Source organism: Neofelis nebulosa, chromosome 1 (genome assembly GCF_028018385.1).
Source record: "Neofelis nebulosa isolate mNeoNeb1 chromosome 1, mNeoNeb1.pri, whole genome shotgun sequence".
NCBI lineage: Eukaryota > Metazoa > Chordata > Mammalia > Carnivora > Felidae > Neofelis > Neofelis nebulosa.
The window spans coordinates 107,014,616-107,295,382 of record NC_080782.1 but is presented as its reverse complement, the minus strand read 5'-3'; the positions used below and the strand labels follow the sequence as shown (position 1 = coordinate 107,295,382).

Sequence of the window (280,767 nt, the reverse complement as noted above, 5' to 3'; positions counted from 1 at the left end):
CTTATACTAGAACTTCCTCAGAAACCCAGTCATTAGTGGTGATGTCTCACTGCTCCTCGAGGCTTCAGTTCTGTGTATCCGTAAGAGATTGTGGAAGTAATTATTTTAGACATTTTCAGCCAGCTCCACACTGAACTTTGCATCCCTGTTAATTTCACCCACCACCAAGCATATGAGACCCTCCAATCATCCATCATTTCTTGTTGTGACCTTCATACTTTTGCATGTATGAGCTCATTCCTTTACCAGTTTTCATTCCTTTATCAGTTCGGATCCTCTATGAAACAAATAACATAAAACTGCATTCAAGCTGGCTTAAATATAACTGGAAAATAGGTCTAGGTCAGGTTTCAGAATTAACTGTTATAAGGGTGATATCAGTAAATATTTGCTTTCCTTCCTTTATTCTTCTGTTCACAGTGTTTATTTCATCCTAAGTCAGGTTCTACATAAGGTGGATGCCAGCTGCAGTCACGAACACAAGCTTGCTCGGTCACACACGGTGGAAATAAGACCTGTTTCTCTCATAGGAGTTTGAGGGTAGGGGCAGCCACCTTCACAGATCATGGACATGGCAGGGGGTGTGGTAGTCGTGGTGTGCATGGGTACTAGGAAGAAATATGTGCATAGTCTTAGTTAGAGGGAGGCAGTGAATGGCTGGACAATGAACACATATTTAGCTATGTATTCTACTCTTAGACTTCTGCCTTGTTATTTCTGGAACCCTTGTCCTGTAGTCAACAAACTCCTCCCCTTTTGATACTCTCTGGATTGTCTTTTCTTCTAGTAACCATTACTGAAATCCACTCAACCCTGGGGAAAATATTTTCTCTATATCCCTCTCTTTCACACCCCATAGATCACAAAGTAAAGAGGAAAGACCACATCTTCTTTGTTTGCCAGCTCCTGTCTTGCCCTCACTTACACTCCCAGACCAATACTTCTTCACCATTGTATAAACACCTTCAAGGCTCACAATCTGGTTTTATCATTCTATACCCTGTTCATGATGTCCTCCACCAGATACCTGGTTGGTCTTCCCCATTCTTTGAAGACTTTGGTTTCTGGCTCAGTCTTCCTTTCTATTCCCAGGCCCAGCTGTCAAGCTGCTGACTCCAGTGTTCACATAAACAATTTATCCAATACTAGATTGCATTCTTCAACTCATTTATATCAACCATCCACTTCTGGGAAAATGTCCTGAATTGTATCAGACTGCTTAACCTTTGAATTATTAAATTCAAACCCACACTTTTTTACTACAACCTAACTACTCCCACTTTACCTGTTTTATTGATTTTACTGAGACTGTAGTCTCTCTACTCCTGCTTTACCTGTTTTATTGATTTTACTGAGACTGTAATCTTTCTACTCCCACTTTACCTGTTTTATTGATTTTACTGAGACTGCAGTCTCTTTTCTTATCTAAAACACATCCAACTTGGGGCACCTGGGTGGCTCAGTCAGTTGAGTGTTTGACTTCTGCTCAGATCATGATCTCTTGGTTTGTGAGTTTGAGCCCCACATCCAGCTCACTGCAGTCAGCCTGTCAGCACTGAGCCCGCTTGGGAACCTCTGTTCCCCTATCTCCGCCACTCCCCCATTTTCACTCTCCCAAAAATAAAAAAAATAAAAATAAAAGTAAAATATATCCAACTCTAGAGAATCACTTAGATGTACTCTACAGTTCTTTACCTTCTTCTTATCCCTCAATCATTGTAGTCTGACTTCCACCCCCACCATCCCGCTGACACTGCTCTTGCCAGAATCATCAATGACATTCCTGTTGCTAAATTTAACAGACTCTTCCGTCTTTCTTGAGATTTGTACATTTGGTAGTTATTTACTCCCTCTTTTTTTTTTTTTTTTTTTTTTTTTTAAGTAGGCTCCACGCCCAGGGTGGGGCTTAAACACTCGACCTTGAGATCGAGAGTTGAATGCTCTACCAACCCAGCCAGCCAGGCACCCCTCCCTCCCTTTTTTTCTGCTTACTTTTCACAGCTTCCTAAATCCATTCTGGTTTGGTTTTCCTTTATCTCCATGATTAAACTAGAGTTAGGGCTCAGTTCTGTTCTTAATCTGCAAACTCCCTTGGGCCAGTTCAACCATTCCTCTAACTCCAATTATCGTCTCATATTAATGAATTCCATTTAAATGTGCCACACCACTTCAAACTTGGCATGTCCAAAATTGAATATCTCTTCCCCCCCAACCTCGAAAAAACCTCCTCCTCCTTCTACATTGCCTATTTTAATGATGTTACCACCATCCATACATCCAATTACAAGAATCTTGGACAACATCCTTGATTTCTCACCCTCCACCCCTATACCAAGTACCAAGTCATACTGATTCTACTTCCTGAATATCTTTTAAGTCACTCCAGTTCCCCCCTTTTCCTAATTCAGTATACCATGATATTATGCTCCAGTTACAGGAATAGCTTTCCTCTAGTATAATCTCTCTTTTCCAAACCTTTCAACTCACTTTAATTTGGGCAATTTCTCTAAAATGTATACCTTATTTCATCTCTTACCTGGTTAAAACCCTTCAGTGGCTCTCTCATGGACTTCAGGTTGAACTCTTTATTGATTCCCAAGGCTCTTCATATTCTGTAGTCCTTACTGACCTTATCAGATTTCTCTCTCCTTACTGCTTTTGGCATTTAGATAATTTCTGGATGTAGTCCAGATGTTGGCTTGCTCCTTGTTGCCTCTGTAAAATCTTCCAAGAAAAGTTCCTTCTGAGGTCTTTCAGAGTTCCCTCTGCTTATACCTGTCATCTCACTCACCTCAATATAGAATAATAGTTCCTTTATCAATTTGTCTCTCCACAATAATAGCAGAATGTTAGTAAGTTTGCCTGTTTATCCTTGATGCCTGTCACAATGACCAGACAATATATGCTCATAAGTATTTGTTAAGTGAATGACCTTACATAAGTCATTAGCCTCTCTGAGCCTCAACTGCCTCATCATTAAAAAGGGAATAATGCACTGCCTACCTCATAGGGTTGTTTTGGGGTCTTGTAAGATAATAGGATTGAAGTTTAGCGTAGCAGTTAAGAGTGTGAGTTCTGGATCTCTATTATCTCCGTCTGGTTTTTAATCCTAGCTCACAACATATAACCAGCTATGTGACTTTGGACAAGTTACTTAACTTTCCTGTGTTTTAGTTTCCTCTTTAGTAAAATGAGAATAACTACAGTATCTGCCTCATAGTTTTGTTTTGAGGACTAAGTGAATAAATGGCAAGCATTTAATACAGTGCCTAAACACACAACAAATGTTAGCCATTAATTATAATATTTTTATTTATAAGTTCTAAAATTATATTGCATGATATATAGTACATATATACACACATATGGCATCAATTATTAGTTTGAGGTTTTCAGGGAGGTAAAGGATTGTTATCATTAACTTAATTTCTTTTGTCTTTTAGAATAATGCCATAGCAATACCAGAGTTTATTTCCCAAACCTTAAATTCAAATTTTCATAGTTGATTTTTGTGAAATTTTGGTAAAAAAACATTTTTTTTACATGCTGTTCATTATAAAAACGTTTTGAAACATTGTAGGTAGATGTTGACACAGGAAATAACTTTTTTTATTTTAATTTTAATTTTTTCTTAATTAAAAATTTTTTAACATTTATTCATTTTTGACAGAGAAAGAGAGAGAGTGGGCGAGGGGCAGAGAAAGGGATACACAGAATCCGAAGCAGGCTCCAGGCTCCGAGATGTCAGCACAGAGCCCGATGTAGGGCTCAAACCCACAAACAACGAGATCATGAGCTGAGCTGAAAGACACTTAACCAACTGAGTCACCCAGGTGTCCCTAATTTTTATTTTTTTTTAAGATTTTGTTTTTTTAAGTAATCTCTACATCCAACGTGGGGCTTGAACATAGAACCACAGGATCAAGAGTTACATGGTCTTTTGACTGAGCCAGCCAGATGCCCCAGCACAGGAAAAACATTTATATAAGAAAGATTACTGGTTTAATTTATAAAGGACAGTTATTATGTCTTTGACACCTAACTTCATTTCTCACCATGACTTAATTACATGACCACTTCAGTGTTTGGTAAGTACTAATTTCATTAAATCTACATTCAAGGGAAAAAAAATACAAATGCATTTAATTTTGTGCTTACGTGTTCACCTGAAAGAGACTTGCTCAATTTTATTAAAAAGTTCTTTTTAATATAATTAGACAGCATACATTTGTGTATTGGCTTTGGATCAACAGATGTCTAATTTTTATTCTTTTTCTGATTCTTTTCAGAGTTGGTGGTTCCAGGATTTTATTCAGAATGACTTTAGGAAGAGAAGTGATGTCTTCTCTTCAGGCAATGTCTTCCTATACTGTAGCTGGCAGAAATGTCTTAAGATGGGATCTTTCACCAGAGCAAATTAAAACAAGAACTGAGGAGCTCATTGTGCAGACCAAACAGGTGTACGATGCTATTGGAATGCTTGACATTGAGGAAGTAACTTATGAGAACTGTTTGCAGGCACTGGCAGATGTCGAAGTGAAGTATATAGGTGAGTAGCATGCAGACGCCCATTGATATTTCATTTTGTAGGCATCATAAACCATTTTATGCTTTCTGTGTTGGCAATCATTTTCCAGTTTTACAAGACATTGATTTTTCCATAATGATTAACTAATTGCTTAGAATTCAATTAAATAAAACTAAAATGTTTTATTATGTTGGCAGTGGTGCTACAAAATGTACAATCTCATTACATCTGCTTTCTGGAGAGTATTTTGACATAATATATCAAAACTCTTAAGAAGTTCATACCCTAGCCCAGCAGTTCCACACCTAAGCATTTAATCGAAATAAATTATCAGATACAGGAAAAATTATGTACAAATTTATGTATAAACAGGTACTCTGTCATAGCAGAACCTTGGAAACAACTCCTGGGTGCCATCCAGCATATAGAAAGACCACGTAATGGTATGCTCAGGGTCTGCAACACTATGTAGCTATAATCATGTTGAGGAACAGCATTTCTTAACATAGAAAAAAAATACAGAGAAGAAAACCAGAAGAAAATTTTACTAGTAGCTAATTTCTTAGATATCGGATTTATGCTTGATTTTTTAAAATTTACTCTCTATGCCTTTCTCTATTTTTCATATTTCCTATACTTAAAATACATTTTTTCTATAATATAAGTATTAGGCCCTTTGAGTTAAAGGAATGGAGATTCACTCCAATTGCCCCTAAGGGTTGGACATATTCTGTGATATAGTTATGGCTAAACAACCTTGGCTATCCAGGTTTTGTAAGAACGTAAGTTATCGGGATATCATAAACATTTGTATGTATTCTGGAATTTGGAAGGTTGTCCAGAATCCTGTACAGCCCTAGTGACCTAGTCATCTCTTAACCCTCACCAACCCCTCAACACCAAGAATTCCCTACCCTGTGCCCCACCTTAATAGGGACTCTCTTACCTCTTCTGTTTCAGTTTCTGCCTCTTCCCACCATCTGCTTCACTCTCATTAATGGCCACTAAATCTGGATAAAAGTCTTGAGTTTAAACTACTAAATAAAAAAGACCTGGTGGGTCTCGTTAGTCAAACTCAAAGGGATGGAGTTGGTTCGCATTTGGCAGAGTTTTCCCAGAAGGCAATATTTTGTGTGTCTCCCTTGCTATATGTGGTTTGTCCTTGGTTCAGAGACCCATTTCTTCTTCAGTCATATATGGCCAACATGGTGTTCCAGCCTGGTGAATTATGCATTTAACAAATATAAAAATCAGTGGGGAAAAAAAACAAAATCTTTTTAAAAATTATCTTAAAGTCTGCTGCTTTTCCAATAATACATCTTTTATTTTTTTTTAATGTTTATTTATTATTTTTGAGACAGAGAGAGAGCATAAGTGAGGGATGGGGAGAGAGAGAGGGAGACACAGAATACAAAGCAGACTCCAGGCTCTGAGCTGTCAGCACAGAGCCCAACACGGGGCTCAAACTCAGAAACCATGAGATTATGACCTGAGCCGAAGTCAGACGTTTAACTGACTGAGCCACCCAGGCATCCCCCAGTAATGCATCTTTTAAATATACTTTTAGTTTTCAGAAGTCCTTGCTCTCTCATAAATTTACCTCTGTAAGTTAATCCTAAAAATTTTTGAGTTTAGGAGATTTTTAAAGACCAACTTTATCTTATCTATATTTGTTCTCAGAGCTCATTCTGCCTCCTGCAGTAACTGTTAAAACCTCATTTGACTAGTGTCCAATATTGTTTATAGTTTGGCAGTAAGAGCATAAGTCTGGTTCAGGTCTTTGTGGCAAAGTAAGGAAGGAAATGGTTTTTAGTATTATTGTTTGTTTAAGAATATGTTTCCAGTTTTAGGCTCCTGCATTTTGTTCTGCTCATTTTAGTTCTTGAGCAATTTTATTTTTTCTTAATATCTCCTTGACTTAATTTTAAAAAGTAAATAGAAATTATACCTATATAGTTAACTCTATCACTTAAACAGGTGCTACATCTATGAAACTTTAATTCTGTTCCCTTCTTTAATCAAGGAACATAAAAGTGTATATTAAATCAAATCCTTAAAGAATAATTATTTAATTAGACTTTTTAAACCACATGTTATGAATTTATACAGATATTTGAGGTGATTTTTCTTTTTACAGCTTTATAGCACTGTTTTAAGAGGACTGATATGAGTGAGGTAGCTTGTTTAACTGGATAGTTTCTTGGTATGGAAAGGATAGCTCTACTGTCTGCCATATATCAGATGTGGAAGTTTTACCTGTTTACAATACCTTCAAAGTACTAAAGCTAATAAAAGTGTATTCATTGTCACAGTATAGCCACACCGTTCCTATAAACCATACTCATTTTGTGTTGGCTAGCTGGCTCAGTCGGTTAAGCGTGCAACTTTTGATTTTGGCTCAGGTCACGATCTCATGGTTCATGGGTTAGAGCCCCATGTCAAGATCCTCACTGTCAGCACGGAGCCTGCTTGGGATTCTCTCTCTCTCTCTCTCTCTCTCTTTCTCTCTCTCTCTCTCTCTCTGACTTTCCCCTCCCTCCTCTCTCTGTCTCTCTCTCAAAAAAATAATAAAGAGATGCCTGGGTGGCTCAGTGGTTAAGCATACAACTTCAGCTCAAGTCATAATCTCATGGTTCATGAATTTGAGCCCTGTATCAGGCTCTGTACTAACACCTCAGAGCCTGGAGCCTGCTTCTGATTTTAGGTCTCCCTCTCTGTGCCCCTCCCCTCCTCATTCTCTCTCTCTCTCTCTCTCTCTCTCTCTCTCTCTTTCTCTCTCTCTCTCAAAATTAAATAAACATTAAAAAAAATTTTTAAATAAATAAAAACAAAAAAAATAAACCATACTCATTTTTTCTATACTTGGGGTCATTTCACTGACATCAGATTTTTGCCCGATGAAAGTCACAATACAAATGTATTAAAAACCCAAGAAAGAATTTTAATATGTGAAAATTAGAGCAGTTCGTTACCACCATCATTTAATAGGAATAGTCCCAATATTCAACTCTTCACTGGATGTGTCCACTGAGATTTCTGGGAATCTTCTAAAATTGTATGGAACTTTTATGCTTGTATGAACGTTTGCATTTTGGGGAGGGTCCATAACTTTGACTAGATTCTCTAAAGAATCTGTAGTGAAGGTTAGGAATTTCTATTTTAAATAAACTTCCCCCACCCCAACTAAATTGGTCTGCTTTTCTCTGGAAAACAGTGTGGAGGTTCCTCAAAAAATTAAAAGTAGAACTACCCTATGACCCAGCAATACCGCTGCTAGGAATCTACCCAAAGGATACAGGAATGCTGATGCATAGGGGCACATGTACCCCAATGTTTATAGCAGCACTTTCAACAATAGCCAAATTATGGAAAGAGCCTAAATGTCCATCACCTGACGAGTGGATAAAGAAGATGTGGTTTATATATATAAGGGAATACTACTTGGCAATGAAAAGAATGAATTCTGGCCATTTGCAGCAACATGGATGGAACTGGAGGGTATTATGCTAAGTGAAATAAACCAGGCAGAGAAAGACAGATATCATATGTTTTCAACCATATGTGGATCTTGAGAAACTTAACAGAAGACTATGGAGGAGGGGAAGGGGAAAAAAAAAAGTTACAGAGAGGGAGGGAGGCAAACCATAAGAGACCCTGGATACTGAGAACAAACTAGTGTAGATGGGGGTGGGGGAGAGGGGAAAGTGAGTGACGTGTAGGGAGGAGGGCACTTGTTGGGATGAGCACTGAGTGTTGTATGGAAACCAATTTGACAATAAATTATATTTAAATAAGTAAGTAAGTAACTAAGTAAGTCTGCTTTTTTCTAAAACATCCTCTCTCTCTGCCAGTCCCCAGACTTGTAGTCTCTACTTTTCCAGTCCTCTCCTGAAGTCTTCCTCTTGCCCTGCCCGCCCTAAGGTCCAGCCTTCATCATAGGTATTACATAGTGCTCCAGTCCTAATATTGCTGTGTTCGAGTTACTATCCCATTCTTTTGGCAACTAAGCTGCTCTATCCTGTATTCCTTATCTTTTCATGTACTGTTCCCTCCTCCCACACACCAGATTATAAAATGTGTTAGTATGAGAACTATGTCTTTATCTTTCAGCATTCCCAGTTAATAAGTTACACCCTAAACATACTTTGATAAGTGCTCAGTTTATACCCTTATTGTTCCTAATAATGCCACTGCAACAGCCAAGTCCTGCATTAGATGCTGTTTCCTTACAAAACTTTACAGAAGGTATAAAATGAAAAACTTATATTAGGATAATCATTCATCTAGGTAGGAGGTATTTTTCTTAATGCTGATTGGATGAATCCTTATGATTTTGTCCTCTATCGACAGTGGAACGAACCATGTTAGACTTTCCCCAGCATGTCTCCTCTGACAAAGAAGTGCGGACAGCAAGTACAGAAGCAGACAAAAGACTTTCTCGTTTTGATATCGAGATGAGCATGAGAGAAGATATATTTCTGAGAATTGTTCATTTACAGGTAAATGATGTTATAAACCCTTTTAAAAGAAAAACAAAATCTGTACTAAAAAAGTAAAAATCTTTGACCAACAATAAAAAGTATTTGGGGCGCCTGGGTGGCGCAGTCGGTTAAGCATCCGACTTCAGCCAGGTCACGATCTCGCGGTCCCTGAGTTCGAGCCCCGCGTCAGGCTCTGGGCTGATGGCTCGGAGCCTGGAGCCTGTTTCCGATTCTGTGTCTCCCTCTCTCTCTGCCCCTCCCCCGTTCATGCTCTGTCTCTCTCTGTCCCAAAAATAAATAAAAAATGTTGAAAAAAAAAATTAAAAAATAAATAAATAAAAAATAAAAAGTATTTGAGGGCACTTGGACGGCCCAGTTGGTTAAGCATCAGACTTTTGATTTCATCTCAGGTCATGATTTCATGATTTCAAGTTCATGAGTCCAAGCCCCGCATCAGGCTCTGCGCTGACAGTGTGGAACTTGCTTGGAATTCTCTCTCTCTCTCTCTCTCTCTCTCTCTCTCTCTCTCTCTCTGTCCCTCCCTCCCTCTCCCTCTTCCTCTCCCTCTCCCTCTCCCTCTCCCTCCTTCTCTCTTTCTCTCTGTTCCTCCCCTGCTTGTATTCTCTCTTTCTCTCAAAATAAACAAATAAACTTTTAAAAAAGGTATTTGAAAATTTCTAGATTTTGTTTCTAATTATTATAGTAATGGGTACAGCATAGTATTTATTGTTATACTACATAGGTTAATGTTGAGTTGCTAATTACATTCACTTAATACTAAAGACCAAGTGTGAAAAAGTGCACATCTATAAATCTAAGGATTGTTAATTGTCATGAACATAATGGTTACTCTTTGAATTTTCTTTCTTTTTTTTTTTTTTTTTTTGGTTCAAGGTAGCTTTATTTTTTTTTTATTTTTTAATATATGAAATTTACTGTCAAATTGGTATCCATACAACACCCAGTGCTCATCCCAAAAGGTGCCCTCCTCAATACCCATCACCCACCCTGCCCTCCCTTCCACCCCCCATCAACCCTCAGTTTGTTCTCAGTTTTTAACAGTCTCTTATGCTTTGGCTCTCTCCCACTCTAACCTCTTTTTTTTTTTTTTTCCTTCCCCTCCCCCATGGGTTTCTGTTACGTTTCTCAGGATCCACATAAGAGTGAAACCATATGGTATCTGTCTTTCTCTGTATGGCTTATTTCACTTAGCATCACACTCTCCAGTTCCATCCACGTTGCTACAAAAGGCCATATTTCATTCTTTCTCATTGCCACGTAGTATTCCATTGTGTATATAAACCACAATTTCTTTATCCATTCATCAGTTGATGGACATTTAGGCTCTTTCCATAATTTGGCTATTGTTGAGAGTGCTGCTATAAACATTGGGGTACAAGTGCCCCTATGTACCAGTACTCCTGTATCCCTTGGATAAATTCCTAGCAGTGCTATTGCTGGGTCATAGGGTAGGTCTATTTTTAATTTTCTGAGGAACCTCCACACTGCTTTCCAGAGCGGCTGCACCAATTTGCATTCCCACCAACAGTGCAAGAGGGTTCCTGTTTCTCCACATCCTCTCCAGCATCTATAGTCTCCTGATTTGTTCATTTTGGCCACTCTGACTGGCGTGAGGTGATATCTGAGTGTGGTTTTGATTTCTATTTCCCTGATAAGGAGCGACGTTGAACATCTTTTCATGTGCCTGTTGGCCATCCGGATGTCTTCTTTAGAGAAGTGTCTATTCATGTTTTCTGCCCATTTCTTCACTGGGTTATTTGTTTTTCGGGTGTGGAGTTTGATGAGCTCTTTATAGATTTTGGATACTAGCCCTTTGTCCGATATGTCATTTGCAAATATCTTTTCCCATTCCGTTGGTTGCCTTTTAGTTTAGTTGGTTGTTTCCTTTGCTGTACAGAAGCTTTTTATCTTCATAAGGTCCCAGTAATTCACTTTTGCTTTTAATTCCCTTGCCTTTGGGGATGTGCCGAGTAAGAGATTGCTACAGCTGAGGTCAGAGAGGTCTTTTCCTGCTTTCTCCTCTAAGGTTTTGATGGTTTCCTGTCTCACATTCAGGTCCTTTATCCATTTTGAGTTTATTTTTGTGAATGGTGTGAGAAAGTGGTCTAGTTTCAACCTTCTGCATGTTGCTGTCCAGTTCTCCCAGCACCATTTGTTAAAGAGACTGTCTTTTTTCCATTGGATGTTCTTTCCTGCTTTGTCAAAGATGAGTTGGCCATACGTTTGTGGGTCTAGTTCTGGGGTTTCTATTCTATTCCATTGGTCTATGTGTCTGTTTTTGTGCCAATACCATGCTGTCTTGATGATGACAGCTTTGTAGTAGAGGCTAAAGTCTGGGATTGTGATGCCTCCTGCTTTGGTCTTCTTCTTCAAAATTACTTTGGCTATTCGGGGCCTTTTGTGGTTCCATATGAATTTTAGGATTGCTTGTTCTAGTTTCAAGAAGAATGCTGGTGCAATTTTGATTGGGATTGCATTGAATGTGTAGATAGCTTTGGGTAGTATTGACATTTTGACAATATTTATTCTTCCAATCCATGAGCAGGGAATGTCTTTCCATTTCTTTATATCTTCTTCAATTACCTGCATAAGCTTTCTATAGTTTTCAGCATACAGATCTTTTACATCTTTGGTTAGATTTATTCCTAGGTATTTTATGCTTCTTGGTGCAATTGTGAATGGGATCAGTTTCTTTATTTGTCTTTCTGTTGCTTCATTGTTAGTGTATAAGAATGCAACTGATTTCTGTACATTGATTTTGTATCCTGCAACTTTGCTAAATTCATGGATCAGTTCTAGCAGACTTCTGGTGGAGTCTATCGGATTTTCCATGTATAATATCATGTCATCTGCAAAAAGCGAAAGCTTGACTTCATCTTTGCCAATTTTGATGCCTTTGATTTCCTTTTGTTGTCTGATTGCTGATGCTAGAACTTCCAGCACTATGTTAAACAGCAGCGGTGAGAGTGGGCATCCCTGTCGTGTTCCTGATCTCAGGGAAAAAGCTCTCAGTTTTTCCCCGTTGAGGATGATGTCAGCTGTGGGCTTTTCATAAATGGCTTTTATGATCTTTAAGTATGTTCCTTCTATCCCAACTTTCTCAAGGGTTTTTATTAAGAAAGGGTGCTGGATTTTGTCAAAGGCCTTTTCTGCATCGATTGACAGGATCATATGGTTCTTCTCTTTTTTTTGTTAATGTGATGTATCACGTTGATTGATTTGCGAATGTTGAACTAGCCCTGCATCCCAGGAATGAATCCCACTTGATCATGGTGAATAATTCTTTTTATATGCCGTTGAATTCGATTTGCTAGTATCTTATTGAGAATTTTTGCATCCATATTCATCAGGGATATTGGCCTGTAGTTCTCTTTTTTTACTGGGTCTCTGTCTGGTTTAGGAATCAAAGTAATACTGGCTTCATAGAATGAGTCTGGAAGTTTTCCTTCCCTTTCTATTTCTTGGAATAGCTTGAGAAGGATAGGTATTATCTCTGCTTTAAACATCTGGTAGAACTCCCCTGGGAAGCCATCTGGTCCTGGACTCTTATTTGTTGGGAGATTTTTGATAACCGATTCAATTTCTTCGCTGGTGATGGGTCTGTTCAAGCTTTCTATTTCCTCCTGATTGAGTTTTGGAAGAGTGTGGGTGTTTAGGAATTTGTCCATTTCTTCCAGGTTGTCCAATTTGTTGGCATATAATTTTTCATAGTATTCCCTGATAATTGTTTGTATCTCTGAGGGATTGGTTGTAATAATTCCATTTTCATTCATGATTTTATCTATTTGGGTCATCTCCCTTTTCTTTGTGAGAAGCCTGGCTAGAGGTTTGTCAATTTTGTTTATTTTTTCAAAAAACCAACTCTTGGTTTCGTTGATCTGCTCTACCGTTTTTTTAGATTCTATATTGTTTATTTCTGCTCTGATCTTTATTATTTCTCTTCTTCTGCTGGGTTTAGGCTGCCTTTGCTGTTCTGCTTCTATTTCCTTTAGGTGTGCTGTTAGATTTTGTATTTGGTATTTTTCTTGTTTCTTGAGATAGGCCTGGATTGCAATGTATTTTCCTCTCAGGACTGCCTTTGCTGCGTCCCAAAGCGTTTGGATTGTTGTATTTTCATTTTCGTTTGTTTCCATATATTTTTTAATTTCTTCTCTAATTGCCTGGTTGACCCACTCATTTGTTAGTAGGGTGTTCTTTAACCTCCATGCTTTTGGAGGTTTTCCAGACTTTTTCCTGTGGTTGATTTCAAGCTTCATAGCATTGTGGTCTGAAAGTATGCATGGTATGATTTCAATTCTTGTAAACTTATGAAGGGCTGTTTTGTGACCCAGTATATGATCTATCTTGGAGAATGTTCCATGTGCACTCGAGAAGAAAGTATATTCTGTTGCTTTGGCATGCAGAGTTCTAAATATATCTGTCAAGTCCATCTGATCCAATGTATCATTCAGGGCCCTTGTTTCTTTATTGACTGTGTGTCTAGATGATCTATCCATTTCTGTAAGTGGGGTGTTAAAGTCCCCCGCAATGACCACATTCTTATCAATAAGGTTGCTTATGTTTATGAGTAATTGTTTTATGTATCTGGGGGCTCTGGTATTTGGCGCATAGACATTTATAATTGTTAGCTCTTCCTGATGGATAGACCCTGTAATTATTATATAATGCCCTTCTTCATCTCTTGTTACAGCCTTTAATTTAAAGTCTAGTTTGTCTGATGTAAGTATGGCTACTCCAGCTTTCTTTTGGCTTCCAGTAGCATGATAAATAGTTCTCCATCCCCTCACTCTCGATCTAAAGGTGTCCTCAGATCTAAAATGAGTCTCTTGTAGACAGCAAATAGATGGGTCTTATTTTTTTATCCATTCTGATACCCTATGTTTTTTGGTTGGCGCATTTAATCCATTTACATTCAGTGTTATTATAGAAAGATACGGGTTTAGAGTCATTGTGATGTCTGTATGTTTTATGCTTGTAGTGATGTCTCTGGTACTTTGTCTCACAGGATCCCCCTTAGGATCTCTTGTAGGGCTGGTTTAGTGGTGACAAATTCCTTCAGTTTTTGTTTATTTGGGAAGACCTTTATCTCTCCTTCTATTCTAAATGACAAACTTGCTGGATAAAGGATTCTCGGCTGCATATTTTTTCTGTTTAGCACACTGAAGATATCGTGCCAAGCCTTTCTGGCCTGCCAAGTTTCAAAGGAGAGATCAGTCACGAGTCTTATAGGTCTCCCTTTATATGTGAGGGCACGTTTATCCCTTGCTGCTTTCAGAATTTTCTCTTTATCCTTGTATTTTGCCAGTTTCACTATGATATGTCGTGCAGAAGATCAAGTCAAGTTACGTCTGAAGGGAGTTCTCTGTGCCTCTTGGATTTCAATGCCTTTTTCCTTCCCCAGTTCAGGGAAGTTCTCAGCTATAATTTCTTCAAGTACCCCTTCAGCACCTTTCCCTCTCTCTTCCTCCTCTGGGATACCAATTATGCGTATATTATTTCTTTTTAGTGTATCACTTAGTTCTCTAATTTTTCCCTCATACTCCTGGATTTTTTTATCTTTCTCTCAGCTTCCTCTTTTTCCATAACTTTATCTTCTAGTTCACCTATTCTCTCCTCTGCCTCTTCAATCCGAGCCGTCGTCGTTTCCATTTTGTTTTGCATTTCGTTTAAAGCGCTTTTCAGCTCCTCGTGACTGTTCCTTAGTCCCTTGATCTCTGTGGCAAGAGATTCTCTGCTGTCCTGTATACTGTTTTCAAGCCCAGCGATTAATTTTATGACTATTATTCTAAATTCACTTTCTGTTATATTATTTAAATCTTTTTTGATCAGTTCATTAGCTGTTGTTATTTCCTCGAGATTCTTCTGAGGGTAATTCTTCCGTTTGGTCATTTTGGATAGTCCCTGGAGTGGTGAGGACCTGCAGGGCACTTCCCCTGTGCTGTGGTATATAACTGGAGTTGGTGGGCAGGGCCGCAGTCGGACCTGATGTCTGCCCCCAGCCCACCGCTGGGGCCACAGTCAAACTGGTGTGTGCCTTCTCTTCCCCTCTCCTAGGGGCAGGATTCACTGTGGGGTGGCGTGGCCCGTCTGGGCTACTTGCACACTGCCAGGCTTGTGGTGCTGGGGATCTGGCGTATTAGCTGGGGTGGGTAGGCAAGGTGCACGGGGGCAGGAGGGGCAGGCTTAGCTCACTTCTCCTTAGGTGATCCACTTCAGGAGGGGCCCTGTGGCAGCGGGAGGGAGTCAGATCCGCTGCCGGAGGTTTGGCTCCGCAGAAGCACAGAGTTGGGTGTTTGCGCGGAGTGAGCAAGTTCCCTGGCAGGAACTGGTTCTCTTTGGGATTTTGGCTGGGGGATGGGCGAGGGAGATGGCGCTGGCGAGCGCCTTTGTTCCCCGCCAAGCTGAGCTCTGCCGTCCGGGGGCTCAGCAGCTCTCCCTCCCTTTGTCCTCCAGCCTTCCCGCTTTCCGAGCAGAGCTCTTAACTTATGACCTCCCAGACGCTAAGTTGCGCTTGCTGTGGGAACACAGTCCGTCCGGCCCCTCCGCTTTTGCCAGCCAGACTCGGGGGCTCTGCTTGGCCGGCGAGCCGCCCCTCCGCCCCGGCTCCCTCCCGCCAGTCCGTGGAGCGCGCACCGCCTCGCCGCCCTTCCTACCCTCTTCCGTGGGCCTCTCGTCTGCGCTTGGCTCCGGAGACTCCGTTCTGCTAATCCTCTGGCGGTTTTCTGGGTTCTTTAGGCAGGTGTAGGTGGAATCTAAGTGATCAGCAGGACGCGCGGTGAGCCCAGCGTCCTCCTACGCCGCCATCTTCCCTCCTCCACTCTTTGAATTTTCTAAACGTTGCAAGGTTTATATTAGATCAGATCAACTAAATGGAATTGAATTGTTTATCTGTAAATATCATGTGGTTTTGGCCATGATATTAATGACATACTGTTGATGCTGCATGCCAAAGTCATTCCTCTCTGTCATCCTTACATTTTTCAAGACTCACAGAAATTACAGATAATGAATGTTTTAGGTGGGTCTGCCTTGAGTGCTTTTGATATTTTCATCCCCAATGTTGATTTGCTTCCTAGCATTTTCATCATGTCTTTGCTTTGAATTTTTATTTTCATGACACTCAGCAATTTGTTTGGAAAACAGCCATTCTTTATAATCCTAGACATTTTTGTTTAATTTTGCATGTTTCTTTATTCAAATCTCAAACATTTTGGGGGCACCTGGGTGGCTCAGTCCATTGGGTGGCCGACTACAGCTCAGGTCATGATCTCACGGTCTGTGAGTTCGAGTTCCACATCAGGCTCTGTGCTGACAGCTCAGAGCCTTGAGCCTGCTTCCGATTCTGTGTCTCCTTCTCTCTCTGCCCCTTCCCTGCTTGCTCTCTGTCTCTCTCTCAAAAACAATAAACATTAAAAAAATTTTTTTTAAATCTCAAACATTTTGTTCCTTTTAGCAAATTATGATAAGAGTTGAAATAAGAAAGCAGTTTTATTTCACGTTTTAACTTACTAAAGAATATGTAATCAAGACTTTAGACATTTAAGATATATGTGCTGTCTATTCTCTCATGTCAGATAGGCACTTTTTACCCTGTAATTTATATTCATCTATATTGTTCATAACTGTTCATGTTTTTTTTTTAAGTTTATTAATTTTGAAAGAGAGAGCAGGACAGGGGCAGAGAGAGGGAGAGAGAGAATCCCAATCAGGCTCCTCACTGTGAGTGCAGACCCCAATATGGGGTCAAACTCACTAACCATGAGATCATGACCTGAACTAAAATCAAGAGTCAGATGCTTAACCAACTGAGCCACCCAAGTGCCCCCATAACTGTTCACCCTTAGCACTATAAAAATAACATAAACTTTAATAACTTCATGATTATTCTTTATTAGTTACATTGTTCTCTTTTTTTGACCTCAGTTATTACTCTGTATGATTCAAATCATGGCCCTTACAGTCTCCTTTATTTTATTTCATCCCCCCCCCAAATCTATTTCCTTTCTAGCTCTATATTAGGTATGTATTTTAAAACTTTTTCCAGAATATCTCATTTTCTTTTGTTAACTCTGTTTTCATTCTGACTTCTAAGTTTTCATTTGGAATTTTCTAGCCTCAAGAAGGTATTGCAATCTTAATGTTATATATCATGTTTAATGTTTTTCTCTGATATTTATGAATGTTCTCAAGATATGGAAGGTGTGCTTTTGGGATGAGCACTGGGTGTTGTATGGAAACCAATTTGACAGTAAATTTCATATATTAAAAAATAAAAAATAAATAAATAAATAAATAAATAAATAAAATAAATTTAAAAAAAAAGATATGGAAGGTGTGTCACTTTAGATTTCTTTGTTACACTTTTATTGGAATCTGATCCCAGTAAATTTGGAAACAAACTGCTGCCGGGATAGTATACTAAAATACTATACCAGGTAGACACCAGTGCATTCATCATATTAGTTCATTTGTTTGGGCTGGTTTTATTGTAATAATTTACAGTGGTTTCAGAGTCATTTCCATAATTTTTCCTTTTTTCCAAGAGAGTAATTATTCCCATACATGTCATTCGTTATGTGACCATTGGTAGGAGCTTTTACTGTATCTGTTAAGGCTAGATCAGAATAATAAACAAATAACAATTTTTTTTTATGCAGTGGAGCTTATCTGGTGAATTTAGTTACCTTTAAGTACCTTCATTGACAAATAGTTGTGTTTATTTAGACAGTATTTTTTTTTATTGTATTTTATTTTTTTGATAGAGACAGGATGACTATAGGAAAGGGGTAGAGGGAGATGACAGAGAGAGAGAGAGAATCCCAAGCAGGCTCAATGCTCAGCATGGAGCTTGACGTAGGACTGAATCCCACCACCCTGGGATCAATCACGACCTGAGCCGAAATTAAGGTGGACGCTCAACGAACTGAGCCACCAGGTGCCTCTATTTTATTTTAATTCTAATATAGTTAAGATATAGTGTTAAATTGCTTTCAGGTATACAATATAGCCATTTGACAATTCTATATATTACTCGGTATATTGGTAGTATTTTTTTAAAATCTAAAAGTATCAATATGAGTTTTCTGCTAGTACTGGACACTTTAACAAATGGTAAATTTCATCCCATTCATACCTAAAAGACAAAGGTAGATATATCTATTTACTTTTCAGTGTAATGTTGTAAGTAAAATAGGGCAACCATGATGTGACACATAAAGCCTTCATTAAGTTGGATAATAGGTTCTTAAAAGTATATGAAATCAGCAATTTCAGGCATAACCTACTAAAATGAGGGTACTGTAATACTGAGATTTCAAGATACCACCAATGTAGACAATAATCAAATATATTTTTAGTTTGATATAAAATGTTATTTTAGCTCTTGTGTTGTTCTTCACGTAGGATTAATAAATAGAAATAAGAAATTAGGGGCACCTGGCTGGCTCAGTCAGTGGAGCATGCAACTCTTGATCTCAGGGTTCTGAGTTCAAGCCCCACATTGGGTGTAGAGATTACTTATAAAATAAAATCTTTAAAAAATATATGAAATTACTCTTCTCAGGTCTTTGTGCAAAATCTGCGTTCAGTAAGCCTTCCAGTTATCTATTGATGTATAATCTATTACTTCAAAACTTACTGCCTAAAAATAGCAGCAATCATTTTTTTTTCTGTCATGGTTTCTGTGGATCAGGAATTCAGAAAGGAATCAATCAGTTGGGTAGCTCTGGCTTGGGGTCTTACATGGAAAAAGGAAGTGGTGGCTGGAGCTGAAGCATGTGGAGGCTAACCAGACATCTCTCTCTTGCTGTCATGTCTGGGCACCTACATGTTGTCTCTTCCTGTGGTCTAATTTGAGCCTCCTCATGGCATGGCAGCATCAGGGTAGTAGGACTTGTTTCATGGAGACTCAGGACTCCAAGAATGGTGTTTCCACAAACTCCACAGAAGCCGCCGTTACATTTTGTGACCTCAGAAGTCACCTAGCATCACTTCTGCCATACTGTACTGATTGACCAGTCACTGTGATCTGCCCAAATTCAGGGGACACGACATCTCAGTCTAAGGAGTATCAACTTATTTGCAGCCATGTTTCAAAACCTCCAAAATAAGTCATGTGTTGACTCTGGATGGATGAAATTATAATAGAGCCTGAGACTAACCAGTGTACCATAGTCTTCCTGCCTCCTTCTTATGTGTGATTAGTACTTTACATTTACACAGCAGTATAGTTATCTAATTTAACTTTCCTACCAAGCTTGTGAGGCATCCCTTTTTTATAAATGGAGATACTGAAGTTCAGAAATGGTAACTTCTCAAGAGCCACAGAGGTAAATATTTAGTCATTGTTCATAAACTAAAGCTAGAAACAGTTGGTGACCAATCTGAAAGCTAGGCCTTTAGTAATTGGTGCTAGGACAGGGGTTTTCAAATATGGGAAAGAAAAAATTGGTTCTTCTCACAAGCAAACTGAGAAACAGCTTTTCAAAAATTATATAGGAATATGTCTTTATGATACCTGAGCAGAAAAGTATTTGTGAAACAAGACCCCAAAGTCCTAACTAAAGCATAAGACGGATAAACATGATTGCATTAAAATAAAGAACTTCTGGAGTTCCTGGATGGCTCAGTCAGTTAAGCATTCTATTCATTCGGATTCTAAGTCTCCCTCTCTCTCTGCCCCTCCCCTGCTCACACACACACTCTCTCTCTCTCTCAAAAATAAGTAAACTTAAAAAAAAAAAAAAAATACGGGAGCCTAGGTGGCTAGGTTGGTTAAGCCTCTGGCTTCGGCTAAGATCATGATCTTGTGGTCTGTGAGTTCAAGCCCCACGTCATGCTCTGTGCTGATGGCTTGGAGCCTGGAGCCTGCTTCAGATTCTGTGTCTCCCTTCTCTCTCTGCCCCTTCCCCGCTCACGCTCTGTCTCTCTCTCAAAAATAAATAAACATTAAAAAAAGTAATAAAAAATAAAATAAATAAAAACAAATGCCCATTTATAACTTTGAGGCTTAGAAAAAATAAAGAACTTCTATTAATAATGTGGAAAGACACTAAAACTAAAAAATACTGAAATACCCAAATACTAAATTAAGAAATTTATAAAACAGGAAACTAGCAAAGCATTAGTACCTAGGATATATAAAGAGCTAAAACAACAACAACAAATCCCAAAAGAAAAATGGGCAAAGGACATGAAAAGATATTTCAGAAGAAACATAAATGTCAATTAAACATGAAAAGATGTTCAACCTCGTCAGTAATCGTGGAAATGCAGATGAAGATCCCAATAGGATACCATTTCATTCACTGGATTTGCAAAATCTAAGAAGTCTAACAGTGCCAACAATCTGTGAATGTGAATCAATGGGAATGTTTGTTCACTACTGGTAAAGGTGTAAATTAATTAAAAAATTAGAGTAATAACTAATTTGGAGAAAAACTTAATATTATGAAGTAGGATCTCACATTCTCCATAACTCAGCATATCCTCACTGTCTCCTACCTCCCCATTTATCTAGAAATACTTTTGCGTTTGCACACAGGTGAAATTGGACACTTGTGCATTACAACATTATAATAGCAAAACACTGAAACAACTTAGATTTCCATTAGCAGGAAAGTGGATCAGTGAATTTTAGTATATTTACATTGGAATATTTTATAGCAGTAAAGTAAATAAACTACAGCAACATGCAACAGCATGGCTGAATATGAGTAACAGTGAAAGAAAAAAGTCCCAGAACACTACCTACAACTCAATATCATTTTACCAAGCTCAAAAAGAAGCAAACCAAATGTATACATACTGGTAAAATTGAAAAAAAAAAAAATGTTTAACATAAAATTCAAGAGAATGGTTACCTGTTGCATAGGAAAGTATAGCAGTGTTGTTAATATTCTTTTTCATAAGTTAAAGGGTAGATTTCATTTGTCTTTATAACATGTATATGTAATTTTACCTGTTTGTTATATAAAAATTATTACATGCAAATTTAACATGTTAAATTTATCCTTAATTCTACCAGGAAAAAAAAAAAAAGGAATAAGAAATTAAAACAAACATTTCCTTATTCCTTTCAGTTAAAAATGTCCAGGTATCAAAAGCCAGCAGTCAAGGCCACAGATCTTGGTGTTTCCCCATCCTGACAAAGGTTTCTTAGTTGTTGGCTAAAGCCAGCAAAGGTTTCATACACCCTCTTTCAAGCCATATTGGTGAGAAAAATGTGCACTGTCTCTATGTTGAAACAGTCCAGGCATATAACATTTAATTACAGTGGACTACTGAGTAATAAGCACAGAAGAGGGACTCTTTAGTGAAATAAGAGTCTCATTTATGCAAGTTGAATTGAGAAATACAGTTATCTATTTTAATATTGTTTATACTAATCTTTTAGAGCCCTGGGCTTTTGTCAGGCTGATTAATCTTAGCCACCTAGTGAAAAGTTTTAATTTTAAAGTGTAAAATAATGCTTTGAAGCATTATACATTTTTGTATTCCACCAGCCATGGAAGCCTCATGCCAAATTAAAATACAGGAAACATGCCTTAAAACCATGGCAAAAAAAAAAAAAAAGGAAGGAATGGAAGAAAAGAGGAAAAGAAAAGAAAAAAGAAAAACAAAGAAAAGAGAAGAAAAAAGGGAGAGTGTCAGGGAAGGAAAAAACTAAGTCCAAAATTCAGCATGGTAATGATAAGTGTCTTAACCTACACCATCCCTTCTTGATTTTGAAATACGTAAGTCTAGTTATTGGTCATAATCAGAACTGAAACTTGTAGCTTTGTGAGGCTTTAAAAGCCTAGAAACAAAGCATCAACTACCTTGCCTTAGTTTCTCCATTAGCCAGACACCACTCTTGTGCTTCCTGAGTGCTTAACTCTGTCTTCACTCACTACGTGATCCTGACATTGTCTGCTAATGTATCTTTTTTCTTTCATATTACTTAAAGCACTTGCAGGATATTCATCTTTCTTTCCCTGGTACCTAGTTAAGTGAGAGCTCGGTGAATGTATGCCGAATCAAGCTAAACTGGCCCCAGTTAAATGTGTCTTCGTTCAGGATGACACTTCCCACTCCCAGTGTCCTCACTGTGCTGTGACTCATACCAAAGCAGGGGCTCCTGTGGTGGTAAGTTGAATTAGTAGTAAGCAAGCAGGCCTTTGTGTGGCCCTCCTGTCTGGGAACATAGGCAGCTGCCTAAGAATGCCTGCTTCACCATAGTCAGATAGAAACCTAACAGAAAACAACATTTAAAAGGACAGAAGGGGTACCTGGGTGCTTAGTAGGTTAAGCGTCCAGCTTTGGCTCAGGTCATGATCTCTCGGTTTGTGAGTTCGAGCCCCGCATCAGGCTCTGTGCTGACGGCTCAGAGCCTGGAACCTGCTTTAGATACTGTCTCCCTCTCTCTCTGCCCTTCCCCCACTCACGTTCTATCTTTCTCTGTCTCTCAAAAATGAATAAATGTTAAAAAAAATAAATAAAAGTTCCAGATGGCCAACAGACACATGAAAAGATGCTCAACATCACTCCTCATCAGGGAAAAACAAATCAAAACCACACTGAGATACCACCTCACACCGGTCAGAGTGACTAAAGTGAACAAATCAGGAGACTATAGATGCTGGCAAGGATGTGGAGAAACGGGAACCCTCTTGCACTGTTGGTGGAAATGCAAAGTGGTGCAGCTGCTCTGGAAAACAGTATGGAAGTTCCTCAAAAAATTAAAAATAGAACTACCCTATGACCCAGCAATAGCACTGCTAGGAATCTACCCAAAGGATACAGGAATGCTGATGCGTAGGGGCACATGTACCCCAATGTTTATAGCAGCACTTTTAACAATAGCCAAATTATGGAAAGAGCCTAAATGTCCATCACCTGACGAGTGGATAAAGGAGATGTGGTTTATATATATAAGGGAATACTACTTGGCAATGAAAAGAATGAATTCTGGCTATTTCCAGCAACGTGGATGGAACTGGAAGGTACTATGCTAAGTGAAATAAGCCAGGCAGAGAAAGACAGATATCATATGTTTTCACTCATATGTGGATCTTGAGAAACTTAACAGAAAGTGGTCTCATTTCATTCTTCTGCATGTTGCTGTCCAGTTCTCCCAGCACCATTTGTTAAAGAGACTGTCTTTTTTCCATTGGATATTCTTTCCTGCTTTGTCAAAGATTAGTTGGCCATACTTTTGTGGGTCTAGTTCTGGGGTTTCTATTCTATTCCATTGGTCTATGTGTCTGTTTTTGTGCCAATACCATGCTGTCTTGATGATGACAGCTTTGCAGTAGAAGCTAAAGTCTGGGATTGTGATGCCTCCTGCTTTGGTCTTCTTCTTCAAAATTACTTTGGCTATTCGGGGCCTTTTGTGGTTCCATACGAATTTTAGGATTGATTGTTCTAGCTTCGAGAAGAATGATGGTGCAATTTTGATTGGGATTGCATTGAATGTGTAGATAGCTTTGGGTAGTATTGCCATTTTAACCATATTTATTCTTCCAATCCATGAGCACGGAATGTTTTTCCATTTCTTTATATCTTCTTCAATTTCCTTCATAAGCTTTCTATAGTTTTCAGCATACAGATCTTGTACATCTTTGGTTAGGTTTATCTAGGTATTTTATGCTTCTTGGTGCAATTGTGAATGGGATCGGTTTCTTTATTTGTCTTTCTGTTGCTTCATTATTAGTGTATAATAATGCAACTGATTTCGGTACATTGATTTTGTATCCTGCGACTTTGCTGAATTCATGTATCAGTTCTAGCAGACTTTTGAAACTAGACCACTTTCTTACACCATTCACAAAAACAAACTCAAAATGGATAAAGGACCTGAACGTGAGACAGGAAACCATCAAAACCCTAGAGGAGAAAGCAGGAAAAAGCCTCTCTGACCTCAGCCGCAGCAATTTCTTACTTGACACATCCCCAAGGGCAAGGGAATTAAAAGCAAAAATGAACTATTGGGACCTCATGAAGATAAAAAGCTTCTGCGCAGCAAAGGAAACAATCAACAAAACTAAAAGGCAACCGATGGAATGGGAAAAGATATTTGCAAATGACATATCGGACAAAGGGCTAGTATCCAAAATCTATAAAGAGCTCACCAAACTCCACACCCGAAAAACAAATAATCCAGTGAAAAAATGGGCAGAAAACATGAATAGACACTTCTCTAAAGAAGACATCCAGGGGGCGCATGGGTGGCTCAGTCGGTTAAGTGGCTGACTTCGGCTCAGGTCATGATCTCATGGTCCGTGAGTTCGAGCCCCGCGTCGGGGCTGTCTGTGCTGACAACTCAGAGCCTGGAGCCTGTTTCAGATTCTGTGTCTCCCTCTCTCTGACCCTCCCCTGTTCATGCTCTGTCTCTCTCTGTCTTCAAAAATAAATAAACGTTAAAAAAATTTTTTTTTAAAAACAAAAATAAGAAGACATCCAGATGAAAGACAGGCACATGAAAAGATGCTCAACGTCGCTCCTCATCAGGGAAATACAAATCAAAACCACACTCAGATACCACCTCATGCCAGAGTGGCTAAAATGAACAAATCAGGAGACTATAGATGCTGGCATGGATGTGGAGAAATGGGAACCCTGTTGCACTGTTGGTGGGAATGCAAACTGGTGCAGCTGCTCTAGAAAACAGTGTGGAGGTTCTGCAAAAAATTAAAAATACACCTACCCTATGACCCAGCAATAGGATTGCTGGGAATTTACCCAAGGGATACAGGAGTGCTGATGCATAGGGGCACTTGTACCTCAATGTTTATAGCAGCACTCTCAACAATAGCCAAATCATGGAAAGAATCTAAATGTCCATCAGCTGATGAATGGATAAAGAAATTGTGGTTTATATACACAATGGAGTACTACGTGGCAATGAGAAAGAATGAAATATGGCCCTTTGTAGCAACGTGGATGGAACTGGAGAGTGTGATGCTAAGTGAAATAAGCCATACAGAGAAAGACAGATACCATATGGTTTCACTCTTATGTGGATCCTGAGAAACTTAACAGGAACCCATGGGAGAGAGGAAGGGAAAAAAAAAAAAAAAAGAGGTTAGAGTGGGAGAGAGCCAAAGCATAAGAGACTCTTAAAAACTGAGAACAAACTGAGGGTTGATGGGGGGTGGGTGATGGGTATTGAGGAGGGCACCTGTTGGGATGAGCACTGGGTGTTGTATGGAAACCAATTTGACAATAAATTTCATATTAAAAAAAAAAAACTTAACAGAAGACTATGGGGGAGGGGAAGGGGGAAAAAAGTTACAGAGAGGGAGGGAGGCAAACCATAAGAGACACTGGATACGGAGAACAAACTGGGAGTTGATGGGGGGTGGGGGAGAGGGGAAAGTGAGTGATGGGCATTGAGGAGGGCACCTGTTGGGATGAGCACTGGGTGTTGTATGGAAACCAATTTGACAATAAGTTATGTTTAAATAAATGAACAGGAAAAAGGAGAACAAAACTTCATATATAACATATTTAAGTAAGTTATGCCTCTGTCTTAGCTTTTGCAATAGAATCTGTATTCTGTTATCTTCTATTGCTTTAGCATATCAGTTTTTCTAAATGATATTCAAAAGAATATACTATCTTAATTTTCAGGATTCTTTTTTTTTAATGTTTATTTATTTTAGAGATGGAGAGAGAGACAGAGCACAAGTAGGGGAGGAGCAGAGAGAGAGGGAGACACAGAATCTGAAACAGGCTCCAGGCTCTGAGCTGTCAGCACAGAGCCCGACGCGGGGCTTGAACTCAGGAACAGGGAAATCAGGACCCGAGCTGAAGTCAGACGGTCCACCCACTGGGCCACCCAGGCGCCCTGGGATTCTTTTTTTTTTTTTTTTCTTGTAATTTTTTTTTATTTTGAGAGAGACAGAGACAGCACAAGTGGGGGTGGGGCAGAGAGAGAGGGTGAGAGAGAATCCCAAACAGGCTCCGCACTGTGAGCACAGAGCCCAACGTGGGGTTAGAACCCACAGGATCATGGGAACATGACTTGAGCCAAAACCAAGAGTCAGATGCTGAACTGACTGAGCCACCCAGCCACCCCTGTTTTCAGGATTCTTTTAACACAGTTGTAATTCCTACTTTGTGTACACAATATAGAATGTCCCACTGAAAAAAAATTTTATTTACACATTTTTTAAGTTTATTTATTTTGAAAGAAAGAGAGAGGGAGAGACAAAGAGAATCCAAAGCATTCTCCATGCTGTCAACACAGAGTCCAATGAGGGGCTTGATCTCATGAACCATAAGATCATAACCTGAGCCGAAATCAAAAGTAGGATGCTCAATGAACTAAGCCACCCAGGTGCCTCTATATATTTTAGAAACTGAAAATGTGAAGGTCTTGTGAAGAAAAGGACAAAGTCATGGGATAGAAGGTGGGGATGATTTGGGGGATATTAAGAAAATTTTCACTTATTTATAATGAAATTTTGAAGAATGATAATAAATTAAGATTTTGTGATACAGTGGTATATGGTATATTGGGGAAAGTACCAAATTAAGAATTTGAGAAATTTACTTCTATCCATTTTTACTAATAAATAGCTGAATGATCTCAGGAACTTCTCTTCAGTTTTCTTGTCTGTAAAATGAATATACAAGCATATGTGTAAGTGTGTGTGCACGGGTGCTTTCACGCTTCTATATAAAAGCTCTTTGTTACAGGAAGAGGTTAGGGGGAAACTAAATCTTGTCACCACAGAGATTAAATGAATTAAGTGCCTCTGCTGTCAGATTATATAAATTTGAAAGTTACTTCAGAGCACTTTAGGCCTTGCCCGAACCATGAAGAGGAGAAACTTCACCCAAAGAGGCCTGAGACCTTGTTCGATTCAAGTGGATTCAATTCTTGTTCAGCAAGGATGGTGCAAGGCCAGCAGAACAGTGTAGTAAGTACTTGGGCATTAATTCTGACCTTGCCTGGAGATTGTAAGGGAGAATATTCTTATGATCAGCTCTGGGACAGGAATGTGCTTCAGAAGCACATTTTAGAAGTGCTTAACTCCTACTAGAGCCCTCCAGAGATTGCCGAGACCTCAGAGTCTGACTGGCAGATGGTGCCTGGTTACAACTGAGTCAGAATTTTGTTAAGTGTCATTTTTGTGCCCAGTCAACTATTTCAGTACAGATGATTAGTCATATTTTAATTAGACCTAATTCAGGGCAGATTTTTCATAGAACATCCTTCTACCTGTTTATGCTTGTCTTACCTTTTTGGGGGAGTCGATAGTTTTTACCTAATCTAGACCATGAGTTTTGAGTTTACTGTGCTGAGTACGCTTCTGGGCTGTCTGAAGTAGCAGCCCTGGTGCTCCCAGATACAGCAAGTCCAGGCACTCCTAGTTGGGGAGCCCCTCCTGATGGAGCTTAGCACAGAGTGAGAGTTCTGCTCGCGTCAGCTGCTGAGATATGTGAAGAGCCTCTGTTCTCAGGTCAGGGCCAGTGTGACCAGGTAAACCCAGGAACCAAGTACGTGGTACACTGCTGTGCAGCAGTGTGCCTGGCTTCTGCCTTGGCCTACTTCCCTGATGGGAAAGCCCTCTGCTCCCAATCTCAGCCTGCTCATTTGGGTCCTTCACAACTTAACCCAACTCTTGACAGGCCCTTTTCACTGCAGTTTTTTTTCTGCCCCTGCTACATATAGCTCCTGCCTAGATGCTCCCCAACCTTACAACATCCAGTATTGTACTTTCTAGAAACTCCTATTGCCATGCCCCACACCTTAGGGCATACTTTCTGGTACTGTTAAAACCGGCCTTGATAAATCCAGGTTAATCACATCCACATGAACTCTGTGATTTGAACTGCTAGCCGTCCCTGAGGGAGCCAGCCCACAGCCCACTTAAGTCCCCCTGGCCATTCTGGGTTTCTTGCCGTTGCAGGCACCTGCTGTGGGGACCCCAGTGTTTGCCAACACCAACTAGGGAGGGTTCCAACTCCAGTCATGCCAGCATGCTCAGAAGTTCTCCATGGTTATGAAAGGAGATTATTATAGAAAAAGGAGACTTACTGTTCTCTGCCTCCACAGAGAATAAATGCAGAGAAACTATGAGTAATGTATGCACATCAAGTGCTTTTTAGTACCAGGACATAAAATTTTTTATTGGCAGGCAAAGTGAGATACAGATTGTTATATTAAGTAGTGCCCTCAGTTAAAATACAGCTATTTGCCTGCTGCAACAAAATGTAAAAAATTACAGAATTATTGCAGCAAAGGCTTGCACCAACAGTCTAAAATGCAGACACTAAAGCTGAGCACTGTTCTTTCAAAGATACACTTAGTTGGGAAAATATAAAGTTCAGGGGTGGACAGCCCAGGTCTTCATGGAGAGAGAGTGCACCCAGTGGTAGATCTCTAAGGCTCTAGAGACAGAAGTCTCTCATTGGCTGTCACCCAAACTGAGTCCATTACACCTGCTGACTCTGTCTGCAGTCCATTTCCTCCGAAGGACCATGAACTGACCAGCCATCCAGATGTGCCATGCATATTATGCCACCTGTTTTGAAGAAACATCTGGTGTTTTTATTACCTTGCTATTGCTGGGGGAATTTTCCATTCTCCTCCAAGGCCCTCCATTCTTTTGAGTGATGTTGTTTGTGTTGCTGCATAAGGGTTCAAATGTTCTGTCCAGCTTTCTTCCTTTTTGTGCAGTGTTGACTCATTTTCCCCAGACACTTGTTCATATGCTGCTTGCTGTCGTCTCTTGATCTCTCTTGCCAAACGACAGTAAGGCATTTTTGAAGTGCCGGAAGTCTTTGGCTGGGGTTTTATCCAGCTGTCCTTGTTTGGTATGTTGGCAAAAGAGTCCCACTCTCCATTTGTGTAGAATTTGCCCGTTATTTCTATTCCTGCCTCTCAAGTGGAGCCAGGTTAGCCAAATGATAGAAAATTAAATCCAGATGATTCGCGATAAGGAATATGTTTTATGAAAAAGCCCATGGTCATAGGGAATGCTCAGAATGAGATTATGCAAATGTTTCTATTATCACACGTTCAAGTAGTACAGACGCTCTTGCTTCTAATGCAAGGCAAAGCAATTCTGGTTAGCTTTTTATTTATTTAATTTATCTCTTTTAAATGAGCAAAGCTCACTTAAGCATAAAAGAAATTAGGTCTTCAAAAGAGCCTGCCTCGTAATCACCTATGTGTTTCATAGCCCAACAGAGATGATGAATAAATTTGCTTTGGTCTCATAGTTGATAATATACCCATGCAGTGTTGTACAGATATGGCTGTCATGCTCTTTCATTTCAGGAAACCTGTGATCTGGGTAAGATAAAACCTGAAGCCAGAAGATATTTGGAAAAGTCAGTTAAAATGGGAAAAAGGAATGGGCTCCATCTTCCAGAACAAGTACAAAATGTGAGTTTGTTTCTTTTTTTTTTTTTTAATTTTTAAAAATGTTTTATTTTAAGTAGACTCCACACCCATCGTGGGGCTTGGACTCATGACCCTGAGATCAAAAGAGGCATGCTCTACCAACTGAGCCAGCCAGGCACCCTGTTTATTTTTCTTATTGGAAAGAAAAAGAATAAATAAACAAAATACAACAACAACAGCAACAACAACAAAAAAAAACAAGTAACACATTTGTAATATGGAAAATAACACATAATATTAAATCCGTTTACAATGTATTTGGTAGTCAGTGGTTTTAAATTCTGCAACCCCCCCAAAAAAAAAAAAGAAAGAAAAAAAGTCTATAACTCCTGTAAACCTCATGGTGACTGACAAACAGCTCATGATTTTTTTTAATCCTGTATATTTTACCTTTGTTTCATGTGTGCTGGGTTTATTTTCCCTACTGTATTTTACATTTTCTTAAAGCTGGTTCCAGATCTTAATAGTTGATTTGCATCCTCACTCCCTTGGTCATACAGAGATAGCACACTCTGGTAATAAAATTTTTATGATGGAGAGTTTTATTCTTTTTCTGTCAAGATTTTATTTAAATTCTAGTTACATGTAGTGTAGTATTAGTTTCAGGAATAGAATTCACTGATTCATCACTTCCAGATAACACCCAGTGCTCATCACAAGTGCACTCCTTAAAGGCCCATCATCCATCTGGCCCCTCCTGCCACCCACTTCCCCTCAGCCACCCTCAGTTTGTGCTCTATAATTAAGTCTCTTATGGTTTGCCTCCCTTTCTGTTTTTATCTTATTTTTCCTTCCCTTCCCCTATGTTTATATGATGGAGAGTTTTAATACAAGCATTTTAGAATGAAATACCCTATGATTAATACAGTTAACCCTTGAACAGCCTGAGGGTCAGGGTGGTGACCCCCTGCACAGTCAGAAATACACATATAGCTTCTGACTCCCCAGAAATTTAACTACTAAAGTATCCTATTGACCAGGGACTTTATCCATAATGTAGTCAATTAACTTGTATTTTGTATGTTTTGTGTATTATATACTGTATTCTTAAAGAAGGCCAGAAAAAAGAAGATGTTATTGAGAAAATTGTAAGCAAAAGAAAAACACTGACAGGACTGAAATTTATTTACTGAAAAAAATCTGTATATATGTGGACCCAGATAGTTCAAATCCCTGTTGTTCAAGGGCCAACTGCATATACCTTTTAAAGCCAGAGAGATTAGCTACTGAAAAGTGCTTCTCAAACTGTCTCTTGTCTAATGCTGATCACACCTTCCAGTTTAGTAAACTCAGCTGTAGAATTAACTCATTCTTCTTGGACAGGAAAAACAAACCCATGATTTGTTTCCAGGTCATTCTTCTATTCTCCTGTTGCAGTAGAACAGGAAATAACCAAGTGATGTTCAGCATAGTAGATACAACTGAAGGTACCACTGACATACGGGTACCTTTCTGTCACCCAGATGCCCTTTGAACACCTTGTGTCTTTACCTCGTTATAGGAGCAATGTGACTGATCTCACTTATCTGACCTTTTGTCTTCCTGGTCACTCATCAAATCTATTTGGGGCATGAACACTGTATTAGTTAAAATGTGTTTACTTACAGCTCACAAAACCCTGTTGACACAGTTTAAACAACAGGAGATTTATTTGCTTGTATAACTGGGAAGTTCCACCATCCAGAAGGACATAGAGAAGTCTCCATCAAACCTCCCCTCATGTCTTAGTGGTGGCCCAGATTCAATCATATGCCAAATCCCAAATCCCCTTTTAGTGAGGATAATGCCAGGCCTGGCTTACCTGAACCAGTCCCATCCCAATTGATATCCTAACTGGTATAGAGTCACACCCCTGGAACTTCAGATAGGATCAGGTCCCACCCAGTCTACATGGCTACTGTAGAATGAGGGAGAGGGGAAGGGAGTTTGGGGTGACAACCAGAGTGTCCAAAAACAATATTGCGCAGTATGTGTTAAGTCAGCCGACTCAAATTTAGCGTGCAACAGAATTACCTGGAAAGCTTTTAAAGCTCTGAGTACAGGGCTTCATGTCTAAGAGTTTGTGTTTTCATTGGTTTGGTGTGAATCTCAAGAATATGCATTTCTGGGGCACCTGGATGGCTCACTTGGTTGAGCATCCGACTTTTGATTTCAGCTCAGGTCATGATCTCATAGATGTGCGATCGAGCCCTGCTTCGTGCTCTACACTGGGCATGGAGCCCATTTAAGATTCTCTCTTCATCTTTCTCTGCCCCTCTCTCTCTCTCTTCTGTCTCTCAAGAAAAAAAAAAAAAAAAAAAGAATAGCATTTCTAATAAATTCCCAGGTGATATTGAGGCTTCTCGTCAGGCCCATGCTTTGAGAACCATTATGGTTTATGTAAATTTCATTATCTAGCATTTTTAGAAGATGGGACAGATTAATAAAAATGTTTCATGTTTTTTCTTGTGGTTTCCTTTTTTTTTTCTTCCTTTGATTTCCCACTTAATAGTTTTTATACATATGTTAGGTCCCATAAATCACCTCAGTTTACAAAGCTCTGTAACACTAAGATATAGCCTTTTTTCCAAAGCAACTATAGAATTAATTTGCACTTCTTATCTCTTGGTTTACTTCAGCACCAAATACTGATTTCTTCATTAAAACTTTGAATTGGAAAAGATTAGAAATATGTTAATTATTAATAGGCTACTAGATTGATCCATTCACCCAGCAACTATTTATTTTGCGTATATACCATGTGCCAGAGTGCACTTTGACTATCCCTCCTAAATTTATTTAGCTCTTACAAGTTTACACCTAATTTCTACTGCATTACTGGAATTGCCTTTTTGTACATGTTGCATACAGATACTCATGGACATAGCAGAGAAGACTGCAAGGGAACTGTTGTATCAAGCATATCTTTATTTTTTTTTTTAATATTTATTTATTTACTTTGGAGAGAGAGAGAACACAAGCAGGGGAGGGACAGAGGGAGAGGGAGAGAGAGGATCCTAAGCAGACTTTGCACTGTCAGCACGGAGTCTAATGTAGGGCTCAAACTCACAAACCTTGAGATTAAAACCTGAGCTGAAATCAAGAGTTAGACACTCAACCGACTGACCACCCAAGCACTCCTCAAGTATGCCTTTAAAAAAAGTACTTCCTGATAGTTGGGTATAGAAGCCAGTCTTCATATAAAAGTGAAACTTACTTGACCAATGACAATAAAAATCAAAGTTTCATTTTATTGTTCATGTTCTGTATTTGTATCCTCTGTTCAGGAAATCAAAGCAATGAAGAAAAGAATGAGTGAGCTATGTATTGACTTCAACAAAAATCTCAATGAGGATGATACCTTCCTTGTATTTTCTAAGGCCGAACTTGGTAAAATCCTGTGTTTTTTTTTTTTTTTTCTGGATTAAATAATATAATTTAGGCAAATAATGTTACCTCATAATTTGTCAAATCAGAGTTGAAAGAATTTTTTAAAAAATGAACCAGTGCCTTCTACAGAGCACATCATGCTTTCTACAGAAAAGACAACCAAACCATGTATAGATTTTATGCTAATAAGAGGGTATACTGTTTTTAGAGACAGTTCAAAGGAGATTTCATAATATTTCTTGGTAAATTACACTGGTATTTAACAGCCTTCAGTGCCTTGACATTTTTTTTGCCTTATAATGTCCCCTACATTGTCACTTAACCTAGTGTCTTCTTAATCTGTTCTGGATCTTTCTTGGCTTAATTTTGCCTGTTCTCCATCAAAACACCATCTGTACCAGTGCACTGAAGCCTATTCATGTTTTGAATTACCACCTCCTAAGCCACCTGTCTTCTAACTACCACCCCCAATCCGGTAACATCCAAATGATATTATAAGGATTGTCATTATTTTACTTGAACTTCAATTACTCTACAGAATTCCTAGAGATTCTTAAAGGCACCATGCCAATGCTAAATCAACCAATAATGAGTGGAAGAAATTGATGTATGAGAAAATGATTTTTTGCAGGTGCTCTTCCTGATGATTTCATTGACAGTTTAGAAAAGACAGATGATGACAAGTATAAAATTACCTTAAAATATCCACACTATTTTCCCGTCATGAAGAAATGTTGCATTCCTGAAACCAGAAGGAAGATGGAAATGGCTTTTAATACAAGGTGCAAAGAGGTACTCTAAATGTTTGTCTTTTGTCTTTATAGAAGATTTTAAGAAAGAGGTTTGCTTTGTTTACCAGTGTCAGAGTTAGCTCACAGACCAGTACACTTATTTGTGTGAGTATTATGCCTCCTAATTCCTGAAAGCTTTTAGCTTTTCCCTTGCTCATTAGCAGCCTCAGTGTGGCCATATCCTATGCTATTCTAATAAAAATAGAATGGGTTAAATAAACTAAAAGTTGTATTCTTTCACTAAGTTGCTAGTCAAGGGCTCGTGGAGCACCTGTCTTCAACAAGTGACTTCCAAGGCCATTCCAGCTGTCACCATTTCCCAGCTTCTTGGGAAGAAAGAAAATAAAGGACAGAGACAGCACTTTTAGGAAGACCTGGAAATGACATACATCAACTCCATTCACATCCCATTGACTCAAGATTCCATCATGTAGCCTTATCTAGCTGCAGGAGAACCTGGGAAGTATAGACTTTAGTTGGCAGTCTTTGGCTCAGCTCAGGGAATTCTATTACCAAAAAAGGAAGAAATAGAGATGCATTCTCAGAGTCAACTAGCCAGCTCCACCACAGTCTGCCTCTCTGGCTCTGCAGATAACTCCTTTTTTCCCCCACATATAGAACCTATTCACCATGTGTCAGATTCTAACCAGTTACTGCCTTGAGCTCAAGCCCCTGGATGTCTGGAGTCCTCCCCACTTGTAGCTTCTCATTATCTAGCAGCCTGTGAAAGAGAGGACAAGTTGTCTGGTCCATTCATCCCCACCATGCACACCCACTGATAGAATAGGAACAGAATAACCACACTAAAAGCTCCTGTTTGGAAAAGGAAAGCATGAGAAACATAGGCCTATACCAGTTTTCAAAAAGCTGTGGTGAAGTTCCTTGGATAGGTCATTAAAGTTATTTGGGTTTTTTTTCCAATAGGAGTTTGTTTTAGCAATTGTACTCCATGACGCCTGGTTTTACCTGCCAGAAATTCTTTCTTGCCTGTTACCTTCCATGACCATATCCTGGGTAGCTACTAATAAAGATTCCTGCTGATGTTGGTTTGACATCTGAGGATTGCTTTAGGGATCAAATAACCTCAAGCTTTTGTAGGCCAAGCTCATGATGCCTTTGGTAATACAATTCCCTCAAAAACTTAGTAGGTTTATTGTCTGTTTGCTTCTAGTCAGATCCATGTTAAAACGATTACACCCAAATAATGTTTTGGTCAACATTTCTTACACCTACCAGATCTTTTTATATTGGCTCCTATATCCTATCCGTCCTGCTTTTTTTCAATTTAATGGAGTCTGTTTTGGGGCTTTCTGAAACAGTAGGCTTGAGGAGGAAGGCAACATTCTCAAATGCATCTCTACAATTCAGTAACTCTGAGTGAGTCTTTTCTCCCAATGTTAGGAGTACAGTCAGCTTTTCCAGCCGTCTGAAGGCCCAGATTGTGGGCCATAGACAGAATCTCTGCTGGTAGAAGTCTTTTCCTTCCATCTTTGCAAACTGATCGCTTCTCACTTGAGAACTTGAGTTCACCTCTCTTATGTAGTCTTTCTAAAAGCCACAGATAACAACAAACATGCACCAACATTGTTAGTTTTCCCCCAACAATTCCCCTAGAGCTAAGACTCTGTAGGTAATTGCCCTGCCTTCCAAGTAATGCTATGAAATAGCTTTAACAAATGTTACCATGGGGTATAAGGATTGTCACCCTCCCAGCCTGCACTTTGTCCTTACCTTCCATTCCCGTACATTTTTCATTTTTCTTATAGCAGTACCCTATTCCTAATATCAACCTCTGTGGGTATAAGGTTACAGGTTAAGCAGCTAACAAAAGCCAGCCAAAAGCATAGTGACTCAAGTAAGATAAAAGTTATTTCTCTTGAGAAAGGATTAGTGGTTGGCAGAGGTTGGGGACACTGGAGAATTGCTGTTTAATGGTTACCAAGTTTCCGTTTGGAGTGTTGGAAAAGTTTTGGAAACAGGTAGTAGTAGTGGTTGCACAATAGCATAAATGCAATTTGTGCTACTGAATTGTACACTGAAAAATGTTTAAAATGGGAGTTCCAGCGGGAGTAGGAGCAGAGAGCCCTGAGCAGCCCAGCCCCCACTGGCCAGTTCGCATCACACCCCGAGGAGATGCAGCTACCTCAGCCAGCCCAGTCACCATCACGGCCACCACAAGCAGGGAGAGGGGGACTCAGTCCTCACCCACCCTCTGCTCTGCAGACCCTAGGCCCCCTCACCTCCGTGGTCGGCAGAGACAGGTCATCACAACGAAGATTTTTGGAACTCTCCAGTGGTTCAGCGTGTAAGAAACAATTGTGGTTTCATCAACAGGAATGAGACCAAGGAAGATGCGTTTCTGCTCCAGACTGCCATAAAGAATAACCCGGTGTGGGCGCACCTGAGTGGCTCAGTGGGTTAAGCATCTGACTCTTGATTTCAGCTCAGGTCATGATCTCATGGTTGTGGGATCGAGCCCCACATTGGGTTCCATGTTGAGCATGGAGCCTGCCTGAGATGCTCTGTCCCTCTCTCTTTGTCCCTCTGCCCCATTCATGTATGCTTTCTCTCTCTCTCTCTCTCCCTCTCTCAAAATAAATAAATAAACTTTAAAAAAAAAAAAAAAAAAAGAATAACCCAGGGAGATACCTGCACAGTGTAGGAGAGGGAGAGACTGGAGTTTGGTGTTGGAGAAGGAAAGGGTATGGAGGCAGCAATTGTGACAGGCCCTCATGGAGCCCCAGCGCTAGGCAGTAAATGCACAGCTGATGGTAACTGTTACTGATTCTCTGTCATGGGGCTCCTCCCCACAGTTACCCACAGAAGTACCAGAATAGTGAGGTGGGGACTGGGAGAGAAGGGCTGGAATGGTGCTCCCGAAGGCCAGACCCTACCACGCCTGCCCTCCTGCAGGCCATGGTTCCTACCTGCCAGGGGCGGCAACCAGTCTTCCAACCCTCCCGTGCAGGGAGAAGTGCTAGAGGGCACTGGCAAGTAGAGTGAAGGAGAGCAAGGCAGACCACGACTCTACAGGGGTCCTCCTCTCCAGAGACAGCCTAGAGAGGATGGCAGTGAAGACAGTAAGGAAAATCAAGATGAGACCCAGTGTCAGCAGCCACCTCAGGGTCACTGCCGATACAACTTCAGTGACCCATACAGGCAACCAGAAAACCCTAAGCCACAAGATGGCACAGAGACCAAAGCAGCCAAATCTACAGGCTGAGAAGTAGTCTGCTGGCTGAGTAAATGCCGGCTTACCTTCTCTACCATCATATGGTTTCATCCTTCCACAAGAAGTGAATATGAAATTCCAACAATAAGAAATGAACAAGGAGTACCTGGGTAGCTCAGTCGGTTATGCATTTGGCTCAGGTCATGATCTCAGTTCATGAGTTTGAGTCCCGCATTGGGCTCTGTGCTGACGGCTCCGAGCCTACAGCCTGCTTTAGATTCTGTCTCTTTCTCCCTGCCCATGCCCTGCTTGTTCTCTGTCTCTCAAGTGTAAAAATTAAAACATAAAAAAAAAAAAAAAAAGAAATGGACAAAAGATTGGAGCTGAAGACCTGAAGTGCTTGCCTTTTGTCCATTGAACAGATAACTAAAACTTCCAATCTGCATTATCTACACAACATGGGGTTTTTATTATTTTTACCTAAAGACATCTCTTTTTGGTAATGACCAATATTTTTTTTTAATTTAAGCCTGATTTTTCTCAATATGTCTTTAAAGGTTTTTAAACTGTTTTCCTATCTGGTCAAGTTGAGATTTTTAAGAATCTCATTTTTAATGTGTAATGAAAGTTTACAACTTGATTTTTTCAAAAAGTGATTTTTTCAAAAAGTCAACAGTTGGCAAGCGCCTGTTAATAAAGGTCTTAAATAATTTTTAAATAGTTAAAATGGCATATTTTACGTTATATATGTTTTACCACAGTTTTTTTTAAGTTTATTTGTTTTTTGAGAGAAAGAGCATGAGTGGGGAGGGGCAGAGAGAGGGGGACAGAGGATTCAAAGCAGGCTCCAAGGCTCCACGCCGACAGCAGTGAGCTTGTCGCAGGGTTCAAACTCCCAAACTACCAGACCATGACCCAAGCCAAAATTGGACATTCAACCAACTGAGCCATCCAAGTGTCCCTGTTTTACACAATTTTTAAAGAAAGGTTTATTTGCCTTGCAACTAACAGTACATAGATGAGTGATCTGCCCTGGAAGGGATAGTTCTGCAGTCCTCGCTATTGTGGCTTTTAAGGTCATCATCGTCTGCATTTAACAGCTGGTGAGATAAGCCTCTATAAAGAGATGAGCCAGGAATTTCACTCATCACCTCATTGACAGTCCCTTGTCCCATTGTGTATCACGTGGCCACAACTAGTTTTAAGGAAGGGTAGGGAAGGCAGTCAGGGTACCATGTGTCCGGCAAAACCTCAGGAAATTCTATTATTATAAGAAAGAATGGGGGAGGGTGAGTATTTGGAGAAAATTGGCAGTCCAGAGAGGTCTGGGATAACTGAAAAAGATGGAAGAAAAACTCAAACTAGTTAATTATATTATATTTTTCCCTCCTGCCCCCTTCCTCAAACTAGTTAATTTTAGAACTTGAAAAATTATATTACGTGTTTCTCTTATCCATGTTTCCATACTTGAAGGGTTTTTTTGTTTTGTTATTTTAGAGCGTGTATGAACAGGGGAGAGGGGGAGAGAGAGAGAGAGAGAGAGAGAGAATCTTAAGCATGGCTCCATGCTCATCAGAGCCCAATGCAGGGCTTGATTTCATAACCCTGGGATCATGATCTGAGCCAAAATCAAGAGTCAGATGCTGAACTGACTATATGTAGTATTTGCTCTTGTACCAGGTACTTTTCTGTACACTTGACCTATATTCTTACTTGAATCTTCATTATCACACTGTGCCTTAGCTACTTTTATTAGCCACATCTTACAAACGAAAAAATTAGGCTTGGAAAGGTTAAAGGACTTCTCAAAGGCTCAAATGGTGGAGCCTAATTATGAACCCAGGTAGACTAACCCCAGTGTATGATCTTCTTTAGAAACATGTCTGTAAATAAATTTGCTGATTTAATCATTGGGGGTAATTTTTCTTTAGCCCCAACATTTATTTGCTTTCTCCATGGGATTACTCTTCCTTTTGTTGCTAAAATAAATAAAGCAATATCATTATTTGTATTCTTAATACATACAGAAAGCAAAAAAAAAAAAAAAATGTTTGTTATAATTTGAGACAAATCCCTGAAGCATTTGTAAGTGTAGAGAGTTCTACGGCATTAAGTCCATTCACATTGTTCTGCAACAGTCACCACCATGTGTCTTCAGACTTGCTCATCTTTCTCATCTAAGACTCTGTACCCATTAAACACTAACTCCGAATCCCCCTGCCCCCTCCCCGTGGCATCCACTGTTCTACTTTCTGGCTCTATGAATTTGACTCCTCTAGGAACCTCATGTAAGTGGAATCAGAATATTTATCCTTTTGTGACCTCCTTATTTTACTTAGCATATCCATATTTTATCCAGGTTTATCCATATTTTAGCATGTGTCAAAATTTCTTTTCCTTTTTAAGATGGAATAATATTCCATTATACGTATATACCACATTTTCTTTTTTTTTTAATTTCTTTTTTTTAATGTTTATTTATCTTTGAGAGAAACAGAGCGCAAGCTGGGGATGGGTAGAGAGAGAGGGAGACACAGAATCCAAAGTGGGCTCCAGGCTCGAGCTATCAGCACAGAGCCCAATGTGGGGCTTGAACTCACAAATGGCAAGGTCATGACCTGAGCTGAAGTCAGATGCTTAGCCGACTGAGCCACCCAGATGCCCCTTTCTTCTTCATCTTTTTTTTATGTTTATTTTTGAGACAGACAGAGAGAAACAGAGTGCAAGTGGGGGAGGGGCAGAGAGAGACACACAGAATCTGAAGAGGCTCCAGGCTCCAAGCTGTCAACATAGAGCCTGACGTGGGCTTGAACTCACAAACTGTGAGATCGTGACCTGAGCCGAAGTCAGATACTCAACTGACTAAGCCACCCAGGTGCCCCACGTTTTCTTTTTCCATTCATCCACTGATGGCCATTTGGGATGCTTTCACCACTTGGCTAATATTCATATAATGCTGTAGTGAACACAGGTGTACAAATATCTGTTTGAGTGCCTGCTTCCGCTCTTTGGGATGTATACCCCCAAGTGAAATTGCTGTATCATATGGTAAATATGTGTTTAATTTTTTGAGGAATTGCAATACTGTTTTCCATAGCAGCTATACTTTTTACATTCACATCAGTAACACACAGAGTTTCCAAATTCTTCACATACTCATTAATACTATTTTTTTAAATAGCCATACTATATGTGAAGTTAAAGTGACAAATATACATATATGAATATATATATATATATATTTAACCACCAAAAAAACAACTTAATATACATATACATTTGTTATAGTCTTGTCAATGAAATTAAATGTGGAATCACTGTGGTCCTTAAGAATACATTTTTATACATTTTAACTCTTTTTTTTTTTAATGTTTATTTATTTTTGAGAGAGAGACAGAGTGCGAGCAGCTGAGGGGCAGAGAGAGAGGGAGACACAGAATCCAAAGCAGGCTCTAGGCTCTGAGCTGTCAGCACAGAGCCTGATTCAGGGCTCAAACTGACAAATCATAAGATCATGACCTGAGCCGAAGTCAGACACTTAACCTACTCAGCCACCCAGGCACCCTAATACATTTTAACTCTTAAGTTTACAGTACCTAAAATTTTATTAAGACCTCATAGGAGTCCCCTGAGGCTTAAAAAGTCAATTATTTCAGAAATAAAATTGGATCATGAATTTTTTTTTTAATATTTTTGAGAGAGAGAGAGCACAAGCAGGGGAGGGGCAGAAAAAGAGAGGGAGATACAGAATCCAAAGCAGGCTCCAGGCTCTGAGCTGTCAGCACAAAGTCCGATGCAGGGCTCAAACCCATGAATTGTGAGATAATGACCTGAGCTGAAGTTGGACCTTTAACTGACTGAGCCATCGAGGTACCCCTGGATCATGAATTTTAAAAATGTCTGTAACACTGAAATGGAGTAATTTATTACAAGGTTGAGATGGTCTAAAAATATTTGACAGTTTACCAACCCCAAAACACATGTAATAACTTCCTTTTAGTTCTTTGGATCCAGTGAATTATTAATCTTTGTTTTTGTTGTTTATTACCAGGAAAACACCTTAATTCTGCAGCAGCTACTCCCACTGCGGGCCAAGGTAGCCAAACTCCTCGGCTACAGCACACATGCTGACTTTGTCCTTGAAATGAACACTGCAAAGAGTACAAGCCATGTAACAGCCTTTCTAGGTTGGGTCTCTTTTAAATCTGTTTTGTATTTCCATTTTTCTTTGTCTTTGAGTGCTGAACTGTATTTGGCTAACTGTGTATGTTCTTATTATGTATTTATCCTTTACTCTTTGTCACATATGTAAGATAAACGTGTGTTTGGTCCTGTAGGGGACATGGCAATTTGAAAGGGAGCCCCAGAGTGTAAGGTGAAGCCAACAGCATGAGGAATGCTGTAAGGAGAAAGAAGGAAACTTATGGAGTATACAAAGCGATACAGTTCTGACTAAAACTGTGAGAGAGTGTGTGAATACAGGCGGCAAGAGGGTAACTCAGATGGGAATATGCCAATTTTAAATTAAAGTAAATTAGGGAGAAATTAAAATAGAATTAACCACAGTATATAAATTGTGGCATCCATCTAAAAAGTGGAATTGCTAAAAGTCTCCAATTACACGTTCTTCATAGGAAGGGATTAGTGATAAACCCATGGCTGTTTAGGCGTTGAGTAGTTTTTACTAATAGTGATCCCAGGTCACATCTGATTTATTTTCCCTGGCTTTTTCAGGAGTCTAATCTCATTGAAGAATAATCATGTATATGAGCTGGTTGCACTATTGTTTTGTTTCCTGAATTATAACACTCTGGAGTCAGAGTTCTCTGAGATAAACTTGAGCTTTGTTGATGGTGTGAGGAAGTTATGGCCTGGTTTGGCTGGTGCTAAAAAAAATGGGAGGGCAAGGAGCCATGAAATAAATTACCCTGAAAAGAACAGCCGTGCTGTCATAACAGAGCCTGCTATCCATCCCTCCCTCCCTCTTTCCTTCCGCCCTTCCTTGCTCCCAATTATCTGTATCAAGTATTCAAAGCAGGAAGCACCATGCTAAAACAGCAGTATATGTATGAATGTGCTTGCTCCCAGAAGCAGTAAATCACTGACTTTTCTCACTTCCCTCACAGATGATTTAAGCCAGAAATTAAAACCCTTGGGTGAGGCAGAGCGAGAGTTTATTTTGAATTTGAAGAAAAAGGAATGTGAAGAGAGAGGTTTTGAATACGATGGGAAAATCAACGCCTGGGATCTCCATTACTACATGACTCAGACGGAAGAACTCAAGTATTCCATAGATCAAGAGATACTCAAGGAATACTTCCCAATTGAAGTGGTCACTGAAGGCTTACTCAACATCTACCAGGAGTTGTTGGGGCTTTCATTTGAGCAAGTGGCAGATGCTCATGTGTGGAATACAAGTGTTACACTTTACACTGTGAAGGATAAAGCCACAGGAGAAGTACTGGGACAGTTCTACTTGGACCTCTATCCAAGGTACTGAGGATCACGTTGTTGGAAGGAAGGGACCTTAGGGATTCAGTTCCTACCCAGATTAAGACTCTTGTCTTCCAGAGTTTTCTTGTGTGGTTCTCCATAATGCAAGTAGAGATACAGGCTCTGAAGCCAGAGAGTCTGGCTCCGATACTTACTAGGCAACTTACTTAATGTTCCTGCGCCTCATTTTTTTTACTTATATTATAGGTCCGATAAAACAGGAATGTTACTTCTACCTGCTTTGTAGAAGGATAAAATGATTAATCACATGCAAAACATTAATTGGAAGACTTCCCAGCGTATAGCAATTGCAGCAATTTGCAGCTGTTATCATCGTTATCATCATTATCTAGTTTGTGTACTACACTTACTTAATTTTAAATTGGCCCCCAAAATATTTGTTATTCAGGTAATCTGTCTGCCAGTACTCTTCTATGGCCACTTCCCTGAGTCTGGCTGAGAGGCAGCGTAATACAGTAAGAATACCACAGTCTTTGTAGTCATTCAAATTGAGTTGGGATGCTTAAGTGACTTAATCTCTTTGAGACTCCATCTCTTCCTCTGTAGTATGGGGCTGGTGATCCCTTTATAGGATTGTTCTGTGCATCAGGCTGTATATGCATATCACCCAGGCTAGGTATTCAGCCAATGATAAGAATTCAAAATACTATCTCTGAAACATGTGGTAACTATGGACTCTGTTTCATCAGACATGAAAGGATTTGAATCACATTCTCTCTAGGCTGCTTTCTTTTTTTTTTTTTTAAACATTTTTTTAATGTTTATTTATTTTTGAGAGGTGGGGGAAGGGCAGAGAGTGGGAGACACAGAACCTGTAGCAGGCTCCAGGCTCTGAGCCCAACACGGGGCTCAAACCCACAAACCACGAGATCATGACCTGAGCCAAAGTCGGATGTTTAACTGACTGAGCCACCCAGGCGCCCCTCTAAGCTCCTTTCTAAACCAAAGCCAGCCTGTTAACCAATTACCAATTCATCTTACTAAATAGGCCAAAGGAAATTACAGTATCCCCCTACTTGAGCAGCATAAACAAGTTTTTAATCCACAGACTTTAGGTGACTTTGGGTAGCTGCTGGGAAGGAGGCTGAATAACTATGCCATTCAGACAAGTGGACGGACAGTGATGTCTTATCCCAATGTTTTATGGACTTAATTTCACTTTTGATATGGTCTAAAAATAAGCCCTTGTCAAATGTAGATGGATCTATTTTTAATTGAAGAGTGTCAGCATACAATTTTAAGCAAGAATTCTTTCAGGAGGGATCCTTCAACCTTGGAGTCTTCTGTAACTGTCCCCAAATTCTACTTCCAGTATCAAAGTTAGCAGTTCTTGCCACCCCATCCTGCTGTCTCCCTGCCAACATATCATTGATTTCTTTCATACTCTAATATCTAGCCATTCCTACCAGCACTGGTATGGGGATCAGAAGCTGATCTCTTGTGAAAGTAGTGACCTACTTAATATTCACTTCCTGTCACCTTCCTGTCACTCCATAAAAGTAAGGTAGGGTAATTTGTGTTGTGACTCAAAAAAGGATTTTTGGAATAGGTCTAAGAAAGACCAGTTACTTTTTTTTTAATCACATTTCAATTTTTTTCATTGAATACTGAGATCTTCAAAAGAAAAACAAAAGTATTCTGATGGTTCCGATAGAAGATGCTTGATAAGGAAAGGACATTTTTTTTTAAATCCACATCATTTTATAAACAATATGTGAAAAGGCAAAACCTCAGAATAAAGAATCCCTTAAAATTAAATGTGTCAGGTTTATTTTTTAAAAGGAAAGATTAAAAACCCCTCAATGGCACTGATTTTTAAATTGATAGAAAATCTTTGATTTTAAGCTATTCTTACACTTTAAAAATTCTCCAAATATCTCAACCCTTGTCTCTCTAACATAGTAACACTGACATTACTCTCAAATTAGGAATACTTTGGAGGGGGTGTGGGGAGGATACGTTTTTAGCCTTTCATAATGTACCAAGAGGTATAAAATATAACAGGATATACATGTTCCAGATTACTTTAGTTATTTTTCCCCTGTTAAAAATAAGATTTATGGATCTCTTTATGCATTTCCAACTAACTACACAAAATTCTTCCAGAAACACTGATTAGCCCATTGAACAACCAGAAGGTTGGCTGGATGAAAATTTTATGACATTCGTTGTACAGTTTCTGGTGTACATGTTCATGGGTTCTCTCCCCTTCTCTCTCCACCTTCCCTTCCCATGTCCCTGCTCAGGGATGATTCAGCCTGTTCAGTGGTCCCGCCCCACCCTCAGTGGTATGTCTGGGTCCACACTATGTCCCTGTCCTTCCTTCAGAAGTAGAGGTTTTTTTCTCTTCTCTTTCCCAGTGGCAGTGGGTTTTCACCAGTGCTGATAGGACAACAGGGTTTGTTGCCTTTCCTCCCAGAAGGCAGTGCTTCATTCCTTTATCAAGGTAGAGGCTCCCTATCCCCAGGCCTACATCAAGACTGATGCTGTCTCAGGGCTGTCATCCTGCTACCGTCCTTTTGTGTGTGTCCAGGGAGAAGACCCTGCAAATGGCTATATTATATATATATATATATATATATATATATATATATATATATATATATATCCCAGTGTCTCCCTGTTTTGCTGGCCCACGATGGCCTTTAACAGTTTTGTTTTTTTTTTTATAAATTTGTGTTTGTTTGTTTATTTTGAGAGAGAGCGAGCAAGCAGGGGAGGGGCAGGAAGAGCGGGAGAGAGAAAGAATCCTAAGCAGGCTCTGAGGTGTCAGCACGGCGCCCAGTGTGGGGCTCGAACAAACAAACCGTGAGATGTAACCTGAGCCGAAACCAAGAGTCAGCCACTTAACCTACTGAGCCACCCAGGTGCCCCTAACAATTTGTTAAAAGACTTTTCTCACTGGTGTTTGTAGTATTTGCCCCAGGTGAAAAAATGCTTGCTTCCTCACTTCCTCTCTCCTTAAAGTCATCTGTCTTAGATTGTGAGTTAGTTGATTGCCTTCCGATTTCTGATAAATTCAAGAAAAGTTGTGATTTGGAGATTGCGCAGCATATTGTTATACAGATATAGGAACAACACACTTTTCAGCTTTATACCTCATAATAGAAAGCTGGAAAAGGCTAGGTTTTTTTTTTTATTTTATTTTTTTAATTGAATGGCATCAGTGGGGGGGAAAAAAAAGACGAGTAGTCAGCAAGTAAAGATAAAACAAAAAAATGTATGTATAAATCAAAACAAATCAAATTAAAAGTTCTACCCCAAACCTGAAAGTACCATTAGTTTTCTGAGGAAAAAAAAAAAAGAAGAAGAAGAAGGAAGACTACTTCTAGAATAAAGCCCAGTTGCACATAGCTTTTGGAGAGACCATCACTGATACCCCATTGTCCAAGAATAGACCACTTTATAGTATAATTTATGCTTTTTCCTAAGCTAACTAAAAGTATTCTGTTTCAAAAAGTCCTGACTAGTTTATAAAAGGAGCTCATTTAATTGTGAATACTTATTCTTCCTTCCTTGAATAAAAGGAAAAACCTTATTGTCTGGTATTTGGTTTTTATCAATTCTCACTTTAAGAAAAAACTACCTAGTGTATCAAACTATATCTTTTACCTCAAGCTTGCTTCAACACAGTTTAGTGTTTAGTGACACCATCTTTGAAGGAGAAAAGCAAGATCCCATTAAAATAAATTAAACACTGAGCTCTACAGTAGGTGTGGTGTATATTCTTAATTCTTACATTAAGATTTTTCAACAGAAGAAACCTTGGCTATATAACTCATGTGAAGTGATAGTGGGGTTTTTATTTGCTTAGTTTTAGTTTGTCCATTTTAATAAAATGCTGACCTACTTTCTAAAGGGTGGATTACATGTTCGAAAGTGTCCTCTGGTATCAAATAAGACTTAATGACTGAGAGAGGTCACAGCAATGTTGTTGCTAGAGAAGAGCGTTCCTATCTCACCAACAATGCTTCTGGTTCCCAGGGAAGGAAAGTACAACCACGCAGCCTGCTTTGGTCTCCAGCCCGGCTGCCTCCTCCCTGATGGGAGCCGCATGATGTCGGTGGCTGCCCTTGTGGTGAACTTCTCGCAGCCAATAGCTGGTCGTCCCTCTCTCCTGAGGCATGATGAGGTGCGGACTTACTTCCATGAATTTGGTCATGTCATGCATCAGATTTGTGCACAGGTGAGTGAGTGTTTTATAGTAAACCTATCAGTTGCTTTTCTGGCTTTTTATTTTTTCTACTGCTGTTAGGTTCCTCCCCTTACATGTGTTTTCAAAAGCTGAATGTGCTCAAGAATTTCATAGGCCTTCTGTAAAAACATGAAATTTTTCTTATTGTGTCCTCTTTAACACCAGATTTTTACTAGGAATTTAATTCACTGATCAAAGAGCTCACTGAAGACCACCCTGCAGAAGAAAAAGAAGGAAGACTTATCATTAAGGGTTACAAATACTCTGTTTTTTTCCTTTCATTCTTTTCTTCTGCATAGGAATTTAGTGTAAGCTTCACAGATAAACTATGCTGTAATCTGTCTCTTCCACTTACTAATGCTTTGTTTAGTTCAGTGGTTTAGTGGTTTTCAATGGTCTCAGACTCAACTCTTTTTTTTAATAATAAATTATGTTGAAACACCTTTCATTACTAGCTTCAAATCAAAATCATAGGTAATATACTATAACCATGGGGAGACTTTGCGAAGAAGTGCATGTGGGTATGTGCAGTAGATTGCAACTCATTTCTCTTTACTTCTGAAAATGAAAAGTACATTTTTTCTCAGCTTTGTAATACAGTTTGGTAAACTTGCCCCACACTATTCTAGGATAAACCATACGAACTTGTTCATATTTAGCTGTTATTTGACATATGAAAACATCAAGTTAGTAGTTCAACCTGACAGTTTAGAAAACTAATGTTAACAGAAATGGAGGAACAGTTTTCCAAATTCGAAATCTCTATGCATCTCTAAAGGTAAACTTGTTAATAAGAAATTTTTGGTTAGAATAATTTCATATTTACAGAAAACTTGCAAAGATAGTATAAAAATTGCCCAGGTATCCCTCACCTTATTTCCTCTACTGTTAACATCTAATGTTATTGTAATACATTTGTCACAACCAAGAAGCCAATATTGCTACAGTACTCCTAACTATACTCAGCACTTTATTTGGATTTTATTCTTTTTTTCCCTAACAGCCTTTCTCCATACAAAGAATTTTTTAAATTGATAGAATGCCCTCACTGAACATAAAAGAAATATATTTTTATGTTTTCCAAATAGTAATGCCTGGATATGGCTATAGTAAGACATAATGCAGTATTCATTATGAATAAAATCCAGTAGCAGAAACTACAGAGTGATAAATGTGGTTTGTGTTGTCAACTCAAGTCCTAGAACGGTATTGCCAAATGTCTTGGTTCAGGTTACTATAGTAGAATACCATAGACTAGGTGGCTTATAAGCAACAGAAATTTATTTCTTAGTCAGTTCCAGAGGCTAAAAGACCAAGATCATGGTGCTGGCAGATTTGGTGTCTGGTGAGAACCTGCTTTCTGGTTCAGAGATGGTGCCTTCTCACTATGTCTTCACATGGTGGACAGGGCAGGGCAACTCCCTGGGATCTCTCTTGTAAGGACACTAAATCCCACTAATGGAGGCTCTACCTTCATGACCTAAGTACCTCGCAAAGGCCTTATTACCTACCATCACATTGGAGGTTACGTTTTAACATATGAATGGGGGATCAGAGAGACATTCCATATTGGTCAATAGCACCAGTGGTGACGTGATTTTCCAATATGGTGAGCATCTCTTGGGAAACTTCTAAACAAAAAAGCAGTCTTACTTTGATTTACACAGTAGATCCCAGTAAGGAGTCCTGGAAATTAAAAGTGGGTAAAAAATAATTTACAGAAATATGTGCCATAGAGTTGGTGTCTGGGCTCACTTAATTATAGATTTTTCACTTGTGTGACTATCCAGTAGGATATATGAATGGCCTGCAGCATATGGGACCTTTTTTTTTTTTTAATTTTCCTGGTATGTACAATTCAGTCCTGGACATCTAGCATCCCCAGCCCTCACAACTGCTCCTAATCATTATAATGACTAAAAATGTACCTACTTAATTCCAAAATACCACTGTCACTATTGTTAAAAAAAACTGTTTAGTTGTTTCAACATTTTATCTTTACATTCTGGTATTTCCGTGTTTAAAAAAAAAACATAGGGAAATAAGATATGAATCTGTTCAGGTAAAAAAGTCCTTATATACTGATATAGCCATTTCTATCCTGTGTTCAAGCCAAGGAAAGGAAATCTTTCAGAATAAACTAAATTTTCTTTCTTATAGTCTTAAAGTACTTTCACAGCTATAGGGATCCTGAAATATTTATTTTCAGTCATTGTCCATTCTCTGGCTGACATTTCCTTTAATTAGGATAAGTCTAGTTTTCGTTTTTCTAAAATGTTGTAATGAATAATGTAGTATATTTTAATTATATTGATATAATTATTGATATACATCTATGAATATATAATATATACATGAGTCAGTATATGTACTCATATACTGATGATAGTATATATGATGATGACAGTGTTCGTATATGGTGTCTCTTGAAACAGTGGACTATATTCAATTCTTGGAGTTTGCCTAACCTCCTCCATGAACACAAAATGTGTCATATAGTTAAATAGTATGTAGTACAATCCCTTGATCGGTCATCTCCTCACAAGATTATCTTTGAAAAAATCTCTATTTGTCTTTTAATTCTTTCAAGTGTCCTGTAATGTTTTAAGAACTTTTAAAGATAAAAATGTTGAATTACCATGTTGTACACCTGAAATTAATATTATATGTCCACTACACATCAATTAAAATAAAAAGAACTTTTAGGTAATTGTATACAGAACCAATAATCACTACTTTTTCTCAAAAGTAATGGGCACAGGACCATTTTTTTGCAGCTCTATACTAATTTCAAAACCTTTTGTATTGACCTAAACTGGGTGGTAGTGAATAAGGAGCTTAATAGCTTCTGTGTTTAGTAATACATCTGACTTCCCTGAGAAATACATAGTGAATTAAATTTGCCATACATATTCACTGGATTGATTTTAAGATATAGCAGCTCACTGTTTAGGTTCCTCACCTTGGCAGTGTGCAAGTTTGATGATCAGAAGAGCTCATTGGAGCTTGTCATAGTAATATTTAAATGTGTCTGCAGGAACATCCAGTTTTCAAACATGTAAGTGCACTAGTTCAATATGTCTACTGTCTCATCATTCAGGAGATAAAGTTTCACTCATATTTTCTTGTGTTTATACTACTGGATATATAATTTTGAAGATACAATCACAAGGTGGTATCTTTAGAATCTGTTCCTGTTTCTTGGCTTTATTGTGGTTTGGGCTGTCAGTAATCACTGGCCTTTTGAACTTAGGTAGAAAAGAAAAGTCATACTTCTTAATAGCTTCCATTGGGATGTCTGTGTTCGTTTGCACATTAAAAGCAATGAGTTTTGGACTGTTAGAGATCATTTTAAAGCAACACATAATCATAATAAAGCCTTATTAATTCAAAGTGAAAGGAATGGAAGAGCAGAAAAACTTCAAATTATGTAATTCCAAATAATTTGTTAATTTGGTCAAAAGTCTAATAGAGAGCTTCTCGTCTTGTAAGTAAACCCTGTACCAGTCAGGAAGGCATGCTAGTGTTAGGATAAGAACACTGCATTAAAAACCATCCATGTACTTGTGGGCCTGACTGTGTGACTTTTGGCAAGTTATTTCACCTCCTTGAGCCATCTCATTTTTCTTACTCATAGATGAAGACAACACTTCTCATACCTACTTGCCTGGGGTGCTGGTGAGATTTAATAATGTGTGAAAGTTATTTGGGAAAGCATAAAGTGCCATATATATTTGAAGTATTTTTCTAACTATAATTTATACATAATGCAACCCTTTAGGGATCAATATGTAACACACAAGTCACAATTTAATAGGGGGGAAAAAGAGTCCATGAGGCAAAGTACTGTTGCTTACAGTTTAAGAGATTCACAAATGCTTATCCTCAGTGGATTTTGGGTGAAGATCTGTTGAAGGTGATTAGAAACCAAGTTTGGATTTTTCTGTTTTTTTAATGATTATTGCCTATTTGGAAATTTGATTCCAGAAGCCAGAACAGAATGAGCAGTTTATAGAGGATTACAAATGGCGGGATTAGTTGAAGAGAATATATTCAGTATTAATATGGAAAAATAGATACTTGGAGGAAACCAAGGACAGTCACAGTGACATCAGTCAAGACCATACCTGGTTAGGCAAACTGGGCAGGCTAAGAAGGATAATAACAGCCAAGGCTTGGTGAGCACTGTCCATGTTCCAGACACCATAATCACTGCCTTCCATTCATTAATTAATTTTATCCTCACAGTATTCCCTGAAGTGGATTTACCAACCTACTTCTCTTATTGTACTATTATTCCCCACATTTTCAAGCAGAGAAAACTGATACTCAGGAGGGTTAAATGGTTCACCCACGATCTGTCATGCTCTTTGCTACTCTACTGACTATAACCATTTTTGTGCTCCTCTTCTGTGCCTTGGAGACAGCACTGTGTCATGTGGTCGGAATTTGGTCTCCCAAGTATGTATTCCTGTTGGATCGACTTTTACTTCCTTAGCTTCTTAAATGACATTCCCTCTAAATCAATCATACATAATCACGTGTGGAATGAATGAGTTTATCTAGTTCCACATTTCCCTCTGTCTAAAGTGACCTTTTAGGTTTTAGTCCTGAAGTACAGTGAACACTTATCAACAACCTTGTAGCCTCTGCTCCCGACTCCCAGCCCTTACACTGTTAGTGTTTCCATCATCAGTGTTATAAGTGATTTCTTTCAGGATCTCAATTTTGTTAGTTTATGTGTGTTTTTATTTCTTTATATATATGGTTGTGTACACAGAACAAATGCTAAAGCCATAAACCAAATATGATGACCCATACATGGTTTATTTCTATGTGGGGACACACTTATTTTTTTTCATTTGCTTACTGTCTTTTCTACACGTGGGTTTTTTTTTAATAATTAGAAAAAGTTATTTTAAATGGAGTTAAATGTTTAGTTGATTCCTTAGAAGCAAAGGTATTGATTATCTGTTGTGTCTAACATGTGGTAGGATGGGGTTCAAAAGAAAAATAAGAAGGAGATAATATTTTGAATGTTTTGAGTTTAGTTTGAGGACACAAAATGCTAAATTAAAAGAAGAAGAATAGTAAGTAAAATGATATCAATTAAGTATTTATTAAGTATTGAAAGAAGACAGTAGAGTGGTGATGTTAGGTTGAGGCTAGGACGTCAGGTCAAGTATGAGAGTAAGAGAAAATATCTTAGAGTTGTTTAAGATTGGGTCTTCATACAGAAACATTGTCCTCATAGGGGTGCCTGAGTGGCTCAGTCATTTGAGCCTCCGACTTTTGCTCAGGTCACAACCTCCAGTTGTGAGTTTGAGCCCCATATCCCCCATATTGGGCTCTCTGCTGTCAGTGCAGAGCCTCCTTGGGATCCTCTGTCCTCCTCTCTGCCCCTCCCTCAGCCATGTGCATGTGCGTGCACTTGCTCTCTCTCAAGAATAAATATACATTAAAAAAAAATTCTCCTCATTCCTTCATTTATTTCACAAATATTTATTGACCATGTACTTTCTGGGCATGTGCTGCATTTTGAAGAAACACTGGTGAATATGGCACACATACTCCCTAACCTTCTTAGTTAGCATTTGAGTTTGAACTGAACTTTTATTTGTTTTTGTCTAAAAAAAAAAAAAAAAGAAAAGAAATTTATATACAGGAAGGAGTAGTCAGGAAGGTATAGCCATTTTGGGGATGAATCTGTGAGTTCAAGATGGCAGTATTTAAGACCTCTGTGGATTATGTGTCATTTCTCATGTCTTTTAAATCATGGTGGTGATACTGATCTGCTGAACTGTAGTACTGCTCTGAAGCTTAATAAGCAAGTTAACAAAGTGTTATTCAAGGTCTCTTTATTACTATTATTACTTCCAATGATGGCTAGGTGTATGTGAAGTTAAAAGTATGAACTTTAATCCTCTATTTGCAGCAAAGTCTAAGAGACGCTGGCACTTTTCTTTTTTTAATGCTTTGTTACATAAATTTCTGCATCATCCGTACATTTCGGGGCAATGTAAGAATGCTAAGAAATCATTAGGGGATCACCTTACACAGCCAAAGGCTAGTCTCTTGAGGCCTTTTCCTTTTCTAAACACAGTACATTTACTGATTTCAGCGATTGCTTTTTTTTGAGTTGGGATTTGGTATCATGAATATAACACTTTAGTTACAACCACTAAAATCAATCAGCCTCTTAATTAGAACGGTAACCCATAAGACTTTGGTCTTTAAATAGAGCAAAAACCCTTGTGACTTTTGAGCTTTAGTTGATGTAACTTGGTTCCAGCTCTTACTGTGTTGTATAAATTGAGAAGTTAATCTCTATAACATCGAGTCATCTGTTGTAAAAATCTATGGTGGTATATATTTTAGGCATCCTGTTGTCTGTTGAAAAGGTAATAAAGGTAAATCTCATAGTTTTATACAACTTGCTTCCTCTCAAGAACTTCGGACCAAACAGAAATCTAAGTTTACGTTGTTTTCTAGACTTTTATTCTCAAAATATTTCTTGCACCAATAATGCTCTAAAACTTTTTTGAAGTGTCACCTGCAAAATGATTTAATTGAATTATTTTGTGTGTATTTTACAATGCTCTGCTTTATCAGGGAAGCATATTAACACCAATAGTTATTATAGCCCATAAGCTACTATATTTGACACGTTTGAATTGGTCTTACTGAAAACTGTATATTGGGGTGCCTGGGTGGATCAGTCGGTTGAATGTACAACTCTTGATTTCGGCCCAGGTTGTGATTCCAGGGTCATTGGATTGAGTCCCACTTCAAGCTCCAGGCTCAGGATGTACCCTGCTTAAGATTCTCTCTCCCCACCCCCCCTCCCTTGCTTGCACACACTCTCTCTTTCTCTCTCTCAAATAAAATTTTAAGGGTGCCTGGGTGGCTCAGTCACTTAAGCATCCAGTCAGTTAAGCGGCTCAGATCATGATCTCAGAGTTCATGAGATCGAGCCCTGTGTTGGGCTGTGTGCTAACAGCATGAAGCCTGCTTCAGTTTCTCTGTCTCCCTCTCTCCCTGCCCCTCTCCCACTTGCACTCTCTCTCTCTCAAAATGAATAAAATTAAAAACTTTAAAATAAAATTTTTAAAAATTTTAAAAAGGAGAAAACTGTATAAAGGACTTTTTAGGGTTCTTTGGAACCTAAATACTTTAATACTAGGGAGTAGTGTTTGCTGGCTGGTCAGCAGTGAGTAATAATTCAGCAGTCATGCTGTTTTGCTTGTCAGACCCCCAGCAGGCTCCTACATCCTAAGACTTGCTCAGAATTTCTTTGTAGACTTATACAGTGGCTGACTGTGGATTCCTTTCTTTTTAGAATTTAGTTGTTTGCTGGAAATTGAGCTTTTGAATTTTGTAGGTTCTTTGTTCTCCTCATTTGAAAAATATTTAAATGATCTTGCTCAAAGGGCACACAGAGAAACAGCATGACTGACTTACGGGAAATTAGTAAGCAGTAGGGTTATTTTTAGCTTTTACTCCTTGCAAACATTTCCTTTTGTTCTTTAGAAGACATTGTTGATCTGTTCATTCATTTGCTGCACTCTCTCCCCCCACCCCCACCATGATTTGGGGCAGAATAAGTCCTCTCTTCTCTACTCTGCATGACATAACTGTGTTAATTCTTATTTTATTCAATTGCAACTCATGAGTTATTCATTTGTTCATGTTTTTCTAGGTTCTGAAATACCACCACCACCACCTCCAACCACACACACAATTTGTTGTTACTTGGAGTTGAGGTGTACCCTAATCTGCAGTGGCTACCTGAAAAATATTCACACAAGCAAAATATACAAAATGTATATTTTTCTCAAAATATTTTATAGTGGTAGCTGATGGTGTATTTGCCTTTATTTGCTCTGTTAATACTTACTTAAAAACTATAATCTTTAGAAAATCATGCAATTAGTATTACAGAATCAGTCCCAAGTCCAGGGTAGATGGTTATAAAGGCTGACCTTTACATCCAGCCTCATGTTTGACCTTTGAAACAGACAGCTTCCAGTATATAGGGGAAGTAGGATTTCTAAGGAAATAGAACTGAAACTTCACTTTTGCTCTGTTTTTAAAGTCGCTTTTGATAAAAGACTTTGCTACTTTAGATAACTTCCAGGAGGATTTAGTTATTTTGTAACCTCGTAATTTAAACTTCCTTTTTTGTTTTTTTTTTTTTCATTTTTCTATAAGGTAGACAGGCATTATAGCAATTGTGGTTCCAACTGTGGATTCAGGGGCCAGGAGGGTGTCTGGGTGGCTTAGTCAGTTGAGCATCTGACTCTTGGTTTCGGCTCATGTCCCACAGTTCATGGGTTTGAGTCCTGCATCAGGTTCCATGCCAACTAACAGTTGCAGAACCTGCTTGGGATTCTCTCTCCCCTCTTTCTGCCCCTCCCCTGCTCTCTCTCTCTTTCAAAATAAATAAATAAAAACTTTTTTAAAAAAACCTGAATTCTGGAATCAGACTACCTGGTTGCAAATCCTAGTTCTACTGTTAATTTCAGTATGTTTCAATTTCCTTATCTCAAAATGGAGATTACAGTATATACTTCATACAATTATTTTGGAATTTGAATCAGATAATCCAGGTAAAGGGCCTAGCATAATGCCTAACATGGTAAAGTCTCAATAGATATCCACTATTATCTGATTATTTTATCAGATTTTTTAAATCTAAATGTAGGATAGTTGTTATTTTAGATTATGCACCAGAAAGAGGCAAAATATTCAGTTTTCTGGAACCCTTGCCTCTTTTCTATAAGAATTTTTTATTAGGATGTCCTCAAACACAGGTGGCCTAATTCCAGCATCTAGTGAGTTTCATTCCCTTTGGCCCTTCAGTATTTGCAGCTCTTCATATCTAGAATCAGCGCAATTATGATAGGAAGTCAAGCAAAACATTTTTTTGCATAAAGAGAGGAAGGCAGAATGTGAAATGTCATTGACATCTGTGCTTCTGCCCTGGGCCAAAAGCAGAATCGTTATTTGCTGCTGATTTGGCATCCCATCTGCTGCCTTCTCCAGTGCTTAAGCCCTTCTTCCTTTCTCTTCCCCTCAGAGCCCCAGGGATGATGAAGTCAGGGAGGGACTGGGATTGTAACACATCTGAAGAAGGAAACAGGACAGAGGTTCAGGGAAAAACAACAGAAAGATAACCCCATTCTGCAGATGAGCCGGTTGGTTTAATGCAAAGTCTTCTCTGTCAATGTCAATTTTACACAAGTTCTGTGTATAGTGTGAAAGGTAGAAAATATCAGCTTGTTCTAGTGAATTCCCCTTTTTTGATCAAGAGCTTTTCTGACATCAGATTCAACAACTTACTATACTTCAAAAAAAAATTTTTTTTAACTTTTAGACCACACCCTGAGAGTAAGTCCTTTATTTTTCCAAGGGATGCTTTAACTTCTGAGTATATGCTTTGTTTGTCCAGAAAGCTCTCCCTGCATTTAAGTTACCCTCTTGCCAACTGATCCACACTTATACCTCCCCCTGAAGTGGCTTCTTGTTTTAACCTCTTATACCCTGAGAGGTACAACCAGGCTTTCTGCAACATAGTTATCTTAGAATCACGTATTTAAAGTTCAGAACACAAAATATAACATGCAAAGGGTATCTGCAGTGTTGTAATTTAACTCTTTGATTTTGATTAAAACTTGAATAGTTAAGGAGCACCTGGGTGGCTCAGTTGGTTGAGCATCTGACTTTGGCTCAGGTCATGATCTCAAGGCCCTGCATCGGGCTCTATGCTGACAGCTTGGAGCCTGGAGCCTACTTCAGATTCTGTGTCTCCCTCTCTCTCTGCCCCTCCCCTGCTCACACTCTGTCTGTCTCTCTCTCAAAAATAAATAAACATTAAAAAAAACTTTTTTAACTTTAATAGTTAAACAATAGAGTGATGAGTGCTCCAGAAAGGCATGTTTTGAATAAACAAAATGAAGCACATGAAATAGATAAGTAGGGAGAGACTGTCTTAAATCTATTCTTTTTTTTTTTAATTTTTTTTTTTTAACGTTTATTTATTTTGGAGACACAGAGAGACAGAGGATGAGCGGGGGAGGGTCAGAGAGAGAGGGAGACACAGAATCCGAAACAGGCTCCAGGCTCTGAGCTGTCAGCACAGAGCCCGACGCGGGGCTCGAACTCACGGACCGCGAGATCATGACCTGAGCCGAAGTCAGCCGCTTAACCGACTGAGCCACCCAGGCGCCCCATTAAATCTATTCATTTTTAATGGAAAAAAATTTTTTTAATATTTTTACTTCCAAAGCTTATGGCTTGTTTTAACTCAGTCTGATTTTTTTTTCATTTATGATTTCCTGAAGACTGTTCCAAGTTTGTCTATGATTTAAAAGAATGAAATATTACTTTAACATAGAGTACTTGGGGGTTATTTTTCTGGCTGCTTGGTACTGTGTTTTGTTTTTATTTAAATTTGAAGTTATCCTAACCCTTTATTCAAACAGGTAGTTGACTCTGATTCTGACTCAAGTTTTACAGAGTCTTAATTATGATTCATCACATAGGTAGTTTTCATTCAGTGCTTTTAAAAAAGACCTTTATGTTTATTTTCTAGACTGATTTTGCTCGATTTAGTGGAACAAATGTGGAAACTGACTTTGTAGAAGTGCCATCACAAATGCTTGAGAATTGGGTATGGGACATCGATTCCCTCCGAAGATTGTCAAAACATTATAAAGATGGAAGTCCTATTATGGATGATCTGCTTGAAAAACTTGTTGCTTCCAGACTGGTCAACACAGGTATGACTTGTAATTTTAGAAAAGGAAAATACATTAGAATTGCTTTAATAGACAATGCCTGGCTTCTTGTTCTATAGAACTTATTTCCCTTGTAATCATGGTATTACCCTAAGAGTGCTAATATGGGGAGGGGAGACTGCTAAATATCCTGGGAATGTGTCCAAGAAAAAAAAAATACATCTTCTTTTAAATCTTAAATGAGGTATCTTACTCCCATTTTGTAATATGTACTATAGGCGTCAGGTTTTTAAATCTTTGATCTTGTGATATTAGAACACGTATTTCTCTCTTCTCCAAAACATGCCCAAATATTCTTATGCTATTAGGTCTTCTGACCTTACGCCAGATTGTTTTGAGCAAAGTTGATCAGTCTCTCCATACCAACACGTCGCTGGATGCTGCAAGTGAATATGCCAAATATTGCACAGAGATTTTAGGTGTCGCGGCAACTCCAGGTATGTAAGCACTATGACCTGAATTCATTTTCTTCAGTGAAGTACAGGGTATCCTCCTAACACTGCCAGGAAACATAGGGTTTGTCAGGCAGCTTACCTAATGTATATTTGTTTCTGATTTCTATAATCAGGCCATGGCTTTCTGATAAGCTTACTATGTCCGTATGACTTATCCTGTCCAAGTGTGTTTAAAGGAAAGGTGGCTCCAGCTTTGCAGCATTTTAGTGTAATCAAGAATGAGCAATTGGCCTCCACCCCAGAGCAGAGAAAGCCATTCGCATTTGGCAACAGCCACCTGGCTCCTCCCTCCGTACGTGTGCCCTGACTTCCTAGTGATTTCACTGAGAAATTGGCAAACGGGGAAGTTTTAGAGAGAAGTACAAACTTGTACCTTGTTTCTGATTTTGGTTCTGAGATCAGTTAAGGAATTCCAGCTAGCCTTTTCTAGCCCAGTATTTATGAGATTCATGTGGGTAGGTGGGCAGGTACACACGTGACTGTGTTTACATTTGTATTGATATATTTTAAGCCAACATGTAGTTGTTCATGTATACATAGTTGGCAAGGTGACTTTTTTCCACCAAGGAAGTTGTTATTTAAATGAATCTGTCACATTGATAGTGATAATAAAGGTCAGAAGAGTCCAATGGAGTCAATCCAGGCTCCTCACTTACTTTTGTGATCTGTTTATAGTAGACTATACAACAGTTTTGTCCCTGAGACCAATTTGACAAAATCCTTTTTATTTTTGTTAAGTTTATTTATTTATTTTGAGAGAGAGAGAGAGAGAAAGAGAGAGAGAGAAAGTGGGGGTGGGGAGGGGCAGAGACTGAGGGAAAGAGAATCCCAAGCAGTCTCCACGCTATCAGAATCTAAGACACGGGGTTCCATCTCACAAATGGTGAGATCATGACCTGAGCCTAAATCAAGAGTCGGATGCTTAAACTGACTGAGCCACCAGGCACCCTGAAAAAACCCTTTTTAAAAATAGCCCTAGAGGTAGATTGAGTTGGCAAAACCTTTTTAGTTTTTTAAATAAAGAGTTCTTCAGTAATTATGAACCTAAAGTAAGTGCCGTTCTGACACATTTTAGATGCAAAGCTGTGTGACAAAGAGTGGGCATACTATTAGAGTATCTATAAGACACATATGTGTCTAAAGGATTAGAAAGGACTGAGTAGTCCTGAAATACTGAGCTATCTGATGGGTGTGGACAAAGCCTCTGAAACTATTGTTAGACATTCCAGAACTTAGGGCCGAAACCAGCTCTGAAGTTGAGTCATCATAGCAGAGAAGTTTGTAAACATCTTGGCCAAGGGCACATGTAAACCCAGGGAGTACTGCAGGTAAGATCCTGCTTGTTGCTGGAGACTGTCACTCTCCAGTCTCCGGACTCCCCAAAGGGAAACCTTAGCCAGCTGATAACCTGATAATTAACACTGGCCATCACATTGATTGAAATGTATCTTTCTTTAAAGGCACAAATATGCCAGCTACTTTCGGACATTTGGCAGGGGGATATGATGGCCAATATTATGGATATCTTTGGAGTGAAGTATTTTCCATGGATATGTTTTACAGCTGTTTTAAAAAAGAAGGGATAATGAATCCAGAGGTATTGTATTTTCTTTTCTCCTTTTGTTAATTTTGTCGTTCCCAGTGTAAAATATTTATTACACCCAAATTTTAGCGTAAGAGATTTGGTAACAGCTTTTAACTCGAAAATCTTGAATCTTCTCAAATCATCCATCATTAAGTTGCAGTGCACAAGTGATTAACTCTAATTCTGTAAGTTAAAAAAAAAAAAAAAAAACCTACCACATTTTCTTGCTTATTAACATTCCAATATATTGCATAATTAAAATTCAAAGCTTTGTTTATGCATTTGAGCATTTATAGCTGCTAGTTTTGACATGTGCCATACAATGCTTTAGTTTTATAGGAGGTTGGGAAAGAAAGGTAAACTCTTTCTTGATGTTAATGGTCTAGGTATGTTTTCACATTCTCTACACAGTTTCTTTATACATTTTCTATGGGAGGTACCCTTTCTCTGTGACTGGCATACCCCACCTCCTACATAGTTTGTAACCGAAATGCCTTTAAGTAATTTAGGCTGCTTCATTAACCTGAGCCATTCCTTTCTGTGTACAGTGAATTGACTGCCAGGTGGCTACCAGCCAAACCTTCCTGAGTTATAGTTCCCTAGTCTCCATTCTTGTTAAAGACTCTGCTGTCAGATTATTTCCAGGCCTGATGCATTTTTCAGTGTGCTTCTCATTCTATTTGATTCAGAAATTAGAAGAGCAGGTTACCAAATTCAGGTTCTCTGTGCTTATTTCAGCCAACCAATTTCTTCCCCCCCAACTTTATGTTTCTGGATTGCATAGTGCCTCACACACATATACTGAAATTCATTGCTATAATTTTTTTTTTAATGTTTATTTTTTTGAGAGAGAGAGACAGAACATGAGCAGGGGAGGGCAGAGAGAGAGGGAGACACAGAATCCAAAGCAGGCTCCAGGCTCTGAGCTGTCAGCACAGAGCCTGACGTGGGGATCGAACTCACGAGTCTTCGAGCTGTGAGATCATGACCTGAGCCGAAGTCAGCCGCTCAACCGACTGAGCCACCCAGGCGCCCCTATAATTTTTTTTTTTAATGTTTATTTGTTTCTGAGAGAGACAGAGTGAGAACACAAGCAGGGGAGGGGCAGAGAGAGAGGGAGACATAGAATCTGAAGCAGGCTCCAGGCTCTGAGCTGTCAGCACAGAGCCCAATGCAGGGCTCAAACTCATGATCCCTGAGACCATGACCTGAGCCGAAGTCGGATGCCCAACTGCCCAACCAACTGAGCCATCCAGGCGTCCCACATAGCTGTAATTTAGCCCACCATCCCCTTCTTCCCACCCCCTCCCCCGCAAAACAAAACAAAACAAAAAACAAAACACCTCCAGGGTACCTACATTATCTACACTAACCTTCCCAATCATTCCTTCTTCCATCCTACCCTACCCAGGCTATTAGTTCACTGTAAGTCTCCTTCCATTCCCTGGCCAACCTATTACAATGGTCAGCCACTGACTGTTCTCATATATGTCTTGACTTCTGTATGACCCTTAGCCAAGTACCCAGCCCTGGATTCCTCTACCATCTCACTTAGAGATGGTGCCCTTGGGATTCAGAACTTTCCGGGGAAGATTGTGTGACTCCATTAACATGTCCCACTACAAAATCGTGCTGTCCAACCTGTAGTGGACACCCATTGTTACTCTGCTGTCCTGTCCTACTTCCCTTATTGAGATCCCCCGAGTCTCAAAACCTCTCTCCTCTCCACTAAGAAAATTACGGTCATCAAGACTAAATATGTCATTTTTGTTCTCTTTCTATACTTCAGTATTCACCTTCTTTCCCTCTGTCTGAAAGATGTGTCTAACACCAAGCCTTAATATATCTTGGCAAAAACTGGGATTATTGCTACTGCCTCTAGTAACCCTGTTGCTATTACTCAGTTCTCCTTCCTTTCACAGCCTAATTTCTTGGTGTAAGAAGCGGTCCATGCAAACCTCTATTTTGCCTCCACCAACGGAACTAGAAAATTACTCTCTCTCGAGTGACCACTGATGACCCAGTCGCCAACTTCCAAAGGCCCTCACCTACCCTTTTGTTTTTACTTCCTGTTTCTTGCTTTCCTCTCCTTGTTCACAGTCCTTAGCTTAGCCATCACATGTCTTCCTTACTTCCCAGAATTCAATGTGTCAGCCAGATTTATGTGTTCCCATAGGTCTTTGCACCTTCACAAATATGATCATTCTATTTCTTCCACCTAAAAGGTGTGACTTTCTTGTCTCTACCTCTTAAAAATTTTAACATTCTTTTAAGTTTATTTATTTGTTTTGAGAGAGGCAGCATGCACGAGCAGGGGTGGGGCAGAGAGAAGGAGATGGAGAATCCCAAGCAGGCTCCACACTGTCAGCACAGAGCCCCACATGGGGCTTGATCTCACAAACCGTGAGATCATGACCTGAGCTGATATCAAAAGTCAGATGCTTAACTGACTGAGCCACCCAGATACACCTTCAATCTTACCATTCTTAAAGGCCCTAGTCACAAGGCTGGCTACTCGCTTATGAAATCTTCTAGAACATCTGAACCAAAAGTGGTATTTCCATTTTTTGAAGAAAAGAATGGACTTGAGGGAAGTGTGAGGGAAGGATTTCACCAAGCTTTTTCTTATGTATGGAACGTTTAATATAGCTATAACACAAAGTGAAAAAAATCGGGCTATAAAATATTTTGTACCATAGAATGCAAATTTTTATTTTAAAATGCATGTTTAGAAAAAGAGTACATCAAAATGTCCATTCTTAGCTTCGAGTGATAATTTCATGAGTGGTTATTAAATATTTTTCTGTGATTTTTATGGAGCTTTTCCTTATGTTTTACACAGAGCATGCATTATTGCAAAAATCAGAAAACAATGATTATAGAGACTCCAGGTCTACTTAATATAAAGGTGCAATTATGACCTGTTACTGACTCTTATAAGTTGGTGACGCTTCCTAGCATAAGTGCCACAGTACCTTTTTCAATTAAGCTTCCTCACTTATCTCCTCTGTGTTTCCACTTACACAGCCACATCTCCAGTACCTTCCGCTGTTACCTCTTCTTTTCCATCTGTCAAGGTAACAGCCCATGTACTGATCCCAGTCGGCCCCAAGGAACTTGCAAGTCCAACAGACGCAGTCCCTGCCATTATGCTTCTGTGTACTTCCTCTTACTCTCAAGCTTCACAGCTTGGCAGGCAGCCAGACTACTTTTATTTTAGATCAGGGGCCTGGGGTGAACTTGGAGAACACAAGATTCCCAACAACTTGGAGTTGTTGCCTTGTAATGTAAAACACGTTTTCAGTTTCACTAAAATTCTGGGTTCAACATTGCTATATATTATTCATCTTACGCCATGAAGCTAACTTTAATCCCTTCCTTTTTCTTCCCTATCAAGTATTCTGGGATATTATAGCATTTCTTGCTCCCCTTTTGTCACAACAGTAGTGAATTGGGCTCAAGTGACCAAGGAGAATCCCTTTGCACCCCACTCTCACACTCTTCCACTCTGCCACTGCAGTGGCAGAGACTAGAACAGCTTTTTAAATAGCCATTTTGTTCCCTCTACAGTATACTGTTTGTTTGGTTTCGCTTATTTTTTTTTTTTAAGTTTTACAAATGTTTGCTCTAAAGTAATACCTGATTTACAAAATTCAAATACCCACTTATTAAAATGTAATACTTTGAAACAGCGGTCCTGTTCTAAGAAAAATATTTGGTCATTACAGCTACGTTGTGATGAAGAGAAAGAATTTTTTTAAGTTTGTTTGTTTGTTTGTTTGTTTGTTTGTTTATTTATTTATTTATTTATTTATTTATTTATGTTTAGTAATCTCTGTACCCAAATGGGGCTCAAACTCATAACCCCGAGATCAAGAGTCACATGCTTCTCCAACTGAGCCAGACAGGTGTCCCGAAAGAATTTTTATAGAAATACTGAATTTGATTTGAAGTCAAGGGTATCAGAGCATTCACAATATATCACACAGACCCTGTTGTCTCAAGGCTCCCTGTCTCCCTCGTATGTTTTTTCCCTCATCACTAAAATTCTGCTGTATTTTCCAGAATTACAAAGTTTCCGGTAGATAGGGACCAGTTATTATTGCCCAGCACGGGGAGGTAAAAAGACTCTTTCCTAAAACCATTGTGAAAATTCTGTATTAGCAAGGATAAATAATAGGCTCTAGAAATGTTCAGTAATAAACCACAACAAAAGCAAGCAAATAAAAGGACACCTTGAAAGGAAGGAGGATTAGAGTGTCTTAGATTTCTTAATAAGCATCACAATTGAGTATATATTGGTGCCATTATATCGATGTAAAGTTGACACCTTTTTTTTTAATTGAATTGTAGTTGACACATCATGTTACATTAGTTTCACCTAGTGTGTATTTGAATCATTTTGAGAAGATAACTGGATGGCCCTTCAAGGAATCAGTGTCTGCTATTCTTTGTCCCCAAAATCTGTAGAGAGGCTGGAGACTGAAAGATCATGTACTGTTGACATTATTGTTCTGGTCATTGGTATCAACAAAAGAACATCTCCAGGCCTTCTCTCTATAACCTCGTGCCATCCTGCAAAGCTCAGGGTCTGCTTTGAGAAACATTCCAGATGTTAGCAAGCAGAACTATAGAAAGTGCACTACTCACTGGGAAAACAATAATAGGAAGGGTCAAATATAAACCTAGTCTTTTTTTTTTTTTTTTTTTTTTTTTTTAAGTAATCTACACCCATTGTGGGGCTTGAACTCATAACTGCAAGATCAAGAGTCAGATGCTCTACCAACTGAGCCAGCCAGGCACCCCAAACCTGTAGTCTTCTGAATACCAAAGGTAGCAATAGCATATTTTTATGGTACAGTGGTTTTCATTCTATTTTGAGGGCCTCTATCCAAGTGTTAGAATTGGCCAATTACCTATAATAGCCACAGTTTGCTACTTCTGGTTTTATTTGTGATTTTCTCTTTTCTTCATTATACATAGTTAGACTATCTTCATTATTTAATTTGTTCATTAAACATATCCTAAAAATCTTTGTTTCTAGTAGAATATAGAGAAGTCTCATTATCAGACATATGTTTTTCTTCTCCAGCTGATTTCTTTTTTTTTTTAATTTTTTTTCAACCTTTTTTTATTTATTTTTGGGATAGAGAGAGACAGAGCATGAACGGGGGAGGGTCAGAGAGAGAGGGAGACACAGAATCGGAAACAGGCTCCAGGCTCCGAGCCATCAGCCCAGAGCCCGACGCGGGGCTCGAACTCACGGACCGCGAGATCGTGACCTGGCTGAAGTCGGACGCTTAACCGACTGCGCCACCCAGGCGCCCCTCCAGCTGATTTCTTAAGTAACTATGGAAGGGAGCTGCTTGGGAATAATACTTTTCCTGCAAGCTCTAGGAGCTCTTTAAAGAAGATATCCAGCGTCACCAAATGTAGTTTCAAAATCCAGCAGCTAATCATAGGGTTGAAGAAAATGGTGGCATTTTAACTAGGGCCATTTCTTTTTATAAGGCAAGTTCATTGTGGGAAAATTTCCTAAGAGGTAATAGACTTGGTGGATTCAAAGACAATTATATTATTAAGCTAGAATTATCTCCCTCCTCTTTTGCATTTAGAGAAATTGCTAACCTTTGTTTTTCCTTCAATGAAGAAAAAATAAAACTGAGTATCTCTGCAGAATGGAATACCAAGAAAATCAAGACAGTCAAATGCAACTATTATATTTTAATCTGTAATGCCATAAGGAAGTAGCTAGATCTTTACATGCAGTAGCAGACACAGAAACATGACAAACTTTGGGTTAACATGAAAAAGAATTACTTCACAGAGAATTTGTACTCTAAAGCTAGCTCTCCCATCAGAATTCTAAGCCCAATTCCTGCTACAATGTGTTGCTAAGGGAGAATATGAAATTCCTTCTGAAGGTCCTTACAAATGGATTAACTTCTGCTTCGGATCTCTTGACCTACCACCACAAAGCTGATTTTTCTTACACTTCAGCCTTTCTTGACAGACTTAGATTTTGCCTGATTTAAGGGACAAAGGAAAGAAATGGGATTGATTTCCAACTTAACTTCTTGCATATTTACAAGACCAGACTTTCCAAGTCTTGAATCCCAACCAACTGGAAGCACTTTTTCTTCCTTTGTGTTCTTACAGCCTTTCTCTGTATTTCTCTTAGAACCCTAATAATCTGCTTTGCACATTGTCTTTTTCTTTATTTTACCTCCTAGATGATGAAGTCCTTGTAATTGGAGCTGTTTTATTCATTTTTGTGTGTCCTCTACTTCAAAACTGTTACATTTAATTACAGTAGTTGTCCCCATCTATTTCCCCTTCCCCCAATACATATTAATACCCAGACTACTCTTCTTTTTTTTTTCTTTTTTTCTTTTTTTGTGATCTCCCTCCCCATAAATATAGATCTATCCTTCTATCCTCACAAATTGAAACTTTGCTCACAGTTTCCGGAAGGCCTCTTCTAATCAAGCAGATTCCGACCCACTGTTCTCATTTCCATCTCCCTGACTACCAGCACCACTCTTTCACTCTCTCCCTTTTTCTTTGTTGTTGTCCAAGGTATTCTTTTTCCACCCACGATATCCCCACCCTCATAGGAAACAAAGAGTGTGCTGTTGGGAAGGAGTTTACAGATGGGCTGTGGAAGGTTTCAGCATCCACTTTTAAAGCTGGCTAGGGAGCCTATTGGGTGCCTGATCATCATCACCTATCGTTGGATGGATGCTCTTTTCCCTGACGCCTGTTACTCAGTGTAGGAAGGAGACAACTGGCTCTCCTCCTCAGAGTCAGTCACAGTAGGAAGGAGGGAGGATTGGAAGACAGTGGGAGCTTGCATGTGCTGCCTCAGAAATGCCAGACCCAGCAGGAGACATATTCTCATTACTTACAGATGGTGGCATCCTTCGTTCAGGCCATTATGATTGCTCTTAAAATATTACCTCAAATAAAGAGTATGTATTCTTAGATGAGTGCCTTGTCTCACCTCCCTAATATTCCTACTGAACGAGATAATCTATTTCTTATTAATAATGGAGATGAAGTCTCTTGTATTTTTTTTTTAGTTTTATTAGGAAACAGAACTAATTTTAAGGAGACTCCAAACCAGGAATGCATCTGTGTCCCTGCTGTGTACATGAGACACTGAATGGAGGGCCAGTGTGAGAGGGACAGAAATGAGAGGAGGAATGGATGACCACAGAGGGTTACTGAGTGGCCCTGGGTGCCATGTGTTACACTAGGGACAGGGCAGTGTACTGAAATCATCCCCAATTCCCCATAAACTAGGTGAGGGAGGCATGTTCCTATTTTACAGGAAAAGAAACCAAGGCCTGTGGTCACAGAGCTGAGGGTTAAGCCAAGATTCAAACTTGGGCCTCACTCCAAGACTCCTGACCTTGCTTTAGGAAACATCACTGTTAGAGAGGACTTGCACAGTTGCCAAAAGATACACTCTAATCTTCCAGGATTAAAAACCACACAGGTGGGGTGCCTGGGTGGTTCAGTTGGTTAAGCGTCCAACTCTTGATTTTGGCTCAGGTCATGATCCCACAGTTCATGGATTCAAGTCCTGCCTGCTGGCAGTGGGGAGCCTGCTTAGGATTCTCTCTCTCCCGCTCTCTCTGCTCCTCCCCTGCTCATTCTCTCTCTCTCTTTCTGCCTCTCTCTCTCTCTGTCCGTCCCTGGCTCTCTAAACAAATAAGTAAAAAAAAAAACAAAAAAAAAAACTTTAAAAACCACACAGGTGACTGATGCTGATTTGCCTTCATATACTAGTTAATAGAAGCTCTTACTATGTGCAGATCCTCCTGAAGGATTCTTCTAGCATAAAAAAATTTCACTGGTTGTCTTAGAACTTGTCTTTCTGCCTTCCTTACAGTTCAAGTTTCTTTATTATGTAAACAGACTAGAACAACTTATGGCAAAGACTCCTTCCACCTGTGGCATATGTCTCCCAGACAGTGTTCTCTTACCCAGAGAGCTGGTACCTTCCTAAAACACAAAAATTCACTTAACTTTTTTTTTTTTGTAAGAAAAGCAAGATCCTATTACCAAAATGACTCTTAAACTCTTCTCCAAACTTCATTGTGAAGGAAATGAAACTATTAAAAGACCATTGCTCTGTAATTCAGGAAATTGAATCAACTTGTTTGGAGCTGTAAGCGGGACAGGACTGGAGCTATGTTGAGCTGCACACCGCGCCCCCCCCCCCACCTCCGCCAAGCTCCGCGATGACCTTACTGGTCAGAGGAGCCCTGAGCTGCCTCTTCACAGCGCCATGCAACTCCTCAAGTACCTGCATCTCTTTGCTGGCTAGAACTGCAGTTCTCTGTACAAAATGAGACTATTTTGTCAGGTAGCCACATTGTGGGAGATTCTTTTAAATGTGTGTTTATTTTTTTAGAGAGAGAGAGCACAGGCAGGGGAGGGTCAGAGGGAGGGAGGTATGGAGGGAGAAGAGAGAGAGAGAGAGAGAGAGAGGGAAATTGACAGAAAGAATGAGAATGAGAATAAATTCCAAGCAGGCCCCATGCTGGGTATGGAGCTGCCCGATGCAGGATGATTGCACAGCCATGAGATCATGACCTGAGCCAAAATCAAGAGTCAGTCACTTAACCGACTGAGCCACCCAGGAGCCCCAGTTCTCCCTACTTTTATGGTGGCTTCTTAGGGAAAGGGGTGAAGATCCAGGAGAACACTGTCTTTCTTCCCCATCCTAACCTTTCCCCCTACTGATTTAACACTGGTCAAATGTAGACATTTGGGGCAATGAAAGAAAGAAAAGGGAGGTAGACTGTGTTTGGGCTCCAGAGCTCTAAGCTGCTACTTCTTAGAATAATAATGTCTATGGCAGGATCAGCCATCACTCACATTTTAGGTTCCCAATTGCTAGCATAACAGTAATGGATTGCTACAGACCAAGCAAAAAACTACACATCATTTTCCCCCCCAAAGAACAATAAATCTAGCTCTAAGTCTTCATTACCAGAGTTTTCAGGAATTCGAATATCAGTGATTACAGGCCTACCCTCTTTAGGAAAATTTATCTAAAACTTGTAGATAAAGCACCAAGATTACTACATGCCTTTTCATTGTCATACTAGAATATTGTCCAATAAGCCCTTCTAAAGATCACATTGTGTTCTAGGCCCTACCCCTGTCCACTGTGGTAGCTCCCTGTGGCTGTCAAGCACCTGAAATGTGGCTAGCATAACTAAAAAATTGTGCTGGAAAAGTGAAAAACACACACGAGATTTTGTTGACTTACCACAGAAAGTAAATCTCAGTAATTTTTATATTGACATATGCTGAAGTAACATAGATATATGGTTAAAATATCTTATTAAAATTAGTTTCACCATTTTGACTTTTTTTACCTTCTAAAATTTGATTACTAGAAAATGTTAAGTTATTTATGTGTCTTATATTATATTCCTGTTGGACTGTGCTGCCCTAGACTTTACAAGAAGGTAACTGACTAATTATTTACTCCTAATCAGGGCCCAGACTAGGAAGTCTGATGTTAACCTGTCAAGATTAATAAACTGCAGATGATTTCTGTTAATAACAAAAAGATAAACCCCAAAATTTTTATTTTATGATGCTATAGGGAATAAAATAGTTTTGTATCTAACTTGGTAAATTTCATTCATTCATGTTTTCGTTTATTAACAATTTGACTAGACTTATCTCTGATGGTTGTACCAAACAGAATTATTGTTGTAAGTCAAAAGTTACTTTTGTCTCTGAAAATTCTCTAGCTATTCTTGTCAAAAAGACTATTAGTCATATTGATCAAATGATTTAATGGATATAAATTTAAAAGTGTTACTCTGTGAACTATTTATATGTATATTTGGAATTATTTTTCACTGAATTGTCTTGCTTTGTATCCCTAAAAGGATGATGAAAAGGAAGTGAAAATAATGAATGACACTGATACTGAATTTCAGTCGTTTTCCTTCACTTTACTTGCTGCTACGTTTATGTAAATAAAGACAGAGTAACTACATTGTGTTTTAAGGTTGCAGACCTTATCCCCAAGGAAAACTTTACAAAGGTCCTTATTCCTAGCTCTGAGCTCACAGAAATAACTTAACCTACACCTGGGACATGTGCTGTTGTCCTACCGCCATCCATAAGGATGAGGCATTTTTTATAAACCCCTTGTAAAAACATAGCAGAAGCCATTTTGGCAGTGGTGATGCCACTGGTTCTAGGTACACAAATCCCCTATTTGTGGCCTTCTTGAACACTTGGTTTGCTAACTCTTTTGAAATAGCATTTGAGATGGGCTACCAAATAGGAATCTGTTATACATTCCATTGGCTATTTTTTGTTTGTTCACTCACCATTGAAACTCTAAGGAGATAAGACAGTAATAAAGGGGAACGTAGAAGACTGGAGGTTTAAGCTTCAGCTCTCATAGCTACCAAAATAAATAAGTACAGCTCTATAAAGCTGTAGTTAAGGCAAAAGAGAACATCCAGACAAAGTAAAGTCAAAGTCCCTTTTTCTTCACCCTTCCTCCTTTTTCTTTTGCATCTAGAGATTTGGGAAATTGCTTTAACAATGAATTATTAGGTGTGATGTTTTATTTTATTAGGTTGGAATGAAATACAGAAACCTAATCCTGAAACCTGGGGGATCTCTGGACGGCATGGACATGCTGCAGAATTTCTTGAAACGTGAGCCAAACCAAAAAGCATTCCTAATGAGTAGAGGCCTGCATGCTCCATAAACTGGGGATCTTTGGTAGCAGTCCATGTCTGGAGGACAAGTCGACATCACCATGTGTTACTAGCCCGGAAACTGAATGGAGTTTTGCAAATGAAAGTTTAGATTTCTATTGACTGTCTTTTGTTTTTCACTTTGAAAAATTACACAGATGTAAATGGAATTATAAATACCATGACCTAAGAAAAGACCCATCAGAAAATAATTGTACTATAAAATTTCATAACAATGGATTTGATTTCTTTTTATACAAGTTTCATATGAATGTAATTTGATTTTTTACTATTGTAATCTAGATAACATAATGTAAGAGGGCTAAGAATTTTTAAATTGAATCATATACATTATATAATTTGATCTTTCTTTATATCTTGAAGTTTTGTACTTGGTATTTCTGGACTGATAAATGAATCATCACATTTCTCTGGTAAATATTTTCTTGGAGCCCTGTGTCACCTTTGACCCTCTGTCTCACAGTAACGCATGACCTCTTTGTTCACATATCTAAGGGCCAGGGGAATATGCCTCAATAATGCGTTTATCTTTGGATTTCAGGCCTCATTATTTCTACTTTTCTGCCGCACTTAAATTATGTTCCACAATTGGGATTTATCTTTTCTAAAGTCCTGTCACAGAGTACCAAAAAAAGTAAGAGTTTTAACTGAACTGGCCTATGTATATTGCTTTTGTATGTTGCGTTAGAGGATTGTAGATCTTGCATGAGAGGTTCGTTTCCACCACAGCATACAAGGTTGTCAGTCCTTTGGTATATTTGCCAATTAGAACACTAAAACAAGTCCAAGGATATGTTTCTCTTCTCGTGTTTCTGATAAATGGTACGGACTTTGCCTCCTTTATTACCATCTCACCCAAAGTTGCAGATATACATATCACCAATGGCATTTTAGGGAAGAGAGCTGAAGGTGGTGTGGAGCAGAAAGAGTTCAGAAACTCCAGAAGAGGAGTGGGTTCTGGACAGAAGTGTTTGAGGACAGCTGCTCCAAAGTGTTACGTGTCCTCAACCACAGGGAGGAGGATTTCATAGCCTATCTCGTCTGGTGATTTTTATTTTAAGCGAAACTTTGGATCTCTCTTTAACTTTCATTTCTGTGAGTCTAAATTGTACTTCTAAAGCAGACCAGTAAACTCACAGGACTTATTTTTCCCTAGGAGTCTACTCAGTAAGGAAACCAAAATAGGATAATAAAAAATTTTTAATTAAAAAATCCAAACTTCACATATATTCTGATAGGTCTTCCAGTTGGTTCCCGCTGTGTATCTGAGGTATGACTTTGCTGGTGAGGGACAAAATTAGACAGATGGACTTTGCGCTAAATAAAAACATATATATTATGCTGCATAATAAAATTATAGACAGTGGGAAAGGTTAAGAGCTCTAACAACGCAGAAGAAAATTCCGGGATTATTATTGCCAAGCAAATACGTTAAAAATGCACATGAAATCCAACCCTCCCTTCTGAGATAATCGCCTGGCCCTTCTCTCCCACAAAGTAGTTTTTTTGGTGTTGGTAACCTGTGGTACTCTTCTCATATCTTTTTTTTTTCTTCCAGACTGTTCTGTTTTCCAGTTTCAGACAAAAACTTTTTTCAGCATTTTCTATTGCCTTTCTATGTGTCTCCTTAACAATAACTTTATCATTTTCAATCCCAACTTACTTCACATGGAAAAACTAATACTTGGCGTGAAACAGGTTGCACACAATAAAGTTGCATTATTATCCATAAGAACGAACTCACATTTCTTTCATACTTTAATGTTTAAGCTGAAATGCCTAAGAAAACAAAAGTGCTATGATGTTCTTTTTATTTAGAGTCCATATATGATATTTAACATCTACCAAAGCACGGCAACAAATTTAAATACTTACTCTTTACAATAATTAAAAACTAAGAACTAATTTTTTTCTTTTTTTTTCTTTTTTTAAATGTTTTTATTTATTTTTGAGACAGAAGGAGACAGAGCATGAGCAGGGGAGGAGCAGAGAGAGAGGGAGACACAGACTCCGAAGCAGGCTCCAGGCTCTGAGCTGTCAGCACAGAGCCCCACGCGGGGCTCAAACTCACGGACTGTGAGATCATGACCTGAGCCGAAGTCGGACGCCCAACAGACTGAGCCACCCAGGCGCCCCAGAACTAATTTTTAAAAAACTTTTTGAATGTGGCCATTTATCTACCTTTTCTTTTTTCTTCCCTTTTTTTTTTTTTTTTTTTTTTTCATATCAGAGTATAGAGTGTTGGTAAGGTTCTCAATGGTGGATAACTATAAAAATTGTAATTAACCAAGCTACACTTCAGGTTTGTGAGCTGAGCAGCATATGATAAGGTCTGTCTTGATTATTGACCCAAGATATTTAGGTCTGTTTTGGGTTACTACAGACAAGAGAAAGAAAAGCCATGATGTTTTGCCACCTAATACAGATTTTTTTTCCCTTTAGTGCAAATGCTACATGTTACCTAAATGAATAACTAAAAGTGATCTTGAAGAGTTACTACCTGAGCTATTTATGTGAAAATCTTGCTTTTCTAAAATTAATATGATGAAAGGTGGATATCTGTAGCTCTATAGACTTGACAAACCGCATTGTGTACGAGGCCAAAATAGAGAAAATACTTTTTTTAATTTTTAAATGATATGATTTTATGCTTGTACTTTCCTTAAGTAATAGGAAATGATTTATTTCCCATTTTGCCTTTAGCCTTTGTATATGAATTAATGTGTGTAACAATCCTGTCTGTTTGGTGGATCAGCTGGTTTGTTTATGACCATTATTCATTTTTTCCTTTGCGTTCATGCACAGGAAGAATTTTCCATGCTCTGAGGGAATTGGATTAAAACACTGATCCCCCAAATTAGGTTTAGAGGTGGTTAACTGAGCCCCTAAAAGTGTAAAAAGAGAAACCATATATCATCTAAATAGATGCAGTGACCAAGGCTTCCTTCTTCTCTCAATGCAACATTATTATAGTTACAGATCTCCCATCTGAAATTGGATAGCCCTTCAAAATTGAATATGCCTTCTCTTACAAGAGTTTGGTGGGAATAAAAGGGAAAAAAAAAAAAAAAAGACATGCTTTCATTTTCTTTGAAAACCAGTCAATGTGCAACATTTACTTTTTCAATTGTCTTTTTCAGAAACTTGCACCGGAAACAGAGCCACCTAAGTGATTCATCTAGTCCCAACTGTATCAGGGCAAAAGGTAAAGGTTATAAAATCTGAATACTAGATCAGTGTAGCCTTTTCTAACACACCCACAATAATGCTATACATGGAGACTTTGTCTGAAAAAAATCTTGAAAAACTGGGCCAGTGAACAGAACCCCTCATACATCCCTCTCCAGTGAGTGATTCTTGAGCTTTTATTTGGTTGAATTTACCTTGTAGTCTTTCATAATAAAATATAGATCCCGTGCATCTGGACCACTGTGTATGTACAAGAAAAGGCAAATGGTGAATATGACACAGGCTCTCTTGTTTCTGCTCACATGACCTGGCATCCATTCTGGCTGCTTACTTCATAGAGCTTGGAGGCTCACCTAAAATTTTACTGTGATGACAGAATGTCCCTAGCATCTGTTGTTGGAGACACTGTATGGCTTAGACTGGTTTTAAGGTACCATATTCACTGAATCTGGCAAGAAACCTGGCATCTCTATTGAAATCTTTGTGGCTCAGATAGATAATTGTTAGTGAGGTGGATTCCTAGCTATTGAAACAACCTAAGAGAGCTGAATAATGATTCACACTAAACCAAAGAAAATTTCCAATCCTTTGGATGAAGACACAAGAAATTCCATAGAAGGTATTATCAAATTTACAGATAACAGAACTGCAGTCGTTGAAAATGTTATCATTAAGATTTAGAATTATTTCCATGTTGGGGCGCCTGGGTGGCTCAGTCGGTTAAGCGTCCACCTTCAGCTCAGGTCATGATCTCACACTCTTTGAGTTCGAGCCCCGCGTCAGGCTCTGAGCTGAGTCTGGAGCCTGCTTTGGATTCTGTGTTGCCCTCTCTCTCTATCCCTCCCCTGCTCATGCTGTCTCTCTCTATCTCAAAAGTAAATAAAAACATTAAAAAATAAAAAAATAATAATAATAATAATAAAAAAATAAAATAAAATTATTTCATGCCGAGGCAAATTTAAGACAAAATTAGATACATTCCATTGCCAAGGTAAACAGAGGGGAAACCTGACTTGATGGTACTCAGAAAAAAAAAGACATGACAATTTGGGGCACCTAAGTGGCTCAGTTGGTTGAGCATGCAACTTCAGCTCAGGTCATGATCTCACAGCTCGTGGGTTCGAGCCCTCCATCGGGCTCTGTGCTGACAGCTCAGAGCCTGGAACCTGTTTCGGATTCTATGTCTCCCTCTCTCTGCCCCTAACCCACTCACATTCTGTCTCTGTCTCTCTCAAAAATAAACATTAAAAAAAAATTTTTTTAATAAAAAAAAAAAAAGACATGACAGTTTTATTTGACCAAATTCCAATATAAGCCCACACAGTACAGCACACCTGGGAGGGGTACAGAAGGTAAGAATGAAAGCCAGTAAGAGTGTGTTGATGGAAGTTTGTGTCCAGATCAAAAGAATTCCTTTGGACCCAGATGTGCTAAGATCATTCACAGCTAGAATATCGTGTTCTGTTCTAGGTGTCACATTTTAAGCAGATTTTGACCAAGTATTACAGTGTTTGAAAGAGTAGGGACAGGCAGGTGATGACTTCTCAAGAGGAATACATTGAAGAAAGGGAATTTCAGCCTTCCTGAAGATGAATTCAGCAATACAAATGAAAGCTGTATTCAAATACTTAAGGTATGGCAGAGAGGATAGGTTATTCTACATCTCCAGAAACCAAAGCTTAGAAAAATGGTTGGAAAATACAAAGAGGTTTTAATTCAACATGAGGAAGTTGTTTCTAATAATTATTTTTGACTGAAATATATACTGCTGCTGTTAATGAAGATCAAAGCAAAGCTTGTGGCTACCAGGAGTGTTACAGCAGGCATTCCTCCTTTGAGTAGACATTCATACCAGATCAGCTTTGACGTCTCCCCAAAGTTTAAGATGCAACAAATGTATAATCTTCATCAGAAAAACATCACTCGGGTGAAAGAAACGTTTACACACTGGATCTTACAAATGGTATGTAGATGATTGCAGCTGCCCATACGGCAGATATCTGATTTAAGCATTTATAGTTTATATTGCCTTATTCCTCTTCCGTAATTAGTCAGTGCTTATCCAGAGGTCATTATCAGACTCCTTATGGATAATCTGGTAACAGGGTGAGAGGTCAGTTGTGTATGACCATAATAAAGCTAGGGATTCTTGCAGTTGCATTTTCTTCCTTTACAGAATTTATAGTTGTTCTCTGCCCGTTCCACCCATCACTATCTTCATCAAACATACCCAGACGCCAAAATCAAACTCAAGTACCCAGTTTATTATACATGTGCTCCACCATATTGTGATTTCTGAGTCATTGTTTATAGCCCCATAGCCCCTGTCCTCTACAGTCCTTTGACTCATGGTGAATAGTCCGAGTGTATGTTAAATAAACATATCTTCTTTGAAATTACCTTCTGCTATAAGGATGGATTTATCTATGTAGATGATATGAATCTACATAGGTAAAATTTTTTTACACTTTCTACATGAAGAGGCCCTTATCTTTAGGGACTGAAAGAGTTTCTCTATGAATTAGATGAAAGAAACATGCATTTTGTAAAAGAAAAATTGGAGAATGGAAAAATATTTCTGAAGATTCCTCCACTTTTCTCTGTGATTATGTACTCTAAACCTAGGAATTTCTTAATCTACAATCTCTGGTTCCCTAGAAAATCTATGAAAATAAGAGTGAAAGTAGACGTCCATGGTTGTCCAGAAAATATATTTAAGTTTTTACGTACATGGATATGTGTCTTTTTTCTGGGAAAAGTATCCTTAGCATTAATCAGAAAAATTTAAGAACAATCTTAAACAATTTGCTTTCAAACTGTTGTTTTTTAATTCATTTTGAAGACTGTAAAGTGCCCATTATGTATCAGGCACTGTGTTAGGCACTGCGGATACAAAAAATGACAAAAACTCCTGAGCTCATATTGCTTAAATATAGTGAGAAAAGGAAATAAGTGGAGATAAATTATAGAAGAAAGGTATGTTTAAAAAGCCTTCTTGTTGTTTTTCCTGACAATGGTTGACTCCATTGTACAATTTGATTTTTGTGTCACCAAATTTTATGATTACCATGCCACCTGCCACCACAGACATTTCTAACAAAATGGTTGATTTTCTCTTTTTTCAGCCTGTCAGCAGTGGGACTAAATGGTGCCCTTCCATCTGTCTTATATCCAGGAGTTTCTCAGGCCCTGTGATTAAAGGACTTAACAAGAAAGAGGTGAAAATATTCCCTTTAACCCTATCTATGCATTGTGATCAAATGGTTATAAACCCCTAGCCCTTAGAGGACTCACACGGGACTCCTTTTAACCTGATAAGTATGATACACCCAAGAGGCACTGGTACATCCTATAAATCTGAAAATAGGCTGTTAAGATGACCCATCAAGCTATTTAGAGATGGTCCAGAATTCATTAAGATTCCTTACTTCCTTCTCCCATCAGTGTTAGTTTTCCATTGCTACTAATAAGAGCTGAGGAAAAAGCACCCAACTCTTCATTCCTTTACTGCCCATTATTTACAACTTCCCTTACTAAGGATAGCAGTTAATTAAGCGGATCAATGAAAGACTAAAAAACTTCCAAGTTCCAAGTTTCATGAGGACTGGAACTGGACTTTAAGCTTCTATCCCATTTCCCTGTGTAAATGTACTATAATTTATTTAATCAATTTGTTGTCAGTGAGCTTTTAGGTCATTTTCACTCTTTGGACATTACAAACAATGCTGCCAAGATTATCTTTCCAAATATATAGTTTTACACATCTGTCAGTTTATCTAGTAAACAAATTCTTAGAAGTGTAGTTCCTGGTTCAACGGGAAGAGGCATTTTAAGTATTGCCAGGTATTATCAAATTAGAGCCATGTGTCTTAATACTGTTTAGTACAGTTGTTTAACATTGAGGCAGTCACTAAAAATGAATAAGGAAAAGTGATGATTGGTAAAAAAACAAAAAAAAAAATCTGGTTCATACTGCTTTCCCCCACTGGGTGATGAGACTAAAAGTTGGCTTCTTTCAGAAAGTGGTAGGAGTAATTCCAGACAGGAATTTTCTTTCTCTACTAATGATTGGATAGGTCCTATAAGGAATGTAAGACTTTATTCCAGAACAAAGCAGTCATCAGTCTTTTGTGTTCAGGGCTAAGTGGGGAAAACCAAAAGATCCATTTTGTCATCCCTGTCCCAAATCAGATGCCTTTCTACAGCCTTAAACATTTGTGTGACTGACAAGTGGGACTTGTGTTGTCATCCACAATGCAATCACTGTTCTGAACACGCACATGGCCCACTCTGCCTCGGCTTCAATTATAAAATCTTCAGCCAGAGGCTATTATCCTCTGTTTTGTTCAGTCAGCAGCACAGTTAGCCAGTGAATTTCCAACTGGGATCAGGTGGCAAGAGAGAAATTTCTCAGACTTCATCTATCAATCCCTTTTATATCCCAGTAGGTTTCTTTGTTTGGGGGGCCCCTGATGAGGGAAATTTTTCTGAAGCCCCAACTTTGCATTTCCTTTTTAAATTCCACCATAGTTAAGGATAGGGAAATAGGAGTAGTTGAATGGTGACTTCTGTAAATGAAGACAGAACCTCCAAATTCACAGAGCTCAATCCTTCTGTGTAATGAGTTTCATGTCACTCATTCTTTGGTAGATAAGCTACATCCTGTGGTCTAACCAGGCCTATGAAGCATTGCTTTCTCTCCTGCCTTCCCTGTCTTTCATCTGTCTTTCTCCCAAAAGACTAATTAGATGAATGGAAGATTCTAAGCAAATATCTCCAAATCCCATTAGGAGCACAACAGAGGTCTGAGGCAGAAAACAGCTAGTGAGGTGCAGGCTTGGAGGGCTTTTCTCACAATATCCCATTTGAAGAACAGTCAATATTGTCATGGCTACATGCTAAAGAAGAGATTTGGAAGGACTAGAAGAGAGGCAAATTATATTCAACCACCCTTAGAAGTAAATGCCTTTTAAAAATGTCTGCAGAGTGCCTAAGAGCTCTCGAAGATTTGGCTTCTTTCCTAACTTACCATCCAAATTTCAAGTACGATTAAATACTTGTTCCAGAAAGCCAGACTGCTACCTGGTTGACCTCTATCTACTGAAGTTCAAGGTTAAGGTGGAACATCCACTAAGCACTATTTAATGTTTTGAATCCTAATTTAACTTTCTGCTAGTTAAAGCCAACTTCTTTTATAAAGGTAGTGTAGAGTTGTGTTAACATCTACAGAGACCCGATTAGTTCCTCCGTTTACCTAATAAAATTCTCAGGACCGTATCCGAATTTAGCTGGGCATGTTAGTACAGCAACACACTTTTGTCTGTGGTGCCAGTAGACAAAATGTCAGTACGCCTGTTGCATTCCTTTGGGATAATAGAAATGAAATCATCACATCAGAAAATGGATCATGTGCTCAGGATACACTTCTCTCCCCCTGAACACACTGGCGCTCTCAGGTTAAGGTCACTGATCCAGTAGCTGGAAGGGTTCTCATAGCCAGGAGAGGGTGAGGCAGAAGTGCCACTTAGGAACACAGAGGTTTCTGGTACTGGAGACAATAATGACAGAGGTTGGTAGGAGGCTGGTTGAAGGTGCCTGTCAGAAGGTAACTGCTGGAACGTCAGTGTCAGAATGCAGGGACAAGAACCTGACAGCAGGAAGTGCTGGCTGTGAACAATTTCAGGACTCAAAAGAGAGGGGGACACTAATATTTCAGAGAAGAAAGTGGCTTCAAGATATACTTGATTAACAAATTATTATTTTAATTCAAGATAAGTAGGGGAAGCTTTGCTTTTCAAAAGTAATATAAGAAAATATCTAATTACTTCCAACAAATTTCAGGTCTTACCAACCTTTAATAATAAAAAGGTATGGGGGTGCCTGGGTGGCGCAGTCGGTTGAGCGTCCGACTTCAGCCAGGTCACAATCTCGCGGTCCGTGAGTTCGAGCCCTGCGTCGGGCTCTGGGCTGATGGCTCGGAGCCTGGAGCCTGTTTCCGATTCTGTGTCTCCCTCTCTCTCTGCCCCTCCCCCGTTCATGCTCTGTCTCTCTCTGTCCCAAAAATAAATAAAAAACGTTGAAAAAAATTTTTTTTAAAATAAAAATAAAAAGGTATGGGGGCACCTGGATGGCTCAGTGATTTAGGTGTTTGACTTCGGCTCATGTCATGATCTCAGGTCTGTGAGTTTGAGCCCTGTGTTGGGCTCTGTGCTGACAGCTCAGAGTCTGGAGCCTGCTTCGGATTCTCTGTCTCCCTCTCTCTCTCTGCCCCTCCTCCCCTCTAAAAAATAAATAAACATGTTTTAAAAATTTAAAATAAAAAGGTATGAAGTTAGAAGAAAATTCCTAGGGGTGCCTGGCTAGCTCAGTTGCCTGCTTGATCTCTTGATCTCAGCGTTGTGAGTTCGAGCCCTATGCTGGGTACAGACATTACTTAAAAATAAATTACAAAAAAAACCTCCTAAAACCTTCAATATTACCTCTTATTTATGGCAATTTTTGTAGTCTTGTTTTAATGGAACATTACCTGAGTTGACCTTTACTGTGCATGCCAGAAGAATCTAGATGTCATCTTGAGACTCTAGAGGAAGCAATAAAAGGAGCTGTTTGGCAAACTTGACAACCATCTTTAACATTTCTAAACAGCCTAATCAATAAGGATAAATGGTGTGGGTTAACTCTCTAGGAACCTATAGCCAATGTAACCAACTCTCCCCCCATCAGAAGCATGTTTCTCAAGTCTTGGAAATTATCCTTTTTATCTTGATTTTTATCTTGAATCCTTCTCTGTGCCCACACAGCTCACCCTGCCCCTCCACCCTCTCATACAACATTCTCACTTACACCAGATTCTTTGGGTAAAGAAAATACAGTTTCAGGGCAGGTGTTTCTTTGATGCTGAGACACTTAAAAGGTAAGCATGGAAACTGAGAGAAGTAAATGCTTATTCCTTTCCCATCTGAGTTTTGCAAACTGCAAGAGAAGACAGCACAATCTCAATCAGTGTGTGTTTCATTTCCTCTTGTCTCTCTCTCATGCTGCTCAGGATTAAGTGTTCCCCCTACCCTCAACCAAAATAGAAATATGATCTCATGTTTGTTTATTGGGTTGGCTTTGCATTTCCTTGGACAATAGGGTGTAAATTTTGACTTACTGACGTTACTTCTTCCCCCAAACCCAGGGAAAGTCTTCAGGGAGCTTGCTGTAAGCATATCCAAGTGCAGCTGAATCTCTTAGGTAGACACTGTGTAAAAATAGAGCAATGCTTTCGGATGCTAAAGTGGCATCATTCAGTAGCACCATCTCTATAAGCCAGGTGCACGTCCAAAGATTCTGCTAAACAGAGTTGCCAAATACTAATTAAACTAATTGGTTATCAGTGCTATTCTTAAATCTTGTGATTTGAGGATTTCTCCAGTGAGAAGAAAGAGGGATATATTTATTCCATTCTCCATAGAAAATACACAAATTCTGATCACATTGTATAGTCAAGTGAGCCAGAAATTATCAAGAAAAATGATTTGATCTCAACAGTTTGGAGAGAAAATGTCAAGTATCTGGATGTGTGTGTTTATTTCTTTCATTGTCATTTCATGGTGTCCAATAAATAATAAAATATATTTCCAAAGGAAAAAACAGGCTAACTGAAATAAGACATATCAAAATGAAAAGACTCATAATAGGCGCTACAATTTTCCATGATGGAGGAATGAAAACAAATTTTCAATGAAGAAAATAGGATAAAATTAAGAAACTAGAGAGTTTCAAATGCATAGGAAACAAGGGAAAAAAGAAGTTACTATACTTCTGAAGCCAACAGTGTAATTCCACCTCACAGCCATCGGATTGGGGGCCATATGACAAGATGTATTAAGGCTGAAGATGAACATGTCCAAAAATTCCGGGATACGTACCAGACAAGCTCTTCTGAATAGCATGAGATATCTACTAGAATGCTCACAAGAGCTTTGTTTGGAATCATGAAACAGTTGAAACCATGAAAATATCCACCAACAGAAGAGTAGATGATACATTGGGGCAGATTTGAATAACAGGCTATATTTCAGTTAGAATGAGTGAACTAAAGCTACATCTATTATTATAGGTATCACTTAAAAAAAAATATCAAACGCAAAATCCCACTGCAGAAAGATATGTTGAGGTTAGTATTTTTATAAAGTGTGTGTGTGTGTGTGTGTGTGTGTATTTTTAAAACAATACTATTTATCTTGGATCTATACACAGTAGTAAAAGCACAAAAATATCCACATGAAAATGGACACCAAATCCAGAATAGGATTTCCTCTGGTGAGGGAAAAAGAATGGGATCTGGGAGAGATACTTTCAACTATAAGTGCAATCGTTTTTTCTTCAAAAATCCAGTACAAACCTTTTTAAAGCTTTCTTTTTTATTCCTTGAAAAACTTTTAGTTAAAAAAACAAGTATAATGCTTCCGAGGCGTTTATCAAAAGGTGGCTTTCAAAACCAAGTTTTTACCAGTCCATCCAACTTCAATCTTGCAAAATCCAGGCGTTGATAATTCCCCCATTCAAATATTTTAAAGATGCCCCTTGGGTGTCGCCACCAAAGCCAAAAAATAAGCATTCTAATCCAATGAAGATCAAGTTGAGGTTGTTATATGAAAAATATGAAAGTTAGAGGGCCTGAGTCTTGCTCTCATGACCTCATTGGTACTCCTGGCCCCAGCACTTAACCTAAGAGAGGTGGCTTTGATTCCTGACTGCTCCTTCCCCGACTGTAGTACTCAACCAGTGCTCATTACCATTGCCACTTTTCTTCCTTCCCAACAGAGCCCACATTTCCATCAAGTATCTTGATTCATCTAAGGGTAAGTCCATGGCCTTTGCCAATAATTTACTCAGGGGTGGGCATATGAATTCCTTTGGGCCCATGATAAGTGAGGGAAAATTTGCTAAGGACTTCGGAGGATGGTTTCCTAGTTTTCAAGACAAAGTTACAGAAAAAAACATTGTTCTCCTCTGGCATCATCATGTGTAGCATTGGGACCTAGACCTGCATGAGGCTCAAGATGAAGCCAGCCCTTATGGGACAGAATCAAGAGAATTATAAAGAAATAGTCAGTGCAGCTAGATTGTGTCAAGTCTGAAGTCCATCTGGGCATCCAAGAAAGTGAGCCAGTATAGCTCTGTGTTGTTTAAACCATTTGGAATTGGGTTTTTGTTCCTTGTGGCCAAAGGCATTCTAAGTGAAGCATACATGTATGATTCAGCTTCCTCAGCTGTAAGTGATGGTATTAACATCTGGCCTGCCCTACCACTCCAATGAGTGGTTTTGGAGCTCAAGATGAGCCAATGTATGTGATTGTGCTTTGCAAACTATAAATTGCTATTCAAGGGCAAACTGGTACTATTATTAGTAATTTTACTATGAAGTTTGAGATACTTATTTTAGTTCACTATGTAAATTATGTATGTCTTAGAATGTAGTTATTTGACTCATTTGAGTGATACTTCAGAAACATGAAAATTTATATGTCATTCTTTTGAATCACATAAAGCAGTTATATATTTATACTGTCAGTTGAGAATATCCTCAGCAATGAGTTTTACTTGAGTACAAGTTCGAGGCATTTTAAATAGCCATTTATGGGGCACCTGGGTGGCTCAGTCGGGTAAGCGTCCAACTTCAGCTCAGGTCATGATCGCATGGTTTGTGGGTTTGAGCCCCACATTGGCTCTGTGCCGACAGCTCAGAGCCTGGAGCTTGCTTTGATTCTCTGTCTCCCTTTCTCTCTGCCCCCACCTCCCCCCACCCACTCATGCTCTCTCTCTGTCTCAAAAATAAACATTAAAATAATAATAATAAATAAATAGCCATTTATGTTAAAGGAGTTAAAAGATCTTTGTCTGTAAAATATGGACTCATTACTTAAAAATTGTGTCATCTTTGTCATAACCTGTCTGTATCTCAACATTTATAGTATCTATAAGGGTTAAGGTAGAAAATACATGTAAAATACTTAGAGCAGGGCCTAACAGGTGACACAGTAACAAGCAGAATAATAACAGCCAATACTTACTAACACTTACTAACACTTACTATGTTCTAGACATGTTCTAAGCACTTCACATTTACCAACTCGTATACCAGAACTGTCCTGTAGAGTTGTTGTGGCTTTCATTTTTAAAATAGCTTTATTGTTTTAGGGAAAATGTGACATGCTATTACTTTAAAAATTAAAACAATACAGAAAAGAATACAAATGAAATGAAAGTCATCTTGTTACCTGGATGGTAAATAAGCTGGATAAGCAACCAGACACTTCTCTGTTTAATGTGGCATGTACATATGCATACACATACATGCACACAAGCATATATGATGTGTGTATGTGCATATATCCATACCTAAGTTATACACACATATGTACACAGCACACATCTATTTTTAGTAGGACAAAAAGAAATGGCTCTTTTTTTCACTATATAGTTGATTCCACATCCTAGGGGATAAAGATGTAAGACTTCATACTGTTTAGAATATTGTTTGTCTAGTCAGGCAACAGACACCTAAATACATCTTTACATAAATACGGTCATGCTTTCTTTTGTTTACTGGTCTTAATTTTTTTCATTTAAAGTAGCCCTTCAGACACAGTACATCACCATTATTGTTTTCATCATAACTACTTATTCCTTCCTAACATTTCTTTATATATATTTTATAATGTTTATTTTTGAGAGGGAGAGAGAGAGAGCCCAGGGGAGGGGTGGAGGGGGGCAGACAGAGTTTCTGAAGCAGGCTCTGTGCTGACAGCAGACAGGCGGGTGCGGGGCTCAAACTCATGAACCACAAGATCAGGACCTGAGCTGAAGTTGGACTGTCAACCGACTAAGTCTCTCAGGTGCCCCTAAATCTTTTGTTTTTTTTAATTTTTAGGGGCTCCTGAGTGGTTCATTTCGTTGAGCATCTGACTGTTGATTTCAGCTTAGGTCATGATCTCATGGTTCATGCTATGGAGTCCCATGTCAGGCTCTCCCCTGACAGCATGAAGACTGTTTGGGATTTTCTCTCCCCTCTCTCTCTGCCCCTCCTCTGCTTATCCTCTCCCTCCCTCTCTCAAATAAATAAACTTTGAAAAAAACCTTAATTTTAATTGTGGTAAAAAACACATAACATAAAATTTACCATCTTGACCAGTTTCAAGGGTACAGCTCAGTAAAGTATATTCACGTTGTGCAAACGATTTCCAGACCTTTTTCATTTTGTGAAAGTGAAACTCTGTGCACATTAAGCACAACTTTCTATTTTCCCCTCCCCCATCCCAGTATCATTCTACTTTCTCTTTCTATGAATTTGCAATCTTATCTTTTTTTAACTCAACATTTATTCCCCAGCACTCCAGATAGTCATGCTTCACAAGTATTTGTTGAGTAAATGAATGGATTTGTATTTGCACTCTACAGAAACAAGAAACACACAAAAAGAGGTCACAGCCTCATTTGCGCTAAGAAATCAATAACCTCCAAATAGCTAAAACTTATTGAACATCTACTATGTACCAGGCACATGACACTAATTCTGCCCTTGGCCTCTACAGTCCGTTTCCAACACAACAGCCAGAGTGATCCTTTAAATATGTCAAATCCTCTGCTCAAAACCCTGCAATGGCTCCCAATTACACTAAGATAAAAAGTCAAAGTTTTCACAGTGGGCTATGGGCCCGATCCTACCTGGACCTCTTTACTTCTCTTACCTTTTGCTGCTTTCTGTCTCTGTCCCTTCCCTTCCAACCACACTGGATTCTCAAACATTCCAGCAACACTCACCAGTGGGCCATTGCACTTGTTGTTCTTTCTACCTAGACCATTCTTGTCCTGATATCCACATTGCTCATGCCCTTACTTCGATCAGCTCTTTGCTCATGACTCAACTTCCTAGGGATGTGATCCCGGGCTACCTTCCTGAAAAGAGCAGCATGTGCCCCAATTACTTTCTGTATTTTCATCTGTGGAAATTACCACATGATCTACACATATTTCCCTAATATATTTTTGTTTGCTTTCTTTTTCTGTCTACATCATCGTTGCTATTTTTGTCTGTTTTATTTACTACCATATCCCAGTGCCCCGGACTATGCTTGACACATAGTAAGTTCTCAATAAATATTAGTTTAAAATGAATGAATTCATACATAGTGACAGAAAAGCAGGTCAGTGGTTGCCTTGGACTAGTGAGGAGGGGCAAATGACTGAGCAGGAGTACAGGGAACTTCTATATCTTGATCATGTGTATGATTACACATGTGTGTAAATTTATTAAAAGTCTTTGACATATACACTTAAATTATATCATATGCAAATGATACCTCAAGAAATGGATTTTTTTAAAGTAGCACTTTGCTTCAAGTCAGCATTTGCAAAGTAGTAAAGCTATAATTCAAACCCAGGCGTGTCTGATTCCAAAGTCCTTCCTCTTTTTATGATGTTATACCACCTCCCCTAACCTCTGCCCTACATAGTTTCCACGACTGACCACACTGAGTCCTTCACCAGAAGGCTCAGTCTCACCTGTTTTCAGATTTGCAAATCTTCAAGACAGGCAATATGTTTTTGGTTTTATCTCTCCCACATTTTTAGATCCTAGGAATGTTAATCAGATAGGTGAGTGGAATACATTTGTATCCCTCTGGGAAGGATGATATAATGCAAAAAACCCATAGCCTATTTTCTAGGATAAAGTTATTACCTCTCAAGGGCTCAGATTCCACATCTACAGATACGTGAGATACTCACTGATACCACACTGGTGTAATGGTCACTTTTATTTGTCAGCTTGACTGGGCTATATACAATATGTAGTTGTCCAATCAGACACTAATCTGGGTGTTGCTGTAAAATATTTTGTAGATGTGATGAACATCTACAACTATTTGACTTTAAGGAAAGGAGATTATCTTCCATAATCTTGGAGAGACTGAACCAATCAGTGGAAAGCCTAAGAACAGAATTGAGGTTTTTCCCAAGGAAGAAGAAATGCTGTCTGTGAAGTCAAATGTCAACTCCTTCCTGAGAGTTTCCAGCCTGCCTTTCCTGATGGCCTCTCCTGCAGATTCTGGACTTGCTCACCTAGCCCCCACAATCACATAAGCCACTTCCTTGCAATAAATCTCTGTCTCTATCTGTGTGTGTATGCGTGTGTGTGTGTGTGTGTGTGTGTGTGTGTGTGTGTGTGTGTGTGAGAGATATATATGAAAAGCATACAGGAGTCCTGAAAATGTGAGTTCTTCTAACTGAATGATAGTGCCTGTGGCTAATTAGCCCCCAGGTATTCATGTTCTTAACTGGAGTTAGGGTGTTTACAGGGATGAGCTCTGAATGAATATGGTTATGTTACCGTCTCCTCCCTCTCCATGCCTATGGTAAGGTCAGCTTTGTATTGATCTCTATACTCAAATTATTCCAGACTTAAGCCCTTCCCTATCCTTCTAACCCTTGCCCCTACCTCCCCTTTAGACCGAGTCATGAGTGGTAAGTACCTCCTGAATTTCCTGTAACTGTGCCCAGCCTGCTTTATTGAAAGTCCAATGGTCACTACTTCTGGAATTTGAATGACTGTGTTCTTTGGAAGCTGCATCAGTAGTTCTGTCTGTCCCAACTACCTAGGTTTCTGGAGTCAACCTTAGTAGCCAGGTCCATCTTGCTGTCCAACCTTGATAGGCAGATCTTAAGCCTTCTCCATCTCACCAACTTCATGTGGCCACCAGCAGAACCTCAAGCTTGTTAAGTCTTGATACAAGCTGTAAAAGATGGTTAGAAAGACCATTCCAATGAATTAGGAGTGGCTCAGTCACAAAGAATAGGGCCTTTTCCAAAAGCAAATTGGACCCAATTTTCCAAAGCTCAGATTAAAAACATACTCTGTGGGTATGTGTGTGTGTGTATACATGCCTAACTTTGTGACTGTATTTTCAGAAATTATTTTTCAACTAGCTCTTTTGTTGTATCATTTATAGTTCTTAACCACTCTGTCCACGCAGCTGATTCGGTATATGCCGAATTCTGCAAACTCTTAAATGTCCACGAGGATGGGAGAATGTTAAGCAAATATTGACTTTTTAAAAATTACTCATCTTAGTCATGAATTTCAACTTCCTTTACCGCAAAAACCTTACATCCAAGTTGTGAACAACTACCAAGAATGACTAATTTAAGATTGTTTTTCTCTTCTCACTTCTCCCCTCATAATACTTAAGCAGTGATTGAAAACAAACAACAAAAGTGAGATATCTTAATTATCCCTAGACTTAATGGTAGAGATTTCTATATCTAATAGCTGTCCCCTTGGCCAGATCAGTTAACGTCCTTGAAATTCATCAAAAACTAAAGCACCTAGACTGGCTGTTTTTCAGTCTTTTTTTTTTTTTTTAATGTTTATTATTTATGTTTGAGAGAAGGAGAGAGAGTGCAAGCGAGGGGCAGAGAGAGAGAGAGAGAGAGAGAGGGAATGGGAAACAAGGAATCTGAAGCAGGCTCCAGGCTCTGAGCTGTCAGCACAGAGCCTGACACGGGGCTCGAACTCACGAGCCATGAGATCATGACCTGAGTGGACTGAGCTACCTAGGCACCCCTTTCCAAAGTCTTTTTCAGCTCTAAAGTCCCGTGAGCCTGTATGCTTTGGCCTTGAGAATCAAAGTAGCATTTGATATGCCCATTTGCCTAAGGAAGGATGGGGTACAGGGCACACAGTCAGAAGACCTGTTTGCATAGGTTTTCCTGGGTTCCACAGACAGTGGGCAGTGAGTTGATCAATAAAGATATGGCTGGTGCAGTGTGGTCCCCCTGCCTATAACATTAGAAAGAACACTCTTTTTTCTTTTTCTAGAGGAGAAGGTGATGTTTACTAAGTAAGCATAGGGTTTTGGATAGTAAAACGGAGGAGGATGTCCAGTGTTTGTTTCTGTTTTATTTTTCTCTTGGTGGTGGAAGGGAAGTTGCCACAGAATGGGAAATGCTATAGGGTAGATTGCTCATCTGGATACTGTCACAGGTGCTTGTAAGGAGGACCAGAAAGATGCTGACCTGCCCAGGTCTGACTGAGTAGGGGCTCCATCTCCCCCTGCCCTCCCTGCACCAACCCTGGTGGGTAGTGATCCGGCACTCCACCCTCACCCAGTCCTAACCCAAGCACTGTCTGCCCACGTAGTGGCACCATTGAGAGGCACAGCACAGGGGACTTGGGAACAGAGAGACCCCCACCAGAGTTAAGTTCTTCCATCAGCAGGGTTGAAAGCTGCTCCCACCTCTGGAGAGATGGTCTCTGAAAAGGACAGAAACTTACCATCAGATTGAAGAGAGGGATTCATGCTCCTTTTGAGGCCAGGAGCTGAGGGTGTTGAAAATGCCTAAGAAAAGTGGCACAGACTGGGGTCACAGCAGTAGTGGCTCCTACTAGCCCAGTCCCATCTTTAATGATGAAGATTAAACACTGGTAAGAGCCAGACTGTTTCTGAGAACCTGAAGAGCTGTAATCACTTATAAGCCAGACTATTTCAGGTGGGCTGAAAGAGCTGGGTAAAAAAAGATGTCTGGAATAAACATCTGCCTGTTACAACCCACAAGCTCTCTTTTTCTTTCAGGTATCTGGTATAAGCTGGAGAAATAAGGGTCACATATAAATAAACCTAATTGGATTTAAGGAAATGAAGAGGTTTAACTCAATCCCTCTTAATTTGGATTAATGTCACTTATACCTTCCAATGTAGGCCAAGCCTGGCTAAGGGAAATGAATTGAGATGAAGAAGGGTTATCTGCTTTCTAGAGTCTGTAGATATTTTTCTGACAAGTTAGTTCTTTCTCAGTCATGGTAGAAATAGATAGTGTTAGGTGGGAAAAGAAATGTTCTTATTGTGGTGAAATAATATGGAATATAAACTTTACCATTTTAACCATTTTTTAAGTGTACAGTTCAGTGACATTAAGTACATTCACAGTTCAACCATCACCACTATACCCATTAAACAACAACTCCCATTTCCACCCTCCCCAGCCCCTGGCAACCAACACTTTACTTTCTATGACTTTAACCACTCTATATAGCTCGCATAAGGGGAAGCATATGGTATTTGCCCTTTTTTGTCTGGCTTATATTATTTAGTATAGTGTCTTCAAGGTTCGTCCACATTGTAGCATGTATCGGAATTTCCTTCCTTTACAAGGTTGAATTACATCCCATGGTGTGTGTGTGTGTGTGTGCGCACACGTGTATGTATGTATCACATTTTGATTATCCCATCATTTTGTCTACAAACATTTGGGTTATTTCTACCTTTTGGCTATTGTGACTAATACTACTATAAACATTGGTGTGCAAATATCTGTTGAAGTCCTGGCTTTCAGTTCGTTTGGTATCTATCTAGAAACAGAATTGCTAAGTTATATGGAAATTCTATATTTAATTTTTTAAGAAACCACTGTATTGTTTTCCACAGCAACATTCCCACCAGCAAAGCAGAAATGTTCCAGTTTTCCATGTGCTTGCCAACACACTTGCTATTTTCTGTTTTTATTTTCGTATTAGTTATTCTAATCGGTGTGAAGTGATATCTCATTGTGGGTTTGATTTGCATGTCCCCAATAATTAGTGATTTTGAGCATTTTTTTATGTGCTTATTGTCCATTTATATATCATCTTTGGAGAAATGTCTACTCAAGTCCTTTGCCCATTTTTTAAAATATTTATTATTGAGAAACAGAGAGACAGAGCATGAGCATGGGAGGGGCAGAGAGAGGAGGAAACAGAATCTGAAGCAGGCTCCAGGCTCTGAGCTGTCAGCACAGAGCCCGACACAGGGCTTGAACTCACGAACACAAGATCATGACCTGAGCTGAAATGAAATCAGACGCTTAACCGACTGAGACACCCAGGTGCCCCATTTGCCCATTTTTTAATTGAGTGGTTTGTGTTTTTGTTGTTGAGTTGTAGGGGTTCTTTGTATATTCTGGGTATTAATCCCTGAGCAGATACATGATTTGCAAATACTTTCTCCTGAAACAATTGCTTAAGTTGGCACGTTTTAACTTTTTTTCAAGCCAGAACACATGTATTTTAGGACTAAAGAAATGATACAGGCTTATGATATAATTTCAAAAAACATAAAAGGAATAAAAAATAAAATCATTTGAACTACACAACCCAGAGATAACAACATTGTTTGGCTGAATATCCTTCTAGGCTTTTTCCTATGCCTGTAAAAAATTTTTCATCCAGACTACACATAATATCCTATAACCTTTCCTTAGCAGTAAACACAAGTATATATGATTGTTCTTATGTACCATAAAGTACTTCACTGAACAGATATACCATAATGTATTCAATCAATCCACTAACAATAAAAGATGGAGGTAGTTTCTAACATCCTTATTGTAAACAGTGCTTCATGAAGGCCCTTTGTGTATATCTTTACATATTTGTTCAATTCATTCACTGGGATAAATTCCCAGAAGTTGAATTTCTGGGCCAAAAGATATGAGTATTTAAAATTTTGATATCTTTTATATTGCCAAATTACTTTCCAGAAAGGCAGAACCAATTTATACTCTTACTGCGTATGAGAGTGCCCATTGTCCCACACCCTTGCCAAATTGGCATGCTTTCAACAATGGTAAAAATAGGTTCTTGTCTGTTTTCCTCCCATGAATTCTGCCAAAGTGCCTGATATGAAACTAAATGAGAGGAATATAAAGTTGACAGATGGGAAGTATTTTGGTCACTATAATGTTTTATCTAAAGTGCACCATTTTCCCCTCAAAGCAAGTGTGATAGATAAGCCTTCTTCATTTTTTAGTACAAGTTCTAGGAAGTAATTTCCTAAATGGATTGATTCCTTAGAGAGAGAATGTCTCTGAGGACGTAGAAATTATTCAAACCAAATGTGCTTTCGGTTGATAGAGGATATACGTTTTTTTTACATAACAGTATCTATCTTTTTTTAAAAGATGCAAAGTCTTTTAGTCTGTACTATTTATTCAGAGTGTCATATCACAGTTTATTCTCAATGCACTTATTTATTTGTCCAAAGTTCCTGCAGAGAAATGTTTCCCCAGCTTTGTTTTATGTTTTATAAACTTTTTTAAAAGATTGTATTTTTTAAGAAATTTCTACACCTGGGGCACCTGGGTAGTTCAGTCTGTTAAGAACGACTCTTGATTTGGGCTCAGGTCATGATCTCACAGTTTGTGAGATTGAGCCCCATGTCAGGCTGTGCACTGACAGCGTGGAGCCTGCTTGGGATTCTCTGTCTCCCCCTCTCTCTGTCCCTCCCCCACTCATGCTTTCTCATTCTCTCTCTCTCTTTCTAAAAAATAAATAAATAAACTTAAAAAAATCTCTACACCCAACATGGTGCTTAGACTTAACAACCCCCAGATCAAGAGTCACATGCTCTACCGACTGAACCAAGCTGGGGCTACTGTTTTATAAATTTTTTAATTGAGGTATAATTTACATTTACTATAAGTAAGGGTTTTTTTTCTTTAAAATCTGATTGCACATAACTTGTAAAGGTAATCCTTTCACCATAAAATTAAAGAGAGAGAGATACATTTAAACATACTCTCTTTGGAAAACACAGAAAGAAAAGAATGGAGTTTTATTTATTTAAAACAATTTTTTTAGGGGAACCTGGGTGGCTCAGTCAATTGAGCATCTGACTTCGGTTCAGGTCATGATCTCACAGTCTGAGTTCGAGCCCTGCATCAGGCTCTGTGCTGACAGCTCAGAGCTTGGAACCTGCCTCAGATTCTGTGTCTCCCTCTCTCTCTGCCCCTCCCCTGCTCATGCTCTGTCTCCCTCCGTGTCAAAATAAATAAAAACATCAAAAAAATTTTTTTTAATTTTTTTTAATGTTTACTTATTTTTTCAGAGAGAGAGAGAGAGAGAAAGAAACAGAGAGAGACTTGGGGCGCCTGGGTGGCTCGGTCGGTTAAGCGTCCAACTTCGGCTCAGGTCATGATCTCGCGGTCTGTGAGTTCTAGCCCCGCGTCAGGCTCTGTGCTGACCGCTCAGAGCCTAGAGCCTGTTTCAGATTCTGTGTCTCCCTCTCTCTCTGCCCCTCCCCTGTTCATGCTCTGTCTCTCTCTGTCTCAAAAATAAATAAATGTTAAAAAAAAAAAAAAATTAAAAAAAAAAAAAAGAAACAGAGACAGAGCATGGGCAAGGGAGGGGCAGAGAGAGAGGAAGACACAAAATCCACAGCAGGATCCAGGCTCTGAAGTGTCAGCAGAGAGCCTGACGCAGGACTTAAATTCACGCACTGTGAAATCGTGACCTGAGCAGAAGTCAGATGCTCAACCGACTGAGCCACCTAGGTGCCCCAAGAAAGGAGTTTTAAATTTAGCTATTTCAATCCCTGGATATATAATACTAAGCATATAATTTAACATAATATTCTTGTTTTCTTCTCTGATAACCTAGAAAAATTAAATCTGCCCTACCTTCTCCATAGAGATGTTGGCAAGACAGAGATGTCCCAACCCTACAGTAAATTGAATTGCACTTTTTTTTTACATGTGGAGCCAAATATATCTAATTGACTTTTATATCTAAACTTTAAGTTTTTGTGCCCAAAGGGATGTCTTTCTTTTTCAAATGAAAGCATATAAGTTAGATGGATTCTTTATAATACAAAATTATACTCTCGTTTTTGCATTAATATCATTGAAAAGCATTTTGAAAGTGTTCAGCTTCACGGATAGTATTAATGACACTTACATGACAAAAAGTCAAAAAAAGGTAATTATAAAAAGTGAACTGTACATAATGATCCTTATTATTTTCTCCCCTTTCTGCCACTTAATAAATTAAGTGTATCAAATTATTATAAATGTAATACTTCCAAAGTTAGCAAAATTATATTTTTAAAAGGGCATACCAATACTAAAATTGTTTTGAGAAAAAAGAATCCTTCCCAGTCTATATTCTAATGTGTTTTTCTTTTAACAGACTGGTTAGGAGTAAATGCTTATCCTCTGAAATCTGTCTATTCCCCAGGAGGGACAACTTGGAGGACTTGGGCCTCTCCTACTTACTCTCGCTTTGGGAAAAAGCACCTTTGGTAAGATGGAAAGAAAGAACTACTAATGCACCGCGCAGCCCTTCTTTCTTTCAGAGTTGCCTGTCCTTAAAGACTTACCTTGAAATAACCATATCATAGTAGGTCCTGTCCTGCAAGAAGGACTGAAGTTTGAAGGAATTTATTTTAATTCAGCAAAGTATTAGGAAGCTCATTTGACCACAAATCTACATCCCATTCTCCAGTCAGCTGTATTAGTCATGAGGCTGACTTCGGTAAAAATTATTTTTTCTTATGGCGAAAAGCACGGAACAAAATTTGCCATCTTGACCCTTTCTCAGTATACAATTCAGTACTGTTAATTATATTCCCATTGTTATGCAAGGAATCTCCAGAACTCTTTTTTGTCTTTCAGACTGACACTCTCTATCCATTAATCAACAAGTTCATTTTCCCCTTGTCCCAGCTCCTGACAATCACTGTTCTACTTCTTTTTCTATGAATTTTACTACTAGGTAACTTAGGTAACTGAGATTAAGTGGAATTGTACAGTATTTATCTTTTTGTGACTACCTTATTTCACTTAGCGTATCTCCAAGGTTCATTTGTGTGGTAGCATATGTCAGATTTTCTTCCTTTTTCAGGCCACACAGTATTCCAATGTACCACATTTTCTTTATCCATTTATCCATTGATGAGGCTGACATTTTGAACTCTTACCTACCTGATTCTGGCTTCTCTTTGTACTTCTCCATTGGTCCAAAACTAAGGATGGGAAGGGATAGTAATTAGTGTTCACTCCCTTAAGACCCAGCAGATTGGATAACGAAGTGTTTGTGGTACACATGTATTGTTTTGTCTGTCCAAAGTCAAGAAAAAACAAATCTAGAATGAGGTAAGGAGAGACTTTATTCAGAAGGATTACTGCAGTGAAGGGATGGGGGCTGTCACAGTAGGGGTGCTCTAATCATAGGCCATAAGACTTTTAAGCATCTCAGAGGTCAGGTAGGTCAAAGAGAGGCTAAGTTCAGGAGCCAAATTCAGGAGGAGGGAGAGAAACTCGACTAAAGTCTACTCAAGGCAAGTTAGCAGGCATTTTTCTACCTTGGTCAGTGAGATAAACAGTTCAGCTAATGATTTATGAGACAAAGAATGGAAATTTGTAGAGTCTGTGTCTGGTCTTGTCATAGGTAGACAGGTGGTCATGAGTCTTATCTAAGTCACATGGAGAAGGGTGGTTCTTTGCAGGAAGCTGTTTCTTGGAACACAGAGGGTGAGTTGGTGTGTGTTTGGGGGCTTGTGTTCCAGGAGCACAGTGCTCAGATAAATTTCAACGTGGTTGCCAGCATTCTTTGCCACTCCATGGGGTGAAGAATGCACCTTGTGGAGAATCTCCTTCCCTTGGTTTGAATGAGGTTGATCCCACTTCCCTCTTTACATGAATGAGTATATGGCCCCAGCCCTGACCATGCCCTGCCACTTCAAATATCTTTCTCCTCTGATCACTATTAATGATCCAGGAAAGGGTACACGATCCAAACAGGACCAACTGATCTACTGAGATCTGATCACCTGAGTGCTCAGAGAGAGAGAACCCTGACATTATCTAAGCCCCTGGATGCAGCCATGCTCACCTTAGTTCTACTTCTAGACTTCCCAGTTTTATTAACTAACAAAACACCCTTTTGCGTAATTATGTGGGTTCCCCCCCCCCCAAAAAATAACTGTGTTATAGTCCTCAAGGCCTTTGTTGGTTTGGATGGTTGAAGGGCCCTGGCTATCTCTGATTATGAAAGATTCCAAGGGTCTTGTTTTAATTCCAAGAGTAGGAATATTGACTACAGAATTTTGGCCATATTTCAAGCTTAAGTAATTCCATCTGCCCTCCCTGAAATTTTTTACTGCAAAAATATTCAATATTCTTTACTTCCCTCACTGGACTTCTAAGCATCATGGGATCTCCTGATCATTTTTCAACTTATCAAAGGCAAGTCCTGAATTTGGGGTAAAATAATCAGTATCCTAACTTAAACTTTAATAAGAAATCATGGTTTATAAGGAGAAATGAGTTGAAATGCCCTACATGTTTGATTTTCAAGTTCTATTTGATAAGTTATGTGAGCAATAGATTGACATAGGGAATGAAAGTAATCATTTCTTCAAATATGCGGGGAGAATGCACAAGACGACATCACAGAAGAAATACACTGTGGTGTTAATACAAATCATGAAGATTTTGTTTACATTTGGCATTTACCTAACTTCAACAGCCATTTTTATTTAATGATTACATGTTCTGATAAATAATAGTCATGAAATGGAACATGAAAAGGAATGAAAATGTTGTAATTATGAGGGACAAAAAAAAGTAGCAGCTAATCTTTGTAAGTTAATGTGCAGGGGGGAAAAGCTAATTCAACAACTACTTCTGGAGTGTCCATTATATGCCAGGCTCCAGGATACAGCAGTGAACAATACAGACAAAATCTCTGTTTTCATGGAACTTCTAGTGGGAAAATGTACCAGTAAAGTAAAAATGACAAACCTCCAAAAATAAATGCCATCTGGATTCCTAAAGCAGGAGAGCCTCTGACCTGCTCTTGTTTTGTTATTCTTTGTCCATTAGAAATTGTCTTTTACTGAAATGTTACAGTGACCATCTTGTGAGTAATTTTTGGCTTCTCTTTAAAGTTCTTCTGTATTTCCCAAATTTTCTACAATGAGGCTCTATTACTGTTTAATTAAAAAAAAAAGAGCTTATTAAGAGGAAAAAAACGTGACAGGCAAGAAGTTCAAAGTAGTAAATCTTGGGAGTGTGGAAGGCTCACTCAAACACCTCCTTTTAGCACCTTACTGCCACTCCGGAACTTAAAAAAAAAAAAAGAACAGAGTCTTTTTAAAAAGCAGCTCGTGTTGCTTTCACTTTGGGTGACTCCCCCTGCCCTTCTCTTGTTCTTGAGCTCCTCTGATACAGTCTAAAGCAGCTTATTTTTCAGTCTCATGTAACTTAAAATCCACTTGTAAACATTCTGGATGCCAGGAGACTTGTCTCTTCCTTGCCTCTTCCTCTTTCTCTGGACTATCTGGTTCTCCTGTCCTTTTACCTACAAAGTTCACCACTGCTCTGCCTCTCTTTCTGTGTACCAGGTAAACCTTAGTTACTCATTATTGCCCTTGTCACTTCCATTTCTAGCTGCCACTTTTCCACAAACTGAGCTCTGTTCCCAGGTTACCATCATGTCCCCTGAGAAAATGTCAATCTAAGTTCCGTTTTATTCACTTACATTTCTAAAAGTTGTCTAATAAATTTGTGAAAGAACCCTTCTTCCCCTGATGGGCTGAAGAATTACCTTACACTCTTTGGGGCTGTCAGGTTATGATAGAAAATTCTGATTTTGTTTCTGTTTTGTAATTGATTTAATCAGAATTTATTTATTTATTTTTTTTTTACAGTCAATAGTTACTTCAAACTTTTCTTTCTTTAATTTAAAGAAATTCTTGGTATTTTCCCTATTACCTTTTTTTCCTTACTGACTCTTAGTATGGAGACTGTATTGACTTTTATCATTGTGCTTGGAGAAATCATTTTACATTCTGGGTAAAATTTATATACATTCTGGGTACATTTTACATTCTGGGTAAATGTTACCTGCTTTTCTCAAATTGGTAATATATACTTGTTATGCTTTTTAAAAACTTTAAAAAAATCTACTTCCATACAGTAAAATACACTATTCTTTGTTTTTAAGTTTATTTATTTATTTTGAGAGACAGAGACAGCATGAGTTGGGGAAAGGCAGAGAGAGAGAGGGAGAGAGATAATCCCAAGCAGCCTCCACACTGCCAGTGCAGAGTCTGACATAGGGCTTGAACCCACAAAACTGTGAAATATGACCTAAGCTGAAATCAAGAATCAGACGCTTAACCGACAGAGCCACCCAGGCTCCCCCACATACACTAATCTTTAATATAATGCTCAATTATTTTCTATATATGTATATATCTACTGTATATGCATATTTTACATATGTATATATGTAAAACTGTCACCCACCTCAAGATACAGAACACTCCCAACAACCCCCAAATTTATCCCCTTCCCAATATCCTCCTGCCCCCACCGCCAAACCTCCATGCGCCACTCTTGCGAAAGGCAATCACTATTCTGACTTCTATCACCATTAATTACTTTTGCCTGTATTTGATCTTGAAATAAATAGAAATATCCAGTATTTACCCTCTGTTTTGACCCCTTTGGTTCAAAAATCTATCCCTGACAGAATGCATCATGGTTTGTTCTTTTTTATTGCTGTATGCATTCCATTAAATATAGTTCAATTTATATATCCATTTTCCTATCAACGGACAGTTGGATTGTTTTCAGGTTTTGCCTATTATGAAAACAGCTGCTACAAATATTCTTGTCCATGTCTTTTGGGGGACATCTGCATTCATTTCTCTTGTGTTTATACCAAAGAGTGGAACTGCTGTTTTGTGGAGTAGACGTATCTTTAGCTTTCATCAAATTGCTGATGTATCGGGGCGCCTGGGTGGCTCAGTCGGTTAAGTGTCCGACTTCGGCTCAGGTCATGATCTCGCGGTCCGTGAGTTTGAGCCCCGCATCGGGCTCTGTGCTGACAGCTCAGAGCCTGGAGCCTGTTTCAGATTCTGTGTCTCCCTCTCTCTCTGACCCTTCCCCGTTTATGCTCTGTCTCTCCCTGTCTCAAAAATAAATAAACGTTAAAAAAAAAAATTGCATGTATTTACATGGCACAAAATTCTAAAGGCACAAAGGAGTATAGAGTGAGAAGTCTTTCTCCTACTCCTACATCTCCAGTTCCATACTTCTCTTTTCCAGAGACAGCCAACGTTTGCCAGTTTCTTGTGTATTCCTCCAGAAACACTCTGCGTTTGGAAACATATATATGAATTGTGTCCTGTTTTACATCAAAGCTACAACACAACACAAACTCTTTTGCCAACAGATGTGAACTAATCACCCCCACCTAGAAGGATGAAGGTTTTCCAGACAGTGGTAATAATTCGTGCACTTTTATACACAATCTACCTGATAGATTGTGTTTATCTACCAGGTAGATTGATGGGACTGAAGTGAGGCTATGAATGTCCAGGGGCCGGTGAGAGATGATGCTAGAATGACAGCCAGAGAGGCCGGATCCTGAAAGTCTTTGAATGCCATCCCAGAGGAGTGTGGATGGTATCTTGAAGGAAATAAGGAACTACCGAATGGTTTTGAGTTGGGGGGTGGAGATGAGGTGGGGGCGGGGCAGGATTGGATTTGTGATTTTCAAGACCCCGGGTGGAGGATTAAAGGGAGGAGGAAGAGACTGGCCGCAGAGAAACTCTTAGTCCACAGGGCAGTTGATAATATGAGAATGGTGAAGAACACACGCTGGTACTTGGTGACAATCCGATGTTGGCAGTGAGACAGAGCTGGGAGATGGTGTGCAGAGTACACAGCTGTTTTGGAAAAGAAAAGATAAGAAATTCAGACATTTTGTGCTTGAGGCTGAGTGTGACACCCAAACATCATTTTCAGTAATTTCCAAATTTCCTGAAGTCATGAAAGACCACATTGATATGGTTACTTAAAATGAGGGGCGCCTGGGTGGCTCAGTTGGTTAAGTGTGTGACTTCAGCTCAGGTCATGATCTCATGGTTGATGAGTTCAAGCCCTTCATTGGGCTCTCTGCTGTCAGCGCAGGGCCTGCTTCATATCCTCTGTGTCCCTCTGTCTCTGCCCCTCCCCTGCTCCCTTTCTCTCTCTCTCTCTCTCTCTCTCTCTCAAAAATAAATAAACATTTTTAAAAATAAAAAAAATAAAGTTGGTCTGGGTAATTCCTAAACCTTCTTCTTCGATTGTTCCCCAACTTCCTGGGAGTTGGCTGCCTTCCTGGGTGCCCTGGAGCACCTGCCCTGAGCCAGCCACGCTTTACACAGGCACTCCTAGGAAAACTACACCAGGGGATAGACCCAGCGTCCTCTTGCTTGTCTCCCAGACTTTTCTCCTGGCAGAATTAAGGAGATTAGTGACCAAAATAGGAAAGAGAATAAAAAAGGATTGAATAGTTTAAAGCACAGACAACTGATCTTTGAATAATTAGATTTTTTGGAAAGTATCAGCTTCTTGATTTTTGGAATATGATATTACCCCCCAAATGGGAAAATAATGGAATGAGGGGAAATTATTTCTGATCTAGTCACTCTGACGCGACCACAGGAAGCATTATGGAATACTGTACTTTCTTGCCTTTCTTCCCCAGCCCCTTTTCACATAGGTGTAAATCACACTGCAATCATCAGTAGGATAAAATAGATTGTGGTGTCCTAGTGCCACAGGATGATTTTTTTAAGGCCTTAGAGGAATATTGAAAATAAGGTAGCAAATTACATTGTCTTCTCCTTACCCTGGTATAAGTTATTAGTCTCTTTAAGGAAATAGAAGGAAACGTGGGCATATGTTGTGAAGGTATTCTAATATATAAACAGGAAGTAGCACTGACTCTGAGACGGTCTGGCTTATCAGCACTGAAGTGGAACCTACAACTATTTTTTAAATTAGTCAAAACTTTTTTTTTTTCAATTTACATAGGTTATGTGACATGATGGTATTCAAAGAGCATCGGGCTTGGAATATAGTCTTAGTTTTGGTATTAACCGTGTGGTGTTGGATTCACTTTAGCCTCTGTGAAATCATTCCAGATTCTGCTTCATGCAAGTCAGTGAATGCTTCATGTGACCTCTTTTGTCTATGCCTGGTTAATGCCCACTACTGGAACTAAGGCTGAGGTCAGCCCTCTAACAACCAGAAGATCATGAATCAGGGAGGAGTACCAAAGAAAATTCCATGAGATGGGTTGTTACCAGAAGGGGAAATGAATTCTGGGCAGGCAAAAACACTAGATGTCTATCTTATCCACTGTATTCTGTTTCTTTATCTGTAAAATGAGGGCTCTGGTGTAAAAAGTTTTGTTCCTTAGTCCATCCAGTTCAGTTTTCACAGGATTGAAAATACAGTACTTGTCTGAGGTAGAGTATGAGAAAAACTATGTTCTTTTTGACTTCTAATTTGTGATACCTATTCCTTGTGACTTTAGGGCAATTTCATGAGTTCAGACCAGCAGTTTTAAAGTAGGTTCCTGAGTGACTTTCCTGTTTTTGTGCGCAGTCTGTGTATACTTCCTGCAGAGAGACTGTTTTAATAATAGCAACATACTTCTGAAACAACATACTTCTTTGACCCCATCACCGTTTTTATCTTTGGAAAGGCTCTGAAGTGTTACTGGGTGTTAAGAATAGTTTACTCTTCAGTGTGCAGTTGCCAAACTGAATTTATTTTTTACTCAAACTGGATAGAGCCCGACTAATATAATGACTACCCAAAATTCAAGTTTTTCATAGAACATCTTGCTATCCTACAACTCTGGGGGAGGGGTAGTCTCAGGGAATGCACAAACATGCTTTGAGTAGAATTTTCCCCCCAAGAAGTGTTTTCTCTCTAATCTGTACCTCAATGCTTATTTTTAAGGGGACTGGCTCTAGAAAGATAATCCTGGCAGGACCTTTAAATTACATAATTACACAGAGATGATATCTAATAAAAAGTTGCCTGCTCTGTAATTCCAGCATATCTGTCTATATATTAAGTTCATTAGCAAACTGGAATAATAATAATAATAATAATAATAATAATGGTAGTAGTAGTAGCTTCCTATCTTAGGAGGTTGTTGGGCTGATCACAATGACAATTCACGTAAAACACTTGGCACAACATCTGGCACAGACTCAATGGCGATAAGTGTATGATTATCACATTATGACGATCTGTAAAAAGAATACTTGTCATAGAGAGTTGTTCTGAGGATCAAAAGGGATAAAGCATTTAAAGCCTTTAACATAGTGCTCAGCACATAGGAAACATTTAGGAATAGTTTCTGCTGTTGCGACTAATAGAATAAACTTATGGTTCTTTTTGAGAAATAAGAATATTTCCAAAATCAGTCGCTAGCAATATTTATATTATTTGCGAGTGAAAAAAATATCTTCTGATTAGAACTCCATTTTTACTGATATTTATCAATTTAACCCTATTTTGAGTCAGCAAAGTAGTATTATGGTTAATTATATAAAACATAGTGAAAAATACATCCCAGGTTGCCATTTACCAGCTATTCCATCTGAGGAATTCCAATGAAATGGGGAACTCAAATTCTGGATTTTTCTAAGCCTTCTTCTTATCTTTAAAAGGGCTATAGTAATAATTACCTTACATACTTCACATGACTATAATAAAAGAATATATGAGATTGGGTTAAAGAACTTTGCAAAGGGTAAAAAGAATAATGCCACAAAAAGATTTCTTGATTTGCTGTGCATCTACTAAATGCCAAGCTTCTGCTACGTAGTTTCTTTATATTATCTCAGTGATCCTCACAATGACCCCATGAAGTAGGTCCTATTTTTATGTCTGTTTTTACAAGTGAGGATACAAACTAACATTTATTCAGACTCCCGATCACTCTTAACCTCTTTACAAATGCAAGGTGTTGTTATCTTTGTATGGTGGTCTAATGAGCAGTTTTTATGACATGGTGATGATATAAAAAACAGATATAGATAATTATTTCAAATATTAATTTCCTCACGTGTTTTATTCATATATATCGTATATTTTTAAGGGAACAGTGCTAAATAAAAATAATGACTCCCCCCTACAAACAGGTGTATAAAAAGTGAGTATTTCCTGAGATGACACGGACAGGTTCCTTTTCCAAATAGAAGCCAGGCCAACCAGTGCCTCTTTCTATTCTAGAAGGCACCCACTGAGGGACATGGGACTTCACAAGGGAAATAGAGAAGTCCTCTCTCCCAAAAATATTATGACTCATAGATGGGTCACTCAAAATGGAATCTGGAATGGTTGCACACTTCTCAAAGAGTATTTGATTTTTATGAGGAAAGGGGGGCATGGTCAAGCCTGCAACCATTACTGCCAATAAGTTGGTTTAGTTGTCAGATTGAATATAGTTTAAATTTCGATGCATTCCATGGTTCTAGCCCCAAATAATTATTTTACTGTAGACTATAAGTTTTTTAAAAATTCCTATAAATGAACCTTTTAAAACTGCTAATAGCTGAGCTTTGACGTTGTTAGACCCTTAGAGTCTTTGAAAGTCCATGCCAAGAAACTTGTGATCTAGGTGTGATCTGGGCTTTGCTGCTTACTTAGACCGAATTTTAAATTTAAAAAACGGCCTCAAGCATAATAACTGCAGTGTATTTTAGCTGTCAATCTGTAATTACCCACCAGAACACCAAGATTTTGATTCTTGGTGAGGTGGAATCAGTAGCATGCTAGAGCCGGAAGGTGAGAGCTGATTGTTAAATATTCAGGATTTTGAGTGCTGGTTATTAAACCCTGGTAGCCTAAACTCAGTCACAATGGGAGTATTTACACCACAGAAATTAGCAAATACTGGAAATCAGCCTAGTCCCACATGGTTCCTGCCCCAGAGAGCTGGTTTACCATCACACCCCTGGGCCAGAGACATCCTGTTTGCAGTGAGATGTCAGGAAGTGAATTGCAGACCTAATGCTCTGTTGCCAAAAATCAGCAACCTGCTTCTCCTAATACCTAGAAAGTTACCAACCCAGGCAAATATGAAACTCAGAATAGCAATGTTTAGAGATCAATTTGCATCCCTGAAGGGCAGAAGTTCTCTTTCAAGTGTCAGCTGCTGCTTGGCAATGATAGGTTGCCATGAAGTACCAAAATATCCTGACGTCTGTGGCAACCAAGTTACTCATTCTCCTGGTCAGCAGAGTGAGGGGACATTCATGCCTCAAAACATGATGGGATTATCTTTCCAATACCATTATTCACAAGGAATGTGTTTGAAGATTATAGAGTAACGGGATGGGAAAAACTAGAACTCACACAGTTGAAACTTGAAGAATAATTCTCCACTGGAATAGTTATTCATTATTCTACTAATATTCCCGTGTATAAACCCTGCTTTCTCTGTATGCCAGCCAGTCTAGAGCTTCTAACTTTACATTTCATCTTCCAGGGAATGTTCCAAGAAGCATGTTTGTCATTTTGTTCATTTTCTGCAGATTTACTAGACTTCTATTTAATTCACCCAAGGCCTAACAGAATGTCTCACTCAAGCCCATGAATGCTTGTATTTCTTAGTCTTTGTGGCCCAAAGTATAGAAATGAAATGTAGCCTTGGAATACAATCCAGGCTCTTTTCCAAGAAAGGAAATATAAATTTCTTCAGACAGTTACTATGGAGTGCCCGGTTTGAATCTAGTGAGATCTCCCCCAAAAGTGGAATGCATATCTTACTTTCAAGACAGCCTCAGAAAAAAGAGCTACATGAGGCATCTTTATGAGCTGGGTGGGCATGGAGTTTAGAAACTTTAAAAATTAACATTTAAAGCAGGAATTCTCAACCGTGTCTCATGTTAGAATCACCTAAGGGGCTTTAAAAAAAAAAAAAAAAAAAAAAAACCTCAATGCTCAGGCTCAGACCAATTAAATGAGAATTTTGGACATGGGACCCAGACCCTGCTAGTCTCTCCAGCTCCCCAGATGGTTTCAGCATACACCAAGGTTTGAGAACCATTGACTTAAAGCAGTAAGATTAGCTTTCTGCCAGGTGACATTTATTATGTTTAGTGTCTCTCCTAATACATTAGAAATCTTCATTTCCTTGGTATCTGATTATCCCGTTCTTGACTTTGAGACTTAAAATAGACAATGAATCATGCATTAAAAACAATGATCTGGGATAAGCCAGCTACCTGACATACCACAGTTATGGTCATGTCACATCCTTGCTCAAAAGCTTCTTTGTTGATAAGATCTGATATTGGTGAAGGTATGGAGGAAAAAGCATTCCAAAACACCTTCTTTAACAGCATAAATTGATATAATTTTTCCAGAGGACAATTTGAAGACATATATCAAATTTTAACATGTATATATCTAGCAATTCCACTTTTAGGAACTTAGTCTAAAGAAATACCTGGGTGTGGAAGATAATCATACAAAGATATTTTTTGCAACATATTGGTTATGTTAATATCTATTTTTCTAATTTTTTTTCATTTCAGGATATCCAAACTTTGAAATGCCTGAGGCTTTCTAAGAGTCTTCATAGCATGTATTGACATGCAAAGGTATTCATGATACATTACTCTCTGAAAAAAACAAGGCAGGTGGCTGAAAAACATGACAGTATAATTCTACTTATGTTAAAAATTAGATCTATATTTTTATGAATTAAATTTTTTTAATGTTTATTTATTTTTGACAGAAGGAGAGAGCACGAGCAGGGGAGGGAGAGAGAGAGAGAGAGGGAGACACAGAATCAGAAGCAGGATCCAGGCTCTGAGCTATCAGCACAGAGCCCAATGCAGGGCCTGAACGAACTAACTACAAGATTATGACCTAAACCTTAACTGAATTCGGAAGCTTAACTGACTGAGCCACCCCGGCACTCCATATGTTTTTATGAATTTTTAAATGTTGAGGTTGCCTGGATGGCTCAGTCGGTTGAGCATGTAACTCTTGATTTCAGCTCAGGTTGTGATCCCAGGGTCATGGGATCCAGCACTGTGTGGAGCTCGGAGCCTGCTTGGGATTCTCTTTCTCCTCCTGTGCCCCTCCCCAACTCACGCACCCTCTCTCTCTCTCTAAAAAAAAAAAAACAAAAAAAAAACTAAAATTTAAAAAGCAAACAGAGGCGCCCGGGTGACTGCATCAGTTAAGCCTCGGACTTTGGCTCAGGTCATGATCTCATGTTTGTGGGTTCAAGCCCCACATCAGGCTCCATCAGGCTCTGTGCTGACAGCTCAGAGCCTGGAGCTGCTTCAGATTCTGTATCTCCCTCCCTCTCTGTTCCTCCCCTGCTCACACTCTGTCTGTCTGTCTGTCTGTCTGTCTCTCTCTCTCTGTGTTCCTTCCCTGCTTGCACTTTATCTCTGTCTCTCCAAAGTAAATAAAGATTTAAAAAAATTTTTTTAAAAACCAAACAACAAAAGGTTGGAAAGGCACCCAAACTATTAACAGTGATTATTTCTGGGAACTAAAATTATATGTGGTAGGAAGGAGGGAAACTTTAGCTTTATTCTTTCTATACTTCTGTATCATTTGAATTTTTAAAAGTGCACATGTTACTATTATAATTTAAATAATTTATGCATTAAATCATCTTGACTCACCACTTCCTGTGGAATAAAGTATAACCTCCTTCGCTTTATCATGAAAGCACTCACCAGCTTGTCCCTCCACTCCTTTCGCCAGTCTTTTAGAAATGTTTGTTGATAGAATTGAGGGTACTCTTCACTCTCCTATTTACACTCACGTGAGCCCAACCATTCTCACCGAATGTGCTTTCATGTTTTCCACCTCTGGGAGCCCCTTTCCCCTTGCCTGCAATGCTTTCCCTCTTCTCCATTAGGTAAAATCCAACTAAGCTACAAAGCTCAGATCTGGTACTACTGACAGGGTCTTCCCTCCCTGGATTCATCTATAATATGATGTCTGATACTCAGGAAGTGATCATTATTGAAGGAAGTTATGAATAAATCTTCCCTGTAAAGTTCAAATTTCTGTTAAGTTTGGTTTTCTCATTTGTAAAATGGGACACACTATGGCCAAAATGAACAAATCAGGAGACTATAGATGCTGGAGAGGATGTGGAGAAACGGGAACCCTCTTGCACTGTTGGTGGGAATGCAAATTGGTTCAGCCGCTCTGGAAAGCAGTGTGGAGGTTCCTCAGAAAATTAAAAATAGACCTACCCTATGACCCAGCAATAGCACTCCTAGGAATTTACCCAAGGGATACAGGAGTACTGATGCATAGGGGCACTTGTACCCCAATGTTTATAGCAGCACTCTCAACAATAGCCAAATTATGGAAAGAGCCTAAATGTCCATCAACTGATGAATGGATAAAGAAATTGTGGTTTATATACACAATGGAATACTACGTGGCAATGAGAAAGAATGAAATATGGCCTTTTGTAGCAACGTGGATGGAACTGGAGAGTGTGATGCTAAGTGAAATAAGCCATACAGAGAAAGATACCATATGGTTTCACTCTTATGTGGATCCTGAGAAACTTAACAGAAACCCATGGGGGAGGGGAAGGAAAAAAAAAAAAAAAGAGGTTAGAGTGGGAGACAGCCAAAGCAGAAGAGACTGTTAAAACTGAGAACAAACTGAGGGTTGATGGGGGCTGGGAGGGAGGGGAGGGTGGGTGATGGGTATTGAGGAGGGCACCTTTTGGGATGAGCACTGGGTGTTGTATGGAAACCAATTTGACAATAAATTTCATATATTAAAAAAAATAGAATATATGTTTCAAATAAAATGGGACACACTATGACCTATCATGTTGGGTCATTGTGAGAGTTATGATAATTATGAAAAGCACTTACCGCAGTAGCAGAACATAGTTATCCATTAAAAAGCTGATATTATGGTGATCTTTTTAATCATCTGTTGACATCTTATCTCTCTGTCTAGATTGTCAACTCCTGGATAGCAGAAACTGTGTGCCATATATTCTAGTATACACTGAACTCTGTGCAGTAGGGGTTCCTATATGATACATACTTAGTTTTTGTTGTCCATGACAATAATGAGGATTGTGAAATATACATACTTTTAACTTCAAAGAAATAACGAATCACTTTGTTTGGCTATTAACTTAATGAATCACTTAGTTTGGAAAATATTATGACTTCATGGTTCCAAGAATAAAATATTAACAGGAAATTATAACATTAAAGCATTGCTGACATGAAGTGTACAAATAAAACAATATGCTCTTTCTTCAATGAAATCCCAGAAAATAGGATAAGTCATTCCTAGAATTCTATTTTCACAAACACAGTCAATACTTATAAGATGCTAAATAACAATAGCGAATTATTTACAGAAAACACCAGATGAATTTGGTTTGTTTAATATCTTGTTGGCAGATAACACATCATGCTTCTGCAGAAGCCTCCATGTGTTCAAGATTTTTGACATAATGGGACTTTACATGCTGTGATACAAGTGGAATGTTCTACCACAAAGACATAACAAGAAGCACCAACCTTGTTATATTCACGTCCTCGGGTTCTAGCTTAAAATCACCACTAGATTACAGCTTCAGAATCTCAGTCAAGTTATTGGCAGCTTGACTGAAACAGTGTCTGTTCTCACTTAATCCCACCGGACAGACGTGATCCCTGTGGCATGGCACGGTGCCACAGGGACAACTGGGGTCACCTGATACAGTACATTGCCCTAGGACAACGAAAGTCAGATTGTTATTTTATCATTAGAGGCCCAACAAGTATTTTGCTGAGCGTGGCTTCTTAGTTGGTGTGTGTGTCTGCTCATGACTTTACAGTTTAACAGACTTTGTCCCTGAGCAGTGTGTGTTTAACTCTGTGTCCAGTAATCAAAACAGTCAATTGAAGTGTGAGCCATTAAAAAAAGATACATAAATACTTTAAATATTTTATTTAAACTCAGTACCTATATGTGCAACTAGTTCAGCAATCTTGTTGTTGTTGTTGTTGTTATTTATTTTTTATTTTTTGAAAGAGCAAGAGAGTGTGAGCAGGAGAGAGAGGTACAGAGAGAGGGACAGAGGATCTGAAGAGGGCTCTGTGCTGACAGCAGAGAGCCTGATACAGGGCTCGAACTCACGAGCGAGACCATGACCTGAGCTGAAGTCGATGCTCAATTTACTGAGTCACCCAGGTGCCCCTGTTTTAATTTTTTAATTTTTTGAGAGTTCAGCAATCTTTTGATGAAGGTTCAAACGAGGCCTTCACAGTGGACCTGCTGATTATCAACAACTGGTTTTTGTTTTTTAAAGAGTAAGGCACTCAAACCAACCAAGCAAAACAACAACAACAACAACAACAAAACAAAAACAAAAACCCCAGCATATATGACATGAGCTAATTTATGCAAAATGTATAAAGATGCTGGAAAAACTGATGCAAAAATAGAACTTCATGGTAACAGGCAAAGGGGGAGAGCAGGTTGCAGAATAATGAGTTTGTTACCATCTTATCCCAGCAAAAGCAAATAAAACTCCTCTGCATACCCATACACAGAGTTAAAGAACAAGGGGGAATGCATGGGAGGTTGCTAACACTGGTAAACTCAAGAGGATGAACACCCAGAATGTGGAATGTAGCAAGGGAGGAAGGAAATAATTAGCTTTGATTTTAGACACCTTTGTATTGTAATGAATTATTAGAGAAACATATTATTGTCAGTTTGATACTATGAAATAGATGTAATTACTGGAAAACTGAAAAGAATCTACAGAGGAATTATTAGAATTAATGTGAGGAAAAAAAAAAGAATTAATGTGAGAATTCAGTAAAATTGCTAGATAAAAATCAACATTTATTGTATTTCTGAACACCAGCAACAAGCTGTCGAGAAACACCATTTTACGATAGCAACAAGAACTATAAAGAACCCTGGCATAAATCTAACAAAACATATGCAAGACTTGTGTGGAGATAATTATAAACTTTATTGACAGCCATCAAAGAAGATTTCGGGGGCGCCTGGGTGGCTCAGTCAGTTAAGCATCCAACTTTGACTCAGGTCATGATCTCATAGTTGGGCTTCAAGCCCCTCATCAGGCTCCACATTGATGGAACTTGAGATTCTTTCTCCCTCTCTCTGTCCCTTCCACATGTGTTTTTCTCTCTCTTTCTCTCTAAAAATAAATAATAAACTTGAAAAAACAGAGTTCAATATCTGGAAAGAAATCACTTTTTTAGACAGGGGGATTCAGAATTTTTTTAAAGTTATTTATTTTTGTATTTATTTTGAGAGAGACAGAGACAGCACAAGTAGGGAAAGGGCAGAGAGAGAGGGAGACAGAGAATTCCAAGCAGGCTCTGCACTGCCAGCTCAGAGCCCAACGTGGGGCTTGAAACCATGAACCCAAAGCCCCGGGAACATAACCTGAGCCAAATCCAAGAGTCAGACGCTTAACGGACTAAGCACTCAGACGTCCCAGGAAGACTCAGTATTTTAAGAATACTCACAAAACAAGTCTGTAGCTACAGGAGAGGAACGGTGATTATGACAGTGTGGTATTGGTGGAAGAATAGACAAAGAGACTGGTGGAACACAATGGAGAGCCCCCACACAATCAACACATTATGGAAAGTTGATTTCTGGCCGTGTCATGAAACCACTGAAGACGATTGTCTTGCCCAGAGTGATGCACTCTCCCTGCGGCCAATAAGTGGTCACGTGGGGCTGTACAGCCCTAGGCCCTGGCCCCGTATGGACAACGAAGTGCCTCAGATTCAAAGCTCCCGGTGAGTGAGCTGAAGCTTTCCTTGCAATTTCATCATAGCCCACCTTCCTCCCCTGTTTAGCCCTGCTTCATCCCCTTCCTTTTCCCATGCACACTGTCTCAGAGTCTGCTTCCCCAGTGGAATATGAACCAGCACGAGCACTTTCCAAAACAGTTTGGAATTACTCGGTAAGGTGGAAGATGCGTAAACCTTACAACTTAAATTCCAGTCCTAGGTATATACTCTAGAGACACTACCACCCAAAAAATTTACAGCAGAGTTCTTCTTGGTGGAAAGAGATGACGATGTCATCGGGAAGGTTGCCATATGGGCTTCTAAGGCAGAGCAAAGATTAAATTCACACAAACAAGGATAACATACAGAGGAGTGCTCCTATAAAATGAAGAGATGGAGAGCTGACTTGTCTTAGGGACCATTACTTTGTTTTCAAGTGCTGAGGGACGTGAGGGTGAGCTCCGTGGCAGTTAACGGAATCCAGAACAGTTGCACTGTCTCCAGAAGGGGAGTCTGGAAGTGGGTTTTGAAGCCTGCTTAAAGCTTGAACTAGTGGGAGGGAGGCTGAGGGGACAGGCTGAGGTAAGGGGGACAGTACCAGCACAGGCTCTCTAAGCTGGCCGAAGCACAAAGAGCCGAGGGTATAGTTAGAATTTTTGCTACATAGGGGCACCTGGGTGGTTCAGTCGGTTAAGCGTCCGACTTCGGGTCGGGTCATGATCTTACAGTTTTTGACAGTGCGGGGCCTGCTTGGGATTCTCTCTCCCTCTCTCTCTGCCCCTCTCCCGCTTGCTCTCTCTCTCTCTCTCTCTCTCTCTCTCTCTCTCTCTCTCTCCCCCCTCTCAATATAAATAAATAAGCTTAAGTAAAAAGAATTTTTGCCATGTAGAATGGGGCCAGATAATGGAATAGCTGGAAAGCCAATTAAAATGATGCATATTTGGTTCATTGGGAAGAAGAGCAGAGGAGGGGAATCCTGGAAGAGGTATTTCAGGAAGGGATTCCCGCACAGTTCCTGTTCCTGGGGGCAGGATTTTCACCTGTATGAACATGTGCTCTTGTCCCAACTGGGAAAAAAATGCTTGTAATAAATGGCAATGGTGAATAAGACCAGCAGCTAACTTGGAACAATGTCTTAACTTAATTAATTACCAGCATCTATTTGATTGTCCAGTTTGGTGCTGGTCTCTGACGAGCAGTGTGTTCTCAGAGGCAGCTGTTGTTTCTGACGGCGTTGTTGTCTTTGCATGCTAAAATGGTTAACGTTGTCCTTAAATGACTGCATGGAGAGCTGCTCTGTCTTTCTGATTACAATAGCATCTATGTCTGATCTTAGACAAGCCGCGCTTATATTCACGGATCTACTGATTGCAGTGGGAGAGTCCATCCTGCCATTCTGTTATGTGCACTGTGCCACTGACACATTATATTTTTCTCAAAGCTGAAAGCCATGAAGGTACTAGACAAGGTCTCACATCCTGAAAAGGTTCAATGTTGCTTTTGTTTCCAGCGCCTATTACCTCTTTGGAAGACGCTTGATTAAAATACAGTGTTACTGGGCCTAAGGTTTCAGGTTAATCCCTTGGTGAGAGTTAGTTTTCTTTAGTTTCTCTGGCTTCAGATGGTATTTCTAGTGATTGCTTTGGCTCCTTTCACAAAAATGGGGCCACACAACAATCCATCCCTGTAGTTTAATTCCACTGTAGTTTCTGGAGCTAATCCTCTTCTTAAACCAGGGAAATCACAGAACCTGGGCTGTTAGTTCCATGGTGTCCAGCAAAATAGTTGCTGTATCTGGTCCCCTTCAGTTACTGCAACTTCCAGACAGGATAGGACACTGGTCTTGCTTTTTGTGACCAAGTCTCTTTAGTCCTTGTAAGTAGCTAGTCTTATCTCTGTATATATCCCTTTCCTTTAGGGTTCCAGACTTTCCCACCTCACTCCCAAATCTCAGGAAATGCCCTCTACCCATCCTGAATGCCCCTGTATGGGACTGTGTTATGTACCACCATGTCCTCATGTCCTCCAACCACTAGAGAAAATGCAAAGCGGCCCCTCCATACACCGTTTCCCAAGGAAGAGGAGCTCACAGGTAAACTGGCCAACATACTTGGGCTATATAACTTGCGTGGTGTGTGTGTGTGTGTGTGTGTGTGTGTGTGTGTGTGTGTGTGTGCACGCACCATGTGTGTGGTGGAAGGAAGGAAAGGAAAATGGGGTTAAAAACAAGTAAGTAAAATAAGTTTTTTTCTACTTCATTTTGAAGTGTAACATACATAAAGTATAGAAATTTTTAAAAAGTTTTTAATGTTTGTTTATTTTTGAGAGAGAGAGAGAGACAGAGTGCAAACAGGGGAGGGACAGAGAGAGGGACCCACAGAATCTGAAGCAGGTTCCAGGCTCTGAGCTGTCAGCAAAGAACCCAATGCCGGGATCAAACCCACGAACTATGAGCTGATGACCTGAGCCAAAGTCGGACACAACCAACTGAGCCACGCGGGTGCCCCCATAAAGTATAGAAATTTTAAATGTATACTTTCATGAATTTTTACATATTAGATACACTCAGGTCACTCCTATACAGATCAAGATACAGAACCTTCCTCACTGCCCAGAAAGAGGTCCTGAATCCCTTTCCAGGCAGTATCTACCACCCCCACCAGCCTGTACCCAGAAATAATTAGTATTCTGACATCTGTCACCATATGTTAGTTTTGCTGTTCTTGACCCTCATATAAATGGAGTAATACAGTATGTTCTTTTTGTATCTGGCTTCTTTTGCTCACTGTTATGTCTGTAGTATTCATCCATGTTGTTAGTCTGTGTTCTTTTAATGGGTTCATTTCTGGGGGGTTTCTTGCCCCTTGGCTCATTTCACCATTGGAGTGTGAAACCAGTATTTAGTACTGGGGCTAGAGGAGAGAGCAGCTCAGAGGAGAAGCACTCTCTGTGGCTGCCACACAATCTACACAGCTGTAAGACATAAGGATCCGTGTAGGCTTTAAGACCAAAGCTTAATAGTGACCTTCCCAGAGCACTGCAGTGGACACCTGGATAGTGACCAAACTTTCCATCTTGCCTTGATTAGTGCTGTGTCCCATATATCTTTGGCATCTTCCTTATTATATTCCTCTGAAAACGATGCTTGCCTTGGGTTCTCCCCAATCATGTGATCTTCTGGGAAGGTCTGACTACAGATCCTGCTGATTCCTAACCCGTTCACTGTTCTCATTCCTGACCAAAGAGTAAAAGAGTAGAGCTGGTTTAGGACAAATCCACTCTTATTCTTTAGCAGAGCAAGCCCTACTGAAGGGGGTGCTGTAGCATTCTTACTGTTGACAAAGGGCAACTCATTAATTTAGTGTAAAATTTATTATCTCATTGATGTCAGCTCTTATCCTAGTCTTCCAAAAGATGCATTAACTTTCTGACACTTTGTTCTTTTTCCGTGAGTAAGTAATTAATTGATATCCTGGTACAAAACTTTGTACCCCTTCTAGTCTATGCATTCAAACACTTAGTTTAATTTTTTTTTACATTTATTTATTTTGAGAGAGACCGAGATAGCGTGAGTGGGGGAGGGGCAGAGAGAGAGGGAGACAAAGAATCCCAAGCAGGCTCTGCACTGTCAGCACAGACCCCCCATGCGGGGCTCAAACCTACAGACCTGTGAGATTGTGACCTGAGCCGAAATAAAGAGTCAGAGGCTTAACTGACTGAGACACCCAAGAGCCCTTTAAATACTTAGTTTAAATGTTAGGCTCTCATTTTATAAGAAAGGGCTGTGGATCCACTCTTTGTCTGCTCTCTGAACCCACATACCCCTCAAAGTAGAGAGAAGAAAAAGAGAACATGAGTCTTGTGGTGTCTCCCATTAATCCCTGAGTTCATCTTTGATACAATCTTCCTGGAGCTTTTACTACAGAAACACTTCATTGTCACCTAATCACCTATTTTCTTTTCCCAGTAAATAACCTGCACTTTCTACTACTATCTTCTTCTGAAAAGGTTTGTGATTCCTTAGCTGCTTACCTATGGAGGAAAGTCGGGGTGTGGGGGTGGTTGGGGAGGGTTTGGTGGTGGGTATGTGTGTGCGTCTCCAATGAAACTCTAGTTATTGTTGGCTTTTATTACCACATTTCGAAGAATCCTTCACATTTCATTCTTGTCCAGGTATGGATGCTGTCACAGGTTTTAGAAAGAACTTGGCTGATCTACATCCAAGTTTTATTTGAGCCTCTGTCTTCCTCATAAGGTTAGCCTTCCTAGGATAGCGCTATGGCAGCTTCTCAGTAAGCGACAACTATGCGTGTCAGCAAAGACACCGACACAGAGGATATTGACGAGTGTAGTTGACAGGACTCGTTCCCTCTTTACCCCTGCTTGGGGAACTAATTGCTGCTCTGCTGCTGGGACCCATTTACCACTTGATTCATAATCCCCCCAAAGGGAAAATAAATTGTGTGATCGGTAAGACTTTTCTTGACAGAGTCAAATATAGAAGCTGGCCTGGTGAAGATCGTATTTTTTGTTTGTTTTATAAAGGGCTTAGAACTTCAAGAAGGAGTGAAACAAAAGCTCAAACCACGTAGTTTGAGCACCCATGGTGCACCCGGGAATACAAAGGTTGCTGAGGAAAAGATGCCTGTTTTCACAACTGACGGACACGTTGGCATAAATGAGATGCACTAGATTTGATGTAGTAAGTGTGGTAATGAAAGGAGGAAACTTAGTGCTGTGGTGGCAGAGAGGTGAGGGTCAACTCAGCCTGGACAATCAGTAGACCCCACAGAGACATGGCTAACCAAAGAAATGGGCAGAGGGGCCTAAGTGACTCAGTCGGTTAAGCATCTGACTTCAGCTCAGGTCAAGATCTCGCCCTTACTGAGTGCAAGCCCCGCATCGGGCTCTGTGCTGACAGCTCAGAGCCTGGAGCCTGCTTCAGATTCTGTCTCCCTCTCTCTTCCCCTCCCCCATTCATGGTCGCTCGCTCTCTCTCTCAAAAATAAACATTTTTAAAAATTTAAAAGGAAAGAAATGGGCAGACAGGAAAATTGACAAAAGCAGGATTCTCTGTAACAAATACTCAGTTTGTGTACTCTGAGAAGTGGACCATCAGACCTTACTGTTTGGGACATTTTCCAGGAGGGGAGAGAAAGAAGGATTGAGCAGAGGGGATGAGTCAAGTTGAGTGCAAGCCTCGGCCAGTTCCTTGGGGAGCTCTAGAGCTTAAATATTCTCTCAGAGCTGTCCCACATGAGACCACATGAGCCAGGCCTTTATATCCTCGCCTCAGCCATTCACGGTATGGGCCACTCCAGAAGGATGTGACCAGGAGTAGCGTGGATTTCTGCAGCCCAGGCCATCCCTACAAGAACTGACAGCTGAAGGCTGTCTGTCAGTTGTATTCTCAGATGACCCCTTTGTGCTTCATGTATATCCCTCAGGCCTCTTTTCCTCAGAAGGGGAAGGCTAGCAAAACAAATTATACCCGCTATTGCTGAGCCTAGTCCTGGGGCTGCAACTAATACTCAATGTATCTCTTCTTCACTAATGATTTTGGAATGCCCTCACCCTCAGCTGGCATCTGTGCTGGTTTGGGTGGTGTAGCTGGTGGCATGACCATTCCCAAGGGGAATGGGCCCCTTGTCTCCATGTCCTTCTCAGGCTACAGATCCTTACCTCATCTCTCTCATCTATTTCCACCGCTATTTGGTAAGGGCATAACAAGAGGTACCCAAGTAGATCACCCGAGTTCTACAACCTGTTCCTCCATGCCCCCATTGTGGAATAGTGGCGCTACCCCCTCTTGATGATCAGCGCCAATTATTCCTGCCTGAATAAAGACTCCTCTTCATGTTTGCTCGTCCCTTAACACAAGAAGCTTGAAATGCTCAGGGACAGCCTGCTTATAGTTTAATGGGGGTTCTTCTTGTTTTCCTTGGGGAAAAAGGTTTCCCTTTGGGGATTGGTATCCCTAACCCTGAAGACCCTAATGTAATGGAAATGGACAGCACAAATTCCCTAGGTGGATTACTGGAATGATGGTAAGTAGGATCATTCATGCTTTAACTTTTTGGCTCTCAGTCTCATGAATTTTATCTATTGGGGCACTGCATCCTGAAGGATGGTGCCTCATCCTTATAAACTATTGGCTCTGAGCTGGCACCTAAGCATGTCTTGAGCAAGCCATTCCAAATCTCTATCTAGAGATCTCTATCTCTATCCAGATCTCTATCCAGAAAGCCAGTAGCTTCTGGTTGGCATGGTATATGGTAAAGCCAGGGGAATCCCACGGTTATAGGTCCACTCTCACATTTCCTTTGCTGTGAAGTGGGTCCTCAGTGTGATGGCCGTTTTGTGGGATCCCATGTTAGTGGATCAAATGTTCTATAAGCTCTTAGAAAGTGATGCTAGGAGAGGCTCTGTAGACAAAAAAAAAAAAAAAGCTAACATATAACCAGAATATTTGCATATTCTGTCAGAAAAAAAAAATTAATGGAAGGATTCCATTGTATTCAATTCTTACCAAGGTGCTATTTGGTATCCCCTCTTTGGGAAATAATGCTGCAATAGTGGCTCAACATTGCTTTCGTTTGCTGGCATGTTTCTCATGTGGCAGTGACACTCTTGATCAGATTCAGTAAATGACAGCCCATGCAACTGGGCTCATACACAGCCTCCATCTTTCTCTATGGCTCTGTCCATGTGCCCATGATGCCAGCACTGGGGTGGTCAATGACAAAGCCAAGTCGTTTCGTCTCTTTAGTTGTTTAGCAACTCTTTCATGGTGGTTTCTCCCTAGTAGGTGTTAATGCATGAAACAAAAATCTTCACATTCTATACCAACTCTCATAGGTCCATCCACAAATATATATGCTCCTTAATGAGAAATCCTCTCACAGCACCAAAAAGCAATCATTTCCGTTTAACCTCTGGGAACTCATTATTCAGACTTTCCCAGTCTAACCTTCGTATAACTTTCCCCACAAGGACTACCACCCAACTGACAGCAGAACTCAGTGTCAAGATTCTTTTCAACCATTTTTAGAAAAAGACACCATTTAAGCTTGCTCTCCATAAAAGGGCAGTAATTTATTACTTCCACCTGTCTTCAAATATTCTAAGACTTCTGTCCCTGATGTTGTTTATCTTTGAGGAATGTTAGGCTGTGGTATAAAATTTGATGTTTAGAATGTTTAACTTGGCAAGGCAGGTGAAAGTTTTCTACCTTCAGGGATTAATATCCATTACAGGAAGGTGAATGCAAAACAAAGCGTTCTTATTCTGAGGGATAATTTTCATCATGAATTTTTAAGCCATTCAAAAAAATATTGTGAATTGACCCTTTAAATTTGGAAAAGATCTTTTACACTCTGTAACTATCTCTAACATTGAAAGATATTAAAATGTTGGTATTAAATTTCATTGCTGAAAGCATCTCCCCCCTTCGTTTTGTACATGAGCAAAGGATGAAATTATTTCTGACACCTACAATAAAAACTATATTGTTGCTGAATAAAGGGTTGTTATTAGAAAGAAGTTACCCAACCAGTTAGGCCTGTGGCAGTTGCATAAACAAGGCCATGTTCCCTGTTAATGCTAGTATCGCACAAACACTGTGGGCTCACAGGTACACTAACCACAATCCAACTTGGTTTACAGGTTTATAAGGGTGTTTCTGCCTAGTGATCTTGTTCTGATGTACAACATGAAAGGTCTTGGCACTGCAAGAAGTCTTGGTCATCAACATCTCCCCATTTTAGCTACTCTCACCAATTCATCACACAATCATGAAGGCAAAAGACAGAATAGATGCAGAGGCAGTGACTATGGTTGTGGAGAAAATGTCCTGCACCAGGAGTTGGAGACCACAGTTTTATTCCTGATTTTGTCTTTTAGACAAGCCAGTTAATATCTCTGAACTCAAATATACTCATCTGTAAAATGGGCTCATATTAATGATTGCAGAGTATCAGTCAGGGTCAAATGAGTTTTCACATATTCAGTGTAAAAGTTCAGTGTTACAGACCTTAAAACAAAGTTGTAAAGAACTTCCTGTGGTTGGTTCACTTCCTTCAAGGTTGGAGATATTGTAGAAGCATATTTTGGTTCCTTTGCATTTCATTTTTCCAGGATGCTTGGCTTTGGACCATGAGTCACCATTCTACCCCTCTTGTTTCTACCTGCCCTTTCCCCCTCTTTTTCCTCCTCGTTGGTTCTACATCCCATTCATAGCCATGAGAGAGTGAAGGAACGTCAGAGGAAACAAAAGAAAAGGCTCAGTTGAGTCAGGGAAGTACCTTGTCCTAGAGAAGTGTCTACGTGCTGTTCCATGGCTTTCCCCAAAAAATAATACATAGCTAGTACTCTACCTGTATTATATTCTTCCACGGTCTGCGGTTGTTAGAAGTGAAAATTCAGTGCATGAATGCACTTAACTGAAACCCACCTCACTGGACACTGATGAATGTAACTGGGGTATCAGTCCTTTGTCAAATCAAAGGAAAGAATTAAGCATCAATTCTCTGTTTAGTAGGCTTAGTTGAGGAGGAAACTGTTCTTCTTAACAGAAGATTTTCAGCTAATAAACGTGGAAGCAATGATAAGATTATAAAATAATCGTTTGAAGCCACTGAAATAACTGATTCAGGCCAAAATCATCAGTGGTTGATAGCATTATTTTTTTTTAAGTTTATTTATTTTGAGAAAGAGAGAGAGCACGCATGGGAGGGGCAGGGAGACAGGGAGCAAGGGAATCCCAAGCAGGGTCTGCACTGTCAGTGCAGAATCAGATGTGGGGCTTGAACCTACCAACAGTGAGATCATGACATGAGCCAAAATCAAGAGTAGGTCACTTAACCAACGGAGACATCCAGATGCTAGATGATAGTATTATCAGAAAGGCTGACGGGGAACTTTACAGTGGAGGGGTCAGGCTGTCCCCATGTGAATCCTCTGATGATCTTAGCATCACCAAGACTGGAATGAACACACATTGTGGGCCTCCTCATACAGTGTAATCAGAAGCTCACAGTGTCTCCTATGAAGTGTTCTTGCAATAATAACTTTTTAAAAAATGAACTTGAATATAATCAAGCCTCTAGAACTAACTTCCATTAATAGCAAATATGGGAGATAGAGAAATAAGTTAAATGATGCCACAAAGAAGCAAACAGATCATTTCAGAATGTGGGCATTCTGCAGGGCAGCTTACCTGGTTTCTGCAACTAGCCAAGACCAGTGGGTGGGGAAGAGGAAGCAGCTCCTCCAGGGAAGGCTGCACCACAGCCAGGTGCCACGTGTTCTGATTCTGATTGGAACAAATCAACTATGAAAACAATTTTTTAAAAAATAATCTGAGATGGGGCACCTGGGTGGCTCAGTTGTTTAAAGCATCTGATCTTGATTTCCACTCAGGTCATGATCTCAATGTCATGGGTCTGAGCCCCATGTGAGGCTCTGTGCTAAGTGTGGAGCCTGCTTGGGATTCTCTCTCTCCCTCTCTCTTCCCCTCCCCCCACTCTCAAAATAAATAAATAAACATTTAAAAAATAATCTGACAAACTTTATTAAGGAGTGGATTTTAGATCCTATAAAGGCATTATTGTTAAAATTTTGACACAATGATGGCATTATGACTATGATTTAAAAGTTCCTATTTTTAGAGATTCATAGGTCAAGTGTGCAGGGATGAGATGACTTCATGTCTGAGACGTACTTTTTGAAAGTTCAGCAAGGGCAAAAACAGGGACAAATAAATGTTGCAAAATCTTTATAATTGTGTGATTATGATTATATGTAATTATAATCAGGATGATGGGTATATGGAGGTTTATTGTACTATTCTTGCTATGCTTATGTGTGTTTGGATTTTTTTACAGAAATTCCAAATGAGAAAGAGAAAGAAGGCAAAAAAACAAGGGCATATACTGATTTGGGAGGACATGTAAACACTGTAAAACCTAAGAACCAAAGTTTAGACAACTTTAACTTTTTATAGGAGCTCACAGGTTTCAAATATCCTATTATGGAGGAAAAACATTTCATGGGAAAATGATACAATGAAGAGTGTGTGTGTGTGTGTGTGTGTGCGTGTGTGTTTATATTTCTAATTCCTTAAATAGCAAACAACAAATTTTCTCTCTCTCTATATATATATATATATAAATAATGCTTATTTATTTTATATATTATATTATATTATTATTATATTATAGTTACATTAAAATATTAAATAATAATCATTATTAATAATTAATGTTTAAATATTAAATATTAAATTATAATGTCAATATCATATGTTGTAATATATTATATAAAATATATTATATATAAATATTATATAAAATATATTATATATAAATATTATATTTATATATAAAATATATATGTTAATATATAATATATATATAATGTTTATTTATTTTATTTTTGAGAGAGAGACAGAGAGAGAGTGTGAGCAGGGGAGGGGAAGAGATAGTGAGGGAGACAGAGAATCCCAGGCAGGATCAGAGCCCAATGTGGAGCTCAAACTCATGAACTGTGAGATCATGACCTGAGCCAAAACCAAGAGTCAGATGCTTAACTGACTAAGCCACCTGGGCACCCTGCGACAAATCTAGTCTTTAGCAAAATGATAAAGTTCCTATCAGGTTCCTAGACAGACAACCCACATGCAATATATGAGATAAATATCTTAATCTCACTGCATTAAAAAAAAAGTCTTCATTTAAATTTTTTAAAAATATTTATTCATTTTTGAGAGACAGAGAAACAGAGCACAAACAGGGTAGGGGCACAGAGAAGAGGGAGACATAGAATCGGAAGCAGGCTCCAGGCTCTGAGCTATCAGCACAGCCTGACATGGAGCTCAAACTCATGAACTATGAAATCATGACCTGAGTCAGACACTTAACCGAATGAGCCACTCAGGTGCTCCCCAAATGTCTTCATTTAAAAATAACGCTTAATAATTGTTGCTGATGTAAACACCAAAACATAGACATATACCCTAGAACAGATGTGTTATTAGTTCACTGTAACTGTATACATGGAGATTCAAATGTACCAAACCAGACAAGAACTGGTTTGGTACCTTGCCCTGCATGACAAAATGCCAGATCCCTGGGAATTAGAAGACCTGAGAGTCATCCCTCCCCTGCTGCTGACGTGTTATATGACCTTGGGCATGTTCATTCACTTCTCTTGGCCTTGTTCCCCCTTCTACCGAGTGTGCATAATACTTTCCATCCACTTACCTTGGGGAAATGGTGAGGACTAATGAGAAAACATCAGTGAAGTGCTTTGAGCTCCTTAGGAAAAAAAATACTGTCTCAGTACTACAGTGTATGACGTTTTTATTTTGACAGAACCACATGAGGTTTCTGATTTGTAGATAACAAACCAAGCTTTATAATCATCAACAAACACCATGTAGATCACATTTCTTAACAAGGAATGCTGTCCAAATAACTTTTTAATTGAACCCAGTTTCAATTCACATTTAAACCTCATAGTTTCACTAGAAAGGCTGTGTAAATTGCAATTAAGCAGAGGTTTGCAGGATTTCAGCTATTCACTGAAAGGTCTGGAATGAAAGGTTTAAAAACCCTGAATTCTAGTTGGATGTGACTGTTATAAATTCTGATTTTAATTGAGATAACCACATGGGAGCAGAATAGGTTAAAATTAGTAATTACTTTAATTTTAGTTCTTAAACAAAATTACTGTCTAATCCCCCATTGCATAGGAACAGTAAAAAAATTAAAATGTCCAGGGAATATTGATTCTTTCCCTAGATCACTGTCAGCAAGGTTATTTCTAAGCTCTTCCTCAATTAAGGAAATAGAATATACAAGAAATGCATTTTAATATATCAACAAATCATTCTGGGCATTGAAATGCTGAAAAGCACAAACACATGGTTTTAGTTTAAGCAGGAGAGGTTAAAACATAATTATAAAACATAATTATTTCTTTCCCTTTTAACTCCTTCCTCCTCAGTTTATAAATTCAAGAATATTTAGACAAAGTCAATCACTTGCTTAGAACCCTCCAGTGGCTTCCCAGAGCACTGTTTATTAAACCCAAACTCCCGAGCAGCTTCTGCCCACTTCCTTCTTTTCGTCACAGCCATGCCTTCCCTGTTCACATGGCTTTTTCTTCTGTTCCTTGAACTTGCAAATTTATTCTTTGCCCTTGCTGTTCCTTCCAACAGGATTACTCTTCCTTCATTTCATTACATGCCTGCCTCCTTTTCACTATTCACACCGCAGCTCAAATGTTTCTTCTTGAAAGAGGCCCCCAGTGACCCCTATTGTAAGTAGCTACCTCCCTACCCCCACCCTCTATACATCACTCTCTTTTGGCATCATAACATTGATCGTTTTCTGATTTTATCTTCTTGATTTATTCGTTTGCTTGTTGTCTGACTCTTCTATTCAGCAGGGGTACTATCTCCTGCTCACCTCTGTTTCTGGCATATTAGCGTAGAAATATTGTAACTATTCAACCCATTCGTTCAAGAACTAACTTCCCGTGCCTGTTTTTCTGGAATCTAAGGTTGAAACTATCTAATCCCTAGAAGAGTACTCCAACAAGGAACAGAATAGCAAACTCACTTTGCCTAGGTTATAACCCATTTTAAAGATGAAATTGCTTTCGTTGGAATCAGCGATTAGAGGCTTTTTACAAGCTGCATGCCTCAGACTCTTGAGGAAACAGCTGGCTATAGTCAGTTTAATCTAGGCCGGGCCCTCTACCAAAAATCAGAGTGCTGGTTTTCTTTCCTTTTTTTTTTTTTTAACGTGAATTTATTTTTGAGAGAGAGACAGAGTGTGAGTGGGGGAGGGACAGAGAGAGAGAGGGAGACACAGAATCTGAAGCAGGCTCCAGGCTCTGAGCGGTCAGCACAGAGCCCCACACAGGGCTCAAGCCCACGAACTGTGAGACCACGACCTGAGCTGAAGTCAGACATTTAACCTACTGAGCCAGGCGCCCCAATTTTCTTCAATCTGGCCCACGTCTGCAGGTTTACATGCTACCCAAGCAATCAGAATAGCTCAAGCTTTATTTGCAAATGGTCTAGCCATCAGGAAACCTGTTACTTCTATAACTTGATTCATTGGTTCAACAAATCTTAATTGAGAATGTGCTGGTTCTAGAACTTTACTAGGTTCTTTACAAGACAAGGTCACTTCAAAAGAGATGTAAAAGTAAACAAGACATTGTATCTGTCCTTAGGGAGCTAACAATCTAACAAATAAATTAAAAAATTAAAACACAGGGAGAAGTGAGGCGTGTAATGGGAATATTGCAAGGTCCCTTATTCAATCCAGGGCAAGAATGATGCTGGGAAGGCTTCCCAGGGAACATGCCACTTACAATGAGATCTGAGACTGAGTGTAGCTGATAACGAGTATCAGGTGATGCAGAGAAGCCAGAGTGTTCTAAGTAATGGGTGTAGTATATGCAAAGACCAGGAAATAATAGAGCACACAAAAAGAAGCTCATTGTGGCTACAAGATTTGGGGGAAGGGGAGGTGGGAGGAGCTGTAATATAGAAATGAGCAGGGACCAGATCATGAAAATCTTATAAAGCCAAGTTGAGAAATTTGGACTTAATTCCGAGGGCAGTGGACAACCAATACATTATTTGCAGCATGAGAGTGACATGATCAGATTTGTGTAGCTGATCACTCTAGCTACAAAGTGCAAATTGAATCTTCCAGGACAGAGACCAAAGGCAAGGAAATGATTTAGAATCTTTTTGCAGTAATTGAGGTGAGAAATGTTAGTGGTCTTTACTGTTAGTGGCAATGGTGATGATGAGAAGTGATTTTAGATATGTTTAGCAAGTAGAATTGACAAGACTTGGCATTTGGATGTGGGGGATGATGAACAGGGATGGGTCAGAGATGACAGGTGGCTGGCTTGGGAAACTAGGCCAATAGTGGGGCCATTCACCCAGGTAGTAAATCAAAGATGAGAGAAGGGTATGGGAAGAAGTTAAGCTTTGAATTCCTAGCACTGAGTCGCTTCTAGTACATTTTTTCATTCATTCATTTATTTATTTTCAGAGAGAGAGAGAGAGAGAGAGAGAGACTGTGCACACACATATGTGCACAAGAGCACATGAGTCAGGGAGAGGCAGAGAGAGGGAGAGAGAAAATCCCAAGCAGCCTCCTCATTGCTGATGCAGAGCCCAATTCGGGGCTCCGTCTCACTAAGTGTGAGATCATGACCTGAGCCGAGATCAAGAGTTGGACACACAACTGACTGAGCCACCCAGGCACCTCACTTCTGGTACATTTACATGGAGATATTTAGCTGGCAGTTGGTCGTCTGAGATTCAGGAGGGAAGTCTGTCTGGGCAAGAGATGTCAAACTGGAAGCCACTAGCATCGAGGTGGTAACTGAAGCCATGAGAGTGGATAAGATCTACTGTTCTTCATGGGGTAGAGTGGAAAAAACAATCAGCTGATTTTTTAAAAAGCAATTGACTTTTTCAATGAGAATGGCTAGAAAAGAATAGAAATATGCTACCAGAAAGATTGAAGCAGTGTATCTTTACTGCTGCTAGAATTTAGAGGTTTCAGGGGCTCTTGCGTGGCTCGGTTGGTTAAGCGGCTGACTTCAGCACAGGTCATGATCTCATGGCTCATGAATTCGAGCCCAGCGTCAGTCTCTGTGCTGACAGCTCAGAGCCCGGAGCCTGCTTCAGATTCTGTGTCTCCCTCTCTCTCTGCCCCTTCCCTGCTCATGCTCTCTCTTTCAAAAATAAATAAACATTAAAAAAAAAAAAAGAATTTAGAGTCTTTTAAGTTCAAGGCTAAGTGCCCAAGATGGCTCAAAATTTTGAGTGACCAAGTAGTGAACAGGTGAGAAAATTGTCTTTTGGGGAAATTCTATATTACTGATTGAGGGAGCTGAAGCTTCTTGCCATGTTTCTTTTACCTAATGAGCTTTTTAGCAAGTGCTTTGAGATGTACAAATTTTTATTGTACTGGCTATTGCTTCCAGAGTTTTACCTCTGTCCATCTGCTTCCAAGAATTCAGTGCCCCTGCAAACCAGTACAGCAGCTCTCAGGCAAACTGTCAAGAAATGAAGTTAACTTTGCTTTACCAGAAGGACAATTTTCCAAGATGGTTGTTCAAACTTTTAAAAAAGGAAAAAAGTGCATAAAATCTGGAGACTTTTTGTTTGGGTAAGAAATGCCACAGGAGAAAAGTCGTGGAAGGTAAAAATGGTTTTTGAACTGCTTTGTTGTTTTCTCAGGCATCACGAACATGAGAAGGAAGTAAGAGCATTTACGGAGTATCTAGTTTCTCTGCCATTACCTAATTTAAATGAATAGACACAAAATGTAGTACCATCTGCAGGCTGTTGGAAACTGATTTCTATCACATCCCATTTGTATCAGATGTGCGGTTATGTTAGGGGCCCTAATTCATGTTCTGAATATAACATACAAGTGCAGAATAAGACAAAAATTGGTAGCCACACAAGTCTGGGGACTGTGTAAGAGTTTTCTATAGAGTTACGTCCAGAAAGAAGAATGACCTTCGACTGAAAAGTCCAGAAGCAGAGCCATTAATACAGGTTCATATGGGGACAGTATATTGATTCATTTCATAAATTGAGAACTTAGAAACTTTAAGCATCTATGGGGCGCCTGGGTGGCTCAGTCGGTTAAGCGGCCGACTTCGGCTCAGGTCATGATCTCGCGGTCCATGAGTTCGAGCCCCGTGTCGGGCTGTGTGCTGACAGCTCGGAGCCTGGAGCCTGTTTCAGATTCTGTGTCTCCCTCTCTCTGACCCTCCCCCGTTCATGCTCTGTCTCTCTCTGTCTCAAAAATAAATAAACGTTAAAAAAAAAATTAAAAAAAAAAAAAGAAAATTTAAGCATCTAGAAGAGAAGCAAAAGATAGGTTAAATACATCAGACCTATTTTTAAAGTTTATTAATTTTTGTTAATTATATGAAAAATATAGCTCTACCTCTTGTAGAAACATAGGGAAAAAAATGAAAGAAAACAAAAACTAACCATAATCCAACATCCCATCAACCTTAATATTTTGCTGTGTTTCCTTCCATTCTTTTCTCCAAGTATGTGTATGTTTATGTGAGTATATGTGTATTTAAGACATAGTGTTTCATATTACAGCCTAGTTGACACTGTAGTGACTCTTAAGATTGTTGGTTATATCAAATTTCATATTTGCTTTTTCCCTGAAAAGGAAGAAAAATGTTTCAAATCTTAAAATTGTGGAACTATAGGGATTCCGGGCTGGCTCAGTCAGTGGAGCATGTGACTCTTGATCTTGGGTTGTAAGATCAAGCCCCATATTGGGTGTAGGGGTTACTTAAGAATAAAATCTTACAAAACGTGGTGCCTGGGTGGCTCAGTCAGTTAAGCATCCAACTCTTGATTTCAGCTCAGGTCATGATCCCAGGTTCGTGGGATTGAGTCCCACATCAGGCTCCACACTGGGTGTGGAGCCTGCTTAAGATTCTCTCTCTCTGCCCCTCTACCCCACTCGATCTCTCTCAAATACAAAATAAATAAAAATAAATAAATACAAGGGGCGCCTGGGTGGCTCAGTCGGTTAGGCGTCCGACTTCGGCTCAGGTCATGATCTCACAGTCCATGGGTTCGAGCCCCGCGTCGGGCTCTGGGCTGATGGCTCAGAGCGTGGAGCCTGTTTCCGATTCTGTGTCTCCCTCTCTCTCTGCCCCTCCCCCGTTCATGCTCTGTCTCTCTCTGTCCCAAAAATAAATTAAAAAAAAACAAAAAAACAAAAAAAAAAAGTTGGAAAAAAAATAAATAAATACAAAAAAATAATATTGTCCTATTTGGTAGTAAAGACTCGCCTGGCAGGAACCATGGAAAAGAGGGGGATCTTACCAGTTTAATTTACTAAACTGTGTTAATATAGTTTTGTTCATGAATATTGTCTTTATTGAATTCCTGGAAGGAAGGCATTAGAATACTTCCTTTGAGTTGAGGGTATGTTTATATCCAGGGCACACATTAATAAGACTGGCTCTGTGGTTAGAGAATTTTATAATATGAGAATACTGGGACATCTAATTTCTTTGATTAGGACTTTATTAAATTTTCTTGAAAGTCACCTTGCTTGCCACCATTCTTTCTCTTACAGCTCCTGCCTCTGCACAAAATACTCTGAAACAACCTCTTTTCAGTTTATAGTATTTCATCCTCATAATAGCACATGCCTTTACCCCTGAATAAAATTGTATGAAATACAATTCTTATAAAATCATTCATTATAGTTTCTAATTTTTTAAGTTTTTTTGAAAAAGATGTTATGCTTTTTTTTTTTCTTTTTGAGAGAGAGTGAGTGCAAGTGGGAGAGGGGCAGAGAGAGAGGGAGAGAGAATCCCAAGCAGACTCTGTGCTGTCAGTGCAGAGTCCGATGCAGGGCTCGAACTCACAAACCGTGAGATGGTGACTTGGACCAAAATCAAGCATCAGACACTTGATCTACTGAGCCACCCAGGTGCCCCAACATTTAAGAACTTTTTAGGAGCCTGTGACCTAAAGTGTTTTGTAAATACCATAAGAGGTAGATTAAGACTAACTCACCAATTGTTCTGCCACTGTCTCAAATTTCCTATCCTTTTACTCTTTGTTCAGTACACTTCTTGTTCTAGTCTAGTCAAACAGAAAACCCTTTACTATACCCATTATTCTCCTCTCTCCACCCCAGGTGCATTGTGTCAAACAGTCTTTTATTGTGTCCTGGAAAATCATTTCTATTTTATTCTTCAAAATATTTTAAAAACCAACCTCTTCTAAGAAAGGAACCCTAAAACACTCTAACCTTTGGAAATAATTTAAAGGGACTCCGAATGTTGTGGAATCCTGGTCTTTGTTTTCTTTTTGCCCTATTTCCCCTCAAATCTGAAGCCAACTCTTCGTACGCCTTTTTCAGTTTCAAAAGACAGTACATTCTTTGAGATCTTGCCTTTTGCAACAACCTGGATGAAACTCGAGTGTAATCATGCTAAGTGAAATAAGTCCGTCAGAGAAAGACAAATACCATATGACTTCATTTGAATGTGAAATTTAGGAAACAAAATAGATGAGCAAACAAAGAAAAAGAGACAGACAAAAAATAGACTCTTGGGACGCCCGGGTGGCTCAGTCGGTTGAGCGTCCGACTCCGGCTCTGGTCACGATCTCACAGTTTGTGAGTTTGAGCCCCGCGTTGGGCTCTGTGCTGACAGCTCAGAGCCTGGAGCCTGCTTCGGATTCTGTGTCTCCCTCTCTCTCTCTGTCCCATCCCCACTCATGCTCTGTCTCTCTCTGTCTTAAAAATAAATAAAACATTAAAATTTTTTTTCTAAATCAGCCTCTTAAATGTTGAGGACAAATTAGTGGTTGCTAGGGAGTGGGGGTTTGGGGGTGTGGGGAGGGTTGAGACACATGAAGGGAAGCAAGAGGACACTTATCTTCATGAGCACTGAGAAATGTATAGAATTGTTGAGTCATTGCACATGTAAAACTAATGTAACATTGTATGTTTATTATACCTTAACTTAAAAAAGAAAAGAAAAAAAATTCAGTACATTCTCTTCAGTGTGTAAACATGACTAACATAGATGCCTCTTTATGGTTAAGTTCTTCTTCCCATCAGATCTAAAGTGTCCCTTAAAGCTTCCATCCGTGTGTATTTCCTACTAATAAAATGAGATTAACTATTCCCTTATCTGCATAACAGCTGTTCAAATGCAGAACACAATTATGCCTATCGCATTTCCTTTTCTTGTCCATAATAAACTCCTCCAGTTTCTTCATTTTTTTTCCTTTTGTAACATATTCTCTTTCAGTCCTTTGGCTAAGATCAATTGTGTACATGTGGTATGGTTTCCAAATATTTCATCAACTTGGTTGCCCTTAGCTTATCATTATCTGTCTTAACAAGGCTCATATCACCAAATATAAAATTCCATCTTAGAGTAAACTTTCCAAATTAGTAGGACACAGAGCTTGACCCAGGCCAGGATTTTTAGGCTGGTTGTAGGAGTGGACCTTGCTGCTTGGGTCTGTGAGGTATAAGCAAAAAAATATTTGATGGCCGCTTCCAATTTTAGTGTGGACCAGAAGTAAGGGACAATTCAAAATGTTAAGTAAGGGGAGGGCAAAATTGGACCCGAAGCAAAACATTAGTCATCCAGAATGGTTAAATTGGAATGTTTTAATGTGTTCTTGTTAGTTGTCTCTATGGGGTAAAGCTTACATATTTCCAGGACAATAAAACACAAGAACACAGAGATAAGGAGCTGAATCTTTTTACAATATCCTATCCGAGGCATCAGTCAAGGAGAGAGAAGTGAAAGATGCTAAGCTGTTTTGAACAGAGCTTGGACGGCTTTGAATGGGATATTCTGTGTTGATTAACAGCCTCAGATGGCTTTTGCCTTTTTAACTAGAGCATCACTCTGTGGGCTCAGCTGTGATTATGCTCAGGTCTCTCATATGAACTGTGGCCATTAACAGGACACAATTCTTCCCTTGTGTGATTTATTTTTTCCTTTAAATTCAGGAATTTCTATTTATCCCCATTAGAATTCCTTTTCTGAGCATTCTACCTGGTTTAGAGCTTAAATGCTTTGATGTTGAACTGTCCGGGCTTGGAACTCAGTTCATCCATTTTCTAGCTACGATGTTGGGCAAACTGTTTTACCTTGTAAATATTTTCTTAAATAACACTTTTTTCTTACTAACCATATTGTCTCTAACTTAGTCATGTGACATCTCTCTTGCCAGGCATTGTGTTAGATACACAATAAATACCTTTTCTGGGGTGTTCATTGAATTGACTAATAAAATTGTTGCACACATTAGTTACAGTAGCTTCAAGAATCAACCCCTGGACACATATCTTTTTTTTTTTTATGTTTATTTATTTTTGAGAGAGAGAGAGAAGTCAGAGCACATGCAGGGGAGGGGCAGAGAGAGAGGGAGACACAGAATCTGAAGCAGGCTCCAGGCTCTGAGCTGTCAGCACAGAGCCCTATATGGAACTCAAAATCAAAAACTGCGAGATCACGACCTGAGCTGAGGTTGGACACTTAACTGACTGAGCCACCCAGGCACCCCATGTACACATCTCTCAACTCTAACTTTTTCTTTAAGTGGGTAAGTAGATAGATATCTATTAATGAATATACAAAGATTATGATTGTTGAAACTGATACAAATACAAGTTAGTAAACTTTTCTCAATCCACAAGCACATCTGTTTAACTTTTTTGTTAAATGTTTCATGGTGACTGAGAACAAACTGAGGGTTGATGGGGTGGGAGGGAGGGGAGGGTGGGTGATGGGTATTGAGGAGGGCACCTTTTGGGATGAGCACTGGGTGTTGTATGGAAACCAATTTGACAGTAAACTTCATATATTGAAAAAAAAATGTTTCACGGTGGACACACAACAGAGTTCAAGACCCAGTCAGTATCATTAACAGAAGAACAAGAAGAAATACAGTTAACATATGTATTCTCCTAAAGAATGTACCCTTTTCAGCCTGTATTTTTTTTCCCCAGAGAATCACTATTTTTAATAATTCTAACTGAAAATAACCCACCAGTAGAGAAATTAATTGTGGGACATTAACTTATTGGAATAATACATGGCAATAAAAACAAGAACAAATTACAGTCACACAGAACAACCTGGATGAGTCTCACCAAGTAATGCCAAGTGAGAGAAGCCAGACACGAAATAACACACATTCTATTATTCCACTTAAATAAAGTACAAAAACAGGCAAAAGTTATCAACGCTATTAGAAATCAGCCTAGTGACTATCCTTGAGGGAGTAGGTGGGTAGAAGGGGTCCTGTAGGGGTCTAGCCTGTATTTTGTACTTATTCATGTACCGTGCCGTTGTCAACACTTAAGATTTTCCGATAGAAATAGAGTTTTGTCTATAAACTACATACAAAACACATAAAAGAGGCTAAAACGTCCTTTGCCTAAATGCATCAGAAATGCTATGAAATATGTTTCAGTTAGAGGTGATTACTCCGTCTTTCTGAAAATCTTTACTCATCAGGTCTATAGCTTCTCAGGCTCTGTGTGCTTGTTGAAATTTGGTTGCCTGACCCAAGCATCCAGCAGACTTTCTGCTAGACCAGCTGTCAATGAATGAAAAACAAGAAACTCTCAACTGTACCGCGTGTGTTAGGTCATTCAGTTCTATAAAAGGAATGCTTGATTTGATCATCAGTGGCTGGGGTCTGGCAGCCGGAAGGTGACTGCAGCCATGTCCTGTATTTATATCAACCTCAATCACTCACTGTCTACCAACTGAGAAACTTGGTTCTAATAAGATGCTCTCAGCCTTATATTTGATTTCCATAAATTACTTGTTTATTATCTGCACTGCAGATAATGTGCAGTAAATTTTCTTCGTCCTGGGTCAGCTTCTTCTGGTGCTCTTTCACTCCATGTTCCCTACCGCCCAGCTGGGGTGTGCCAGCAGAAAAGTCACACTAACTTTAATATTGGTGTAAATCAGTGATTTTCAACTGGGACTGATTTTGCCTCCCAGGGGACATTTTTGGTTGTCACAATTTACGCCTGGTGATAGAAGCCAGAGATGCTGGTGACATCCTCCAATACAAAGGGTACCCACCACAAAAAGTGATCGGGTCTAAAATATCAGTAGTCTTAAAGCTGAGAAACCTTGGCCTACGTAAGGATAAAATAAGGAAGCAATTTACAATTAACATGTATATTTCAAGTTGAAATATGAGTGATTTGGGGGTCAGCTTCTGTTCTGGATTCTCTACTGCTTCTCTTCATGGACAAGATAGTGGACATCGAATATACATTCACTATTCCTTGCGCATGTCTTTCACTGGTAAACACCCCTCATATAATAACACCCATCATATAACTAATAAATAAAGTTTATTGTTTATTTTGAGAAAGAGAGAAAGAGAGAGAGAGAGAGAGAATGAGCAGGGCAGAAGCAGAGAGAGAGGGAGAGAGAGAGAATCTCAAGCGGGCTCTGCACTGTCCGTGTGAAGCCGGATGCAGGGCTCGAACTCACGAACCACAAGATAATGACCTGAGCCAAAACCAAGAGTCACCCAATTGCCCTGACACTCCTTCTTTTTAAGTGGGAATGTCTAATGCTGGTCATTTGTACCATGGCTAAGGGAATATTTGTGGACGGTAGAAATTTATGTGAAGAAAGTTTTCATAGTCTTAACTACGAGTATGGAAAATATCCTCAATGTCAAACCTTTTGGACTCCAAGAGGTTTAAGCCTCAGGATTTTCTGGTTTCTGCATGTTCACCCAATTTTTATATATTCTTTCTATACCTCAAAGGCCTCTTTCATTATCCTCCTTTGACCCTGATTAACTGAGTTACTTGCCTGCTCAGACTTCAGTTCTGCACGACTGGCCAAATTCTTGGCGTGAAACTTGCTTTCTCATTCTCATCGTAAAAGTATTGTTAATATTGATAAATTTTAATTGCTTTTCACACTTCTTTCGAGAGTGGCCTTGTGATGCTCTTAAATTTACATTTGTCTCAACGGCTCTGCAAATAGCATTCTTTCTTTTAAATGAAGAAATTACATTTTATTTGGGAAAATTAAGTCAGTACAATGTGAAGTTAGAAGCAGGCTCCCTGTAGAGACACTTTTCATTTCGTGGCTCTTCATGTACACCTCAAACTCTCAGTAGCTTACTGCATCCTGAACTTGAGTCTTCAGTGTTTAGAGGGTCAGTTGAAAGGGCCCAAGAAATGTGCTCTTATTAATAGTCCCTCTAGGAGTGTGACCACATGTCTGGTTCAGAATTGAAATGCATAACAGCATCCAAAGGAATGGATTGATTCCAGGATTCTTGCAGGAGCTCTAAGCCATGCCAGAAGACCATAGTGGATCCAAATTCTACCAACTCTTAACCAAACCTCACTCCTGAGAACTTTGGAGTACAAGCAAGAAATAAGGAGTGGGTCCGAGGAGCAGCAGGCTATGATAGGAATATACTAACAAAGCATATGTCAAGCTTCTAAATGAGAAGAATGTGAGAGGTGACTATGTTTCTTAAAGTCAGGCCTAACTTGGGGTGCCTGGGAGGCTCAGTCGATTAAGCTTCCGACCTCGGCTCAGGTCATGATCTCACAGTGCGTGAGTTCGAGCCCCACATCGGACTCTGTGCTGATAGCCCAGAGCCTCAAGCCTGCTTTAGATTCTGTATCTCCCTCTCTCTCTCCCCCTCTCCCACTTGCACTCTGTCTCCCCCTCTCTCAAAAATAAATAAACATTAAAATTAAAAAAAAAAAAAAAAGTCAGGCCTAACTCAAACCCTGATCTTCTCCCCAGACCCTGGAGACTCCAAACTTGTGGGGTTTAGAAAGATAATTGTGTGATTTCCCCCCAGCATTTCCAGAAAGCTGCTGACCTCATCTTGGAAAAATGTGCTCAAAAGTCATCCTAACTTGCACCTTCCTGTTGACTCTGTCTCTAGCCGAAATTGAACAAATGTACCATAATCATCATTATTTGACGTGACCATGAAATCCATAAGAATAATAATCACAGGAACGATTTCCATGAAAATTGAATTAACCAATTATTAAACATAGCAGAAACATGCAAGTTTTAAAGTAAACATGGTGGACATCTTAAGTAAGCTCATATCTGAAAAGTTCTGAAAGAATTTTTTATAACCACAAAGATGTTGTGTAACTGGTCCCTATATGGCAATACAGAGGCGGCATAGTCTAACTACTCTAACATGGTGGTTAAGAGCAATGATTTGGTGTCAGACAGACCATTGGTGAAATCCTGGGTTTGCTGCTTAGTAGCTGAGTGGTCTTAGACAAGTGACTTAAACTTTCTTAGCCTCAGTTTCTTCATATGAAAAATGGAGATAATAATGGTTCCTTATCTCATGGGCTTTTGGTAATATTAAATAATATCTTGTGTGTAAAATATTTATTCAGTCCCCCAATAAATATTACTTTATATTTAATCTTTCTATGCAAGCAAGTAATAATGTTTTGGACATCTGTCTAAAGCACATAACTGAAGAGGTGCCTAGCTAGCTGAGTTGGTAGAGCATGTGATTTTTAATCTCGGGGTCCTGAGTTTGAGCCCCACAGTGGGGAGATTACTAGAAAAATAAAATAAAATAAACCAAAAAATATAACTGAAGTATGGCAAGATCATGGTACTTATGGAATTTCATTTAATACTAGGGATAATTTGTAGGAACTTTTTCTACCTTCTTTATTTTTTAAAAAACATTTATTTATTTATTTTGAGAGAGAGAGAGAGAGAGAGAGAGAGAGAGAGAGAGAGAAAATGTGAGCAGAGGAGGGGCACAGAGAATCCCAAGCAGGATTCACACTGTCAGCATGGAGACCTACTCCCTACTCGGGGCTTGATCCCGTGAAGTGTGAGATCATGACCTGACCCAAAACCAAGAGTTGGAGCCACCCTGGCCCCCCTACTTTTATTTTTTTATTGTGGCAAAATATACATAACAAAAAACTTACTATTTTAGCTATTTTTAAGTGTACAATTCACTAGTATCAAGTATGATCACAATGTAATGCAACCATCATCACTATCTATTTCCAGAACTTTTTCATCATCGCAAACAAAAATTCTATACTTATAACAATAATTCTGTTATTCATCTAGTCAATTTGAATGACTATTTTATTATTTTTCTATACAAAGAAGGCACATTTCCCTTTAATATTCCCTTTAATATTATGCAAGTATATCATAAATACAGAAGAAAATACAGATAAAAATTAAAAATTAAAATTAAATCATTTGAAATTTCATTCTTCACCAGTAAATACATTGATATTTTGGTATATCATATTGCTGCTTTTTGTCTTGAAAAATATATATATAATGGAAATATATATAATGGAATCCTATTGTGAATCTTATTTTCTTTTCTAAAAAGAATCTTTTAGGGGCATCTGGCTGGCTCAGTCTGTGAAGCATGCAACTACTATGTGTGTAAAAATTTACTTAAAATATCTTAAAGAAAAAAATATTTAAATTAGGTAAGCACATTTCAGTAGAAGTGGTAAATAACCATGCAGGAGAGAGACAGAGAGTACTTCTGCGTTAAAAACAAGGCTTTGATGGTGGAGCCCCTGGTTGGCTCAGTTGATAGAACATGATCTCCTGGTGGTGCTTTTGGCCCATGTTGGGTGTGGTGCCTACTTTAACAAAAAAAAAAGGCTTAAAAATTTTTTTTAATGCTTATTTATTTATTATTTTTTTAATATGAAATTTATTGTCAAATTGGTTTCCATACAACACCCACTGCTCATCCCAACAGGTGCCCTCCTCAATGCCCATCACCCACTTTCCCCTCCCTACCACCCCCCATCAACCCTCAGTTTATTCTCAGTTTTTAAGAGTCTCTTATGGTTTGCCTCCCTCTCTGTAACTTCCCCCCCTCCCCTCCGCCATGCTCTTCTGTTAAGTTTCTCAGGATCCACATAAGAGTGAAAATATATGGTATCTGTCTTTCTCTGTATGACTTATTTCACTTACCATAACCCTCTCCAGTTCCATCCACGTTGTTACAAAAGGACATATTTCCTTCTTTCTCATTGCCAAGTAGTATTCCATTGTGTATATAAACCACAACTTCTTTATCCATTCATCAGTTGATGGACATTTAGCCTCTTTCCATAATTTGGCTATTGTTGAAAGTGCTGCTATAAACATTGGGGTACAAGTGCCCCTATGCATCAGCACTCCTGTACCCCTTGGGTAAATTCCTACCAAAAAAAAAAAAAAAGGCTTTGATGGGGAAGCAGTGAGGGGCAAAAGGCCAAAATGACTTGTTTTTATGACGACAGTTGCATCTGAACACTAATTCTTCCTTAATTCACAGCTGTCAGGATCCTAAGAATTACTGTAGCAATTCATCCTGAACCCTAATTGTCATCCCTTACACTCTCTCAAAATAACGTAAACAAATGAAAATCTTTTAAAAACATAACACTAAACCAAAACTAATAAAAAATGGCCATCTCAAAAAAGAAATAAACAGAGTGGTGGGGGAAAAAATGAAATGGCTTCTCTGAATGTATCTTGTTGTATATCATTTGACCACGTAAAGTATATCAATGTTGCACATATTCAAAAAATTAAAAAAATGTTTTTAAAGCAATCTATAAAAATTAAAAACAGACTGAAACAAATGAAACTAACCTGAACTGAACTGAATGAATGAATTGAAACAAATGAACTTAATATCAAGTCCCTAACACAAAAGACACAACTAAAAAGATACAAAGAAAAGAATTATTTCAGGGGCACCTGGGTGGCTCAGTTAGTTAAGCTTCTGACTCTTGATTTCCACTCAGGTCATGATCTCACAGTTTATGACGCTGTTCCCCACATCAGGCTCTGCACTGACAGCATGGAACCTGCTTGGGACTCTCTCTCTCTCTCTCTCTCTCTCTCTCTCTCTCTCTCTCTCTCTCTCCCCCTCCCTCCCTCCCTTGCTTGTGCTCTATTTCTCTCTCTCAAAATAAATAAACATGAAAAAAAAAGAAAATAATTATTTCAAGAGTATACCTTAACAGAACATATTCTAAGAACCAGTAGAAGTACAAAGAAATCATAAGCTGTATTCTGTATCTAATTCTTAGAGGGAATATTGATATTATTCTGGAACCATTTTAAACACACTATAGATTAATGCAAATAAGTAATTATGTTGATCTTAGGAAAAGATTTTCAGTGTAAGAGAAACATGTAGAAAATCAAAGAACTTAAGAAAAATCCTATGGGATTACATTGTTATAATGTTATAATGTTAACAATGTAACAATGTTAAATTTGAATTGGCTATACTATCAGCATTTTTTTCTTTTTCAAATTTACATGTTTCCTAGCACTATTTATTGAAAAGGTCTAGGAGCAGTGACATCCCAGTAGCGATGCTGAAATACTTGACTGTGGCAACAATCATTGAGTGAAACCATTAGTAGAAAGGCAGATGCGAACTTTACCATGAGGGATAATAAGGCTGTCGGCAAGATTGATCAATCTTAGCACCTTGGAAAGTGAAACAACAGATATTATGTGTCTCCTGATGTGATGCATTATGAAGCACACAGCACTTATGCAGTATCCCTGTGGGAGGGAAAATGCTGACCCTGAATCTAATCAATTCTTTTGATCCAACTTTCATTTACAGTAAATACAGGGGATAAAGGAGCAAGTTAAATGACACCACAAAAAAGCAAACATTCTTCAGACATTATCTGGTTTCTGCAACTAGTTAATGGGTTGGGGTGGGGGGAGGGTCGGAGAAGTGACCTTTTTAGAAAAAAAGATGCTAACAGGCACGATAACTAAATGCTATATGTAGAGACATTGTTTGAATTCTTATTCTGAGAACTATAAAAACACACTTTTGATGCAATCAAACATTTTGATTATGGTCTGGATATTAGACGATGCCAGAGAATTATTGTTAATTTTGTTAAGGGTGATGACGACATTTCAGTTATGTAAGAAAATGTTTATTTTTGTAGATGTTCATACTGAAGTATCATATAATACTTGACATGACACAATGTCTGGGATGCAGGATAAAATTTGATCGCAGAAAAAAAAGAGAGCAGATGAAGCAAATGTGGCAAAAGTTTTAATGTGTTGAATCTGGGTAATATACATCAGAAACCATTGTATAGGCTCCCTACTCTGGAATATATTTGCAATTTTTCAATACAAAAATTTTTAAGTGAAAAACTATTTATATCTGTTCTGGTTACCACTGCTGTGTAACAGAGTACCCCAACATTTATTGGCTTAAATACAATAAAATATTGTATCTCATATTTTCTCTGGGTCAGAAGTTTGGGGAGGGCTTGCCATTGCAGTTCCAGCCCTTGTAATTTCTCGTGTGATTGTTGCTGCGGCTGTAACAGATATGGGGAGGGGTAGGGCAAGGTGGGAAGGGAGGCTGGAAGAACTTGAGACTGGCCAGTCAGCTTTCTCAATTGCCATATATAGTCACAGAGCCTTTCTGTGTGCTCTCGCCATGTAGGCTAATTTGACCTTTCTCATGCACAATGGCCTCAGGGAAGACAGAATGTTTAGTTGGTGGCTGATGTCTTCAAAAGCGAATATTTCAGTGGACAAAGTAGGAGCGTGTTGTCTTTTGTGTCCTCACCTGGGAAATCACATAGTGTCATCTCTGTCCTCTATTAGTTGAAGCAGAATCAAAAGTTAGCCCATTTACAAGGACCGAGGTCAAAGACTGCCCTTTTGATGAGAGGAATATCAAAGGGCTTGTAGATATTTTTTTAACTGCCACACCATCCCATATATCTGATGAACAGTCCCCAACTCAAAAGATCACAAAAGAGGGGCGCCTGGATGGCTCAGTTGGTTGGGCATCTGACTTTGGCTCAGGTCATGATCTCACCATTTGTGGGTTCGAGCCCCGTGTCGGGCTCTGTGCTGACAGCTCGGAGCCTGGAGCCTGCTTCCGATTCTGCGTCTCCCTCTCTCTCTGCCCTTCCCCTGCTCATGCTCTGTTTCTCTCTGTCGCAAAAATAAATAAAAACATTAAAAAAAAAAAAAGATCACAAAAGAATTGGGGTGCCGGGGTGGCTCTGTCGGTCAAGAATCCCAACTCTTGACTTCGACTCAGGTCAGGATCTCAGGGTTCATGATTTCAAGCCCCTTGTCAGGCTCTGTGCTGGCAGTGTGGAGCCTGCTTGGGATTCTCTCTCTCTCCCTCTCTCTGTCCCTCACCCTCTCTCTTTCTTTCAAAATGAATAAATATACTTAAAAAAAAAAAAGAATTGATGGTTTTTTTGTAATGGTGACTACCAAGTGGGGCTTTCTGATTCCTAGAACCATGGAACAACTGATTCTTCTTGAAATTGCCATATAAATCATAGATTTATATAAAGCTTCTTAACTTGATATCTCTTAAATTACATTATGAGATATGACATGTGAAATGCCCAGCCTAGTGCTGGGTCTGGAATAGACACTCTATAAATGTTGATATGTAATGCCTGTTTGAATTCCTAAAGAAATTGCTACTGTTGGCATGCACCATTAATAAATAGTAGTTGGTATAGCTTTGTGATTTTCTGAAAGGTCTGGCACTCTTACAATCAAAGAAGTGAACCTCTGTAGAAATTTATTCTAAAATGTTGCAGCTGGGCAATGGTTGGAGATAATAGGGAGTGAGTGTTGGGTAGGCCAGAATGCCTATTTTGTTTTTACTTTCCATCAGCTCTTGCTGTCCCCAGATTGCCTTTTTGAAAACTTTCCTGAGCAATAGAAAAACAGGAGCATCTCCCTTATATGAAGTATGAATGTGTCATGCCAAAGCTTTTTATAGAATACTAATGATGTTTAGGATCCAATCTGTTTTAAAATATTTCTGAGGATTAAGCAAAACATACACCAGATTTTCAAGTCTATAAGAAACTGCAGATTTTCTTTTTGAATCTTAAAAGTCAAAAAGAGAAGCTAAAATGATGATATTAGACACTAAAATTAAATTGTAATGTAAATTAGTGTCAATTTCACAAGCTGATAGAAGTGTTAGTCAGATAGTTACTATAGTTATTCAAAGAAAAATACCTAATATTGTGTTTCCCTTAAAAGGAATTTATTATTTTCCTATTCTAATATTTTCTTTTCCTTTAAATTACAAGTCACATAAACAATGGGCTAATTATAAATTGTGAATATTCATTTGTTAAAACATTTTTATTTATATTACTATATTACTTGAGAACAATAAAATTACATTGTAGTGTTCAAACTCTTCACTAATGTAGATTGCTTACCCTTCCAACAATTACATAAAATTCAGTGCTTTCGCTTTTCCTGTTTAGCAGCCTCTACTTACCCAGGGATATTTGTGGAATTGATATTTAGTTCCACATAGCTTAGTCTAAGAGCTTAATAATTCCATGTTCTCAATTATGATATATCATAGGTCATAAAATTTCATTGGTTCAAAGGTTGTTGACTGAATTTATTTGTGATTTTTATATCATAGGAAAAAAACCCTCAAAAACTGTAAACAAATGAGGCTAGATTGGTTGAAAATTCTCTACATTTCCTGCAAAATGGCTTATTTACCTTCTAAATCATGTTCTATAAGCAAAATGCTTTTTTGTAAATGCCATGTCATTGAAATCAAGAGCAGGGATTTAAAAAAAAGAGAGAGGTACTACATATATATTCTTTATTACCTTCTTTGTGGAATATGTTCTGGCAAAATAGAAGGCATTACAGAAATCATTTGACTGAGGAAGAAATTCTACTCTGCACAAAACTCTCATTGATGTCAGTGGGAGTTCTGTGAATGGAACAAATGTTGAACTTGACCCCGTAATGTTTAAACTGCAATCCTCCCTGCTCTTGGCAGAGTCTGGCTTCCCACTGAAAGGCGTTGTAGTCTGTGCAGGGATTACACAGCGGGTTAATAGTCTAGTTTTTTGCTTCCTTTGGAGCAACAGATGAAACACATAATACCTTCCTTTAGGGCTATTACATACTTTTAAACACAAAGGACTTTAAATGAGGTGGTGTGAGAAAGTAAAAAGTAGAGTCTATGGATGGAAATTTATGTTGGTAATGATTTTTACATCACCTTCTCTAGTAGTGGCTCAGCAGCATCAATGAGTCATACATACATTAAAGAAAAAGAGAAGAACCTCAAGATATTAGACGCCATTTAGTATATCAGTATTGAAGCCAGGTTCACTCTGTTTTTGTTATACTGCATTAGACATCCGTGAAGAACAATTATCAGCCAGATTCCAATGCAAATGGTTTTTGGTAAAATGAGTTGGGATGGTTATAGATGAGGTTAAAAGAAAACATAGTATCAACACCTCAGAGGGAACTACTGCAGAACCGAATTGGAAGGGCTAATTTTTAATCCAGTCCCATGAATAAAGAAGATGTGACTCTAGTTGTCTATCTAGCATAGTCATAGCTACTACACAAAAATGAGCATTATGTTCTGAAGAAAAGGCCTTGAAACCACCTAGTCTCCACAGATATGCTCAGGGACTTGAATAACATCATTCCCGGGGCCCTATTTTTAGTAGTTTGTATTTGGTGGAATATCTTTTTTTTCATTTTGTATACTTTGTAAGCCCTTTATTTTCTACGATGCATATTACATTGGTTTTATAATACAGAAACAAGAAGAAAAGAAAGGGACTAGCTTTTGTTTTAAAGGAACAGAGCAAGAAGACTAAGAAACAGGAAGTATTTCAAGTTGAAATTAAAACTGCTTTTGTTTTTATTCGACGGCAGGTTGAGAATTACAAAAAAGAAAAAAACCCCAATGATCAAAAGTGAGAATGTTGGCTTTATATACGGGTGTGAAAAAGCTACTGGTACAGGCATTAAAAGTGGTTACAGGACAACACAAAATTTAATAGTTGCCATTTATGCTCTGGCTTCAGGTTGCTGGGTTTATATCCTAGCTCTACAAATTCCTACCTCGGTGATCTTGTATAGGCAGGTTATCTATTAACCGGCAGCATAACTTAGTATGCTGATAAGAGGAGGAGGGAAGTCAGGGCTTGGGAGAAGTTCATGCGGGCCAGGTGGTGCTGCTTGGATCAGCTGTACAAGTCAGATATTTGCTTCCACGAGTAGCTAAGAAGGACACTTGGGAGGCATGAGCCTCAGGGTTCCGGGGCAATGTCAGAGTAGCCCTCTGTTCCATTGACCTAGGAGGTCCTGGTACAGCAGGACTCTGCTTCCTAGAGGTATCAGACTTACCCAGAAACTGGCCTCGAGTGGTTTTCTTTCTTTCTTTTTACGAATTCACAGGTATTATTATTTTTTTTTATGGTATACATTTCGGGGGTTTCTTTGTTTTATTTGTAGTTTATCCTATGTCATTTCATCTTTTGGTTTTTTACTTTTTTCCCCTCATAGATATAGTACATTGAAATCTATTTCATTTTCTGGCTTTTAGGAGGGTTTAAGTGTACATTTTTTCTACTTGCTCTTTTTAATGATTTTTTAAAATATGTGTGTATGTATGTAAACTCTGCACCCCACATGGGGATCAAACTCATGACCCCAAGATATCAATAGTTGTATGCTCTACAAAGTGAGCCAGCTAGGCACCCCTCTTTTTAGTAATTTCCGACTCTCATTTTCTCTCTCCCTTCATCTGCTGTTTTTCTACAAACTTATTTCAATCTTTTAAAAATATTTTGCTTCACTTTCTAGTTTTAGATATGATCTCTATTTAAAAATTGTTTACAGCCTACTTTTTTCTCTTCTTGTCCTACCCAATCCCATTTTTTTTTCCTGTATTGTCTTTGGAAAACTTGGCAGCTAGACCAAGGAGGTGTGAAGAGTAGAGAGAGTTGACGTTAGTAATAGAGGCAGACTTTTTTCTGCCTCATCCTCACACCCATGGTTACTCTTGCACTTTTACTCCTTAGATCCTTTCACAGGATTCTCCAGCCCTAACAGAATCTCGGTCTGTTAATTTCAGGGCCTTGAACTCATTACTTTTTGATTGGCTAGAACAATTGGCTACCATCTCACACTGTTCAGCACTTATTTGAGTACCCTAGTTCCTTAAAATCTATGATTTCCAAAGTATATAACCTTACTTTGAGCACAACGTGGCAAATGCGTATCTAGAGGCCTGGTGGGCTGACCTAGAGGAATGTGCCCAAAGAGGGGCCCACCAGCATATGCCCAGCCTGACCCTTCCCTATAGACATTCATGGAGAGCAGCACCACCAGGAACTGTATCTAGTTTCTGGGACATTATATAAGTCAATTTAATTTCAATTTAGTTGTCAGATAATGGCTCACTTCCCTTTCTGTCAAAGTCAGAAGATCACGCTTTGATTTAACCCTCTGGGGTTCCTTTTGATCATTGAGAGATCTAAAAAGGAGCTACCACTCCAACTACAACAACAATAGAGGGGCACCTGGATGGCTCAGTTGGTTAAGTGTCTGACTTTGGCTCAGGTCATAAACTCATGACTTGTAGGTTCAAGCCCCGCATTGGGCTCTGCTGACAGCTCAGATTCTGCTTCAGATTCTGTGTCTCCCTCTCTCTCTGCCCCTCCCCCATTCACCTGTTTCTGTCTCTCAAAAATAAATAAATGTTTACAAAAAATTAAAAATAAACAGTAGCAAAAGCTGGCTGGACTTTCAGTTATCTTGGTTTAAAAAATTTTTTTAATGTTAATTTTACTTTTGAGAGAAGGACAGAGACAGAGTGTAAGTGGGGAGGGGCAGAGAGAGAGAGGGGGACACAAAATTCGAAGCAGGTTCCAGGCCCTGAGCTGTCAGCACAGGGCCCGATGCAAGGCTGGAACCTATGAATCATGAGATCATGACCTAAGCCGAAGTCAGATGCTTTACTGACTAAGCCATCCAGGCACCCCTATCTTGGTTTTTCAATGGGATTTTTCCTCACCTGATTTTTAAGGCCATTACATATTTCAAATGTTTATTGGCTCTTTGTATTATGTATGTGTGTGTGTATGTATGAACTGCTGATTTATATCTTTTGTAAATACTTCTATTGGATTAATATTTTGTTCTGGATTTATAAGAGCCTTTTACGTATTATAAATATTAGCTATTGTTTCTGATATATATATTGTATCTTTTCTCAAACTGTCATTTACCTTTTAACTTTGTGTATAGTGTCTTTTGCCAACAGAAATTCTATAAACTTAAGTAGTTCTGTCAAATTTTTCTCTGATGCTTTCTGGTTATTTCATGTTTGGGTTACTGTGCAGTGGCAATGTGGTATAAAAGAACACATATTGAGATGGGAGAGACTTAGGTTCTAATTATGGTTCTGCCTCTAACCAGTAGTATTGACTTTGGACAAGTCTTCAAATTTAAGTTCTCTCACCTATAAAATGCAGCTGGACTAGAAACCAGATGACCTCTTAAGGTCCCTTCATGCATATTCAAACACTACTGAAAACATTCAGATTCTAAAGTTCTAAAAGCTTATTATCTTTAAGTAGGCCAAAGATTCTCCCCCAAACTAACATTTCTGATTTGCCTAGCAACATTTCATGCTGTAAAATCTAGCCATGTCTGACCTAACAAAGCTGAATTTTGGATGTTTGAATTAATGACTTGAATTTTTATATAAAATTTGATGAGTTTATACCTACTCTTTTAGGTTATAGACTTTATAGAAAATAGAGACTGCATTTGATATGTACTCTAAAGTATGCATACTATATAGCCACTAAGTCAACGGACATAGAATATGGCTTATGATATTTTATTATAATAATAATGAAATGTGTTACCACTTTAAAATTTTTTTAATATTTACTTATTCTTGAAAAAGAGACAGAGTGTGAGCAGGAGAGAGGCAGAGAGGAAGACACAGAATCAGAAACAGGCTCCAGGCTCTGAGCTGTTAGCACAGAGCTCCAAGCAGGGCTCAAATTCATGAACCATGAGACCATGATCTGAGCCGAAGTTGGACACTTAACTGACTGAGCCACTCAGGCTCCCCAATAGTTTTTATTTATGTAATATTTATAGTGTGCTTTCATATGCATCATTTCATTGCTGCCCAAGATAACCCTATGAGGTAGATAAGAAAGGGCTTATCTTTCCCTGTTATAGATCATGAATTATTGCACAGAGATTAAATCATTTATCCAAGGTCATCAGCTACTAAATGCTAATGCCAGTGCCAGAACTTTTCTGAAAGATGGTAAGATTGATGACAAAGAACTTATTAGCTAAAGTTTCATTATGACAGAAGACAAAATAGAAATATGTATGAGATATGGTGGCTGGAAATCACATAAATGAAATAAAATATCAAGAATGAAAAAGAGGGGCACCTGGGTGGCTCAGTCAGTTAAGCGTCCAACTCTTGATTTCAGCTCAAGTCATGATCTCATGGTTCATGGCTTCAAGCCCTACGTCAGGCTCTGTGCTGACAGTGTAGAGCCTGCTTGGGATTCTCTGACTCCCTCTCTCCCTGCCCTTGAGGGGCACACGCTCTCCCCCACCCCCCTCCCCCAAATAAATAAAAACATTTTTAAAAAGAATGAAAAAGAAAAAATATGTTGAAAATTATCACAAAATATTTGAAAACTATTTCTTCTCTACATATGTATTTCTTTTTTCTTAATGTTTATTTATTTTTGAGAGAGAGACAGAATGTGAGTGGGGGAGGGGCAGAGAGAGATGGAGACACAGAATTGGAAGCAGGCTCCAGGCTCCGAGCTGTCAGCACAGAGCCTGATGCAGGGCTCGAACTCACAAACCGTGAGACCAGAACCTGAGCCCAAGTCAAATGCTCACCCAATTGAGCCATCCAGGCACACCCTACATATTTATTTCTATGCAAAGAATTACAAATCCTTTGGAAGGAAAGTGACATTTCTATTAATAGTTTGGCATGCTGTATAAGAAGGAAATATGAAAAATATACAATATAAAGTTTTGTATAAGAAAACAGAAGCCTTCAGAGCAAGTTTCCAGAGGTAGAAGGAAGACAAACTTAGCATCTATTTTCAAGGAAAACTGGAAGATTTAAAAACTAAGAAAACTAAAATACTATATGATTTATCTCATGGTTGGCATTAATTTAATGGCAGAAAAACAAAGGTAATGGGCTAGGGAGAACAAAAGTGAGAGGAAACATTTTAAAATGTTATTATTTAGATCAACATTTTTCAAGGCAAATTTGCAATCAATCCCAGAAAGTACATTTCTTTCCAAAGGAAGAACATATGACTGTTAAAGTATATCCAGAATTATTTTAGAAAATCCAATTGAGAAGTATCATTTTCCAAATACTGATTGAACCAGAGTTAAGTGAGATTTCTCCAGTATTCTGATTATGATATTATTGTCATGGACAATATAGAGATGATTTATTCTTACTTCGAAATAGGAATGATATGTCGCTTGGCTAACCTAGTTTTTATGTGACATAGTTGTCATTTAGAGCAGGGCATTTAGCATCTTACTGCATCTCCACTTGTGCTACATACTCATGTATTGGCCAATTTCATGTCATATATGATGCTAAACAGTTCTTCAAAAAAACAAAATACTACAGGGGTGCTGGTTGACTTAGTCAATTAGGCATCCAACTTTTGATTTTGACTCAGGTCATGATCTCACTGTGCGTGAGATCAAGCCCCATGTTGGGCTCCATGATGATAGTGTGGACAGTGCTTGGGATCCTCTCTCTCTCTCTGTGCACCCCCCGCCCCCCGCCATCTAACTCTCTATCTCTCTCAAAATAAATAAAATTTACTACAATTTTTTTTAATGTTTTTATTTATTTTTGAGAGAGAGAGAGAGAGAGAGCTCTCAGAACGTGAGCAGGGGAGGAGTAGAGAGAGAGAGGGAGACACAGAACCTGAAGCAGGCTCCAAGCTCCGAGCTGTCAGCATAGAGCCTGATGCGGGGCTCAAACCCATGAAATGTGAGATCATGACCTGAATCGAAGTTGGATGCTTACTTAACCAACTGAGCCACCCAGATGCCCCCGAATAAATAAACTTTAAAAAGGCTGTTTGACTGGCCTAGTCAGTTGAATGTCTGACTCTTTATTTCAGCTCAGGTCATGATCTCATGGTTTGTGAGTTCTAGCCCAACCTCAGGCTCCTCACTGACAGTGCAGATCCTACGTGGGATTCTGTCTCTCCCTCTGCCCCTCTCCTGCTCTCTCTCTGAAACAAATAAATAAACTTAAAACAAACAAGCAAATAAACACTACAGAAAAATGTAAAGTCAAGTGTGGGGTTGAGTAAGAAAACAGTTTTGTTTACCCAAAGAAAGGTAGTATTCTTAAGAGAAAGCCTGCATCAAAGGGCAATAAATAGCAGTATTTAAATGTTTCTTTTGTTGATTTAAAACTGTTATAATTTAGAAGGAAGTGTGCATATTGTAATATGATTGACATAGATTATGATTCATACCAGGGAGGATGTGACAGGAGAAGTGATCAGAAGGGAGTAGTCAAGTTGGAAGTGATAGGGTAGCTATTTGTTTTAGTTGGTCCTGGACAGTCCTGGTTTTACATCTGTTGTCTCTGTTTAATTGTTATTAATATCTGCTTTTTCTTTCCAAAGTATTTTAGTTTGAATGATACACTATATGGCCACCTTAGAAATGATGGAAGCATGGTACATATTATCAGTACATTTTAAAGTGTACTACGAATAATAGCTAACACTTCTATGTGCTAAGCACTTTATGACCATTGTCCTATGTAGTCCTCCCAATAATCTATGAGGCAGTTAGTATTATAGTCCCCATTGTAGAGGTGAGGAAGCTCAAGTTTATGTTTATAGGTGTTCAGGAACTTGCCCAAGGTCACTCAGTAGTCAAGTTTCTAGTATAAGCCATTTGTTTCAGAGGTCACACAAATAATCACCATGCATTATTTATTTTATTCCCACTTAAAAAAATCATAAGACATCTGAAAGAAATTTAATTTTGATAGGCTACAAAATGTATAGAATGGAAAAAAAGATTATTAAGCATATACTAGGGAAAAAACTTAAAAACTTTTCATAAAGGTTTTCACAAGAGGCACACTTATCTCTCTTTCAAAAAATATTATTGAAAATATGTTAGAGGGGTGCCTGGGTGTCTCAGTAGGTAAGTGTCTGACTTCAGCTCAGGTCGCGATTTCACGGTTGGTGAGTTCAGGCCCCACATCGGGTTCTGTGCTGACAGCTCAGAGCCTGGAGCCTACTTTGGATTCTGTGTCTTCCTCTCTCTATGCCCCTTCCCCACTCAAGCACACGCGCGCGCACACACACACACACACACACACTCTCTCTCTCTCTCTCTCAGAAATAAACAAACATTTAAAAAAATAATAAAAAAGAAAATATGTTGGAAAGGCATGCTATGGGAGGGATGATTCCATTCCTGAAGTATTATAAAATCTTTAATTTTGGTTCCTGTATGTATTACCTCTTTTGAACTCAAGTGTCCGTCTCCCACACACTTGCTACCCTAACCTCTGCCCTCTCTATCAAGAGGCAAAGATGGAAGTGAAAATAGGGAAGTCAAGTCATTATAAAAATACATGTTATAATGTATTTTGAAAAACTTTTAGTGTTTTATTTTTGAGAGAGAGAGACAAAGAGAGAGAGAGAGAGAGACCAAGCATGAGCAGGGGAGGGGCAGAGAGAGAGGAGACACAGAATCTGAAGCAGGCTCCTGGCTCTGAGCTGTCAGCACAGAGCCTGATGCAGGGGCTCAAACTCATAAACTGTGAGATCATGACCTGAGCCGAAGTCTGAGGCTCCACCAACTGAGCCACCCAGGCGCCCCTTAATGTATTTTGATCTAATTGATCTAATGCTTCTAGACTTTTAAAAAATCTAACTCTATTCTAGTCCTCAGATTAATTTTCCCCAAATACTCCTGTGATAAAGACTCTGGTTTTAGGTAACCAGTTCTTCACTAGGTGTTGAGAAAGAAAGAAGAATGATCATCCTGAAGTTTGCTTTTCTTCTGCTTACTTTCTTTTTGCGCTGCTTCTGTGTAGCTGCTTGGCTGCCATGGGGGAAATGACAGATAGACATTTTTTAAAACAGTGGATAGACTCTTTGCTGAGACTCCCCCCGCCCCCCTCCCCAGATGCTGTGTGCATTCCCTGGAATGCTTAAGACCTTAAGACTTTCCTTCAGATATGTGGCTTATCTCTAGCAGACAGTAATTCCTCTCCTGAGCCCAGCCATTGGGAAGGGGAATCCCAAGGAAAGAATTCCCTGCCCTTCATTAGAGAATTATTTAGAGAATCACAATGGGGAAGATGAAGCTATACTATCTACAGTTATTAGCTTCCTCTCTAAGGTAGTCCTGGAGTTTGTTTAATCATTACAGAATCACAGTTAGGCAGGCTTATTTAAGGAGGGGTTTTAGTTCTCCTTTTAATCATAATTGAAATGTTAAGTCCATCTTAGTTGAACTGTGGGAGGATTTTCAAAGGAAACTAACCTGTAAAGTACAGAACAAGAATGCCTTGTAATAAAAGAACAAATGGAAGATTTGGCTATATCTGTATGTGCTGCTCATATGAGTTAGAACTAAGTAGTCAGTGATGAGTAACAAAGATGAATCATTGTTTCTGATTATTGAATACCCTGATCATATAGCTGTCATTTCACCCTTCTATATGAGCACACAGAATTCCTGTTGAAAGTACTTTATAAAGGTATTATTAAAGAAATATTTGTCAAAATAGGTATTATCGATAAGTATATCCTGGCTCCCACCCTCTTAAGGTCAGTGTTTTCAGGGTCATTCCCACAGTACACATAGGACTTATTTAACAATCGAATGGGAGGAGCTTTATTATCTATCTTCATATATTGCCCCATAGAATGAAACCACATTTCCCTCTCCTACCTTCTCAGCATCAGCATATGCTATCTCTATATTCTCTCCCATCAAAAGCTGCTTTGGGGAAACAATCTGATGAATTAGGTATAAATGACTAAGGCTTAAATATTACCTTTCCCAGGATTATGGCTTTGTGCTAGAGAAATAAACTCAAAGGGATTAAACACCAGTGGCAAAATTTTAGGTGAGTTGGAGAAGGGGTTTTTGTTATAGAAACTTTTCCAGCCTAAAATCAGTCAGATTGGTCCCCAGTAAGGATTTAAATGGGTGGTGGGGGGTGTGGAGGGAAGGCGAGGGACAAGGCAGATCCTAACCTGGAGAGACTTGTCTGTTCCTACTATTTAGGTTTGGGAAGGGGTGGTGGTGGTTAGGCTTACATGAATCTACGATGCCACATTTACAGGGGTCTTGAACCAACCTGAGACTAAAGGCAACACTGGAATTCCAGATTCCAGTGGGTCTCATTTGGTATGGGAGATACTCTGCCCTGGGATGCTTTAGTAGAGTGACCCTTTCAGTTCAGGGCTATACTACTGAGTTAGGTCTGACTCAAACCAGTTTTTGAAAAGGGAGTAGGAAATCCTTGTGACGATTAAAAATCATGTAAACAATACACCAAATTCAGATTTTACACAACAGCTAAGATTCATATTCACATAAGATGGCTTAACTAGCTTGGTGTTGCTATTACACCTGGCTGTCATTTCGTTTCCTAGTTTTAGTTAAATGCTCTTTTACCTCCAGCACAGCACTAAGTCTGAACACTTTGATGCTACTTGGGGAAACTTCAACTTCTGCTCTACCTTAAAGAGCTACCTGTTAATTCCAGCAGTTCTGGAAGTAGTTAAAATGCTGTCACACTAACAGAATGTCTTGAACAGCTCTGTAGTTATTTCAAGCGTTTTCACTAGCCTACAACTCACTTTGGTAAATAATTCTTTGATGGACTTTATGAAGCCCTTCCTTTGGATGCAAGCCAAAAATTATCTATAGGGCATACAGTTCTTTCTTCAAACTTGGTAATAAATAATTATCTCTGGAACACAGACGGAAGAACTGAAGCGATGACTTCGGGGACACAGAGACTAATTACCATCATTGTACACAGTTAAGTACAGCAGAGACTGGGGGGCGGGGAATGGTTTCTTCCGTATCCATTACGTTCCTTCTCCAGTAAAGCAAGGCCGTCTTGTCTGTTAACATATTTAGAGCAGTAACTGCAAAAATGTGCAATGTTATGGTTGAAGCGTTTTATGCCATATGTGTTGATGGAATGCTTAAGAGTCTCTCTCTGCAATAAACGCAAACCCTGCCAGACTGAATTATTAGGGCCAGCGCAATTCAAGACTGCACCACCGAAACCGCTGAGGTTGGAAGCCTACGTCGCATTCGGAGTGTGTCCAACGCTTCCTCTAACAAAGGCACTATCTTGAGGCAATTTCGCGGGCCATTTTCCCCCTCCCAGCGCCAGCTTTGTCTCCTCGCCGGTGTAGGCTGAGACTTGGAGAAGCCCCAGCTGCTTTACAGTGCGAGCAAGCTCTGAGCAAGGGCCAGCGTGGGAAGCTCCACCGAGCCGCCGCTGTGGTTTCCTGCAAACTGAGCGTGCCATTAGAGGAAGTTGGAGTGCTGCAGTTGAAAGACATACCTGCAGCCTTAAAATCGGGGCTGGACTTGAACCCTACGCATCGACTACTGTCGTATAAAGGAAACTCAGTCGGCCGGGGACGTCGGAGGCCCGGGGGCTCTCAGTCTCCACCGCTGGTGGCGGAGGAGTCGGGGTCGGCGTCGCCAGCGTCCCTCCACCTCAGGAGGCTGGGGGCGGCAGGCAGGCCTCCCCGGGCCTGGGCCTGAGAGGGCCTGACGCCGCGCCTCGCACACGAACCCCCCTCGCCGCTGCCGCCGCCGCCGCCGGCCCCTCCCCGCAAGGCCCCGGGCCCACCGCCCCCCGCCGCCCCCCGCCGCAGCCGGCGTCTGCCCGCGCCGCCCCCGCGCGCGGTGACTGGCTCGCGCCGGCCTCCAGCCCGGCAGTTGGCGGTTGAGGCGAAGCCGGCGGGAGGCCGCCCCGCCCCCGCCAAGGAGCAGTCGCGCGCAGTCTCTTCCCCCTCACCGCTGGGGCGGTGGCGCTGTTGCCGCCGCGGCCTGTGAGGCAGTAACTCCCCTCCGCCCCAGCTCCCTTCCTCCTCCTTTCTCTCCTCTCTCTCCCTCCCCTCCCACCCCTCCCCTCCCCTCGCAGTCTCTCGCTAGAGTGAATGTGGCGCGGCGGCGCGGGACGCAGCCTCGGCCCCTGCCGCGGCCCCGCGAGCTCGTGAGGAGACCCAGCCGCCGCCTGCCCCCACCTCCTGCGCTTCCCCGGGGAGTCACCGTCGCCGGGGAAGAAGAACGAGGAGGGGAGCGAAGGGACGGCGGCGGGAAAACGGGAGAGGGAGGAGAAGAGGGTTCGAGGGCAAGTAGAAAAGGCGGGGAGGGACGGACGGAAGAACGGACGGCCCGACAGACTGCCCGGGGAGGGGGCCGCCTTCGAGCTTGCCCGGCCCCTCGGCTCCGGCCCCGGGCGGCCGCGGCGGCGACGGCGGCGGCGCGGGCGAAGGGCGCGGCAGGCTCTATCGAGACAATAACCCCGCCGCCCGGCTCTGGGGGCGGCGGCGAGGAGGAGCTGGCGGCCTAGCGCGGCCGAGGCTCGCCCAGCGCCCCGGCGGCATCTTGGCCCCTGCCGGCCGGGTTCCGCCGCCGTCGGGTGTGCGGGGCGCGCCGGGCGCCCGGAGCCCGAGGCTCTCGGCTGAGGCCCCGTGCCCTCCCCCTCCCCGGCGCGCGCGGAGCTGGTTTTCCGGGTTCCCCTGGACCGAGCTGGATTCTGCTTCTGCGCCAAGGCAGGAAGTGAGTTTCGCACGGTAATTCCGGGCGGTGTCACGAGTGAAAAGTTTTTTTTCGGCGGAGATCCTAGTTGGGGCTGGGAAACTCCTGCATAACTCGAGACCAGGAAACCGGCGCGTTTCCCAACCCCCTCCAAAGCCACCTACTCGTCCTACTGCGGGAGGCCACTCCACATCCGCTCTCACCGGAGAGAGAAATTCGGCTGGATCCAAAGTGACTAATGAAGGGAAGGAAATCATGTCAGGCGAAGCCTTGAAAAAGCTGCCCTGAGACACTGCCCGACCGAAAGGTAATTTTCACGAAAAGCGTCTAAGAGTTAAAAAGCTCTTGGGCCGGGAAAGAGAGGATACTTTAGTGTTTCTCACTTCTTCCCAAGTTGCCCTAGATTAATCTTTTGTAGTGTCGGACTGGATAGTCTTTCAGGTGCTAAAGAGTAGAACTGATTTTTCCTCCTTTCTACCATCTGGTAGAAAGACTCTGGTTACTTTAGAAGAGATTGTAAGAATGTGGTGAGACGAAAAGTTTTGAGCAATCGGAAGAAAGAGTGCCTTTGTTCAGCACTAGGTCCAGAAGTATTAGTTTCCTAGAACATACGCAATGTATAGTTTTTATTAAGTTGCTGAACCTGGCAACTTGTGTTTTGGAAAAAAGTTAGGTCTCTGCAGCGACGGATTTACTGTTGATGAGATGGCTGCCACATTTGTTTATCCTGCTACCGATTATTTGACTTTTGCGTTAATTATATATATAGTTGTTGTTTTAGTTTCAGCCCTTAGAGATGTATTTGGTTGGATTTTGTAAACAAATGAACTTTGCTATTCTTTGTGTTTTTTTAGCTGGATAATGTATTTCTTCAGTAACTGGTTCTTTTCAGACACTTCCAGTCATATAATACTTGTTTGGTTAATTAATCGAAAGCAAGCGTCTGCTTAATTTTTCTTATAACTGACCTAAGTAGGAGTAGGGGAGAGTAGTTAAGTATTACGGATAGAGTTGTAATTAAAGAACAAAGTAGTTTGATCTGTTAGGGTTTCTCTGCAGTTAAGACCAGAATGTATAGAAAGGGAAGTAAAATGCTTAAAACGATTTTCATGGGAGTCATATTGATTGTAATAAACATCTGTCCTTTTTGAATAGTACAGTGTTTACATTTTGGTATTGACCCAAATGTTTTGGCCGGTTCTGCCTAATAAGTGATAGGTACCTACTCTGGGGGCAGGAATTAGTGAAGCATGGGAGACATTCCGCCAGTCAGTTACAAACACTTCTAAACCAATCGGTAGTCTTTATAGATAAAACGGAGTTTCTTCGCAACAAACACAATTGGCTTCTTTATTGGTGTTTTGTTAGGCTTAAATTTTTTTTTTCTCAGTACTTTTGTGGTAAAGGAGGTGTAATACTGTGCTTTTGAATAAATATTGAATACGTCTGGCATCCTGTTGGTAATTATATTTCAGCTATAAATTAATATCTAGTTTGCTCATGCTACCCCATGAAAAATAGTTGGCATTCTTTAGTTCAGAGAAAAGCTAGCTTTGGAGAGCAGGATCAAATAATTTCACAACTTGTTATTATGTTAAGTACATTTCAAAATGGGAGTCTTTTGACTATCTGTTAATATATATTGTGATTTTGTTCCCCCAGAGTGTAGTCTCTGGAGATCCTTTATAAAAATTGTTTGTTTGTTTTATTTATTTGTATTGGTAAGATTGTGAACCATCAGGTCATTCCTGTTAGGTCCAAGTAGCTTTATCAAGGAATTTAAAGTGTAGAACTGATCTGCTTTATAATTTTGGAACGTAATGTTAGGCAAGGAGAGAGGTTATTCTTGGGCATCTGAAAGAGCAGAAGAAAATAGATGGCATTGAACTTCATTTTCCTTATATGGCTTATACTTGGCCTCAGAGCAACAGAGCCTTAATAGAGCAAGTCTTTTATAGAGAATTATCACTTTGTGAAGATGTTTCTCTGCATTAGTAAATTTTCCAAGTGAAAAGTATAGTAGCACTTGGAAATGACTGCTTAAAACCCTGTTTTTAGATCAAGTTCTTGATTTTTTTTTTTTTTGAGGGATCAGAAGTAAGTTTAGATACAGACAGCACACTTTAAAAATGTGAAATGTTCACCTTTATAGAACCTTTGATTCCTTTTGTCCCATAAAGGCAAAATTTACTTTGTGGTTTACTGAGAATTTTGTTAGTTTAGTCCCGAATTAACTTAATGAATTTTAAGCTTTATGCTATTGTCAAAGTGTACATATTTTCAAATCCTTGTTTAAAATGTGATCATGGTGTGAAAAGAGGTTAAAGAAAGATGATAATCAGTTAAAATATTTTCAAGTGACCTTTCATTTTGAGTATTCTTCTTAGCATTCTATGGGTTTTCTTAGATTAAATTGGCAAATCTAGAGTACTTCCAAAGGTTTTGTTTACATTGCCCAAGATACATATTTCATGTCACTCTTTATGGAAGGTACTTAGGAGTTTTCAATAGTGATAAACTTAATCCTTCAACTAATTAATTCAAATAGTATGAAGTCCATCTGCTATTTGAGGTGAAACTATTGCACGCTTGTATGAAAAGCTTACAGTGGTTCAAATATGGAAACCAAATTTTTATTGCATGCTATTTCTTAATGAAGTGATAACTGTAGTTAGAGAAATTATACATATATCATTAATAAATGTCTAAATTTACTTCTTTTAATTCAATAGTGATATTGAACTCTTTGTAGTAAATGATAACTTAAAGAAGCAATAATTTCAGAAAATTAGGTGCATATTTCAGTATTTATTTTAAATGTTTATAGGTAACATAATTTAGAGTCTAAGCTGTTTGGGTTTAGAATAGATTATGGCAGTGTTTACAAAGTATTTGGCTTTATGCAGAATTTTAGTGATGTTGGATAGCAAAGTAATTTTCTTTTTTGTGAGTGCTGTGTAGCCAGATTCTTTTTAAACATGCTTTGTTGCTTGCATTTTTCATTTTGACTCTTTCCATTGCCCATCTATTTCCCTGTTAGGTGCTTTTCTTCTAAAGAGGTCTTTCTCTTTTCCTTTCCTGACAACATTAATTGTACTTGTGCTTTGCTGTTCAAAATAGATGATTCAGTTTTTGCATGTACAGTTTGCTCTTGCCATAGAAATGTGTACATGAATTATGCTCTATAATACATACTTTGGAATTTTGTAAGGAAATAAGCTCAGCACTTCTGATCCCCTGACTCCACATTTTTTGTTTCTTTCTTGGTGCCTTTCATCACTAACTCTTGACCCCATGCTACACTCATTTTTCAGATTTACCTTTAGCTTTCTGCTCAGTCTTATGTTTCCTAATTGTAAAAAAGCTGTTATTAGGCTTTCTTTTCTAATTTCTTTAGCTTCCTATTTTTCTGGTTCAGTTCTTTGACTTCCCCTATTTTTTCCATGTTCAGCTGTTGTTTTTTGATATGTTGTCCTTCTCCTGTTTTCTAAACTTGGAGTCCATACTCATCACCTAAGAAAACTGTTCACAATATAGTAGAAAAAAATTTATTCGGGGGCACCTGGGTAGATCTAGTTGCTTAAGCATCCTCTTGGTTTCTGCTCAGGTAATGATCTCAGGTTTAGTGAGTTCAGTTTCCGCCTCGGGCTCTGTGCTGACTGTGCAGAGCCTGCTTGGGATCCTCTCTCCTTCTCTCTGCCCCTCCCCTGCTTGTGTGCTCTTTCTTTCTCTCAAAATAAATTTAAAAACTTAAAAAAAAAAAAAAGAGAGAAAAAATTTATATGCCCCATTTAATTATAGGTATCTCTTTTGCATTCCTATTCAGTTTACATGCCAGTGTTTTAACCTGATGCTCATTAATATATTTTGTTTTTATTTATGTTTACTGAACTCTTTTTTTGTTTGTTTTTTGAATACCCCTGGAGTTACCTGTTCAGATAACATCAGGTTAATGACTGTATTAAGACTCTGTACAAACCCCTATACCTTCTTGTTTGATTATGCTTTTGACCTCTTAAAACATACAAGCTTATATCTCTGTGTTTTTCTTCTCTGTTTTGTTCCTTTCCTTTCTGTCTTACCTCTCAAGTTAGATGTCTTTTCTGTCCTAAAATTTTGAAATTGCCTTCCTTTGTTTTTATGAAGTAAGCACAGTGGAAATCTATCATCATTTAATTCTTGTCACTTTAAATTTTGTTCCAGGTACCATTGGTTGAAGCTTTATAAAGCTTGCAGGCTTTATAAATTATAGTATGTAAGACGATAGATTATCTAAAAATTAAGTTAGTAAACAACACTATCTAGAGATTATTCATGATTTTACATATATAGAATGTAGTATGAAAAAGTAGAAAATAAAAAGACAAGTAATCAAAGTAGGTGTGGTAATATTTGGGGACATCAATTCTAGGGACATCTTTATTCAGAGCCCATTTTTGGTACGTAGTGAATGGTTTGCTGGCTTTTTGCTGTACTAGAAGGAGTGAGAAAGGCAGCCTGTGAAATATGACCTTTGGTGTTATCCAGAGGAATATGAAAACGGAGAGAAGACTGAATAACTTAGGAAATAGGGTAGTCTCAGACAACTTGCTTTGGGACAGTGTGCCTTATACATTGCATTTGTCCTTTGGCAAATTCACTCTATTATAGCATAGTATAATTACAAATAATAGTAGTAGACCTAAGGCAACTGTTCCAAACTTTTTGTTCTTAGGATCCATTTATACTCTTACCAATTACTGAGAACTTCACTGAGCTTTGGTTTTTGTGGGTTATATTTATTTTATTTTCCATATTAGAAAATTTTAAATATTAGTTTGTTTAAAAACCATAAACCATTACTTGTTATGATGACATCAATTTAATAAAATAAAACAAAACTATTTTCCAAAACAAATCTTAAGCAAAAAGAGTGACACTGTTAAATATTTTTGTAAGTCTCTTAATGTCTGGTTAAGTAGAAAACAGCTTGATTCTCGTATCTACTTGTATATTCAATCTTATAATATGTTGTTTTGGTTGAGGTATATGAAGAAAATCCAGCATTATACAGTTATGTGGTTGGAAAAGGAAGGAGTATTTTCATAGCCTTTTTAGATATGGTGGATATTCCTTGATACCACACCAAAATTTCTTAAAGGATAGCTGCAGTGCCCATTCTAACAGTATATCACTGAATTTTCCATATCTTGTTATCTGAAAATCCTTTGGTTTATCTTGCACTTTGAGTGAATCTTTTACCTGCTTATGATTTTGTGACGTTGTTTGAGAAATACTGGTTCATTGAGTTATATGTGTTCCAAATGTTGATGCATTTTACTAGGTAGTAACAAACAAAAGAAAAAAATTGTTAATATCCCCACTAATTCCATCAAAAAAGTCTAGTATTGTGAAGCTGTCAAGTTCAGGGTGACAGGTAAACATTTTCCACATTTCTAAATTTTCACTTGGAAGTTTGAATATTAATCATTGGTAACAGATACTGTTAGTGTGTTTCCCTTGAAGTTGCAGGCTTAGTTGGTTTATTTTTGAGAAAATGTCTTTCAGATTCCTAAGTCTACAAGCATAGTTTTGTCATTTGTTCTTTTAGGTCAAAATGGTGTTTCATGAGAAAAAGGCTAATTTAGCTCATAATTTGAAGTAATTATATAAGTTATATAAGTGCTTTTCCTCAACATTGCCATTCCTTCACATAAAATGTGACAAAGACATCTATTAAATAGTTGAGATTTAATAAAATTATTATTTAAAAAAATTTTTTTAACATTTATTTATTTTTGAGAGACAGAGAGAGACAGAGCATGAGCAGGCGAGGGGCAGAGAGAGAGGGAGACACAGAATCCGAAGCAGGCTCCAGGCTCCGAGCTGTCAGCACAGAACCTGACACGGGTCTCAAACCCACAAACTGCGAGTCCATGACCTGAGCCAAAGTCAGACGCTCGACTGACTGAGCCACCAAGGTGCCCCAATGAAATCATTATTTTCAATGTCTATTTTTTGAGAGAGAGGGAGACAGAGTGTGAGTGGGGAAGAGGCAGAGAGAGAAAAGGAGACAAAGAATCTGAAGTAGGCTTCAGGCTCTGAACTGTAAGCACAGAGCCCAATGCTGGGCTCCAACTCTTGAACTGTGAGGTCATGATCTGAGCTGAAGTCGGGCACTTAACCTGTTGAGTCACCCAGGCTCCCCAAAATTATTTTTCTTAAAGTTTATTTACTTATTTTGAGAGAGAGAGAGGAGAGGGCCAGAGAGAGAGGGAGAGAGAGAGAATCCTAAGCTGGCTCCACACTGTCAGTACAGAGCTCAAGGTGAGGCTGCAACTCATGTACAGTAAGATCATGACCTGAGTGGATATAAAGAGTCTGTCGCTTAACTGACTGAGCCACCCAGGCGCTCTGTAAAATTATTTTTTACTGCTTTATTAAAGATATTAATTGAAAGTGGCACTTAAAAAGAATCTGGAAATTGACTATAGAGAACAAACTGATAATACTGGAGGGGAGGTGTGGGTTAAACAGATGGTGGGTATTAAAGACGGCACTTGGGATGAGCACTGGGTGTTATAAGTAATGAATCACTAAATTCCACACCTAAAACTAATATTTAAAAAAAATTTTTTTTAATGTTTATTTATTTTTGAGAGAGAGAGAGAGAGAAAGAGACAGAGCATGAGCAGGGGAGAGGGAGACAGAATCCGAAACAGGCTCCAGGCTCTGAGCTGTCAGCACAGAGCCTGACGTGGGGCTTGAACGCACAAACTGTGAGATCATGACCTGAGCCGAAGCCAGACGCTCAACCAACTGAGCCACCCAGGTGCCCCCTTAAAACTAATATTTTGCTGTATGTTAACTAGCTGGACTTTAAATAAAAACTTGGGAAAAAAAAGAACTCTGGGAGTATGAAGTATTGCTTGTATAGCTTGATGCCAGTGCCTTTTCACTAAGGTGCTAGCAATTTTACCCACCATATTTTTGCACCATTGCTGTTGATATAATGGGAAAGGGCAAATGATGTTTCAGTATTATTATGAAAGTCGTTTTGATCTTGAAGACGCTTTGAAAGTGTCTTAGGACTTCCAAGGTCCGTGGAGCACACTTTGCACTTTGAAAACTTTAGGTGAACGTTGGGATTTATGGAGCTTTCATAACTTCTTTTGAGAGAGAGAGAGAGAGAGAGAGAGAGAGAGAGAGAGAGAGAGAGAGAGTGTGTGTGTGTGTGTGTGTGTGTGTGTGTGTCTGTGTGCTGGTATTACATTCTGAAAGAATCCTGAGCCTTGATATTTTAGCTCATCAATTTGGTCTTCAGTTCTTTTCAATTACTTTATGTAGTGGGAAGAATAGAGATTCTGGGAACTCTTGCTTTTTCATAGGAGTTGATTTTTTCTTTGTAGTTTTGTTTTTGGTTTACTTGTAACCTGTTGAATCTCTGAGATAAAACTTTGTACGTGGTCTCTTTTTTTCCCCCTCTATTAACAGTATAGGAGATTTGATCTTTTTGTGCTTGGTATATCCATCCTGCTTCTGGTTTTTCCTAAAGTGTCAGAGTTTTCATTGTGGTTAAAGGTTTCTATTATGGTCCAGATTGCATGGTATTGGTCATTTCATGGTATTCTCCCAGCCCATGTAAATCCCTGTTATTCTGGCTTTGGTATATTTATTTAGGTAATGGCTTTCTCCTTTAGGCTATGTGGGTAGCTTGTCCTCTTACACGTGTTTCCTGTCCCTCAGGGGGATAATATTCCACTGTTTTCACAATTATCCTGCCCAAGTGTCAGATCTCCCACAGTACAGAGAGCTTGCTGGAGGCCTTAACCATGCAGCTGTTCTTCTATGGTTTTATTACCTGGCTCACTGCCCAGGACACACTTCTCCTGATCCTTCTTGGTAAGGAAACTTACTCTTTTTGGAGATCCCTCTTTATGCTTCTTTTGTGTATGTGGTTCCTCATATGTGTTGTGTTCTGTTGTAATCTCCCCACCCCCATTCATTTTGGATTCTTTACAAATTCCATTCTATGTTATTATCTGTAGATATACCCCTCCCTGATACTGCTATAGATTTTTTGTAATTTTTTTTTCATATTTAAAAGTTTGGAATAATGACAAATATACAGAAAAGTTGGAAACATAATACAAAGAACTTTTGTGTTCCTGAACTGTATGACAGTAAGTTGCCTACCCAGTAGATAGTCTATTACCCCCAAATACTTTAATGTTTATTTTTTTTTACAAATAGGGACATTATGCTATGTAACAACATTATAACTATCAAAATTAGGAAGTTAACAAAGAATGCATTACTAACAGCTAAATCTCACCAGTTGTCCCTCTGTCTTTTAAAGCAAACAGATCCACTTTAGAATCTTGGATTACATTTAGTTGTCACATCTTTTAATTTCTTTTAATCCAGTTTCTGTGTTTACTTTCAAGGATTTGGCACTTTTGAAGATTATAGATCTAGTTATTTTGTAGAGTCTGTGATGTCTTTATGATTAGATCTTTGATCAGATTTTCATTAGATCCTTGATTAAATTTATATTTTTATGATCAGAACTTTGGCAGGGTTACCATGGAAGTGATGCTGTATTCTTCTCCTTGCCTTTTATCAGGTGGTAGGCAATTTCAGTTTTCCTGTTATTGATGATAGTCATTGATTATGTGATTATAGTTGTAATTACCAGATACCTCCTATGTCAAGGTATCCTTTCCTCATTTGTAATTAATAAATATTTGGGGGGGTAGATACTTTGGAACTATGTAAACATTTTGTTTCTTATTTTTAACTTATTTATATCTACATGGATCATGGTTAGCTATTCCATTCTCTGGGTTATAATCCATTATCATTTATTTTGATACTCAAATTGTTCTTGATTTGTCTAGTGAGAACCCCTTCCAGCTGGTTTATTTTACTTTTTTCCTTGTTGTTAAACTTGCCTTCTTGAGTACTTCTTTGTATTTAGCATAATATGGTGTTCCAGAGTTACTTAGTGTCAGTTATTTTTAGGGGAAAATGGTACTTAGAAGCCAAGATCTTAGCAGTTCTTGTCTTCATTGCTCTTGTGGTGTTGCTGCCCTCAGGCCTTCTTTGTATATAAAGCTAGGGGATATTTTTTTCTTTTTTAAAGCTTATTTATTTATTTTGAGAGAGAGAGAGAGAGAGAGAGAGAGAGAGAGAGAGAAAGAATTCCAAGCGGGCTCTGCACTGTCAACGTGGAGCCTGATGCAGGCCTCGAACCCATGAACCGTGATATCATGACCTGAGTTGAAACCAAGAGTCGGATGCCCAGCCAACTGAGCCATGCAGGTGCTCCAGCTAAGGGATATTTTTATATGTACACACATATACATTCACATTTAGCATATATTTCTTTTTTTTTTTTTAAGTTTTATTTATTCATTTTGATAGAGAGGGTGTGAGCGAGGAAGGAGCAGAGAGAGGGAGAGGGAGAGCATCCCAAGCAGGCTCCGCACTCAGTACTGAGCCTGATATGGGACTCAAATTCATAAACGGTGAGATCATGACCTGAGGTGAAATCAAGATTTGCCTGCTTAACTGACTGAGCCACCCAGGTACCCTGCGAGTATATTTCAATAAATGTAAAATGATTTCTTAACAATACATCCAATTCTGATGCAATGCAACAGGGTTCATTTCTTGTGTTTTCCCTTTCCATAGTTGAATTTATCTTTGACACCGAGAACTAGTTTTGTTTCTATACTTTTTTTGATGAGGGAGATGAAGTAAACATTTATTCACACAGACATTTCAGATAGAAGCTCTGTGGTCAAATTAATTTTCAAAGTATTTCTAAAGGGATAAAATTCTAAAGTGTAATATTTGTTACAATACATTTAGATGAAATATTTCATTCCTTAGTAATCCCAGGTTACTATGTGAAAAGTGGCTGGAAAGAGTCAGTCCTTTTAGTGTTTACCCTGGTATGTCCTTGTGGAGGTAATGTTGGAGCTCACTTTTAGTAGAGTGCAGTGATTTTGATGTAACTGTGTTCCACGTTGAGGTTATATTGTTTGCATGATTCCAAAGTTTGATGCATGGATCTATCTTCTTGTTAATGATGTCCTTGGAATTTCGAACCTTAGACTAAATCTAGAGTCTGGAGGGATAGGTAGGGATCAGATTGTTTTGTTTGTATTAGGACCAATGCAAGAAACCTGTAATTTCCTTGCCAAGGCTATCACTTAGCCTAGAGTAAGTTGGTTTGACTTCCCCATCCCTGGAGATTTTGAAGTGATTTAAGAAGTATACTAGGATATCTTTTTGTGACTGCAATTAAGATTTACTCTTAGTCTTCTAGGAAAAGATAAGGATCCTGGCAGCAGCACATAAATTCTTTGGATGTCCTGTTAATCTCTGGGAATTTCAAAGATTTTGTTAATTATCCTGGGAGTAACTGCAGAATAACAGAAGCTGTGTATAGTAGACGCACTTTGATTTGTCAGAGATACTTGATATCAACATAGTGTCTTGTCTGCTCTTTTGAAAACCATCCCCAAGCCAGAAACCCTGGGAATTTTCTTCTTGACGTTAGTTACTGAAATCAGTACTACTTCTATCAGTTCTTTCCTTTAAGTATCTATAGAGTGAGATATTTTAAGGTAGGCTAGGAAGGCTGGTAAGGTACAAAGCAGTGAGAGGCTTTTGGTAGGCAAAGGGCTAAAAATTATGGTAAATTTTTTTCTGATAATAAAAATTCAAATACAGAACCATATAGCAAACCATAATCCCATCTTCTAGAGATACTCATATCAGTGTGTTATATGTTCTTCTGAACACTTCTGTATGTATTCTACTGAGGCAGTGAGTATATATATATATATATATATACATATATATACATATATATATGTATATATATATATGTATTTTTAAATATAAATGGGAGAATGTATTTCATTTATGTGGAGATATAGTACGCATATATATGTGTTAATTAGCATTAGGATTATTTCTGTGTTGTTATACATGACAGTACTGTACAGAGTATGTGTTCTCTGCGCATAAATGTTTGTACTTTTTTTTAAAAATTTTTTGGTAATGTTTATTTATTTTTGAGACAGAGAGAGATAGAGCAAGAATGGAGGAGGGTCAGAGAGAGAGGGAGACACAGAATCAGAAGCAGGCTCCAGGCTCTGAGCTGTCAGCCAAGAGCCCGACGCGGGGCTCGAACTCACGGACTGTGAGATCATGACCGGAGCCGAAGTCGGACGCTTAACCGACTGAGCCACCCAAGCGCCCCTAAATGTTTGTGCTTTTATATGATTTTTTTTTTTCTGTTGGATAAATACCCAAATTGCATTTGCTATGTGTGTACTTAAAATTGATTGATAGAAGCAAATTCCTTCTGAAGATTTTGTATCAATTTATATTTCCACCAATAGTATGTAAGAGTACCTTTCTATTTTTTTTACATTAAGTATAATTTATTGTCAGATTCGTTTCCATACAACACCCAGTGCTCATCCCAACAGGTACCCTCCTCAGTACCCATCACCCACTTTCCCCTCTCTCCCACCCCCCATCAACCCTCAGTTTGTTCTCTGTATTTAAGTCTCTTATGGTTTGCCTCCCTCTCTGTAACTCCCCCCCCCCCCATGTTTCTCTGTTAAGTTTCTCAGGATCCACATATGAGTGAAAACATATGGTAACTGTCTTTCTCTGCCTGACTTGTTTCACTTAGCATAATACCCTCCAGTTCCATTCACGTTGCTGCAAATGGCATGATTTCATTCTTTCTCATTGCCAAATAGTATTCCATTGTATATATAAACCACAATTTCTTTATCCATTCATCAGTTGATGGACGTTTAGGCTCTTTGCATAATTTGGCTATTGTTGAGACTGCTGCTATAAACATTGGAGTACAAGTGCCCCTATGCATCAGTACTCCTGTATCCCTTGGGTAAATTCCTAGCAGCTCTATTGCTGGGTCATAGGGTAGGTCTATTTTTAATTTTTTGAGGAACCTCCACACTTCTCCAGAGCAGCTGCACCAGTTTGCATTTCCACCAACAGTGCAAGAGGGTTCCCGTTTCTCCACATCCTCTCCAGCCTCTATAGTCTCCTGATTTGTTCATTTTAGCCTAAGAATACCTTTCTAAGTCCATTCTTGAACAAATTGGATATTAGCTATCTTAAAATACTTGTGCAAATCTGAAACCGGTAATAAGAACACAGGCTTTGGAGTCAGATTGCCTAGTTTTAAATGTACTACTTACTAATTGTGATGTTGGCAAGTTCAGTATAAGAATTCTTTTAGGAATATTACACTTTTGTGTGCCTTTTGTGTTTCACGTGGATTTAGTTGGTTTGTTGCTTATATGCTTTAGTTATGGTGTTTGCCATATAGAAGTTTAAATTTCAGTGTAATCAAATTAGTCAATATTTATTTTGGGGTTTAATCATATTTTTGGAAAGGATGTGTGCCAAGATTATAAATATAATAACCTAAGTTTTGGCTTAATGAGTGAAATAATCATTTGGATTTATTCTTAACCATGTTTTTATCTAGTTATATCACCATTTGTTGGGTAAATCATCTTTTTAACTAAAGTTCTATCTTTATCAATAGTAAATTTCCACATATACTTATGTCAAGATTTTCTTTTTGTTGTCTTTTTTGTTGTAATACACTGTTGTCTTGATTTTTTTTCTTCATTTTAGTATGCTTGATACCTGAAGGTGTTTTATCACAGTACTTTAAAATGAATTTTCCAGGTGCACTTGAATCTTTTTTACTAATTTCTAAATACTTGTTGGTGTGTTGATTGAAAGTACTTTAAATTCATAGATTAATTTAGGAAGTACAGTAACTTGTTTTGCGAGCATAATTCGTTCTGGAAACATGGCTGTAATCCAGAGCACTTGTATGTCAAAGCAAATGTCAAAAATCATTGGCTCAGTTGTGATCAAGTGACATTACTCATATTACAAGACATCACTCATTTATCAAGTTAAAATTTGATTTTAGCCTGCTCATCTTTGGTACGCCTTGCGGAATACTCACAGAGCAAGTTACTCGCGATCCGAGGTTTTCCTGGAATTGATACCTCAGAAGTAGCATATCTTTTTATAGGAACGTGTAAATTTTCCATTTATTTAATAGTTTATGCTCTTCACTGGCGATTATGATTTTCTTTCTTGTTCCATCCATGTTTTTTTTTATTAGTAATATGTATTTCTTGTAATTATTAAAGAAGGTGTATATTTTTGCTGTGTTTATTTTCATAAACTTAAGAGTGAGAGCTGTTGCTGTTATGGATGGAGCTGTTTTATCAATTGTATTCTTATCTGGATATCTAAATGAAGGAGATTGATTTTTTTTTCATATGTTATTACCTACTGTATTATCCTGAAGACTTTAAAAGAAATTGCTAATAGATTTTTAGTTGATATACTTGGATCTTCCAGGTATATAATTATAGGTGTAATAGTAATAGTACTTTTTTTTTTTAATTTTTATTTTTTTAAACATTTATTTATTTTTGAGACAGAGACAGACAGAGCATGAACAGGGGAGGGGCAGAGAGAGAGGGAGACACAGAATCTGAAACAGGCTCCAGGCTCTGAGCGGTCAGCACAGAGCCCCGACGCGGGGCTCGAACTCACAGACCGTGAGATCATGACCTGAGCCGAAGTCGGACGCTTAACCAACCAAGCCACCCAGGCGCCCCAGTACTTTTTATTTTTAATGTAATTATAAATATATTACTTAAATTGTATATTCTCATATTTTTGTTATTTAATGTGTATACTAACAAGTAATTAATAGCCATCTATTTAACTACAAAATTCCTTTTTAAAAAAAGTTTTTATTTAAATTCTAGTTAACATACAGTGTAGTATTAGTTTCAGGTGTACAATGGGTGAGTCAACATTTCTATACATCACCCTGGGGTCATCACAGAAGTGCACTCCTTAATCCCTGTCACCTCTTTCACCCATCTCCCCACCCACCTTCCTTCTGGTGACTATCAGTTTGTTCTCTGTTAACTACACAATTCTTCCCTCAGTTTCCTTCCATTGTTTGAGACCATCCAACATTAGGGTAACATTTAATCTTCAGTAATAGGATAGGGAATTTTTATTGCTGAACAGGAGCTTGTGTTTAATCATACTGTATTTGTTTTATTAACATTGTTTGGCTGTGGGATTGGGAGGGAGAAAAACATAATCTGCTAAACTGAGTGTGATTGGTTAGAGAAGTAAAAATCCTTGGGTTGATTTAAGTAGAAGTTGGTGCCTTCTACTACTATTCGGCCCCTTAATTGCCTCTTGAATGTATTTTCATTAATACTAGAATGGCTTCTTGAACCTTCTTTTGTGTTTTTTAAGAGGTTTAGAAGTGAATTTTAATTCTTTTCCTTTTTTTTTTTTTTTTAGAGAGGAGAAAGAGCATGGAAAGAAGGATAGAGGTGGGGCAGCAAGAAGGGAGGAAGGGGGGAGGATATCATAAGCAGGCTTCGGGCTCAGTGTGGATCCCACAACCCTGGGATCATGACCTGAGCAGAAATCAAGAGTCAGACACTCAACCAACTGAGCCATCCAGGTGTCCCCAATCTTCTTGTTTCTTAACTGCTTTTTGATTTGTCTCTGAAAAAAATAATACCAAACATTTTCCTTGAACTCTTAGTACTTAGTTTGATGCTCAGTACTAATTATGTATATCATTAAATGACAGTTATTTTGGTCTTTTGATTATAATAGTAAATTCTCTACTTAGAGTAGTTTATACACACTAAATGTTGTTGTCACTTTACATGTTTCACTGGCCTGCACCTTGTCCTTCCTTGTAATATAATTAATAGATAATTTGGTGTGAATGAAAGATATGTTCCCCAGAATGCTGATATTTTTCTTATATTCAATGGCTTTTGTCACTGAAAGTGACAAATTTAGAAAACAGTCTAGTTTCCATAACTATCCTTTTTTTTTTTTTTAATGTTTATTTTTGAGAGAGGGAGAGAAACAAGATTGTGGGCCGAGGAGGGGCAGAGAGAGAGGGGGACACAGAATCGGAAGCAGGCTCCAGGCTCTGAGCTGTCATCACAGAGCCGGATGTGGGGCTTGAACCCAAGACCTGTGAGGTTATGACCTGAGCCAAAGTAATACACTCAACCACTCACCCGAGTGAGCCACCCAGGTGCCCCTACTTTTTTTTTTTTTTTTAACTTAACAGAAGAGGAAACTATTGACCCAGATGGGGAAGTGAAATCCTAGAGGTCATTTAGTTTGTTAGTGATATAAATGAGGTTAGAAAAATAAATCCAGATTTCCTGATTATATTGGTTTTTCCTTTACACAAATACTCTCTTAGGAATTTTCTGAAGTATACATTTTCTGTAGAATAGCACTTTGTTTTGTGCCACATGTTTGTTTTTTGCCTTTTAATTTTCATTCTTCCCCAGCTTTATTGAATTACTGACATAAAACCTTGTGTAAGTGTATGGTATACAGTGTGTTGATCTAATAAATGTATATTGCAGTATGATTGCCTCCCCTGTTAGCTAACACCTTCATCATATCTAAGTACATAATTACTTTTTCTCTTAGCAACTTTCAATTTTATAACATAGTGTTGTTAACTATAATCAGTCACAATGCTGTGCATTAGATCCCCAGAACTATAGTTTTTTGTTGTTTTTTTTTTTTTTTTCTCCTCAGAACTATACTTCTAGGGGTACCTGGGTGGCTTAGTCAGTTAAGTGTCTGACTCTTGATCTCATCTCAGGACATGATGTCAGGGTCATGAGTTTAAGACCCATATTGGGTTCTGCACTGGGCATGGAGCCTACTTAAAAAAAAAAAAAAAAGAACCATACTTGTAACTGGAAGCTAGAATAGCAATAGTTTCCAAATATTTTTAATAGATATCATAGAAAACCAAGCTATGAATTCACATAAATGATGAAACCTTGAACTAATACACCCTTTTTTCCCTATCTTTGGCAGATGCCAGTTTGTTATAGATGATCATTTTTAAATTTAGAAATAACTGGAATACAACTCAGTTTATAAAAAATAAGTAAACATCTATATTTGAGCCAAGGAGATCCATGGAAAGGTTTTTGATAATCCAGTATGTAACTGAAGGAAAGGTGCAAAATAGTAAATAAAAATCACATGCATTTCTACCTCTGTGGGATAATCACTATTAACATTTTGTTGTGTTTATTTCTAGTCTTTTCTTGAGCTTGTGTATTTGTGCATGAGATGATATGCTTTTTGTTTAAAAGAAACAAAAACTGTTCCTAACTTTGTGCTCTTTTTATTACAAGCAATTTTGTTTTATGTTTGATGAAATTTTATATATTTGACATTCCCATCCATTTTTTTCATAGCATGGTATTTAACACACAATGAATATATTCTTGGTGTCTATTAATTTATATGTAGTTATCATACTGAGAATGGTATTTACTTTAAAAAGACAAGACAAATGCTAGTTTATTTTTTCTCCACTTTTTAAACTACTATTTTCTGCCATGCGTCGGATACATAGTATTATTGGGCACTTTCTTCAGAGTAGTGTTTAATTCTTTGAACTATGTATGAAGTAAAGAGGTTTCACTGTACCCATTTACAGAGCACAGTTTCTTCCTGTACTACAGTGTCTCACCTGTCAAGTCTACTTCCCATGTCAGAGCAGGGACTTGAGACAGATATTTGGAGGACCATATGGCATCTAAAACAACATTTAAGCACCTAACTTGTGCTAAGAACTGTCCTAGGCTCAGGGGAGAAGACAAGGAACAAATAAATATATTGTCTTCCTTAATTATATTCCTGGTCTGTAAATAGCCCTACCTTTATTTTGATAAATAAAGAAACTGAGGTACATAGGGATTTTTTGGCCAGGATCCATTGTTCTTTTCAGTGTCTTTACTTAAGCATTTAGTTTGCTATGTAACTTTCTAGCATTTTTTGTTTGATCGGTGATTGTTTTATTTTAAGTAATCTTTTTACCCAATGTGGGGCTCGATCTCAACCCCAAAATTAGAAGACACATAATTTACTGAGCCAGCCAGACGCCCCAATTGGAGATCTTTTCAGCTAACAAATACAAGGTCAGTCTTTTTAATGGTTTTTCCTTTTTTTTTTTTTTTTTTTAAATTTATTTTTGAGAGAGAGAGAGAGACAGTATGGTCAGGGGACAGAGAGAGAGGGAGACACAGAATCTGAAGCAGGTTCCAAGCTCCAAACTGTCAGCACAGAGCCCTATGTGGGGTTCAAACCCACAAACCATGAGATCATGGCCCTTAACCAACTGAACCACTCAGGTACCCCCTTGTGTGTTCAATTTGACTGTTATGTTTAATAGTCCTTCTTAAATATAAGATTTGAGGTAACTTTTAATACGATGTGAATGTTATAATTTTTAGAAAATCATGGAAACCATGGAAAGAAATAAGGAAATTAATAGTTTTAAAGTAATATAGTATGATTAGTCTGATAGACCAGATGTGGCTGTGCTTCCTGGGAGCCAAGGTTCTCATTACCCTAAATAAAGAAATGTATCACAAGTTCTCCAGAGGAGACAAAAGATTTTCCTGGCAATTCTAAATGATTTCTGAAATCTGAATTCCCTTATGTAAGAGCTGTTGAGTAACAAATGGGCAATATTGTTGGTGACAGTTAAGTAGCTCATATTCTATGGCTCTCAGGCTCTTTTTCATAATGATTTATTTTATTTTATTTTTTTAATTTTTAAAAGTTTATTTTTGAGAGTGCAAGAGAACCTGCTCATGCGCAAGGAAGAGAGGGGCAGAGAGGGGCACAGAATTTCTGAAGAGGGCTCTGTACTGACAGCAGTGGCCCTGACATGGGGCTCGAACTCATGAACCATGAGATAATGACCTGAGCCAAAGTCAGACGCTCAAATCAACTGAGTTACCCAGTCGCCCCTGATATAGTTCATTAATTTTTTTAAATAATTTTTTTAATAAAGAGAAGGGTATAACATATAAAAAGCTCAGTGAAGATGGCTTATATATAAGGATAGGCTGATGTAATTCAAAATAATTTTTTTTTCTACTTTAACTTAATCTAAGGGTAAAATAAAACATGGATACCCCTCCACTTATCATTGTTCTAATTTGGACTTTTGCTAGCTGGATAGCAGATTATTTCAGGATTTTGTTTTCTAATGAAGGAATAGCATATCAATTCAATTTCACTTATTGGTGCACTGGAAATCACTTGAGGAAGTGGTATGTTTATTTTCATATTATGAAAGTTGAGAAGTATTTATGTCTGAAAGAAGGCTATTCCTTCTCTACAGAGTGTTCTTGGCCATTATAAAGGAGGCACGTTTAAATCTGCTCCTGGCACGTAATGTAGATGCTTTACTGAGACCACTAAAACACCAAAGAATATGATACAGATGATTTTAGCTTAAGAGGTTTTCAGTTTTTCCATTAGTATAACCAGTCACATGTTTGCTATTAAAAAATGCTCATAGTCCCAGGAAATGTCAGATTTTGAGCTGCATGGTGTGCCAATTTGCTTGACTGAGTTGGCTTTGAAAAGAAAAACTTGGGGCGCCTGGGTGGCTCAGTCGGTTAGGCGTCCGACTTCAGCTCAGGTCATGACCTCACAGTTTGTGGGTTTGAGCCCCGCTTTGGGCTCTGTGCTGACAGCTGTGTGTCTCCCTCTCTCTCTGCCCCTCCCCCACTTGCACTCTGTCTCTCTCTCAAAAACAAATAAAACATTGAAAAAATGTAAAAAATGAATAAGTAGAAAGAAAAAAAAGAGAGAGAGAAAGAAAGAAAAAAAGAAAAAGAGAAAAACTGTTAGAGGCGCCTGGGTGGCTCAGTTGGTTAAGCGTCCGACTGTGGTTTAGGTCTTGATCTCGTGGTTCGTGAATTCAGGGCCCCACGTCAGGCTCTGTGCTGACAGTTCAGGGGCTCCATCTGAGGACCGCAAGATCATGACCTGAGCCAGTTATCAAGAATTGGATGCTTAACCAACTGAGCAACCCAGGTACCCCATAGAGTGAGGTATTATTTAACACTGAATGATTGCATGTTGTAATATGAATGTCACTGACAGAAATTGTAATTTTTCCAGTTAAAGTATAGCCATTCCTTTTTCCATAAGAAGTATCAGGACTAGCTGTCCTTTTTTAAAATAGACTTGATTTTCCAGACGAATTTTAGGTTCACAGCAAAATGGAGCATAAGGATACAGAGATTTTCCCATATACTCCTTGTCCCCATACATGCACAGTGTCTCCCATTACCAGCATTCGCCACCAGAGTAGTTACATTAATTACAGTTGATGAACCTACAGTGACATACAATTATCACCCAAAGTTGATGGTTTATTTTAGGGTTCATTCTAGGTGTCTTACATTCTGTGAATTTGAACAAATGTATGATGACATGTCCATCATTAGAGTATCAGACTGGACAGTTCCATTGCCCTAAAAATCCTCTCTATTTCTGTCTCATCATCCACCTCCCACCTTCAACCCCTGGAAAGCTCAAAAGTTTTGCTTTTTTCAGTATATCATATAGTTGTACTTTTGTATATATGTATATATAGGCTTTTCAGAATGACTTCTTTTACTTTGCAATATGCATTTACAATTCTTCCATGACTTTTCATGGCTTGATAGCATTTCTTCTTAACTCAGAATAATCCGTTTACTGAATGCACCAGTTTATTTATCCATTTACCTATTGAAGTAGGTCTTCGTCGCTTCCAAGTAATGACCGTTAGGAATAATGCTGCTATAGACATCTGTGTGCAGGTTTTTCTGTGGTCCTGTTTTCACCTCCTTTGGGCAAATACCAAGGAGCACAACTGCTGGATCATGTGTAAGAGTATGTTTAGTTTTGTAAAAAAACCTCCACACTGTCTGCCAAAGTGTCTGTACAGTTTTGCGTTCCCACCAGCACCGAATGAGTTTCACATCCTTGGTAGCTTTTGGTGTTGTCAGCCTTCCGGATTTTGGCCACTCTAATAGTTTGCAGTGGTATGTCATTGTTTTAATTTGTGTTACCCTGATAACTTATGACATGGAGCACCTTTTCTTATGCTTATTGGCCATCTGTATTTCTTCTTTAGTGAGGTAAGTATTAAGATCTTTGACCTATTTTTAAATTGGATTGGTTTTCTTATTGTTGAGTTTTCAGAGTTCTTTGTGTATGTTGGGTAACAGTTCTTTACTAGATGTGTCTTTGCAAATCTTCTCATTCTGTGGACATGGTCTTTTGCAGAGTAGAAGTTTATGATTTTCATGAAGTCTTACTTATCAATTATTTCTTTCATGAATCTTGCTTTTTCTTTTTTTATTTATTTTGAGAGAGAGTGTGAGAGTGAGAGAGCAGGGGGAGGTCAGAGAGAGGGTGAGACAAAGGGTTCACACATCAGTGCAAAGCCTGACACTGAGCTTGAACTCATGAACCGTGAGATCATGACCTGAGCCGAGATCCAGAGTTGGATGTTTAACTCTCTGAGCCACCCAGGCGCCCCTCATGAATCTTGCTTTTGGTATTACATCTAAAAAATCCTTACCATAAACAGAGTCCTTTAAGTTTTGTGCTGCCTTATCTTCTAGGAATTTTATTGTTTGTGTTTTACATTTAGGCCTATGATTCTTTTTTTTTTTTTAAATTTTTTTTTTTCAACGTTTTTTTTTTTTTTTTTTTATTTATTTTGGGACAGAGAGAGACAGAGCATGAACGGGGGAGGGGCAGAGAGAGAGGGAGACACAGAATCGGAAACAGGCTCCAGGCTCCGAGCCATCAGCCCAGAGCCTGACGCGGGGCTCGAACTCACGGGCCGCGAGATCGTGACCTGGCTGAAGTCGGATGCTTAACCGACTGCGCCACCCAGGCGCCCCTTTGATTCTTTTTTTAAAAATTTTTTTACATTTTATTTTTGATAGGCAGAGAGAGAGCACAAATTGGGGAGGGGCAGAGAGAGAGGGAGACACAGAATCCAAAGCAGGCTGCAGGCTGTCAGTACAGAGCCCCACGCAGGGCCTGAACTCACAAACTGCAAGATTGTGACCAGGGCTGAAGTTGGACGCTTCACTGACTGAGCCACCCAGGCGCCCCTAGGCCTATGATTCTTTTTTTTTTTTAATGTTTTTATTTATTTTTGAGACACAGATAGACAGAGCATGAGTGGAGGAGGGGTAGAGAGAGGGAGAGTAGAGAATTTGAAGCAGGGTCTAGGCTCCATGCTGTCAGCACAGAGCCTGACACGGGGCTTGAACTCACAAATCATGAGATCACGACCTGAGCCGAAATTGGACACTTAACCAACTGAGCCACCCAGGCACCCCTAGGCCTATGATTCATTTTGAGATAATTTTTGTGATGGATGATACAAGGTCTATGTCTAGATTCATTTTTTTGCTTTTGGTTTCCAGTTGTTCTGGCACCATTTGTTGGAAAGACTGTGTTTGCTCCATTCACTTGTTTTTAGGGCTGTATTTTTAAAATTGCACAAAGATATTTTATGGATTTGTGTTTGCTTTTTCTCAGAGAAAGAGTCATTATGAATTGATAAGTTATTCTAAAGGTGTCAGCGATGTCATTTTTTCCTATCATCTATTTTGACATAAACAGGATATTTGAATTGAAATTTTAGAATGGTTTCTACCCATAGGACATGCATGATATTTTATTAAAGAAGACTCCCAAGTCCATATGCATATAGGTGTTTTTTCAACAGGAACATTAAAAGTGTAATTTATTATCATGTCAGTCCTTGGCATTTGTGGACCTTCATTGTCCTTTCAATGACTGAATCATTGATGTCATGTAATACTCTTTTACTTGGAGTCTTTTTTAAGTAATCTCTCCATCCAGCATGGGGCTTGAACTCATGACTCTGATATCAAGAGTCTCATGCTTTACCTACTGAGCATATGAAATATCTAATTTGGAGGGGTCTCAGAGTTCATTGTATGTGAATGAACTGGGCATAAAACACTGGCACTTCTTAACTGCTCTAGCAATAATATTTTTTTGCTTCCTTTTCCACAGAGAATTTTATTTTTTTTTTTTAAATTTTTTTTTCAACGTTTTTTATTTATTTTTGGGACAGAGAGAGACAGAGCATGAACGGGGGAGGGGCAGAGAGAGAGGGAGACACAGAATCGGAAACAGGCTCCAGGCTCCGAGCCATCAGCCCAGAGCCTGACGCGGGGCTCGAACTCACGGGCCGCGAGATCGTGACCTGGCTGAAGTCGGACGCTTAACCGACTGCGCCACCCAGGCGCCCCTAGAATTTTAAAGAAATTTATTATTTGGGGAACCTGGGTGCCTCAGTCAGTTAAGCATCCGGCTATTTTTTTTTTTTTTTAATTTTTTTAATGTTTATTTCTGAGAGAGAGAGAGACAGACAGACAGACCTTGAGCAGTGGCGGGGCAGAGGGAGAGGGAGACACAGAATCTGAAGCAGGTTCCAGGCTCCAAGCTATCAGCAGGGATCCTGATGTGAGGCTCGAGCCCACAAACTATGAGATCATGACCTGAGCCTAAGTCACACACTTAACCGACTGAACCACCCAGGTGCCCCTACCATCTGACTCTTGATTTTGCCTGAGGTCATGACCTCACAGTTCATGAGATCAAGCCCATGTCAGGCTCTGTGCTGACAGTGTAGATGGAGCTTGCTTGGGATTCTCTCTCCCTCTTTGTTTCTGCCCCCCTCCCTGCTTGCACACTCTCTCAAAATTAATAAACTTAAAAAAATTGTTACTTAACAGAACTTTCAGAAGTAATGTTTGAAAAATCAAGGCTGTTTTCCACACATTATAAATTAGATAAGTCCAGGAGGACATAAGTATATGCGGGAAATTTCTACACAGAGTGTGTACGGTGAGTAAAGACATGGGACTATGGAGCCAGCAGGGCTGAGCTCAAGGACTGTTTATGACCACGTTCTTAATACAACCTAATTAAGCAACATCAGTTCCTCATCTGAGAAATGGGGATAAAATTAGAACCTACTTTACAGGATTATTCTGAGAAATAGATTACACATATAAGCATTTAACAGAATACCTGGCACTGAATAGCTATCACTAAATGCCCATTTTTCTTGTTATTTTCTATCATCAAGTAGTGGGACTTAATCCCCAAACTTTAATTTAAATTCTGACTTGTAAACATAGATATTTCTCATAACCTTAGAAATAACAGTAGTTAGAAATTTTCAGTTTCACTTTGGTTAAATGGAATAGTTTATAAAAGGTGGCAATACAGCAAGATAATGTTGTAAATTGTACATTCTCTACAATAGTGATTACTTGCTAACCTTTGGGATTCCTTCAAAGCCTAAACATCATTCTCCTACAAAATAACAACAAAGGAAATAGTTTTCGGGCATCCAGACATCATCTTAATAAAATGTTTATTTTTTGCTTTCTAGCAAATTCTTAATGGTTGCCCTTTAGTGTTTTTTTTTTTTTTTTTAATGTTTATTTATTTTGAGAGGGAGCGAGAGAGCGCGAGCACGTGTGTGCGTGAGCGCTGGGGAGGGGCAGAGAGAGAGAGGAAGTTGTAGAATCCCAAGCAAGGTCTGCATTGTCAGAGCAGAGCCTGATGCAACTTTGAACTTAAAAACCGTGAGATTATGACCTGAGCCAAAATCGAGAGTCAGATGCTTAACTGATGGAGCCACCCAGGCACCCTAGTCTTACTTTCTAAATTGAATTTGTCTTGTATCCCCTATTATGTTTCTAAGCCCTTTGTGGTTGGAAAACTACATATTATCCTCACAATACCTTTGTAGTAAGGCATTCAGTAAATAGGGAACTAAATGATGTGGTTAAAAAAAGAAGAAAAAGCAGTGTTTGAATAATAGAGTGTAAAATTTTCCTTTTATTCTTTTCTATAGGTATGATGCTATTTTACTTAAAAAAAAAATAGGTAAATCTTTAGGGGTGCCTGGCTGGCTCAGTAGGAAGAGCATAGGACTCTTGATCTCAGGGTTGTGAGTTCAGTCCCCATGTTGGGTGTAGTGATTACTTAAATAAAAATTTTAAAGTAATAGATGAGCCTTTAGCCCTAAGGCATGTTTGGGATGATTTAATAGAGTTGCAGATCTTACAACCACAATATTAATCTGAATCCTAACAATTTTGTCAAGTGGTGGTATTTTTAAGTTTTACTGATAAGTGTTAATAGTTAATAATTAAGCTGTAAAAATTTTCTGTAACAAGTGTTGAGAGTGATCTGGTTTTCTGTCGTTGAAAGGTTTGTGATGTTTATAATCCTACCCAAACTAAGTTAACCCCAAAGCAAATACAGCTTTACAGAAAAATGGGGGTCTAAATTGGCCTCTTGTTTTTGTTTTGCTGATTGTTACTTTTTGCTGTTCTTTGCTTGTGGTTTCTTGCCTTGAACCCAGGAAAAAATATGAGGAAATTCCCCTTAGGAAGTTAGGGCCTTGTCTTCATCATTTGAATTTGCATTTTAATAGAAGTTGGTTTTAGAGGGTCCAGAATGTATAACTAAGGGTGGAATTTCAAGCATTGTGGCATTCATGATCAGGATTCTCAAATAAGGTCATGTTTTTCAACAGGTTTAGTTTAGTTTCTAGGGCAGTGTACACACTGCATAAAAACAAATTTTATTTATAGACCTTTTCATTTAAAATACCACATAGAGAACCAAAGAAGTAATTAGTATGTTGAAGTGGCAGGTGGAATGAGGAGTCTGTGGTAAGGTCAAAGATCTATCTGAGCAAAGGATTTAATTCGATAGTAAAATTATACAAAGCTAAGTTGGGATTAGATTATGGAATTTTGGGTGTAAGTAATTTTTCTTAAATTTTTAAAAGAAGGGAGGTGGTAAATAATCTTAAGGAAAAAGTCAGGTGCTACTGAAATCAGTTTGGAATCTGTTGCATTAGTATGTAATAATGGCATTAACTGGTGTCGTATTTTTTTATAAGATATTTTTCTATTGAATTATAAGTCATACAGTAAAATTCACCTGCTTAAAGTGTAATTCAGTAGTTCTTAGTATATATTATTATAATATAATATATTAATACATTCTTCATATATTTATAAGGCTCTGTAACCATCATCACTATCTAATTCCAAAACATCTCATCACCCTAAAAAACCCTGTACCCATTGGTAATTGTTCTTGTTGCCTGCTAGCCCTAGACCCTGGCAACCATTAATCTTTCTGTTTGTATGAATTTGTCTATTCAGGACGTTTCATAAAAATGGAATCATACTATATGTGGCCTTTTGTGTTTGGATTTTTTACTATAGCATAATGTTTCCAAAGTTCATCCATGTTCTATCTTTATCAGTAGTTAATCTCTTTTGAAAGCTGAATAATACTCCATTGTGTGGATAGACAACATTTTGTTTATCCATTCATGAGTTGATGAGTATTCAATTGTTTCCATTTATTGGCCACTATGGATAATGCTGCAATGAACTTTATAGGTTTTTCTGCCAGTGCATGTTTTCACTTCTCTTGGTTATATGCCTGTGAATTGAATTGATGGGTCATATGGTAACTATGTTTAACTTTTTGGAGGAACTGCCAAACTTTTTTTCCAAAGTGACAGTACCAATTTACATTTCCATCTGTGATGTATGAGGGTTCCAGTTTCTCCACATCTTCCCTGTCACTTGTTATTTCCTGTCTTTTTGATTATAGCCATCCTTAGTAGATGTAAAAATTTATTTCATTGTGGTTTTGATTTGTGTTTCTTTAATGACTGATAACGTTGAGCCTCATTTCATTTGCTTATTGACCATTAGTAAATCTTTGAAGAAATGACTATTCAAATCCTTTGCCCTTTTAAGTTTTGTTGTCTTTTTTTTGTTGTAAGAGTTCTTTATGTATTCTGGATACAAGTCCCTTATCAGATATGTGATTACAAATATTTTCCCTCATTTTGTGTAGGCTGTCTTTTTCACTTACTTGATAGCGTTGATGTTCTTTTAAATTTTAACAGTAATGTTTCTAGTATGTATTTTCATGAACATGACTCAGATGTTTGTTTTTTTATTAAGGAAATATCCTGTTTCTAGTTTACTAAGATTTTTGTCAAGAGTGAATGTTGTCTTTTATTGGATTCCCTTTTGGCATTGTCAAGAAGAAGATCCATTTTCCCCCCGTTCATCTGTTTGTGTGTTGTTACTGTTAATAGATTTTTTTTTTCTCTTGGCATTCTTAGAATTAATTTTCCTTAGTCATGTTTAGTATTACTGCTGAATTAGGATTTTTTGAAGTATTTTTGCTTATAAATGGTATATTAATGCAGTGTGCTAACTTTGATATGTATTGGTATCAAAATTCTGTTGAATTTATAATATGAACTGAGAACTATTTTAGATTTCTGATGAGTCCTGAGCCTTGTGATCATATTCCATTCCTTGTAAGTTTGCAAGTGCTTGGGTGTTCTTTTAGAGTCATACTGATAAACCCTTAAATTTCATCCATGATTTTCTATTTCCTGAGACTGTTTTATAACTTATGTGTATATGTTTGTGTGTGTTTTATATATATATAAAATTTTGTTTTAGAGAGAGTGCACCTGCAAGCAGGGGAGAGGGGCAGAGAGAGAGAGAGAGAGAGAGAGAGGGAGAATGCCAAGCAGGCTCCAAGCTTAGCACAGAGCCTGACATGGGGCTCAATCCCATGACCCTATGATCATGACCTGAGCTGAAATCAATAGTCGATGCTCAACCGACTGAGCCACCCAGGTGCCCCTATGATTTATGTTTTTGTAAAAAGTCATGCAAAATTTATGGGTGCCTGCGTGGCTCAGTCAGTTAAGCATGTGTCTTCGGCTTGAGTCATGATCTTGCAATTTGTGAGTTCAAGCCCTGTGTCGGGCTTTGGGCTGACTGCCCAGAGCCTGGAACCTGCTTCAGATTCTGTGTCTCCCTCTCTATCTGCCCCTCCCCTGCTCACACTATCTGTCTCTCAAAAATCAATAAACGTTAAAAAAATTTTTAAAAAACAGTCATGCAAAATTTAAAACATCACTATATATTTATATAGTTAATTAACTTATTTATTTTATTTTATTTTATTTTACTTTATTTTCATTATATGATAAACATTTATTCCAAAATACAAACATAATTTTTATTTGTGCTATTATATTCCCATTCTTATTCCTACTGCTGTGTTTTGTATCTTTAGACTTGCTGGGAAATTGTCTTATTTTTAATGTTTATATTCTGTTCTAGCTGACTCTTGAGCAACATGGGGTTTGGGAGTGCTAACTCCTACACAGTCAAAAATTGAAGTATAACTTTTGAGTCCCTATTAACAAATAGTTTGTATATGTATATTACATATCGTGTTCTTATAATGAAGTAGGCTATAGAACAGAAAATGTTATTAAGAAAATCATAAGGTAGGAATGCAAGCTGGTGCAGCCACTCTGGAAAACAGTATGGAGGTTCCTCAAAAAACTAAAAATAGAACTACCTAAAGACCCAGTAATTGCACTACTAGGCATTTATCCAAGGGATACAGTTGTGCTGTTTCAAAGGGACACAGTCATCCCCGTGTTTATAGCAGCACTATCAATAATAGCCAAAGTATGCAAATAGCCTAAATGACCATCGATGGATGAATGGCTAAAGAAGATGTGGTGTATATATATGTGTGTGTGTGTGTGTGTGTGTGTGTGTGTGTGTGTATACATACACATACATACAATGGAGTATTACTCAGCAATCAGAATGAAATCTTTCCATTTGCAACTACATGGATGGAACTGGAGGGTATTATGCTAAGTGAAATTAGTCAGAGAAAGACAAAAATCATATGACTTCACTCATATGAGGACTTTAAGAGACAAAATAGATGAACATAAAGGAAGGGAAACAAAAATAATATAAAAACAGGGAAGGGGACAAAACAGAAGAGACTCAAATATGGAGAACAAACTGAGGGTTACTAAAGGGGTTGTGGGAAGGAGGATGGCTAAATGGGTAAGTGGCACTAAGGAATCTACTCCTGAAATCATTGTTGTACTATATGCTAACTAATTTGGATTTAAATTTTAAAAAATAAAAAATAAAATTAAAAAAAAATTATAAGGAAGAGGGAGGGGTGTCTGGGTGGCTCAGTCAGTTGAACATCTGACTTTGGCTCGGATTATGATCTCATGGTTTGTGAGTTTGAGCCCCACATTGGGCTTACTGCTGTTAGTGCAGAACCTGCTTTGGATCCTCTGTCTCCCTGTTTCTACTCATCCCCTGTTTGCGCTTGCTCTCTCTCTCTGTATCTCTCAACAAATAAATAAACATTTAAAAAAAACCATAAGGACGGATTTCAAGCTGTATTACAAAGCTGTAATCCTGAAGACAGTATGGTACTGGCACAAAAACAGACACTCAGATCAATGGAACAGAATAGAGAACCCAGAAATGGACCCACAAACGTATGGCCAACTAATCTTTGACAAAGCACGAAAAACTATTAAATGGAATATGGTGCTGGGAAAACTGAACAGCGATATGCAGAAGAATGAACCTGGACCACTGTCTTACACCATGCACAAAAATAAACTCAAAATGAATGAAAGACCTAAATATAAGACAGGAAGCCATCAAAATCCTTGAGAAGAAAGCGGTCAGAAACCTCTTTGACCTCTGCCACAGCAACTTCTTATTCAACTTGTCTCTGGAGGCAAGGGAAACAAAAGCAAAAATGAAGGTCCCAATAGGGACCTCATCGAAATAAAAAGCTTCTGCACAGTGAAGGAAACGATCAGCAAAAGTAAAAGGCAACCAACAGAATGGGAGAAGATATTTGCAAACGACATATCAGATAAAGGGTTAGTATCCAAAATCTATAAAGAACTTATCAAACTCAACACCCGAAAAACAAATAATCCAGTGAAGAAATGGGCAAAAGACATGAACAGACACTTTTCCGAAGACAACATCCAGATGGCCAACTGACACAAGAAAAAATGCTCAGCATCACTCATCATCAGGGAAATACAAATCAAAACCACAATAAGATACCACCTCACACCTGTCAGAATAGCTAATGTTAACAACTCAGGCAACAACAGATGTTGGTGAGGATGCAGAGAAAGAGGATCTCTTTCATACTGCTGGTGGGAATGCAAACTGGTGCAGCCACTCTGGAAAACAGTATGGAGGTTCCTCAAAAAATAAAAAATAGAACTACCTTACGACCCAGCAATTACACTACTAGGTATTTATCCAAGGGATACAGGTATGCTGTTTCAAAAGGGCACATGCACCCCCATATTTATAGTAGCACTATCAACAATAGCCAAAGTATGAAAAGAGCCCAAATGTCCATCGATGGATGAATGGATAAAGAAGATATGGTGTGTGTATACACACACACACACACACACACACACACACACAATAGAGTATTACTTGGCAATCAAAAAATGAAATCTTGCCATATGCAAGTATGTGGTTCAAACTAGAGGGTATTATGCTAAGTGAAATTAGACAAATATAATATGACTTCACTCACATGAGTACTTTAAGATACAAAACAGATGAACCTAAGAGAAGGAAAAATATATAAAGACAGGGGAGGGGACAAAACATAAAGAGTCTCTTAAATATGGAGAACAAACTGAGGGTTACTGGAGGGGCTGTGGGAGAGGAGATGGACTAAATGGGTAAGGGGCATTAAGGAATCTACTCCTGAAATCATTGTTGCACTATATGCTTTCTAACTTGGATGTAAATTTAAAAAATAAGTTAAATTTAAAAAGATCATAAAGAAGAGAGGAAAATACATTTATAGCCCTTTACTGTATTTGTAAAAAAAAAAAAAATCCACTTGAATGTGTGCAATCCAAGAACAGAACCAGCTCTTGGATTCGTTCATCGTTTTTACTCTTTTCTAAATGATTAATTCTTGCTTTTTTCTTTATTTTCCTCCACTAAATGGAGACCTATAACAGGGAGTTGGATATGCAAGTCTGGGGTGGATGTGGGTGATCTATCTGCAGTGTTAGGCTCTTCTGGTGTCCAGCATCACATCTTCTTGGCTCACCTCTTGTTTTAACTGTAGGTGCAAGAAACAGTACCATAAAAGTTGCCTTCAGATGCCCTTCCCAGTGAAAGTAAGCCCCAGTGATTTCTCTGCTTTGGGAGGCCAGCTGAACCAGAAAGCAAGTATGGGCTGGTAGCCAGTGAAAGTTAATGTCCACAGAGGCAACCCTTAATCATTGGGAAACAGGAGTAATTGGATAACAACTTGTCTTTCATCCTATAGGCAGACAATTCTGAGAGATTGCCTGTGTGTTTCTCAAGAAGTTTAAGTAGAATGGATCCCTGTCGTCCTTTGGAATGACTTTGACAATATACCATCCCTTATATTGGCTTTTCCTCCGTCTCTGCTTTACTCTTCCTGCTCCCTCAGGTCATTACCTGGACAGACTACCTGTACTTAAGTCCTTATCTAAGCCTTTGCTTTTGGGAGAAACCAAACTAGGACAGGTATCATTCAGGTACTTAGCATTTAAAGAGTTGATACAATTTCAAGACTTGAAAATGGATGATCCTCAAGGCTATGGGTATGGGGAAGAGGACCACGATCTGTGTTGTCTGCCATTACAATGTGTTAAGTGATTGGCAGAAAGAGGAGCAACTAGCAAAGGAGACTGAGGCATAACTAGTGTAGGAACAAAATTTAGGGCATGTGATATCTTGGAAACTAAGAAAATATGTAAAGTAGTGGGGAATGGTGCTGCTAATGAAATGAGTCAAGTGAGATGTGAACTTAGAATTATATTGAATTTTGGCAATATGTAGGCCATTGATGAACTAGGAAGAATAGTTTCCATTGAAGTGATGGGGACAAAACTGTGATTGGTGTGGGTTTGAGGACAAATGATGAAGGGGCGCCTAGATAGCCCAGTTAGTTAGGTGTCTAACTTTAGCTCAGGTCATGATCTCATGGTTTGTGAGTTTGAGCCCCTAATTTGACCCCCCAGCGGCCCCTGGATTCCGGATGCTCTCTTTCTCCCTCTCATAGGTTGGTAGCTGGAGAGGTATCTTGAGGGAGAGTTTTTTTCAAGATGGGAGGAGAATTGCACCCACTTGGTATAGCATATTGCTGCACATGGTCAAAATCAATTATTCCTTTAGAATACTTTAGAGAAGTAGAATTCTCTTTTGTTCATTTGACTATTTTGTTCATTTCCCAGCAGGGCTTGCCAGACGATGCTTAATGAGTTCAAGGAGGAAAAGAAGTCGTTATTAGCAGAAACTAAGGAGATCTGGTGTTAGTTTTGTGTGGAGATGAATACTGGGAAGTAAAAAGAAATAAGGGGATACACACAAGGAAGTTAATCCACCCACAAGACTGTGTTATAGGGAAGAGTTGAAGATCCAGTCAGGACTGTAATGAGAAAGCTATTTCTAGGTTCAGAATAAGGTCAAGATTTACTTTACCTACCACAATAAACATTGTGAATACACGTTTTTGATACATTTTTCCCCAAGTGTCTTTTTTGTACAGCTTTTATTGACCTATTGAAAATTACAGAAACCACTCTAATGTCAGAAACAATGGAAATTAACTCAAAGACCTCCAGTATTCTTTTTCTGCACAATTTCATTTTCCCAGAGTTTGATTATGAGCCATATTGAGCTGCGTTCTTTCCTCTTTCTTCCTGTGCTTACTCTTTCTGATCATAGAATGATGTAATGTTAGCCTTTCAGAGTTAAGTAAACCAATTCTGTTGGGGTGTTTGCATTGTAGTATTATTTCTAATTGTGGAACAAAAGACTTTTTTTTTGGTAAAAATAACTAGTCCCTCTTCTTCCATAAATTAATGTTATTTTTCCTAAATTGAGATGGAGGAGAATTCTGAAGATTTTTCTTCTACCATGACCAAGTTTCCTTGACAAAGGAGTGAGTCAGGCTGGATATCTTCCTTGGGACTCTTTTTTTCTATAAATAAAACAGTTTCATCTACCCTGGAAATGCCCTGATATTTCTGCTTCTCATTAGGCTATCAGAGGACAAGAAAACCTTTGATTCCGTGGTAAGAATAAGAAAAGCCTGAAAAGAAAGGAATCATGCTTTTAAAAAAATAGGGTAGCAGACATCAGTGGAATTAAGGAATCCTTAGTGAACTGAATTCCAGAGATAATGAACCTCTCCTAGGTGAATCAAGATACACCAACTTCCCTGCCTGGCTACATGTGCCTGGTATCAGTATAGGTCATGCCATAAATGGAAAGACTGAAGGAATGAGGATAACTAATCAATTTTTGGATGACCATGTGGACTTTGGAGAAGGGATAAGAATCTGATGGAGCCCCAAAGGCAAAATAAATCATTAAGGCTGATAAATTCTATCTGCCTTGAATTTTGTCTTGAAGCAGCAGTAAAGGAGGGGTTGAACGGCTTAGAGAAAGGTGTAGTCCTGAAAATTCAATGAGGATATTGACTTGTGGGACTTTGAGTTGTGGAACTCTTGAGTTGTGGGACTCTGCTGGATTTGAATCTAAAGGTAAACTAAATGAAAAAATACCTGGAACTGCATCCCAAATTCCTTTTTTTTTTTTTTTTTTTTCCAACATTTTTTATTTATTTTTGGGACAGAGAGAGACAGAGCATGAACGGGGGAGGGGCAGAGAGAGAGGGAGACACAGAATCGGAAACAGGCTCCAGGCTCCGAGCCATCAGCCCAGAGCCTGACGCGGGGCTCGAACTCACGGACCGCGAGATCGTGACCTGGCTGAAGTCGGACGCTTAACCGACTGCGCCACCCAGGCGCCCCCCAAATTCCTTATACCACAGATTGACAAGATAAAAAATTTGGCTGTGTTTGGGATAGAGAAGTTGTAAGTTGAACTGATCACAGATGAATTCAATCTAAATAAAGTTGCAGCCAGGTTCAGCTCAAATTGATTTCTACTAGTAAAATGAATTATCAGTCATCTATCCGGAGAGAAGATTGTAGACTCTCTGGGAAAACAGGAAGACTTAACAAAAAAGTATTGTGCTTAATTCTCAACTTTAGTCTTACAGCATCTAGGATACTATGAAAAATATTCCTGTTTCTTTGTAACAGGAAAATGTAATTGTATAATTAAGAGAAAATAGTTAACAAAAGCAAACTTACAGATGACCCAGTTATTAGAATTAAGAGACAAGGATTTTAAGGCAATTTGCAGGATATGAGGGATTGGGTATTTCAGGAGAGTAATGGACAACCTGACAAAGAGCCAAATGCACATTCTAAGAACTGAAAAATGCAGTATCTTAGAAAAAACTTGCTTAAAAAGGCTTACCAGCAAATTTGTAGTAAGAAACAGACTGAAGGAATTGGTGTGTGAATAAATATGAAATTCTGTTTTCTAGTTTTTAAATTTATATAAATAACAGTTGATAGTGTAAAGCAAAAAATATTATAAGATTTATAATATGTAGAAGTAAAATGTATGGCAATAGCTTAAAATATGGAAGAAAATAAATGTAAGTATAAATTTCTTCGATCATATGTGAAGTGGCATAACATTTGAATATGGACTATATGAATTAAGAGTGCACTCTGTATATTCCTAGAGGAACCAGAGAAAATTACAACAAAAAGGCCATAAAATGAGATAGAATGGGGGACAATAGCATTATTTGAACTCAGGAAAAAAGAGGAACAAAGAACAAATAGAAAATAGAAATAATCTTAAATTAAGACATATCAGTAATTATATTAAGTATAAACTGTCTAAGCCTGCCATCAAATCATAAAAATTGTCAGATTGGATAAAATAGTAAGACCTAGCTGTATGCTTCATACAAGTGGACACTTTAAATATAAAGACAAACTTGGTTAAAAGTAATAGATGGGAAAAGATAAACCACATTAATATTTACCAAAAGAAAGCTCCTATGGCTATAGTTATACCAAGCAAAATATATTTCAAGGCAAGGATTGTTAGCAGAGAAAAAGAACATCTTTCAATGATAAAAGGATCCATTTATCAAGAAGATAGAACCCTAAACATGTATTCACTCTATATTAACAGGGCTTCAAAATACATGAGATAAAAATTGACAGTAATAAAAGAAATAGACTTATTTACATTGATAGAGATTTTAGTACTTTCAATATTTAGTAGGAAAAGAATGCTACAAATTGGTAAGGGTATAGAAGATTTGAACACCACTATCAACCAATTTCACCTAATCAACATTTATAAAGCATTATACCCAAGAGATGCAGAATGTGACTTTCAGGCACACATGAAACACTCACCAAGATAGATTTTTTTGTGGGGCTGTCTGAAAGCTTCAGAATACTGCAAAGATTAGAAACTCTAGGTTCTCTGACTATAATGGAATTAAATTTGAAATCAGAAACAAAATAAGGTTTAGTAGATCTCCACATATTGAATTAAGATGATTCTGAATAACCCATGGGTAAAATAATAAATCAAATGGAAAAATCGAAAGCATTTTAAATTAACAAAGCATCAAAATTTATGAAGTATAGCTCAAGAGAATTTGTATCTTTAAATCTTTAAGAAAAAAGTATTAGAATCATTTATTTAATCTTTACCTGAAGAGACAGAAAAAAGAGACAAATTCAAAATAAATAAAAGGCAGAAAACATAGAAAAAAATGAAATGTGTGAAATAGAAAACTTACCTTAAGAAAATGAACAAAGTGCTGGGGCGCCTGGGTGGCTCAGTCAGTTGAGCGTCCGACTTTGGCTCAGGTCATGATCTCACAGTTTGTGGGTTTGAGCCCGGCATCCGGCTCTGCTGACAGCTCAGAGCCTGGAGCCTGCTTTGGATTCTGTGTCTAACCTCTCTCTCTGCCCTTCCCCCACTCATGCTCTCTCTCTCTCTCAAAGATAAACATTGGAAAATTTAAAAAAGAAAATGAACAAAGTGTAAAGTTTCCTCTTTGAGAAAAACCAATATAGTTGATAAACTTATGAAGATTGGTGGCTTAAAAAATCAGCCATTTATGTTCTCTTGAATTTGTGAATCAGCATTGTGGTCTTTTATCCCATGCTGCTTTATAACATCATGTTCTCAGGGCAACATTCAAAGAAGGTAAAAGTAGAAGTTTTAAATCTTGAGGCATAGGTACTGTTATTTGCCTAACAAACTGCCATATAAGCAAGTCACAAGGTCAGTCTGAATTCAAGGAATGGGGAAATGGACTCAGTCTTTGATCTTGGGTGGTATAGAACACTGTGGCCATGTTTCTTAACTTATGTGGTTAAGTAAGAAAACAGTGAAGGGTCTAGATTTTACCTTGTTTACAAGCTAGTATGTTAACCTATCAGAAGACACAAGACCTCTAGATCAGAGACAAATAATTTATTACTCACTACAAAAGCAGGGACCAGGGCATATCTTGTGTCAATTACCTGAGTCTTAATCTTCACATGGCTACACAGTGAGGGTCAGATGATTCCTGTAGGAGCAGTACTGTGCATTGCAGGAGAGGAAGCCCAAATTGGGAAACTCTGATCTTACATAGTACCACTGATGATGAGTCTGGTCCTTTCCTCTGAAAGTAAGAGACAAAAACCTTATCTTTAATCTGGAATTTAAGCAAATCTCAAGAGAGGAAATTGGGCTGTCTTAATGTTGCTAAGCATTATTATCTTAGAATGTTTCTTTATACAAGCATATTAAATTGGCTGTAAATGACATTGCTCAAAGAACCCAGACCATGCAGAAATGTGAGATGTTCAAGGGGAGTTGTTTTCCAACACAGTGCACAATAATTTACTTTCCTCCCATATGCAAAATTTGATCACTCTCTTCTCCAAAAGTTTTATCGCATGAGGTTGTCAGGGCTTGCATTCCAGTGTCTTACCATCTAAATAAGGTCTAAGTATATATGAGGCCCTGCTATGCTATTTGTAATTACAGAAGGGCAAAACAAAAATACAATGAGATACGGCTATGCACCCGATTACATAGGTTAAAATTAAGAAAGACATAGTATCAAGTGTTGTTGAAAATGTAACCAAAACTCAGGGAGTGTTAAATGATAAAACCACTTTTTTGTAAAACAACTTAAAAAAAATACATATAATTAAATAAAGACTATGACCCAGCAATTTTGCTTCCATGTATTTATCCATGAGAACCAAAGGCTACATTCTTATAATACTTGTACACAAATGTTAAGGCAGTCTTATTCAGGACAGGTTGACTTGCCTAGGGTGTTGATGGGAACCAGCTGAGGCGATGGAAGGATTTTTTGTATGTATGTATGTATGTATGTATATAGTTAACTTTTTGACCCCCTTTACCGATTTCTCCCAACCCCCTCCCCCACCTCTGGCAACCACCAATCTGTTTTCTACATATAGGAGGTTTTTTTGTTTGTTTTTATTTGGTTTTAGATTCCACATATAAGAGAGATCAAATGGTATTTGTTTTTCTCTGTCTGACTTATTTAACTTAGCCTAATGTCCTCAAGATCCATCCATCCAAGTTATTGCAAATTGGCAAGATCTCACTTCTTTTTTATGGCTGAGTAATATGCATGTATCTGCACCTGCATGTGCTGCAGTGAACATGGGTGTGAATAAATCTTTATGAGTTAGTGTTTTTGTTTTCTTCAGGTAAATACCCGCACATGGAATTGCTGGATCATATGACCGGATCACTTTTTTTTTTTTTTTTTTTTTTTTTGAGGGACCTTCATACTGTTTTCTATAGTAGCTGTGCCAATTTACATTCTCATTAAAAGTACAGAAGGGTTCCCTTTTCTCCAAGTCCTTACCAATACTTGTTACTTCTTGTCTTTTTGATAATATCCATTCTAAAAGGTGAGAGGTGATAATCTTATGATGTACAAATAGTTTCTCTGATGATTAGTGATGTTGAACATCTTTTCCTGTATCTGTTGGCCATCTGTATGGTTTTTTTTGAAAAGCATTTGTTCAGACCTTCTGCCCGTTTTTAATTGGAATTTTTTTTTTGTCATTAAGGTATAGAAGTTCTATATTTTGAATACTAGCCTCTTACCAGATATATGGCTTGCATATATTTTCTTCTCTTCTATAGGTTACCTTTTCATTCTGTTGATGGTTTCTTTTGCTGGGCTAGAGACTTTTTAGTATGATGTAGTCCTACTTATGTTTGCTTTTGTTGCTTTTGGTGTCAGATTAAAAAAATCATCACCAAGTCAAGAAGCTTACCTACCTGTGTTTTCTTCTAGGAGTTTTATGGTTTTAGGTCTTATGTTTAAGTCTTTAATCCCAATTTGAGTTAATTTTTATGTACAATGTTAAGATAGTGGTCAAGTTTCATTCTTTTGCATGTGACTGTCCAGTTTTGTCCCCACTCTCATTTATTGAAGGGACTGTATATTCTTGGCTCCTTTGTTGTAAATTAATTGACTGTGTATGAATGGATATATTTTTGAGTGTTCTGTTCCATTGGTCTCTCTGTTTTTATGGCATTATGTTGTTTTAATAACTGTAGCTCTATAGCTTTGTAATATACTTTGAAATCACAACTATGATGCTGCTAGCTTTGTTCTTTCACAAAATTACTTTGGCTCTTTGGAGTTTGTTTTCTTGTTTTGTGTGGTATCGTACAAATTTTAGGATTATGCTAATTTTTTGAAAAATGCCATTGGGATTTTGATAGAGATTGCATAGAATCTTTAGATTGCTGAGGCGCCTGGGTGGCTCAGTCAGTTGAGCATCTGACTTGGGCTCAGGTCATGATCTCACGGTCCGTGAGTTCAAGCCCCGCGTCGGGCTCTGTGCTGACAGCTCAGAGCCTGGAGCCTGCTTCGGATTCTGTGTCTCCCTCTCTCTGACCCTCCCCCGTTCATGCTCTGTCTCTCTCTGTCTCAAAAATAAATAAACATTAAAAAAAAAAAAAGAATCTTTAGATAGCTTTGGATAGTATGGACATTGTACTCCTACTGATTCTTCTAGTTTATGAGTATGGAATAGCTTTTCATTTATTTGTGTCTTTAATTTCTTTCATTAATGTTTTAGAATTTTCAATATTCAGATCTTTCACCTTCATTAACTTTATTCCTAGGTATTTTATTCTTAGATACAATTGTAAATGGGATTGTTGTCTTTTTTTTTTTCTGAAAATTTCTTATTAGAAATTCAACTGATTTTTGTATCCTGCAAATTTACTGAATTCACTTAATTAGGTTTAATAGTTTTTTGATGAAGTCTTTAGGGTTTTTGTATATACTATTATGTCATTTGCAAATAGTGACATTTTTACTTTTTGCTTTCCAGTTTGGATGCCTTTTATTTCTTTTTCTTCCCTGATTGCTGTAGCTAGGACTAGATAGCTTCACTGGTGAATTCTATCAAATATTCAAAGAAGCATTAATACCTATCCTTTTCAAACTCTTCCAGAGAATATAAGGGGAGGGAAGTCTTACAGACTTACTTTATGAGGCTTTCATTGCCTTTATACCAAAGCCAGAGAAAGATGCCAAAAGAAAAGAAAATCACAGGGCTATATTCCTGATGAACATAGATGTAAAAATCCTCGAGAAAATATTAGTAAACTGAATTGAGCAATACATTAAAAGGATCATACACTATGATCAAGTGAGGTTTATTCTAGGGAAGTAAAGATGGGTCAACGTCCTTAAATCAGTCCGTGTGATGTATTATATTAACAAAATGAAGGGTAAAAATCATAATGATCATCTTAGTAAATGTGGAAAAAACACTTGACAAAAATTCAACATCCAGTTATGGTAAAAATTCTCAACAAAGTGAGTATAAAAGGAACATACCTCAATATAATAAAGGCCATATATGACAAGCCCACAGCTGACATTCTACTCGGTGAAAAGCTGAAAATCTTTCTTCTAAGATTAGGAATGAAACAAGGATACCCACTCTTGCCCCTTTTTTTTTCACCATAGTATTTGATTTTACATCTTCATTGCTGTTGGTTACATGGATGTATACAGTTTCCAGACTATAAGGATCTATTTCATTATGTAAGTAATATGTAGAAATGTAAAAATGGAAATTTTTGCAAACGTGGACCTCTTTAGTAACTTCTATTTGTATGTCTACTACTATTATGTATGTAGTATTTTTTAAAAACATGTTGAGGCTAACCGTCATTTGATATGAAAATTGGATTAGTAGTGCTGATATTGAAGAAACTCAGATTTCTACTAGATTAGAATCAGGCCAGTAAAGTTCAGACATTGATGTTGGTCTTATAGCCATAAGTGAAACTTAGCTATTTGATCAGACTCCTTTCTCATTTCCTGCTGTATGTTGTAGGCATAGCACATTTTATACATTCAGTTATTGATTTTTTCCTTCAGGATCAAATGTTCTTAATAGCATTTATACTTTTTTCATTGAATAAGTTTCTTACCTTTCTTTTTTTTTTTTTCTTTTTTATCACTGTTTTCATTGTTTACTATTCATGTACTTACCCATAATGAGTTAATAGTGTCCTTTATAAAATTGCCTCAGAACTAAGGACAAGTATACCAAATATAAATTAGCAAACAACTGTGATAGCCATGATTAAACTAAAATGATCTTATACAACCACTAAGTGTCAACTAATAGCTGTGGGCATGCCTGAGGACCCTTTGTTCTACATTTTAACTTTTGAACTCATTTAGAAAGGTTAGTCCAACATTGAAATTTCTGTCAAATCTAGTTAGATATATTGTGTGATCTCTTCAAATCAATAGGAAAATATAATGTACTGTATTTTTAAAAACTTTTATAGTGACTTCACTTTTCAGTCTTTACAGTAATCCAAGCTAAGAGTTTGTCAAAATAATAGCAGAGAATGGAGAGGGAGAAAAGATGGTGGTTTGAGCATAGATGAAATAAGATTGAGCATGTGTTTATAATTGTTGAGAATGTTGGAGAAAAAGAAGTACATCTGCACTTTAAAATAAAGAATCTTAAGTTTTATATCTAATCTCCAAAATAAGAATCTCTTGAAAGAAGTTATAATAATCTATATTTTTGAAAAATACCCTATGTGTGTTTTATTTGGCTAGTTATACCATTGCACCCAAGGTCTGTTTTGTTTTCTTTTCTTTTCCTCCTCATGAGCAGTTTCTTTATTGGTGGGAGATCTTGCTATGACAATCTATGAATTGTTGCCCAAATCTCTTTATAAAAATTTACCAGTGGGCTCTTAAAAAGAAGCTGCCTGAGTGGCTCACTCAGTTAAGTGTCTATCTCTTGATTTCAGCTCGGTCATGATCTCATGGTTTGGGGGACGAAGCCCCATATCAGTCTCTGAGCTGACAACGCAGAGTTTGTTTGGGATTCTGTCTCCCACTCTATCTGCTCACCATCCCTCCGCCCCCATCTCCTTCTCTCTCTCTCTCTCTTCTGTCTCTCTTTCTCTCTCTCAAAATAACATTTTTAAAAAATTTACCAGTGGCTCTTCTAATTAGATTATTCCAATTGCTTTACAAATCAGCTGTTGTGACTCCTGATTTACATTCTACTCTCGCTACTGCTCTATTTTTCTAATGTCCTTTTAGCCAAAGTACCCGAATTATCTGTATTTGTTATGTCAGGTTATCCTCTTTTTTCTTCATTAACCTCCAACATTATTTTGTTTCCACCACTCCATAATAAATGATCTTATCAAGATGACCGCCGACTTACTTTAATACACAATGACAGTTCTTTTTTTTCTTAAAAAAAAAAATTCTTTTTTTTACATTTATTTATTTTTGATAGAGACACAGCACAAGTGGGGGAGGGGCAGAGAAAGAAGGAGACACAGAATCCGAAGCAGGCTCCAGGTTCCGAGCTGTGAACACACAGCCTGACACAGGGCTCGAGCTCATGAACTGTGAGATCATGACCTGAGCCGAAGTCGGACACTTAAACGACTCAGCCACCCAGGCGCCCCCACAGTGACAGTTCTTAAATTCTGATTAACATAGTTGATAACTTCTTTCATCTTGAAACATTTTTTTTTCTCACTTTGCCTTTAGGATATTACTTGGACTCATTGCTTCTCTTCAGTGTCTTTTGCTTGTTCTATCTCTCCTTTCTGATCTCTTATTTTTGTAATATTTCAGGGCTTAATCATTGGCCCTATTCTCTTTTTTGTCTGTGCTCATGCTCTTGATGCTTTCATCTAAATTCATTGCTTTAAATATCATCTGTAGGCAGATGACTTCCAAATTTATATTCTCAGTTTGGATCTGTCCCCACATCTCTGAATGCCCATATTCAGCTGCTTACTAAGGATCCCACTAGGACATCTTTCAGGTATTTTAAACTAACATTTCTAAACACAGATATCTCATCTAGGCTCTCTCCAAACTGCTCTTGCATATAGTGTTATTCTGGTTCAGCTTATTGGCAATTCTGTTCTACCAGACTGTCACATATGTAGGAGTATGTTGAATGACAAATTTAGTGACCATCTTTGCTTGCTATACACAAAGGTATTTTTTGTAGCATGTGTTACAAGTAGAATTTGTGGTGAAGTTTAAACAACTAAGTAGTACTAAACCATTTAGCATGGGGGAAAATAGCCCAATAAATTTAGGGTGACTCTAAAATTTTGGAACACAAATTTATGAATATTACCAAATTTTTAATAGAAAGGTTATGATGTATTTTTGTTAATGTTACTGTTTCAAGTTCAGGCTGTTTCACTTTGTAATGTATTGGCTGTACATGCAGAAAACTTCACAATGGCTTAAGAAAGTGGGGGATTTAGTTTTCTTACATATCAAGACATTGAGAAGTAGGCAGTAGTTAACATTGGTCCAGCTTGTTTTGTCTTTCTACTTTGTCAGGCTTATTAGCTGGTTTCTAATACTCACACTTGTTAACTTAGGGTCATAGGATTATGGTTGCAGCAGTAGACATGTTTACATCTGTCCCAGGATAAGCAAAACAAATGTCTGCCCATAACCAACCTCATTCCATCCCCAAAGCAGACTTCATATGTCACTGATCTCAACCATGTCATCTAACCCCTGTGTACCCTTTTTGGAAGGCTCAGTTGTGGATATTTAGCTGGGTCCATTACCACCATGAACAAAGTAAAATTTCTGGAAAGGAAGGAATAGAATCTGATCAGCATTTAGCATTTTATGCCTCCCAAAACAATCAAAAACTACTAAATTAAAATATAATTGGTAATTAGAATTTGTTTTGCTTAGAAAAAAATTATTATTTTTCAGTAGGTTCAAATAAATGGGATTTTAATGGTAGATAGGCATTTGGTATTTGATAAACGTAAGGGCTTGCCATAGTTGACAAATGTATTAAAAATCAGTGGTTAATTAGAAGATAGCAAATTTGTTTGTTTACACTGGTGAATTTTTGATAATTTTAACTTACATTTTGAGGCAAATAAATTAGAAGAGATGATCCTTAAAATCATAAAGATCTATTTTTATTGTTAATTTTGTTTCTTTTCGTTTCCATAGAATGTTGGCTCAATTAAGAAACATCAGAGAGAGAACTTCAACCCAGTGGTAAGTAGCTTTAATTTCTTTTGTTAGTCTTATTCTTTTGTTTGTATTATTATTATGACTGTTTTCTTGGTTGGCTTCTCTTTCTGCATTTGATTAGAATATTTTTTATGTGTCCCAGGTTAAGTCTGGTTTATAAAGTGGCTCTTACTTACCATTACATTAAAATTCTTATGAACATTCCCCAAGTTGATCACTTCCTTTTCAAACCTGACCAGGCTTTCTTCCTTTGGTTTACTTCCTAATAGTATTGTGTAAGGGAGGATCTCTTTCGTTGTTAATATTCATTTATTTCTTTCATATGGTATTTTACTCCTGTGCCCTCAATAATTAAGGTCCCTTTCCTTTCTCAACAATCAGCAGTTTTAGTCTGCTAAATTAGGGTCCATTTTTGTATTGGCTTGAGGCCCCCTGAATTTAAGGTCTAAACTGCTTTCTTCGTAGCCTCTGTCAACAAGAGGTTTTTACTTGAGATGTAACCTTTTTCCTAAAGCATTTGATCTTCGTTGTTTTTTTTTTTAATAGTTTTAAAAAATTTATTAATTTTGAGAGAGTCAGAGATAGCATGAGTAGGGGAGGAGCAGAGAGAGAAAATCCCAAGCAGGCTCCGCGCTGCCAGCACAGAGCCCAATGTGGGGCTCAAACTCACTAACTGAGATGATGAAGTGAGCCGAAACTAAGAGTCGGAGCCTTAACTAACTGAGTCACCCAAGTGCCCCTAATCTTCCTTTTCTGAATTCATTTTCTCTTCTGGTATGTTTTAGAATTTCTGACTATCTGTCTGCAACATGATCTATGGTTAGCACTACAGAAGAACCTTGGATGTTGTTTTACCTTCGTTAACCTTTACTCTGGGGGTGCCTGAATGGCTCATTCGGTTGAAAATCTGACTCTCGATTTTGACTCAGGTCATAATCTCTGGATGGTGAGATCAAGCCCCGCTTTGGACTCAGTGCTGAATGTGGAGCCTGCTTGGGATTCTTTCTCTCCCTCTCTTTGCCCCTCCCTATCTCGTGTACACATGCTGGTGCTCTCTCTCTCAAAATAAATAAGCAATAAAAAGAACACATTCTGTCTTGTAAATTGTCTTGTGCTTCAAGTGTGCTGCACGCATGACAACATCTCAAATAAATACGTTCTTTTAAGTTACATATATTTGGTAATAAACATTTCATGCCCAGTTATAGTCCCAAATCCATTATGATTTCTGGGATTTTTAGGCCCTATCTTCCAAGTTTTGGGGTACTATCGTATTATATAAATAAAAGCATATAGTAGTTGTAATATGGTGAACCAGAGCAATAGTTTCAAACATTGAACCAACATTGCCCCATCGAACTTTCTGCACTAATAGAAATGTTCTCAATCTTCTTTTACTGAGTATAGTATCCACTAGCCACATGTGGCTGTTGAACTTTTAAAATGTGCGTAGTGTGACTGATAAAAGAGGATTTTAACTTTATTTGATTTAACTTGAATTTTAAGGTTAAAATGGCTATGTGTCCAGTGGCTACCATATTGGAAAGAGCAGATTGAATTCCCCATTGTTCTTAAGTGTCGTCTTAACTCATTATCAGTTGAAATCTTAGAATCCCTGCAGCAAGAAATTTCATACTCATTTTTGGAATCTTTTATTTTTGCTATCCCATAAACACACAAGTATAAGCTAAATTCCCCTTTAGCAATGAAATTCTCATTAGGTCAATAAAACTGCTTATTCTTGGCAGTAAAACACACCTTCATATAAACATAGATTATTAATAAGCATTCAGTAAACTTTTCTGGATATTTCTTTGTTGACAAAGTTTTTTTTGTATTGAAGTATAATGGACATGTAACATTATATTCATTTCAGGTGTACAACATGATTCATTATATGTATATATTGCTAAATGTCCACCACAATAAATCTCATTAATTAACATTCATTACCATGTGTAGTTACAAATTTTTTTCTTACAATGAGAAATTTTTTTTAGAATTTTTTTTAAGTTTATTCATTTATTATTTCTGAGAGAGAGAGAGAGAGAAGGAGAGGGAGAAAGAGAGAGAGAGAGTGCACAAGCAGGATGGGGCAGAAAGAGAGGGAGACACAGAATCCAAAGCAGGCTCCAGGCTCTGAGCTATCAGCATAGAGCCCAAAGAGGGGCTCCAACCCACAGACTGTGAGTTCATGACCTAAGCCGAAGTTGGATGCCTGATTGTGCTACCCAGGCACCCCTCCATGAGAACTTTCAAGATCTCTCTCAGCAGTTTTCAAATATGCAGTACAGTATTATTATTAATTACAGTCACCATGCTGTATGTTATATTCCCATGAGACAAAGATATTATGTAGTAGAAACTTTTGTTTAACACCATAGTGTAGGGGAGGAAAACTTTTTCTTTGACTCTTTTAGGGTCTTTGGCTGGGTCTAAAAAGTAAACTTACAAAGACAGATTAACAGGAGAAAGCATGCAAATTTATTTAATGCAAGTGTTTTAATTTTTTTTTAATGTTTTTTGTATTTTTGAGAGAGAGAGAGACAGCATGAGTGGGGGAATGGCACAGAGAGAGAGAGGGAGACACAGTTTCTGAAACAGGCTCCAGGCTCTGAGCTGTCAGCACAGAGCCCGACATGGGGCTTGAACTCACTTGGCTAGGTCATGACCTGAACCAAAAGTCAGATGCTTAACTGACTGAACCACCCGGGTGCCCCTATTTAATGCAAGTTTTAAGTGGCACAGGAGCCTTCATAACGAGTAAGGACCTAAAGAAACCATTAAAACTTAATATTTTTATACTACATTTGTTGCAGAGTGTAGAGTTGTGTAGAAGTATGATAGGTCAGAGTATGAGGTAAGTGTAGTAAAGTGGAGGAAATTTAGTAAAGCCCGTTTTTTAGGACTTTTCTCCATTCTTCAGAGATGGGGCTGCTATTTTCCTCCAGGTATAAGGAAGGCCCCTGTCACATAAGGATTTTATGATCTGTTTCAGGAGAGAAGTGTAAGGGTAAGGTAGCATGACCTTCCTGCTTCTGCTGTTTTCTCAGACTCTTTTAAGTGTAAAATATTCAGTATGTCAAGGTGCCATACCTTGGAGTGTTGTGTTCTGAGCTCCATCAGTATTTTGTTTTTATAAACTATGAAGAAGTGCGTAATAAAGTCCTATTGATATTTTAATCATTTCGAGAAGCTGAGTTCAAGTGTATCATTATATATTGAGAAGCAGTCTAATGTAATAAGAGCACAGAATCAGTTTTATTATGGAAAAATAGGGATTATAGTATATGTGTTGGAAAGGTATAGCAGGTTGAAATGAGAATATACATATATTTTACCTAAAGAACTTAGCACAGTGCCTGGCATATAAATTGACTAAGAATAGTCATATTTTTTAAAAGATTGCAGGTAGAACACTTATTGTTGTAAAACATTTTAAGAATATCATGTAATTTGAAATAGAACTGTTAGAAGCAGTGCCTAGCTGAGCCATATTGAAACCTGAGGCAAAATAGGGGTGTCTGCGTGGCTCAGTTGGTTAAGCATCCGATTTCAGCTCAGGTCATGATCTTATGGTTCATGGATTCGAGCCCCGACTGGGGCTCTGTGCTGAACTCAGAGCCTGGAACCTACTTTGGATTCTGTGTTACCCTCTCCCCCTCCTCTGCTTGCACTCTGTCTTTCTCTCTCAAAAATAAATAAACATTAAAAAAAATAATAAAAAATAAAAAAACCTAAGCCAAAATAAAGTTTGTAATACCAATCCTGTGTTTATTTTAAAAATAGTCATTTTGTTCATAAACAGATGATTTTTCAGTGATTTTAATTAAATAATACATTAAAATTTTTAATTTGATTACTGCATTGTTTTGGTGCTTCTTATATTTTGTGCTTGAGGTAATTGCTTCACTGGTTTCAACCTAGTCTTGTCCCTGGTTGGAAGTAATCTATTATTCTAATAGTCATCTGTTCAAAGCAAGAATTTATCATTTTACAAAGAATTGATTACTGATTGGCAGTCAATCTTATTTATTGAAGTAGGTTTTCTTTGGTAATATAATCTTAGACCAGTTGGAATTAACCTATGTGTACACACTGTATTTTTAATAAAATTAGCCTAGAAAATTTTCACTAATTCAGAATTAAACCTTTCCCCCATTTAGTTTGAAACAGTGAGATTGGTATACACTTTAATGAAGCCAGTTTATTCTCTAATGTGTAACTTACACAAATATAAGACTTTTAAGTTCTTTAGAAAAATTAAAAGGTCAATATTTAATTGGAACAAAATAAATGTGGCATTTACTGGAATTTTGATGTGGAAGATCAAAACTCAAAACTTCCTACTTCCTACTCAAAACTGCATAGAGTCAAATTCTTAATTAAAAAATAGCTCTTACCTGGAAATTAGGGAAATCTTTTTGTTGTATTAGGATTTTCTAGTTGAGTATAAGCAAGACTCGTCAAGCATGGTTCTTACAGAAGCATATAAGTGGTTATTTAACAGGTCATTTTTTTAAAGTAGGAAAGTACTTGAGTTCATTTGAAATTCAGTATATAAATATATATAAATTTAGACAGTAAAACAATGTTAAATATATTCCATTGGATGTGTGTAAAGGAGAAGATACTTTGATATATAAATTGTGATAAATGAATTGGAATTATTTGTTTTGAAAAATTGTTGGCTATAATATGTATAACTAAATTTATTTTTATTTGAATATTGCAGTGTCTAAAAATGACTACAAAACGAAGTTTGTTTGTGCGGTTGGTACCATGTCGGTGTCTACGAGGGGAAGAGGAGACTGTAACTACCCTTGATTATTCTCATTGCAGTTTGGAACAGGTTCCCAAAGAGATTTTTACTTTTGAGAAAACTTTGGAGGAACTCTATTTAGATGCTAATCAGATTGAAGAGCTTCCAAAGGTATGTTAATACTATCTTTTAAGAATTACCTTTGGTTTGGGGTGCCTAGGTGGCTCAGTTGGTCAAGTGCATGACTTCAGCTCTGATCATGATCTCACAGTTCCTGGCTTCAAGCCCCACAACCAGCTCTGTGTGCTGACAGCTCAGAGCCTGGAGCCTGCTTCAGATTCTGTCTCCTTCTCTCTCTGCCCCTCCCCTACTCGCACTCTGTCTCTCTCTCAAAAATAAACATTAAAAAAAATTTAAAAAAAAGAATTGCCTGTGGTTATTTTTATGCATAGAATATAATATTCCCAGTGTTGCCATAATGCTGCCAATATATATGTGTTTCCATTGTTTTCTTTGTTTCTTATCTTTTTTTCTGGTTTAATTTTATCTTAGGGTATGCAACACAATTAAGAATTTTGTAAAATAGAATTTTAAACTTTGTGTCTTCAAGCCAGTTGCTTGAATATTTAAGTAAATAATTAAAATTTTATGTTTAATTTCAGTTTTTTATAGCCAGCGAGAGAGAGTAAGACTATACAGTTTTGGCAGCCAGTAGATTTAGCTGGACAAATCATTAAAATTAATGTTTTCTTTTTGTAGTTTTTATCAGACATTGGTCTATATTATTGCGATTGAGAATAAATTGTCCTTTTGGTTGTCATATAATATTTTTTGTTATTAAACAGTTTTTTAGACATATTATTCCTTTTGCGACTTAAATTTTTTTTTTAAGTTTATTTATTTTGCGAGGAAAATATGAATGGGGTGGGGAAGGGAAGGAAGAGAGAGAATCCCAAACAAGCCAATCTCACAAACCGAGATCATGACCTGATCTGAAATAAATGGAAGGAAAAATAAGATAAAAACAGAGAGGGAGGCAAACCATGAGACACTTAAATACAGAGAACAAACTGAGGGTTGCTCATGGGGTGTTGGATGGGGGGATGGGCTAAATGGGTGATGGGCATTAAGGAGAACACTTGTTGGGATGAGCACTGGGGGTTGTATGTAAGTGACGAATCATTAAATTCTACTCCAGAAGCCATTATTACACTCTATGTTAACTAACTTATATTTAAAAAAAAAAAAAAAAAAAAAAAAAAGAGTCGGATGTATAGCCAACTCAGCCACCCAGGTGCCCGAGAACTTAACTTTTCTGAAATGTAAGAATAACTAGAGGGAGAAAGTTGGTTTGTTGCCATGAAACATCTGTCCTCTCACATTATCAAAATTTTTCAGTGGCTACTTGTTTTCCTTTAAATCCTAATCCCTCTTCATTCTCAACTCAGTTTCTTGTTTATTATGGAAAAACTGCAATAGATTTAATTGTTAGAATGTTTTACTACCCAAACAGTAGTGTTTATCACAACTGTGTAGAGAGGCACTGATGGTTCATAAATATGTGTGGCATTTCCAAAAAGCAAACTATGATTTGCACTGGCAGATTTAGAAGATAAAAATAGAAGACACCCAGTGAAATTATAATTTTTTTTATTACGTTTCTTTATTTTTGAGAGGCAGAGAGAGACAGAGCATGAGTGGGGGGAGGGGCAGATAGAGAGGGAGACACAGAATCTGAAGCAGGCTCCAGACTCTGAGCCGTCAGCCCAGAGCCCAACACAGGGCTCCAACCCACGAACCATGAGATCATGACCTGAGCTGAAGTCGGACACTCAACCGACTGAGCCACCCAGGCACCCCTGAAAATTATAATTTTTAAATGAATGGTGAATAATTTTTTAATGTAAGTGTTTTATGCAATAAATAGGACATACTTCTACTAAAAATTATTATTTCCTGAAGTCCGAATTTCATCTGGCAACCCTAACTTGAAATAGAATAGAAAGTAGAGTGTGTTGCATGTGTCCATTGTTGCATGAAATATTTGTGTTAAATGTCTCTGTGTGTACATACTGGATGGCAGTCCTTTGAAAAAGGCTTTTCTTTCGGTGGCCACTAGTAAAAATATTTTGAAAGCTAGTGCCATCCAAGGTTGTCTTATAAAGAAATCTGTGTATGGCTAAGGATAAAATATTAAAGATTGCAGTTGTATGTTTATAAATTACTTCCCTAGGTTGTAATAAGGTGCTTTGTAAATTATTTTTTCCTTATATAGTTCTTTAGAAAATAATTTATCTTCCTTTTGTTATTTTGGAAAACTTGAAAGTCTAAGAGTAGTCTCTTTCTGTAATAAGTACTAGTAGGGTCTCAGTCTGAGGATTGAGGGGAAAAGAGAGGCTTGCTGTGAAAGTGCAAATAACTGAACCACTTAAGCATAACTTACCATTTTTAGAAGAATGCTCTTCTCAAATAGGGCTTATTCAGTGCCATCCTGATTAACAGTTTTTTGTTTGTTTTTCTAAACACTTTAACATTTTAAAAACAGTTGTAGGTTCACAGCAAAATCGAGATTTCTCATATACCTACACTGTTCCCACACATGCATAGCCTCCAGCATTGTCAACATACTCTAGCAGAGTGGTGCTTACATTAAAATTGAACCTATGTTGAAAAATTATAATCACCCACAGTCCATGGTTTGCAGTATGGTTGTACATTTATGGGTTTGGACAAATGTATAATGAAATGTTTCCATGATTGTGGGTATCATACAGAGTATTTTCATTGCCCTAAAAATTCTCTGTGCTCCATATAGTCTGTAGTTTTTTGGTATGGAAGTTAGAAGTGACCCATTTACCTACACTTCTGGTTGAATATATTTTATTTAAAATATATTTTATTTAAATAAATATATTGTATTTTAATGTATTATTGTGATTTTAGCATAATAGGATTATTGTTCCCTTATTTTTTTGTTTTTATGAGAGAGGGAAAGAGAGAATTCCAAGCAGGTTCCATGCTGTCAGCACAGGGCCCAACTTGGGGCTCGATCTCACAAACCATGAGATCATAACCTGAGCTGAAATCAAAAGTTAGGGGCTTAACCAACTGAACCATGCAAGTGCCCCTATTTTGAATCATTTTAAATCCATTGTACTTATTTGAATTTAATTTTTATAAACTTTCGTTTTGGAATAAGGGTGTTTGAAATACAAGTTTCAAACTTTAGCTTATTTAATAGCCACTTATTCTTTACTACTTTAACCAAGAATACAACCATATAATTGTTCTTATTAAGTGCATTTTGCTTAGGGCCGAAGTGTGAATATGTAAATGATTGAGTAGTTCAGTTGTGTTCAGATCTATAATAGCAGGAAACAATTAGAGATCTTTCTTGGTATTTATGTAGATACAATTCATTCAGTTTTAGTTACACTAATATTTTTTTGTATAAATGTTAATCAATAAAATATTTAAGGAAACTTAAATAATCAAAAACTTTTTTTTCCTTGTTTCAATAGCAACTTTTTAACTGTCAGTCTCTACATAAACTGAGTTTGCCAGACAATGATTTAACAACATTACCAGCATCTATTGCAAATCTCATTAATCTCAGGGAACTGGATGTCAGCAAGAATGGTAAGATCCCCCCCCCCCCGACTTATGTGGGAACACGTTATTTTGTTAAGATTTCTATTGTGTGTTAACAAACAAAAATATAAAATTTAAAAGTATTATTGTATTAGCTTCTGTATATATATAACTTACGTATATGATAGCTTAAAGCACTATGGAGATTAAATGTAAAAAATTTTAAATGACCTTGTAATTAAAATGTTATGGATACATGCATGTACATATTTATATATCTTTACCTTTATATATTTATAAATATTCACTGTCCTTTTGTTTGTAATGATGAGAAACTACTAACAACTGTAGTGTTCATTGTTCATGACACTGTTTGGTACAGTCATAGAGTGGAATCTAATGTAGCTCTATCAATATGGACATAAAATATTTACGGTATAGTCTTAACTGTTTAAAAAAATGTTGTGCCACATTAGAAATGAATTGAGCATCTTTAAATCTTTATTGAGAGACCAGTTTTTGCCAAGTACTTTATTAGGACCTAGGATTACATTTAATGATGAGAAATAAAAGGACATGGTGACTATTCTCCTGCTGCATACAGTTTTGGTTTAGTACGTTTAGTTTGATATAGACTGAAAATATCAGGGAAAATACATTCCAAAATGTTAAGTGCTTATCTTGTCTGAGAGAGACAGGTAGATACTTGAAAATTTTAGAATGCGCATGTATTTATTACATAATTACAAAAACAAATCACAAGACAGTAAATGTTAAATGGTCTGTCAAAAGATAAGACTTCAACAAACACTAAATACCAAGTCATATTCATATAATTCTTTGTAACATTTGGAGAAAATCTTTATAAACGAGGTCCAAAAGTTAGTGCAGTAGCACCAGTAAATGCCTAGCAATCCTATTCCATAGCTCTTGGTTGCAGAGTTACTTTTTGTCTTGATGATATGAATATCCAGGAGTAATCTTTCCAACATATCAATTCCACGTTTTAGGACTCATTATGAAAACCACATTAGGACCGATTAAAAAGTTCATCCTCTTTTCACAATTAACAGTTAACTTGGAATTAATTAACGATGGTGTCTACCCATTGCCATAAAAAAAATACTTAAAAGTCAATAAATACATTTACTGTATGCCTTGATTTGCTAAGCCCTAATTATCTTAGTTGTGGGCATTCCATATCAAATAATTGTATATTTTGTAGGAAAATCATCAAATCTATACCTTTTTAAGGATTAAATCCTTTTTAAGGAGGTATAATGTGTCCATATGCACTCTAGATTCAGGTTCAGGTTACAGTGGTTAGTGCTCTACTGGGTTTCAATTGTCAATAGCCAATAAATTTTAAGTTTAAAAGTTTTAATTTTTTTTATTTAATTTTTTTTAATGAAATTTATTGTCAAATTGGTTTCCATACAACACACAGTGCTCATCCCAAAAAATGCCCTCTTCAATACCCATCACCCACCCTCCCCTCCCTCCCACCCCCCCCATCAACCCTCAGTTCTCAGTTTTTAAGAGTCTCTTATGCTTTGGCTGTCTCCCACTCTAACCTCTCTTTTTTTTCCTTCCCCTCCCCCATGGGTTTCTGTTAAGTTTCTCATGATCCACATAAAAAAGTTTTAATTTTTAAGATTGTTATTGAATCATTTAACTTTATGGTTAAATTTTTCTGTTATATGAAAAAAAATCTGTGTTTTAAAAAAAAATTTTTTTAAATGTTTATTTATTTTTGAGAGAGACAGAGACAGGATGTGAGTGGGTTAGGGGCAGAGAGGGAGACACAGAATCCGAAGCAGGCTCCAGGCTCTGAGCTATCAGCACAGAGCCTGACGCTGGCCTCAAACTCACGATCTGTGAGATCCATGACCTGAGCCGAAGTCAGACACTCAACTGGCTGAGTCAACTAGGTGCCTCGAAAAAATGTGTTTTAAATAAAAATTTAGAATTTTTCCTTTAGATTGGATTCATTTATATCCTGTTTTTCTTCAATTTATTTCAAAAATTTCGTAGTCAAAATAAAAGCCTACGTAAGAATTGACAGAACGCTCATGGTTTCACCCACCATTAGCATTTTGCCATATTTGCTTTCTTTCTTTTTTAAAAATATGAATTTTTGAATTTAATGTTCAAGGAAAAGATATATTGTTGCTTATATAAAATTTCTTTTTAGTAAACTTACTTAACATTTTAGGTTGCAGACATGAACTTTACCATTAAATACTGGAAGTAGCATTTGTCAACAACTTGGAAATCCTTACATATAACCATAATATCATTATCACTTCCAAGAAATTTGACATTACATTTTCCCTCTTGCCTAAAAATGCCCCTTTTAGGTATTTCCTCCCCCACCTCCAAAGTTAAAGATCACATAGCGTTCAGTTGTGTCTCTTTGATCTTTTAAAATCAGGAATAGTTTGCCCATGTTTTTGTGTTTTTCATGACGTTGCCATTTTGAAGAGTTTAGGTCAGTTGGTTTTTAATTTGTGTGACTTTTCCCATCATGGTTATATTTAGGTTAAATAGATTTTCTCAGCTTGAAACTTCTCTTTAAGGGCAGTTTGAAATTAGTTTCAATTCCTGGTGCTTAGTAGAATGACAAGTATTGCCTGATAAATTTCAAAGTAAATGAACTTAATCCATTGCCTTTGTAGCTCTCCATATGCTGATAGTTAAGTCAGCTCCATAGTATTATAGAATTGTGACAGTAGAAGTCATTAAATGTAACCTCCATTCTAAAGGGCTATGTTTTCTACTTTTTGATCTTTTTAAATGGGAGATGTTAAGGTATAAGGAAAGAGACCTGACTATTACTAATACAATTGTATGCACCTGGGAAAGGCTGGTAAATTGATGCCACAGTCATGGTATGAAAATATAGTTGGCTTGGGGCGCCTGTGTGACTCAGTTGGTTAAGCGTCCGACTTAGGCTCAGATCATGCTCTTGTGGTCTCTGGGCTCAAGCCCCACGTGCTGAGCTATCATGCTGAGCTATCAGCACAGAGCCTGAGCCTGCTTGGATTCTGTGTCTCCCTCTTTCTCTGCCCCTCCCCTGCTCTCTCTCTCAAAATTAAATGTTAAAAAAATTAAAAAGAAAATATTACTTGGCTCAGTAATGAACATATACCTCCTGAAAATGCATTAACCCCAGGTTTATTACTCTGAATTGAGAATGGTGTGATTATGGTCCTGCAGAGTCCTTAAATCAATATTTAATTTAACTTAATATAATTTAATTTAATTTAATCCTGTTTTATTTTATGTTATTTTTAAATGTTTTTTTATTATTTATTTTTGAGAGAGACATATCATGAGTGGGGGGGGGTCAGGAAGAGAGGGAGACACAGAATCTGAAGAAGCTCCAGGCTCTGAGCTGTCAGCACAGAGCCCAATGCAGGGCTCGAACTCACAAATGGTGGGATCATGACATGACCCAAAGTTGGACACTTAATGGACTGAGCCACCCAGGTGCCCCTTAAATCAGTGTTTTATACTTTTTTGCAACTTTTAAAAGTAATGTGTTTGAGTTATGGCAACCCATTGGACTGTAGTCTCTCCCTCTCTCTCTCTCTCTCTCTCTCTCTCTCTCTCTCTCTCTCTCTCTCTTAATGTTTATTTATTTATTTTGAGAGAAACAGGGAGGGACAGAGAGAACAAGAGAGAATCCCATGCAGGCTCCACGCTGTCAGTGCAGAGCCTGACATGGGGCCTGATCCCACAAACTGCTAGATCATGACCTAAGCTGAAATTGGATGTTCAACCAAGTGAGCCACCCAGGCACCCCCCCCTTTCTTTTTTTCAGCCGTTTCTTGCTGCTTATATTGAAAACCTGTTTTATACAATTCCATCATCTTGTGAGTGTTCTTTTTATGAGTAAAGTCATATGACTTTGTGAATCTTCCTTTTATGACTAAAGTTTTGGTTTATTGTTAGCTTTTTAAAGAAAGAAAAAGCTCACCAAGCTGCTATCCCAAGTCATTGCAAACAGCAACTAGTGTTCGAGAAGTTCTTATCTCTTGTGTTCAAATGGCCTTTCCTTCTTGAGAAGACTAATGGTGATGATGATTAAAATATTCTGCCAGAGTAATCGATTGGGGATGCTGGTTGGGAAGGGGAGATAAAAGAAGTGAAGACTGCCTACTTGTTAATTCATCTGTTTGAGCACATGGAATAGAAAGCCAGAAAATTGTAAGAAAACCAGAGAAACCAGAAAGAGTAGTTCAGATCTTTCTGATATGGGAATGCTAGAGAGGTTAAATAAGGCCTTTCTTTTTAATTGAGTCCAAAAGCCCAGGAAGAATGAATTGAAAGTTCATGGTGAAAACAGAAAGCAGTTCATTGAACCTGAGAAAATATGATTGGGGACCAACTGCTGGCAAAGGCTCTTCACTTTAAGTTCAGAGAAGTTAAATTGATGATGAGGAAAATTACCGATGTCTTGGGAAGTCATTTTAAGTTAAAAAAAAGAAGAAAAACCATGTGTTAAACTAACCTGGAACTTAAAAATATTTAGACCAGTGATCACTTGTCATTGCCAAGTATGTTAATGATGTAGACTGTAACTGGGGGTGCACTCACTGTGCCTTACCATGGGCCTTATCACTCATGTTATATACCTTGTCAAATCATACATCTATTATCCCTTGATCGTATAATTATTTGAGTTTGCAGTTCCTGGTTTTGACTGTTTTGAATGGAACTCCCTAGTATATTCTGTGCTATTTATTACCATAGCATTTCAAGTGCAGGAACATTAAGGAGCCACTATTAACTTATATTCTGTAATTAGGACATTGGAATATTGATGCCCTTTCAGCAGAGATCACCAGAAACTCACCTGTGGTTGAACAGTTTGGGTTTCTTACTTGATGCAGTGAGTAAAAACCCATACTGTGGGAATCTAAGTGGTGTCTCAAGGTATTAAAAATAAAGACTTATTACAGGATTTGAGCTTTTCTTTGGTGATTTGGGGGAGGGTTTAGAATATGAGGTTTTACTCTGGACACAATGCTGTCAAGAAGTAGAGGTAGCTCTATAATTGGGAATTAGAATAAATTTACCTGTTAGGGAGGGCATATTACAGCAAGGCTAAAATTGTAATTGGTAAAGAAACAGCAGTCACTCAACAGTTGGGAGAAGGGGTTGTTTGATATTTTGTGTTTTGGACAATGTTCATATTTGTTCAGATGTAATTACATTTGATTGTGTTTGTTCAGACATGATGATGGTTGACCCTTGGAACGATGTAGGAGTTAGGAGCACCAACCCCGTACACTGTTGAAAATCTGTGTATAACTTTTGGTTCCCCTCAAACTTAACTATGCTACTAGTCTACTATTGACAAGAAGCCTTACCCCTAACATATATTATGTATGTATAATAAACATAACATACAACATATTTTGTATATGTCTTATATAATGTATTATTACAATAAAGTTAGTGAAAAAATGTTATTAAGAAAGTCATAAGAGAAAACACATTTACAGTACTGTAAGAAACATCCTTGTATAAGTGGACCTGTACCATTCAAACCCATGTTGTTTGAAGGTTAACTGTACAAATTTGCTGTTGTCTTGATCTTTCATGGTCATAGAGTGGCCTGGTCTGATGTTGATACTCTTTGAAATTAGTTTAACAAGAGAATACCAAGACCTCTCTTTGAATGCCAAGTAGATGGTTCATAGTAAGACACAGGACTAGCTCATAGTACCAGGCCAGCTCCTAGATGTCAGGAGGTATATGCTCTGTCCCAGCAGTAGAGAAAGAGTTCTTCTGTAACCAAGCAATAGTAAGATAAAGAGGACAGCCACATTTTGTAACATCTAATCTAGTGTTTTCCATTTACTAAGTTTGAGCAACAGAGTCAAATTCTTATAAAAAGGGTATATGACAAAGAAGGAGCAGTATTCAACTGGAAATGAAAAAGGAACAGATATTTGAAATTGTTAGAGAATTAAGAAGTAACTCATGATAAAATTCAGGTTCTGCATACTTTAAAGATAAAATGAGCCATCTTTGAAGACTGGCTAACATAAGCTTTGAGAGTAGGCCTCCTTGAGACAGTGACATGAGCAAGGACCTGAGAAGTTAGCCATGTAGGTATGTAAGGTAAGAAGTACCAGAAAGGGAACAGCCAGTGTAAAGTTTGTAAGGTGCAAGTGTCCATAATATGTATGGGAAACAGAAGGCCAGGGTAGCTAAAAGATAGTAAGCAAGATGGGAGAGCGAGAAGAGTAGTGGTCAGAGAGTGAGAGCTTTGTAGGTAATAGTATGTTCTTTGACATTTACTCCCAGTGATATGGCATCATTTGGAAAGCTTTGAGCAGATCAATCAGAGCATGATCTGATTTGTATTTTAAAGATTTATGCTGGTCATGTGTGGAAACATTGTGGGTACAAGGGTGAAAAGTAACCAGTTGGGATGTTATCTCTGATGATAGTGATAGAAGCAGTGAAATGTGGACAGACTCTAGATGTTTTGAAGGTTGAGTCGACAAGATTTTAAGATGGATTGCATGTGGAACCCAAGATAAGAGGTGAAGATGACCTCAGTGGTATTGATCTATGCAAGTGGAAGGATAGAGGTGCTGACAGTCGAAAAGGGGTCATCTGTGGGAGTTGGAGTTTTTAGTGGAAAAAACCAGGTCATTTTTGGACACGTTTTATTTGAATTAATATACCTAGTTATTCACAGGGGTCAGGAGTTCTCAGTCAAGAGGGAACTGTGCTAGCTCTTCATATATGGGAGTTGTCAGCACAGACATGGTATATACAGCTGGAGATTAGAAATAGTAGCCAAGGCCTTGTGTGTGAAAGACGAGACACCCAAAGAATGAGCCCTGGGGGGCAACCCAACATTAAGAGACCTAGAAAAAGAGAGGAAAGGTGCAAAAGATCCTGCGAAGGAAGACTCCTGAGGAAGGAAGTAAACTGGTGGGGTGAAAACTTTTTTTTTTTTTTGGCTCAGTTTTAGCTTCTCAAGAAAAGGGACCTTGTCATGGTATCTACAGTCTTTAGCATAGTGTCTTACACTGTGTGCGGTTGGTACATATTTGCTGAATAATACAAAGTATAGGTAATTTCAGTGTTGCCCATGTTTTGTTTGAGATACCTAAGCAGTATGTAAAAGGCATTTGAAAATTCTTTTTTGAAGTTAAGGAGAGGGCAGGGAACCAGAGATACAGATTTGGAACCTGTAGGGATTGAAGTCATAGTAAATACAATGCTAGCAATTTATACAAGTAGAAAAGTATTTCAAAAGTATTTCAAAAGTAATTGTTTATGGAAAAATTATTACTATGTATCTGAAAGCTGAAGATGATTTAGAATTACTAATTTCATAGATAAGGATTGGTTACTTTTTATAAACCTCAAGCTATGGAATAAAGTACTTTAAATTTTTAAAAATATAAAATATATGTTTATTTGTGGAAGATGATAGAAACATTACTTTTCCATGAAATATTAAAATTATAGAAATCTAATATAGAACTCTTGAAATTATTCTTTCTCCACATAAAAGTTTAGATCAGTAGAACATACCAAATTAATTGGTCTTTTTTCTCCTTAGTAGACTTGATCATGTACCAAAAATATTATAGCTCTTGGATAATATCTTTTATATAGACAATTTCATGACACTTCAAGGACTTAAAAAGGACAAAGAAATGAGACATTTAGCTAAGTTTTCAAATGAAGTGGGTGCTAATGAAAACTGTGGAATGCCCTTCCCCTGCCACTCCTCTAAATGTGGAATGTTTTATTTTAAAAATAAGTATTTGATAAGAATAATAAAAAAAAGTATCCCCCAAGTGGGATACTCTGCAGATATTCAAAGCTACTTCAGTATTTGAAAATGAATTCGTATAATTCACCACATCAATAGCCATATAATTAACTCAGTAATTGCATTCCTTGGTGTTTACAGAAGAGAAATGAAATGCATGTTTATGGAGTGAATTGTTTTAACAGATGTTCGTTGCACCTTTTTCATAATATTCCAAACCCTTTGTCTTTTTTGCCCTTTTCTTCCGTGTCTCCCATTTCTGGCCCCTGAGCACTGCATCTACCTTGGAAGCCCTGCTGCCACCCCCATATGATTTTTTTTTTGAAAATTTTATTTTTTATATTATTTTTTAAATTACATCCAAGTTAGTTAGCATATAGTCATTTTTTTTTTTAATGTTTGTTTATTTTTGAGAGCAAGAGCAAGAGCTAGCACTGCAAGTTGGGGAGGGGCAGAGAGAGAGGGAGACCGAGGATCTGAAGTGGACTCTGTGCTGACTTTAGCACTGAACCATGAGATCATGACCTGAGCCAAAGTCGGATGCTTAACCAACTGAGCCACCCAGGCACCCCCAAGTTTTTTAAAGTATAAAGTCATTTTAGCAAAGGGGTACTGTTTTAATCTATTAAAGTGCTTTTAATGTGTCCTCAACAGAATTACCACTTGAGACAAATTATTTGCCTCACATTATTTAAAGGACTGATAATTGAACTTCTAAAGAACATGATTCAGTAACCTTAAATATTTTGTTGTTGTTGTTGCTTGAGAGAGAGAGAGAGAGAGAGAGAGAGAGAGTGAGAGTGAGCTCAAGCCAGGAGGCGCAGAGGGAGAGGGACAGAAAGATTCTCAGTACAGAGCCCAGACTCGGGGCTCAATGTCAGGACTGTGAGATCAGGACCTGAGCCAAAATCAACCTGAGCCAAAATTCAGGAGTTGGACGCCCAACTCTCTGAACCACCCAGGTACTCCTTACATATTTTGTATGTAAATGAATGAGAGAAAAGAAGGAAGAAAATTAGTGTAAAAAAATAGGGATGTTATGGGTAGTAAGTCAAATTTAGCAAATGTTTGTTGTGCAAAAAGGTAAAATGTACTAAATAGTTATAAGTGTTTTGAATAGAAAATCTAAGCAACGTGAATAAAACCTCTTAGCAGTAACAGAAGAAACACAGATACTATTAATTCATTGTATACATACACTAAAATGTATAATTGAGGTGTTAAATTTCTAGGTAAAACGGATGCTTTGTAGATCAGTATTTCCAATTTGTGACTTCAAATAGGGTTAAGTTTTTATTTAGCCATTAAGAAAATTCTTGTCCAAAGTGGCGCCTGGGTGGCTCAGTCGGTTGAGCGCCGACTTCGGCTCAGGTCACGATCTCACGGTCCGTGAGTTCGAGCCACGCATCGGGCCCCTGTGCTGACAGCTCAGAGCCCGGAGCCTGTTTCAGATTCTGTGTCTCCCTCTCTCTGACCCTCCCCCATTCATGCTCTGTCTCTCTTTGTCTCAAAAATAAATAAACGTTAAAAAAAAAAAATTAAAAAAAAAAAGAAAGAAAATTCTTGTCCCCCATTACCTCCAAAAGCAACATCTCTCACATTCCTATTGCTACCATTTTATTAAAAAGTAACTTTTCACTCAAAAGAAAAAGAGTGAATAGTATAAAGCTACTAAATTTTAAAACTTAGATGAAATGAAAAATAAATTTCCAGCATCAACTCAAGAAGCAGAAAACTTGAAAAGACCAGTGAATACAGTATTAAATTGGGTAGTCAGAAAAACCACCAAGCCTACTTTTAAGAGCAAGTTTGACTAAACCTTCATGGAATTTGGATAATCACTTATTTATAAAAAACTATCATGTAGATTAGGGTAATGGGGGAAAGTAAACAACTCTATAAGGGTAAAATATACTTTGATAACAAAACTAGATAAAGACTGTTTGGGGCACCTGGGTGGCTCAGTTGGTTAAGTATCCAACTCTTGATCTTGGCTCAGGTCTTCATCTCGGGGTTATGAGTTCAAGCCCCACATTGGGCTCCATGCTGGGCATGAAGCCTACATATGTAACGTACATGCATACATAACAAAAGTATTTAAAAAAAATGGACCATTTAAATTGCAATGCTGGAAATCCTATGCTGGGATGACAGGAATCACTCTGCCATAGATCTCATCCTCCATCAGGCTAGCCCAAGTGATCCCAGCCGTGTTCTCACAGAGCAATAAGATGAGTCTGAGAGGTAGTGGAAATTATCCAGAACTTATTTAAACCTTGATTTCATCCACTCTGTTAAAGCTGTTCACTCTGTCAACTCTGTCTGTTCACTCTGTGTTCACTCTGTCAAAGCTGAACACATGGCTGAGCCCAGAATCAGGAATAGGGAAATTATACTTAATATTTTGATGGAAAAAGTTGAAACACCACATTGTAGAGAGTGAGATAGGGAGCAAATCCATCAGTGCAATCAATCTATCACACATATCTAGAAATTAACTTTACAGAAAATGGGCTGTACAATCTAAATGGAAGAAAAGCATAAAACTATGGAATAGATCAGTAGAAGGATCTAAAAGAAAAGATTGTCTAGAAACATAACCATGAGAGAATTTGGAATATGACAGAGGTGCCTCGAAATCAGTGGAATAAGGAAAACAACTATTTTGTAAGCATTAGAACAATGTTTTGTTTTGTTTTGAATGTTTGTTTATTTTTGAGAGAGTGAGTGGGGGATGGGGACTCAGCTCCTTGCTGACAGCAGTGAGCCCAATGCAGGGCTCCAAGTCAAGAACCACGAAATTGTGACACAAGCCAAAAGTCTGTTGCTCAAATGACTGAGCCACCCAGGTGCATCTGGAACAATGCTTTTATATGAGAAAAAGAACAAACAAAGGTATTCTTCATAGTATGTGCTAAAATAAATTGCAAAATGAATTAAGGCTAATAGTACAAGAAACAAGTTACGATTAACAGAAAATGTAGGAGAGTATTTTTATGACTTCGAGATAGAAAAGATAACTCGTTCAAGATATAAGAAGCATAGTAGTAAGGGAATGAAATTTCAATATGACAAAATAGGTAAATAAAAACACATGACAATGTGTGAGAAAAACTTGCTGTACTAATATTTCTAAAGAATGGTTACAGTCAATAATGAAAAGATAATCCAGTAGAAAAATGTGTAGTAGACAAGGTGTTCAAGAAGAAAGAACAAATGATCACTAAACACATGAAAAGGTATTGGGCATCATTAGAAAATACCTAGAAAGTATATTCAGTATCACTAGAAAATATCAAGAACATACCTACCTTTAATTTAAATTTAAATTTAAATTTATATTATTGCTGGTGAGGTTCAACCCCTTACATTGGCATTTAAAGATAATAGTGGATGTCAACAAGAATATGTATAAATAGGGGCACCTGGGTGGCTTATTTGGTTAAGCACCCAACTCTTTTGATTTTGGCTCGGGTCATCATCTTGCAGTTTGTGAGTTTGAGCCCCGCTTCAGGCTCCACGATGGTGACATGGAGCCTGCTTGGGTTCTTCTCTCTCTTCCTCTCTTTCTCTCTGCCCCTCCCCTCTTGTGCTTGCACAGGTATTCTCTCTCTCTCTCTCAAAAATAAGTTAATGAACTTTAAAACAAAAATAGAATATGTATAGATGCTGTGGTATGAAACTTGGCATTGCCACCCTGGAGAGGAGTTTGGAAGTATCCGGTGACATTGATAACTGCCATGTCCAATTCAAGTAGTAAAGAAAGAGAAAGCAAAGGTTCTCCCTTCAAAACCCAAGAGCTCACTTTATGTTAGCCAATTTGACAATATATTAACAAAAACAAAAAAAGAGCATGTATTTTTAGTGGTAGGCTGGTAAATGAACTTCTAAAGATAGATAAATACATGTTAGCCTGTTTGAAATTGTCTGTATATTCTCAGTTTTGTTGATTTTTTTTTTCATTCTTTTTTTTCTCCCGTGTTTCAGATTGGCTAATTTTTGTTGCCATGACTTCTGGCTCACTGAAATTTTCTCCTACAGTGTCTAGTCTTTTTTTCTTTTTTAAAATATGTTTATTTTTGAAAGAGCGTGAGAGGGAGGGTGGGAGATGGGGGACAGAAAAGAGAGAGAGAGAGAGAGAGAGAGAGAGAGAGAATCTGAAGCAGGCTCTGGGCTCCGAGTTATGAGCACAGAGCCTGACACGGGGCTCGAACCAACAAACCTCGAGATCGTGACCTGAGCTGAAGTCAGATGCTTAACTGCTTAATTGACTGAGCCAACCAGGCGCCCTGTGTAATCTTCTTTTAATCCTGTCCTGTGGATTTTTCATTTAGATAGTATATTTTTCATTTGTGAAGTTTCTGTTTATTTCTTAAATAATGTACCATTTTGGGGCACCTGCGTGGTTCGGTTGGTTAAGCGTCTGACTTTAGTTCAGGTCATGATCTCGCATTTCATGAGTTCAAGCCTCGCGTTGGGCTCCGTGCTGACAGCTTGGGGCCTGGAGCCAGCTTCTGATTCTGTGTCTCCCTCTCTCTCTCTCTGCCCCTCCACCACTCACTCTCTGTCTCTCTCTCTCAAAAATAAATAAAGATTAAAAATAAAAAATAGATAATGTTCCATTTTTCCCCCCTTAAGAATAGTAACTGTTTTGAAGTCCTTTTGTGTCTGAGTCTGTTTTTAGTAACTGAGCAGTTGTAATCTTTTATAGTGAAACATTTCAAGCATTCACAAAAGTAGAATAATAGAATAAGCCTGTATACCTATCAATTTCAGCATTATCAGTATCTTAAATACCTCCTACTCTACCTCCATCCATACCTCCTATTTTGCCATCTCTGATTGTTTGAAAGCAAATCGTGGATAACCTTTTTCATACATAAGTGTGTCAAGATGAAATCACTCTATTGCCATACTTAAACCCAGCTAACAGTAATTCCTTAATATCATAAGATATCCATCATTGCTTATATTTGCTGATTTGGAGATTTACATGAACTCTATAAATTTCAGCAAGAGTAAAAGTTCCTAAAACTGAAATTGAGAAAATGAATTATTTTGACTGTTAGAGAAATTGAATTTGTAATAAAAACAATGGTACTAAAACCTTCCCGTAGGAATCATTGAGCCCAGATTTCTTTAATTGAAATTTTTATTGAGATAATTGTAAATGCATGTACAGTTCTAAGAATTATAGAGTAATCCTATGTACTTGTTACCTAGTTTCCCCAATGGTAACTTTTTGTAATATTCTAGAACAAGATAGATACTGACATTGATACAGTCTCCCAGTTGTACTCTTGGGTCTCTTACCTGAGTAGCTCTCAAGTAGCTCTTCCTTTTGTCTTTTTTGACTTTGATAGTTTTAAAGTTAGTTGCCAGTTCCACAGTGGAATTTCCCTAAATTTGGATTTGTTTGATGTTTGCTTATGATTAACTTCATGTTACATATTTTTGGCAAGAATATGAGAGTAATGATATTGCATCTTCTCAGTGCATCTTAGATTAGGTGCCACATGATGATGTTGGTAACTAGTGATGCTAACTTTGAAGCAGTTTAGGACGGTGCCTGTGAGATTTCTTCACTATAATTGCTCTATTCCTTTTATGATTAGTAAGTATCTTTTTTGGAGAAACTTTGAGACTATATTAATATCCAAATTTCATCAATATTTCACCCACTAATATTATATGAATTTTGACTGGACAGTTATTACTGTACTATTTGCCAGTTGGTGATTTTGTGCCATTCATATTTTATCACCTGAAATCCTGTGTTTGGCACTGTGGTAAACTTGCTTACTTAGAATGATATAGTGATGAGGATGTGTGGGTGGCTCAGTTGGTTAAGCATCTGACTTTGGCTCGGGTCACGATCTCACAGTTCATGGGTTCAAGCCCTGTGTCAGTCTCTGTTGCCAGCTCAGAGCCTGCAGCTTGCTTCGGATTCTGTGCCTCCTTTTCTCTGTGTTCCTACCCTGCTCACACTCTGTCTCTCTCTCCAAAACAAATAAACATTAAAAAAATTTTTTAAAAAAGAATGATACAGTGATGAAGTTGAAAGAAGTTTAAATGATCTTTTAGTGTCAACCATGTGGAATAATCATACTGTGTCATTACAGGAATGAATCTTACAAGCAGAGTTTTTGGAATATTTGAAAAAGATTTCACATTCTTTTAGTTTGGATTACAACATTGCTACTTAAAGTTTGTGGGTTATTGTTCACAAATTATTGTTAATATATTTTTGCAGAGGTAGTTTGTGAAAATAAGTGTAAGTGCTTAGAAAGCTTACTGTAATTTGGTTTGTCACAACATTTGTATGGTATTTTACAGAAATTTTGCTCAGCAGCTGCCTTCTGGCATATCTGCTGTCATATCAAACATAGATTTTTTTTTTTTAACCTCTTCTGTCTTCAGCTTTGTTTTCACTTTTGTCCTTAAATATATACATATGTTGGGGGCCACCTTAATTTGGAGCCTAGCATTAAAAAAAGTAATGCATCTTTGTACAGCAGAAAAGTAGGTAGATTGCTAAGTGTTCTGCATTTTGTATCCTTTACATCATCAAATAGAGAAGGTATTAACTAATTTTCAGAAGAACTCAAGGAAGAAAAGGCAGGTAAAATTAGTAATTGACAGTTATAAAGAGACACATGAAAAAAGATGAAGAGAAAAGAGAAATCGTTGTAGAGGTAGTTCTGTTAGATTGATGTTGGTGTCAATTTATCTAGATCCTACTTAGTTGGTAAATTTTGAATCTGCAAGGTATATGGTAATTTTATGTTATTTATCTTTTATAAAAGATCCTTTTAATTTGATTATTATCTGTTCATTTTCTAGGAATACAGGAATTTCCAGAAAATATAAAAAATTGTAAAGTTTTGACAGTTGTGGAGGCCAGTGTAAACCCTATTTCCAAGTAAGTTCTCAGTTGAGTTTTAAGTTACTTTTGTGAATAAAACATCTATGGATAGTAGTAGAAAATTGCTTTCTATATTTTTTTTTTTTTTTAATTTTTTTTTTCCAACGTTTTTTATTTATTTTTTTGGGACAGAGAGAGACAGAGCATGAACGGGGGAGGGGCAGAGAGAGAGGGAGACACAGAATCGGAAACAGGCTCCAGGCTCCGAGCCATCAGCCCAGAGCCTGACGCGGGGCTCGAACTCACGGACCGTGAGATCGTGACCTGGCTGAAGTTGGACGCTTAACCGACTGCGCCACCCAGGCGCCCCTGCTTTCTATATTTTAATGATTAGTTGATATCAGCCTTAAATCTGTACAAAATTTTAATGTTAGATTAAAAAGAAACCTCTTAAGTATTTTTTCTAAACCCATATTTTACAAAAGTAAATTAGACATCCAAACAGATAACGCAGGTGTTTTGTTCCAGGTCTTGCAGATAGTTTGTATCAGAAACGAGGCTAGAATCCAGGTCTCCTTGTTCAGTGATATTTGCACAATGTAAGAATATCTTCACTTGCAAATCAGCTGTGCAGCACATTAAAACTTTCGAAAATAATAAAAGACAGTTGAAAGATCAAGAAGGTAAAAACAACAGCAACAAAACCATGTGATTGGTTGCACCGTATACCAGAGGTCATAAATATTCTTTTATGATGGTAGTGGCTATAAATAGAACGCTTTCCTGACACCAAAACTGTTAAATTTTGCAAAAATGGAATGGTGAAACAAAAGATGAATAGAGCATAGCTTAATATAGCTAAGTCAAACACTAAAACCAACTTTCATGTATTACAGTACTGTATTTAATGAGTTTTTCTGAACAGTGATGCTTCATTTGCTGTGGTAGATGAAAGAGTGTGATGTAGGAGAGAAACAAGATCAGTCAAAGACTCTGGGATGTCTCACTGCAAGAGAATTTTGTACTTGTTAAAATCCAGGAAAAACATGTACAGATGATGTTTCATCTTTAGCTGAAAATATTCCTCTAGCATCCAGTTATAGATCTGTAGTTTGTTTTGCAAACCAGAGGAAATAAAGGTAAAGTTAATACGTGCATAGATTCTCAGATGGCCTTAGGATTTTATTTAGCTTTTTAAAATTATTTCTTTTCATTTGCTTATTATAAAATTAGGCACTCTTTTTGTGATTGTTTAAGGGCCTGATGTTGAAATTGAAAATAATCTCAACTAGTGGTTCTCAAATGGGAATGATTTTGCCCCTAAGGATCATTTAGCAAATTCTGGAGACAATTTTGGTTTCTACAACATGTGGGGGGTAGGTGGTGCTCCTGGCTTCTAATGGCTGAAGGCCAGGGTTGCTGCTAAACATAACTACAGTGCAGAAGACAGCCTCCCCACTACAAAGAATTATCCAGCCCCAGAAGTCAAAACTGTCAAGGTTTGGAATTCCTTATCTAATCCTTTGAACTGATGTTAGATAAGGCAGATTTCAGTAGTGTCTGCTGATGTCATAGTTATGTACTAAATACATTTCTCTGTATTTTGGCTCATTCAGACTTGATCTTTGAATGCACATTTTATCTTCTTGAGACAAATACTGTTTCATTTCCTTTTTACAAAGAGATGAAATTATAAACATTGAAAGAGACAAATTATTACAAAAGGGAAATGTTTGAGGATCCCTCATAAAAGTAAAAAGGTGCCTATTATCTGTTAAGAGCATGTGCTGGGTAGACACATTCTTAGATTCAGTAAGAGACTGAAATTCTGTGTATTAATTTAACTTAAATTCTGATATATTTTATATAGGCTTCCTGATGGATTTTCTCAGCTGTTAAACCTAACCCAGCTATATCTAAATGATGCTTTCCTTGAGTTCTTGCCAGCTAATTTCGGCAGGTAAATTACAGTTTCTTCTGAAACCTTTTCTTGTTAACTCTTCCAAAGTTTACAAAACAAGTTGCTTCAGTTATACTATTAATTACACTTTCATAGGCTCTTCTTTTGTAATTATTTTCAAGCATTGTGGTTTTTATAGTTTTTTCAGAACTTGTTATTTTGTCTTTGAATTTATTTTCCCAAGTAAATTATAAGCAGTGAATATTGAGAAGAAAAGGCAATGTAAGACTTGAATTGGTATTTATTTAAAATATGCAAAAATGGTTTAAATGTGGGTAATTTCTGTATATTTGAGATACAGAATGCTTTATTCTTAGCATTTATCACATCTGAAAATGATCTGATTATTGATTTATATGTTTTCTCCATTGGACTCAGAGTTCTGGAGAAAAGAAAGTGTGTTTCCGGGGTCTACCCCATTACACACCTCTACCAATATCTGAACATGCATTTCTTCTTGTCATTATAGTCTCTGAGTAATTTTTCTTAATGAAAAGACAAATCAGTGAGTGAATGAATAATAGGTATCAAATTATTACTGTTTTTATTTTTATTTTTTTTAATGTCTATTTATTTATTGAAAGAGTGAAAGAGAGAACATGTGAGCATGGGAAGGCAGAGAGAGGAGGGAAGAGAATCCCAAGCAGGCTGTCGTGGTGTCAGCTCAGAGCCTGATGCAGGACTCAATTTCACGAACCATGAGATCATGACCTGAGTCAAAATCCAGAGTCGGATGCTTCACCAGCCGAGCCACCCAAGAGCCCCAGAATTATTACTGTTTTTAAACCAATTACTAGAGAAAGTGCTGTTCAGTGGCACGTTAATTTTATCTTTTAGTCTATAAATAAAGATAGTACGGTATGATCTCACTTATGTGTGGAATCTTAAAAAAAAAACCAAAACAAAAGTTGAGCTTCTTAGATGCAGAGAGAACAGATTGGTGGTTGCCACTGGGTGAGAGTGGGCAAAATTGGTAAAGGTGGTCAAAAAGTACCAGTTATAAAATAAATAAATTACGAGTATATATGTACAGCATGGTGGCTATAGTTAACAATACTGAATTGCATATTTGGAAGTTGCTAAGAGAATAGATCTCAGAAGTTCTCATCATAAGAAAAAAAATTTTGTAACTATGGTGATCGATGTTAACTATACTTACTGTGGTGATCATTTCATGCTATATACAAATATCACATCATTATGTTGTATACCTGAAACTAATAATGTCATATGTCAACTATATTTCAATTAAGAAAAAATCAATTCTGGGCATTGTGGTCCAGTGACTGTTTTGTAGGAGCTATGTTATCATGCTACATATATTTATATACAAACACCTATATGCATGTATGTATATATGTAATATGCGTATACATTATATATGTAAATATATAAAAATTAGTGTGCTTGATTCCTTTTCTGTGTCTGGCTTTTGGACCACTTTTTAAAAAAATATTTTTGACACATAGTATAAGTTTAAGGTATACAAATGTGTTAAGGTATACAAAGGCATGCAGTGTATACAGAGGTATACAATGTTTTAAGGTATACAAATATAAACAAATATGTTGATTTGATACATTTATGTTTTGTAATATGATTAACATTGTGGTATTAGCTAGCACCTCTGGACTGCCTAATCTGCTCATTTTCCCTCTAATTTTATTGGAATGTGCATCACTGAACAGCCAGAGGATTTCTCCTTTTTTATATCACCTTACATTCTTTTATTCTTTTTTCTCTCAGAGCCAGACTCTGGAGATGAATTATTGTTCTCTAATCTACTACCGGCTAATAATTTGGGAAGGCATTTTCACAGAAAATGCTGTAGGATTTATATTTAAGTACATTATGTGCTTTAAGTATGTAGAAGTGTTTAAGTCTCCCCCTCCCCCACTAATTCTGAGGAGCAGAAATTGTCTTTTCTTACTTTATAATTACACAATAAATATTGGTTGCTTTGAAACTGTAGGGCATGACATTACATCATAATTAAATTCATTGTCTTTGTCATAGATTGTTGATTTGTTGTTTTGTTTTGCAGATTAACTAAACTCCAGATACTAGAACTTAGAGAAAACCAGTTGAAAATGTTGCCAAAGTAAGTAATGGTGTTATCCTTTCTAAAATAAGAATTTTTTAAGTAATTCTTAAAGGTTTTATTTTTGAAGATTTTTAAGTAATCTCTACACCCGATGAGAGGCTTGAATTTACAACCCCCTAGAGCAGAAGTCACATGCCCTACTAACTGAGCCAGCCAGGCACCCCAAAATTTTGAATTCTTAAATCCTTAGAGAAATGTTAACTTTGTAATACCTAAAATATGAGTGAAAATTATTTTAAAAGGCTGACATTTGCGGTCATATTTTAATTAGTAGTGTTGAATATAAAACTTTTGCAGCTGTTGGTATTTTGTAGTGATTTCATAGCTTTCTGGAACTCTGTCTTGTGTTACAAATATGAAAATAATATGTATATAAAGCCCACCTGAGTCCCCAATATAGGTCCCAGTTCATATACTAGAGCTCTCATATATAGGACTCATTAGTGAGATCGATAGGGTCTTCATGTGAAGTCGAGTAACTATAATTTCTAAGAATTTGTCTGGTTTTGTAGTCTGTTGTAAATTAGAAGTGGGATGGAGGGCCCCCTACTGGTAAGCTAACATCAGAAGAGATGGCCATCCAAGAGCAAATAAGATAAAAAACTAAAACAGATCTACAGACTCAAGATGCCCTGTAGTCTATGTTCATTTAGGAGTACCTTAAAACTCACGGAATTCATTGCTACATTCTTAAAGTGTAAGCATTGGCAAAATACAGTCTTGTTAAATCTGGCCCACTGTTTATTTTTGTCAGTAAAGTTTCACTGGAAACATTCATTTATGAACCGCTTATGACTTCTTTTGCTCTCTAATGTTAGAGTTAGGTATCTGTGACAGAGACTGTATACAAAGTATAAATTATTTACTTTCTGATCCTTTATAGAAAATGTTGCCGACTTCTATTGTGATTGAACTGTCAAGAGTTAATTGTTACCTCTTCTTTGGCATCTTATTTATATGTTATGAAATTTACCACATAATTCTTTTTTTATATATACATTTTACTCCCATTTTACCTGACCAACTAATATGCACATGCACATGTACTTGTAACCTTCCCCCCATGAATGTACGTCTTTGAGGACACAGAGCATATCTCGTTTTGATTCCCAGAAGACATTATGTATTAACTGAGTCATTGTTCAGCGCACGAATGATTGGAGCTTGTAGTGATGGTTGTGAGTATAAATTAAAATGGAAATTAACCATATTAAATTCAAAAAGGTTTAAGTATTTTACAGATGGGATACTGGCATTGATGACTCATTAGTTCAAAACCTGACTGCTAAGAGATTCAAATATGATGTAAATTGGGGCACCTGCATGGCTTAGTCAATTAAGCATCTGACTTTTGATCTCAGGATGTGAGTTCAAGCCCCATGTTGGGCTCTCTGCTGGGCGTGAAGCCTACTTAAAAAAAAAAAAGATGTAGGGGCTTCTGAGTGGCTCAGTTGGTTAAGCGTCTGACTTCAGCTAAGGTCATCATCTCACGGCTTGTGAGTCCTGCTTTGGGCTCTCAGCTGTCAGCAGGGGAGGCCCACTTGGGATCCTCTGTCCGTCTCTCTCTCTGCCCCTCCTCCGTCCTTTTTCTGTCTCTCAAAAATAAATAAAACTTGAAAACAAAGATGTAAATTGTTTACTCAACTAGCTAAGCTTACAATTAATATGGTTTATCTGATATCATACTTTTAACTCATTATTTTATCGCCCTATTTAACTTGAAATTGGGCTCTGTCTAATGTATTTTAAAATATAATTCTTACCTACTTTCTTCTTAAGACTCATGATTAACACTTTTGAGACCTCACAAACTATAAAAAGACTGTAGTTTTTGCATGTTACAAAAGTAGTATGCATTCACGTTTATGTGAATGAACCTTCTTATAATCAAAGATCAGTACATGGAAAAGCTGTTTTAGATATGTAGCTAAGTGAAATTTAATATCCTCTTCATACTGGAGGGCATGGGACCAAGCACACAAAAGATGGGCATTTTTCCTCTGTGACATGAGAAGAAATGGTAAAAGGGAGTCAAATACAAAGGAATTTTTAGAAGTACACAGGAAGAAATTTGAGGGGTATTGTTTTTAGTTTATCCTTGAAGAAAGAAGCTGGATCTTAAATGAAAAGACTTGAAGGTGAAAACATAAAATTTTGTCTTAGATAGACTTTTGAGGTGTCTAAGTAGGATCAAAGTTGCCAATAATGCAAGTTGAGATGGAAACAAGTTTTACACTCTGTTTCCTTGTTTTGTTTTTATTTGTTTTGAGAAAGAAAGAGAATCTTAAACAGGCTCCACCTCCAAGTGCAGACCCAGACATGGGGCTTGATCTCACATATGGTGAGATCGAGACCTGAGCTGAAATCAAGAAGAGTCGGATCAGACGCTTAATCGACTAAGCCACCCCGACACCCCTATATTTCCTTCTTAATTATATGCATGTGTTGTTCCCGTTTTTGTAAATCACTTTTAAAACCTCAATTTCTAAAGCTATCATTCGTAATTGAGTTTTTCCAGTGCGCTACTTTTCTTTTTTGTACTCTTGTATTACTTACCCTGTTGATGTAGTGTTTAACTCCTGTGTGTGGATTTGCTGTGTTCTTTTGTCATTTTAAGAATATTGAATTAAGAAAAATAAGATTGTTTTGTTTCAGTCTTCACCTCCTTCCTCAAAGACCTCTCTACTTTTCTCAAATGTTTACCTAGTATGATATTATGGACCTAAGAGTTTAATATCATAGCATCTAATCTTTCTTCAGAAGGATCCTGGATACACGTTTTGCTTTGTTACAAAGCAAACTAGAACTGACTTAGAGATTTTCTGGGCAAAGATCTGAGTAAGGGAAGTAGAATTATAGTATTTATAGTACCCGAGACTAGACCCTTAATAAATCTATGTTAAATAAAGCAGCTTTGAGAAAATCTGGTGTGAAATAATTTAAATTAAAGGAATGTTGATAGAATGGCACATTTAAAATGGAAGGGTTGGGGAAAATTTGCGTCCTCTAATGTTAGGTCAGTAACATAGTGTCATTACATTTATGTGTGGTCTTAAGTTTGTTAGTTTTTTCACCAAAAAGCCAGAGAAATGTTTTAAGTGAATTTTATTTTGCTTTTTCTAATTTGTTACATTCCCAGTGAAGATAAAAATAGTCTGTTGTTTTGTGTTGTGATTTAAGGAGGCTGTTGCTTTTTAATGATGTTAATTTTTAACTTACTAGCATATTAATACATATTGATAATATGATAATAACTGTATTTTGCTTTCATTTTGTCATATCCAAAAAAAATCATAACACAGAGTTCTTTATCTGGGTAGCTAGTAGTACCTCAATCTGTCAAATGCTAGGTTTCTCTAAAAAGACTAACTTAAGAGTATAAATATGTACTTGAATTAATTAGTTAAGGTTTTTAAAATGCCATTTTGATGGAGACAGAAAACTACAACTTAGTTTATTATGAATTAGTTTTTGTACATTTCTCAAGTCTCTATAATTTCAGAAAAATATTGATATTAAGTTGGAAGTTAAAAATAGTGTATTCTGGCTTTAATTTAAAATAAATTTCAGCTACTCATATTTGTGATTCTTATAAAACTTTATTTTGAGTTGTATTGAATTTAATTTGAAAATATGGGGAAGAATGTCATATTTACTGTTCTTAGAATTCTGAATATTAATTTTCAGAATCAGCTCTATTGAAGGTTTATAAATATATGACAAGGCTTGAAAGAAGATAATAATAACTATGTAGCTGCCAGTCTATTAGTTGACTTATATGAAAATTTTTTCTGTGAAAAAAATGAAAGCCAGTTACTCACATTCTGGTCTACAGGGTTTAAACTTACTGCAGTTACTTATGAATAGAAATGAAAACCTGGTGAGAAGCCAAAATTAGAGAATAATTTAAAACTTGTTTTGTTTAGAAATTAATTATAGATGACTTTTCTGAGAAATTGTTTTTATATTCTCAATATGTGAAAGCCTATACATAAGGTATTACATAAGAACATTTAACACATTAATTTTGAAAGCTTCCAAGTAACTGATATTTTTGTATACTTAATTCTTCATTAATCCCTTGTACATAGAACCATGAATAGACTGACCCAACTGGAAAGATTGGATTTGGGAAGTAATGAATTCACAGAAGTGGTAAGTTCACACCAGTCTCTATCCATAAGTCTTATATTTGAGAACATGTGAAAATTAATGTATTTATTTCTTCGTATTTTTTTGGTTTATTTGTTTATTTTTGAGAGAGAGAGAGAGAGAGAGGAAGAGAGAGAATCTCATGCAGGCTCCATGCTGTCAATGCAGAGCCTGACATGGGGCTCAATCCCATGAAACATGTGATTATGACCTGAGCCAAAATCAAGAGTCAGACTTTTAACCAACTGAGCCAGCCACTCAGGTGCCCCTTTTTTGAAAATTTTTAAATGTTTATTCTTGAGAGAGAGAGAGAGAGAAACAGACAGACAGAGTATGAGTGGGGAGGGGCAGAGAGAGAGGGAGACACAGACTCTGAAGCAAGTTCCAGACAGCTTTGTGAGCTGTCAGCACAGAGCCTGATGTGAGGATTGAACCCCTGAACAGTGAGATCATGACTTGAGCCGAAGTCGGACGCTTAAATGACTGAGCCACTGAGACGCCCCTATTTCTTTGCGTTTTTAAGTATAAAATAGGGTAAAGATATACACATATTTTTAAGAGAAAAGATATGAAAATTCTTAACAGGGAAGAGTAACCAAACAGAAGTAGCTGATAGTAGTGAGAATAAAATGTGAAAAAAAAAAAGGGAAACCCATGGAAAAGATAACTAAAAGTTTTTAGGCACACTAAGTAGACAATGTGAGAGATTATAAGGAAAAAACAAAGTTATATCAGCCTAGAATATATCAGAAAAATTATTTCTGCCCCTCCCTCTTCTTGCCCTCTGTCTCTCAAAAATGAATAAACATTAAAAAATCTTAAAAAAAAAAAAAGTATTTCTAAGTCAAAATTAACTCCCTAAGGGTATTGGTCAGAAATTTATTCAATGATAAAATATTTTTCTATAATTTTACTGAATAGCTAAAGGAAAAACATTGAGTGAAACAATTTTTGAGTTTGGAATTAGACTTCTGAATTGTTTTTGCTTTGTATGCAAAATGTGCTATGATATGGAATCAGAAAGGAAAGGAGTATGTAAGTAGATTTTTGTCCTTAGTGAGTTCTCCAAAAGAACTCAGAAAACAAGCTAGATATTTTTTTGGAAAGGAATTCGTGGATCTAAATATCATTAAAATTTTTACATTATGTTTGTTTCTTTCTTAAAATTATGGTTGATTTCAAATGACAATCTTTTTTTAATTCTAGTATAATTAACATGGAGCATTAACATTAGTTTTAGATGTATCATATAGTGTGATTCAGCAACTCTGTACATTGCTCAGTGCTCATTAAGAGCACTCATAATCCCTTTCACCTGTTTCATCCATCTGCACATCCACTTCCATCAGTTTGTTCTCTATAGTTGAGATTCTGATTCTGGATTTGTCTCTTTTTTTTTTCTTTGCTCATTTGATTTGTTTCTTAAATTCCACATGTAAGTGAAGTCATGTGGTATTTGTCTTTGTCTGACAGACTTATTTTGCTTAGCATTATGTTCTAGAGCTATTCATGTTGTTGCAGATAGCAAGATCTCATTCTTTTTTATGTCTGAATAATGTTCCATTGTATCTGTATACACATTTTCTTTATCCGTTCGTCTATCGATGGACACTTGGGTTGTTCCATATTTTGGCTATTGTAAATAATGCTGTCATAAACATAGGGGTACATATATCTTTTCGAATTAGTGTTTTTGTATTCTTTGAGTAAATACCCAGTGGTGAAATTGCTGAATCATAGTTTTAATTTGTTAAGGTATCTGCATACTTTAAGGTTTTCCACGATGGCTGTACCACTTTGCATTCCCACCAGCAGTATAAGAGGGTTCCTTTTTTTCCACATCCTCACCAAAACTTGTTTCTTGTCTTGTTGATTTTAGCCATTCTGACAGGTGTGAGGTGATTTTTTTTTTTTGTGGGTTTTGATTTGTATTTCCCTGATGATGAGTGGCATTGAGCGTCTTTTCATGTGTCTTGTCAAATGATAATCTTAAAAACAAGAATTTCTCAATATTGTCAGCTTCATGATTACCCTATAGGTTATTGTATTATACATTTGTTCACCTATTAGTTAACTTTCAATGTCAGTGGGAGAGCATGGTTGTTTTGGATACTTCATTTATTTTCTGAAATACTCTTTCATATTCTTTATTTATTTATTTTTTTAATGTTTTATTTAAAAAAGAGACAGAGCATGAACGGGGGAAGGGCAGAGAGAGAGGGAGACACAGAATCAGAAGCAGGCTCCAGGCTCTTAGCCATCAGCCCAGAGCCCAACGCGGGGCTCGAACTCGCGGACCGCGAGATCGTGACCTGAGCTGAAGTCGGACGCTTAACCGACTGAGCCACCCAGGCGCCCCTGTTTTATTTTAATTGAAGATGGCATATGATGGGTTTTATTGTGTGTTGGTAGAAGTTTTTACTCCTTTTGAGAAAAATACATATTCTATGCTTCCTAACTTATTAAACTTAACATTTTTATATGTATTAATCTATTTCCACATTAACTATTTGAAAAATCTTCATTATTGTTAATTCTGTGAATCAACAACTTTCCAATTCATTAATTTTTGTACATTTTGATATCCAGCATTATACATTTTTTTAAAACTTACCCTTAGAATGGTAACAGATAAAGCACAGAAGAATATTTCTTTTTATCCAAGTTACACTTAGAATTCTTACCTGTATTTTTACGTTAGCAGTGAATCTGAACAACATGACTTTTACATATTAATTGTGTTATTATGTTGATTAGATATGATGGTACTCTCTGCCATCACAGTATTAATGACTCGACACAGGTTTGTGTGGTGACAGAAATACCTTTGAAGAATGCATTCAACAGAGCCTGCAAGGGCAAAATGCCCAAGATCAAGTTTTGTCTCAATACCAAGAAGGCCCACTGCAACCCTCTCATTAATTTTTTGGTTGTTAACCACATACTACAAACAATATTTCACTTTGTAATTGCTGGAAGTTCAAAATAACAGAATATGTGTGCCATGTGATTATGCCTTGGTTTACTTACCTTTCCTTTTTTATTGGACATTTAAGATTTTTTTTTTCTTTATTTTCCTCTCTCTTAGTCATCAGGGAGTATCTTTGTGGTTTTCATAAAAGGCTAAATCTTTTTACAGATAATAATTAAGGGTATCTTTTTATCATACTCTTAAAAGCAATGGATCTTATTTTTATTTCTTTATTAATTTTATAAATACTCAAGCCTGTTGTGTAATCAAAGGCTTAAATGAGTTTTATGCATTCTACTCTTCTGGAATGCCTATCTTTGAGTTCTTTTTTAGTAATATCACTGTAATAACTGTTATGTAGTGGAACGTCTCAAATCTTGGCTTTGCTCCCCACCCCCCAGTTATTTATTTAATGTTTTAAAGTAGAAGTCATCATTAGAAGTTCCCTAGAGCTTCTTTTGCCAAATAAAAACTTTCAAGTAAAGTATTGAACCTCTTTACCCCCTTCTTATCCAAACAGCCTGAAGTACTTGAGCAACTAAGTGGATTGAAAGAATTTTGGATGGATGGTAATAGACTGACTTTTATACCAGGGGTATGTATATCAAACTTTAAATGGATTCTCTTATTGCTGTCTGTCCTTTGCAGTTTTATGAATTGTACATTTTCAGATTACGATTAAATCGAAGTAAATTACCTTTTTTTTTTTTTTTTTTTTTTTTTACTATTAATACATCCTTGATTAAAATCAGAAACTTCCCATAGTAAACTTTTATAATATAATCGCTTTTTAATATCCTGGACTGTATCCTTCTCTGTGGTTGCAATTGAGTTTATATCCTAATTCGTTTTGTCCAGAGAATTGTTAAGTAGGGTATTTTCCACATAGTTTGTGTCTTATCAGCTGATGTTTTGCTTATTCCCATACCTGAAGAACATGAGATTGCCTATATGTCCTATTGCCCTAGTCATTGGTGACAGCTGAGTTCCCAAAGAAAAGTATAAGCCCATTGTCTCTCTGCTAGGCTCTTAGCAGGAGCTCTTAGCTTTATTACTGAATACATTACTTATGGCATTTTTAAAAAATTTGTTTATTTTGGAGACAGAGCGTGTGAGCAGAGGAGGAACAGAGAGAAAGGGAGAGAGAGAATCCCAAGGAGGCTCTGCACTGTCAGCAGAGAGCCAGACATGGGTCTCAATCTCACAGACCGTAGAGATCATGACCTGAGCTGAAATCAAGAGTCAGATGTTTAATTGACTGAGCCACCCAGGCACCCCTACTCATGGCATTTGCTAAAAAATTAAATCTTTTCTCTCATATAAATGTGTAGTAATGAATTATAACTTGGTATTGAGTTTATTACCTAAATTTGGCATAAATAAGCTTAATAGAGTCATTAGATTTCCCATTTTTTACTTCTAGTTTATTGGTAGTTTGAAACAGCTCACATATTTGGATGTTTCTAAGAATAATATTGAAATGATTGAAGAAGGAATTTCAGCATGTGAAAACCTTCAGGACCTCCTGTTATCAAGCAATTCACTTCAACAACTGCCTGAGACTATTGGTTTGTATTGCTTTCTAATTCATATAATTAGTTTTTACTAATGTGAACTTTCAGAAATACCCTTTTTGTCATTGCTTGACTCAAAGTTTTCATATATCAAATTTCATTTGTGATGAGCTAGTTTTTATTTTTTTTTAGGTTTATTTATTTATTTAGTTTTTTGAAAGAGATAGAGCTCATGTGGGAGGGGCAGGAAGAGAATCCCAAACAGGCTCCATACTATCAGCGCAGAGCTGGATGTGGGGCTCAAAACTCACAAAATGTGAGATCATGACCTGAGCCAAAATCAAGAGTCACATGCTCAACCAACTGTGAGCCACCCAGGGACCCTCGTTTTGAGCTAATTTTCTTATACTGCCAGTCACGAATCTTTTTTTTTTTTCTTAATTTTTTTTTTTTAATGTTTTATTTATTTTTGAGACAGAGAGAGACAGAACGTGAGCAGGGGAGGGGCAGAGAGAGAGGGAGACACAGAATCTGAAACAGGCTCCAGGCTCTGAGCCGTCAGCACAGAGCCGGACGCGGGGCTCGAACTCACGGACCGTGAGATCATGACCTGAGCCGAAGTTGGACCCTTAACTGACTGAGCCACCCAGGCGCCCCTACCAGTCACGAATCTTATATGAATTTTTTCTTCATGTGATCACTTACACATTTTACTTCTTAGTTGACATTACTGCATTTTTCTTTACGGAAATGTCATTTTTATCACTCTAATAAAATTTAAATTCTTTAAAAAGAGGTTAAGTTATCGAAACTTTGTTTAAATTCTAATCATAGCCCTCATCTAGTAACTTTTTTTTAGTCTTCCTTCATTTTAGGCTCACAGATGAAAAAACAAACCAGTTTAGCAAATCCTATGAGAGCCTACGTATGTGTAGTTGCTTGTAGTCTGATGATGCTTCAAGGAAATTGAATTAGTTTAAAGAACCAAAAACGTAAACCTTGCCATCTTCATGATGTTTAAACATAGGAACCAAAAAATATTTATACATATTTATCAGGTTATGTAGTTGTTTTGGCTCATGTTACATTTTGCAAATTCTGCTATGATTTATTCGCCACTTTTAATTCCACACTCGATTCTTATTGTTTTAGTATTTAGAGTACATAGAATAGTTTGTTATACACTTACTGTTTCCTTTTTGTTTGTACTCACTTGTGCCATGCCATTGTTTTAAGGAGCAGGGCTACAACTGTGAACAAACAGACAGAAGTCCCTACACTTAATGAAGCTTACATTTTAGCGGGAGTAAAATAAATACATGCTAATGTTAAAAGGTGATATATAGGTGAAAATTGAAAATATAGGGTAAGGGAGTACAGAGTTATGAGATTAGGAGTGAGGAGATGAGATTAGGTTGATTTCTTTTTTAGATAAGTTGACTAAGAAAGTTCTACATGATTCCTGTCAAATGTAATATATGCTCACATTAACTGTTGATTGACTTGCTTCTAGTTCCAGCTGGAAAATTGAATATTATTTCTTCCCTCAAATAGGTTCATTGAAGAATGTGACAACTCTTAAAATAGATGAAAATCAGTTAATGTATCTGCCAGACTCTATAGGAGGGTAAGATTTTTCTGAATCACTAGAAGACTTGGCTTTCATTCAGCTTTATATATTTATGTTTATATGTATATTATATATATGTTTCAGCCATATATATTTTCAGATAAATGCAAAAGTAGCATCTAAGGGAGATTCCTTAAGCATTTAAATAAGTAATTGGTTACAGGTTGGATAGATTTAAAGCAAAGATAGACCTACTTTAATAAGTTTAGTGGAGATAGAGTTTTGCTAGATTTGTTAAAGTCAAGTTCAAATGTTTATATATTCTAAAGTTTTGGATTATATATAGGAAACTTTTAAAAAATAATGTATGTCGTTTATTTTAACTAAAGGTTAGTATCAATAGAAGAACTGGATTGTAGCTTCAATGAAGTTGAAGCTTTGCCTTCATCTGTTGGACAGCTTACTAATATAAGAACCTTTGCTGCAGATCATAATTACTTACAACAGTTACCCCCAGAGGTACAATATTTTAAATTTGCCTTGAATTTTTTTTCATATTATTTATTATGGCTATCCAGTGGGTTTTTTTCTGTTTTCTTTCAGAAATAATTATGTAACTAAGTTATTTATTTTCTGAATAATAATGAGCTATACTGTTTTACAGAGATACCAACTTTTCTTTATATGTGAAAATTAATAAATAAAAATATGATTCCTTTTATAAATGAGAAAAATGTTTTCATAACTTTGGAAAATTGTATTTTACCTATGTCTGTTAAGCAGTAGGCCAGAATTTTGATCCCCAATTTTATGTTTCTCTTTCAGATTGGAAGCTGGAAAAATATAACTGTGCTATTTCTCCATTCCAATAAACTTGAGACACTTCCAGAGGAAATGGGTGATATGCAAAAATTAAAAGTCATCAATTTAAGTGACAATAGGTTTGTAATGTTGTTGGTTTATAGAAGACACTGAATGGATGAAATTAAAGTTTCATTATATGATAGAAAATCAAATGCATGTTTTTCTTTTCAACTTCTTTTTGGTTTTTAAATAGAATTTTCATTTGAAAGAATGACCTAATTTTACCTGTGGTTTTATACTGTGGTTATTTGTTGCAGTTCATTTTGTGTCAACTTCAGCCATATAACTTGCAAGTTTAGCTCTACATCTTTCCTTATAGTCACCTTTTAAAAAATTTTTGTTTTTAATGTTTATTTATTTTTGAGAGAGAGAGACAGAGCGTGAGCAGGGTAGGGGCAGAGAGAGGGAGACACAGAATCCAAAACAACCCCAGGCTCTGAGCTGTCAGCACAGAGACTGATTGGGGCTTGAACCCACAAACTGTGAGACCATGACCTGAGCCAAAGTTGGACACTCAACCGACTGAGCCACCTAGGCGCCCCTCTTACCGTCACCTTTTTTATCCCTAAAGTCAGATCTTCACCTTAATACTGCTGCTGAATGGCACAGCTTTTAATCTGATCTGCTTCCTGTGCTTTTCTGAGCAGAGATGTGATTAGGCACCTATTCACATAGCTCGGGAAACACAGTCAAGGTGCAGAGTAAATAGATCACTAGAGCTGCTTTTAAGTTAAGAACAGATTGTCTGTCATTTTTCTTGAAGTAAAGGTCCTAATAATGATAAAAGAATGGTTGTAGAGGGGTTTTACATTTTGCTTTCATAGTATCTTACAAAGCATTCAAAACAACACTGTGAAATAGTACGATACATACTGTCATTTTATGAGAAGAAAATTAAAACTTGAATTTAAGATGACTCACTTAGCTTGTAAAGTAGAGCTTTAATATAAGCCCAGTTTTCTGACTAATTAGCATATTCAGACTGTTCCATTTTATTTAAGAATAACCACTGCTTTAAAAAAAAAAAAATCAGGGGCGCCTGGGTGGCTCAGTCGGTTAAGCGTCCAACTTCGGCTCAGGTCATGATCTCATGGTCCGTGAGTTCGAGCCCTGCGTTGGGCTCTGTGCTGCCAGCTCAGAGCCTGGAGCCTGCTTCAGATTCTGTGTCTCCCTCTCTCTCTGACCCTCCCCCGTTCATGCTCTGTCTCTGTCTCAAAAATAAACAAACATTAAAAAAAAAATTAAAAAAGAAAAAAAAATCATTCCTGATTTCTGCCTATACTTTGTACCCCAAAGCTAGAGCCATAGGTTCCAGCAAATTGCCTTGGAAGATAGGCATAGCAGAGCAGATAGGCATAATAGGATAGAAGGTTTAAATAGATATTCTGTTTTAAATAGGGTGCTATTTTAATTTGGCATTTTAATGAGTTCTTCATATTACTTTGTTTTTTACTCATTACAGTGTTTTAATAGTCTTTGGAATACGAAAGTTCTGGCTCATAATGAAACCCAGAACAGTGCTTTTTTTTTTTTTTTTTTAATTAACAAACTATCACTAAGGCTTCCTATAATAATTTGTTCTTTTAAATATAAATAAAATATCCAGAGCAATTTTATGAGACATTGCCTAATGTGTTCTTGTCTTTACATTAAAGTAGGGATAGTTAACATTTTTTCTTAGCAGATAATTTTTTTGAGATTATTAAATTATTCATTTTTCCCCTAGCTGAATTGATTGAAGAATTATATTTTTAAATGAATTCTTATAAAATAATATTTTGTATTATAACTTATGTCAAAGACCTATATTGGCTTCTCTACTAAATTAAATATTTTTCTGTTTTCATATTCAATAATATAAAATTGTTTAGAAGACCATTAGATTTTGCTCTTATATTTTAACATTTCTTATTTTACTTTTGTTTGTATTTTTTGTATTCACAGATTAAAGAATTTGCCCTTTAGCTTTACAAAACTTCAGCAGTTGACTGCTATGTGGCTCTCAGATAATCAGGTAGGCATTCTGAGTTTGTATGTTACTGCAATTCCAATTGTGTATATGATTATGCATAATAATTTATGTAGGCTCATTTAAGAGCAGTTATACTCTGGTATACATTTTAAAATGTATGTAAGGAAAAATGAAAATATTTAGATACAGATAATTTATGTGCAATTTGTGTAGATTGAAAACAGTAAATCCTGTTGGACTGTCTAATTTCTCCTGAATCTGTAAAAAGATAAATTAAGAAATCAGATTCAATACTGTCTCACTTTTTGAAGGTTTTATAGTGATCCTCTTGAGTATATGTGTAGAGATTTGATAATGAAGTTTCACACACCTTAAAGAAGTGTTTCTAAGGAACTAAAAGTTATTTCCTGGACTTGGATAGATAAACATTTTTTGAAGGCTTACCATAGTCCATGAACTGCTCTGGGAATTTGAGATACATTGATGAAGCAAATAGAATATTCTTATATTCTCATTGAGCTTACATTTTCAAGGGAGATAGAAACAAGTAATTATGTAATAGTATGTCAGAGCTACAAAGAAAAACAGAACCAGAGACATTAGAACAGTAGCAGGGCAAGAGTAACCATCCTATTTTAAATAGGATGATTTAGGAAGTGTCTCTCTTTGAGGAAGAGGACCAGTAGAGCAGACAGGCACATGAAATTAGGAGTGAACCATACATAGACTGGGACAGTGAGTTGGTAGAAGAGGTGCATTTAAATCATTTTAAGAGTGCAAGTCTTAATATTCGAATGAGCTTGGTGTAACTGAGGAATAGATAAAGCACTCAGGGCTGGAATAAAGTGAGTAAGGAAGAGAATTGAGTAAGATTAGATCAGATAGGAAAACTGGCACTGTAGATCACATATGACCTTGTAGGCCATGCTAATGAATTGGGGTTTTACTCTGACTTAGATAGAAATCTGCTGAAGTACTTCATGCTAGGGAATGGCAAGATGTGATGTACATTTTTAAAAGATTATTTTGACACTTATGTGAGAAACAGTCTGTGGGTGCTTAGGGTGAGAGTGGAATATCCTATATTGCAAGGAGAAAGTTCAATAAAGAGGCTTTTGTAGTAGTTTAGAAGGAGGTATTGCTGGGCTTCAACTATTGAGTGGAGACGATGAGAAGGAATGTAGGAACATCAGGCCAGTAGTTGACTGTCAAGTATACTGGCTGGAGATAAAATATGGGAGTCAACATTGTACAAAAGGAGGATTTAACACCATGGAAGTGCATGAAATTACTAGGGAGAGAGGATGGAGAAGAAAAGGTCAAAGATTGAGCTCAGGAATGAGAGGGGCCCCAAAAGGAGAATAAGAAGAACCAGCCAATCAGGAGGGTGTGTTATCTAGAGAGCCATCTGAAGGAAGATCAACTGCGACAGATTGTTGCTGGTGGGTCCCGTAGATGAGGACTTGTAATTGACCACGAGGTTTGTCAAGCCAGAAGTAGTTACTGACCTTGAGAAGAGTACATAGTTTTAGCAGAATAGTGGGGATGAAATACTAACTTAAGTGTATGTAATGCATGGGAGGCAGGAAGGTCATGACTGTGGATTTACCCTAGTACTGTGGCTCAGTTCCCGTTTGGACAGTTGATGGATGTATCTCTCTGTATTTGCCTTGGTTTTAGAATTAAATGTTAGCATTTTATCCTTGCAAATAGTAGCTATAATTCACCTGTGAAAAACATTGGAAAAATGTATTTTGAGTTTAATTTGAAATGTCTTATTATTCGCAGTGTAGATTGTTAGAAACGTTGTACTTTAAATGATAAGAAATCTCCTGTATAATGTCACCAAAATAATAGATTGTAGGTCCTAAACAAAATAAGGGTTAACTTACTATCTGTAAGTATGAGGAAATCTTTTTTCCGTATCTATTCTCAGCTATGTCTTACTGTTTTGATTTGTTTTGTTTTGATTTGTTTTGTTTTGTTTTGTTTTAGCAAGGCAGAGAACCCTTTTAATAAATTAATGCTTAGCATTTGACTTTGAGCAATACCTTATAATAATATATCTGTATATTTTCCCAAGGTTTGGATACATGAGTCTCATAAGATATTCTTAAGTTCCATAGTTGAATTTGCTCAGGAGACTGTGTTATATCCTTCTTTTGGATTATATTAACAACTCTTACATGTTACTAGAGTAAAGAAACCCACTTGGCTATATTTCAAGATTCTGCAAACTTCTTAACCAAGACCTCTTTTCTTACCTCTCCTTACTGAACTAAAAGCCTTAAATTGTCAATCCATGCTTCAGAATCAGATTGTAGTATTTACTTGTTCTACAAGTTAGGGTAGGAAATACTAAAATGATGATACCTTTGCTTCTATTACAGCTTAAACACAGTGATTACTTCATCATCATTAAATGTGTCAGTTCATGTATATGTAGAACTCCTATTTCTAATCCCTCTTAATTGAGTATTTAATGTGAAATGTTATGAAATTTTGCATCTGGATTCACAGAACATTGCTGGGCTCTGGCTTATGCCAGTTAGTTATTATAGTATAAATGAGACATGGCTCCTGGTCTTGAGGACTCTTGAGACTTTTTTAGTATAATAGCGCTATTTTAGGTAATGAATACCAGCAAGGTATGTTAGACAACTCATTTTAGTGAAATTATCTGGTATCTAAGACAGTTTTTCATATTTGCAATGTTCTCTCATTATCGTCTCCTTGTTCCCCGTCTGTTAATTACTTATAAAAAATAAAAATTGTAGTGATGAGGGGTTTTGTGTTTTTCTCAAAGTTTGACAGAATAGTAAAGTAATAAATCATGAAGCATCCTGTGTAAGCCATATTACCTCCCTTACAATATGAAGTAGTCATTTTGCTGTGGAAGTACAAATTATAGGGGAGAAGGTATGTAAAAGTAGTCTGATTATGAATTATCAGAATAAATTGCTCTTGAATATTTCACTGACCATGTAGCACCTTGGTAGGACTGGGCTTCAGGTTCAAAAAAGAGTTTAACTTGGGGGTGTAAAGGCAGGTTTTCCAGAGGAGGAGATTCCTGCAATGACTAATTCTCAAAATAATCACAGGATTTAAACAAAGAAAGGGGGAGAATATTCTGGTTAGAAGGAATATTATAAACCTGAGCACTTTTTGATGAAGAAGTCTAGTAGTGTACTAGGTAACTGTACAAGTGGTTCATTGTGACTAGAGCATAACCTTTGAGATGGAAGAGTAGCAAATGAGGCCAAAGAGATAAACAGGTCATGGAAGATCTTATATCATATTTCAAGAGGAACTTGTGTTGTATTTCAAGAATGGTAAATAGATGTTTTTTTTAATCTTGCATGTTAACTCTGATAAATTATGAGTGACTTCTGAAAGATTGTTTTAAGGATTTGGAAGTCTTATTCAGGCTCTGTGGAATATTGCCGTGATTAGGGTGTCTCTGTAATTTATTGTCCATGTTATCGAAAAGGGGCTTTACAATAATTGTGTCAAAACTGCATGTGTAAAATGTGAATGTCTCAGGCAAACTGGGTGTTTGGTCATCATAGTCCTAATCAATTATTCATATATGCCGTCAGTTTAAGAGGAAGAAGTGATCCTGTGATACATGTCAACCCTACTGTAGTTGATGGTGAACCATTATAACATATGAGCAAGCAAGTAGTAAGATCAGATTGATATTTTGGAATGTTTTTTGGGCTGTGTTGTGAAAGGTGGATTTAACTAGGAATGGTGGTGCCAAGTGTGAAGGCGGGAGAGACTGGTTGGAGGGCATTTCTATTGCCATACTCAAGGCAATAGAAAATGTTGGCTTGAAGTAAGATAATGACCAAAGAAGAGCTGGTATATTTAGGGCATAACTTAAAAGGTCACATCAATGGAGTATGTGAAAAATGCATGTGTGTGAGAAGAAAGGCAGTAAAAGCAAAGATGAGCTTCAGAGATGTGGCTGAAGTGACAAGATGGAAATCGATAAAATTACCAAGATGAGGAACTGCAACAGAAAGAAAAATGTTTATGGGAGGATATTAAGTTCCAGTCAGGCATGTTTATTTTTTGGATAGGCATGTTGAGGACAGTTCTAGTGGCCATGATTCTCCACCCCCCTTCTTCCCCCTGCCGCCTCGACTGTTTTAGACTGTCGTTTCTCTGCTGTTGGTTTCCCCATTCTTTTAATTTCTAACCTCCTTGGATTTCTCAGAATTGTTCCTGAAGGCACGATTTCCTTTTTCCCAGGATCATTATAGATTTTGTTTGTTTCTTTAAAAAAAATTTTTAGGGGCGCCTGGGTGGTTCTGTCAGTTAAGCATACGACTTTGGCTCAGGTCATGATCTCATGGTTTGTGAGTTTGAGCCCCGCATCGGGCTCTGTGCTGACAGCTCAGAGCCTGGAGCCTGCTTCCGATTCTGTGTCTCCCTCTCTGTCTGTCCACTCCCCTGGCTCACACTCTGTCTCTCTCTTCCTCAAAAATAAACTAAACATTTAAAAAAATAATAAATATTTTTAATGTTTATTTATTTTTGAGAGTGAGAAAGACAGACCATAAGTGCAGGACTTTTTTTTATCCACATAGAATAAATTCTATGAATTTAGTTATTTAAATGTTCAGGATGGATGAATCCCAAGCAATACTAACATTTAAGTGGCAGATGGATTAATAAGCTTAGAGTGGCCATAGAGGTAGAAGAAAAACTATATGATAGTGGATTCAAGTTAAGGATGAAGCAGATAGCTTAAGGGAAGAAGCTGTAAGGGGATAAATGCTATTGAGGTGTCAATTCAAATGAAGTCTGGAAAATATGCAAGTTGGGTATAACATGCCAACTTATTTTGACTATAGCTAATGTAATTTTAGAGGTGTACATCAAAAACCTGATTGACACAATTTAAAGAATAAGTAAATGAGAAAATTGCACCATACAATAGTTGATTAAGCTTTTAAAAAGGTTGGATAAGAAAGGAGAGGGGTGGAACATAAAGAAATTGGTAGCTAGAGGCACATAAGAAGGAATTCTTTAAGCATTTTTATAGGTTGTTGCGAGGAGACTGTGGAGAATTAGATTAAGGATATGAGAAGAAGTTGGATAACTGGTGTGTAACCGACAGAATTTAAAACTGTGGCAGGGATTCTTGTCCTTTTGAAAGCAGCTTGGTCTGAAGTTTGTGAGAGGCAGAGCTAATGTATATGTTGAAATTCTTAGAATGTAGCAGCTTCCAAGCAGATTTTATATCCTATTTTTGTTCTTTAAAAAAAAATCTTTGAGAAAATAGTATCTTCAGAATATAATTCAGAATATAATTTAGGAAACATAGAAGGATTTTTAGGCACCATTGAGAATCCCTGTTGAAGTTGGTTACCACAGATCTGTAGTTAGATTAATTTGCTCATTGGGTAATATAGAGAAAGCACACGGTTGGAACGATTCTGGGTTGCAGCTTTGCCAAGCCAGGTGTAAAGAGAAAGACAATGCAACAAGGTGGTCTTCGTAATTGGCACGAAAGTATTTATAATGAGGTCTGGTGAGGTACAAAAAGAAAGCAAATGAAAGAATTATGGTGATCAAGTTGAAAGTTCAAGGGAGTGTCAATTTTGGTGAGCTTGACTAGCAAATTTTGTGGAAACAGTGGAGAGAGAGCAGACGTGGTGTCTCTGTTACCATCCTCTACTGCTTGTCCTTGTGCTTGACCGCTCCTCTGTTTCCTTTTCAGGAATTTTTCTTCTGCCAGTCTTAGATATTGGTGCCCCATATGGTACTCAAGGCTCATCTTGAGTTTCTTTCCATATACTTAACTCTAGGAAAGATGCAATTACTATCTATATGCCGTTATTCCTAACAGTATCCTCAGCTCTCAGTTCTCTTTCCTTTACTGTACACTCATTTTCTACTTAACATTGCCACCCAGATGTCTCAAATTCAACCAGTCTAAAAGTGAACGTGCTATCCTCTGCTCCCAATCTTTTTCTTTTCCTGGGTTCCCTAGATTAGTAAAAAGTACTTGCTAGAGACAGACTTGGGAGTATAACTCTTAACTACTGTCTGGTCCAAATTGAGATGTGCTCTAAGTGTAAAATATATTCTGGATTTTGTATATTTCATATAAACAAAGAAAATAAAATACCACATTAACAATTTTTGATCATATAACAGAATTCTATTTTGAACATAGAAGATATGTTAAATTTAATGTATTATCAAAATTTAACTCATTTTTGGTTTTTAGAAACGTGGCTGCTAAAAATTTGTAAATTATCTATGGTTCTCATCTTCATCTTACTCTTGTTGACTTGGACTACTGAGATATGAAATAGATCTCTGCCTCCAGTGTTGCCACCACCTCCAATCTCAAACCGCCCTAATTTCATTCTGAACCACACTGCAACTCAAGTGATCCTATTATCTGGTTCCAGCACTAACCAGGAGATCAGTGGATATTAGGAAAGGATGTAGAATGGCAGAGGCAGAGTTCAGAATGGTAGAGGCAGAATTTAATGTCCCTCAAAAGAACAGGTATTTATACTTGAAGAGAGAAGAGTGATGATCTCACAGCATTTGTAAGCGCTAAATTTACCCACCTCCTGACGTAGGGTTTATGATCTTTGAGAGAATAACCCTATTTTTGAGAAGAGTACAGGGAAGTACTGTCCTAGGGAAGGAATAGATCTGCCATATCTGTTATCTGAGGAGGTCAAGGAAAGTTTTCAGTGAAGATGTTTGAGATGCAGGGCAATTTGTTTATTGTGGAACAAGTTGAGGGCCATGGAGGAAATGTTTGAATGGGAGTAAGATCACAGGATACATTAGCTAGCTGCAAGGTTTTCACAAGAGTCAGTCTAAAGAATTAATTGATAGGTTGGCACGTGAGGGAGAGATTGGGTAGTTTCCTGCCTGTCTGGAGTCAGCCAGGGCATGGATTGATAGGATTTTAGGTTAATAGACTGGCCAAAGTTACTAGTTATATTAAAAATAATTTGAAAACACTTCATAACCAATTAGGAGAGAAGTTTTAAAAAATGTCCAAAAAAAAGTTTTATAGTTCCACCATTGAGTAAGTAAATTTGTGGTATCATTACTGGAGATAGGAGACATGGGAGAAGAGAGAACCAGGTTACAACTTAATGTTTGTTATAAGTACTCTTTTTTCAGCTAGAATTAACTGTGGGTAACTATACTAAACCTTCTAAACCATTTCTATAAAAGCCTCTTCCCAAAGGGGGAAATATAATGTAAAGGAGGCACAATAACATAAAATCCAAAAGCTTGTTTTATAGCTTTATTAAATCACTGTGATAAGTAATTACTGGACTGTGGATACACTTAGTATATGAGATCTTTTAAAATTGTATTGACAATCAGTGATAATTGCAATTCAGTGTGAGTTTTGTTTTATACTAAAACTAAATGATATTTTGTAGATTTTTATAAGGTTTCAAATCATTGCTTAAAGTGTTACTATGTATATATAAGCTTGCTTTTGTAATCTACACATTGATACTTTATAGAAAAAAATGGTGAGTACTTATTCAGAGGAATTGCTGGATATGTATTTGCTTTAGGATTATTAAAAGTTAAACATTTATTTTCTTTCCCTAGTCCAAACCCCTGATACCTCTTCAAAAAGAGACTGATTCAGAGACCCAGAAAATGGTGCTTACTAACTACATGTTCCCTCAGCAGCCAAGGACTGAGGATGGTAGGAGTTTAAAAATCTCTTTTCTTTTGGGGCACCTGGGTGGCTCAGTCTAGTGAACGCCTGACTGTTGATTTCGGCTCAGGTCATGATCCTGGGGTTGTGGGGTTGAGCCCCAGGTTGGGCTTTGTGCTGAGGCTGGAGCCTGCTTGGGGGGTCTCGGTGTCTGTCTGTCTCTCTCTCTCTCTCTCTCTCTCTGTCCCTCCCCCATCCCCCTCCCTTCCCCCCGCCCCCCCCAGCCCTCTCCCTCTGCTTCTCTCCCTAGCTCATGTAGTCTCTCTGAAAATGAGAAAATAAGTATGTCAGGGCTATAGGTAGTTGAATTTGGAGGTACATGTAGACCATATGCTTCCTTAAATGATTTCTTGAAATTAAACAGTCAACTTCATTTGTTATAGATCTCTCTATTCTTTGCTAAATGTCAGGAATGCATGTTAAATGTAATTAGGACTGTTGAACCAGGAACTGTTTTGTTCACTTGTTTTGTTGTAGACTAAATACTATCTTTGGGTCTACATACCAGATAAGGATAATATGTAGAATTCTGCATAAAGTGTTGTTTCTAAGTTCTTAGGTTTTGCCTAGAAAGGGGAACATACCCTTTTCTATTGACCATACATGTTTTTCAACAGTTTTGGTATGAAAGCCTTTTAGACTAAGGAGCAGATTGGTTCCAATACATGTTGTTTTGGGGTGGTGGAGTTCAGAGCTGATGGCCAAGAAAGAATTCTTAAAGACATCTTTGGTGTAAAAAGGTGATTTTATTAAAGCATGGAGACAGGACCCATGGACAGAAAAGCTGCACTGGGGTTGTGAGGAGTGACTGATTATATACCCTCAGGTTGGTGGGGGTTAGGGACAGTGGCAGTCTCTAAGGAATTTTGGAAACAAGGTTTGAGGACCTCTAGGGGCTAGGTGTTAGGAAAACGTCATTTACATTTAGTAAAACCGTAGTCATGAGACCCTTCAAATGTATATCAGGGACCATATGCTTGGAGTATTATTGCCAACGTATACTTGGGGGCTGAAGACAAAGGAGGTTTGCAAAGGAATTTTTAAGTGTTTAAGGAGACTCAAAGGATCTCAGGGGTCAGGATAATGTTAGGCCAGGATTCCCTCTTGCCCCTAGCAAAGTGTCATCATTGAGGCAGCTGAGCTCGTAGATGAAGGTCAGTCTGCCTGTTTCATGGACTTGTCAGTGGGCTGTAGGTATTAAGGGAATTTAATTTGTCATTTGCCTTAGTTTTCCCACATCACCATGGCAAGCACTTAAACCCCTTTCCTTTGTTCTTGAGCACCTAGGAGTGTCTAAGAAATATCACCCATACACCTGGGGATGGGGAGGGGTGCTAGCTTGGGCACCCCTTTGAAAAGCAAACTTGTACAAAGCAAACTTTGCACTCAGTTTGCCTTCTGGTCCCTCATCATGTGTGTAAAGTATATATTATGTTACACTTACTAATATAATTTTTATGGGGCGCCTGGGTGGCTCAGTCAGTTAAATGTCCAACTTTGGCTCAGGTCATGATCTCACAGTTCATGGGTTCGAGCCCCGCACCAGGCTCTGTGCTGACAGCTCAGAGCCTGGACCCTGCTTTGGATTCTGTGTCTCCCTTTCACTCTGCTCTTCCCTCACGCTCTGTCTCTGTCTCTCTCAAAAATAAATAAACATTAAAAAAAATTTTTTTTAAGAATATTTTTATATGTATATTTTTCTGACACCAGTGAAAATATTTATGGCTCAAAGTTATTTAGAAATTAACTCTTAATACATAAAAACACTGAAGAAAAAATCTAAATTGATCATTAATTTTAATTTATAAATATACCAGAGGCAAGTTAAATAAATTCTGGAGCTTCAGTTTCCTTACCTTGAAATAATGATAATAGTATCAGTTTTGCAGGGTTTTTGTACAGATGAGAAGCACTGAATGTAAAGTGCTTAGTTAGCACTATGGCAGAATCACATTGGTTATTATTATTCTTACATTGTTTTGGCAGGTTTAGCAAACAGTTAAGAAATACTTAAATAGATTAAAAAGTAAAATCATTCAATTTCCATTATTAGTGATAAATAATTGGAGAACTCATTTATCTATGTTCATTATTTCTTGTTCTTTGCAGGAAGGAATAAAAGACTTGCTTTGATAAGTTATTTCATGGGAATATTAAATGAGGTTTATTTGGGTAAAGCAAAACTATTTAGCTTTTGAATTGAATTAAAAGTTAAGACTTGTGAGATGTTAGATGTGAATAGTTTACTTCATTGGGAATCTATAATGCTTAGAGAATAGGTTTGTAAGCACAAGCTCTCTTCCATATATTTAAATCAACCCCTAATTTCCATATTTAGCAATATAATTTGGAAACATGTATCCATAATAAAATAATAGTATATTTAATTTTAGGCATTCGATGGTGAAGTATTATTTTATGCAAGTACTCTATATGTACATTAGAAGTTAATGAGTTCAGGGGCACCTGGATGTCTCAGTCGGTTCAAGTGTCTGATTTCAGCTCTGGTCATGATCTCATGGTTCATGGGTTTGAGCCCACATTGGGGTCTGTGGCTGACAGCTCAGAGCTTGGAGCCTGCTTCAGATTCTGTTCCCCCTCTCTCTCTGCCCCTCCCCCGCTCACAGTCTGTCTTTCTCAAAAATAAATATATGTTTTAAAAAAATACTTTTTTTTTAAAGAAGTTAATTAAGTTCAAGGACACCTGGCTGGCTTAGTCAGTAGAGCATGCAACTCTTGATCTCAGGATTGTGAATTTAGGCTCCACATTGGGCATAGAGATTACCAAAAAAAAGTAAAAAAAAAAAGAAATTAAAAAATTCAAAATAGATATACCAGTAACTCTGGCTTATGCCCGATTTTGCATTGTGGGGAATTATAGTGAATGTTTGGATACATCAGTAGGTGTTTTTTTCTTCGTTTGCCATAGTCACTGGAATTCATGTCTCAATTTCCAATTTTATCTCTGAAGTTGATTTCTGGATATTAGAAATTAGTAAGAGTGAGTATCGCTATAAATAGCATTACTGCCAGCCAGACATAATATATTCTAATAGTTGTTCTTTTATGTGGGAAGATAGAATGTTAATACTTAAAATATTTGTGAGGAAAAGGAAGAATAAATTCTTAGTGTAAGAAGAGACATTAATGTCCTTCCTGTTGATGGGGCAGCAAATTATTTAAGTAAAGGACAATTTAATAAATATAGGCTTCATAGACCATAGGTTTCTGTGATAGCTGCTTGATGCTGCCTGTTTAGTGCAAAAAACAGTCACAGACAATATGTAAACAAATGAGCATAGGTGTGTTCTAATAAGATTTTATTTATGGACAGAGAAATTTAGATTTCATGTAATTTTCACATATTATGAAAAATTTTTTTATGTTTTGGGTTTTTTCCCCCCAGTATTTAAAAAATTTAAAACTATTGTTAGGTTGTAGACTATACAAAAACAGTAAGTGGGCCAGATTTAATAGCTTTCTGTCCCTGGGGGCACCTGGGTGGCTCAGTTGATTAAGCGACTTCAGCTTAGGTCATGATCTCATGGTCCGTGAGTTCAAGCCCCGCATCGGGCTCTGTGCTGTCAATTCAGAGCCTGGAGCTTGCTTCAGATTCTGTCTCCCTCTCTCTCTGCCCCTCCCCCACTCACTCTCTGTCTCTATCAAAAAATGAATAAACGGTTAAAAAAAAAAAAAAGCTTAATAGCTTTCTGTCCCTGTCTTAAACGATAGGAACAACACATTGGGAAAATTTGTTTTTATTCTCATTTGCTACTTTTACTTTAGAAAAATAATAAAAACTGGTAATTATTAAAAATCAAATACAGATATTATTCTGAAGGAAGATTCTCAACAAAATTATTTTTTCCTTTGTGAAGAAACCAAGTCTGTAAAGGACATATTTAATCTTTGATATTATTATATTCATGTGGTATTAGTGCTTTCCCTCTTTGCTTTTGTCACTGCCATATAGAGACCTGAGAATGTTTTATTTTGCTTTCATTTTAACGCACACTCAAATAACCAAACATGATTCCAACAATGAATAAAACTACTCAACAGCTTATATCTTTTTATTTGAATAATGAACTAAAGTATTAAATACATAATGTGAGATATTGTTGAAGACCCCCTTCCAGGGAACAACCAGATAAATATCTTTTGTCATAACACTTTTTGTTCCAGTCAGAGTGATTGACACACTGTGGCCCATGGGCCATGTCTGGCCTGCTACCTGTTTTTGTGTGGCCCACAAGGTAAGAATAGTTTTTACAGGTGACTCTTTGCATCAGTTTGATGATAGCCAGCACTAGTTAAGCAAAATGTTACTCCTAACAGCGAGACCTTCAGTCTTCTCATTGGTAGAACTATAATACAATAATGGTACTCAGTTATTAGTACATATATCTTAAATTTGTTAGAAATCTTGTGGAAATTTGATTTCTTTCCTAAGCACCTACCATAGTGTCTTCACATTGGTCTCTGGGCTCACAAAGCTAACCTTATTTATTATCTGACCACTTAACAGAAGTTTGGTGACTGCTGCTTAGAACTGTTCTAATCATGGGTGTACTCATGCTTTGATTTCTCTTATTGTCTTCTGTTTTCATGATTCAGATTTACCTGGCCTTCTCTCATTTCTGTCATTTCAATTTATCCTCTTACTGTTTCTTTTTAAAAGAGGTCATAGTTCAGTTAAGAAATTTATTTCTGATACAAAGAGTAGAAGTAGCAAAATAAAATCTTGCCACTTTGAATTTTTGATTTGAGAGATGTGTTTTAGAATGGAAGAGTCTTAAAAGGACAGGTCTGAGATAAACTTAGAATGTTTAAGTCCTCGTAGAGTTTACGTGTTCTTAAAGTATTTCCATATAGCACTGTAACATACTGCACTTACAATACCAAATCAGAAACTACATTGACATGGCCAACTGGGTGGATTTCTTTTCAAATGCAGGAAAAGCTTTTTCCTTTATGACTTTGCCTCAAAGAAATAAACAAGTCAGAAAACACAGTGTTCTTGACTTGGAGTTTTATATACTTTAAGAGGAATAGATGCTTTGTTCACATTTAATTCATTCAATTTTTTTTTAATGTTTATTTATTTTTGAGAGAGACAGAGACAGAATGTGAGTGGGTTAGGGGCAGAGAGAGAGGGAGAAACAGAATCCCAGGCAAGCTTCAGGCTCTGAACTGTGAGCACAGAGCCCGATGCGGGACTTGAACTCACGAGCTGTGAGATCATGACCTGAGCTGAAGTCGGACGCTCAACCGACTGAGCCACCCAGGTGCCCCAAATTCATTCAATTTTTATTGAACACCTGTGTTAGATCTAAGCAGTGTGTTAAATCTGAATATTTAAAAAGAAAAATCCATGCTTTCAAGAAGCTCGTGTTCTGGGGCACCTGGCTGGCTCAGTTGGTAGAGCACACAACTCTTGATCTCAGGGTTGTGAGTTCAAGCTTCATAATGGGTGTACAGATTACCTAAAAATAAAATCTTAAAAAAAAAAAAAAAAAAGAAGCTCATGTTGTAGAGGGGGGATAATGATGGGTGAATTTGAAAGAGAAGGCCTGGTATTTTGGGCCTACTTAGAGGAATCATTGTTGAATGGGAAGTATGCATCCATATAACAGTTTGTAGCTGGGGGAAGCAGGTTGTTGCAGGTGTGGGGGCATTTATCAGTTTGAGGCTTTTGATTGCTTTTCTTTACTCACTGATCTCAAAGAAAAAATTGCCTCTAGAGGTTGAGGGAAGGACCTTTGAGGTAAGTGACTTATAGTGGGAGAAAAGACCAACTAGAAATAAATAGGATTCCTGGGCGGCGCTGAAGATGGAGCAAAGATGAGGGGATACCATAAGTATGTAATGGTTCTAAACAACAAGGTGATGTCACTCTTCTCTGGTAGAAGTCAGCAGTCCAAAACAAAGAAGATGATTGAAGTAACACATTATGGGTTTTGTTGAATAGGTATTACCTAAGGAAAAGGGGCAAGAAATGTGAGAGTGGTTAAAATAATATATCATGAAATCTAAGCTAGATAGAAAAGAAAGTAAAACCTAGAGTGATTTTACAGGGAGAGTAAGAAATGAGAATAAGGAACTCAAAGTGTATGAACAATAATAGGGAAGTGAATGATTTGAAAGGACAAGTGTGTAGTGGTCAAGGAGGAGGAAGAGTTACAGAAGCCTAGGTCTTGAGTGTGACCATGGTTAGGAATCACATTGGTGAAATGCAGGTGGATATTGGAATGAGGAAATTGAGGAACTATGAAATTGTAGTGTTGAAGTGGGGAGGGGGGTGGTCTTCACACATTGTTATCATTCAGGATATTGGCAGGTTTTAAGTGGAGAGAAAGACTGTAGGCAAACACTAGAATCTTCCATGAATATGCCAGGGTGATCAGTCTTAGTGGCTAAAATACAGAGTCTAAAATACAGAGAAAGTGATAGTATCACCTGATACCCTGAATCTCAAAAGATGTGAGATTTATACTAAAGGGTAGAAAGTGTAAGTGACCAGAAGTTGGCAAGAATGAAAGGCATGGTGAAAGTTACTTATCTTAAGGTTCTGAAAAAGTTCTAGCGTAAGATTACTTTGGCATGATGTAAAAACAGTTAAGGGATTTCTGGCCTAGGCTGGTGATTAAAATTGCTGCCTAGAAGTAGGTTGTTGCAGACTGCTTGGGTTGGCTTACCTTCCCAAGTCTACAACAGAAATCTATAGATATTCCTAGGAATTTGAATCACATTCCACAAATAAACAAAAACTAACTTTCTGATTCATTAGCTGTTGAGCAATGCCACAAAGTAATTAAAGAAAAAATTCTCGAACCAGGTAATGAAAACAAGGAAAAGCTGAAGACAAAAACTCGATTCCAATTGTTCATATTTGGTTTTGTGGTATTTAGTTTGGATATGAAATTAAAGTATGGTAAGAAGCCCAAAATAAGGACTAAAAATTAACGGTATTTATGCTACTTTTGCATAAGTGTTCAAACTGACCACATATGGGTATTCCAGGAATTTTGGTTTTTTCTGTTCGCTAATTTTAGGTGCTTTTAATTCCTTTTGAGTAGGTATAGTCATTTTCTTTTAACTGGCAGAAAACAATTTGTGATTTGATCTTGTATTGCACAAACTTCTGTATGGTGATATATAATAGACAAATGGATTAATTTTTAAGCCTTAGATCTGTCTTAGTTACCTAATTGAAAAACTGTAACAGCTGTTAAATCTTTACCTTTAATTGTATGTTGCATAGGAGGATATATAGTGTTGAGCTTATATTAGATTTTTAATTTTCCTTGCATTTTGATATAGAAAATATCTTGTAAGCACTTTACTTAAGTAAAGCTATATAAAGTGTAATGTTTAATGCAAGGATGTAATTACAAGGCTTCAGGGTAATCTTTTTAACTCAAAATAACTCACTTTGTCTTCACCTTCCTTTCCCCCATACATAATGAACAATATTGGAATTGGGAAGATTATTCTGAATGCAAAAACTTGGATGAAATAATTTATATATTACCATGTGGTATATGTATTGCTGAAGTGAGCACTGTTACCATGCTCTTTTTTGTAGGAAACTGCACACAGTCACCTTTCTACCCTGTTGTAATTGTTAGATTCTTATCAGGAACCCTTCTGGTAACAAGACACATTACCTTTAAGGAAGAAAAGATACATGATGAATATTGTAAAGAAATACTAGAATCGCAGCCTACTTCTTAATGTAGCATTTAATGCTGGTGGCGTTGACCAGTCTTAACTTAATGAATGTCATTCCTAAAGAAAGTTATAAACAAGTAGTAGCTTTTCATAATACTGTAAAATATAGTGGATTTTGTTTTTGTTTTTTGTTTGTTTTCCTCTAGTTATGTTCATATCAGATAATGAAAGTTTTAATCCTTCATTGTGGGAGGAACAGAGGAAACAGCGTGCTCAAGTGGCATTTGATTGTGATGAAGACAAAGATGAAAGGGAAGCACCTCCCCGGGTGAGTCCTGAAGAGAAAAACCTGATTGTTTTTCCCTCTTCCCTTTTTTTAATGATTTATTATTTACTTATATTCTAGAGATAAAGAATTCTGTTTTGAACAATTTTTTCTTTATGAGATTGAGAGTGTGGCAGTGACAAGTAGTGAATAATACATTTCCAAGTTACTCATGAATGTAATTATTTTTACCTTATGTAAACTAGCTGAATCCCAGAAAATGACATTAGGCTGACTTTGGAAGTACTTGGTTCTTGGCATATAAGATGTATATAATTGTAGGAGGTTTATATATGTCTGGGTAAATACCAGAAAACAACTGTTTGAAAGCCTAGCGATGGTATTGGCAATATCCACACCATAAATCTTAAAATGGAATATATTTAAGTCTGCTAAAAAAAAAAGTTTCAAAACACTAGTTAAATCTGTAACTATAAATTCTTTTACTATTGATAAAACCATGCTTTTATTGTGTCTAAAATGCTTTCAATGGCCTATTCTCTGTTTTTAAAGCTACCCCAGGAGCCAGATAACCAATGTAATTAAGTTGCATTGTAGATTAAATTTTGAGGTTGATGTTAAAATATTTATCCATATTTCAAATTTAATTTATTTTATTTCCCTAGGAGGGAAATTTAAAGAGATATCCAACACCATACCCAGATGAGCTTAAGAATATGGTCAAAACTGTTCAAACCATTGTACATAGATTAAAAGATGAAGAGACTTATGAAGATTCTGGAAAAGATTTGAAACCACATGAAGATCAGCAAGTTGTAAATAATGATGTGGGTGTGAAGGTTAGAAAACTCATTTTAAATTTTTTTTTTTTTAAATTTGTTTTTAGAGATAGAACAGGAGCAGGGGAGAGGGGAAGAAGGAGGGAGAAAGAATCTTCAACAGGCTCCACGCTCAGTACGGAGCCTGACATGGGGCTCGATCCCACGACCCCAGGATCATGACCTGACTTGAAACCAAGAGTCTGACCCTCGACCAACTGAGCCACCCAGGCACCCCAGAAAACTCATTTTAAAGAAATTGACTAGGGGCATCTGGGTGTTTCATTCAGTTGAGCGGCCGACTCTTGATTTCAGCTCAGGGTCGTCATCTCAGATCATGGGATTGAACCCCACGTCGGGCTCTACACTGACAACACAGAGCCTACTTGGGATTCTCTCCCTCCCTCTCTCTCTCTGCCTCTCCCCTGCTCTCATTCTCTTTCTCCCTCTCTCTCTTTTTCTCTTTCAAAATAAGTAAACTGAAAAATTAAAAATAAAAGTATTGACTAAAACTTATTTCAAGCACTTTAAAACTTTAATAATTTATATAATGATTCTTTTTGTATACACTATAATGTCCTCCCAGATTTAGGCTGTTCCCGGCTATTTGAAGTAAGAGCTGGAATAATTAGCAAACTCTCTAATTGCTATTCTTACCACTTCAGTATGGTTATAGGCTTTCCAGATGGGCAGGATAGCATCAACATAACTTTAAAAAAATCTTGTCTGAATAAAAAATAAGATAACGAATTAAATTTATTGTTATGGAAATACTGTTTTTCCCCTGAGAACATTGACCCACCCTACCCAATTCTAATTTTAAATAATTGCTATGACAGACCATGGTACTTTCCTTGGGATGTTTCAGAAACCTAGACAAATCCTTAAAGTGTGTGTTCCTTTAATGGGCTTTTCTTTCCCACATTATATCACAGAAACAAAAGTTTTCCCACATCACTAGAGTTGCTATATATTCTACATTCAGCAGAAAACAATCTAACCATCTTGATTTTGACCTTGCTGAGCTAAATGACTCACTCATGAACACCAGCTTTGCAGCTTTTGAGATGAAATGTAGCCTCAGCTAAATTGTAGAGTTTAATGTGGTTCATGAAACTTTGGGGACCCCCTGCTCCCCAAATGCACATTTATCTGTAAGTGCTGCAGATTTCCATGTTTAAAGTTTCCTTGATTTATTCAGAATAGGAAGATGTTAAAATATTTATTTTTTTAATAATCTCTACGCCCACTGTGCATCTCACACCCACAACCCCGAGATCAAGAGTCACACTCTCTTCCTACTTAGCCAGCCAGGAGCTCCTACTTTTAAATTCTAATCTGAACTGTAGTAAAAAAATAGATACAAAGCTTTAAGGAATATGAATTCTTTATCTTTTCTTTTACTTAGACTTCAGAAAGTACCACTCCAGTGAGAATCAAAGCTGATGAAAGAGAAAAGTATGTGATAGGAAACTCTCCACAGAAGACCAGTGAATCTGAAGCTGAGATTAGCTCTGGAAGTCTACCAGTGACTGCAAACACGAAAGCTTCTGAGAACTTGAAGCATATTGTTAATCATGATGATGTTTTTGAGGTATGGCTTTGTGATTATTCTCTGGAACAATTAGTTGTTAACAACTGTAAGAATTTAGTATTTCATTGTTGCTAACTAAAGATAGAAGAAAACTGATACTGAAAACAAAATATGCTAACTCATTTGCCATAAAGAAATCTCATGATGTGTGCTATAGTATCTCTCATTTATTACTTTGAACTTAAAATTTTCTACCTGCATTGCACTCAGATGTTTACTATGTAAATTAGATCGTGGTGGTTCTATTCTAATTCTTTAAATACATAATAGCAGTTGCTTAACAATGAAACTTAACAATGAAAAGGTTACCATTGGTGTATTTAAATTATTTCACTCGTTAAGCATTTATCATTGCTTAATTGTGAAGCATTTTTTTTCTTGAATGTCTGCGATTTTTAAAATTTCAGTATAGTTAGCATACAGTGTTATATTAGCTAAAGGTGTACAATATCAAAAAAAATTTTTTTTAAATAAAAGGGACCCGGGGCACCTGTGTGGCTTAGTCAGTTGAGCGTCCGACTCTTAATTTCGACTCAGGTTATGATCTCACACTTCATGTGTTCAAGCCTCACATCGGGCTCTGCGCTGCAGCATAAAGTCTGCTTGGGATTCTCTCTCTCTCCCTCTCTCTCTCTAACCCTCCCCTGCTTGCACTCTCTCTCAAATGAATATTTTAAAAAAATAAAAGAGGGGCGCCTGGATGGCTCAGTCAGGCGTCAGACTTCGGCTCAAATCATGATCTCACGATTCGTGGGTTCGAGCCCCACATCGGGCTCTGTGCCTGACAGCTTGGAGCCTGGAGCCTGCTTTGGATTCTGTGTCTCCCTCTCTGTTCCTCCCCTGCTCTCACTCTGTGTCTCTCTCTCTCTCTCTCTCTCTCAAAAATAAATAAAGATTAAAAAAATTTTTTTTAAGATGAAAGAGACTAATATAAAAAAATAAAGTGTACAATATGGTGATTCAACACTTCCATACACTATCTGGTGCTCATTATAACAAGTGCTCTCCTTAATCCCCATCACCTATTTCACCCATCCCTCCTTTGACCTCCCTTCTGGTAACCATCAGTTTGTTCTCTGTAGTTGAGAGTCTGATTCTCAATTTGTTTCTTTTTTTTCCTTTGTTCTGTTTCTTAAATTCCATTTATGAGTGAAGTCATATGATATTTGTCTTTCTTTGACTTATTTCACTTAAAATTAATACTCTCTAGGTCCATCCATGTTGTTGCAAATAGCAAGATCTCTTTCTTTTTTCTGTCTAATATTCTGTTGTGTGTATATCTACTTCTTTATCCATTCATCTATCTACAGACACTTGGGCTACTTTCATATTTTGGCTATTATAAATAATGCCAAAAACATAGGGGTGTATATATCTTTTCAAATTAGTGTTCTCATAGTCTTTGGGTAAATACCTAGTAGTGAAATTACGGGATCATATAGTAATTCTATTTTTAATTTTGGGGGGAACTTCCATATTCTCCACAGTGACCGTATCAGTTTGCATTCCCAACAGCAGTGCAAGAGGGTTCCTTTTTCTCCCCATCCTCACCAATACTTGTTTCTTGCTTTTAATTTTAGCCATTCTGACAGGTGTGGTGATACTCCATTGTGGTTTTGATTTGCATTTCCCTGATGAAGAGTGATATTGAGCATCTTTTCATGTGTCTGTTGGCCATCTGTATGACCTCTTTGGAGAAATGTCTTTTAATGTTGTCTGCCTATTTTTTTTAATGTTTTTTTTTTTTTAATGTTTATTTATCTTTGGGAGAGAGAGAGACAGAGTACGAGTAGGGGATGAACAGAGAGAAAGGGAGACACAGAATCCTAAGCAGGTTCCAGGCTCTCAGTTGTCAGCACAGAGCCCGATGCAGGGCTTAAACTCATGAACCACAAGATCATAACCTGAGCCAAAGTCACACACTTAACTGACTGAGCCACCCAGGCGCCCCTCTGCCCATTTTTTAATCGGATTATTTGGGGGTTTTTTGGTGTTGAGTTGTGTACATTTTTATATATTTTGGATACTAACCGTTTATCAGATGTTCATTTGCAAATATCTTCTTTCATTCAGTAGGTTGTCTTTTAGTTTTATTATTTGCTTTGCAGAAGCTTTTTATTTTGATGTAGTCCTAATGGTTTATTTTTGCTTTTGTTTCTCTTGCCTCCAGAGACATTATCTAGAAAAATGTTGCTATGGCCAATCTCAGAGAAATTACTGCCTTTGTTCTCTCCTACGATTTCTCACATTTAGGTCCTTAATCCATTTTGAGTTTATTTCTGTGTATGGTTTAAGGAAGTGATCCAGTGTCATTGTTTTGCATGTTGAAGTCTACTTTTCCCAACACCATTTGTTCAAGAGACATTCTTTTTCCCATTGGATATTCTTTCTTGCTTTGTTGAGGATTAATTGACTATATGACTGGGTTTATTGCTGGGTTCTTTTCTCTTCCGTTGATCTATGTTTCTGTTTTTGTGCCAATATCATACTGTTTTGATTACTGCAGCTTTGTGGTATATCTTGAATTCTGGGATTATTCTACTTCCAGTTTTGTTCTTCTTTATTTTATTTTGTTTGCTTTGTTTTAAGTAGGTCCCATGCCCAGCGTGGGGCTTGAATTCCCAACCCTGAGATCAGGAGTCACATGCTCTATCACCTGAGTCAGCCAGGTGCCCCCATTCTTCTTTTTCAAGATTGCTTTGGCTACTTTGGGGTCTTTGAGGGTTCCATACAAATTTTAGGATTATTTGTTCTAGTTCTTTATAAACTGCTATTAGTATTTTGATATTGATTACATTAAATCTATAGACTGCTTTGGGTACCATGGACATTTTAACAATATTTGTCCTTCCAATCCATGAGCATGGAATATCTTTCCATTTGTTTGTGTCATCTTCAATTTCTTTCATCAGTGTTTTGCAGTTTTTAGAGTTAACCTCCTTGGTTAAGTTTATTCTTAGGTATTTTATTATTTTTGGAGCAATTGTAAATGGGATTATTTTCTTAATTTCTCTTTCTACTTCATTTTTAGTGTATAGAAATGCAACGGATTTCTGTATATTGATTTTATATCCTGTGGCTTTCTGAATTCATTTATCAGTTCTAGTTTTTTGGTGGAGTCTGAGACTTTAAAGAGTCTGGTGGATCAATAAAAGCTGTGACTTTTTTTTTTAACAGCTTTATTGAGGTATAACTCACATACTATATAATTCACCGATTTAAATACAGGGTACTATTCAGTGACTATTGGTATACTAGAAGTTGTCCATCCTTCACTACATTACTTGTGGAACATTTGTTACCCCAGAAAGAAATCCAATACTTCTTAGCCATTTCCCCACAACTTCTCTGTACCCCTGAGTCCTAGACATCGTATCTACTTTATCTGCCTCTGTAGATTTGGCTGTTGTTGGCATTTTATATTAATGATGTAATCATATGATAGCTGGTCTTTTGTAACTTTTCTTTAACTTAGTATTTTAGATATCCATATTATAACATGTATCAATACTGTTTTATTGTATTGGTTCATTCTTTTATGTATCAGTTCACTTTTATGTCAGTAATACTCCATTGTAATTGTTAACAATGGATATTTTGGTTATTTCCACATTTTGGCAATAGTGCATAAAGCTATTGTGAATATTTGTGTACAAATTTTTGTGTTGGTATATATTTTCTTTTTTGTTAGATATATGCCTAAGAGTAGAATTGTTGAATCGTATGGTTACTCTGTGTTTACCCATGTGAGAAACTGCCAGTTTTTCATAAGCGGCCACACCTTTTGTTTGTTTGCATTCCCCTCATACGCTGGTGGAAGTCATGTAAAACAGTAAAGCTCTAACTTTACAAAATAAAATTCTGGAGGGTTTTTGATTTATAGCTACATTGTCTACTATGTATCCGCTAGTTATAAGTGGCTATTTAAGTAAATAAAGAACTTTGCTTCTTAGTTTTACTAGCCTACATTTTAAGTGGTCAATAGCCACATGTCTAGCTAGTTAGTGTTTACCAAGTTGAACTGCACAGATAGAGCATTTCTGTCATTATAGAAAGTTCTGTTGGAGAATAATATACAAATAGTGATACTGTGGGTTTATAATAGCCTCTTTATTCCCGAAAATTTAAATGCATTCAAAGCACGTCTGTCTTCAGGGTTATTCTTTGAGCTAGTATTTACTACAAGAAAGAAACTTCATGGTTTGTAAATGTATTTTGAATGGATCACATCTTTCAGTACACTTATTATATACATTGAACCTAATATAATAAAGTCTGTGAAAAGGTTATAAGGTTTGTCCCAGTGTACTTAATACTTCATTTAGTATAATTCTGTGTGTAAGGCATTGTGTTTGGAGCTTTGGTGGCAGAATGGATAAATGGGTATATAGAATATAATTGGGGTTAGACAATGCTGAGTGTATAAGAAAAATACCAAGTAATAAAAATATTAAGTGCTACATAAATTTAGAAAAGAGATACTTTCTGGCTAGGAACAACCAAGAATGCTTTAGGGTGAAGGAAGTATTTAACCTATACCTTGGAATAGTTCATCTAACAGAAATAGGAGAACTGAATAAAGTATGAAAGGAATAATGGTAGCATAAGAGTGGTGTTTGAGAAATATAGAAAAGAACATGTTTCATCTAGCTGAGCATATCAGGGTGGTAGAATGAAACAAAATTAGTACAGTAGATTGGGTCCTGATGATGAGGCTCTTGAAAGCCATGCTATGAATTGTTGTATAGTCTTTGAGGAGTCATGAAGGCCTTTTAGCAGAGCATTACTTGTGATCTATGTATTAGGGTTATCTGGCAACAGCTACTGAATTCTCCCAAGTTTGAAGGCTTTTTGAATAATAATAGTAGACAATGTGGACTGGAACTTAGTTGTCCAAATGTAAGAGATTTAGTATGGAAATATTCCTGACTGTAAGGAATGGGGCAGAGGGGACAGTCACATAACCATGTTTGAATGGATGATGATGCCATCAACTGAAGTGGGGTGTTAAAAGAACAAACAGGCTTAGAAGGTCTAGTTTGTTTTTGGATATGTGGAATTTGAACACTTAACAGGTATCTTTAGCTTAGAAGAGAAACGAAAACGGGATTATAAATCAAATTATCTACATTGCACATAATCGTTGAAGAAAATGCAATATCCAAGGGGAAAGAGTAAGAAAGGCAAAAATAAATGCTAACTGCAGGAGGATTCATTGATTTGAGCACAAAAGACAGAAAGGTAGGAGGACATCTAGGAGGCTACAGCTCCCAGACACCCAGGTGTAGTATAATTCATGAAGAAGGAAGTCTGCTCAGCAGTTGAAAGTACTGCACATGTCAAAGATTAGGACAGACCATTTGCCCTTCTTTCTTTTGCTCTCTCGTTTTTTGCATTCATTTTATCATTAAGTCCTGTTAGTGCCAAAATTTCTTTCAAATTCTTTATTTCTTTATCAGCTGTCATCACTGCCATTGGCTAAGGACAGATAAAGTTTTTTCATTAGGACTGTTAGGATAGCTAGATCCCTTTCTGCCGGTTTCTTTCTCTTCCCATATATTCTTAATACCAGAGTTACCATTTTATTTATGTATTTTTTAAATGTTTATATATTTTTGAGAGACAGAGCATGAGTGGGGGAGGGGCAGAGAGAGGGAGACAGAATCCAACACAGGCTCCAGGTTCTGAGCTGTCAGCACAGAGCCCAAACCTGACACAGGGCTTGAACCCACGAACCGTGGGATCATGACTTGAGCCAAAGTCAGATGCCCAACTGGCTGAGCCACCCAGGTGCCCCCAGAGTTACCATTTTAAAAGATAATCTCATGTTGCGAGTTCCTGGTTTGGCAACATCCAATAATGACCAACACATAATTTCCTACTCAGTCCAACCTGACTTTTCTGTCTCCTGCCAGTTATCTGAGCTCCAACTACATGGAGTTGACATGCTTTACATACCTTCTCTTATTTCCATGCTTTCCTCTGTTCAGAAGTCATTCCTGTCTTACCTCACCCTTCACTTCTCTTACTTCCACTTTTACTTTGTCTGGCTATTCTAATTAGAAGTCTCTTTCCATTGTAGTACAGTCCTACAAATGGGATTTGGCAAACTATGTATGGCCTGTGGCCTATATCTGGCCCACTGCCTGTCTTTTATATGGCTTGCAAGCTAAGAACAGCTTTTATGTTATTAAAGGGTTGAATAAAAATCAAAAGAATATTTCACAACATGTGAAAAATTAGGTGAAATTCAGTTTTTCTGGCACAAAACCACAGTCATTTGTTTACATGTTGTCTGTGGCAAAGTTGTGCTACAGTGACAGAGTTGGGTAGTTGAAGAGATCTTTAGGGCCCTTGAAGTGTAACATATTTATGATCTGGCATTTTTACTGAAATAGTTTGCTGACCCTGGTCCATGTCTTTATTATGTCACTTGTGAGTACCTAAAAGTCTTAGTACTTTTAACAGAACAGTTTTTAAGAATTTTTATTTATTTTCATCCTTAACTATGAATAATTTAACGTGCAAAAGAGTTGTTTTTATATAGAGAGTATGCGCATTGTTAAAATATTTGTATAAATGTTTGTTCACTACCAGGTCCTCCTCCCTCCCCTGCACCCCCTTTCACTTAGTAGCACTCAGTGGCCGATAATCTGGGATAGTTGCCAAATATTAGAGAAAAATTCATGGAGATTAATAAAAAATTCTGTCTTCAAATTGGGCAAAAATTGCCATGAATTCATTTTAATAGAAGAATATCTCAGTCCTTCTGATTCCTTGGAACCTGATAATTTTAGAATAAATTTGAGAATTCGGAAGGGACTTTTTTTGGAGCACCTTCGCTAAACAAGTTTTTCTAAGACAGGGATTATGTTTTACTCATTTTTGTATTTGTAGCACTTGACATAGTAACAGCACATAGCAATCATTAATACACTTGAATTAAGGCCTACCACGGAATTTTATCCCATAGCCATTCGCCATATTGTTAATAATTACCATAGTTTTATTGCCATATCTTGAAAAATTTAAATCATATACTAGTTTTAGTCAATATTACCATAAAAAAGTTTCATCCATGTTCTAAATATTCTTTTCTCTTTGAAGTTCTTATGAGTTAATATGTATTCATTTAAAGAAACCAAAATTTATTTAAATATTTTCTTTCTTTTTTCTTTACATTAGGAATCTGAAGAACTTTCTTCTGATGAAGAGATGAAAATGGCAGAGATGCGACCACCGTTAATTGAAAGCTCTATTAACCAGCCAAAAGTTGTAGCTCTTAGTAATAACAAAAAAGGTTAGATATTGAAAGCGCTAGGAATAGAAATGGGCTGGATTTATCAAATTTATAAATTTTTTTGAAATAAATTTCACTAAATATCATTATGTTACTTAAAACACTTTTTAGAAACAATTTTTAAAACATGCTTTTTTAAAAGTTCTTTTCCTAATCTTCCTAGTTTTTAAAGAAGAATATTGTTAGATTTTTTTTCTCTTCCCTCATACATGTTTACTTATAAGGTCATGGGCTTCACAGGCACACAAAACTGGATTATGATTCCATTTCTGCCACTTACTTGCCATGTAATCCTTGAGCTACTTAATTTTATCCATATGACGTTACCTGACTTGACATACGCTGAGGCTAATGAAGGACTTTATGAGTATCAGATGTACTAGATTATTCGTTGTACTCAGATCTAGCACTGTATCTGATGTAGAATAGCTGCTTATTGTTATTTTTCTGTCCTAGAACTCTTTTTTAAACCATTCTCACACCATAGCCATTTTTCACATAACATAGAATCTCAGGCCCTTCTTAGAAATGAAAGGGAATTTGAAGGGTATCTATCCTTCCCTTTCATCCTTATCTCACTCCTCCCCATAAGTGCCTGAACTGGTCTGTAGTATCTTTACCAAATATTTATCCAGCCTTTGCCTTTATGGCATTAATGAAACTTACTATCCAGCTGGCCCTTAGATAGTTTAGGTTTCATGATAATAGTGGAAGTGATATTTGAGTACTTACTAGTTGCTGCTTATTACTATGCTAAATATTTTACATATTACTTTCTAACTGTCACAATGAGGTAGAAGAAGAGGAATATGTCTAGGAAAGAACTTACCTGCCATCTTGTTTAACGATATTTTAAAAATTAAAAACCCAGCACCCAAATACCTTAAAATTGAAGATCCTGAGCCCTATGTACTATTACTGCCAACTGTAAACACAAATTCAGACTAATTGAACTGTGCTCCTTTTGGAACAAAAAAAATATTTTTAATTCATACAATCTCCTATTTCTGTGTCTATATATACAATTTCTATGATTTGGATAGAATTGCATTAGTTAAAAACAGCCTTTAGGGTTGTAAAAATACTGTTATTATCTTCTTTTGTTTTGTTTTTAAGTAAGCTCTGTGCCCACCTTGGAGCTTGAAGTCCTGACCCTGAGTTCCACAGTCACGTGCTCCACCAACTGAGCCAGCCAAGTGCCCAAGTTATTATCTTTTCATTATTACTTAAAAAAAAAATAATACTTTTTAATAGTACCTGTCTATAATGGAGTATAAATATTGTCTATTTCTGTTTATATAAAAAACAAAAGCCATTTCATATATTGATAGTTTATTTTTCATATGCAGTTCTTTGAAATGGCTTAAAAACAGGAAAAGAGAGCTGACCTTGTGAAAACTCCTTGATTGGTAATTTTTTTTAATTGACTGTATTGCTCATTTTTATTTTCAGGATAGATCAAAACATTTGCATACATGTATGAAATAATTTCTTCCCCAGATAAATTTACCTAAGCTGTGAACTATACTATTTATTCTTTATTATTATGACTTTTTAAAGTAATGAATGTGGGGGCACCTGGCTGGCTTAGTCAATAGGGCATGCAACTCTTGATCTCTGGGTTTTGAGTTCAAGCCTCACATTGGGCATAGAGCCTACTTTCAAAAGACAATTGTAACTGAGTGGAAGAGCCATAGTCACTAAAATTAATTGATGTCCTTAGAAAAACATTGTGTAATATCATCTTGCCAGTAGTAAAAACTAAATCAAATTCTCGGTAACCTTAACATATGTTATATTTGTCAAAAACTAATGGTATTATGAGTTTTAAATTCTTTAATCTTTGTGTGTATTAGGACTGAATTTTCAAAAGTGGCTTTGGTTGTCTTTTTATCCATATAATTTTTTATGTATTTGAACCAGTACAATATAAATGCCATTTGTCTTCACTTCAAAGTATTAAACACAAATTCTTAGTGACTTTATCAACGGCTTAAGTTTTTTTGTTTCAGATGATACAAAGGATACAGATTCTTTATCAGATGAAGTTACACACAATAGCAATCAGAATAACAGCAACTGTTCTTCTCCATCTCGGATGTCTGATTCAGTTTCTCTTAATACTGATAGTAGTCAAGATACCTCACTCTGCTCTCCAATGAAGCAAACCCATATTGGTGGTATTAATTCCAAAATCAGGTTTGTGACATCTTAACAGAATAATTTTTTTTTGTACAATAGAGATAATAAGGCAAATCAATATATGGACTAAAAACAAAGATTTCACAAATTAATATTATAGATGTAGATCAGGTAGTGTATGGTTTCGTCCCCATTTTATTACTAATTACTTAACTTTTCTACATTTCCATTTTAAATTAGTTTTTTAAATGGGGAAGAAGAAGGGACCAGGCTGGCTCTGTCCGAACAGTTTGTGACTCTTGATCGTTGGGTTCTGGGTTCAAGCCTCACATGGGTGTAGGGATTACTAAAAAAAATAAACTTTTAAAAATATAAATGGGGAAGAAAAGATTTAAAATATCCTAATTCTCCTCATTAAAAAGTTGAACACTTTTATGATATTTTTAGGTATTACAACATAAATAGCTTGTTTGGAGTAATTCAAGTTGAAATAGGTATTTTTTAGATACTCTTTTTTGGGGAGTGTCATTAAAGAGCATTCAGTACTTTTAATTACTTCTGTATCTTTGACTTAGACTTAAATTTGTAGGTCAGACTCTGAAACAAGACTTAATTCCTACAGGCTGAAATTAGCTGAAGTTTAAAACATCTATTATTTGAGCTCTCAATATATTTGGCTATCAAAATAAGACTGTTGTTTTACTTTCATGTTATAATATATCAGCTTGGTGCTTATTAGAAAGATTTGGGTTTCTACTGAACCCACAGCTAATTGTGTAGATACTGTTGACTACTTTTTAGAGGCATATGATTCTTAAATTCCAGACATCTTAAGTCAAATTTTGTATTTATTGATTTGAATTGTTGTAAAAGGAAAATGAATTTTATGTCTCAAATGAGTTTAGCCGTTATGTAGTTGTAATTATGATTATTTATATGTTTTCTGAATTTGAGACTAAAACCTAGTGGTAAAATAATAATTTTTATAACCTCTTAGATGTTAAAATAATGAGTAATTTCTTGAATAATAAAATGTTACTGATATTTTGTTGGGAATTACTTGAGTATTTTATAAATCATGTTTTTTATGTAATGAAATAAAGGCTAAGAAAGGGATATATCCACAACTTTCTTTGTTGTATTTCTAGTAATATAGTCTATTACCTAATGGGAAGATGAATACTGAAGAATACTTGTTGAAACATAACTTGCATATTTATACAAAATGACACAAATGTTTTCATATTTGTGTGAAATAGATTTATTTATTTCTACCAAGAAGAAATAAAATGTTTTCTGTAATCTTGGAAGAGCACATTTATAAATATTTGCCAAATAAAATGAAGTCATTTAGACATCATTAGATTTAGTTTTGCTTTTGATCTTCAAATTATTTTTTCAATGTTGCATTTTTTATTTTCTTTTTTGAAATCAACATACAGTAAAATTGACTTTTTGTTGAGTTCTACAAGTTTTGTTTTTAGTATTGTTGTCTTTACATTTTGTAGATCTTTGAGTAATTGTTTATTTCTTACCTTTTTATAATGTATTTATGTATTTGACTCTAATAATTACTTAGTTAATGATTAACTATAGTTAATAATTATTAGTAATTATTATTAACTGTAGTTAATGTAAGGTTTCAGAATTATTTGTAAAAATGTTTTGTGCTCTTCACTCAACACTTGAAGTCATTGGCTTTCCATGTATCTACCTATCTTTCAAGCATTTCATGTTTTAGCATTCGTGAAAACGTGGATAAGTCCATTTTTCTTCACCATTTAGCCTTATTAATCTATATTGTGGCAAAGTGATTGGTATTATTGATTGTGAATTTTAATTAATGTTTTACTTGTCTCCATTTAATGTAAATCTACATTACTTTATTATTCGATAATATTTTAAAATAACATACTTGCTAATAAATGACTTTCGTCTTTGACTCTCATCAGCTCTTTTAACTTTGTGTAGCTACACATTAATTAGTTATTAATGTTTTTGTTACTAAGAAACTGGGCTTTATGATGTTTATGATAACATTATCTTTGTTTTAGGCAAGAAGATGAAAATTTTAACAGCCTTTTACAAAATGGAGATGTTTTAAATCATTCAACAGAAGAAAACTACCAGGTTCATGATAAAAAAGATTTTAACTTACCTGAATATGATTTGAATATTGAAGAGCGATTAGTTCTTATTGAGAAAGGTGTTGACTCAACAGCCACATCTGATGAATCTCACAAATTAGACCATATCAATATGAATCTTAATAAACTTGTAACTAATGATACATTTCAACCAGAAATAGTGGAAAGATCCAAGACACAAGATATAGTGCTTGGAACGGACTTTTTAAGCATTAATGCTAAAGGAGAAGCTGAGCACTTGGAAAATGGAAATAAGTATCCTAATCTGGAATGTGTAAATAAGGCAAATGGACATCCTGAGGACACTCCTCAGTCCCCTAGGAGGACTGAACCACATGACACTGATTCGTCTGTTGATATGGGTATTTCCAAAAGCACTGAAGATCTCTCCCCTCAGAGAAGTGGGCCAATTGGATCTGTTGTGAAATCTCATAGTATAACTAATATGGAAACTGGAGGACTAAAAATCTATGACATTGTTAGTGATAATGGACCACAGCAGCCAAGTACAACAGTTAAAGTAACATCTACTGTTGATGGAAAAAATATTGTCAGGAGCAAATCTGCTACACTTTTGTATGATCAACCATTGCAAGTATTTACTGGTTCTTCTTCATCTTCTGATTTAATATCAGGTACAAAGGCAATTTTCAAGTTTGACTCAAATCATAATCCTGAAGAGCCAAATATAATAAGAGGCTCCACAATAAGTGGCCCACAATCTACAACTCAAATATATGGTCCTCCACAATATAATATTCAATACAGTAGCAGTGCTGCTGTCAAGGACACTATGTGGCACAGCAAACAAAATCCCCAGATAGATCATGTCAGTTTTCCTCCTCAGCGCCTTCCTAGATCAGAGAGCACAGAAAATCACGGTTACGCTAAACATTCTGCCAATATGAATTTCTCTAACCATAACAACGTTCGAGCTAGTACTGGATACCATTTACATCAGAGAATGGGCCCAGGAAGACATGGGGAAGTGTGGGCCATCTCACCAAATGAACGACTCATTCCTGGAGCAACTCGAACTACGATTCAGCGACAAAGTAGTGTGTCCTCTACAGCTTCTGTAAATCTTGGTGAGTCAGGTCCCACAAGGCGGGCCCAAATTCCAGAAGGAGATTATTTGTCGTACAGAGAGTTACATTCAGTGGGAAGAACTCCAGTGATGTCAGGATCACAGAGACCTCTTTCTGCACGAACATACAGCATCGATGGTCCAAATGCATCAAGGCCTCAGAGTGCTCGACCCTCCATTAGTGAAATACCAGAGAGAACTATGTCAGTTAGTGATTTTAATTATTCACGGACTAGTCCTTCAAAAAGACCAAATGCGAGAGTTAGTTCTGAGCATTCTTTATTAGATCCTCCAGGAAAAAGTAAAGTTCCTCATGACTGGCGAGAGCAAGTACTACGACACATCGAGGCCAAAAAATTAGAAAAGGTAATTAAATATGAATTTTTCATTTTCCTCTCTATGAATTTATTTTTCTTAAAAATATTTGGTATTCTTTGTTTTTTAAACAAGGTAATACAAGATGCTCTGAATTACTGAATACATACTTAACATTTGAGGAGTTTTTTCTTAGTGTTTACAATAGAGTCTAAGTTTAGATTTAGCCGGACTCAAAAACAACTGAGATGGTAGTGTATGCTTCTTTTCTGCCTCTTATTCCCCAGTGTTTTCTAATGATCTTAAATTCATTGCCTGTGTTTATGTGTGTATCTCTTTTAGATTCTGCCTTACATACTGTATTACAGTATTACATACTGTAAATAATGTGTATACATGTGTACCTCCTTTTAGCAGTTTTTGACCTCCTGCTCTCGTCTATTAATTATTGTTGGTTATGTAAATATGTGTATAAAAATAGAACTATATAGTTAGAAAAATAACAAGAAATATAAATATTTCATCTAAGATTTTTTTTTCCCCAGAGAATGTTAAAAGACTAACACTGTCACTGACATAGATGTCTTCTGGCACGGCATTTATTCTTGACTTTTTTGAACTGCATTTCTGACTTCTCTGATCTCAAGTGTCTGTCACTCTAATGAAGTTTAGAAATGATTGGTAAAACAACTTAGGCATCTCTTCAGTTTAACTTCACATGTAGATGTCATTTTTTTGAAAGGGGTTAAAATTTTTTAAAATTATATAAAACTGATAAATTAGTGTCACAGTTCTTTGGCTTTGGCTCACGTGTATGGGGCACATTTTTAAAGATTTAATTTCATATCTCTCAGTAGTTTTTACCCAAGAATTTTGTTATCTCTGTTTATTAAATATGTTTTTTAAAACAGCTAAATGTATACAACCTCAATTAGTCATTTAAAAAAGTTCCCTAGGTCTAATTTTTTTAGAAGTAAACCCATAAAATATGATTAGTATCGTATATCAATTCACATTAAACTTCTGCCTGTAATTATTAGCTCTTTTCAGTGCTGTCTTCCCAACTTTAAATAGCTGTGCATCTAATGGTCTTAGGCAACCTCATTCTCTTCCATTTTGTTTCAATATAACTGTATAAATTGTTGGTTCTTTGGACTTGTGTGCCTTTTCTAAGGAATTTGGAAATTTCTTAAGCAGAGGAATACCACAGCTGTTTTATAAGTAAACTTCTGGAGATAATATGGAATTGGAAGGAGGGAGGGCATATAGTTTTTTGTTGTTGTTTTGTTTTGTTTTGTTTTTTTGAGAAGGAAGAGGCTACAGTTAAGTTGATTGAGCTCTGAGGCTATCTAGTGGTCCAGAAAATAAATGAGAAATGTTTTGGAGGAACTGAGACAAAGGCAAGAATTCAAGACACCGTTTTGAAACACACTTTATAATATCTGACTTGTGATTGGAATATTCCTCTAATAATAAGTCTTTGAGGAAAAGGGAGTAAGCTTGAGTGGTGCCTTGAATGACTGGTTGTTGGGATTGCCAAAATAGAGAAGGAATAACAGATTTGGATAAAGAGATGAGTCTGGTTATCATTATAGTCTATAGAGTTGACATGTCAGGAGCTATTCTCCCATTACTGTCTGACGGAGATATACCTAGACTTTAGTCATCAGGAAGCAGGTAGCAGCTAACCCATTGTTCATTGTACCTCTCTGCTTTTTATATTTAGAAATTTGCTGTACAATTACTTGAGGAGTACATGCCAGTAGTTTCCCACTTGTGCCCACTGGTAATTTAGAAGTGAAAATTAGTCCAAGGAAACTAAGAAAAGCCTTGTGAGGACACAGAGCAACATGATTTAGACCAAACATTTGAAAGCTTTGGTTGAAAATGGTGGAGGGTGATGGAAAATCTCTTTTGCTCCTCTGCAATTCCTCCTCCTCCCCCAAATTTAATTCTGATGGCAGGTAGACATTTGAAAAATTTCCCCAGGGAATTTCACAATGCCCAACCCTCCCTTTAGAGGTAAGTCCCCAAATCATAAGTTGCTACTTTGCCCAGCTTAGTTGTTTAGCATTAATACAATAATTAGATAAGTTAAAGCTTACTTGGTTTTTTAAACCTTGTTGTAGTAACTTTCCTTCCTGTCCCTGCAACAAAACTGTACCTGGAACCCAAACATGTGATTATATCTCACCTCATTCTTCTCAAGACTTGTTTAATTAAACTCATGATTCTTACAAGAAGCACTCAACCAGAATATGATTAATGTAACATGAAAATTGCCACATTCATTTGCTTTTATACAGCTCTTAGCCTGTAATGAACATCAGTGTCCAGGACATATTCCTTAACTGAGCTCTGCACAATGTGTTGTGTTGTAACAGGATGCAGTTTTATATGGACGTCTATGTACAACCCTGAATTACAAACCAGATGTGTTCTGAGCTTCAGCCTTCTTAGTCAGTGAAATATTTACAAAAACCTTACATATGTTCAAAGACAACAGAAAAGGCTTTGATTCCTGGATTTACATATCATTAAAAAGGGTCATTTGGGCCATTCAAGTTAAGAACATATTAAAATTGTGTGTAACACATGAGTATGTGTTGTTTATGTTGGGGCAGGGGGGTTAGTGTGTGTAATTTCTTTAGTTTTACATTCTAATCAAATGTTTATGGAACCTCTGAATTGCCACTGCCAAATCCTTATTGTTTGTGAAATGGTCTGGGAAAGTATAGTTGTGGCCTCTTAAGTTTAGCTTTTTCTTTACTCATTACTTTGGAATCCACAAAATAACTAAGAGTGCATTGTAATTTTATAGATCTCTTTCATTCTGGAAGGCCATATTAACGTTTCTTGATATTAGAGATCAACTTCATAATCTGGAGAAGGTATATAGGTTCTCTGAGAGTAATATAGAAATGCTTGTAAGCTTACAAGCTTGTAATGACAACATACACATGTAATGCTTACAAGCATTTCTATACTTCTTGATAAGCAAGCCATGCTCAAAGTGTGGTTACTCTCAATTTAACCATAAGACCATCCAATATTCAGGGACATAAGTAAAAGCATCCACATGAAAAAACAGCATTTAACAGCTCTAGGAGTAAACAAGCAGGAACAATGAAAATCAGGCATTGTGTTTATTGAGGTACATTTTTTAGGCAGCTCTGGGATTAGTGATTGGGCATTCATGTAAACTCAGTCTGCATGAAGATTCCATCAGTGATTCTTCAAGTTTAAGCAGCAAATGCCACTGCTAACTCCTAAAATCTTAAGTATCTATTTATTTGAATGGGAAATTTTTTTTACAAGTACATTTTCTAGGGGTTTTTTTCTTCTGGTAATTTGAGAGCGGGAAGAGCCTTGTAAATGCTATATACTAAAACTTTGTGGTATATACTAAAACTATGTTAACCTTTTTTCTAATGTAAGACATGTTTCTAAATGTAGAAGGTAATTTTTTTTTTGAGATGGTAATGGCCAAAAAAAAAAAGAAAGAAAGAAAGAAATTGCAATGGCCAAAAGCCAAGTGTTTTTTGCCGATAATATTTTGTGCTTTGTACGTATGTTTAAACTTAAGCTGAGAAATCAGCTTGTATTCTTATAGAACTACACATATATACATACATTTAAGTTTGACATCAATTCCTGTTTTCTGATAAACTTCCAATAAGATGTATTAGGAGTAAAGGAAATAATTGCATTGTAAAAGACACTATATGTTTGTACTTTCTTTAGCGTTTAAACATGTGAATGGTTGGATTTACATGTACTTTATGTGTATATGTGTATGTTGTCATGTAAATAGTATGGTAAATAGTGCCAATTTCTTGCAGTGGCACTGAAAATTCAGTGCATGATATTCCCCGTGTGGTATTGGGGTTACTTATAAATACATCTATGTACATAACATGTCTTGTGAATTTTGCATGCTACACTAATCTCTGTTAAATCTATCCCCTCTTTATTCAGAGCATGCTGTCAAGGTCCTTTAATTCCAATTTTACTGCTGTAAGCAACTTTCACTATGGCAGCTCTAGGGATCTGCATGGCAGCCAAGGCAGCCTTGCCTTGAGTGTTGCAGACGGAAGAGGTTCTGGTGGGCACATTTTTCGAGTGAGTACCTGTAGTAGACCAGTACTTTTAGTACACAGAAGAGAAAAAAAGACCCCACATTTTAATGCTTTCATGTTTTTAGAAAATACGTTTTTACTGTGGGTTAGATACTTTGATAACCTTCTGGTTCTTCCATGGCTTAGTTCTAAAACTTTCTGCAAAGCCGATTTAGTATTTATCTCTCAAGTTTCTCTGGCCATCAGCTAAGGATGTAGTCTGCTCTTGTTTATGTAAATAGGGATGAGCAATAGGAATAACTGAGAGTTGTTTTTTTTTTCTACTTATTATGCTTTATGGTGTTTTCTCTTAATTAAATTAACTAACTCTCTCTAAATCAAGGTTTAAGGCTATGCTTTATATAGTACACAGTGGGGTTGTGGGGAAGAATAATTTTTACTTTAGTGATTGAGAATTGGCAGATGAAAAGCACTGCCTGGAAGTAAGTTTAATCACAGTTTGCTAGATAGGATTAAATGTGAGACTGGAGAAATTCTAAGAAATACCAATGAAAAGGCAAAAGCCAAATTCTTTTATTAATGGTTAATAGTCATTAACGGTTTTTTATTTTTTTTTTTTATTTATTTTTTTTATTTATTGAGAAAGAGAGAGAATCCCAGGCAGACTCCTCCTCACTCAATGCAGAGCCTGACACGGGGCTCAATCCCATAAACCATGAGATCAAGACCTGAGCTGAGATTAAGAGTTGGATGTTTAACCGACTGAGCCAACCAAGCTCCCCAATGGCATATTCTTTTAATGAAAGTTAAGGGTAAGGGTTAAGAATGGCAGAGAAGGAGAAAGAACAGAACAGCTCTGGCCTGGCTCTATTTTAAGATTTTTCTCTTAATAACAACGTGAGGTGTAATATGGCCTCAAAATAAATACTTCCTTCTCCCCCTTTCCTTTCATTCCAAAAAGATTTTTCTCCTTTTTACAGCCTTACTTGTCTCTTCCCCACAGTTTTATTTCCATGTTTACTCTGATTACTTCTGGGTCCTTTGCTTTTTCCTGAGGGTCCCCATCCTCTTTTTAGTACATAGCTGGCTTTGCTCTGTTGTGTTCTAAGGCAAGAGCAGTCTCCTGGATTCACTCCGCTGTGGCTGGGCTTCACTCTCCTTGCTGTGCCCTCTGTCATCTGCCACCACTTGGATTCCATGTTAGAGTGATAGCAATTGTTTTGTAATTTATCCCTTTGAAATGGTGAGAGAAGGGTGATAGCTATTAAGCCCAGCATTTCTGGTACTCTTTCCAACTGAAGCCAAAGAATGGACACAAGAGGGTTTTATCAACTCAGGGGTTATCTTTGTAGCCATCTGGAACAGTTATTCTTTCCAAATTCTTGTACAGTAATATTTTTTGCTTGTTATTCTTACATTCAGAGCCTTTGAGTCTATTGCATTTTACTTTTTCATTCATAATATATAGTTGTTCTTTTAAAGACCTGAATAGACTGGAGTTTAAACTTGGAGCTATGACCTAAGTTGATTACTGTGGGTTCTGAGAGCACATCTCAGAAATGAGGAAGGAAGGCAAAATATTCATTGCATAAATACACAAAATTAGATCAAACCAAATCTAAAAATGCTAATCCATGCTTTGAATGAGCAACTAACTACACATGATAGCTCTGTTGCAGATAGTTTATAAGATTAAATTACAAGCCCTTAGGTTTTTATGTATCCTGTGGTATATCATAATGAAGTAGATTTCAGATTATTTTTCAGTATGATGATGTAGTTTACATACCTGTGTTGCTAGCCACATACTGTTTTGAAAGTTACAATAGTGCTATTTATCACAATCCCTTTAGTTTTCAAGAATATAGCTGGGTATATTTAGAACTAGATTAAAATAAAAAGTACAGGCATCTTTCTTCCCAGCATGTTTGTAAAAAATATTCAGAGATAATGAGATAACTGAGTCTGCTTTTTTCTCTAAACCTATCATTGAGGTAAACTAGAAGGATATTATTGGTCATATAAAAATATGAACTCTAGTTAATTTTAAGTGTTTCACCAAACCATTGGTTTTGAAAATACTGAGCTAATACTATGATACAATTAAGTTAAAGTGAATTTTATGAGACTATATATCTATTAATACTGTTTATCATTAAAAAGAAGATCCCAGGTGGCACTGTGCTGTTAAAAGAATAGCAGTTAATTTTTTTTCCAAAAAACCCAAAAACCTTTATATATACTCAACAAGAGATTGTTTTAGTTGCTCTTAAAATTTGGGACTCTTAACTTTGATTAATAACTAAATCAACCTAGCACACAGTATTGCTAGCTTCACAATAATTTCACAGTATTGAAAGCTAGGTATTACTGTAAATATAACAGAAAGCGTTATGAAGAAATAGCTTAACAGTGTATGTTAAAAGTACTAATAATTTTTACAGTTTTGTTGAGATGTAATTGACATATTAGTCCAAAGTATATATCATAATAATTTGATATATGTATATATTGTGAAATGAATGCCACAACAAATTTAGTTAATGTCCATCGTCAAGGTACTGATATTAATGGCAGTTATGATGGTGATGTTTATTGGGTTCTTCATCTTTCCATGATCTTGTAATGTTTTTTCCTAATCTCCTTTCACGTGTCATCATCATTTTGATTTTACATCTTAAAGAACATTGTTTGTTTACTTTTTATTTTGCCCTCATTTGAAGCATCCCCAGACATCCTGTCCAGGAGATCCTTGTCAAGATGATCTATTCATTTCAGGACAGCCGAACTACTCATCAGCTACACTTAGTCACAAAGATGTTCCTCCAGACAGCTTGATAAAAGTAGGTGCTCAGGAAATAAATGAACACATCTCTTTGAACTTACTCTGTTTTACAGATTTTAAACTGGAAATATCATGTATGCTTTAACAATGAAAATAATTTTTTGAGGACTTTTCCTCCTTGATTAGTAAAGTTTTTTTTAAAAACTAATTTAGAAATATGAAATATATTTTTGCCCTGTTATTTCCTGGTTTAGTCCATGATTTTTTTTCCACACTGGAGAATCATTTTATTGTTTTTGATTTCTCTACTATCACCTACTTACCTTATTGTTTGAGTCAGAGGCTCTTTGCATTCCTGTTTGAGTCAGAGGCTTTTTGGTATTGGAGAATTAAAGATGAACCTGTCTTAAATTCCTCACTTGAGGATATTTTATCATTACTAAAGACATTTTAAAATTCTTTAAATGTAATTAAAAATCACCTTGAAAGCGTTTTGTATGTGATAAATGATGATTGTATTAATACTTTTGTTACTAAAGCATCACTTACTCACAGATTTTACTTTTCTGTCACCCAATACCAGATAGTTAACTCTTTTCTTTAATATTCTCGCTCAGCTATTCTTTCTCTTAACTAATTCCGTATCCCTTGTATAACGAGATACAATTATGAAGCATACTTATGTATTATATAAAAACTTTTGCATTGTTCTTGAGAGTAGGAACCCAGACATATAGCATAAATTCATACATATCTATTTATTTTACCTTTTTTTTCCTTTTTCTTTTAATTGAGCTATGTTAACCAGTTTCTTTTTCTTTTTAATATCAATTTTGTATTCTAGGTTACTGGGTTTGTTTTCATACTTTTATTCTCCTGAGCCATCTGCTAATGATAGCTTATTTTATTCCATGGGTATGTTTAACATTGATGTAAAGTGTCAGGCACAACCAAGAATCTAGGTGTCTAGAAGTCTGAAGCATGGGTCAGAAGTAATTACTGTTTGGAATATTTTCCTTAGGAGAAAGGTATTGAATCTGCACATAGGAATAAATGGTATAAATGTGGAGAAAAGCAAGAGCTATGTGCTGAGTTGTGTATAAGTAATAAAATAACAGCACAAGCATTTAAATACTCCTGGGCAGATGAATTGCTTCAAATCTACAGAGTTCAAGTAGTAAGCAACCACAATTTAAAAAGAAAAGATATAAAGATAATAAAATACCTCATTCTCTTTTTCTCCAACCAGTATAAGATTTGTCATAGAGTAATATCATCTTTGTGCTCTGTTATAAAACCCCCATATAAGTTTCCAAACTTGAGAAATAACCAAGTTCTCAAATACAACACAGTGAAAAGCTAACTTTTTTTTAAAGTAAAAATCTTCACCAAAAGGGAAGCTTCTTTGTTTCCTTCAGCAAGGTTGATGTAAAAAGAGCATGTAGTTCTGAAACAATTGCCATAATCTTTTCCCAAACTTTTCTACTTTGGAATAATTTTAGGAGAATGGGGCTCAGTATTTATCTCATAGTTTTTCTATAATTCACTTGTGGATGAGATCACCTTTTTATTAATAATCAACAATGAAATTTTAAATGATTGAATAGCTTAAAAGTATTTCCTCTTATATACAAAAATCTCTTTATATGCAAATATTTATAATACAAATGTAAACTTATTTTTCAGATAGATTTCTCATACTGGGGCACCTGGGTGGCTCAGTCGGTTAAGCGTCCAGATCTTGATTTCCCCTCAGGTCATGATCTCACAGTATGTGAGATTGAGCCCCACGTTGGGCTGTGCTCTGACAATGGGCCTGCTTGGGATTGCTTCTCTCCCTCTCTCTCTGCCCCTCCCTGCTCACACTCTTGCTTGCTCTCTCTCAAAATAAATAAAAAATTCCTCATACCGACATAACAGCCACATTTCCACAAAGGTGGCTTTAAGTCTAAAACTCAGATTCATTCATTCTGAACAATGAGAAGCATTAAAACATGGATAATTCTTTAACAAAATAATCACCTCAGATTTTTTTGCGTAGCTTGTGAAGAGTAAAACAGAATGTCAAGGCTTAATTTTTGTGGTTAATATTTTATGGAACTAACATTTAGAGAGTTTAAAAATTGCTAACTGGTACACACACACACAAGGAATAAATTTGCTTTTTACTATATTTGTATTTGTTAATTCTGGAAAGAAAGGAATAAAAGTAGAAAATATACTCAGAATAGTAAAAAAATTCTACCACAAAACTTGTTACTTCTGTTCAGAAGAAACATGAAAAAAATGCATCTTCTATGTGTGTGTGAGATGGGAAAATTTACCCTTTTACTAGGCTTAAATTTTAAAATTTTGACATAATCACTGTTTGCTGTTATTGTAAGAAAAAACAGGTCCATGCATACCAAATAGAAAAGCAAATAATTTTATGATAACTTATTTGAAACTTTAAAGAGTGAGAATCTGTCTGCCAAGGACTCAGGCAAGTTTAGAATTCATAGCTTTTTTTCTTTTAAAAGTGTAAAATTAGAAAGAATAGTGTAAGTGTCTTGATAATGTATGATTTAGAATGTTATACTCTAGTGCTTTTGTAATACTCCAAGAAGAAAATCCAACTATTTGTAATAAGACATTATTATTGGTCATTTTAAGACACTTCGTGTTTTTCTTAGATGCCTTTGAGTAATGGACAGATGGGCCAGACCCTCAGGCCTCAGGCAAATTATAGTCAAATACATCACCCCCTTCCTCAGGCTTCTGTGGCAAGGCATCCCTCTAGAGAACAACTAATTGATTACTTGATGCTGAAGGTGGCCCACCAGCCTCCATATACACAGCCCCATTGTTCTCCTAGACAAGGCCATGAACTGGCAAGGCAAGAGGTAAGAACAATCAAGAATACTTGAAATATGAAACTAAGCTCTTAATGTACTTTATAGGTTATTTAATTATTATCAATAAATCCGTGTAGAATTTTAACATAGTTTTTACCATTTTGTTTAAAGGTGTGGTTTCATGTTAAGTTAATAAGGTGTCAAACTTTGTATTTAACTTGACTCTATGATCTCCCATGTTCTGATTAATTGACATAGCATTTAGTGTTTTGGATGTGATTATTTTTTTCCTAAGGTGGTTGCGTATCCAAAACCTTTTGATGATATTCCAGTAATCAGACCTTCAGGAATATGATTAATAGACCATGAAACTTGACTGGCATGTTATGGTTTCCTATTGTTAATTGACACAGAGAGTTTGAAATTTGACCATAGTCTCCAAACTACTTCAAGAATTAAATCTTACAAAGTAGTATTTAAAAGGTGGCTAATCATACATTTGTATATTTGGATAGTTTATTGATAAAATAATACTATTAGAAACGTAGGTAGAGAACAAATGCTTTATTCCTTTTGCTTTAGTCTCTGGGGAAAGGGAGGGTTTTGCAACAAGTTTAGTTCTTGATCTTTTTTTATAACGTGGTTATAAAAAATATTATCAATTGATCATCAATCCTAACATCTTATGAGCATAGAAACAGATTCAGGAAATGAATCCAACAACCACACAGGGATTTTTAAATATCTTCTGAAACACCCAGTACACAGAGATACTATGTAATTTAGATATTTTACACATGGAAACTGATCCTAAAATACATGTTTTGTTTGTATGCTCTATATCATTAAAATTCATGATATAAAAAAAAAAAAACCCACAGGGTCAACATTAATCAATTGCCTGTCCTTGTAAAACAGCAATAGATTAAGTTAGGAGCTATGCTTTATAATCTCAGCTGTGCCTTTAACTCACTAACTCATTAACATGATATTACATGTTGTAGTTTCCCTTTATCTGCCTGAATGTTTATTTTAGATGAATCTTTATGTATTTTACCAATAGTTAAATACTGTGTGTAGCTTTTTCTGAGATAGTAGTAATAGTTTATTTTCATATTAATTTAGATCCGAGTGAGAGTTGAAAAGGATCCAGAACTTGGATTCAGCATATCAGGAGGTGTTGGGGGCAGAGGAAATCCATTCAGACCCGAAGACGATGTGAGTTTGTTTGTATGTCTTTGAGATATCCTTAAGGATTTATTCACTAACATAGTGCTCTTATACATCAGTGAAAATCTAACAGATACTTTTATAAATCGAGAAAACACATCACCTTTTTTATTTCTCTCTTTATTCATCTTTTTGTCTTGAAATACCACTTCATATGAATTGTTTGAGGAAAGCAAATCAAACCCCCAATTTTATTTATTTATTTATTTATTTATTTATTTATTTATTTATTTATTTTAATATGAAATTTATTGTCAAATTGGTTTCCATACAACACCCAGTGCTCATCCCAACAGGTGCCCTTCTCAGTGCCCATCACCCACTTTCCCCCTCCCTCCCACCCCCCATCAGCCCTCAGTTTATTCTCAGTTTTTAAGAGTCTCTTATGGTTTGCCTCCCTCCCTCTCTCTTTTTTTTTCCTCCCCCTCCCCCATGGTCCTCTGTTAAGTTTCTCAGGATCCACATAAGAGTGAAAACATATGGTATCTGTCTTTCTCTGTGTGACTTATTTCACTTAGCATCACACTCACCAGTTCCATCCACATTGCTACAAAAGGCCATATTTCATTCTTTCTCGTTGCCAAGTAGTATTCCATTGTGTGTATAAACCACAATTTTTTTATCCACTCATCAGTTGATGGACATTTAGGCTCTTTCCATAATTTGGCTATTGTTGAAAGTGCTGCTATAAACATTGGGGTACAAGTGCCCCTATGCATCAGCACTCCTGTATCCCTTGGGTAAAGTCATAGGAGTGCTATTGCTGGGTCATAGGGTAGATCTATTTTTATTTTTTGAGGAACCTCCACACTGTTTTCCAGTGCTAAACCCCCCAATTTTAAATGTCCATTATATTATGAAGTGATTTTTAAATTTTGTTATTGCTTTTCTGCACATCTGTAGAAATAATTCCATCACTTTAATGAAAATCACTATACTCAAGTCAGAATTATCAGCACCAAAAAAAACACTGGGCTGTGACAATATTCAGAGAAAACCGGGAGAAAAATTGTACTGTAATTCAAGTGTTTGCATACTGTTAAAGAAAAATTGTTCCTTGTTACTCTGTTATTTATGCATCCTGTTTTCCATTAAATGTTTATCTTTTTTGTTGTTGCTGAAGGGTATATTTGTAACAAGGGTACAGCCTGAAGGACCAGCATCAAAATTATTACAGCCAGGTGATAAAATTATTCAGGTAAATAAGATACATCTTTTTATTATTTTCTTAGTTTTTCATTTTATAACATCTTCCTCATCAAGGAATTATTAAATGCCAGATTTTGAAAATAACTCTTTTGTGAAGTTTATTTTTAAATATTTGTGGGTGAAAAACAGTGGCATTTCTTATAAGCTACTCTCTATTATTTTCATCATTTAAAATATTTCTTCCTTGTACGTTGCAAAATCATATGGATATTTTTGAATACATGTTTGATATTTCCTAGCATTTTGTTTAAGTTTAGGAATGCTAACTTCTTTAAAATAGGTTGAAAGAATCTTTTTGTTACAAGAATTAAAGAATTTAGTTCATTTGAAGCACTTGGAACTGTGTGTCTGGTATATAGTAAGACCTCAATAAATGTTAGGCCTAAATTATAAGAAATGTAGTGTTTATTGATGGCCCAAGGCAATATGAAGAGTAGGCCTTGCCCTCTGCTATCCTTGCATCTCGGTTGCCTCATTTATATATTAGCACATACACATAACACCTGTCTGACACTGTGTCTTAGACAAGTGCTTCCTAACATTGGATTGCTACATAAGAATCATCTGAAGACGAGGTTCCTGAGTCCCACCTTCAGAGATTTTATTTCCATAGATGTGGGGTAGGGCCCAGGAGTCTACATGTTATTTTAAATTGCCAAAATAATTCTTATTTTCTGCCAGGTTTGTGGACTACCCAGCAGAAATTTAAGTGCACAGATGCAAATACATTATTATTAAATGTTTTTCTGAAAGATATTTTTCTTCTTTCTTCTAGGCTAATGGCTACAGTTTTATCAATATTGAACATGGACAAGCAGTATCTTTGCTAAAAACTTTCCAGAACACAGTAGAGCTCATCATTGTACGAGAGGTTTCCTCATAAGGAATGTGGACAAAAAGAGGGGGAAGGCAGCAAGATTTATTGGAAGATATTTGCAGGGGAAATTAATATTTTGACTATTTTTATATGTAAAGAAGAACTCAAAAATTATGTTCAAATTTGTACATTAATGAAATCATGGAACTCGTGGTTAGAGGGAAAGAACCACTGTACAGTATATAGGGGAGACTGTTGAATTCATACCATATAAAACTTCTTGTTAGGTTTTTAAACATAGCAATCAAGGCTACAAAAACAAACATATGTTGTTTTTGTATAGATAGTAGGTTTATTTTTGGATTTCATACACATGACTGAACTCTGTGCAAGGCTCTAGTTAGCCTTGATTGTAGCCCAGAGACAGATGGCAGAGCTCTCTGTCTCATAGCTTTTATGCCCTTATTTTTATTCAACTCATATTAATGTTTTTCTGCTGAAACTACTTTTTTTTAATGTGGGCAAGAGATTTGAAGTGTTGGTTTTTGCTATGTGCATATTGAATTGAAGAGTGAGTAGGTGAAGGTGGTGCTGGTGGGTTCACTTTCCAAGGCCAGATTAAAACCATCAATTCCTATAAAAATCTGGAAGCAAAGATTGAAAAAAACAGCTGTTAATGTGTTTTTATTAATAGAATAATGCAATAAAAATGTAATGTCGTTTTAAAGAAATAAAAAAGACGATAATTGCATTTTACGAGCTCTACAGGATCTGTTCTTGTTCTAGCCATTGACAATGCATTTGCTACCAGTGATTCAATTTTTAATTTTTTAGTCACAGGAAATTTTTAACTCTACTGTAGATGCCTGTCCATGCATTTCTTGTGATATGGATATCCTTTGATTTTTTGCAAATGGTGGTGTTTTATAATTAGTACTCCGTTTTAATCTTAATTTATAATTTTTATTTTAAGCAGCAAATGAAACTAAAATGGCCAGTTTTGAGATTGTGTTGCTGTAACACAAAACGTAAGCAGATTTAGGAAAGTCTCTCGATCTTGTTTGGTCTCACATTGCCTTGGTAAAGTAAAAGGAAACAGTACGCATGGAGCTAGGAAACCAAAGCAAGTTTGTGAAATTGGCACAGTGATAGAGAATTGCTGTGGAGAGTTGTAGAGCAAAGGGATGGGTCTCTGAGGCCTTCCAGTGTGTCACGGTATTCAAATAAAGGGCTGTTCCTACAGGTAACATTAAATGTGAACTCGACACTTCAGAGTCTTTAAAGGGTTTCTAAGTGTATCAGTGTAATAGAATAGTGTTTTACCACCAGCTGCCTTTGTTCCTCGTTAGTGTAACAAATATTTCATAGATGTCATGAATTTGTTTATCCAAACCATTAATTTTATTTGTTTTTGTTCTGTCTGTGTAATTAAAATAAAATTTTAGTAACATGAAATGGTAAGAATTAATGCATGGTTATTTGGACCAGAAAAAAGTGCCACAGAAGACCAATAACTGTTTTTAGTCAAGGCTAGTCTGGAGCCTTTCATTAGAGCAATATTCAGTTATTGCGATTCATTTTTAATTAGTAAGAAATATAATTTTGGAATTTTTAATCTGTTATGCTTTGTTCTTCAACCTTGTTTTAATTAAGACTTTTATAGGACTAGCAAAAATGGCAATTTACATTATTTTTGCAAAAAAAGTTGGACTTGTTGTTTTCTTGCTAGTCAGAGAAAATAGGCAGTAATTTTGAAAAGATGTGAACTGAAATATTGCACTTCTTTCAAGATGTTATCAATTGGTTATTGTACTGTATAGTTTTAATATTGATTGAAACCCTTTAACAACTCTTTGTAAATTTTAACTCATTTTAGTTGTTTTTCAGTACTATTTACATAGGAATTGATTTTTATGGATATAGTAGAAGAAATGTGCTGTATTTTGATAAAATTCATTTATTGTATGTGTGTTGTAATCTCTAAAAAAAAATAATGACAAACAGCTTCTTTAAGACAAGCCTCAGTGTTCCCTTTATTCATAGTTTATTGTAAAATATTTTGGCACGTCATTTTTTGTTGATCTCAAATTTTCAGTCACATGCCTCAATGCTCCCTTTATTCATAGTTTATTGTAAAATATTTTGGCACAT

The 280,767-nt window shown here is 37.5% G+C and overlaps 2 protein-coding genes across 12 annotated transcripts in view; both read left to right on the top strand.

Annotated features, from left to right (window-relative positions):
• The window catches only part of NLN (neurolysin), a 108,609-nt gene extending 36,797 nt beyond the window's left edge, over window positions 1-71,812 (top strand). The window contains exons 2-13 of the mRNA XM_058730991.1: window positions 4,290-4,549; window positions 8,879-9,027; window positions 29,303-29,410; window positions 32,695-32,797; window positions 33,429-33,589; window positions 40,812-40,947; window positions 41,887-42,253; window positions 46,259-46,460; window positions 57,064-57,250; window positions 57,577-57,705; window positions 59,184-59,320; window positions 69,933-71,812. Coding sequence (XP_058586974.1) covers window positions 4,290-4,549; window positions 8,879-9,027; window positions 29,303-29,410; window positions 32,695-32,797; window positions 33,429-33,589; window positions 40,812-40,947; window positions 41,887-42,253; window positions 46,259-46,460; window positions 57,064-57,250; window positions 57,577-57,705; window positions 59,184-59,320; window positions 69,933-70,067 — 2,074 coding nt within the window. The 3' untranslated portion in view covers window positions 70,068-71,812. The remainder of the gene's footprint in view (window positions 1-4,289; window positions 4,550-8,878; window positions 9,028-29,302; window positions 29,411-32,694; window positions 32,798-33,428; window positions 33,590-40,811; window positions 40,948-41,886; window positions 42,254-46,258; window positions 46,461-57,063; window positions 57,251-57,576; window positions 57,706-59,183; window positions 59,321-69,932) is intronic.
• An 80,063-nt stretch (window positions 71,813-151,875) lies between these two features.
• ERBIN (erbb2 interacting protein) lies at window positions 151,876-280,071 on the top strand. Of its 11 annotated transcripts, none has more exons than XM_058730905.1 (27): window positions 151,876-152,313; window positions 194,412-194,459; window positions 199,171-199,368; window positions 202,719-202,836; window positions 217,445-217,523; window positions 219,337-219,426; window positions 221,471-221,527; window positions 225,622-225,685; window positions 229,174-229,248; window positions 230,077-230,221; window positions 231,722-231,794; window positions 232,127-232,256; window positions 232,563-232,678; window positions 234,546-234,615; window positions 242,188-242,287; window positions 250,180-250,301; window positions 250,925-251,098; window positions 252,486-252,671; window positions 259,857-259,971; window positions 261,984-262,170; window positions 264,168-265,713; window positions 269,641-269,784; window positions 272,465-272,584; window positions 275,280-275,408; window positions 276,486-276,578; window positions 277,714-277,788; window positions 278,575-280,071. In XM_058730905.1, the coding sequence occupies exons 3-27, from the start codon at window positions 199,180-199,182 to the stop codon at window positions 278,680-278,682; spliced, it is 4,305 nt and encodes a 1,434-aa protein (XP_058586888.1). In that variant the 5' UTR covers window positions 151,876-152,313; window positions 194,412-194,459; window positions 199,171-199,179; the 3' UTR covers window positions 278,683-280,071. The 11 variants fall into 11 exon arrangements, with proteins under 11 accessions (XP_058586888.1, XP_058586894.1, XP_058586919.1 ...); XM_058730898.1 differs by having other exon boundaries at window positions 151,901-152,313; window positions 275,199-275,408; XM_058730911.1 differs by lacking the exon at window positions 272,465-272,584 and having other exon boundaries at window positions 275,199-275,408.
• The last annotated feature ends 696 nt before the right edge of the window (window positions 280,072-280,767 follow it).

Excerpts from the sequence above, each read along its gene's own strand:
- ERBIN (XM_058730898.1), top strand. The coding sequence starts at position 199,180 with ATGACTACAAAACGAAGTTTGTTTGTGCGGTTGGTACCATGTCGGTGT. Across the intron at positions 229,249-230,076 it reads GACTGACTTTTATACCAGGG|TTTATTGGTAGTTTGAAACA; the intron begins GTATGTATATCA and ends TTTTACTTCTAG. Across the intron at positions 265,714-269,640 it reads AGGCCAAAAAATTAGAAAAG|AGCATGCTGTCAAGGTCCTT; the intron begins GTAATTAAATAT and ends CTCTTTATTCAG.